This window comes from Thalia democratica, chromosome 2, assembly GCF_965202585.1.
Source record: "Thalia democratica chromosome 2, ktThaDemo2.hap1.1, whole genome shotgun sequence".
Taxonomy (NCBI): Eukaryota; Metazoa; Chordata; class Thaliacea; order Salpida; family Salpidae; genus Thalia; species Thalia democratica.
The window spans coordinates 17,220,266-17,499,809 of record NC_139166.1 but is presented as its reverse complement, the minus strand read 5'-3'; the positions used below and the strand labels follow the sequence as shown (position 1 = coordinate 17,499,809).

Here is a 279,544-nt window from a genome sequence, read left to right as displayed (position 1 = left end):
AAAAACAAAATATGTTTCCACCCGGGCTCGAACCGGGGACCTTTCGCGTGTTAGGCGAACGTGATAACCGCTACACTACGGAAACACTTGTTGGTAACCTATACCGCGCGTATATAAATCTTTTAAGTTACTCGGTTTCAATTGGCTGAATTTGAATTGCTATCACACATGTGAAGTGATGTAATGGTATGTATAAAAAAGATAATATTAAACCTATAAACTTCTAAAAAATAAAATCTATAAGTAATATACAAAACTAATTATATAATGCGCTCAAAATTAAACAGTATCCTTCTTTGAGATTGTTTAACTAGTTTTCTAAGCAATATGATTTGATTACTTATATTATACTATTTTGTGCACAATGAGCACAATTTTTAAAATATCGTTTAAACTTTATACTTATTTTAAAAACTGTAGTTATAGAAGCTTAATGTTTTTTTCTAGATAAAGACGAGTATTATATTTAATTTATAAAATAGATATGCATATAAAATTGTCAAATAAATTGTCTTTCGTTAAAATATAATTAACATTTACTAATTTATTTTCGATGCATACAAGTAAAAGCAAAACAAACTTTAAAAATAGTACATTCAAATAAATGTTTGACGGATTATTTAAATTTATAACATTAATATGTTTAAAAAATATATGTTGGTCTTAATAACATATATCAATATATTTTGGGATATTTTCGATTTTAAATTTTTTTGACTACTTTTAAGTATTAAAAAACTTGAATAATTATTAAATAGCATTCAGACAAAAATAAATTGTATAATTGAACTAACCGTTTGTTACACCCATTCAATTCATTTTAAATACAAATTGAATATATTTTTTAGTATTCACTAAATATTTTGATTCAATTTTGAGAATAATTTCCAAACTAAAACTTGTAAAAGAGTGTATATGATTAGTAAATCAAAATAAAAAGTATAAAAATATAATCAAATTGAACAAAAGAAAGCTAAAAAAAATTGTTAGTTTTTTAAACTGAAAACACATAGATAATATTAGTAAATATTAAAAGCGTAATTTTAAACTTATTTACATACTATTTTTCATATTTACAAAAACTTTTTACTTAAATTAGTCATTAACTCTTTTACTAGCTCTAAGCTCTAAATGCTATCAAGTTAGAAACATATATACTTAAATAGAATTAGTTTTTAATTTGTAAAAAGGGTTAAAAACCAATTAGTGTTTAATAAACAAGTTTCAGTGTTTGTCTAATTTAGACTAAAATTATCATCTAAAACTTCAATTAGTTCTTTATAATCATGAAAAATCTTGTACCATACATAGCTACAAAGTTTTATTTTAATTAATGAAAAAGAATCATCAAAAGTAAAACAATTTTCTATGATAAGAGTTTTATAAAAATCTAAATTTATTTGACTGTAATTAATAAATACTTAACAAAAAACTACATATTATCAAACATACTTAAACATAATACTACTACTCTAGCTAGTTTAGTCTACAAAAGAGTATGCAATATTTCATAATAAATTCGTAAAGCTTATAAAACTTTTAAGCTTGTATTATCATTTGTTATAACGCTATTTATAAGCTAAGGCTTTGCTACTAAGAAATAAGAACAACGTATGCATCAGATACAATGTTGTTAAAATATATAATCAGCATTTGTTGTTGATCAGCACGTGGCCCGTTGGTCTAGGGGTATGATTTCCGCTTAGGGTGCGGGAGGTCCCGGGTTCAAATCCCGGACGGGCCCTTGTTTTTATTTGTTTAATTATTTTCTGATATTTTATTATGCAACATTAATCATTCTTAAAAACTATTACACAAAATTAGAATTGGAAATACAAAACTATACAACAATTTTATTGATTTAACATTATCTATTAAAACTAAAACTCAAAGTTTTTGTAATGGTTAAAATTGCTGGGCTATTAATAATAGTTTAAAAATGATTAATATTCTTTAATTAATGGTAAGCTTACTTTACTATAACCTAGTTTTTAAACAACTATAAAGTAGTGCTGTTACTAACTTCTAAAATAAAACTATAAACTAACATAGAAACTTTATTTAACCTTTGTTTTAATTGCTTCTCTATTTATCATTATTTTAGAGATAAATTATAGCATTTTACATGGCATTTAGCTGTTATAATCACCTAAATTAAGAAAATAAATAGTATTACATTTTTTACAAAAAAACACCAAGTCATAACACTATTTTTGGAATTGTCTTATTATAACTTTTACCAAATTTAATATATCAAATTAGTACTACACTGTCACCTTACACTAGTTTGTTTTTAAATTAATACAAATGACTTTAGTTTTTTAATTGCATTGTTATACAAAAACCTTATTTCGCTTGCTTAAACCATAAATCATTGTCTTTTGTTTACTTTTAGTTTAAAGTGTTAATTTAGTAGCGTATTTAAGTTACCTGTTATGCGCTCTTGAAAACAAAATTAAAATATTACTAAAATAAAAATCTTTTATTGCATAACTTTCAAAGCAACTACAAGTTTTAGTTTTAAATACTACTACATGAGCTTGTTATATGATTATAACTATTGCTAAATATATAAAACATAAACTTAACTAATCAAAACGTTCATGTTTTTTGCTTAACAACTTTTATTTTTGTATGTTATTAAACGTAGTAATCACTTCCAAATTTCAAATTTCTTAATAACTTTTACTTTATTTTTACTAACGTATAGGTGTAATGAAGTTTAAATTTAACATGATATTAGATTTGTTTATATGTATAAAACGGGTAGCTGTCTAAATTTCACGAGCGTACAAAATTGCACGAGGGGACAAAATTGCACGAGTGCACACAATTGCACGAAGATACTTTTGCATGAAGATACTTTTGCACGAGGGGATAAAATTCCACGAAGATAAAATTGCACGAAGATACTTTTGCACGAAGACACTTTAGCACGAGCAGACAATTTTGCACGGGTTAATCTTTTTTTTTTGTAATTTATTTATTAATTTTATTTTTCTTATTTATTAACATTTTACTATTACTGTTACCCCTAACCCTTACCCTTACCCTTGGTCGATAGCTTTCATTTTTATTTTTTCTGTATTTTTTTATCTTTCGTGCAAAAATTTAACTCATGAAAAATTAACCCTTGGTGCAAAATCGTCTTCGTGCAATTTTGTTCTCTCGTGCAATTTTTCCCCTCGTGCAAATTTGTCTTCGTGCAGTTTAGTAATCTCGTGCAATTTTATCTTTGTGCAATTTAGATCCGTTCCCGTATAGAACAGTATACAATCAACTTCAAATTCCCAATTTCTTTACTTTTAGCTACTAGTTGTGTAAGTTTTTAATTAAACTTAAAAATCTATTGTTTTTTTTGTTTCTACATTCATAAATTTCGTAATTTGTTTAAATCTTAAAAATAAATTAGTTCAAGTTGTTATGTTTTTACAATAGTGTTTTACTCTATCCAAGTCATGCTGTAAACATATATTGCTAAAAGCTTATCGAAAGTGTTTAAATTTTATTAAAACTTGTAACCTCCAGATGTAGGTACCTTTAATATTAAACTTAACTTATACTAAATAATGATACCAATAATACTTAGGCTACTCTATACAAAACTAGGCATGACATGAGTTAACATATTTTATATAAAGAACAATTGCAAACACTAACAAATATATAAAGAACATCAAATTTAGAAAACACTTTAAATGTGGTCAAAACCTTTACACAAGATTTAATCTAGCAAGAATATACTTTAAGAATGTATGAAACAAAATACGATTTAACTACTTAGAATGTAAATAAGAAATACTTATAAAAATAATACTAATCAAAAAACACTTTATATAAGACAAGAAAACAATATAAATGTCTATTCTTCATTATCACGTTTACTGCAGCAGGCTGTGGCTAGAATCTCCCCGTCTATCTGTTGTATCAGCTTATATAAAACATTCCATAACTCAATGTTGCTTCAGGGTTTCTGTTATGCACTTTATTTTCTCCCTTTGTCAAGTGTATTAAACTTGCATCAGTATAAAACTTGACCTTGCGAGCTTTCTCTTAACGCTTGAATGATTTTTTAGCTCAAAACTTCCAACCAAATCTAAACAGTAATCAAGTGCAACTTAATATCCTGCTACTAACTTCGAAAACTATTTTAAGAAATAATATTAGAAAATTAAACCGATTCATAATATTTACAGAAAATAATAGAATTTAGGTGCACTGTTGTTTAGAATTATTTGAAAACCATGTCATTTAAAAAGTATATTGTTATATGTTTTTAGTTATAAAAATTTATTAAAGATAGTTCTTAAAAGTATGATAAGTAAAAAAAAGAAAGACTTAAGTTTAAAAATACAAATCGTTGTCTCTAAAGTAAGTAGATAATATTCAGTAGTAAAAATATGTAGTAGATTGGCTTACTAACCAATATAACTAGCATTAACAAAATTGTGTTTCTGTCCGGGATTTGAAATCGGGACCTCACCCAGCCTAAACGGAAACCATACCTCTAGACCACTTGATCCTCCGACTGTATTGCATAATAAACTTACCACCTACAAGTCAGAACACTTTAAGAAAGCTTGCTTTATTCTACTTTAATTTATATGAAGTAAAAGTATCGCTTCACAGCGTTACAAACACTTAAGATATGTGAAAACTAAATTTTTGAGTTTGTTTGTGAAATCTTTATTTAATGATAGTTTAAAAACTTGCTACAAAAATCTTAAAAAACAAAGTCAATAACTGTAAAAACTGTGTTGTTATACATCACCTTAGATAAAACTAGTTTTTGTAACTAAAGTAATACATAACAACATTACAGTCTTCAAATTTGAGCAAAATCTAAAGAAAATTTTTCTATATGTATTAACATTTAAATAATTTAAATTAATAAAAACAAAACTTTAAAAAATACTCCATTAACTTCTTTTAGCTACAGGTGATTTTAGCAAACAAGCTTAAATATTTGTGTTATAACTTTAACTATTAGTTTTAGCAACATACATAATTAAATATAATTTCACGTGTTTAAAGTATTTCACTTCTTGAAAGCTTTACTTGAAGTCTGAAAAAAAATATTTTGCTTTTAAAGAACTTGCTTTATTGTTATGTATATAATATTAAATTCTATGTATTATTATATTTTATATAGAAATTGTTATACAGTTGAAATAAAATTTATTTATCTGTTTAGAGCATGCATTTAAAATATATACCACTTTCTGAAATACAGATTGTTTTAGTACTAGTTACTCTTATATATTAGTAGGAAATCATTAAACGTTTGTGCTAATAATTATTTAAAACTAGTTTGTAAACGTAAATAAATTTTTCATTGAATATTCTGTAACAGAACAGCAAAAATATGTGGAGGTGCCGGGCATCGATCCCGGTACCTCTCGCATGCTAAGCGAGCGCTCTACCATCTGAGCTACACCCCCACCTGGAAGTGATCATCCCGTGGCGTTTTTAAATAATCATATTTTTCGTCAAGTTCTTTTATCTTATCTGCTCGTTGCCTGGTAAGTGCGTTTATTTTGCACTAAGCTATCAATGATAATTAACTTCATCGATTTGACACTTGCTTATCATAGTAATGTGTATGTAGCAGGGGCGTAGCGTGGGGAGGGACACTGGCGCATGCGTGCCACCCAAAAAAAGGAAAATGTAAAAAAAAGAATGTAATATCTTTATCCTTTATAGTTTATTTTTTCTGCTTAGTTTGCCTTTTTTCAACTATGTTTATCTAGTATTCAAAAAGTTAAACGAAATTTTGAATACCAATTAATGACAAGTTAGAAAAGTACATGTTATTACTCAATATACTGATTCGGTGCGTAATTGCAAATGCGCACCGATGTTGATGAAAAACTCCATAAGGAAAAATTTTATAAGTTCATTAACTTCATAAGAATTTAGACTCAAACAGTACGCAGTTAATATAGCGCACCGCTGAAGTATAAGCTTATGGCAGATTATTTTTCTACAAAAAGTTTACAAAAATACGTCACGCTTAAAGAAAAATTAAACAATTTTACAAATATTTTTTATGCTACATTGTTAAGACTACTGCTAGTTTTCTGAACTTTATTTTTGTAAACATACAAGATAAGCGTGTCGGCCTATGAGAAATAAACTTTGTTTGTGATTTTTATTTAAAACAAATACAATCAAATGAATTAAATTTAAAAAGTATACTTTTAACTATTTTATAAAGTTTATAACTGGTATTACAGTTTATTACAACTTTGTAAAATAGTTAAAAGTATACTTTTTAAATTTAATTCATAACTGGTATTACAGTTTATTACAACTTTGTAAAATAGTTAAAAGTATACTTTTTAAATTTAATTCATTTGATTGTATTTGTTTTAAATAAAAATCACAAACAAAGTTTATTTCTCATAGGCCGACACGCTTATCTTGTATGTTTACAAAAATAAAGTTCAGAAAACTAGCAGTAGTCTTAACAATGTAGCATAAAAAATATTTGTAAAATTGTTTAATTTTTCTTTAAGCGTGACGTATTTTTGTAAACTTTTTGTAGAAAAATAATCTGCCATAAGCTTATACTTCAGCGGTGCGCTATATTAACTGCGTACTGTTTGAGTCTAAATTCTTATGAAGTTAATGAACTTATAAAATTTTTCCTTATGGAGTTTTTCATCAACATCGGTGCGCATTTGCAATTACGCACCGAATCAGTATATTGAGTAATAACATGTACTTTTCTAACTTGTCACTAATTGGTATTCAAAATTTCGTTTAACTTTTTGAATACTAGATAAACATAGTTGAAAAAAGGCAAACTAAGCAGAAAAAATAAACTATAAAGGATAAAGATATTACATTCTTTTTTTTACATTTTCCTTTTTTTGGGTGGCACGCATGCGCCAGTGTCCCTCCCCACGCTACGCCCCTGCTACATACACATTACTATGATAAGCAAGTGTCAAATCGATGAAGTTAATTATCATTGATAGCTTAGTGCAAAATAAACGCACTTACCAGGCAACGAGCAGATAAGATAAAAGAACTTGACGAAAAATATGATTATTTAAAAACGCCACGGGATGATCACTTCCAGGTGGGGGTGTAGCTCAGATGGTAGAGCGCTCGCTTAGCATGCGAGAGGTACCGGGATCGATGCCCGGCACCTCCACATATTTTTGCTGTTCTGTTACAGAATATTCAATGAAAAATTTATTTACGTTTACAAACTAGTTTTAAATAATTATTAGCACAAACGTTTAATGATTTCCTACTAATATATAAGAGTAACTAGTACTAAAACAATCTGTATTTCAGAAAGTGGTATATATTTTAAATGCATGCTCTAAACAGATAAATAAATTTTATTTCAACTGTATAACAATTTCTATATAAAATATAATAATACATAGAATTTAATATTATATACATAACAATAAAGCAAGTTCTTTAAAAGCAAAATATTTTTTTTCAGACTTCAAGTAAAGCTTTCAAGAAGTGAAATACTTTAAACACGTGAAATTATATTTAATTATGTATGTTGCTAAAACTAATAGTTAAAGTTATAACACAAATATTTAAGCTTGTTTGCTAAAATCACCTGTAGCTAAAAGAAGTTAATGGAGTATTTTTTAAAGTTTTGTTTTTATTAATTTAAATTATTTAAATGTTAATACATATAGAAAAATTTTCTTTAGATTTTGCTCAAATTTGAAGACTGTAATGTTGTTATGTATTACTTTAGTTACAAAAACTAGTTTTATCTAAGGTGATGTATAACAACACAGTTTTTACAGTTATTGACTTTGTTTTTTAAGATTTTTGTAGCAAGTTTTTAAACTATCATTAAATAAAGATTTCACAAACAAACTCAAAAATTTAGTTTTCACATATCTTAAGTGTTTGTAACGCTGTGAAGCGATACTTTTACTTCATATAAATTAAAGTAGAATAAAGCAAGCTTTCTTAAAGTGTTCTGACTTGTAGGTGGTAAGTTTATTATGCAATACAGTCGGAGGATCAAGTGGTCTAGAGGTATGGTTTCCGTTTAGGCTGGGTGAGGTCCCGATTTCAAATCCCGGACAGAAACACAATTTTGTTAATGCTAGTTATATTGGTTAGTAAGCCAATCTACTACATATTTTTACTACTGAATATTATCTACTTACTTTAGAGACAACGATTTGTATTTTTAAACTTAAGTCTTTCTTTTTTTTACTTATCATACTTTTAAGAACTATCTTTAATAAATTTTTATAACTAAAAACATATAACAATATACTTTTTAAATGACATGGTTTTCAAATAATTCTAAACAACAGTGCACCTAAATTCTATTATTTTCTGTAAATATTATGAATCGGTTTAATTTTCTAATATTATTTCTTAAAATAGTTTTCGAAGTTAGTAGCAGGATATTAAGTTGCACTTGATTACTGTTTAGATTTGGTTGGAAGTTTTGAGCTAAAAAATCATTCAAGCGTTAAGAGAAAGCTCGCAAGGTCAAGTTTTATACTGATGCAAGTTTAATACACTTGACAAAGGGAGAAAATAAAGTGCATAACAGAAACCCTGAAGCAACATTGAGTTATGGAATGTTTTATATAAGCTGATACAACAGATAGACGGGGAGATTCTAGCCACAGCCTGCTGCAGTAAACGTGATAATGAAGAATAGACATTTATATTGTTTTCTTGTCTTATATAAAGTGTTTTTTGATTAGTATTATTTTTATAAGTATTTCTTATTTACATTCTAAGTAGTTAAATCGTATTTTGTTTCATACATTCTTAAAGTATATTCTTGCTAGATTAAATCTTGTGTAAAGGTTTTGACCACATTTAAAGTGTTTTCTAAATTTGATGTTCTTTATATATTTGTTAGTGTTTGCAATTGTTCTTTATATAAAATATGTTAACTCATGTCATGCCTAGTTTTGTATAGAGTAGCCTAAGTATTATTGGTATCATTATTTAGTATAAGTTAAGTTTAATATTAAAGGTACCTACATCTGGAGGTTACAAGTTTTAATAAAATTTAAACACTTTCGATAAGCTTTTAGCAATATATGTTTACAGCATGACTTGGATAGAGTAAAACACTATTGTAAAAACATAACAACTTGAACTAATTTATTTTTAAGATTTAAACAAATTACGAAATTTATGAATGTAGAAACAAAAAAAACAATAGATTTTTAAGTTTAATTAAAAACTTACACAACTAGTAGCTAAAAGTAAAGAAATTGGGAATTTGAAGTTGATTGTATACTGTTCTATACGGGAACGGATCTAAATTGCACAAAGATAAAATTGCACGAGATTACTAAACTGCACGAAGACAAATTTGCACGAGGGGAAAAATTGCACGAGAGAACAAAATTGCACGAAGACGATTTTGCACCAAGGGTTAATTTTTCATGAGTTAAATTTTTGCACGAAAGATAAAAAAATACAGAAAAAATAAAAATGAAAGCTATCGACCAAGGGTAAGGGTAAGGGTTAGGGGTAACAGTAATAGTAAAATGTTAATAAATAAGAAAAATAAAATTAATAAATAAATTACAAAAAAAAAAGATTAACCCGTGCAAAATTGTCTGCTCGTGCTAAAGTGTCTTCGTGCAAAAGTATCTTCGTGCAATTTTATCTTCGTGGAATTTTATCCCCTCGTGCAAAAGTATCTTCATGCAAAAGTATCTTCGTGCAATTGTGTGCACTCGTGCAATTTTGTCCCCTCGTGCAATTTTGTACGCTCGTGAAATTTAGACAGCTACCCGTTTTATACATATAAACAAATCTAATATCATGTTAAATTTAAACTTCATTACACCTATACGTTAGTAAAAATAAAGTAAAAGTTATTAAGAAATTTGAAATTTGGAAGTGATTACTACGTTTAATAACATACAAAAATAAAAGTTGTTAAGCAAAAAACATGAACGTTTTGATTAGTTAAGTTTATGTTTTATATATTTAGCAATAGTTATAATCATATAACAAGCTCATGTAGTAGTATTTAAAACTAAAACTTGTAGTTGCTTTGAAAGTTATGCAATAAAAGATTTTTATTTTAGTAATATTTTAATTTTGTTTTCAAGAGCGCATAACAGGTAACTTAAATACGCTACTAAATTAACACTTTAAACTAAAAGTAAACAAAAGACAATGATTTATGGTTTAAGCAAGCGAAATAAGGTTTTTGTATAACAATGCAATTAAAAAACTAAAGTCATTTGTATTAATTTAAAAACAAACTAGTGTAAGGTGACAGTGTAGTACTAATTTGATATATTAAATTTGGTAAAAGTTATAATAAGACAATTCCAAAAATAGTGTTATGACTTGGTGTTTTTTTGTAAAAAATGTAATACTATTTATTTTCTTAATTTAGGTGATTATAACAGCTAAATGCCATGTAAAATGCTATAATTTATCTCTAAAATAATGATAAATAGAGAAGCAATTAAAACAAAGGTTAAATAAAGTTTCTATGTTAGTTTATAGTTTTATTTTAGAAGTTAGTAACAGCACTACTTTATAGTTGTTTAAAAACTAGGTTATAGTAAAGTAAGCTTACCATTAATTAAAGAATATTAATCATTTTTAAACTATTATTAATAGCCCAGCAATTTTAACCATTACAAAAACTTTGAGTTTTAGTTTTAATAGATAATGTTAAATCAATAAAATTGTTGTATAGTTTTGTATTTCCAATTCTAATTTTGTGTAATAGTTTTTAAGAATGATTAATGTTGCATAATAAAATATCAGAAAATAATTAAACAAATAAAAACAAGGGCCCGTCCGGGATTTGAACCCGGGACCTCCCGCACCCTAAGCGGAAATCATACCCCTAGACCAACGGGCCACGTGCTGATCAACAACAAATGCTGATTATATATTTTAACAACATTGTATCTGATGCATACGTTGTTCTTATTTCTTAGTAGCAAAGCCTTAGCTTATAAATAGCGTTATAACAAATGATAATACAAGCTTAAAAGTTTTATAAGCTTTACGAATTTATTATGAAATATTGCATACTCTTTTGTAGACTAAACTAGCTAGAGTAGTAGTATTATGTTTAAGTATGTTTGATAATATGTAGTTTTTTGTTAAGTATTTATTAATTACAGTCAAATAAATTTAGATTTTTATAAAACTCTTATCATAGAAAATTGTTTTACTTTTGATGATTCTTTTTCATTAATTAAAATAAAACTTTGTAGCTATGTATGGTACAAGATTTTTCATGATTATAAAGAACTAATTGAAGTTTTAGATGATAATTTTAGTCTAAATTAGACAAACACTGAAACTTGTTTATTAAACACTAATTGGTTTTTAACCCTTTTTACAAATTAAAAACTAATTCTATTTAAGTATATATGTTTCTAACTTGATAGCATTTAGAGCTTAGAGCTAGTAAAAGAGTTAATGACTAATTTAAGTAAAAAGTTTTTGTAAATATGAAAAATAGTATGTAAATAAGTTTAAAATTACGCTTTTAATATTTACTAATATTATCTATGTGTTTTCAGTTTAAAAAACTAACAATTTTTTTTAGCTTTCTTTTGTTCAATTTGATTATATTTTTATACTTTTTATTTTGATTTACTAATCATATACACTCTTTTACAAGTTTTAGTTTGGAAATTATTCTCAAAATTGAATCAAAATATTTAGTGAATACTAAAAAATATATTCAATTTGTATTTAAAATGAATTGAATGGGTGTAACAAACGGTTAGTTCAATTATACAATTTATTTTTGTCTGAATGCTATTTAATAATTATTCAAGTTTTTTAATACTTAAAAGTAGTCAAAAAAATTTAAAATCGAAAATATCCCAAAATATATTGATATATGTTATTAAGACCAACATATATTTTTTAAACATATTAATGTTATAAATTTAAATAATCCGTCAAACATTTATTTGAATGTACTATTTTTAAAGTTTGTTTTGCTTTTACTTGTATGCATCGAAAATAAATTAGTAAATGTTAATTATATTTTAACGAAAGACAATTTATTTGACAATTTTATATGCATATCTATTTTATAAATTAAATATAATACTCGTCTTTATCTAGAAAAAAACATTAAGCTTCTATAACTACAGTTTTTAAAATAAGTATAAAGTTTAAACGATATTTTAAAAATTGTGCTCATTGTGCACAAAATAGTATAATATAAGTAATCAAATCATATTGCTTAGAAAACTAGTTAAACAATCTCAAAGAAGGATACTGTTTAATTTTGAGCGCATTATATAATTAGTTTTGTATATTACTTATAGATTTTATTTTTTAGAAGTTTATAGGTTTAATATTATCTTTTTTATACATACCATTACATCACTTCACATGTGTGATAGCAATTCAAATTCAGCCAATTGAAACCGAGTAACTTAAAAGATTTATATACGCGCGGTATAGGTTACCAACAAGTGTTTCCGTAGTGTAGCGGTTATCACGTTCGCCTAACACGCGAAAGGTCCCCGGTTCGAGCCCGGGTGGAAACATATTTTGTTTTTGAGTTTTGTTAGAATAGACATTTTGATTAATGTAACATTTTTCATAATTTACTGGTGTGCTGAAACAAGGTGTTTATTGCAGCTTTGACAAAATTGTATTAAATTTTTTAAGTGAATTATAACTTGGTATGTTGTGTAAAATTTAAAAAAAATGTTGAAGGACTATAATGTTCTAGATATATAATAATATTGAGGACAGTGAAACAGCTGTAAAACTTATTTGATTTTAAAAAAGTAAATCCATACGTTTATATGGACTTAATGAAACAATTTCTTAATATTTTTTTTTTAAAACAATATCTTAAATACTTTTGTTGTTATAGGGACAATTTTGTTTTTAAATACCACCTCAAGCATGTTAAAATTTTAATAAACATAGACTATTATTTAGTAAATAAAGTTGTTATAACATAACTTTTTGATGTTACATTACTTAATGTTACATTAAATTAGATAAAGCTAAAATAAATATTATGAAAGTTGTAATTTTTAAGTTTAAAACATAAATCTTATAAATTTTAATACATTTAATTATACGCACATGTAACCAGAAAAGTTTAATAAAGTTTTCATTTAATTTCATCAATCAAAATTTTGGTAAGTAAATGCAGTTGTAACAAATGTACTTTATAAAGCCTAAGTTTTGGTTTGACGACGTGAGCCTGGCTAGCTCAGTAGGTAGAGGGTTGCACTGTTAATACAACGGTCAGGGGTTCAAGTCCACTGTCAGGCTTCTTTTAAATTATTAATTTTTAATCTGTTTTGTTACATGTTTCGTTCAAGTTGAGTTTTATAGTCTATATCATATATTGTTTTTTAGTAAAATTACAAAATCTAAACATTTTAAATATGAACAAGTTTATAAAGGGTGAAAGTAGTTTTGACCAAAATAAGATACAAGCAATAAATTATTTAAAACTATGCATTTACATTTTTGTTGTTGTGTATAATAAAAAGTATTAATAAGAAAAATTTGAAAACTGCTTAAAGCATATTTGTATATTTTGTTAACTAAAAATTACTTGTTTGATTAAAAGTGATCTGCTTTTGTGGTTTTACCTTAAACGGTTTAAAGAATAACTTATAAAACCTAATAGCTTAATTAGCTTAAAAATGTTAAACTATCATCTTGTAAAAATTAACTTAAAGTATACTTAAACTATTCAGCGAATCAAATCAAGTTTTGTTTACATGTAAAGATAAAATCTATTTTATACAATATTTACAATTTTAGCTAATAATATTTTCAATAGGTTAAATATTCTTGTCTAATTTAAGCACTTCTTAATTTAACGAAAATATCATAGGACAGAAAGTTTTTATGATAAAAATACAAGCAACTCAAACTTTAAGCTAAATCATACAATAAAATTATTTGCCTTTTTCGTCGCTTAAACTGTTTAATCGTTGGTTTAAATCTAAATAAGCTGCTTTATTACAATACTGATAGTTTTTATTTTTGAATAACTTTATCATTTATCCTCTAACTTTAACCAAAAAGTCAGATATTTGTTATTACGTGTAAACACTTAAACTCAATCATTTAATACAAACAAATACAAATACATTACTTCACAAAAGTACAACTAAGCAAAAAAGTTATAGACAGTTTATATACAACCAAAATTTAATACAATAAACTTTTCATTCAGTTTTACGAGTACCTCTTTTATATGACGTAATAATTATTTTTGAACTAAAATGGATAAATTGTAAAGATTAGAGGAAATATATTTAACTTATTAACGGAATTGTACTAAATTCACTAACTGGTTTTATTAAGCAAAAATATTAAGTTAGACTAGCAATATGTTTAGCAGCTTAACAACTAAATATAGTGGTGAATTTATGTTTTCGGAACACACAAAACTGAAATAAAGTTCTTAAAAAACTTAAAATGAAGAAAAAATTAAGCTTAGTTAAAAAGCATAAACTAAATATTTGCAATCATTTCTGTGTTAGGTACAAATAGAGATAGTTGTAACTTTACAGTTCAATATAGGCTTAATTTGTAAATCGTCAGTAAGACGGGGTGGCCGAGTGGTTAAGGCGATGGACTGCTAATCCATTGTGCTCTGCACGCGTGGGTTCGAATCCCATCTCCGTCGTCATTTTTGCTTACTCTATTTGATATGTGTTGTATAGAGATTGTTTTTTGTTCAAAACACTAAAGAGTTCATCAATCTCTTTCTCATCTTTTCGTAACATAAAACAGTCGTCAACATATTTGAAGTCAAAACACAAAACAGTCGTCAACTATAAAGCTCGTGAATATATTAGACAAAGTTGGCCCTAATGGCCATAACTTATCTATCGTGTTGGGAATACATTTGAGATTTAAATGTAAAATATAAATTGCACACCACTATTTGATAACTTTAAAACCTTCAGAAATTGTTTTTACTTATACTAGGTTTAAGATACTGAGAGCCTAAATACAATTATTTAAAAATACGGAAAGAAAACATGTAATAGTTAAGTTACTACGTAAAGTATTGTAGGAATGATTTTATGCTTATAACATTACTTCCAAAAAGTTTTAGTTATAAACAAAACTCAAAAAAGAATCCAGTATATATATTTATTTATAAATAATAATGTGATAAATTAAACTTAAACACTTTCCACAGAACCCACTAGATTTCAGATCGTACTAGCTTAAGATAAAAAATTATTTTTTGGTTTTTATGAAACGTATGTTTTGGTTTATTAAAAATATACTTTTACTGATAAACTATTATATTTATGTATATGATTAATAAATTACACAGTACTCTTTCTTTATTAAACAAACGCATGTTTCTGTGTGTTAGTTTAAACTTCTAGTACTGTGTAAATATGTTTTTATATATTCCAGTGAACTTTCTTCGCATCTCTATTAGCGATTAACTTAAAATTTTAAACAACTATACATTTATATACAAATTTTAATCTCTTTTACGTTCGAACATGTTTAAAAATTTTAAATATTTTAAGTTATTTTTATCCTCATAAAATGTCTAATTGACTTTACTAATATTATACTTAATTATAAATGGCCAATGCTTTTGTTTTTATTTTCAAAATAGCAATTGAGTGTATTTAAAAACGTATAATATACTCGTTTTAAAAATTTAGTGATAATTAGTTGAAATAGTAATAATGTTTAAGAAAATATTTATATTTGTATCTATCTGATAAAATAGTATTTCAAATTAAGAGAGATGTGATTTACCAAGTGTTGATTTATGACTAAGAAAGGCAATCTTATCTAAAACAAAAGTAGCATTACATTAAATAATTTACTAGAGTCTCTGAGTAGTTTAATGAGCTGTTAATAAGTATATTTGAATATAATAAACAGGTGCTGTTTTCAAAAAAGAATTAGTACATAGTTATAAATAAAATAATAATAATAATGAACGACAGAGATGAGATTTAACAAATGTTATCCAAAGTTAATACAGTAAATGTTTAAGTATAAAAAAATACTGTTCTAAACTACAAACTAATCCAAGCACCCATCAGCAAATATTCTTAGCAACCTAGTTTACTTAAGACAAACATATTTGCTTCGTGACGTAATAAAACGTTTGACTTACTATTTATTATATCAATTTATTCTGTTCAGTCGAGTGGCCGAGTGGTCCAGTTATTTCGATGGCATGGGTTCGAATCCCGTCTCTGTCACTTTTTTTTTTAAATTCAGAGCTCATTTTTACCTAAATGCTGATTAAGTATAAGTTTTAACATCAAATAACGTTAACTTAATCAAAAATTATATAAATTTTATTATTTAACTTTAATTTTGATTTGAAATCAACAATGTATGTTAAACACATGTACAAGAGGTAATAAATTAAATAAATATCCGTCTCAGCCAGTACTTTCACTAAAAGCAGCTGTAGGGTAAATTAATTTCAACATGTTTGTGCAAGTTTAAACTAAAAGTATAGTTCATTTTTTATACTGTGTTGTGTTTTATATTGGTATAGGTGTTAAATTTCACACTAAACAATTAAAACTTGTTATACTTAAATGCTATTCTAAGTACATAAAATAAATTACTGTGACATTAGTCCCTAATTTGACTTCAAGCTAATTTGTTCAAAAAACGACTTTCTTAATGTTCAATTCAGCATAAGACGTAATCATTTTTAATTTCTATTTCAAGTGTTTTAAATAGTTGTAGTTACACATTTCTTGAACTATATAGTTACAATTAATGTTTAAAAAATAATGTAGGTTTAAAAACTAAAAATTCATAAACATGTTTTGCTAATCACGAACAACTTTTATTGTATTTTATTGATTGAAAAACTTGTAGTGATTGTATCATTATAAATTGAAAAAGCGTCAAAAATAAAATTTGATTTTCTGGTTTTGTAGAACTGTAAACTTTCATCATTGTTTAAAAGTATAACTTTATTTGTTTAAATTTATATAATAGAAAATAAATTCAATGTTGTATTTTAAGACCTGCTTATATAATAGTTAACAGACCGCATTTATTACAAATAGTATAAAAAACAAAAGGTAATAAAAGTGTCTTTGTTGAACAATAATAGTCGAATGTTTTAATACTAAAGTTTGACTTAACTCTTTATAGTTTATAAAAACCAATATAAATTAAAACCATTTCTAATTAATGTTTAAATGTAAGTTATAAAACTTATTTCTTATAAAATTACTTCAAAAAAAAAAACGTTTTATCAAATTAATTGGACTAAGTTGTAGTACTATGCACGAAGAAGTTTTTGCACAAAGGGTCACTTTTGCACGAGGGGTCACTTGGTAAGGGTTAAAGGTAACATTGATAATAAAAATAAATTAAAAAAAAAAAAAAATAACAAAAAAAAAAAACTACAGAAAAAAAAAACTAAAAAATGGAAAAAATTAGTAACCGAGGGTAAGGGTTAGAGGTAGCACTGATAAAAAAATATCTAATAAATTTGTTAGTACAAAAAAAACAAGAAAAAAAAACAGAACGAAAAAAGAAAAAAATAATTATCGATTGAGGGTAAGGTTAAGGGGCAACAGTGATAGTAAAAAATAACAATTTACAAATTTTTCAACCCGTGCAAAAGTGACCCTTCTTACATTTTAGATTTCTACCTATTGAAAACATGCCAAAAACATAAAGTATTTAGTGAGTATATAAACGCTACATAACATATCTATTTATAAGCATTGTTGGTTCAGTGGTAGAATTCTCGCCTGCCACGCGGGAGGCCCGGGCTATTCCCGGACAACGCATATTTTGCTTTTTAATATTTGATATTAACAGTTTAAACTAATTAATAAAGTATTTCTATTGATTCATACATTTATAATTTTTTTTTACGATAACACAATTTATAACTTTAACAGCTGTTGCTGTATTTTACACATATTTTCGTAGAAATGTTTTTCGATTTTAAGTACAATAAAATCGTTGAACGACATGGTCATGGTTGTAATAAAACATTAAGTATTAATAGTTATTACAGTGTTTTGTGTATGTATGAAGAGTGTCTGTTTATTAATAAAATTTTAACAATTATTTTTATTTAGACAACTTTGAGCAAAACAACTATATCAAGTAGAAGTTTAAAAATATTACGTCACCATTATAGCTGCAAACATTTTTTTAACAAAAACAATCAACATTAATAAATGCTTGCTGAAATTTAACTGCTTTTATGGCTCAGGTTTGAACAAGCACATGTTTTGCAATTCTTAGATAAAACGACAATCTATGTCTATTGAAAACTGTATTTAGTGAGTAAACACAAATTAAAACTTTTTATTTTGTAAAATTTAGCCACATAGATAGTTCTACGCATAAAATAAAAATTAGTCGACTAATATGTAAGTTGACCCTTAAAAATTCAATTTAAAATACTTAAATTAGATTATTATTATCTTAATTAGAAATACAGTAATAAGAAGCACACTAAAATTAAGTGCAACACAAAATTAAAAAAAAACTAAACTTTAATTAATCTACTCACCTGTTATCTAAGTAAAGTTATTATATTTAGAAAAGTTCTCGTTTTTAAACATCAACTTCTACGTAACTAAATAATTAATGATTCTTTTAAACTTTAAGACTATGAAATAGTATCTATGAAACTAGCAGAATTGTTTTTTAGTTCTTTGCAAATAGTTTATCTGAAGCTTAAACAAAATAAAATATTATAAAACAAACTTGCTTGTTCACAACAACATTTTTATGTAGATTTTTGCTACAATCATCAGCTATTCAAATTAAAAGTAATCACTCAAATGAACAGTACTGGATTAAACCAATTACAAAAAACACACAATGATTTAACTTCGAAATATGTTCAAGGCGCTTTAATGTTATAAGTAAGTTTACTTATCTTTGATAAGTAAATGTAAAGTAGAGATAAAAGTAGTTATAGTAATGTTTTGTTCATAACATATATTTTTAAAGTAACAATATAAAGCTGTTATTCACCATAACTAAATGTCACAACTGAAAATCAATCTGAGTATTACAATAAAAAATATATTTACAACAAAACCAGTGACAGGAGCGGGATTCGAAACCCGCGCCTACAATTTAGACTGCGACCGGAACGCAACGCCTATGACCACTCGGTCATCCTGCTACGGACGTATTTAGTTATATATACTTTATAAACCCTGTACATTTAAATCATTTTCTGCCTGTGTCCAAAATAAGTACTACAAATAAAATAAAGATATACGAAACAACTAACTTTTTAAGCTTCCAAACTTTGTTCGAATTTTGCTATAATTTTTTAACTATTGACAGTCTGAGAAGTAAAACTCAAATATAGTTATTTCTTATTTTTGAAAAAACTATTTATATATAATATTTTAAACTTCATCATCGAAATTAGTTCTGTAAAACTTGAAGAACTCGGTTTCGTGCTTATGCACTCATCAACCTCAAAACAAGATGAAAATAAAGCACAAAAAAAAACACAGACTTTTGTACTGAATATTTGTAATGTACAATGTTCAATTCTTACGTCATATTGTTTTTGTTTTTGTAAACTTTTGCATCGTTGTTCACCAAAGTGCTTTTCATTTTAAATTTGAACTGGCTGAAGATTAAAGAAAATCTTTTTTGTCTTTATGAAACATATGTTCCAGTGTTTTTTAAAATCGTAAATTTTTATAAATTATTCAAAAGCCCTTTAAGTGGGCTCAGTAGAAGGTGTTCAAGTTTAAATAATAACCTTGTTATGTATATATATATTAAAGATTTTACGGTCGAAAGTGCTCGACAAATTAAATTGGAGCTAAATACTTAACTTATTGTATAAAAACCATAATTTATACAGCTGTTTCACACATGAAATGTAAAATTTTATGTGCTCCTCAGTAAGCTACAGTTTATTAAGCTTAAAACATTTTTCCAAAATAACCTTTCTAAACTTTCCTAAAAAGCATAAATTTACAAACACAGCGTATTATTTCAAATTCAGCTAATCGTACAATAAACTGCACCATAACTACGTCGTAATTATTGTAAAAACTTTCAAAATCTAAATTTCTGTTTACTATTATAATAAACTGTAGCTTACTGAAGAGCACATGAAATTTTACATTTCATGTGTGAAACAGTTGTATAAATTATAGTTTTTATATTAAAGTTTTTATATTTATATATATATATATGTAGAAAATAAGGTGAGTGTTTAAAATCAACCTGTTTCTACATAGCCCACGTGAAGGGCTTTTATATAATTTATTAATATAATAAGATTTTAAAAAATATTAGTACATATGTTTCATAAAAGCAAGAAAGATTGTCTTTAATCTTCAGCTAGTTTGAATTTAAAGTAAAAAGCATTTTGGTGAATAGAGATGCAAAAGTTATACAAAAAACAATATGACGTAAAAATTGAAAATTGTACATTACAAATATTAGGTGCAAAAATTGACCTTGCATCTAATTAAACAAACAACTAAATTTCACAAAAACCACAGTTTTTTAGAGTTTTTTATGGTCGCTCAACTGTGGTTTTTGTGAACTTTAGCTGTTTGTTTAGTAAGATAGAAGATCCATTTTTGCACCGAATATTTGTAATGTTAAAAATAAAGTTAAAAAGTATGTGTTTTGTTTTGTGTTTTTTTTTGATCTTTTTTTAAAATTGATGAGTCCATAAACACGAAACCGAGTTCTTTAATTTTTCCATTTTGAAACAAACCTTTGTATTAAAAAAACCCTTAAGGTGGGCTCCGTGTGAAAGGTTTAATTTATTAAGTTAATCAACTTATTTCTATATACATATATAAATAGATATAACATAATACAGTATAACATATATATATATATATATAAAGGTTTATTTAAAGATGCAAAACTCAAAGGACTCGAGTTTCGTGACTATTCACTCATCAGCTTCAAAACAAGTTTAAAATAAAGCACAAAAGTTTCGGTGGCAAGAGATTGCAACCTTTTCAAGCAAAAATAAGTTTTCAACCGGTCGCGAATAAAATATACAATTTGCATAAATCTATTTAAATAAGATCTTTACATCCCAGTAAATTGAGCATTCTTTTTCAGTTAAGGCAAATAACTATAAAATAATTATATTCATTTACATAGTTATGAGACTTAGTCAAAAGATATCAATTTATTATAGTTTTATAAGCAATAAAAAGCTCTTATTTTAGAAAATAGTTTAAGATTAAAACTCGGCTTCAATTTAACTCCTCATATTATATTTACTTAAACATATTTTGTTACAGAAAATATTTTTGTATCTTTAAAACGCTTTTCCATAAATAACATAAATAAGTTAGCTTTTTAAATAATAACAAAGAGCATAAAGGTTTAACACATACATGATTTAGTAGTTTTGATTACTAATATATGCACTGAAGTTTATATGAACAGTAATATGTTATTTTTTTCTGAATTGTTTGTTGTATAAAGTTAGACAATTTTTTTAGTTTAAATAATTTCCTAGTTGAAGAGAGTAAATTCTAAAAGTAGATTAGTAATAAATGTTTTACTATGGCTAAGTAAAATAAAACGTTACTATGCAAACAAACATTATTTGAAAAACAAGTTTAAATGTTTCAGAAAAATTAAATAATACACAAAGTTTAAGACAATTCAAAACACAAATACAGTATTTCAATTATTGAGCATAATAGAGTAATAATGAAATAAAAACTTTTACACATTGAATATTTATTAGACAGTGAAATTGGTTAGAACTTCAAAAACTTCATCTTGATGTATTTGAGAAAAGTTTAATTATATTAAACAAAAGTTCTTTAGATGCCATTCATATAAAAATAACCTTTGCTAGAATGTTTTAATTAAAACTTACTTTTTTCAGTTCAAAAACCATATATAACACTTAACTTAAAACACTCTGCATGCAAAAAACATAGGTTTATAAATGTGAAAAGTTGCCTTCAGACGTCCTCCCAGGTGGTCTAGTGGTTAGGATTCGTGGCTCTCACCCACGCGGCCTGGGTTCGATTCCCGGTCTGGGAACATTCATTAATTTGTTGAAGTAGCCTAAGTTTAAAATTAATTTCTTTAACTATTTCTACCTTATAATGAAAACTTGTAAACTTAATTACTAAAGTTGCGCATGCTTTCGTTAATATATTTCATTCAGAATATATAAGAAGACAGTAATACTTAAATTTAAAACAAAACAGACAATTTAAAATAGTGACTTTTGTTTTATTAATTTAAGCACAAAGTTTAAGAAAATTAAAAAAAAAGCTTCAGTGCTAAGTAAGAATAAAACAAAAATTCTTATTATCAAAAGTAAAGAAAAACACTCTTCATTAAAAGTAAATAACAAAAACCGTCCTCGGGTGGGCTCGAACCACCAACCTTTCGATTAACAGTCGAACGCGCCACGAAGACCTGTGTGGTTAACACTTATACTGTTTATATATTAAAGTTTTCTCGCTTCACATGTGTGTTATTTAATTACAAGTACTCTGTTGCTAAATTTAAAACAAATCTGAATGCTTTAATATGAAGTTTTCGAGCATTTTTTGATTAACTCAGTACACTAACCATTCTTTTAAAAATTAGTAGTTTTGAATTTTTTTTATTTAATTGAATAAGTATTTATTTTTTACAATTACAGAAAAATTACATAACTCTAATTAATATGAAATCAAATTTGAAAGTTGTGTTTTAGACTACCATAAATGTTTAATCTAAATACCAATTACTTTGAAACGTTAAGATCAATATGTCAATTACAATAAAACACGAGCTTTACAGTCAAAATTAAAACTCTAAAACGAAAAAATCTATCTAAAATGAGAAATTAAACTTCACAAAATTAAATATTTTTCTAAAAAAAAAATAAGTATATATGAGAAAAATAAAATAATTTATATACACACATGTATCTAACATTATACACACATAAAATATATATTGAACTCTACGTCAAAAGGTAAAGTTTCTATATGAAATGTTTTTGATTTTTAAAATTATCAATAATTTAAATAAGTAATTTAACATTTTATACGACATTAAAAAAAAAAAAAGCTTATTAATAAATTAAATTGAAGTTTTTTTTTTCTTTTTTAAAGTACTCTTATGAGTTTAGACTCTACTATTGTTTACTTATACACTATCAAAACTACAAACAGAAAAAAAAACATGTTTATATTACAACTTTCTACAAACTAGACTGAACCAATGCTATTGAAACTCAGTTATATACTCAAAAAAATATAAATACCTACTCAGATGAAAAATGAGTACAAATTTAACGTTTATTTATAATAAAATAAATAAAAAGCTTCTGTTAATTTTATGTAAACTCTATTGAATTGGTTGATCATTTGATATATTATCCTTTAGTTCAAACTGGAACCTTCAAAGATGGCTTTGGTATTTTAACTTAATAGGTAGGTCTGTCCAAAGTATACTACTTTGATAAGCTATTAATTTATATTTTTTTGAGTATATAACTGAGTTTCAATAGCATTGGTTCAGTCTAGTTAGTAGAAAGTTGTAATAATATACATGTTTTTTTTTTCTGTTTGTAGTTTTGATAGTGTATAAGTAAACAATAGTAGAGTCTAAACCAGGGGTCGGCAGGCAGTTGGTGGTCGCGGGCCAAATTTCAAGTGTACAAAGTCTTCGCGGGCCGCAGTTTTAGTTTTAGTGACATTTAAATAAACTTTTAGTTTTAGTCACACTAGAAAAAAGTTTTACTTTTATTCACCTTATCATTTTAGATGACTTTTAACTATACATAGAATGCCTATTTAACTTAATATATATAAGAATAAAATTTTAGCTGTACATAGAATGTCTATTTAAATTAATATTTATTAGAATAAAATTTTCTTTGACTAATATACTTAAGTGTTAATAAACTATGTATTTTTATAAGCACTTAATAAGTTAAACTTAATACTTTTGTAATTTTACTTACAACCCAAATTTCTATAAGAACCAAACTTTAAAGACAATTTATGGGTTAATTTTATATATTTTTATATTATCAGCCCTTTTTTCATATTTCTAAGAGTATTTACTTCATAAAAAAGTTTTTGCGTGTTAAATAGCTTACATTCATTTAAAAAATTAGTTAGCTTAATAAGATTAATACCTGTTTGTATTCCAGAAAGCTAGAACAAATTCTTTAACATAATTAATTCTCTAATACTTAAATAAAATACCTTATTAGTAACTAGTCTTTTACATGGTTGCCACTTAAAAAGCAAAAATGTCTAAGTTGTATCAAACCAGTCTAAGTTTATTAAAATTTAAAAAAGCTAATAAATCGTTTTAATCAAGCTTAAATACCTAGTAAAAATATCATCATCAAAAAAAAGTACACTAAGTGTAAGAAAACAAGAAAAAACTACAATTAGTAAACTACACTACAGTCATAAAAACTATTCTGGGAATTAAAAGATTTCTTTAAAGTGTTTGAAATAAATTTTTCACACACACCTGAGTTTTCCAATTTTTAAAATAGCCTGTTTGTGTAGCAACCCAGTTAAAATAAAGTTCACAACATAAATAAATAACGAAAGTTATTAACAGTAAATAAGTTACATGCCAAAAAAAGTAAAAATCAGCTTGAATGGACAATTAAGTTTCTTAAACAACTTTAACAAAAATATAAAACTTTATTGAGTCATTAGCGAAATATAAAAACTTATTTTTTATTTAGCATTATAGCAATTCTTAATCTGCAATACGAATATTGCATTTAAAAATATTAATTGTAAAATATAAGACGACCTACAAGAATAAAAAAACGTTAGTTAGGACTTATTGCGAGAAACGATAAAAAAACAAATATACAAAGTCAGTTCCAACAAAGCACATGATTATCTTTAGTAACTACAGAATTATCAGAAAAAATTGTCAAGGCAAGATATAAAGTAGCAAAATTTATTATTTAAAATAAGATACCGTTTATAATTGAAAACTTTTTTAAAGAATTTATGTTGGCAGTAGTGAAAAACTTTTGTTTATTTCTTCAACGAAATCAAAAAGTTATATTTAGGAAATGCATTAAGGTTATAAAGTCGCATAAATCAAATTAGGACTTTAATCAATATGTTAACATGAGAGCACCGATAGAAAAACTATTGCTCATCTAAGAATTTTTATTAGAGATGTTTTTACTAACTTTGACATTTTACTAGAATTACTTGGTTTAGTTCCAACACGAAGCACACCAATCGGTGAAATTTCACAAGTAAAGGTGCAATGCACAAATACAAAGTTTTTAGAAGTACAATTCCTTCTTTTATATTTAGTACAAAGTTTAATTAAAGTTTAAAAAGTGTCTTAAAAAATATATCAATATTAAAAAACACTATAAGCTACTTTAATATATTTTTAATAAAGAAATTTTTATTTGCTAAGTTTTTTGTGTCAAATAGAAATTTCATTACTTTACATGTAAAAGTTGTTTGAAATTCGAGGTTTTTTCAAAAATTCTCAAATTCAAGTTTTTTTCCAGAGTTATTAAGCATAAATTACCAAGTTCAAAGCTTTTCCGGGACTCAATTTTTTTGGCAACACTGATTGTTCACACTTAAATGTACACAATAATATAAATAATATTTTGAATTATATCAGCTGCAAGACTTAAAATTTAACATATATTATAACTCAAACTAACACTGTGGGTTGAGCAAAACTTTCATCATAAGTTTAATTTGCCACTCTTTCAAGCAAAAAAGCCAGTCTGAGTCAACAAAAACATTCCTGATATTTTTGTATACAAAAAACAATTGTAGCCAAAAAATTTTAAAAAGACTTAATTGGCCTGAGATTTGAAGTCTTCAAATAGTGATAGTCTAAGTGTGTGTCAATTTTTAATTGTTTATTTGCTTGAATTTGAACTATTTGGATTAACAATATACAAACTTGATAAATTTACCATCTCTAAACCTAGTTTATATTAAATAGGTAGCTCAATAAACAGAAAATGTGTATATTGATATGCAAGGCATAAAAGTTAACTTAGTTTGACATAAACAATGTTTGAAAAATGAAAATGTATACCTAAAAAAAAATTATTAATTTATGTCATATATACTGTTTTAAATTTGTCTGTACAAATTTAGATATTACATGTAGAAACAACAATGTCAGAAAATTATGCATAAACTAAACTTAAATTAACTAAAGTATTAATTAAAAAGTGGTTTAAAATATAAGCATCTTTTTAAGTTGGTATGCATAGAAATTAATTTAAAGTGCAACAAAAACTTCTAAATATTTAAAATTTGTAAAAACAAAAATTAAATAAACCTTATTTCTTATTACTATGTTATTTTAAATGCTTTTACACTAAAATATAACATTTAAAAATAAAAAATCTATAAAAGAAACTTTGGTTTAAAAAATGTTGAAAAAGAATATCTAAGCTATAAAGAAATGACACTTTAGTTAATTACTGTGCATTACTTTTGTACAAAATGAAAAACATTTGCATTTAGTTTATTAAATAAATAGGTATTATATAACTAACTTATTAAATTCAAGCACTCTTTACACTCTTTTTTCCGATAATTACTTAACTAAAGCAGTATCTTCTTCTAAATATTTTAAATGTTATACAGAGACTTAAAACCAAACTAATCATATTAAATCGAGTTACCGAAAAAAATTTAACTTTAAATATATTTTTGCTCAGCGGGCCACATTTACATGCTCGCGGGCCACAAAACTTTCTCTCGCGGGCCGCATTCCATTCAAAAAAATAACGTGCTCGCGGGCCGCAGATTTACCATTCGCGGGCCGCAATTGGCCCGAGGGCCGCAGTTTGCCGACCCCTGGTCTAAACTCATAAGAGTACTTTAAAAAAGAAAAAAAAAACTTCAATTTAATTTATTAATAAGCTTTTTTTTTTTTAATGTCGTATAAAATGTTAAATTACTTGTTTAAATTATTGATAATTTTAATAATCAAAAACATTTCATATAGAAACTTTACCTTTTGACGTAGAGTTCAATATATAATTTATGTGTGTATAATGTTAGATACATGTGCGTATATAAATTATTTTATTTTTCTCATATATACTTATTTTTTTTTAGAAAAATATTTAATTTTGTGAAGTTTAATTTCTCATTTTAGATAGAGTTTTTCGTTTTAGAGTTTAAATTTTGACTGTAAAGCTCGTGTTTTATTGTAATTGACATATTGATCTTAACGTTTCAAAGTAATTGGTATTTAGATTAAACATTTATGGTAGTCTAAAACACAACTTTCAAATTTGATTTCATATTAATTAGAGTTATGTAATTTTTCTGTAATTGTAAAAAATAAATACTTATTCAATTAAATAAAAAAAATTCAAAACTACTAATTTTTAAAAGAATGGTTAGTGTACTGAGTTAATCAAAAAATGCTCGAAAACTTCATATTAAAGCATTCAGATTTGTTTTAAATTTAGCAACAGAGTACTTGTAATTAAATAACACACATGTGAAGCGAGAAAACTTTAATATATAAACAGTATAAGTGTTAACCACACAGGTCTTCGTGGCGCGTTCGACTGTTAATCGAAAGGTTGGTGGTTCGAGCCCACCCGAGGACGGTTTTTGTTATTTACTTTTAATGAAGAGTGTTTTTCTTTACTTTTGATAATAAGAATTTTTGTTTTATTCTTACTTAGCACTGAAGCTTTTTTTTTAATTTTCTTAAACTTTGTGCTTAAAATAATAAAACAAAAGTCACTATTTTAAATTGTCTGTTTTGTTTTAAATTTAAGTATTACTGTCTTCTTATATATTCTGAATGAAATATGTTAACGAAAGCATGCGCAACTTTAATAATTAAATTTACAAGTTTTCATTATAAGGTAGAAATAGTTAAAGAAATTAATTTTAAACTTAGGCTACTTCAACAAATTAATGAATGTTCCCAGACCGGGAATCGAACCCAAGCCGCGTGGGTGAGAGCCACGAATCCTAACCACTAGACCACCTGGGAGGACGTCTGAAAGCAACTTTTCACATTTATAAACCTATGTTTTTTGCATGCAGAGTGTTTTAAGTTAAGTGTCATATATGATTTTTTAAACTGAAAAAAGTAAGTACTTTTGGTAAACTGTACTAGCATTATAATGAATTTTTAATAAGTAAATATTAATCACTGACTAATTTGTTTACTTTTTCAAAACTTTGATTAAAACATGAATGCTTAGTTTTTCAATATTCGAAAAACTAAATTATTTTCTTTGCAATTAAAAATAAAACAAAAGTCACATCAACTTAAAAAAAATATTTGGAGAGCCAATAAAAAGTTTTTCTTACAATTAAATAAAACCATTTGAACGTATGTACAATGTTAAAAATATAATTTAATTTATATGTGATCATAGCAATTTGTATAACAAAATAAAGTTGCAAGTAAGTTTTAGTTTATATGTGATTGGTGATAAAATAACACAGAACTAGTTTACTGTTCAAAGTATACTTTACATTCAAAATAGAGTTTACGTTTAAAAGTGATTTTAAACGCATGACGTCCAAAGTTAAAATTAACGTTTGATTACTATACGCTAAAATTGGAAACTTAGCAATACTCTTTAACTTAAAAAGTAACTTTTTTACATTTTAAGTATCTTATGTTACCAACTTAAACTTAAAAAACTTAAAATATTTATCTTACTTATAATCGTGTTTATAGAAGTGTTCTCAAGTTTAAGTAAATAACTTATCAATCTTTAATTTGCTTATACTTATAAGTAGCACATTTTAAAAAATTAGTTAGAACTTTAAGATATATTGAAGATAGCCCAAACTAGACACCTTTTTGTTTTTATTAAAGTAAATTTTTAGTACAAATTATTACTAATAGTTTGATAACATCTTTTGCTGTCCAATAATTTATTTTCTAGTATGTAGATTAAATTATTTTGTTATTTTCAGCAGGAGTAAAAAAAAAAATTGCAACCTAAATACAAAAACGTACGATTGTGTAAGTTATAATTAGCATTTTATTATATATACAAACGTCGACAAACTGTATAAAAAAAACTATACTTTTTTCATTTTATTTACTTAAATATTTGTTAGCTTAACTTTAGAACTCAATTATAAACAAAAACAATTAAAGTTAATTGATAGAAACATAACATCCAGTGAGTAAATTTTTTTAATTATTGAATACTTGGTTAAAATTGATTTATGACAAGAAACGATTCAAAAAATATTTAAATTTTAAAGTTTTAGAATTTATTAAAAAAATTAAAGCTATTCAGTTTTATCGTAAAACAGATTTTCAAACTGTTTTGCTGCAAAAAACGTATTGAAGTTACAAACTATGCAACAATCGACAAAAAATTGATAGTATATAGTTAAATTTAAAAAAAAATGTATATATTTAAAATCTTTATAATTAATAATTTATTATTTTAAAGAAAAACAATTACAATATTTCACCGCAAAGCGGATTTTCAAACTGTAGATCTTACTCAAAAATATTTTTTTTTCTCAATTAGAATTCAAATAGAGTTCTGTAGATTATCTTGAAGTTTTTGATTTTACAAAACTGAATAAATACACTTTTTGAATATAGTAATTTTAATTCAGTTTATAATACTTAGATAAAAACAATTACTCTTTTGTGTATGTTTTAGGTTTATTGATTTGTAACTTATTTTTTAATGAGTTTAACAACTAAACTATCGAACACTACTTAAAACACTTTTTTTTCGTTGATCCTTACTTACTATTTTATCTAATTAAGATTATATTATGTTGAATAGATGTCCACCTGAAGTCGAAACCGTAATTAGTGCTTGGAAGGCACCAAAGCTAACCGTTACACCATCGATGCTTGTATTGAAATGGAGAAATTACTGTATATAATCTCAAATGAAAATGCAACTAGCTCTGTACTGCAATCAAATGCTAGCATATGTGCGTTCAAGCGTTAATTTTTTGCCGTTAGCTCGACAAAATGATCTATAATAATGCGTTGCAAATTTTCAACGCGTTTTCGCTCGCTAGCAGAATTATACACAGTTTATCTGCTAGTTTAAGCGGTAAACTCTCACGTGGTTTAACGCTTATGGCTATAAATTTGATGTTTATTTGTAAAAAATGTTCATTTCAAGTCGTGCATTTTATTTTGTAATTGCTTTTGTTTTTATTTGTATGTATCCATACGTGTGACCAAAGAATATTAAGTTTATGATTTTATTAAAATTAATATTTTTAAATCTAAGTATGTTTTGATTAAATGATGACTGAGAAAATAAATTGAGGTGTTTATAAATGATAAAACTAACTGTAGAAATAAACTGCTAAATATATTATAAAATTTTCTAGCTAATGAAAATTTGTTATTTAAATTTATAAACTGATTTAAGTCGTGGATAAGTAATAAATTAACATATCACTATACTACAACTAAACAAAGTATGACAATAAATAAATAACTAAAACTCAATAGTCACTTTAAGCTTGTAAGCTTGTCCTAAAAGTCAAACTAAAAAGATTTACAGATTGTAATATAAATAAAGTTTCAAGTTTTATAAACTAAGTCTTCTTTTGATTAAAATTAATACTAGTTTGAGTACTATTTGATGTTTACAACAACTTTCAATTAATTAAATATTTCTGTTTTGTCACATAGTTGTACATTTATGTTTTGCTAGCTAGTAAAAAGTTGAAATATTTTGTCAAAGCTCATAAGTATATATTTTACACTAATACCAAAATTCTAAATTAATTAAACAGAGAACGTTTATTCTAACAAAGTTTGCACTCTTAAAAATACTACATGATTGAAAATTTAAAAACCTTTCAAATTATTTAAACATTTTTTTCATTTCCTAGTTGTCAGCATAATAGTAAAACTTCTATATTTTTTGAAACAATATTGTTAAAAACGAAAAAATGTATATTTATAGCTAAGTGAGATTCAAATGTTAAAACATATAAATCTAGTTTTAACTATTTCTAAGGGTAGACCTTCAGCTAATTTAATTTAAATTAAAACTAATCTTGTAGCAATTACTTCTATATATCAATATAAGTTTCATTTAGGCTAATAATTTGCTAAGTATATTTAAAGTCATATTTTTAACTTAAACAACACAATTGTATTGTACAGCATTTTTTACTTTGTACTATTGAATATATTCATAAGCTTTCAAAGATCATCAGACCATATGCTTTCGGTAAACTGAAAACGGATTCGTCCTTATTAGGACTCATCAGTCAGTCACAACCGAAAAACCTATAGCCTTCTATCTACAAACGGTTTATCATGTTTTCACATGAAGCAACCATTTGATGGCATTGATCAGTAACTTCAGCATTGTCTTTTGCTGTACAACGTTCAATACATTGTCCACTAGGCAAGACATCTGGTACGCTCGTATCAATCAACAAAAACTGATGATCAGATGGAATGACTGAAGTCTGATGATCAACTCTTTTGTTAAACTTGAGCTTTTCTCACGGCACACGATAGTCCAGGCTTCTGCACTGCAGACTTTCGCCGATTTTTCGTCGTTTGAAGCTTTCAAAGAGAGTCAATTAAAGGTACAACAAGTTTATATACGCAATATTACGCTTGCTGGCAAGTGTCTAGTAGTGTAGTGGTCATCACGTTCGCCTCACACGCGAAAGGTCCCCGGTTCGAGCCCGAGCTGAATCATTTTTATTTTCATTGTACAAAAAGGTTTCATTTTTGTCAAACTTTTTTATTAAGTGTTTCGCTTATATTGCATGCAATTAATAAGTATATTTTTGTTTGTAAGCTGGAAGTTTAGTAAAATTTTCTATCTTTTTAGTTCTGGTTTTATTTGTTTTGAACTTTTTAAGTGATTTATTTATTGATTATTGTGATTTAATTTTATCTAATTTTAGATCTTCTAGTTTTATTTAATAAGTGAACAGCTAATATTTTTGATACAAAAGGTATGTCAACTTTTATAGTTGAAAAACATAGTTAAAATAAAACATTGCATTTCTTTACATCGATGACAAAACAAATATTAATATCGAACAAGCAAGTTTTTTTTTATTACACATACTTATTTTTTTGTTTATAGCTTCAGATAAACTATTTGCACAGAAAAAGAAAAAGATCTACTAATATCAAAGATACCTTATGTTTAAAAATAAGTAGTCTAAAAGTTGTGAAAAAATCTTTTATTGATAGGTTCGTAGAAGTCAATGTTTATAAACGAGAATATTAATTTGAAAAGTACAACTTTACTTAAGAAAACAGTTTAGTAGATTAATATAAGTTTTATTTATAAACTTTGTGTTGTACTTAATTTTACACTACTTTTCGTTATTAAACTGACGGACGTTTCTCTGTTTAAAAAAAATTAAGACAGTTCTGCGGGTTTATCAAAGTTTTCCAAGTAACTTTGAAAACTGTTACTTGGAAGCTTTAGATAAATCCGTAAAAACTTTTTAACTTCATTAACACGGAGAAACGTGCGTCAGTTAAATAAAAAAGTAGTGAGCAAATTGTTATTTTTCTGCGAAATTATTTCGTTAGCAAGTGTATTTGAGTTGTTTTAATAAATATTTAAGTTTAATAAACTTGTCATAACAGCAATTCTAAAGCATTTTACGTAATCACTAAGTGTTTCATGTAGCTTTAGGTATTTAATTTTATATTTATCTTGGTTCTCTCACTATACATATTTTTATTTAAATAAAATTGGTTTTATAAATAAGTTACGACTCATGAAAGTCTAATAAAAAACTGTTACAAAAGATATTCGGTATTTAAAAATTTCAACATGAAAAAATGTACAGATAATTTTAAGAGCAATCTATTTTTATTAAAGATAGATTATAGCATTCTTATATGTCATTTATAAATTATAATTAACTAATTTAAGAAATAAATGATATTATGACTTTTATATAAAAACACTGAGTCGTAATACTGTTTGGAATTTTTGTTTTTAAAACATTTATTAAGCTTTATTTATCTAATTAGTACGACACTGTCAAATTTTTACTAGTTTGTTGTTTAAATTAGACCATAAAAACTTAAAATTTTTGCTATTTTCTTGTATTGTAATACAAAAACCTATAACTTGCCGGATTAAACCATAAAGCGTTGTCTTTTATTTACTTATATTTTTACTACGTTAATTTAGTATCGTACCATTAAATTATATTTAGTGACTTGCTTAAACTAAAGTTTAAATAATTGTTAAAACAATGAAAAAATAAAAACCTTTCATTACATAAATTACAAAGCAACTTTTAGTTTTAAATATTACTACATGAGCTTGTTTTGTATTTATAACTGTTGCTTAATTTGTACATATTCTAAACTAACAAAAAAATTCTTTTGCTCAAAAACATTTTACTTTATACATTTTGTAAACGTTGTAATCACTTTAGAATTTCAAATATCTTAATATTTACTAAATATAAATTAAAAAAAATATAGTTACTGAAGTTTAATGTTAACGTGAAGTTAAGTTTATTTTTATGTAATCAACGATGTATATTCAACTTTAAGTTTCCATTTTCTTTACTACTAAAAAGTTTTAGCTGTACTAGTTTAGTAAGGTTTAATTACAGTTTTAACCTAAAAATTTATAGTTATTTTTTGCTTCTACATTCTTGCATTTCGTAATTTGTATAAAACTTAAAACAAAACTGTTCAAATTGTTATGGTTTTACAAAAGGGTTTCACTCTAATCAAATAATACTTGAAATATAAATAACTAAGAGCTTATCATTATTGTTTAATATTGTTTTTATTTTCGAAAACTGTTTTGAGAAATTGAATTGATTTACAACATTCACAGATGATAAAAGACTTTAGTTGCACTGTTATTTAAATTTAGTTGAGAAATTTCTGTTATAAGACTTTTATTAATAACGTGTTATAAAATTAGTTTTAAAAATATAGATAAGTAAAATAAGACTTAAGCTGATAACTATTTAATGTTCTTACTAAAGTAAGAAGTAATACGCAGTAGTAAAAATAAGTAGAAGTTTACACTACTAACCAATACAATTTATACTATCAAAAAGTATAACCAGCCTGGGATTTGAATCCAGGACTTCCCTCACTCTGAAAAATCACAACTACAGATTAACGGGCCACTTGGTAAATGAGACTGTATTGCATTTATAATCTTGCCAACCAGTGGCGTAGCGAAGTATTTTGGTCAGGGGGTTCGCAATTGTTTTCTCAAAAAAAAAACCTAAATTAAAACTTTTGTAATAAGCTATAAATAGATCTTTTTATAAGTAAAAAAGTTGAAAAAAAAGTCAATAAGTGAAATAAGTTCAAAGTAACTGTTGTAAAAATTACTTATACATTACAAAATTAAACAATTAAAAAAAAGTATAAATTTCATTACAATTACTTATACTTGCACAAATGTAAACTTATTAAATAAAAATTGTTTTTACTACTAACAGTAAACTTTATATCTTTAAAAATGATTATATTCAATAAAACGAAAGTATCTGTTTTATTTACGAAAAACATATCAATCTCTTTAATATACAATAAAACAGTGATAAGAACACCTCATTGCACATAATTTAAATAAAAGTACACAGAAGTTAAAATAGATCAACTTTATAACTGTTATTACAGTTTATTACAACTTTGTAAAATAGTTAAAGATATGTTTTTTAAATTTAATTCATCTGATTGGACTTGTTTAAAATAATTATCACAAACAAAGTTTATTTCTCATAGACCGACACGCTTTTTCTTGTATGTTTACAAAAATGAAGATCAGAAAACTAGCAGTAGTCTTAAACATTTATTGTAGCATAAAAAAAACTTGTAAAATTGTTTAATTTTCCTTTAAGCGTGTCGTATTTTTGTAATTTTTTTGTAGAAAAATAAGCTGCCATAAGGTTATACTACAGCGGTGCACTAACTAGTTGCGTACTTTTTGAGTCTAAAATCTTATGAAGTTAATGAGGTAATAGAATTTTTCCTTATGGAGTTTTTCATCAACACCGAATCAGTATATTGGGTAATTTCTCTAACTTGTCACTAATGGGTATTCAAAATTTCGTTAAACTTTTCGTTTAACTGGATAAACATAGTTGAAAAAGGCAAATTAAGCAGGAATAAAAAACAATGAAGGATAAAGAGATTACATTCTTTTTTTACTTCTTTTCGTTTTTTTGGGTGGCACGCATGCTCCAGTGTCCCTCCCCACGCTACGCCCCTGTTACCAACTATAAGTTAGAAAACTGCACTTCAAGATACCTTAAACTATTTCAATTATATTTTTTACAAGTAAGATAATCGCTTCACAGTCTTTAAAATACATAAGAAGTATGAAAAATAAATGTAATTTCGCACTTATCTGAAAATATTAATTTAAGCATTTTTTAAAAGCTTACTAAAAAGCTTTAAAATAGATAATTTATTTAAAATAACTATAAACACTATTACATTTTATACCACTTTAGTTTTGTATCTTAGGTAAGAAAATAATACATATATCAAATATAAGCATAACCTAATTAAAAAGGTTTTGTTATTTATCAACATTTAAAAAACAACAAAATTTTCAAAAATACTACACGTTGACTTCTTTAACCTACAGGTGATTTTAGTAAACAAGTTTACATGATTGTGTATTAACAACTTATATACTTAACTTAACTTTCATGTGTTTAAAGTGTTACAGCTTGAAAGCTTTACTTGAAGTCTGAAAAACATTTGTTATTTATATTAAATAAAAATTATTTTATACTTAAAATAGCATTTATTTATCAATTTAGTATACTAGTTTCATCATGCATTTAAATAATATACCATTTTATGAAACGTAAATTGTTTTAGTATTAATTTATTTTTATAAGATTACTCGAAAATCATTAAACTTTTGTGCTACTACTTGACTAAAAAATGTGTGTAACAAGCTTTAATAAAATTTTAACTGAACAATTTATAACAGAACAAAAATATGTGGAGGTATAAAAAAATTTGTAAATATTTTTGTTTTTGTAACTGACAACAAAAACAAAGTAATTCAAACAAGTAACTTATTTACTAGTTTAAATTAGACTGTTATTGTTGCTAGACTACACAGAAACTACTTTTAAACATAATTTAGATATAATAAAAAATTGCAGTATGTGTTGTTGCTTATTTAAGTAAAGCTAAGTACTTTTATAAAATAATTAATTAAGGTTAACTATTAAGTTTCTTAATTTTAATCACAACTAGTTTTCGATACTTATACTATGTTTGAATAAGTAACCATATAGCATCTGAAAAATTTAACTGTTAACATAATGTTAATATTACAATCATTAATTTAAACAAATTTAAATTTAAACAAACAGATTAAAACAAATAAGCTTAAGATTTGAAAAGAAAGTTTTTTTTTCTGTTTTAGTTAAAAATATTTGGCTTACGCTGAGTTATATTTTGAGCGAACGTTCAAATTTCATAATTACATCAAAAGAGCCTTAAGTTCTAAGGTATAAATATAAATTGAATTTTAAAGTATTATTTTACTTTTCTTAAAAAAGTAAGAAACTCAAAAATCGTATGTTGTACATAGAATATATCAGTATTATATAAAACATGAACCAAACCGTTAAATTGTTAACCGGTAATACACAATAAAAGAAATCAATGAGAGTTTGAATTAAAATTTATCAAATATGTAGCTGTAACAAGACTTTACTGCAAGTGCCCGGCTAGCTCAGTCGGTAGAGCATTAAACTCTTAATCCAACGGTCGTGGTTTCGAGCCCAACGTTGGGCTTGGTTTCTTTGTGTTTTTTGGTGAATGAACTATCTTTTGATAATAACATTGTTTTATTACAGCTGATTTTGTGTTTTTTATTTATTTTTTTTAATATCAAACAGAATCTAAAACAACATATTGTTTAAGCAGGGTCAACAGAACAATATTTATGAATGTATATTAAAAAGAAAATAGGTACAATTTATGACCTGTTTTTTAACGATATTTTCTAGTAAATATAACTACTAGTTAACTTGGTAGTACATAATTAAGTAGGTGAGCTTTACTTTTGATTTTTGACTTGACTACTAAACCATGAAAAAAATACAGTTATGTAAAAATTAAAAACAAGAGTATTAGTACATTCCAACAAATAACTAGCTACTCGATTTTTTTTTTCAATATCTTGTATCTAGTCATGAAAATAATTACTGAATTACTTGCTTACTACTTGATTCAAACTTTATAATTTCAAAATAAAGTACAGTTAAAAATTGTATATTTACATCAGTAGTCATTCTACAATTTTTATTAAAGTTTCATAAAGCTTGCTAAAATTAGTTTGAAATTATTCATTTCTACTTAAAACATTTCATTATTCCATTCTTACATGCAAAATATTTCACTACTGTACCAAAAATACAAAAGTGCGTCGACCGGGAGTCGAACCCGGAACTAGTGCTTGGAAGGCACCAATGCTAACCGTTACACCATCGACGCTTGTCTCAAGGCGAAAAATTACTGTTTATAAACCCAAATGTCAAGGCAAGTAAATCTGTAGCGCACTCGAATGCTAGCATATGTTCGTTCAAGCGTTAATTTTTTTGCCCTTAGCTCGACAGAATGTGCTATAATATTTCGCTGCAAATTTTAAACGTGTTTTTGCTCGATAGCTTTGACGCTCGTTGAAAATAATCACGTGGTTTAGTAAACTGCAAACTTATAGAGACATTTTGCTTGCGTTGAATTTTAATTTACGTTGTTCGTTAGCTGTTGTTTAAAACTAATTAGTGAATTTCTTGACGTCATATTTAAGTTTTAGCTACTATGGTTTTTAAAAAAATTGTTTATAATATAGAACTAACGATGAATGGTGTTAATAGTCTAATCAAAAATTAAGTATTTTCCTACAGCTTTCTTTAGGTGAAAAAGAATACCTTAATAGCTTACGCTATCAAGAATAATTATTATATACTACATTTCAGATGAATCATAAACAAATACTTGTTGAATTTTTTTTTCAAATATAAATACCAAATTCTCATTAGCTACAAAATTTACTAATTTCATTAAGTTATGTTAATTTTAAAGCTATGGCTTAAATTTTCTTAATTTAGTAAAGTGTAAATAAAATTCTCATTCTCATAGCCACTATTTAATTTATAATCTAATAAAATAGCTTTGTATGAATTAAATGTTAATTAAAGATTAATCGTACTTATGAAAGGATTCTATCAACTATTTTTTATTATACAGATTCAACTACCATAACCTTACGATTTTTAATGGGATCAGAAGATTAAACTAGGCTAAATATTTTTATCCCAGTATAGTCTTGAGCATTTTGTAGAATAGTTTACTGAACGACAAAAATAAAATACCAAAAGTGTTTGGTCCTAGGACCTGGTGCACGAAAAAACGTTTCTGTTATCGAGTCGTACACTACAAATAGAATACAATTAAGGACCTTTCCAAATAAATACATTTAATAAGAAAGAAATAGTTCCCTGGTTTTATTGGTCATCATCGTGCTTACACAAACGTAAAAAAAGGATATACCTATTAATGTTTCATTCACAAATTTTACTTACTGCTTATGTTATGTTTGAATGCAAACATTTTAATTGTCTAAATTGACACGTCTAAAAGCATTATTAATTTTTAGTTTTGTTTTTTTTAACAACCGGCTTCTAAAATGCTTGACAAAGTTAGATATCAAAGTGACAACTTGGTTTTAACAAAATTTAAGTAAATTTTGATACTTTTACAAAATTTCTCAATTTTTTTCTACTAAGCTTAAGTAGTTGCAACTGTAAATTTGTTTCAGTTTTCAACCAAATAATGTCTGTTATTATTTAAATAAACGAAAATAAAATGGTAAATTAGTTTTGTAAATAAATAAGCTAGTTTTAAATTGCGATATACAAATTTTGGTTAGTGTTACTATCAAAATTTTCTAGTTTGTACATGAATTGTTTTACTGTAATAAAGATAAAATAAGATTTTTAAAATAAATATTCTATTTAAAAATGGTTATAATTTAAAAATGAACAAAAACTAAATATTTAGCCGCTAATAAAATAGTTAAAAAAAAGTAAATACTAAAATGCACTAATATTCAAGTCGCATAAAATCAAAGCTAAATGAACACTTGATTGTTTATATCATCACAACAGTTGCTACTTTTGATAAGCAAATGCAGATACGCTGCATTTGATAATCACTTGGTTTATATATTATAAATTTTGAAGTTGCAACAAGCATTGTTGGTTCAGTGGTAGAATTCTCGCCTGCCACGCGGGAGGCCCGGGTTCGATTCCCGGACAATGCACTTTTACTTATTTGATTGAATATTGTCTTAATTTAGTTTGTTTTATTTTTTCTTATCACATCCGAGAGACTGAATTATTTAAAAAAGATTTTTTTTAATTTCTTTTCAACAAAAAAAAAGGAAAACTTTAAAATTTACTTTTTTAAATTTTTTAACGAGTTTCCCCTAAAAACTTAAAATTTATTATTTTGGTTTTTTATTAAAGATAACGAGTTGTTTTATACAACAATAATAACCAGCTTAACAGTTTTGTTTATTTTTCATTACTTACTGCTTAATTTTTCAAACTATAAACCAGAGAACAAATTATAATTGTTTGCTTTTTGAGCTCGTACTTTAAACACAGCCAAAAAAGTGCAAATTTATCTAAATTATTGTCCTTCATACTATAGCTAAATCTAAATTACTAGTTATTTAATATATAAACCAGAGTCTCTGTAGTCTATTAAGTTTTTAAATGACTTTTGATTTGGTTTAGAAATTATTGAAAGTCATGATTTTAGTTTTTCTTCCTGGTCTTATTATATCACCTCTAATTGTAAACTATGCCATAAATACTTTTCTATGATAACTTTATATAAACTAAAATGTGATCCAAGTTTAAGTGTTTTTGAATCTAAATAAAAAACAGTTTCACTGTTTTTTATTTTCTTTTAACAACTAAAACTTAGTCCGGCTTTTTTGAAATAATTTATATTAATGTTTCAACTGTGTTGTACATGATTAAGAAAATCATGTTTTGTTTAATGCATTTGAATAACTTGCTTGGTGTGTTTATTAACTTTGTACTAATTCGTATTAGTTTTTATTTATTTTAACTAAAAATGTTTAAAACTAAACTTCTTGACACTTATTTAAAGGAACAAGTTTTTCTTAAGAATAAGTTACACTTTCTACACAAACTTTTTACTTAATCAAAAAGTTCGAACTTAAGCGGCAGAATTTTTACATTTAAAATTAAGTATCAAGGTTATTTGTTATTCTTAGCATTGCTTTTTTGTTTTTGTAATCATAAAACAATGATAGATCAATCGGCTTTTGTTGGTTACCATTAATATATAAATGGTGCAAGTTTCAATATTAACGACAGAACTAACTTAAAAGTATAACAATTATTTCAATAAAGTCTTCTAGATATTTGTTTTTTGAAAATAAAAGATGACAACAATTAAATGAATTATTTTTATAATACTGCCTTTAAATACTTCATTAATAATTTTTAACAGTAATGTAAGTTTTATCACTAAAAATTTATTTCGTTAAAGAAAAAACTAATATAAAACAAGGAGTTTGCCTGTTTTGGAAAAAAAAAATTAAACCACTAATTATTATTGTGTTTAAATATTTGATGTTTTGTATATTTATCTAGAAATTTAGTTGTTAACAAACTATTTAAATTATAACATGTCTTTTTAGTAATACTTCTTTATAAAATGATATTTCAAGAAATAGTTAAATTTGTTGATTTTAAAAATAAAAAATGTCAAACAAAACATTATTTATATTAATCACGAAAAACATAAAGTTTGATGAAACTAAAATAATCCTTCGAGCCGGAGTCGAACCAGCGACCTATGGATTTCTAACAACTTGCTACAGTCCACCGCTCTACCAACTGAGCTATCGAAGGCGCTGCAATAATGCACAAATTTGTGTTTATAAACGTTAGTGTTTGAAGCACTTGTGCACTTAACAATTGATTTTGTTTATTAAGTACATCAACACGGCATATTTTAACATAAGTATGCTTTTAAAGTTGAAAATTTTTTGATTGCTTTTATCAACTCACTAGTATGGCTTTATGCGCTTCTACTGTTAAGTTAATATATGCGTACCAATTGAAATCTTTAAAGCTTAAAAATTTCTAAATACCAATTTACAAACAATATTTTGGAAGTAGACTTTTATAATAGTTTTTAATGCGTACCAACTGAGCTACCGAAGGTTGTTATAGTAACCATGATTGTTTTTTCTACATACTTAAATAATAAATGCATACCTTTACAATTTTTTTTAAAGAAGCTTGTAAACACCGAGAATAATATAAAATTAAATTAGCTTGTTTACATTTGGTTTAAATTGTAATTGTAACCTATCATAGTTCTTAAATCTAAGTTTTTGCACAATTTTATTTGTAAACAGATAAATATGTTTTATATGCTTTTATAACTATACAAAAATTAAATAAAAATTTTAAAATTGTAAAATAAATATTTTATAGATACATTCTAAACTTATGTAAAACAAGTATTACTTTTAATTTAGATTAAAAATATCAAATTTAATAAAAGCTACCATAAAATGTAGGAAATAGTGTTTACAATAAAATTGAAATTGTTTACACTTTTGAAATTTTTTTATAAAAAATGAACTAATAAATGTTTATAAGTTAATAAATAAATGTTGCAGTGTTAAAATTTACATAAATTACAATTAACAAGTCTTATTTTTAAACGGTTTAAAAAAAATTAAATTTAAATAAAACAGTAACTGATTTTATAAACGAAAAGTAAAGTAAGACTTATTTTCGTAATAAACAAATACAAATAAAACTATATAAATGTATTAAAGTATTAGTAAATAAATTTACACTAAACCTTCAAAGTATAATACGACTTTTTGGAATTAATTTTAAAGAAAAATACGGAGGTGGGTTTGAACCCACGCGTGCAGATCACAAACTGTTATGACGTAATTATAGAGTAGTTTTTTTTTTAAAGAATTCCACACAATGAAAACTAGAAATTTTAAAATACAATTTAAATTATAAACATACCCTAAAGAGTTAGTATGTCACAAACTGCATATGTCACAACAGTTTTGTGACGTAATAATGGAAACGTTAATTAATGCATTATAAACGCTACGAATCGCTTGTAATCACATGGGGGTCTGGCTCAGATTGTAGAGCACTCGCTTAGCATGCGAGAGGTACCAGAACTATGCCCGGCTCCTACTCATTTAAATGATGGTTACAATATATACTTTTATCTTATTTGATTTTTTTTAACAATTTAGCTAAAATAAATGAGAGCACAACACTCTTTATTATTTTACTTGTTTATTTTTTTTGTTTAATATGTAAAAAATACTAATCATTAGTAATAAAACAAGACCTTACTTTTAATACACAGCTTATTGCAGATCTTATTAGAAAAAAATCAGCTCATTGTTTTTAATAACTTTTAAGAACTTATATTTGTCTGAACAAGTTTAATAAAGTTTTTAATAACTTATGATTACTTAATTCATTTTTAATTTTGCAAAGTCAAACATGATTTAGTTAATAAAAAATGATTTAGTAAAATTAAAAATGATTTAAGATATTCAAAGTGTAATAAAAACCGAAAGGTTTTTTCGTACACTAGGTCCTTTGATTAAATATTTTTGAGTGCTTTTTTTGCCGTTCCATAAACTATATAGTAAAATCAAACATGATTTAATTTAGTCCAGCATGATTTAGTAAAACTAAACGGATTTAATTGAGTCATACATGATTCAGTAAATTTATACATGACTTACAGTCATTCAAAGGTTAGTGAAATCAAACATGATTTCGTAAAATAAAACTTGATTTAGTAAAATTTAACCTGATTTAGTTAAGTCAAATTTGATTTGATAAATTCAAACATGATTTAATAAAATTTAACCTGATTTAGTAAAGTCAAAAACTTTAATAAAGTGAAAAAATATTTTTTAAAGTCTGACACGATCAAGTAAAGTCATACATTATTTAGTTTAAAACATTTGTTAGATTCTGATTTAGATAATTGAAATATTTTCTAGTATAGTTAAACACAGTTTAGTAAAGTCGAACAAAATTTGTTCCTTTTCTACTTATGTTTTTATAATAAACAAATTGTCTGAAAATAATTTAGTTTATGTAAAGCAAATACTTTTCATGGGTGAAAAGGAAATAGCGAAAATGTTGATGTAATTCAGTATTTGAATTTGTATGATGTATATAAACGTTACAAAATGTTATTTTCCACAAGCCTCGATAGCTCAGTCGGGAGAGCGTCAGACTGAAGATCTGAAGGTCCCTGGTTTAATCCCGGGTCGAGGCATGCCTTTTACCCACTTAAAATGTACTTATCTTTTGTTCATGTTAAAATCACTTTACTTTATATAGTGATTTATTCAACATAGTTGTTTTGTTTCTTAACCTATATATTTTTTCAACGTTATGTAGTTGTGCTTTTTTATGGTTTATGTTACAATGGTTGTGCTTTATGCATTACAATCCCCAAGGTCTGAGTTAGGAGATTACTTTTACTAATTAAATATAAATTAAATGCTAAATATAAGGAGTTGTAAACTTTTTAATACTATATATCTTATTTAAGTTAGAGTCCAGAACACCTTAGTAACAACTATCTTAAAAACTAAGTATGTATAAGTATCAGAGTGATTAGTTATTATGTACTGCTAAATATATATAATACAAGTAAAAACTGTGCTAACAAAGTTTATTCTAAGAAAAGCAATCAAATAAACTCACTAAAGAAGCAACTGAACAACATAAGAGTAACAAGAAAACAATAATACTCTCTGGCGCTAATGTGTGTGGCAAGAATATAGGCAAAAAATAACAAAAATAATTTTTTGTAGCATAAGTTACTTAAGTAAGTTTTAGTTATTTGTAAATTACATTTGTTTATTTTATCAAGTTAAGTTTTACTAAGTTTGAAATATGTTCACCATTAACTGTAAGTTTTAAGAGACTGAAATAAAATTTAAAAGTTGTTGAGTTAGAATTTAAAGTGTTTAAGCGACTTTAAAAGTAGAAAAAGCTTAAATATTATAAAACTTTTTCTAAATGTAGTTTGAACAGATAAAAAAAAAGCTTTATGATAATCTTTTCGAATAATCACTCAGTTTATAAACAGAAAGGTTGTAATTATTTTATTAAAAGTAAGAGGGACTTAACATTTATTTTCTTGAAAAGTATAAAGTAAAGTGTGTAAGTATTTATACAAATAAACTGCAATGCGCTTTAGTAAGACTTTAAAACATATATGTATACATATATTGTTAGGAATGATGTTCTTTAATTTTTTAAACGAAAAATTTTGTCAAAACTTTTTATAAGTTTATGTTTCAATAATTTACAAAACTAAACTAAGTTAAGATAACAACATATAATAAATAACTTACTGTTTATAAAAAAGAACATTTTGATTGTTATGAGTACTTAAAAATTTTTAAAACTTAACATACAAATAGTTTGAAATATAAAGATATAGCACAAAAGTTTCAAGTAATAAAGCTCACAGAAGTTTAAGTTACATAAACGTGCTTTAATTGACACGTCATAACGCTTACGTATACATATATAAATGCAAAAAATTTCTGCTCACAGTAGTCCTACATGGTCTAGTGGTTAGGATTCCTGGCTTTCACCCAGGCGGCCCGGGTTCGATTCCCGGTGTAGGAACTTTTTATTTGAATAGAAAATAAGAAGTTAGTTTTTAAGCTGTGTAACAAATTTCGTTTATAAACTACACAAATCTATGAACACCTTTATGTAACTTTTTGTACTTAAAATACATGAAATTAAATAAATTAAGAAATTAATAAGTTGGATTAAACGTTAGCTTTAATCACATTTTAAATAAAATAGGTTCTTTAAAAAAATCTATTTAAGTTTTACATATATACATCATAAAATAAACTTAATTGAACTAATTAGTAAGTAAGCATTCTTGAAAAAAATATATAGTGCTAAAGAAGTGTTATGTTCGATACTTTAGATGTTTAAGTTCTTATAAAGTTAAATTATAATTCAATATACCTAAAACGTATACAAAAGAGTGATTGTTTTTATTTAGTATTTTAAACTACATTAACGTTACTACCTTTTAAAATGTTATTCATTCATTGTTGTAAAATAAAAAAATTCGAAAAATTATTTCAAATATAGTGTTTAAATAACTGAAACTAAATAAAAGTTAACTTTTTTTTTGTTAAATATTGATTTTTTAGTGAAAGGAAAAAGTTTTAAAGTGTTTTAGTAAGAGTTTGTCGTAAAGGTTTAAAAACTATTGCAAAAGGATTATTCAGCTACAAAAAAATAAGTCGAATTCAATCAGTTGTTAACAGTTTTGCTTTAGGCAACGCTGACAAACTGTTTATATTTTGTTCTGTATTTATATGGATGTGAGGGGATATAGCTCAGTGGTAGAGCAATCGACTGCAGATCGATAGGCCCTTGGTTCAAATCCGAGTGTCCCCTCCTCCTCAAATAAAATAAAATAGTATTTTTCATGTCGAATAATTAAGTTTGATGACTTATAGTTTTGCTTCATTCTTAATATTTTTTATGATGTTGAATAATTTTGCTTGATGCTTAATAGTTTTGGTTGATAATTAACAATTTTTGCTTTACGCAAGAAAACTTTGCTTGATGTTGAACAGTTAGGCGGTGTGTCTATACGACTATAAATTAGTAATATATTAATCAACAGCCGTACAACATTTGCACTAGGCTTACAGAATAGCCTTTAGACTGTAATATTAATATCTTTTAAAGTGTTTGTATTTTAACATATTAAATAATTTTTTTCGATTAACTATTCATTTCTTCTAGTATTTAAACTTTTATGTTATGCTTTTAATACTCCGAGTATGTTATAGTATGTACTCCGAAGTTATCTAAAACTTTTAAAGATAATTAAGTTATTACAAAAATAAAATAAAAGACCTTTCTGATTGCTTAACTAGTCAAAAAAAAAATACGTAAACAAGGTTTTGATTTATTTTCAAAAAATAAGTGTTAAAAAATAAAACTGAAACCAATTGCTTTAGTGTATGCAACTTTAGTAATATTGTAATAGTAGTGCTACAATGGTTAACTCAAAGGTTACAAAAAGTGTTCTAATATCAGTAATTTATATTAGCTTACAAGAATAATTTAAAAAGTATTTTCTACTGTTGCAACTTTAGGTTCAATAACTACGTCAGAAAGTTTGAAGTTTGAAGACTAAAGTCTGTTTTGTTAAGTCTATTGAAAATATAAGTGAGAACACAAAACCGTTGCCACCACTGAATTGCGGTGATCATGTCGTGATACTAAATCAAACAGGTAACTTTCCTAGCAAGTGGGGGAATAGTGGAGTGGTGGTGGAAGTGAAGGACTGCCATCAGTGTGTTGTCAAGGTTGATGGACCAGGTCGCTTAACTGTTTAAAATCGTAAGTTTCCTTGACAACACACTGATGGCAGTCCTTCACTTCCACCACCACTCCACTATTCCCCCACTTGCTAGGAAAGTTACCTGTTTGATTTAGTATCACGACATGATCACCGCAATTCAGTGGTGGCAACGGTTTTGTGTTCTCACTTATATTTTCAATAGACTTAACAAAACAGACTTTAGTCTTCAAACTTCAAACTTTCTGACGTAGTTATTGAACCTAAAGTTGCAACAGTAGAAAATACTTTTTAAATTATTCTTGTAAGCTAATATAAATTACTGATATTAGAACACTTTTTGTAACCTTTGAGTTAACCATTGTAGCACTACTATTACAATATTACTAAAGTTGCATACACTAAAGCAATTGGTTTCAGTTTTATTTTTTAACACTTATTTTTTGAAAATAAATCAAAACCTTGTTTACGTATTTTTTTTTTGACTAGTTAAGCAATCAGAAAGGTCTTTTATTTTATTTTTGTAATAACTTAATTATCTTTAAAAGTTTTAGATAACTTCGGAGTACATACTATAACATACTCGGAGTATTAAAAGCATAACATAAAAGTTTAAATACTAGAAGAAATGAATAGTTAATCGAAAAAAATTATTTAATATGTTAAAATACAAACACTTTAAAAGATATTAATATTACAGTCTAAAGGCTATTCTGTAAGCCTAGTGCAAATGTTGTACGGCTGTTGATTAATATATTACTAATTTATAGTCGTATAGACACACCGCCTAACTGTTCAACATCAAGCAAAGTTTTCTTGCGTAAAGCAAAAATTGTTAATTATCAACCAAAACTATTAAGCATCAAGCAAAATTATTCAACATCATAAAAAATATTAAGAATGAAGCAAAACTATAAGTCATCAAACTTAATTATTCGACATGAAAAATACTATTTTATTTTATTTGAGGAGGAGGGGACACTCGGATTTGAACCAAGGGCCTATCGATCTGCAGTCGATTGCTCTACCACTGAGCTATATCCCCTCACATCCATATAAATACAGAACAAAATATAAACAGTTTGTCAGCGTTGCCTAAAGCAAAACTGTTAACAACTGATTGAATTCGACTTATTTTTTTGTAGCTGAATAATCCTTTTGCAATAGTTTTTAAACCTTTACGACAAACTCTTACTAAAACACTTTAAAACTTTTTCCTTTCACTAAAAAATCAATATTTAACAAAAAAAAAGTTAACTTTTATTTAGTTTCAGTTATTTAAACACTATATTTGAAATAATTTTTCGAATTTTTTTATTTTACAACAATGAATGAATAACATTTTAAAAGGTAGTAACGTTAATGTAGTTTAAAATACTAAATAAAAACAATCACTCTTTTGTATACGTTTTAGGTATATTGAATTATAATTTAACTTTATAAGAACTTAAACATCTAAAGTATCGAACATAACACTTCTTTAGCACTATATATTTTTTTCAAGAATGCTTACTTACTAATTAGTTCAATTAAGTTTATTTTATGATGTATATATGTAAAACTTAAATAGATTTTTTTAAAGAACCTATTTTATTTAAAATGTGATTAAAGCTAACGTTTAATCCAACTTATTAATTTCTTAATTTATTTAATTTCATGTATTTTAAGTACAAAAAGTTACATAAAGGTGTTCATAGATTTGTGTAGTTTATAAACGAAATTTGTTACACAGCTTAAAAACTAACTTCTTATTTTCTATTCAAATAAAAAGTTCCTACACCGGGAATCGAACCCGGGCCGCCTGGGTGAAAGCCAGGAATCCTAACCACTAGACCATGTAGGACTACTGTGAGCAGAAATTTTTTGCATTTATATATGTATACGTAAGCGTTATGACGTGTCAATTAAAGCACGTTTATGTAACTTAAACTTCTGTGAGCTTTATTACTTGAAACTTTTGTGCTATATCTTTATATTTCAAACTATTTGTATGTTAAGTTTTAAAAATTTTTAAGTACTCATAACAATCAAAATGTTCTTTTTTATAAACAGTAAGTTATTTATTATATGTTGTTATCTTAACTTAGTTTAGTTTTGTAAATTATTGAAACATAAACTTATAAAAAGTTTTGACAAAATTTTTCGTTTAAAAAATTAAAGAACATCATTCCTAACAATATATGTATACATATATGTTTTAAAGTCTTACTAAAGCGCATTGCAGTTTATTTGTATAAATACTTACACACTTTACTTTATACTTTTCAAGAAAATAAATGTTAAGTCCCTCTTACTTTTAATAAAATAATTACAACCTTTCTGTTTATAAACTGAGTGATTATTCGAAAAGATTATCATAAAGCTTTTTTTTTATCTGTTCAAACTACATTTAGAAAAAGTTTTATAATATTTAAGCTTTTTCTACTTTTAAAGTCGCTTAAACACTTTAAATTCTAACTCAACAACTTTTAAATTTTATTTCAGTCTCTTAAAACTTACAGTTAATGGTGAACATATTTCAAACTTAGTAAAACTTAACTTGATAAAATAAACAAATGTAATTTACAAATAACTAAAACTTACTTAAGTAACTTATGCTACAAAAAATTATTTTTGTTATTTTTTGCCTATATTCTTGCCACACACATTAGCGCCAGAGAGTATTATTGTTTTCTTGTTACTCTTATGTTGTTCAGTTGCTTCTTTAGTGAGTTTATTTGATTGCTTTTCTTAGAATAAACTTTGTTAGCACAGTTTTTACTTGTATTATATATATTTAGCAGTACATAATAACTAATCACTCTGATACTTATACATACTTAGTTTTTAAGATAGTTGTTACTAAGGTGTTCTGGACTCTAACTTAAATAAGATATATAGTATTAAAAAGTTTACAACTCCTTATATTTAGCATTTAATTTATATTTAATTAGTAAAAGTAATCTCCTAACTCAGACCTTGGGGATTGTAATGCATAAAGCACAACCATTGTAACATAAACCATAAAAAAGCACAACTACATAACGTTGAAAAAATATATAGGTTAAGAAACAAAACAACTATGTTGAATAAATCACTATATAAAGTAAAGTGATTTTAACATGAACAAAAGATAAGTACATTTTAAGTGGGTAAAAGGCATGCCTCGACCCGGGATTAAACCAGGGACCTTCAGATCTTCAGTCTGACGCTCTCCCGACTGAGCTATCGAGGCTTGTGGAAAATAACATTTTGTAACGTTTATATACATCATACAAATTCAAATACTGAATTACATCAACATTTTCGCTATTTCCTTTTCACCCATGAAAAGTATTTGCTTTACATAAACTAAATTATTTTCAGACAATTTGTTTATTATAAAAACATAAGTAGAAAAGGAACAAATTTTGTTCGACTTTACTAAACTGTGTTTAACTATACTAGAAAATATTTCAATTATCTAAATCAGAATCTAACAAATGTTTTAAACTAAATAATGTATGACTTTACTTGATCGTGTCAGACTTTAAAAAATATTTTTTCACTTTATTAAAGTTTTTGACTTTACTAAATCAGGTTAAATTTTATTAAATCATGTTTGAATTTATCAAATCAAATTTGACTTAACTAAATCAGGTTAAATTTTACTAAATCAAGTTTTATTTTACGAAATCATGTTTGATTTCACTAACCTTTGAATGACTGTAAGTCATGTATAAATTTACTGAATCATGTATGACTCAATTAAATCCGTTTAGTTTTACTAAATCATGCTGGACTAAATTAAATCATGTTTGATTTTACTATATAGTTTATGGAACGGCAAAAAAAGCACTCAAAAATATTTAATCAAAGGACCTAGTGTACGAAAAAACCTTTCGGTTTTTATTACACTTTGAATATCTTAAATCATTTTTAATTTTACTAAATCATTTTTTATTAACTAAATCATGTTTGACTTTGCAAAATTAAAAATGAATTAAGTAATCATAAGTTATTAAAAACTTTATTAAACTTGTTCAGACAAATATAAGTTCTTAAAAGTTATTAAAAACAATGAGCTGATTTTTTTCTAATAAGATCTGCAATAAGCTGTGTATTAAAAGTAAGGTCTTGTTTTATTACTAATGATTAGTATTTTTTACATATTAAACAAAAAAAATAAACAAGTAAAATAATAAAGAGTGTTGTGCTCTCATTTATTTTAGCTAAATTGTTAAAAAAAATCAAATAAGATAAAAGTATATATTGTAACCATCATTTAAATGAGTAGGAGCCGGGCATAGTTCTGGTACCTCTCGCATGCTAAGCGAGTGCTCTACAATCTGAGCCAGACCCCCATGTGATTACAAGCGATTCGTAGCGTTTATAATGCATTAATTAACGTTTCCATTATTACGTCACAAAACTGTTGTGACATATGCAGTTTGTGACATACTAACTCTTTAGGGTATGTTTATAATTTAAATTGTATTTTAAAATTTCTAGTTTTCATTGTGTGGAATTCTTTAAAAAAAAAACTACTCTATAATTACGTCATAACAGTTTGTGATCTGCACGCGTGGGTTCAAACCCACCTCCGTATTTTTCTTTAAAATTAATTCCAAAAAGTCGTATTATACTTTGAAGGTTTAGTGTAAATTTATTTACTAATACTTTAATACATTTATATAGTTTTATTTGTATTTGTTTATTACGAAAATAAGTCTTACTTTACTTTTCGTTTATAAAATCAGTTACTGTTTTATTTAAATTTAATTTTTTTTAAACCGTTTAAAAATAAGACTTGTTAATTGTAATTTATGTAAATTTTAACACTGCAACATTTATTTATTAACTTATAAACATTTATTAGTTCATTTTTTATAAAAAAATTTCAAAAGTGTAAACAATTTCAATTTTATTGTAAACACTATTTCCTACATTTTATGGTAGCTTTTATTAAATTTGATATTTTTAATCTAAATTAAAAGTAATACTTGTTTTACATAAGTTTAGAATGTATCTATAAAATATTTATTTTACAATTTTAAAATTTTTATTTAATTTTTGTATAGTTATAAAAGCATATAAAACATATTTATCTGTTTACAAATAAAATTGTGCAAAAACTTAGATTTAAGAACTATGATAGGTTACAATTACAATTTAAACCAAATGTAAACAAGCTAATTTAATTTTATATTATTCTCGGTGTTTACAAGCTTCTTTAAAAAAAATTGTAAAGGTATGCATTTATTATTTAAGTATGTAGAAAAAACAATCATGGTTACTATAACAACCTTCGGTAGCTCAGTTGGTACGCATTAAAAACTATTATAAAAGTCTACTTCCAAAATATTGTTTGTAAATTGGTATTTAGAAATTTTTAAGCTTTAAAGATTTCAATTGGTACGCATATATTAACTTAACAGTAGAAGCGCATAAAGCCATACTAGTGAGTTGATAAAAGCAATCAAAAAATTTTCAACTTTAAAAGCATACTTATGTTAAAATATGCCGTGTTGATGTACTTAATAAACAAAATCAATTGTTAAGTGCACAAGTGCTTCAAACACTAACGTTTATAAACACAAATTTGTGCATTATTGCAGCGCCTTCGATAGCTCAGTTGGTAGAGCGGTGGACTGTAGCAAGTTGTTAGAAATCCATAGGTCGCTGGTTCGACTCCGGCTCGAAGGATTATTTTAGTTTCATCAAACTTTATGTTTTTCGTGATTAATATAAATAATGTTTTGTTTGACATTTTTTATTTTTAAAATCAACAAATTTAACTATTTCTTGAAATATCATTTTATAAAGAAGTATTACTAAAAAGACATGTTATAATTTAAATAGTTTGTTAACAACTAAATTTCTAGATAAATATACAAAACATCAAATATTTAAACACAATAATAATTAGTGGTTTAATTTTTTTTTTCCAAAACAGGCAAACTCCTTGTTTTATATTAGTTTTTTCTTTAACGAAATAAATTTTTAGTGATAAAACTTACATTACTGTTAAAAATTATTAATGAAGTATTTAAAGGCAGTATTATAAAAATAATTCATTTAATTGTTGTCATCTTTTATTTTCAAAAAACAAATATCTAGAAGACTTTATTGAAATAATTGTTATACTTTTAAGTTAGTTCTGTCGTTAATATTGAAACTTGCACCATTTATATATTAATGGTAACCAACAAAAGCCGATTGATCTATCATTGTTTTATGATTACAAAAACAAAAAAGCAATGCTAAGAATAACAAATAACCTTGATACTTAATTTTAAATGTAAAAATTCTGCCGCTTAAGTTCGAACTTTTTGATTAAGTAAAAAGTTTGTGTAGAAAGTGTAACTTATTCTTAAGAAAAACTTGTTCCTTTAAATAAGTGTCAAGAAGTTTAGTTTTAAACATTTTTAGTTAAAATAAATAAAAACTAATACGAATTAGTACAAAGTTAATAAACACACCAAGCAAGTTATTCAAATGCATTAAACAAAACATGATTTTCTTAATCATGTACAACACAGTTGAAACATTAATATAAATTATTTCAAAAAAGCCGGACTAAGTTTTAGTTGTTAAAAGAAAATAAAAAACAGTGAAACTGTTTTTTATTTAGATTCAAAAACACTTAAACTTGGATCACATTTTAGTTTATATAAAGTTATCATAGAAAAGTATTTATGGCATAGTTTACAATTAGAGGTGATATAATAAGACCAGGAAGAAAAACTAAAATCATGACTTTCAATAATTTCTAAACCAAATCAAAAGTCATTTAAAAACTTAATAGACTACAGAGACTCTGGTTTATATATTAAATAACTAGTAATTTAGATTTAGCTATAGTATGAAGGACAATAATTTAGATAAATTTGCACTTTTTTGGCTGTGTTTAAAGTACGAGCTCAAAAAGCAAACAATTATAATTTGTTCTCTGGTTTATAGTTTGAAAAATTAAGCAGTAAGTAATGAAAAATAAACAAAACTGTTAAGCTGGTTATTATTGTTGTATAAAACAACTCGTTATCTTTAATAAAAAACCAAAATAATAAATTTTAAGTTTTTAGGGGAAACTCGTTAAAAAATTTAAAAAAGTAAATTTTAAAGTTTTCCTTTTTTTTTGTTGAAAAGAAATTAAAAAAAATCTTTTTTAAATAATTCAGTCTCTCGGATGTGATAAGAAAAAATAAAACAAACTAAATTAAGACAATATTCAATCAAATAAGTAAAAGTGCATTGTCCGGGAATCGAACCCGGGCCTCCCGCGTGGCAGGCGAGAATTCTACCACTGAACCAACAATGCTTGTTGCAACTTCAAAATTTATAATATATAAACCAAGTGATTATCAAATGCAGCGTATCTGCATTTGCTTATCAAAAGTAGCAACTGTTGTGATGATATAAACAATCAAGTGTTCATTTAGCTTTGATTTTATGCGACTTGAATATTAGTGCATTTTAGTATTTACTTTTTTTTAACTATTTTATTAGCGGCTAAATATTTAGTTTTTGTTCATTTTTAAATTATAACCATTTTTAAATAGAATATTTATTTTAAAAATCTTATTTTATCTTTATTACAGTAAAACAATTCATGTACAAACTAGAAAATTTTGATAGTAACACTAACCAAAATTTGTATATCGCAATTTAAAACTAGCTTATTTATTTACAAAACTAATTTACCATTTTATTTTCGTTTATTTAAATAATAACAGACATTATTTGGTTGAAAACTGAAACAAATTTACAGTTGCAACTACTTAAGCTTAGTAGAAAAAAATTGAGAAATTTTGTAAAAGTATCAAAATTTACTTAAATTTTGTTAAAACCAAGTTGTCACTTTGATATCTAACTTTGTCAAGCATTTTAGAAGCCGGTTGTTAAAAAAAACAAAACTAAAAATTAATAATGCTTTTAGACGTGTCAATTTAGACAATTAAAATGTTTGCATTCAAACATAACATAAGCAGTAAGTAAAATTTGTGAATGAAACATTAATAGGTATATCCTTTTTTTACGTTTGTGTAAGCACGATGATGACCAATAAAACCAGGGAACTATTTCTTTCTTATTAAATGTATTTATTTGGAAAGGTCCTTAATTGTATTCTATTTGTAGTGTACGACTCGATAACAGAAACGTTTTTTCGTGCACCAGGTCCTAGGACCAAACACTTTTGGTATTTTATTTTTGTCGTTCAGTAAACTATTCTACAAAATGCTCAAGACTATACTGGGATAAAAATATTTAGCCTAGTTTAATCTTCTGATCCCATTAAAAATCGTAAGGTTATGGTAGTTGAATCTGTATAATAAAAAATAGTTGATAGAATCCTTTCATAAGTACGATTAATCTTTAATTAACATTTAATTCATACAAAGCTATTTTATTAGATTATAAATTAAATAGTGGCTATGAGAATGAGAATTTTATTTACACTTTACTAAATTAAGAAAATTTAAGCCATAGCTTTAAAATTAACATAACTTAATGAAATTAGTAAATTTTGTAGCTAATGAGAATTTGGTATTTATATTTGAAAAAAAAATTCAACAAGTATTTGTTTATGATTCATCTGAAATGTAGTATATAATAATTATTCTTGATAGCGTAAGCTATTAAGGTATTCTTTTTCACCTAAAGAAAGCTGTAGGAAAATACTTAATTTTTGATTAGACTATTAACACCATTCATCGTTAGTTCTATATTATAAACAATTTTTTTAAAAACCATAGTAGCTAAAACTTAAATATGACGTCAAGAAATTCACTAATTAGTTTTAAACAACAGCTAACGAACAACGTAAATTAAAATTCAACGCAAGCAAAATGTCTCTATAAGTTTGCAGTTTACTAAACCACGTGATTATTTTCAACGAGCGTCAAAGCTATCGAGCAAAAACACGTTTAAAATTTGCAGCGAAATATTATAGCACATTCTGTCGAGCTAAGGGCAAAAAAATTAACGCTTGAACGAACATATGCTAGCATTCGAGTGCGCTACAGATTTACTTGCCTTGACATTTGGGTTTATAAACAGTAATTTTTCGCCTTGAGACAAGCGTCGATGGTGTAACGGTTAGCATTGGTGCCTTCCAAGCACTAGTTCCGGGTTCGACTCCCGGTCGACGCACTTTTGTATTTTTGGTACAGTAGTGAAATATTTTGCATGTAAGAATGGAATAATGAAATGTTTTAAGTAGAAATGAATAATTTCAAACTAATTTTAGCAAGCTTTATGAAACTTTAATAAAAATTGTAGAATGACTACTGATGTAAATATACAATTTTTAACTGTACTTTATTTTGAAATTATAAAGTTTGAATCAAGTAGTAAGCAAGTAATTCAGTAATTATTTTCATGACTAGATACAAGATATTGAAAAAAAAAATCGAGTAGCTAGTTATTTGTTGGAATGTACTAATACTCTTGTTTTTAATTTTTACATAACTGTATTTTTTTCATGGTTTAGTAGTCAAGTCAAAAATCAAAAGTAAAGCTCACCTACTTAATTATGTACTACCAAGTTAACTAGTAGTTATATTTACTAGAAAATATCGTTAAAAAACAGGTCATAAATTGTACCTATTTTCTTTTTAATATACATTCATAAATATTGTTCTGTTGACCCTGCTTAAACAATATGTTGTTTTAGATTCTGTTTGATATTAAAAAAAATAAATAAAAAACACAAAATCAGCTGTAATAAAACAATGTTATTATCAAAAGATAGTTCATTCACCAAAAAACACAAAGAAACCAAGCCCAACGTTGGGCTCGAAACCACGACCGTTGGATTAAGAGTTTAATGCTCTACCGACTGAGCTAGCCGGGCACTTGCAGTAAAGTCTTGTTACAGCTACATATTTGATAAATTTTAATTCAAACTCTCATTGATTTCTTTTATTGTGTATTACCGGTTAACAATTTAACGGTTTGGTTCATGTTTTATATAATACTGATATATTCTATGTACAACATACGATTTTTGAGTTTCTTACTTTTTTAAGAAAAGTAAAATAATACTTTAAAATTCAATTTATATTTATACCTTAGAACTTAAGGCTCTTTTGATGTAATTATGAAATTTGAACGTTCGCTCAAAATATAACTCAGCGTAAGCCAAATATTTTTAACTAAAACAGAAAAAAAAACTTTCTTTTCAAATCTTAAGCTTATTTGTTTTAATCTGTTTGTTTAAATTTAAATTTGTTTAAATTAATGATTGTAATATTAACATTATGTTAACAGTTAAATTTTTCAGATGCTATATGGTTACTTATTCAAACATAGTATAAGTATCGAAAACTAGTTGTGATTAAAATTAAGAAACTTAATAGTTAACCTTAATTAATTATTTTATAAAAGTACTTAGCTTTACTTAAATAAGCAACAACACATACTGCAATTTTTTATTATATCTAAATTATGTTTAAAAGTAGTTTCTGTGTAGTCTAGCAACAATAACAGTCTAATTTAAACTAGTAAATAAGTTACTTGTTTGAATTACTTTGTTTTTGTTGTCAGTTACAAAAACAAAAATATTTACAAATTTTTTTATACCTCCACATATTTTTGTTCTGTTATAAATTGTTCAGTTAAAATTTTATTAAAGCTTGTTACACACATTTTTTAGTCTAGTAGTAGCACAAAAGTTTAATGATTTTCGAGTAATCTTATAAAAATAAATTAATACTAAAACAATTTACGTTTCATAAAATGGTATATTATTTAAATGCATGATGAAACTAGTATACTAAATTGATAAATAAATGCTATTTTAAGTATAAAATAATTTTTATTTAATATAAATAACAAATGTTTTTCAGACTTCAAGTAAAGCTTTCAAGCTGTAACACTTTAAACACATGAAAGTTAAGTTAAGTATATAAGTTGTTAATACACAATCATGTAAACTTGTTTACTAAAATCACCTGTAGGTTAAAGAAGTCAACGTGTAGTATTTTTGAAAATTTTGTTGTTTTTTAAATGTTGATAAATAACAAAACCTTTTTAATTAGGTTATGCTTATATTTGATATATGTATTATTTTCTTACCTAAGATACAAAACTAAAGTGGTATAAAATGTAATAGTGTTTATAGTTATTTTAAATAAATTATCTATTTTAAAGCTTTTTAGTAAGCTTTTAAAAAATGCTTAAATTAATATTTTCAGATAAGTGCGAAATTACATTTATTTTTCATACTTCTTAAGTATTTTAAAGACTGTGAAGCGATTATCTTACTTGTAAAAAATATAATTGAAATAGTTTAAGGTATCTTGAAGTGCAGTTTTCTAACTTATAGTTGGTAACAGGGGCGTAGCGTGGGGAGGGTCACTGGAGCATGCGTGCCACCCAAAAAAACGAAAAGAAGTAAAAAAAAGAATGTAATATCTTTATCCTTCATTGTTTTTTATTCCTGCTTAATTTGCCTTTTTCAACTATGTTTATCCAGTATTCGAAAAGTTAAACGAAATTTTGAATACCCATTAGTGACAAGTTAGAGAAATTACCCAATATACTGATTCGGTGTTGATGAAAAACTCCATAAGGAAAAATTCTATTACCTCATTAACTTCATAAGATTTTAGACTCAAAAAGTACGCAACTAGTTAGTGCACCGCTGTAGTATAACCTTATGGCAGCTTATTTTTCTACAAAAAAATTACAAAAATACGACACGCTTAAAGGAAAATTAAACAATTTTACAAGTTTTTTTTATGCTACAATAAATGTTTAAGACTACTGCTAGTTTTCTGATCTTTATTTTTGTAAACATACAAGAAAAAGCGTGTCGGCCTATGAGAAATAAACTTTGTTTGTGATAATTATTTTAAACAAGTCCAATCAGATGAATTAAATTTAAAAAACATATCTTTAACTATTTTACAAAGTTGTAATAAACTGTAATAACAGTTATAAAGTTGATCTATTTTAACTTCTGTGTACTTTTATTTAAATTATGTGCAATGAGGTGTTCTTATCACTGTTTTATTGTATATTAAAGAGATTGATATGTTTTTCGTAAATAAAACAGATACTTTCGTTTTATTGAATATAATCATTTTTAAAGATATAAAGTTTACTGTTAGTAGTAAAAACAATTTTTATTTAATAAGTTTACATTTGTGCAAGTATAAGTAATTGTAATGAATTTTATACTTTTTTTTAATTGTTTAATTTTGTAATGTATAAGTAATTTTTACAACAGTTACTTTGAACTTATTTCACTTATTGACTTTTTTTTCAACTTTTTTACTTATAAAAAGATCTATTTATAGCTTATTACAAAAGTTTTAATTTAGGTTTTTTTTTTTGAGAAAACAATTGCGAACCCCCTGACCAAAATACTTCGCTACGCCACTGGTTGGCAAGATTATAAATGCAATACAGTCTCATTTACCAAGTGGCCCGTTAATCTGTAGTTGTGATTTTTCAGAGTGAGGGAAGTCCTGGATTCAAATCCCAGGCTGGTTATACTTTTTGATAGTATAAATTGTATTGGTTAGTAGTGTAAACTTCTACTTATTTTTACTACTGCGTATTACTTCTTACTTTAGTAAGAACATTAAATAGTTATCAGCTTAAGTCTTATTTTACTTATCTATATTTTTAAAACTAATTTTATAACACGTTATTAATAAAAGTCTTATAACAGAAATTTCTCAACTAAATTTAAATAACAGTGCAACTAAAGTCTTTTATCATCTGTGAATGTTGTAAATCAATTCAATTTCTCAAAACAGTTTTCGAAAATAAAAACAATATTAAACAATAATGATAAGCTCTTAGTTATTTATATTTTAAGTATTATTTGATTAGAGTGAAACCCTTTTGTAAAACCATAACAATTTGAACAGTTTTGTTTTAAGTTTTATACAAATTACGAAATGCAAGAATGTAGAAGCAAAAAATAACTATAAATTTTTAGGTTAAAACTGTAATTAAACCTTACTAAACTAGTACAGCTAAAATTGTTTAGTAGTAAAGAAAATGGAAACTTAAAGTTGAATATACATCGTTGATTACATAAAAATAAACTTAACTTCACGTTAACATTAAACTTCAGTAACTATTTTTTTTAAATTTATATTTAGTAAATATTAAGATATTTGAAATTCTAAAGTGATTACAACGTTTATAAAATGTATAAAGTAAAATGTTTTCAAGCAAAATTTTTTTTTTGTTTTTTTAGAATATGTACAAATTAAGCCACAGTTATAAATATAAAACAAGCTCATGTAGTGATATTTAAAACTAAAAGTTGCTGTGTAACTTATGTAATGAAAGGTTTTTATTTTTTCATTGTTTTAACAATTATTAAAACTTTAGTTTAAGCAAGTCACTAAATATAATTTAATGGTACGATACTAAATTAACGTAGTAAAAATATAAGTAAATAAAAGACAACGCTTTATGGTTCAATCAAGCAAGTTATAGGCTTTTGTATTACAATACAAGAAAATAGCAAAAATTTAAGTTTTTATGGTCTAATTTAAACAACAAACTATTTGACAGTGTCGTACTAATTTGATAAATAAAGCTTAATAAACGTTTTAAAAACGAAAATTCCAAACAGTATTACGACTCAGTGTTTTTATATAAAAGTCATAATATCATTTATTTCTTAAACTAGTTAATTATAATTTATAAATGACATATAAGAATGCTATAATCTATCTTTAATAAAAATAGATTGCTTTTAAAATTATCTGTACATTTTTTCATGTTGAAATTTTTAAATACCGAATATCTTTTGTAACAGTTTTTTATTAGACTTTCATGAGTCGTAACTTATTTATAAAACCAATTTTATTTAAATAAAAATATGTATAGTGAGAGAACCAAGATAAATATAAAATTAAATACCTAAAGCTACATGAAACACTTAGTGATTACGTAAAATGCTTTAGAATTGCTGTTATGACAAGTTTATTAAACTTAAATATTTATTAAAACCACTCAAATACACTTGCTAACGAAATAATTTCGCAGAAAAATAACAATTTGCTCACTACTTTTTTTATTCAACTGACTCACGTTTCTCCGTGTTAATGAAGTTAAAAAGTTTTTACGGATTTATCTAAAGCTTCCAAGTAACAGTTTTCAAAGTTACTTGGAAAACTTTGATGAACCCGCAGAACTGTCTTAATTTTTTTTAAACAGAGACACGTCCGTCAGTTTAATAACGAAAAGTAGTGTAAAATTAAGTACAACACAAAGTTTATAAATAAAACTTATATTAATCTACTAAACTGTTTTCTTAAGTAAAGTTGTACTTTTCAAATTAATATTCTCGTTTATAAACATTGACTTCTACGAACCTAACAATAAAAGATTTTTTCACAATTTTTAGACTACTTATTTTTAAACATAAGGTATCTTTGATATTAGTAGATTTTTTTCTTTTTTCTGCAAATAGTTTATCTGAAGCTATAAACAAAAAAATAAGTATGTGTAATAAAAAAAAACTTGCTTGTTCGATATTAATATTTGTTTTGTCATCGATGTATTAATTTTTTTTATAAATCATGTTTTATTTTAACTATGTTTTTCAACTATAAAAGTTGACATACCTTTTGTATCAAAAATATTAGCTGTTCAGTTATTAAATAAAATTAGAAGATCTAAAATTAGATAAAATTAAATTCACAATAATCAATAAATAAATCACTTAAAAAGTTCAAAACAAATAAAACCAGAACTAAAAAGATAGAAAATTTTACTAAACTTCAAGCTTACAAACAAAAATATACTTATTAATTACATGCAATATAAGCGAAACACTTAATAAAAAAGTTTGACAAAAATGAAACCTTTTTGTACAATGAAAGTAAAAATGTTTCAGCCCGGGCTCGAACCGGGAACTTTTCGCGTGTGAGGCGAACGTGATGACCACTACACTACTGAAACACTTGCCAGTAAGCGTAATATTGTGTATATAAACTTGTTGTACCTTTAATTGACTCTCTTTGAAAGCTTCAAACGACGAAAAATCGGCGAAAGTCTGCAGTGCAGAAGCCTGGACTATCGTGTGCCGTGAGAAAAGCTCAAGTTTAACAAAAGAGTTGATCATCAGACTTCAGTCATTCCATCTGATCATCAGTTTTTGTTGATTGATACGAGCGTACCAGATGTCTTGCCTAGTGGACAATGTATTGAACGTTGTACAGCAAAAGACAATGCTGAAGTTACTGATCAATGCCATCAAATGGTTGCTTCATGTGAAAACATGATAAACCGTTTGTAGATAGAAGGCTATAGGTTTTTCGGTTGTGACTGACTGATGAGTCCTAATAAGGACGAATCCGTTTTCAGTTTACCGAAAGCATATGGTCTGATGATCTTTGAAAGCTTATGAACATATTCAATGGTACAAAGTAAAAAATGCTGTACAATACAATTGTGTTGTTTAAGTTAAAAATTTGACTTTAAATATACTTAGCAAATTATTAGCCTAAAAGAAACTTAAATTGATATATAGAAGTAATTGCTACAAGATTGGTTTTAATTTAAATTAAATTAGCTGAAGGTCTACCCTTAGAAATAGTTAAAACTAGACTTATATGTTTTAACATTTGAATCTCACTTAGCTATAAATATACATTTTTTCGTTTTTAACAATATTGTTTCAAAAAATATAGAAGTTTTACTATTATGCTGACAACTAGTAAATGAAAAAAATGTTTAAATAATTTGAAAGGTTTTTAAATTTTTTAATCATGTAGTATTTTTAAGAGTGCAAACTTTGTTAGAATAAACGTTCTCTGTTTAATTAATTTAGAATTTTGGTATTAGTGTAAAATATATACTTATGAGCTTTGACAAAATATTTCAACTTTTTACTATCTAGCAAAACATAAATGTACAACTATGTGACAAAACAGAAATATTTAATTAATTGAAAGTTGTTGTAAACATCAAATAGTACTCAAACTAGTATTAATTTTAATCAAAAGATGACTTAGTTTATAAAACTTGAAACTTTATTTATATTACAATCAGTAAAACTTTTTAGTTTAACTTTTAGGACAAGCTTACAAGCTTAAAGTGACTATTGAGTTTTAGTTATTTATTTATTGTCATACTTTGTTTAGTTGTAGTATAGTGATATGTTAATTTATTACTTATCCACGACTTAAATCAGTTTATAAATTTAAATAACAAATTTTCATTAGCTAGAAAATTTTATAATATATTTAGCAGTTTATTTCTACAGTTAGTTTTATCATTTATAAACACCTCAATTTATTTTCTCAGTCATCATTTAATCAAAACATACTTAGATTTAAAAATATTAATTTTAATAAAATCATAAACTTAATATTCTTTGGTCACACGTATGGATACATACAAATAAAAACAAAAGCAATTACAAAGTAAAATGCACGACTTGAAATAAACATTTTTTACAAATAAACATCAAGTTTATAGCCATAAGCGTTAAACCACGTGAGAGTTTACCGCTTAAACTAGCAGATAAACTGTGTATAATTCTGCTAGCGAGCGAAAACGCGTTGAAAATTTGCAACGCATTATTATAGATCATTTTGTCGAGCTAAATGCAAAAAATTAACGCTTGAACGCACATATGCTAGCATTTGACTGCAGTACAGAGCTAGCTGCATTTTCATTTGAGATTATATACAGTAATTTCTCCATTTCAATACAAGCATCGATGGTGTAACGGTTAGCTTTGGTGCCTTCCAAGCACTAGTTACGGTTTTGACTTCCGGTGGACATGTATTCAACATAATATAATCTTAATTAGATAAAACAGTAAGTAAGGATCAACGAAAAAAAAAGTGTTTTAAGTAGTGTTCGATAGTTTAGTTGTTAAACTCATTAAAAAATAAGTTATAAATCAATAAACCTAAAACATACACAAAAGAGTGATTGTTTTTATTTAAGTATTATAAACTGAATTAAAATTACTATATTTAAAAAGTGTATTTATTCAGTTTTGTAAAATCAAAAACTTCAAGATAATCTACAGAACTCTATTTGAATTCTAATTGAATTTAAATCTACTTGTTATAATTCAAAAAAGCTACGTATAATGTAGTATATAATTTAAATACTCAGTTTATTTTCGACTACTGGGTTGGCCGAGTGGTTAAGGCGTTGTACTTAAGTTCCAATAAACCAGGGGTCGGCAAACTGCGGCCCGCGGGCCAATTGCGGCCCGCGAAGGGTAAATCTGCGGCCCGCGAGCACGTTATTTTTTTGAATGGAATGCGGCCCGCGAAAGAAAATTTTGTGGCCCGCGAGCATGTAAAAGTGGCCCGCTGAGCAAAAATATATTTCAAGTAAAATCTTTTTCGGTAATTCGATTTAATTTGATTAGTTTGGTTTTAAGTCTCTGTATAACATTAAAAAATAATTAGAAGAAGTTACTACTTTAATTTAAAAATGTGAAAAAGCCAGATTAGCATTCTAACAGGATATTTTTCTGAGTTTCATAATAACTTCTATTTTACAACAGCAAGTAATTATCTGAAAAAAGAGTGCTTGAATTTAATAAGTTAGTTATATTATACCTATTTATCAAATAAACTAAATGCAAATGTTTTCCATTTTGTACAAAAGTAATGCACAGTATTTAACTAAAGTGTCATTTCTTTATAGCTTAGATATTATTTCCAATATTTTTTATACCTAAGTTTCTTTTATACTTTTTTTATTTGTAAATATTATGTTTTAGTGTAAAAACATTTAATATAACATAGTAATAAGAAAAAAAAGTTTATTTAAGTTTTGTTTTGACACATTTTAATTTTTTAGAAGTTTTCTTTGCACTTGAACTAATTTATATGCACACCAACTTAAAAAAATGCTCATATTTTAAACCACTTTTTATAAAATACTTTAGTTAGTTTAAGTTTAGTTTATGCATAATTTTCTAAGTTTGTTTTTTCTACATGTAATATCTAAATTTGTACAGACACAATTGAAACAATATATATGACATAAACTAATATAGTTTTTGTTAGGTATACATTTTCATTTTTCAAAAATTGATTTTGTCAAACTAAGTTAACTTTTATGCTTTGCATATCAATACACATATTTGCTGTTTTTTGGAGCTACATATTTAATATAAACTAGACTTAGGGATAGTTTATAAACATTGACACACACTCAGACTATCACTATTTGAAGACTTCAAATCTCACGCCAACTAAGTCATTTTATAAGTTTTTGGCTGGAATTGTTTTTTGTATACAAAAATATCAGGAACGTTTTTTTTAATTCAGGCTGGCTTTTTTGCTTAAAAGAGTGGCAAAATAAACTTATGATGTAAGTTTTGTTCAACCCAAAGTGTTAGTTTCAGTTATAATATATGTTATGATATATCAAGTTCAAGCTTTGAACTTGAAAATTTATGCTTAAAAATTTTGGAAAAAAACTTGAATTTGAGAATTTTTGAAAAAGCCTGGAGTTTCAAACAATTTTTACATATAAAGTAGTGAAATTTCAATTAGACCCAAAAAATTTAGCATATAAACATTTCTTTATTAAAAAATATACTAAAGTAGCTTGACAGTGTTTTTTAATATTGATATACTTTATAAGACACTTTTTAAACTTTAATTAAACTTTATACTAGAAATAAAAGAAGGAATTGTACTTCTAAAAACTTTTGGTGCATTGCACCTTTACTTGTAAAATTTCACCGATTGTTGTGCTTCGTGTTTGAACTAAACCAAGAAATTATACTAAAGTGTCGAAGTTAAAAAAAAAACCTCTCTAATAAAATTCTCAGATGAGCAATAGTTTTTCTATCAGTGCTCTCATCTTAGCATATTGATTAAAGTCATAATTTGATTTATGCGACTTTATAACCTTAATGCATTTCCTAAATAGGACTTTTTGTTGTTATTGAAGAAATAAACAAAAGTTTTTCATTACTGCCAACAAAAATTCTTTAAAAAAGTTTTTAATTATAAACGGTATCTCATTATTAATAATAAATTTTGCTACTTTATAACTTGCCTTAACAACTTTTCTCTGATAATTCTGTATTTACTGAAGATAATCATGTGCTTTGTTGGAACTGACTTTGGTGATTTGTTTTTTTATCGGTTCTCGCAATAACTCCTAACTAACGTTTTTTTTTTGTTGCTCGCCTTTTATTTTACAACTAATATTTTTAAATTGTTATTGCAGATAAAGAATTGCTGTAATGTTTAAAAAAAAGAGGTTTTTCTCTTCGCTAATGACTCAATTAAGTTTTATACTTTTGTTAAAAATGTTTAAGAAAGTGTTAATTGTCCATTCCAGCTGACTTATATTTTTTTGGCATGTAATTTGTTTACTGTTAATAAGTTTCGTTATTTCTTTATGTTGTGAACTTTGTTTTAACTGGGTTGCTACACAAACAGGCTATTTTAAAAGCTTGAAAACTCAGCTGTGTGTGAAACTTTTATTTCAAACATTTTAAATAAATCTTAGAATTCCCAGAATAGTTTTTATGACTGTAGTGTAGTTTACTAATTGTAGTTTTTTCTTGTTTTTTTACACTTTGTGTACTTTTTAATGATGATGATATTTTTACTAGGTACTTAAGCTTGATTTACAACGATTTACTAGCTTTTTAAACTTTTAATGAACTTAGGCTGGTTTGATACAACTCAGAAATTTTTGCTTTTTAAGTGGCAACCATGTAAAAGACTAGTTACTAATAAGATATTTTATTTAAGTATTCGAGAGTTAGTTATTTTAAAGAATTTGTTCTAGCTTTCTATATTACAAACAGGTATTAATTTTATTAAGTTAACTAATTACTAAATTTTTTAATGAATGTAAACTATTTAACACGCAAAAACTTTTTTTTGAAGTTAATATTCTTAGAAATATGAAAAAAGGGGTTGATAACATAACAAATATAAAAAAGTAACTAATAAATTTTCATTCAAGTTTGGTTTTTATAGAGAGTTAAATTGTATGTAAAATTACAAAAGTATTTTTGTATTTAACTTAGTAAGTGCTTATGAAAGTACAAAGTTTATTAACACTTAAGTATATTAGTCAATGTAAATTTTATTCTAATTTTATTTAAATTAATTTAAATAGTCATTCTATGTATAGCTAAAAGTTATTTAAAATGGTAAAGTGAATAAAAGTAAAACTTTTCTCTAGTGTGACTAAAACTAGAACCAAAAGATTATGCAAATGTCACTAAAACTAAAACTGCGGCCCGCGAAGACTTTGTAAACTTGAAATTTGGCCCGCGACCACCAACTGCCTGCCGACCCCTGCAATAAACGATTGTCCGCGTGGGATCGAACCCCACATCCAGAATTTTTTACGTGTAGTATTATTATTTTTCTTTTTATAACTGTAAGTTTTGAACTAAAAAAAGATTTGGCTTAAAAGCCTTATAAATATTATTTATTTATCTTAAGTGTTTACAATTTACTTTATAAGTTCATAGTTTTAGAAGCTTGTAGTTTTTATGTTTAGTTGAGAAAGTTTTTAAGTTTTTATCCTATTTTACGCATCATAACGTGTTTTATGCTATTAACTTACTATAAAGACGTTTCTAAAAGTAAACTAAAAAAGTTTAAGCTCGTTTTCTTTTGACTGTTACCTTAAGTTATAGTAGTGATTTTAATTAACATTTTAAAAACTAAAACACCATATTTAGAGGGTTGAATACGTATGAAAGTTTAGAAAAAAATTTTTTTTTAATCATAGATAATTTTTATAGTATATTTAGTTTATAATGCATGGAATAACTTGAGTGATTTTACAAAAAACTAAGCGTAGTAATACATAATTAAACTAAATGTAGTTTAAACAATAGATAAGTTTAAAAAATAAACAGAGTATAAATAAAATATTTTTTGCTAATTGAATCTACGGTTTTCTACATTTGTTGATAAATAGTTTTATTACATCTTGCTCTAATTATTTGTTATTTAACCTACATTGGGCCGACAGGCTACAAAGTTTTACTTATATGAACGCGATAGTTGGATACCACGTAACCGACTGCGTGGCCTAACGGATAAGGCGTCTGACTCCTAATCAGAAGATTACGGGTTCGTGTCCCTGCGTGGACTTCTTATTACAACTGCATTAGAGGTAATTGGTTGGCTTGGAAATAATCTATTTGTAAAATTCGACCGAATAAATTGTTTCCTAATATTTCTTTTTGAAAAATAACTTCAACTCAAAATTTAAATTTAGTAATGTTTCACTTGTTTGAACTAAATCAAACGAGATCATCACTCGAAAAAAACTGTAATTTTTTTTCAATATAAACATGTAAGAAGACATTAGGCTATACTTTATTCAAAACTTGCGTTATTGTGTAAGAAAACAAAAACGAAATAAAACTTATAGCTTAAAGTTATCAACTTCGGAAAATCAGTATATCGCCAGGTTAGTTTATGTTAAGGTTAGAAAAATGTAAGCTACTTAATAATAATATAATTTTAAAACATAAACAAAAAATATACTTACAATTAGCATGCTTATAAGATTCGTGAACAACAAGAAAAAACAACTCTTGTAACTAAAACACTAGGTTAATTACTGCTTTTAGTGTTTGAAATTCAATTATTGTATTGTGACGTAATTATAACTTAGGCATATAAAATCTTATAGCTCTATTTATTAGAAATTTTTAAATTAGTTACTTTTGTTGGTTTTAATATTTGCTTGTACAAGTTGAAATAGTGGGGAACAGGTCAAAATTACACGAAGACAAAATTGCACGAGGGCACAAAACTGCACGAAGATACTTTTGCACCAAGGGTCAGTTTTGGACGTAGGGTCATTTCTGCACGAAAGTTAAATAAAGCAAAAGAAAACTATAAGATAAATTAACATAAATTTAATGCATAAAGTAATACTTATTTTATATGTATAAGTATATAATTTAAAATATATATTATATTATAAATTATAAATATAATATATTATAAATTATATATTTGTAAGTATATAAGTACTTATACATAAATGTATAAGTAATAGCAAAAATTAAAATAAAAAAACAACTAATAAAAGTTGTTATAAAAATAAAAAAATAATAAAACAAAATAAATTAAGTAAAATAAAATAATAATAAAAAAAAATCATTTTAATACAAAAAAAAAACTCAATCCGTGCAAAAATTTCTTCTTGCAAAAGTGACCCTTCGTCCAAAAGTGTTTTTTTGCAAGTTTATTACGTGCAATTTTATCCTCTCGTGCAAAAGTGTCTTCGTGCAAAAATATCTTCGTGCAATTTTGTGCCCTCGTGCAATTTTGTACGCTCGTGCAAACTTTAACGCTACACTAAATAGAAAATAGTGATATATTTATCAAATTTTCTTAAGGTTAGAAATAAAGCATTTTAAAATGAAAACATGAACGTATTAACTCGTTTCCTTTATTTAAAGAAGTTCTCCCGTCAGCATTCGCTATATTCATCTTCTCATCATTACTCATGCAACAATACGACAACTTGCAATTATAAATAAAAACTAACTTTAAAGGTGATTGAATTAAAAATATTAACGCGTTCTTACTGGCAGTATGTCTGTGATGTTCCTATTAAAAATAATTGTTTGAAGCATAGTTTATCAGAACTTAGTCTTGAAACATATTTTTGAATTTTTGATTTGTTTGAACTCAGTATAAGCCAAGTTTATCAGCACTGAAAGCTTAATTGAATATTTCAAAGTTTAAACACTTTATCAACTGAGAAATTATTAAAAAAAAAACATGAAAAAAAAATTTTTAAATCCTTTTAACAAAACAGAACATAAAATTAAGAAAAAAAAGTTTGTTCTCACGTAATGAAAACAAATAAGATAAATTATTACAACGAAATTCAGCGAAATATAGTAAAAAACATTAATACCTGACTAATAAATGCTAGTTGTAATGAAATACTTTGAATTTTGTACTTTATTTATGATCATTAAAGTATTATACTCGACTAAGGTTTATGTTTAAAGTTTTTTGAATAAAATTTATTGACAGCCAGTCGTAAACCAAAACTTAAAGAACAATTTTTCAAATGAATATCAATTATTTCTATAAAACTTTAATAAATTTTATTCTGTTGTTTTTGTAAAAACGTAGTACTGTAGTCTGTAAGTATATAAAATGTTACTGATTTTAATTGTTTTAAATAACCACAAAACACACGTATATTAAGAAAAAGTTGAAGAGATTACGTTCTATAGTTGCAAAGTTTGAAAAGTGTTTATTACGTTTCTTTCTTTAAGTATTTGTTGAAATTAAATCATTGTTAATAAAATACATACCGATATAATCCATGAAATTAATTTCATATGCTCGAGTTGTAACTTACTTTCACAAGCGTCGATGGTGTAACGGTTAGCATCAGTGCTTTCTAGTCACTCCATAACAACTTCCGGTTGATTCACCATTTACCAATAAAACTTTGGAAAAATCCAAAAACTATTTTCTATTCTCTAAAATCTTAGAACATTTAGACTACAACAACTGTATAGTGATAGAGGACCTGAAGGCTCATCATATAAACTAAGTATTACCATAAAAAGCTAACCTTGCTAATACATTCTAAATAGGACCTCTATGTGATATCTACCTAAGTACTGTTCTATAAGTTTTACAATTTATTACACATTACAATATAAACAAAGTAAACACACACTATAAAGAATACATAACATAATAGTCGATTAAATAATAATCAGCTTAAATAAGAGTTAACAGGTGGCTTTGGCTGGCTCACCATTCTACCAAAAGCAACGTTTATTCAAAGTTATCATATTTAAGCATTGAGAAATTATTCTTTTTTTTTGCAATCTCTTCTCTTATACAATTAAGAAAGCAGTGAAGCATGCATTACTGCTACACTCCCTTAACCTGTTTTTTTTTTAAGTTAAAATTTGTTTCTTAGATTTTAAAATTAAAACATAATTTATGAAATTTAGTTTATATTAAGTTCTTTCCCCTCCTAAAAAAACTAAAAAAATCATTTCACCAGTTAAGTTATTTTTATATTGCTATTTAAAACAATAAAAACTTTATAGAAAGTATCAAAAGACTTGAAAAAATACTTATATACATAACATAAGTGCACATGCAAAGTTATAATTATATTTTAAAACTTTTTACAACAACTAAAACACTTAATATGTTTGTGTTAGTTCAAATTTTTATAAAGTCAGTCTCCTGAAGTCCACTTCTTTTCCCATCATCTTGTCGAAAAACTAACGTCTAATGTCCATGCAACTTTTGTGTTTGTTACAAATAGGAAGATAGTTGTCGCCGACTGAATGAGTCCGAACATCCGCTAAGTTAGACGATGACCTTTAGTAAAAGTTTAAGTTGGTGACGAATCGATTCATCTAATTACATCGAACTTGATGATCTTCATCAAACTTACGGCTGTGACGTCATAATAGGCTGACATGAACTAGATTGTTCGTTGTAGTTGTCCATTGATATTTTAAGATGTATTTAATTTTATATTTTTAAAATAAATGTTATATTTAGTCACTCAAGATTAAAAGACATTTTAAATGCTTTAAATTTTAAAAGTCTTCAATAATCAAAACAAGTGTTTTACTAATAATATTAAGAAAGAAACTTTGTTTTCGTAAAGTAACTTTTAATAAGTGTAATGTTTCGGAAACAATTAAATTGTAATAATATTATCACAAAACTATTAAGTTTTTAAATAAACCCCAAATGAAAGAAATAATTTAAATTCGTAAACAAATAGAGGAAGGAGATGTTTTGAAATATGTTTAAAATAATCAATTACTCCTTTTCGCTACACAATTTCAAAACAAATGGCTTGAAAAAGCTTTAAGGAAATAACAATCACATTTCGTAAATAAATAACAATTTTGTTTTTAAAACAATTGTTAAAATTAACTATGAGAGTTACTCCTATAAACATTTTTAAAGTATTTATCAAATATCTGCATCGATAAAAATTATTTTAATTTCTAAGATAATATTTTAAAATCATCTTAAAATAGCCAAAACGAAATTAAGTGTTACTTTTAAGTGAATGAAAATAACGTCATAAGAAATGTGCAAAACTTAACTCCCTTTACACAAGTACATTAAGTTTCAGTTAAAAATCAGCTGTAAATGTTTATTTGCTAAAACATACATTTGTTTAAAGACTACTTAAGAAGCTTTTTTTTAACAAAATAAACTTTTTATTTCAATCTTCACAATAACACACTGACGTTTAGTAGCTAGTTTTAAAAACTTTAACAATTACGAGTTATTTTAATGCGAAAACAAATTGAACAGTTTTTCAACAAATATTTTTCTACTTTCCTTATTAAAATGCTTTTTTTTTCGAAGCAATAAAAAGTCCTTAAATGATTTGCTAGTACATTAGCTGCTTCCTTAGACTATTCATTTATTCTTAACCTCTAGTATAGAGTATTTGCTAAAAATTTTAAGAAATATCACTTTCTTTTTGACTAAACTTAGTTTTTTAAATCGAAATTTTGCGGTATCATTACACATAGCAACTTATTCGCAACATAAATTCAAAGAATTACTTGCTCATAACTTATAAGAAAGTTTTTTGCTGTCTGCAGTTGTTTAAAATAATCTTTTTCATAAGATAGATTTTCATTTTCTTACACAAAGGTAAATATAACAATGGCTACAGATTCAGTATATCCACGATATAAACATTTGTAGCTTACTTTGAGCAAAATGCGAAACATTAGTTAGAAGCTTTTTGTAGATGTTGAGAATAAAAGTCAATAAGAATCCTATTCATCGGGCTCATTTTTTGCTGCTAAATGTTTTCGTGGTTTAAAAAGTTCCTCCCTATACTTTTATAAAAAAACAATTGCAATATGCACTTATTGCGCTCGGTTGACGACTTTTTCGTGTGTTGGCGTCTTAGATAAACTGCATTTTTTGTTTAAAATTGTGCACTTTGGCTCTTGAAAAAAATATAAAGAAGGTAAATGATAATAACCACGAAAACAAGAAAAAAATAAGTATTTCTTAATCTTGAATAAACAACACTTTGGTTACGCAGTTTTTGTATACCTTTAACACAATAAATATTTTTAAAGCCGATTTTTTTAATAAACACTAAGTAGTTTTTACAAAGAAGATATTTAAGAGAAAAAGTCAAATTTTGGAGAAATAATTTTTTGGAGGTCGTCGTGACTTTTAAAACTTTATTTAAAAAATTTCTGAAATTTTTTTAGACTCAAGTTTGTATATAAGTTAAGTGAAAAGTCATCCCACTTTAAAATACTAAAATGATTAATGAAAAAAATCTGTACATCTTCTATTAATTAAAAAGGTGACTTCTGTATTTGTATAAATTATATACTACAGCAATTCAAGAACAAAATAATTCGCTGCGAGCAGGATTTAAATCTGAGCGGGCAATGCCCATTAGATTTCGAGTCCAACGCCTTAACCACTCGGCCATCGCAGCTCCCGTTGGAAATATACTTTTCTAGTTTATATAGTTAAGTAGTTGTCAATACAAAACAAATCATATTAAGAAACTAAGTAAATAAGCTTTTTTAAGTATATATAGTTTATAGTTACAAAAGACTAAACTTTTCAAAAATTTGTTATTTAAATGTTATTTAGTTATGTTTTAGTTTTGTTATTTAGTTCTTATATCCAACGATAACTACCAATAAATTTATATCAATACTAATTTACTCGTAATTATATTCAACAAAATATATTCTTCGTAACTAGATGAAAAATGATTAATTTAAAAAATAAACAATGCATAGGCAAACATAACAATTTTTTTAAAATTGATATGATAAAATTAAATAATTTTCTAAAAAATAGTTCATAAAGGAGCCTGACAGGGAACTTGAACCCCTGACCGTTGGATTAAAAGTCCAACGCTCTACCGACTGAGCTAGCCAGGCTCACATCGACACTGAAATTATAGCGTTTATAATTAAAATCGTTATGCATTGTGACGTAGTAATTCAAACTTTGTGACGTAGTTATTGAAACTAATGTTGCAAAATGGAAAAAAAAAAATTCAAATTTTTTATTTAGTATTTAGGCTGTTACAAATTAATGGTAATACAAAATTGTTAGTAATCTTTGAATTAGGAATTGTAGTAATACTACTACTTTTACTTTTTATTAATAGTACTATTACTAATTATCTTTATATTTTAATTTATATAAGTTAAGTTTAGTTCTGGTAGAAAATTGTACAATAGGTTATTTATCTGTTCAAGTGTGAAACTATTTCTGCTGTTCAAAAAAGAAAAATAACACTTTTAGCAGAAAATACTTTCCAGTTTTATTTAAATGTTTAATTCAAAGAAATCATTAAATAAGTTTAAATAAAAATATTTCACACGGAAATCAATAATATAGTGAAAAAAAAACATTATTTTAAGTACCAAAACAAAATAAAGTTTCATTGCGAGATTATGTTCTACCGAGACTTGAACTCGGATCACAGAATTCAGAGTTCTAATAACTAACCATTACACCATAGGATCGCACGTTAATATTATATTTTTTGTGAATTTATAGCTACAAACACTATCAAACTTTTAGATAAGACACGACTTGTTTAAGTTTGTTTTACACTTAATTAAAGGGAATAAAAAGTATAGCTTTAACTACAATTATACATGTAATTTATAAAATAAGGCATGTAAAACAATTGATTTAACGATTTGGGATTACTTTTTTAATTATACTTACACGTTAGTTTAAAAAGTTTAGTTTTTGTAAAGAAAAAAAAAACATAATTGTAAAATATATATAAAATGAAGCTTTATTACTTTTTGAAATTTTTAGAATAAAATAAAAAAACAAGTATAGATAAGTTTATATTAAAAAAATTAATTCAGATTTTTCTATTTAGTTTGAACCGTTTAAAATAAAAAAAATTACAAACTAGTAATAAAAAAATCAATTTAATTATGAAAATGATAATTTTTTTGTTAACATAGAAACTAAACTAAACTTTACTAGTTAGTTTTGGTTACTTATAAACTTGTTTAAGGCTAGTATAGTTAGGGAGCGGGTCAGAATGACACAGCGACAAAATGACACGGTGCGTCACCTTGGCACGGTGCGTCACTTTGGCACGGAGGGTCACTTTGGCACGGCGACAAAACGACACGGTGCGTCACTTTGGCACGGAGGGTCACTTTGGCACAGCGACAAAATGACACGGTGCGTCACTTTGGCACGGAGGGTCACTTTGGCACGGCGACAAAACGACACGGTGCGTCACTTTGGCACGGAGGGTCACTTTGGCACAGCGACAAAATGACACGGTGCGTCACTTTGACACGGAGGGCCACTTTAGCACAGCGACAAAATAACACGGTGGTTAATAAGGGAGAGAATGATTTGTTGTGAAACTTCATTGGTATGGCCAACGATCTTATTTTTCTAGGAAATTTTTCGGTTTCCTGTCTTCTAACCGGTTTTGTAGAAATAGCAACAATCACATTGGTTAACTTTAAAAACAAAGACCGTAGGATTTTTTGATTGTGACTTCATAAAATAAAGTGAAACACGTAATGTTTATACCTTCTATTGTCCATCGTCGTACTTATAAACAACATACTCATTTTTAAGCAGTAGCAAGGTGTTAGATGTGCTTAATAAACAAAAAATAGTTGTTTGTATCAAACAACGTTCACAAAGATGCAAAAACAGCAACTTTTTTAACAAAATACGACTGCCAAAATTAAAGGGAATTTATTTTTGATTTCTTTCGAATGGAAAAACTTAAATACAGTTTAGTACTAGAACTTGAAACGAGTAATAAAAATTAGAAAATGACTTGCCATTTTACGACTAGAAAGATAAAAACTCATATAAACATGTTTTTTAAACTTCAGCAATATTCTGATTTAAAAAATACAATCTACATTTTAGATCAATAATTCAGCACATCAATTCAATAAACTAGTAGATGTAAATACAGAGGAAAGTTTGTTTTATCAACTAAAACTCAGACGTTAGCGAAAACAACTTTTCTGCTGTTGTAATTCTAAATTCTAATGCGGTTTTTGATTTACATTTTTATGCTTAAAAAAATAATACTTGCGCTCTTTTGGCGACTTAATAGGTTGCAATTTTGAACTAAAATACTGCATTCCCTGACTACCTACGTTAGAAGCAACATCTTCAAAAAATCATTATGCACCTGACTTAAAAGATTGAAGTTTTGCGCCTCTATGCGACTTATGTTAGTTGCAACATATATTGTGCACTTACAAGTATAAACATAATGCTCTTTCGCAAATAAAATTGTGCACCTAAGCACTAAAAATGCATAGATAAAAGTATAAGTACAAATAACCGCAAATAAATTAGTTTTTTAGCAAAACATTCCCTACATCAAGCATCTCTATAAATAAAACTCAATAAACCACTAATACACACTTGTAATACAATTGTAGACTTGCTTTAACAAAATACAATGTTTCTCACTTTTATTTAAGTAAAACTTCGCAAAATAAAACATTATTGCAATTGACATTGTCAAGATTTTAAACTCGTTAAAAAGTTGATTAGTAATTATTTAAATTATTTTCTCGCTCCGTTTTTTAACGGATTAGGCGTCTGATTCTTATTAGATTATTCCTAAAGCTCAGGCAACTCGTGGTCTCTAATGTCTCAATACAGATATTGGAGACCACGGGTTGCCCATGATAATTAGGTAAATAGAGCGTCGCTTTCATTAATTACTTCCAATTGCCCCATACTTTCAAAATGTTGTCTATTTTATATCAAAACATCTTTTTTTTTCATCAGAAAGAAATTAACTCTTAATTAATAAACAATATTGTTTTAAGATTTTAGTAAAATTTTTTTAGAAATCCTAGAAAATGTATTTATTTTTACAAAAAACTCCGTTTTTATTCGCAAGATTAGAAATAGAAAATTAAATATTATTTTCATAACAGAGTTAAGACAAAACCAAGTTTTTTAAAAGTTTGTAATAAAACTCAAGAATATAAAGTAAAAGAAAAGGTTAACTAGCAAATTAAAATCTGCTTTTACTGTATTATTTTGAAATTTACTTACTGATTTTGTATTAAATATAAATGCTAAAGCTTAAATTTGTAAATTGTATTTTAAAATCAAAAAAAGTTAGTTTTGAAATTTATTAAACTAAGTTAAATGTACGCTTATTGTGTTAAAGTTTAATTTATAAAAATTTCTATATAAAAAACATTTCAGCTGTTTAAGTTTTTATCTTATGTAGCTGGTTTACATTTCAGTATGTAGTAACCTTAACTGCTTAAAAAAAATATTATAGTTGTTATGAAAATTAGGTAAATAAAAAGGCAACAAATTAGCTAAGTTTTAAAACACTGTTTAAATAGACCAATTCAAAAGATAAATACAAAACAATACTTTTGCATGTTCAGTTTACTAATAGTTACGCTTGCGTTTATAAGCTTTTTATTCAACGATTTCTCATGCGTCGATGGTGTAACGGTTAGCATTGGTGCCTTCCAAGCACCAGTTCCGGGTTCGACTTCCGGTCGACGCACTTTTGCTTTTGTTTTTAATGGACTATTTCAAATGATAACTACTTTATCTTTTTTTAATTAGTGAATACAACTTCGAAAAATTTCAAACATAAAGCTTTAGTATTATTATTTTACTCCATTTTATAAAGATCTTGTTTTAGGCCTAAAACTTTTTCAATACAGTTTCTTATGGTTTAGATTTAGATAGTTTTAACTTATTTATCAAAAAATTTCTAACATTGAAAAGATATTTTAAAATATACAAACTAGAAATAAGCTTTAGTGGTTAATGTTTAAAGTTAGAACTTAGTTACTAAAGTTATAGATAGTTGTAATTTATTTAGTAATCAAGTAAATTAACTGACAAAATGCTAATGTTGTTTTCAAAACTTAGAAAAAAGTTAATTTAGTTTACTGAAATTACAAGTTTAAATGTGTATTAGGCTAATACAGTAAGATAAAGCTAAAAGTTTAAACTCAATTATAATATCAAAGTTGTAATTATCCTTTTTTTAAGCACATAATTATAAGTTTTTTAACCCTTAATAGTACTTTGCAATCAGTACTTATTATAACATATACATGAAAACATTTATTTGTATGAATTAAAACTAACAAAAAGTTTACAACACTTGAATTAGTTCAGTTGATTAGCAAAGTTAAAAGCTTATTTATCATTTAGTAACAACATTAATTTTTATGATGTTTACTGCTGTTTAAAATTAGAAAAACCTCTCAGTTTCATTAAAAAAAGTTAAATTTTTATTTAAGATTAATTTTTTTTTGTATAACGTAAGCTGAAATATATTTCGGCTGTTTTCAAAGAGTAAAAAACAAGAATAAAAATAACATAGTATATAGATGTATGATATTAGATAGTTAAAAATTAACTTCAGTTTAGGAAACTGATAAATATATAAAACTAAAATAGCTTTTGGTCATAACATGTTGCAATTTAAGTTATTTTGAATTTTACCATAAAAATAATAAATATAAAGCTTAAAAAGCTTTATAACAAACAAAAAATTTAAGCTCAAACAGTTTTACAACATAAGTTTAAATTAAAGTTTAAATAGCAAGGCAAATGAGTAAATTTTAAGTAAGTTTAATTGCATCAACAAAAGTATATAAGTAAGCATTAAGCTTAGAGCAAATCTTCAAGTATAGATACGCTATATGCAGCATTTACAAACAGCAGAGTGGCGCAGCGGAAGCGTGCTGGGCCCATAACCCAAAGGTCGATGGTTCGAAACCATCCTCTGCTACCTTCTCGCTGTAATCGTATAGTGGTTAGTACTTCACGTTGTGGCCGTGACAACCCAGGTTCGAATCCTGGTTACAGCATTTTTTGTTACTGCAATATAAAATTTTATTATTATTAGTTTATACGAATATATATATAATAATAAATTTGGTCAACATAAGAAAAAATTATAATAATAATATTTATTTACATAGTTATGAGACTTATTCAAAAGATTTCAATTTATTATAGTTTTATAAGTAATAAAAAGCTCTTGTCTTAAAAAATAGTTTTAGATTAAAACTCTGCTTCACTTTATGTCCTTATATTATATTTTCTTTAACATATTTTGTTATAGAAAATATTTTTGTATCTTTAAAACGCTTGTTCATAAATAACATACATAAGTTATCTTAAAATAATAACAAAGAGCATAAAGGTTTACCACATACATGATTTAGTAGTTTTGATTACTAATATATGCACCAGGGGCGTAGCGTGGGGAGGGACGCTGGCTTATGCGTGCCACCCAAAAAAATAAGAATTAAAAAAAAATGCAATATCTTTATCCTTTATTGTTTATTTTTTCTGTTTAATTTGTCTTTTTTCAACTATGTTTTTTTAGTATTTGAAAAGTGAAAAGAAATTTCGAATAACAATTAGTGACAAGTTAGGGAAATTACCCAGTATACTGTTTCGGTGCATAATTGCAAATGCGCACCGATGTTGATGAAAAACTCCATAAGGAAACATTTTATAACTTCATTAACTTCATAAGAATTTAGACTCAAACAGTACGCAACTAGTTTGTGCACCGCAGTAGTATAACCTTATGACAGATTTTTTTACAAGGACAAATGCTAACATTTTGTTAACAATATGAAGCTAAACCTGTTTTATAGTGATAATGATTCAAGAATAAACAAATTGTAGTAAAAATAGCAATAAACAACTGCTAATAAATTAAAATAAATTGATAATAAGAATAGAAAATAGTAACAACATAATTTAAAAGAATAATAACAAAAAACAAAAAAAAAATATTAATAAATTTAAATAAATAATAAACAAACAGTTCATACTGTGATTACAATTTTAATCTTATTATACAAAAAGTATTGTTTAAATTATTTAAACTTAAAATTTTTATTAAAAGTAGTTTCTTATTTTATTAAGATAAGAAACAAATCAAAATTTGTTATTCTATCAGCCGTAAAGTTTAAAAATTAAACAATTTTTGTAGTAAGTTATTTTAAAATTTCTTTAGTCACATCATGAAATAATTTATAGCAACTTGTAAACCAAAATTTTTACAATCAATTTTTAGTCTAAAAGGCATAACAGATTTATTTTGAATTTAAATTTATTTAGTTTTAAATCAAATTTTAAATGGTATTTAAAAAGAAATTCTTTCTACCAACTGTTTGCAGTATTAAAAAAATGCTATTCCCTAAAGATCTTAGAAAAAACTGATTTTAAAATAAATGAAAAGTTATATTTCTTGTAAATTTTCAAAAGCATTGAAAAAGTTGACCTTAAGAAATTTATCTATTAAACATTTTGTTTTGTATCAAAAACATTTAGTAAAATATTTTCACACACTCAGGATAACTCAGGATTTTATGAAATTTTGGAAAACTTTAGTATGTCTCAATAAAAATCAGGATAACTCAGAATCAGGATAACTTAAGTATTTTTAAGTTCAGGCTGACTAAGAATAGATTTGTTTTTTTTTTAACTCATGGTAGATTTAGTGGTTTTAAAAGCTTTGTTATATAGCCTAGTTTCTATAAAAAATTATATAAAAGAATTTAAAATGCTTATGATGACATATGACATAAAAAACTAACTCAAGACAGTTATTTTGACTCAAAGAGTAGCAAGGCAATCCTGATATCTTCAAAGTTAAAGGTTTTTTTTTTTTGTAAAATACGTTTTATAATACTAAAGAAAAAGTAAACACTTGTTTTTATTAATTTTTAGTATATTATTTAAAAAAATATGCAAAGTGATTTGGTATGGAATGTTGCAAGTCTAAAAATATGTCAGATAGTAAAATTATCTGAAGTTCAAAAGCTTGAATTGAAAAATAGCAGACCAACATCAGATATTGCTATTACTCAAGACTGCAGTTCAAGTTGTAAGAAATTTTTATCTTTATTTTTGTTTATAATATAATTTTCTTCATTTGTTAAGATTTATTTTTACAGTTTTACATTGTAATATAGGTAAAAATGTAGAAGTTAAAAAAAGAACTAGAGATTTAGATTTCTTCTACAAAAAATAAATAAATTTAAAACTTTCAATTTTAATACTGAAGATTTAACATTTTTATATGTAAGATTAAAATAGTATATTAAAAGCTGCAACAAACTAAAAGTATGAGTTATTTTGAGTTTAATACAATTCTTTTTTGCTGATATAAAATAGATATGGAACATTATTTACAAATTGCCCAGAAAAAAATGTTTTGAGGTATTAATTGTTATACTTAGTTGACTATTTATTTGTAATTTAAGGCCATAGGGGGAGGGGGGTAAGCCATGCTTTTTAGAAGCTGATCTTATTTTATTGATTTTTTTAAGCTTTAAGATGTTTTTGTTGTTTTAAAAAATTCGAACTATTTTTTGAGATATGACCAGTCAAAGTCAGGCCGCATAATAGGTTCCCTATGGGAAGGGAAAACTAAAACAGCAAAAAAAGGCTAGTTTTAAAAATCAGGATAACTCAGAATGTTTTAAGTATTTTTAAGCTCAGGCTGACTAAGAATAGATTTGTTTTTTTTTAACTCATGGTAGATTTAGTGGTTTTAAAAGCTTTGTTATATAGCCTAGTTTCTATAAGTTTATAAACAATAAAAAAATTACCAAATCTATCTCCTAACACATTTTTCAAGCAATCTACTTCAAACTTTAACAGTTTAATCTTTATACAATAACAAAAAACATAACTTGTGAATTTAAAAATTAATAGTAAAATTTTTTTTTTTTGTAAAAACAAGACTATTTTTTTTTTTTTTTATAAAATTTTTATTTATTTTAAATATCTAAATTCATATGTAAATTTTTTACTTGTAATGTAAGGAACATTTTCTAAAATTTGAAGAAGATTGCTTGAAAAATGAAGTAGGAGATAGATTTTTAATAATTTTTCTAATTTCCGAGAAAATTGACCACAAAAATTTGCGGCCCAAAAGTTTTAATTTCGTAGATTTTTTGAGAAAAAAAATTGCGCACCCCCTAACCAAAATACCACGCTACGCCACTGATATGCACTAAAGTTTAAATGTAATCAACAGTAATATGTTATATTTTTTCGAATTGTATAAAGGTAGATCATGTTTTAGTTTAAATAGTTTTCTAGTTGAAGAGAGTGATTTTTAAAAGTAGATTAGTAATATATGTTTACTCTAGCTAAATAAAATAAAACGTTACTATGCAAACAAACATTATTTGAAAAGCAAGTTTAAATGTTTCAGAAAAATTAAGTAATACACATAGTTTAAGACAATTCAAAACACAAATACAGTATTTCAATTATTGAGCATAATAGAGTAATAATGAAATAAAAACTTTTACACATTAAATATGTATTAGACAGTGAAAGTGGTTAGAACTTCAAAAACTTTATCTTGATGTATTTGAGAAAAGTTTAATTAAATTAAACAAAAGTTCTTTAGAAGCCATTTAAATAAAAATAATCTTTGCTAAAATGTTTTAATTAAAGCTTACTTTTTTCAGTTCAAAGTATCGTATAAAACAATTCACTTAAAACTAGTGATGTACCGGACCCGGATCCGGACTTTTTTTTCAAGTTAGAATCCGGCCGGAAACGGACCCGGACTTTTTTTTCAAATTAGAGTTCGGCCGGAACCGGATCCGGACTTTTTTTCAAATTAGAATCCGGCCGGAACCGGATCCGGACTTTTTTTTCAAATTAGAATCCGGCCGGATCCGGATATCAGACAAAAATGGCAATATCCGGCCGGACCCGGATAGTGAGTCCGGTACATCACTAGTATAAACTAGCCTGAGTCAGAATGAGGTTTTTAAAAACTGAAAAAAAAAGAACTTTAATCTAATAATAAGTAGAACAGCTAGCCACAAGGTTTACAAATTTAGGTGTTATTTACAATTAAAAATCTGAAATCTAGTTCTTGAACAAAATACACTAGAAAATTACCAAATATTAAAAACTGGATCAGCTCAAACTCATTCAAAATTTGAAAGAAAACTAGCCTGAGTTTTTATAAAAAACTAAACTAGGCTGAGGCAGTCCAAGATTTTCTAAAATTCCCAATAATTTTGAAACTAGCAGGGTTGCCACTGTTTAGGTCAATAAAATTAGCTAGAGTGAGTATAAACAAGCCTGAGTCAAAATGAGGTTTTTAAAAACTGAAAAAAGTAGAACAGCTAGCAAAGGTTGACAATTTGGTAGTAAAGTTGTGGACTGATTGTGGTACACTTAACTTATTAGTACTACCCATCATAATTAAATCCTACCTTATTTAATTAATATCTTACAAATACTAAATTCTAACTGAGACTACTTTCTATAATCAGACACGACAGTTTTGAGTGATGAATTTTTTTTATAAAACACAACAAGAAATACTAGCATATACAAAATTATTAATTACTTTGGTAACACTTTAAAAACTGGAAGCTATTTAAATCTATATCAAAAGACTTAAAACAATAAACTAAAAATTTAATAAAACTTTTAGTAAAGAGGAAACTGTAAATTTTTTATAAACTATTAAACTATAAACCTGGCTTAGATATTTAAACAATTAAACGCCAGTTGAAATATTCACTTATAAAACAAATCACTACTTACAATAAGCATTATCAAAAAAGTTCAAGATATTTTGTTGCTTCAAGCTGCACACCAAACTAACTAACTGCTTACATATAAACTGCCTGTCATGTTCTGATGTTTTGTTGCATCAGTATTTAGTTTGAAACATTTCGTCATATGATTCTCATTGGCTCGTACATTCAACCGTATTGACTCTAAATATTCTCTGAGCTCAACTTTAAACAATAAATAATGCAAGTATTCATTCCAAAGTTTTCAATTTTACAACATATGTAAAGAGTTGCATTTCTGAAATCTTTATTTCATAGTTTAAATGTAAACAAATGTAAATTAGTCACGTGTACAAAATGAGCCAATCACGGTAAGTGTTTAATTTTAACTGACGAAAATGACTCTTATTAATTTACACAGGGTTTGTTTTTGAAAAAATACTTTTCAGTATGCTCTTTTTTACTAACTAGGTCCGGGTCCGGCCGGATCTCTGTTAGAATCCGGCCGGAACCGGATCCGGACTTTTTTTTCAAATTTGAATCCGGCCGGAACCGGATCCGGACTTTTTTTTTAAATTAGAGTCCGGCCGGATCCGGATACCAGACAAAAATGGCAATATCCGGCCGGACCCGGACCCGGATAGTGAGTCCGGTACATCACTAATAATAACATAGTTTTATTACAGCTGATTTTGTGTTTTTTTTTTTTTTTTTTTTTAATATCAAACAGAATCTAAAACAACATATTGTTTAAGCAGGGTCAACAGAACAATATTTATGAATGTATATTAAAAAGAAAATAGGTACAATTTATGACCTGTTTTTTAACGATATTTTCTAGTAAATATAACTGCTAGTTAACTTTAAATGGTAGTACATAATTAAGTAGGTGAGCTTGACTTTTGATTTTTGACTTGACTACTAAACCATGAAAAAAATACAGTTATGTAAAAATTAAAAACAAGAGTATTAGTACATTCCAACAAATAACTAGCTACTCGAATTTTTTTTTCAATATCTTGTATCTAGTCATGAAAATAATTACTGAATTACTTGCTTACTACTTGATTCAAACTTTATAATTTCAAAATAAAGTACAGTTAAAAATTGTATATTTACATCAGCAGTCCTTCTACTACTTTTATTAAGTTTCATAAAGCTTGCTAAAATTAGTTTGAAATTATTCATTTCTACTTAAAACGTTTACATCATTCCATTCTTACATGCAAAATATTTCACTACTGTACCAAAAATACAAAAGTGCGTCGACCGGGAGTCGAACCCGGAACTAGTGCTTAGAAGGCACCAATGCTAACCGATCACCATCGACGCTTGTCTAAGGCGAAAAATTACTGTTTATAAACCCAAATGTCAAGGCAAGTAAATCTGTAGCGCACTCGAATGCTAGCATATGTTCGTTCAAGCGTTATTTTTTTTGCCCTTAGCTCGACAGAATGTGCTATAATATTTCGCTGCAAATTTTAAACGTGTTTTTGCTCGATAGCTTTGACGCTCGTTAAAAATAATCACGTGGTTTAGTAAACTGCAAACTTATAGAGACATTTTGCTTGTCGGTCGTTGAATTTTAATTTACGTTGTTCGTTAGCTGTTGTTTAAAACTAATTATTGAATTTCTTGACGTCATATTTAAGTTTTAGCTACTATAGTTTTTAAAAAAATTGTTTATAATATAGAACTAACGATGAATGGTGTTAATAGTCTGATCAAAAATTAAGTATTTTCCTACAGCTTTCTTTAGGTGAAAAAGAATACCTTAATAGCTTACGCTATCAAGAATAATTATTATATACTACATTTCAGATGAATCATAAACAAATACTTGTTGAATTTTTTTTTTTCAAATATAAATACCAAATTCTCATTAGCTACAAAAATTACTAATTTCATTAAGTTATGTTAATTTTAAAGCTATGGCTTAAATTTTCTTAATTTAGTAAAGTATAAATAAAATTCTCATTCTCATAGCTACTATTTAATTTATAATCTAATAAAATAGCTTTGTATGAATGAAATGTTAATTAAAGATTAATCGTACTTATGAAAGGATTCTATCAACTATTTTTTATTATACAATTTCAACTACCATAACCTTACGATTTTTAATGGGATCAGAAGATTAAACTAGGCTAAATATTTTTATCCCAGTATAGTCTTGAGCATTTTGTAGAATAGTTTACTGAACGACAAAAATAAAATACCAAAAGTGTTTGGTCCTAGGACCTGGTGCACGAAAAAACATTTCTGTTATCGAGTCGTACACTACAAATAGAATACAATTAAGGACCTTTCCAAATAAATACATTTAATAAGGAAGAAATAGTTCCCTGGTTTTATTGGTCATCATCGTGCTTACACAAACGTAAAAAAAGGATATACCTATTAATGTTTCATTCACAAATTTTACTTACTGCTTATGGTATGTTTGAATGCAAACATTTTAATTGTCTAAATTGACACGTCTAAAAACATTATTAATTTTTAGTTTTGTTTTTTTAACAACCGGCTTCTAAAATGTTTGACAAAGTTAGATATCAAAGTGACAACTTGGTTTTAACAAAATTTAAGTAAATTTTGATATTTTTACAAAATTTCTCAACTTTTTTCTACTAAGCTTAAGTAGTTGCAACTGTAAATTTGTTTCAGTTTTTAACCAAATAATGTCTGTTACTATTTAAATAAACGAAAATAAAATGGTAAATTAGTTTTATAAATAAATAAGCTAGTTTTAAATTGTGATATACAAATTTTGGTTAGTGTTACTATCAAAATTTTCTAGTTTGTACATGAATTGTTTTACTGTAATAAAGATAAAATAACATTTTTAAAATAAATATTCTATTTAAAAATGGTTATAATTTAAAAATGGACAAAGACTAAATATTTAGCCGCTAATAAAATAGTTAAAAAAAAGTTAATACTATAATGCACTAATATTCAAGTCGCATAAGATCAAAGCTAAATGAACACTTGATTGTTTATATCATCACAACAGTTGCTACTTTTGATAAGCAAATGCAGATACGCTGCATTTGATAACCACTTGACTCCACGCCTGCCACGCGGGAGGCCCGGGTTCGATTCCCGGACAATGCACTTTTGCTTATTTGATTGAATATTGTCTTAATTTAGTTTGTTTTATTTTTTCTTATCACATCCGAGAGACTGAATTATTTAAAAAAGATTTTTTTTAAATTTCTTTTCAACAAAAAAAAGGAAAATTTTATAATTTACTTTTTTAAATTTTTTAACGAGTTTCCCCTAAAAACTTAAAATTTATTATTTTGGTTTTTTTTTAAAGATAACGAGTTGTTTTATACAACAATAATAACCAGCTTAACAGTTTTGTTTATTTTTCATTACTTACTGCTAAACTTTTCAAACTATAAACCAGAGAACAAATTATAATTGTATGCTTTTTGAGCTCGTACTTTAAACACAGCCAAAAAAGGGCAAATTTATCTAAATTATTGTCCTTCATACTAAAGCTAAATCTAAGTTACTAGTTATTTAAAATATAAACCAGAGTCTCTGTAGTCTAATAAGTTTTTAAATGACTTTTGATTTGGTTTAGAAATTATTGAAAGTCATGATTTTAGTTTTCTTCCTGGTCTTATTATATCACCTCTAATTGTAAACTATGCCATAAATACTTTTCTATGATAACTTTATATAAACTAAAATGTGATCCAAGTTTAAGTGTTTTTGAATCTAAATAAATCACAGTTTCACTGTTTTTTATTTTCTTTTAACAACTAAAACTTAGTCCGGCTTTTTTGAAATAATTTTTATTAATGTTTCAACTGTGTTGTACATGATTAAGAAAATCATGTTTTGTTTAATGCATTTGAATAACTTGCTTGGTGTGTTTATTAACTTTGTACTAATTCGTATTAGTTTTTATATATTTTAACTAAAAATTTTTAAAACTAAACTTCTTAACACTTATTTAAAGGAACAAGTTTTTCTTAAGAATAAGTTACACTTTCTACACAAACTTTTTACTTAATCAAAAAGTTCGAACTTAAGCGGCAGAATTTTTACATTTAAAATTAAGTATCAAGGTTATTTGTTATTCTTAGCATTGCCTTTTTGTTTTTGTAATCATAAAACAATGATAGATCAATCGGCTTTTGTTGGTTACCATTAATATATAAATGGTGCAAGTTTCAATATTAACGACAGAACTAACTTAAAAGTATAACAATTATTTTAATAAAGTCTTCTAGATATTTGTTTTTTGAAAATAAAAGATGACAACAATTAAATGAATTATTTTTATAATACTGCCTTTAAACACTTCATTAATAATTTTGAACAGTAATGTAAGTTTTATCACTAAAAATTTATTTCATTAAAGAAAAAACTAATATAAAATAAGGAGTTTGCCTGTTTTGAAAAAAAATAAAAATAAACTACTAATTATTATTGTGTTTAAATATTTGATGTTTTGTATATTTATCTAGAAATTTAGTTGTTAACAAACTATTTAAATTATAACATGTTTTTTTAGTAAAATACTTCTTTATAAAATGATATTTAAAGAAAAAGTTAAATTTGTTGATTTTAAAAATAAAAAATGTCAAATAAAACATTATTTATATTAATCACGAAAAACATAAAATTTGATGAAACTAAAGTAATCCTTCGAGCCGGAGTCGAACCAGCGACCTATGAATTTCTAATGTCTTACTACAGTCCACCGCTCTACCAACTGAGCTATCGAAAGCGCTGGGGCAATGCACAAATTTGTGTTTATAAACGCTAGTGTTTGAAGCACTTGTGCACTTAACAATTGATTTTGTTTATTAAGTACATCAACACGGCATATTTTAACATAAGTATGCTTTTAAAGTTGAAAATTTTTTGATTGCTTTTATCAACTCACTAGTATGGCCTTATGCGCTTCTACTGTTAAGTTAATATATGCGTACCAATTGAAGTCTTTTAAGCTTAAAAATTTCTAATTACCAATTTACAAACAATATTTTGGAAGTAGACTTTTATAATAGTTTTTAATGCGTACCAACTGAGCTACCGAAGGTTGTTATAGTAACCATGATTGTTTTTTCTATATACTTAAATAATAAATGCATACCTTTACAATTTTTTTTAAAGGAGCTTGTAAACACCGAGAATAATATAAAATTAAATTAGCTTGTTTACATGTGGTTTAAATTGTAATTGTAACCTATCATAGTTCTTAAATCTAAGTTTTTGCACAATTTTATTTGCAAACAGATAAATATGTTTTATATGCTTTTATAACTAAACAAAAATTAAATAAAAATTTTAAAATTGTAAAATAAATATTTTATAAATACATTCTAAACTTATGTAAAACAAGTATTACTTTTAATTTAGATTAAAAATATCAAATTTAATAAAAGCTACCATAAAATGTAGGAAATAGTGTTTACAATAAATTTGAAATTGTTTACACTTTTGAAATTTTTTTATAAAAAATGAACTAATAAATTTTTATAAGTTAATAAATAAATGTTGCAGTGTTAAAATTTACATAAATTACAATTAACAAGTCATATTTTTAAACGGTTTAAAAAAAAATTAAATTTAGATAAAATAGTAACTGATTTTATAAACGAAAAGTAAAGTAAGACTTATTTTCGTAATAAACAAATACAAATAAAACTATATAAATGTATTAAAGTATTAGTAAATAAATTTACACTAAACCTTCAAAGTATAATACGACTTTTTGGAATTAATTTCAAAGAAAAATACGGAGATGGGTTAGAACCCACGCGTGCAGATCACAAACTGTTATGACTTAATTATAGAGTAGTTTTTTTTTAAAGAATTCCACACAATGAAAACTAGAAATTTTAAAATACAATTTAAATTATAAACATACCCTAAAGAGTTAGTATGTGACAAACTGCATATGTCACAACAGTTTTGTGACGTAATAATGGAAACATTAATTAATGCATTATAAACGCTACGAATCGCTTGTAATCACATGGGGGTCTGGCTCAGATTGTAGAGCGCTCGCTTAGCATGCGAGAGGTACCAGAACTATGCCCGGCTCCTACACATTTAAATAATGGTTACAATATATACTTTTATCTTATTTGATTTTTTTTAAACAATTTAGCTAAAATAAATGAGAGCACAACACTCTTTATTATTTTACTTGTTTATTTTTTTTGTTTAATATGTAAAAAATACTAATCATTAGTAATAAAACAAGACCTTACTTTTAATACACAGCTTATTGCAGATCTTATTAGAAAAAAATCAGCTCATTGTTTTAATTATACATAATTTTTAAGAACTTATATTTGTCTGAACAAGTTTAATAAAGTTTTTAATAACTTATGATTACTTAATTCATTTTTAATTTTGCAAAGTCAAACATGATTTATTTAATAAAACATGATTTAGTAAAATTAAATATGATTTAAGATATTCAAAGTGTAATAAAAACCGAAAGGTTTTTTCGTACACTAGGTCCTTTGATTAAATATTTTTGAGTGCTTTTTTTGCCGTTCCATAAACTATATAGTAAAATCAAACATGACTTAATTTAGTCCAGCATTATTTAGTAAAACTAAACGGATTTAATTGAGTCATACATGATTCAGTAAATTTATACATGACTTAGTTTAAAAAAATTCTGATTTAGTTGATTACAACATATTTTAGTTAGGTCAAACATGATTTAGTAAATCAAACAAGATTAAGTAAAGTATAAGTCATACAAAGGTTAGTGAAATCAAACATGATTTCGTAAAATAAAACTTGATTTAATAAAATTTTACCTGATTTAGTTGAGTCAAATTTGATTTGATAAATTCAAACATGATTTAATAAAATTTAACCTGATTTAGTAAAGTCAAAACTTTAGTAAAGTGAAAAAATATTTTTTAAAGTCTGACACGATTAAGTAAAGTCATACATTATTTAGTTTAAAACATTTGTTAGATTCTGATTTAGATAATTGAAATATTTTCTAGTATAGTTAAACACAGTTTAGCAAAGTCGAACAAAATTTGTTCCTTTTCTACTTATGTTTTTATAATAAACAAATTGTCTGAAAATAATTTAGTTTATGTAAAGCAAATACTTTTCATGGGTGAATTGAAATAGCGAAAAGGTTGATGTAATTCAGTATTTGAATTTGTATGATGAATATAGACGTTACAAAATGTTATTTTCCACAAGCCTCGATAGCTCAGTCGGGAGAGCGTCAGACTGAAGAGATCTGAAGGTCCCTGGTTCAATCCCGGGTCGAGGCATGCCTTTTACCTACTTAAAATGTACTTATCTTTTGTTCATGTTAAAATCACTTTACTTTATATAGTGATTTATTTAACATAGTTGTTTTGTTTCTTAACGTATATATTTTTTCAACGTTATGTAGTTGTGCTTTTTTATGATTTATGTTACAATGGTTGTGCTTTATGCATTACAATCCCCAAGGTCTGAGTTAGGAGATTACTTTTACTAACTAAATATAAATTAAATGCTAAATATAAGGAGTTGTAAACTTTTTAATACTATATATCATATTAAAGTTAGAGTCCAGAACACCTTAGTAACAACTATCTTAAAAACTAAGTATGTATAAGTATCAGAGTGATTAGTTATTATGCACTGCTAAATATATATAATACAAGTAAAAACTGTGATAACAAAGTTTATTCTAAGAAAAGCTATCAAATAAACTCACTAAAGAAGCAACTGAACAACATAAGAGTAACAAGAAAACAATAATACTCTCTGGCGCTAATGTGTGTGGCAAGAATATAGGCAAAAAATAACAAAAATAATTTTTTGTAGCATAAGTTACTTAAGTAAGTTTTAGTTATTTGTAAATTACATTTGTTTATTTTATCAAGTTAAGTTTTACTAAGTTTGAAATATGTTCAACATTAACTGTAAGTTTTAAGAGACTGAAATAAAATTTAAAAGTTGTTGAGTTAGAATTTAAAATGTTTAAGCGACTTTAAAAGTAGAAAAAGCTTAAATATTATAAAACTTTTTTTAAATGTAGTTTGAACAGATAAAAAAAAGCTTTATGATAATCTTTTTGAATAATCACTCAGTTTATAAACAGAAAGGTTGTAATTATTTTATTAAAAGTAAGAGGGACTTAACATTTATTTTCTTGAAAAGTATAAAGTAAAGTGTATAAGTATTTATACAAATAAACTGCAATGCGCTTTAGTAAGACTTTAAAACATATATGTATACATATATTGTTAGGAATGATTTTTTTAAACGAAAAATTTTGTCAAAACTTTTTTTTAAGTTTATGTTTCAATAATTTACAAAACTAAACTAAGTTAAGTTAGCAACATATAATAAATAACTTACTGTTTATAAAAAAGAACATTTTGATTGTTATGAGTACTTAAAAATATTTAAAAAATTTTAAAACTTAACATACAAATAGTTTGAAATATAAAGATATAGCACAAAAGTTTCAAGTAATAAAGCTCACAGAAGTTTAAGTTACATAAACGTGCTTTAATTGACACGTCATAACGCTTACGTATACATATATAAATGCAAAATATTTCTCTTCACCATAGTCCTACATGGTCTAGTGGTTAGGATTCCTGGCTTTCACCCAGGCGGCCCGGGTTCGATTCCCGGTGTAGGAACTTTTTATTTGAATAGAAAATTATAAGTTAGGTTTTAAGCTGTGTAACAAATTTCGTTTATAAACTACACAAATCTATGAACACCTTTATGTAACTTTTTGTACTTAAAATACATGAAATTAGATAAATTAAGAAATTAATAAGTTGGATTAAACGTTAGCTTTAATCACATTTTAAATAAAATAGGTTCTTAAAAAAAAATCTATTTAAGTTTTACATATATACATCATAAAATAAACTTAATTAAACTAATTAGTAAGTAAGCATTCTTGAAAAAAATATATAGTGCTAAAGAAGTGTTATGTTCGATACTTTAGATGTTTAAGTTCTTATAAAGTTAAATTATAGTTCAATAAACCTAAAACGTATACAAAAGAGTGATTGTTTTTATTTAGTATTGTAAACTACATTAACGTTACTACCTTTTAAAATGTTATTCATTCATTGTTGTAAAATAAAAAAATTCGAAAAATTGTTTCAAATATAGTGTTTAAATAACTGAAACTAAATAAAAGTTAACTTTTTTTTTGTTAAATATTGATTTTTTAGTGAAAGGAAAAAGTTTTAAAGTGTTTTAGTAAGAGTTTGTCGTAAAGGTTTAAAAACTATTGCAAAAGGATTATTCAGCTACAAAAAAATAAGTCGAATTCAATCAGTTGTTAACAGTTTTGCTTTAGGCAACGCTGACAAACTGTTTATAATTTGTTCTGTATTAATATGGATGTGAGGGGATATAGCTCAGTGGTAGAGCAATCGACTGCAGATCGATAGGCCCTTGGTTCAAATCCGAGTGTCCCCTCCTCTTCAACTAAAACAAAATAATAATTTTGATGTCGAATAGTTAAGCTTGATGACTAATAGTTTTGCTTCATTCTTAATTTTTTTTATGATGTTGAATAATTTTGCTTGATGCTTAATAGTTTTGGTTGATAATTAACAGTTTATGCTTTACGCAAGAAAACTTTGCTTGATGTTGAACAGTTGGCGGTGTGTCTATACGACTATAAATTAGTAATATATTAATCAACAGCCGTACAACATTTGCAATAGGCTTACAGAAAAGCCTCTAGACTGTAATATTAAGATCTTTTAAAGTGTTTGTATTTTAACATATTAAATAATTTTTTTCGATTAACTATTCATTTCTTCTAGTATTTAAACTTTTATGTTATGCTTTTAATACTCCGAGTATGTTATAGTATGTACTCCGAAGTTATCTAAAACTTTTAAAGATAATTAAGTTATTACAAAAATAAAATAAAAGACCTTTCTGATTGCTTAACTAGTCAAAAAAAAAAACGTAAACAAGGTTTTGATTTAGTTTCAAAAAATAAGTGTTAAAAAATAAAACTGAAACCAATTGCTTTAGTGTATGCAACTTTAGTAATATTGTAATAGTAGTGCTACAATGGTTAACTCAAAGGTTACAAAAGGTGTTGTAATATCAGTAATTTATATTAGCTTACAAGAATAATTTAAAAAGTATTTTCTACTGTTGCAACTTTAGGTTCAATAACTACGTCAGAAAATTTATGTATGACGGTTTTATTTATAAACGCTACAATTTCAATATTGACATGAGCCTGGCTAGCTCAGTCGGTAAAGCTTAGGACATTTTATCCAACGGTCAAGGGTTCAAATTTCTGTCAGACTAGTTGATAAATATTTTTTTAGAAAATAAATTAAGTTTACAATTGCAATTTTTATAAACTATTTATGTTTGCCTACGCATTGTTTGTTATAGAAATTGATCATTTTCTTCTACTTACTAAATAAATATATCTTTCTTTGTTGAGTTTATTCACAAACTAGTTAAAAGAATGATAAAGTCTGTAATATAAAACATAACTAAAACTAGGTAAATACTTCTACATCTCCCTTCAGATTTTATCTACTAAGGCGATAAAACGATAAATTTACCTAGTGAAACAAAAAAAAATTTAACACAATTTGTTACAACTTAAAAACATTTTTCAGGTCTAAAATTCAACGAAATCAAACTCAGAAAGACAAAAATCATTTCAAAATTTACGATTAACTTAGTTCACTAGTAAATGATTTGTTAAAACAAACTACAACTTAAACAAACAAACTTTAACAAAAAATTTGAAGCTTAATCTTTACTTTTTTTTAACTCAGTTGCTGAATACAAGCATTCAAAAACTTAATTGCTTCACCGATTTGAACTTTTCAGCTTTTAAGAACGAAACCACACGTCATTCATCTAACCATCTTGAAACTTCACTTAATTTGCTGATAAACATGTTTATCATATTTTGACTTTAAACAAAGTAGAAGGTGCATTACTGATAGCAATTAACACTGACGAGATACTGCTACACTTAATTTCCAAATACTCGATACCAATCAACAGTTCGAATTTTTGAAAGTCAATCTCTACGTCCTCATCCAAGATCACTTTGAATAGATGGCTGTTAGACTAGTCTGCTGCAAAGTCAACTACAAACTTTAGGTAGTCACCATTGGACTGAAACTCATTCATTAGACCATAAAACATTAATTTACAGTGAACATTCCAACTTTACAATAAATGAATATTAGCATCATCGGTGTCACGAAACTCTTGAAAAGCATCGTAAAGTCTTACAAGGAAACGCTGCAAATGATCCGATAATTTCACACACTCATCCCGGACACATTGTTGTTCGCAGTAAACTTTGGCGGTCTGTTTTCTTTCTGTAGAAAATATAAGTCAAGAAATTATAGATTAAAGCAAATCCGAGCAATTCCAGTTCAACATCAATTTTGAAGAAAACCATTAGTACAGAGGGAAATTACACAATGCTTATTCAAAAAAAATCTTTTTTCTATAAAAACACAGAACATTAAAATTTTTATTGAAATCTTTTTCTCAACCTAACAGAAAAGACAAACTTTTACAGTGGTATGTTTGCTTTCGCAGATAAGGGATATTACTTAGAGATTTGCAAACAGGAGGGGTAAATCTTCTTAGAAACTTACGATTTTGAACAGTTAAGCGACCTGATCCATCAACCTTGACAACACACTGATGGCAGTTCTTCATTTTAACCACCACTTCACTATTCCCCCACTTGCTAGGAAAGTTACCTGTTTGATTTAGTATCACGACATGATCACCGCAATTCAGCGGTGGCAACGGTTTTGTGTTCTCACTTATATTTTCAATAGACTTAACAAAACAAATACTGAGAGATTCTTCCTTTTTATTCCAAACGTCACGCCATATTTTTGATATCTGCGGGTTTTTGTAAGTCATAACACTTTTTCTGACGTAAGGTAATGATTTCTTTAAATTTCGTCCCGATCCAGTGTGTAAAAGTACGTTTTTGTGTCCCTGTACCTCCTTTTTCTTCTTTGTGACGTAACTATTCAAACTTTCTGACGTAGTTATTGAACCTAAAGTTGCAACAGTAGAAAATACTTTTTAAATTATTCTTGTAAGGTAATATAAATTACTGATATTACAACACTTTTTGTAACCTTTGAGTTAACCATTGTAGCACTACTATTACAATATTACTAAAGTTGCATACACTAAAGCAATTGGTTTCAGTTTTATTTTTTAACACTTATTTTTTTGAAAATAAATCAAAACCTTGTTTACGTTTTTTTTTTTGACTAGTTAAGCAATCAGAAAGGTCTATTATTTTATTTTTTTAATAACTTAATTATCTTTAAAAGTTTTAGATAACTTCGGAGTACATACTATAACATACTCGGAGTATTAAAAGCATAACATAAAAGTTTAAATACTAGAAGAAATGAATAGTTAATCGAAAAAAATTATTTAATATGTTAAAATACAAACACTTTAAAAGATCTTAATATTACAGTCTAGAGGCTTTTCTGTAAGCCTATTGCAAATGTTGTACGGCTGTTGATTAATATATTACTAATTTATAGTCGTATAGACACACCGCCAACTGTTCAACATCAAGCAAAGTTTTCTTGCGTAAAGCATAAACTGTTAATTATCAACCAAAACTATTAAGCATCAAGCAAAATTATTCAACATCATAAAAAAAATTAAGAATGAAGCAAAACTATTAGTCATCAAGCTTAACTATTCGACATCAAAATTATTATTTTGTTTTAGTTGAAGAGGAGGGGACACTCGGATTTGAACCAAGGGCCTATCGATCTGCAGTCGATTGCTCTACCACTGAGCTATATCCCCTCACATCCATATTAATACAGAACAAATTATAAACAGTTTGTCAGCGTTGCCTAAAGCAAAACTGTTAACAACTGATTGAATTCGACTTATTTTTTTGTAGCTGAATAATCCTTTTGCAATAGTTTTTAAACCTTTACGACAAACTCTTACTAAAACACTTTAAAACTTTTTCCTTTCACTAAAAAATCAATATTTAACAAAAAAAAAGTTAACTTTTATTTAGTTTCAGTTATTTAAACACTATATTTGAAACAATTTTTCGAATTTTTTTATTTTACAACAATGAATGAATAACATTTTAAAAGGTAGTAACGTTAATGTAGTTTACAATACTAAATAAAAACAATCACTCTTTTGTATACGTTTTAGGTTTATTGAACTATAATTTAACTTTATAAGAACTTAAACATCTAAAGTATCGAACATAACACTTCTTTAGCACTATATATTTTTTTCAAGAATGCTTACTTACTAATTAGTTTAATTAAGTTTATTTTATGATGTATATATGTAAAACTTAAATAGATTTTTTTTTAAGAACCTATTTTATTTAAAATGTGATTAAAGCTAACGTTTAATCCAACTTATTAATTTCTTAATTTATCTAATTTCATGTATTTTAAGTACAAAAAGTTACATAAAGGTGTTCATAGATTTGTGTAGTTTATAAACGAAATTTGTTACACAGCTTAAAACCTAACTTATAATTTTCTATTCAAATAAAAAGTTCCTACACCGGGAATCGAACCCGGGCCGCCTGGGTGAAAGCCAGGAATCCTAACCACTAGACCATGTAGGACTATGGTGAAGAGAAATATTTTGCATTTATATATGTATACGTAAGCGTTATGACGTGTCAATTAAAGCACGTTTATGTAACTTAAACTTCTGTGAGCTTTATTACTTGAAACTTTTGTGCTATATCTTTATATTTCAAACTATTTGTATGTTAAGTTTTAAAATTTTTTAAATATTTTTAAGTACTCATAACAATCAAAATGTTCTTTTTTATAAACAGTAAGTTATTTATTATATGTTGCTAACTTAACTTAGTTTAGTTTTGTAAATTATTGAAACATAAACTTAAAAAAAAGTTTTGACAAAATTTTTCGTTTAAAAAAATCATTCCTAACAATATATGTATACATATATGTTTTAAAGTCTTACTAAAGCGCATTGCAGTTTATTTGTATAAATACTTATACACTTTACTTTATACTTTTCAAGAAAATAAATGTTAAGTCCCTCTTACTTTTAATAAAATAATTACAACCTTTCTGTTTATAAACTGAGTGATTATTCAAAAAGATTATCATAAAGCTTTTTTTTATCTGTTCAAACTACATTTAAAAAAAGTTTTATAATATTTAAGCTTTTTCTACTTTTAAAGTCGCTTAAACATTTTAAATTCTAACTCAACAACTTTTAAATTTTATTTCAGTCTCTTAAAACTTACAGTTAATGTTGAACATATTTCAAACTTAGTAAAACTTAACTTGATAAAATAAACAAATGTAATTTACAAATAACTAAAACTTACTTAAGTAACTTATGCTACAAAAAATTATTTTTGTTATTTTTTGCCTATATTCTTGCCACACACATTAGCGCCAGAGAGTATTATTGTTTTCTTGTTACTCTTATGTTGTTCAGTTGCTTCTTTAGTGAGTTTATTTGATAGCTTTTCTTAGAATAAACTTTGTTATCACAGTTTTTACTTGTATTATATATATTTAGCAGTGCATAATAACTAATCACTCTGATACTTATACATACTTAGTTTTTAAGATAGTTGTTACTAAGGTGTTCTGGACTCTAACTTTAATATGATATATAGTATTAAAAAGTTTACAACTCCTTATATTTAGCATTTAATTTATATTTAGTTAGTAAAAGTAATCTCCTAACTCAGACCTTGGGGATTGTAATGCATAAAGCACAACCATTGTAACATAAATCATAAAAAAGCACAACTACATAACGTTGAAAAAATATATACGTTAAGAAACAAAACAACTATGTTAAATAAATCACTATATAAAGTAAAGTGATTTTAACATGAACAAAAGATAAGTACATTTTAAGTAGGTAAAAGGCATGCCTCGACCCGGGATTGAACCAGGGACCTTCAGATCTCTTCAGTCTGACGCTCTCCCGACTGAGCTATCGAGGCTTGTGGAAAATAACATTTTGTAACGTCTATATTCATCATACAAATTCAAATACTGAATTACATCAACCTTTTCGCTATTTCAATTCACCCATGAAAAGTATTTGCTTTACATAAACTAAATTATTTTCAGACAATTTGTTTATTATAAAAACATAAGTAGAAAAGGAACAAATTTTGTTCGACTTTGCTAAACTGTGTTTAACTATACTAGAAAATATTTCAATTATCTAAATCAGAATCTAACAAATGTTTTAAACTAAATAATGTATGACTTTACTTAATCGTGTCAGACTTTAAAAAATATTTTTTCACTTTACTAAAGCTTTTGACTTTACTAAATCAGGTTAAATTTTATTAAATCATGTTTGAATTTATCAAATCAAATTTGACTTAACTAAATCAGGTTAAATTTTACTAAATCAAGTTTTATTTTACGAAATCATGTTTTATTACACAAACCTTTGTATGACTTATACTTTACTTAATCTTGTTTGATTTACTAAATCATGTTTGACCTAACTAAAGTATGTTGTAATCAACTAAATCAGAATTTTTTTAAACTAAGTCATGTATAAATTTACTGAATCATGTATGACTCAATTAAATCCGTTTAGTTTTACTAAATCATGCTGGACTAAATTAAGTCATGTTTGATTTTACTATATAGTTTATGGAACGGCAAAAAAAGCACTCAAAAATATTTAATCAAAGGACCTAGTGTACGAAAAAACCTTTCGGTTTTTATTACACTTTGAATATCTTAAATCATATTTAATTTTACTAAATCATTTTTTATTAAATAAATCATGTTTGACTTTGCAAAATTAAAAATGAATTAAGTAATCATAAGTTATTAAAAACTTTATTAAACTTGTTCAGACAAATATAAGTTCTTAAAAATTATGTATAATTAAAACAATGAGCTGATTTTTTTCTAATAAGATCTGCAATAAGCTGTGTATTAAAAGTAAGGTCTTGTTTTATTACTAATGATTAGTATTTTTTACATATTAAACAAAAAAAATAAACAAGTAAAATAATAAAGAGTGTTGTGCTCTCATTTATTTTAGCTAAATTGTTAAAAAAATCAAATAAGATAAAAGTATATATTGTAACCATTATTTAAATGTGTAGGGGCCGGGCATGGTTCTGGTAAATTTCGCATGCTAAGCGAGCGCTCTACAATCTGAGCCAGACCCCCATGTGATTACAAGCGATTCGTAGCGTTTATAATGCATTAATTAACGTTTCCATTATTACGTCACAAAACTGTTGTGACATATGCAGTTTGTGACATACTAACTCTTTAGGGTATGTTTATAATTTAAATTGTATTTTAAAATTTCTAGTTTTCATTGTGTGAAATTCTTAAAAAAAAACTACTCTATAATTACGTCATAACAGTTTGTGATCTGCACGCGTGGGTTCAAACTAGTGATGTACCGGACTCACTATCCGGGTCCGGGTCCGGCCGGATTATGCCATTTTTGTCTGATATCCGGATCCGGCCGGATTCTAATTTGAAAAAAAAGTCCGGATCCGGTTCCGGCCGGATTCTAATTTGAAAAAAAAGTCCGGGTCCGGTTCCGGCCGGATTCTAATTTGAAAAAAAAGTCCGGATCCGGGTCCGGCCGGATCCTAACAGAGATCCGGCCGGACCCGGATCTAGTTAGTAAAAAAGAGCATACTGATAAGTATTTTTTCAAAAACAAACCCTGAGTAAATTAATAAGAGTCATTTTCGTCAGTTAAAATTAAACTCCTACCGTGATTGGTTCATTTTGTACACGTGACTAATTTACATTTGTTTACATTTGTTTACATTTAAACTATGAAAAAAATATTTCATGAAATGAAACACTTTACATATGTTGTAAAATTGAAATCTTTGGAATGAATACTTGCATTATTTATTGTTTAAAGTTGAGCTCAGAGAATATTTAGAGTTAATACCGTTGAATGTACGAGCCAATGAGAATCATATGACGAAGTGTTTCAAACTAAATACTGATGCAACAAAACATCAGAACATGACAGGCAGTTTATATGTAAGCAGTTAATAGTTTGGTGTGTAGCTTGAAGCAACAAAATATCTTGAACGTTTTTGGGAATGCTTATTGTAAGTAGTGTTTTGTTTTAAAAGCGAATATTTCAACCGGTGTTAAGTTGTTTAAATATTTAATCCAGGTATATAGTTTAATAGTTTATTAAAATTTCTACAGTTTCTTGTTTACTAAAAGTTTTATTTAATTTTTAGTTTTTTTTCTGAAGTCTTTTGATATAGATTTAAATAGCTTCTAGTTTTTAAAGTGTTACCAAAGTAATTGATAATTTTGTATATGCTAGTATTTCTTGTTGTGTTTTATATAAAAGATTCGTCACTCAAAACTGTCGTGTCTGATTATAGATAGTAGTCTCAGTTAAAATTTAGTATTTGTTAGATATTAATTAAATAAGGTAGGATTTAATTATGATGGGTAGTACTAATAAGTTAAGTGTACCACAATCAGTCCACAACTTTACTACCAAATTGTCAACCTTTGCTAGCTGTTCTATTGAATATTAGATTAAAGTAATTTTTTCAGTTTTTTAAAACCTCATTCTGACTCAGGCTTGTTTATACTCACTCTAGCTAGTTTTATTGACTTAAACAGTGGCAACCCTGCTAGTTTGAAAATTTTTGGGAATCTTAGAAAATCTTGGACTGCCTCAGGCTAGTTTAGTTTTATATAAAAACTCAGGCTAGTTTTCTTTAAGATTTTGAATGAGTTTAAGCTGATCCAGTTTTCAATATTTTGTAATTTTCTAGTGTATTTCGTTCAAGAACTTAATTTCAGATTTTTAATTATAAATAACACCTAAACTTGTAAACCTTGTGGCTAGCTGTTCTACTTATTATTAAATTAAAGTTTTTTTTTCAGTTTTTAAAAACCTCATTCTGACTCAGGCTAGTTTATTCTAGTGATGTACCAAATTCACTATCCGGGTCCGGGTCCGGCCGGATATTGCCATTTTTGTCTGATATCCGGATCCGGCCGGATTCTAATTTGAAAAAAAAGTCCGGATCCGGTTCCGGCCGGACTCTAATTTGAAAAAAAAGTCCGGGTCCGGTTCCGGCCGGATTCTAGTTTGAAAAAAAAGTCCGGATCCGGTTCCAGCCGGACTCTAATTTGAAAAAAAAAGTCCGGATCCGGGTCCGGCCGGACCCGAAATTGTGGGTCCGGTACATCATTAGTTCAAACCCATCTCCGTATTTTTCTTTAAAATTAATTCCAAAAAGTCGTATTATACTTTGAAGGTTTAGTGTAAATTTATTTACTAATACTTTAATACATTTATATAGTTTTATTTGTATTTGTTTATTACAAAAATAAGTCTTACTTTACTTTTTGTTTATAAAATCAGTTACTGTTTTATTTAAATTTAAATTTTTTTAAACCGTTTAAAAATATGACTTGTTAATTGTAATTTGTGTAAATTTTTACACTGCAACATTTATTTATTAACTTATAAACATTTATTAGTTCATTTTTTATAAAAAATTTCAAAAGTGTAAACAATTTCAATTTTATTGTAAACACTATTTCCTACATTTTATGGTAGCTTTTATTAAATTTGATATTTTTAATCTAAATTAAAAGTAATACTTGTTTTACATAAGTTTAGAATGTATCTATAAAATATTTATTTTACAATTTTAAAATTTTTATTTAATTTTTGTTTAGTTATAAAAGCATATAAAACATATTTATCTGTTTGCAAATAAAATTGTGCAAAAACTTAGATTTAAGAACTATGATAGGTTACAATTACAATTTAAACCACATGTAAACAAGCTAATTTAATTTTATATTATTCTCGGTGTTTACAAGCTTCTTTAAAAAAAATTGTAAAGGTATGCATTTATTATTTAAGTATATAGAAAAAACAATCATGGTTACTATAACAACCTTCGGTAGCTCAGTTGGTACGCATTAAAAACTATTATAAAAGTCTACTTCCAAAATATTGTTTGTAAATTGGTATTTAGAAATTTTTAAGCTTTAAAGGCTTCAATTGGTACGCATATATTAACTTAACAGTAGAAGCGCATAATGCCATACTAGTGAGTAGATAAAAGCAATCAAAAAATTTTCAACTTTAAAAGCATACTTATGTTAAAATATGCCGTGTTGATGTACTTAATAAACAAAATCAATTGTTAAGGGCACAAGTTCTTCAAACACTAACGTTTATACACACAAATTTGTGCATTATCCCAACGCCTTCGATTGCTCAGTTAGTAGAGCGGTGGACTGTAGCCAGTTGTTAGAAATCCATAGGTCGCTGGTTCGACTCCGGCTCGAAGGACTATTTTAGTTTCATCAAACTTTATGTTTTTCGTGATTAATATAAATAATGTTTTATTTGACATTTTTTATTTTTAAAATCAACAATTTTAACTATTTCTTGAAATATCATTTTATAACGAAGTATTTTACTAAAAAAACATGTTATAATTTAAATAGTTTGTTAACAACTAAATTTCTAGATAAATATACAAAACATCAAATATTTAAACACAATAATAATTAGTAGTTTAATTTTTTTTTTTTCAAAACAGGCAAACTCCTTATTTTATATTAGTTTTTTCTTTAACGAAATAAATTTTTAGTGATAAAACTTACATTACTGTTAAAAATTATTAATGAAGTATTTAAAGGCAGTATTATAAAAAAAATTCATTTAATTGTTGTCATCTTTTATTTTCAAAAAACAAATATCTAGAAGACTTTATTGAAATAATTGTTATACTTTTAAGTTAGTTCTGTCGTTAATATTGAAACTTGCACCATTTATATACTAATGGTAACCAACAAAAGCCGATTGATCTATCATTGTTTTATGATTACAAAAACAAAAAGGCAATGCTAAGAATAACAAATAACCTTGATACTTAATTTTAAATGTAAAAATTCTGCCGCATAAGTTCGAACTTTTTGATTAAGTAAAAAGTTTGTGTAGAAAGTGTAACTTATTCTTAAGAAAAACTTGTTCCTTTAAATAAGTGTTAAGAAGTTTAGTTTTAAACATTTTTAGTTAAAATATATAAAAACTAATACGAATTAGTACAAAGTTAATAAACACACCAAGCAAGTTATTCAAATGCATTAAACAAAACATGATTTTCTTAATCATGTACAACACAGTTGAAACATTAATATAAATTATTTCAAAAAAGCCGGACTAAGTTTTAGTTGTTAAAAGAAAATAAAAAACAGTGAAACTGTTTTTTATTTAGATTCAAAAACACTTAAACTTGGATCACATTTTAGTTTATATAAAGTTATCATAGAAAAGTATTTATTGAATAGTTTACAATTAGAGGTGATATAATAAGACCAGGAAGAAAAACTAAAATCATGACTTTTAATAATTTCTAAACCAAATCAAAAGTCATTTAAAAACTTATTAGACTACAGAGACTCTGGTTTATATATTAAATAACTAGTAATTTAGATTAAGTTTTAGTAAGAACGACAATAACTTAGATAAATTCGCACTTTTTGGCTGTGTTTAAAGTACCAGCTCAAAAAGCATACAATTATAATTTGTTCTCTGGTTTATAGTTTGAAAAATTAAGCAGTAAGTAATGAAAAATAAACAAAACTGTTAAGCTGGTTATTATTGTTGTATAACACAACTCGTTATCTTTAATAAAAAACCAAAATAATAAATTTTAAGTTTTTAGGGGAAACTCGTTAAAAAATTTAAAAAATTAAATTATAAAATTTTCCTTTTATTTGTTGAAAAGAACTTAAAAAAAAATCTTTTTTAAATAATTCAGTCTCTCGGATGTGATAAGAAAAAATAAAACAAACTAAATTAAGACAATATTCAATCAAATAAGCAAAAGTGCATTGTCCGGGAACCGAACCCGGGCCTCCCGCGTGGCAGGCGAGAATTTTACCACTGAACCAACAATGCTTGTTGCAACTTAAAATTTATAGTATATAAACCAAGTGGTTATCAAATGCAGCGTATCTGCATTTGCTTATCAAAAGTAGCAACTGTTGTGATGATATAAACAATCAAGTGTTCATTTAGCTTTGATTTTATGCGACTTGAATATTAGTGCATTATAGTATTAACTTTTTTTTAACTATTTTATTAGCGGTTAAATATTTAGTTTTTGTTCATTTGTAAATTATAACCATTTTTAAATAGAATATTTATTTTAAAAATGTTATTTTATCTTTATTACAGTAAAACAATTCATGTACAAACTAGAAAATTTTGATAGTAACACTAACCAAAATTTGTATATCACAATTTAAAACTAGCTTATTTATTTATAAAACTAATTTACCATTTTATTTTCGTTTATTTAAATAATAACAGACATTATTTAGTTGAAAACTGAAACAAATTTACAGTTGCAACTACTTAAGCTTAGTAGAAAAAAGTTGAGAAATTTTGTAAAAATATCAAAATTTACTTAAATTTTGTTAAAACCAAGTTGTCACTTTGATATCTAACTTTGTCAAACATTTTAGAAGCCGGTTGTTAAAAAAACAAAACTAAAAATTGATAATGTTTTTAGACGTGTCAATTTAGACAATTAAAATGTTTGCATACAAACATACCATAAGCAGTAGGTAAAATTTGTGAATGAAACATTAATAGGTATATCCTTTTGTTACGTTTGTGTAAGCACGATGATGACCAATAAAACCAGGGAACTATTTCTTTCTTATTAAATGTATTTATTTGGAAAGGTCCTTAATTGTATTCTATTTGTAGTGTACGACTCGATAACAGAAACGTTTTTTCGTGCACCAGGTCCTAAGACCAAACACTTTTGGTATTTTATTTTTGTCGTTCAGTAAACTATTCTACAAATTGCTCAAGACTATACTTGGATAAAAATATTTAGCCTAGTTTAATCTTCTGATCCCATTAAAAATCGTAAGGTTATGGTAGTTGAAATTGTATAATAAAAAATAGTTGATAGAATCCTTTCATAAGTACGATTAATCTTTAATTAACATTTAATTCATACAAAGCTATTTTATTAGATTATAAATTAAATAGTGGCTATGAGAATGAGAATTTTATTTATACTTTACTAAATTAAGAAAATTTAAGCCATAGCTTTAAAATTAACATAACTTAATGAAATTAGTAGTTTTTGTAGCTAATGAGAATTTGGTATTTATATTTGAAAAAAAAAATTCAACAAATATTTGTTTATGATTCATCTGAAATGTAGTATATAATAATTATTCTTGATAGCGTAAGCTATTAAGGTATTCTTTTTCACCTAAAGAAAGCTGTAGGAAAATACTTAATTTTTGATTAGACTATTAACACCATTCATCGTTAGTTCTATATTATAAACAATTTTTTTTAAAACCATAGTAGCTAAAACTTAAATATGACGTCAAGAAATTCACTAATTAGTTTTAAACAACACCTAACGAACAACGTAAATTAAAATTCAACGACCGACAAGCAAAATTTCTCTATAAGTTTGCAGTTTACTAAACCACGTGATTATTTTCAACGAGCGTCAAAGCTATCGAGCAAAAACACGTTTAAAATTTGCAGCGAAATATTATAGCACATTCTGTCGAGCTAAGGGCAAAAAATTAAAGCTTGAACGAACATATGCTAGCATTCGAGTGCGCTACAGATTTGCTTGCCTTGACATTTGGGTTTATATACAGTAATTTTTCGACTTGAGACAAGCGTCTATGGTGTAACGGTTAGCATTGGTGCCTTCCAAGCACTAGTTCCGGGTTCGACGCACTTTTGTATTTTTGGTACAGTAGTGAAATATTTTGCATGTAAGAATGGAATGATGTAAATGTTTTAAGTAGAAATGAATAATTTCAAACTAATTTTAGCAAGCTTTATGAAACTTTAATAAAAATTGTAGAATGACTACTGATGTAAATATACAATTTTTAACTGTACTTTATTTTGAAATTATAAAGTTTGAATCAAGTAGTAAGCAATTAATTCAGTAATTATTTTCATGACTAGATACAAGATATTGAAAAAAAAATTCGAGTAGCTAGTTATTTGTTGGAATGTACTAATACTCTTGTTTTTAATTTTTACATAACTGTATTTTTTTCATGGTTTAGTAGTCAAGTCAAAAATCAAAAATCAAGCTCACCTACCTAATTATGTACTACCATTTAAAGTTAACTAGTAGTTATATTTACTGGAAAATATCGTTTAAAAACAGGTCATAAATTGTACCTTTTTTATTTTTAATATACATTCATAAATATTGTTCTGTTGACCCTGCTTACCAATATGTTGTTTTAGATTCTGTTTGATATTAAAAAAATAAATAAAAAACACAAAATCAGCTGTAATAAAACAATGTTATTATCAAAAGATAGTTCATTCACCAAAAAACAAAAAGAAACCACGCCCAACGTGGGGCTCGAACCCACGACCGTTGGATTAAGAGTCCAGCGCTCTGCCGACTGAGCTAGCCGGGCGGTTGCAGTATAGTCTTGTTACAGCTACATATTTAATAAATTTTAATTCAAACTCTCATTGATTTCTTTTATTGTGTATTACCAGTTAACAATTGTTATGAATTTATTTATAAATAATGCTTTTAAAGTTACGTTAAAGTAATATATTTTTTTAATTTGTGTAAGTAGTTGTTAGATAGTTTCCTAAAAATAAAATTCATTTTTATTCACACATTCTGGTCTACTAATTAAAATATATTTTATAGATACATTATTATGCATAAATAACGGTATTAAATTTTAGTCATAAAGTTTAGTATATGAATTGTTTTTCTTTTTTATATACTTTTATATTAATAAGTTTTATTGGTAGTGTCATATTCTTTATAATTTTATTTTCCTAATATACTTATAAACATAACCAATTTATTTCTTGAAGCTTTGTATATAGCTAACAAGTATGTGAACGGGTTAAATATGCACGAAGACACTTTTGCAAAATTTTAATTAATTTTAATACTAAAATTTTAGTTTTAATCCAATAAAACTTTTATAGTCATTAAGAAGTTGCTTGTTTATTTAGAACTTCACATATTTTTTTAACAATTTTAATTTTTATAATTTTTTTTAACGTTCAATTCATATGATATATAGTGAAATTATAAAAACTTTAATATTTTATAGCTAGAGTGAATAACACAAAAATTAAATTAGTAATTTATGATTAAGAAAAATTAAAGCAGCTAAAATTGTTTACTAAATAAATAGTTTAATGACGATTAAAAATAACAATTAATCATAATAATTAATTCATTTTGATAAAAAAATATATGGCCAGTACGGGGATCGAAACGCGTTATTAGCACGACGCTCTAACCAACTGAGTTAACCGGCCACTCATGTAGACTATATTTTGTACGTATATAAAACATTGTGGTTTATAGTGATGTTGATTTTAGTGACTTCCAAGAATGTATAATTCAAATTGTTTACTACACCAACTTATCTTTGGTTCATGTTTTATATAATACTGATGTATTCTATGTACAACATACGATTTTTGAGTTTCTTACTTTTTTAAGAAAAGTAAAATAATACTTTAAAATTCAATTTATATTTATACCTTAGAACTTAAGGCTCTTTTGATGTAATTATAAAATTTGAACGTTCGCTCAAAATATAACTCAGCGTAAGCCAAATATTTTTAACTAAAACAGAAAAAAAAAACTTTCTTTTCAAATCTTAAGCTTATTTGTTTTAACCTGTTTGTTTAAATTTAAATTTGTTTAAATTAATGATTGTAATATTAACATTATGTTAACAGTTAAATTTTTCAGATGCTATATGGTTACTTATTCAAACATAGTATAAGTATCGAAAACTAGTTGTCAACTTCGGAAAATCAGTATATCGCCAGGTTAGTTTATGTTAAGGTTAGAAAAATGTAAGCTACTTAATAATAATATAATTTTAAGAAAAAAAAAAAAAACAAACTTACAATAAGCATGCTTGTAAAATTTGTGAACAACTAGAAAAAAAAACTCTTGTAACTAAAACACTAGGTTAATTACTGCTTTTACTGTTTAAAATTCAATTGTTGTATCGTGACGTAATTATTACTTAGGCATGTAAAATCTTATACCTCTATTAATTTGAAGTTTTTAAATTAGTTCTTTTTGTTGGTTTAAAAATTTGCTTGTATAAGTTAAAATAGTGGGGAAAGGGTCAAAATTATACGAAGACAAAATTGCACGATGGCATAAAACTGCACGAAGATACTTTTGCAAGAACACACTTTTGCACCAAGGGTCAATTTTGGACGTAGGGTCATTTTTGCACGAGAGTAAAATAAAACAAAAGAAAACTATAAGATAAATTGATATAATAACAAAAAGGATAGAAAAATAATTTAAATTCAAAAAAAAAAAAATTAACCCGTGCAAAAATTTCTTCGTGCAAAAGTTACCCTTCGTTCAAAAGTGTCTTAGTGCAAAAGTATCTTCGTGCAATTTTGTACCCTCGTGCAATTTTGTACTCTCGTGCAAACTTGAAATCTACACTAAATAGAAAATAGTAAAGTATATATCAAATTTTCTTAAGGTTAGAAATAAAGCTTTTTAAAATGAAAACATAAACGTATTAACTCTTTCTTTTTATTTAATCAAGTTCCCCCATAAGCGTTCGCTATTTCCATCTTCTCATCAGTACAAGTCATCAGATTTTCTGCGGATTCCTTATTTCTCCGATGTGATGTAAAATTTTACAGTTAATGATGTAATCAGTATTTTTGTTTTTAAACTTTCAAATATATTTCGACAGTTCACCGCTTTCCTTGTGGACTTTAAAATTTCTAATATGGCTATACCACCTTGTTTTAAAAGGCCCCCAGTGCTTCCTAGTTATTGCTGTATTTTTTTTTTGTGGTAACCGTAGCTTTATAAATTAAGTTTTTAGTGAGGCATTTGTTTTTGAGTGGGCATAAGTTTTTGTTTCTGCAATTGCAAAGTGATTTTTCTGTGCTAGTGCTTTCAGTTTTTTCTGTATTATTTGAAGCCTTTTTAAAACGTTCTTGAATTAACATTTTTATATTACTCATGCAACAGTACGACAACTTTCAATTAGAATTAAAAACTAACTTTGATGTTAATTGAATTAAAAAATATTAACCCGTGCCTTCTAGCAGTATGTCTGTTATGTTTGTATTTAAATAAATGTTTGAAGCTTAGTTTAGCAGAACTTAGTTTTGAAAGAATTTTTTTAATTTTTGATTTTTTTGAACTCAGTATAAGCCAAGTTTATGAGCACTAAAAGCTTAATTAAATTTTTTAAAGTTTAAATACTTTATCAACTGAATACTTACAAAAAAAAGTACTACTATTAAAAGGTAATAGTAGTAGTACTACTACAATCCTTAATCTAAAGATTACTAACAATGTTGTATTACCAGTAATTTATAACAGCCTAAATACTAAAAGAAAAACTTGAAAAGTTTTTTCTATTTTGCAACATTAGTTGCAATAAATACGTCACAAAATTTGATTTATTACGTCACAATGTAAAACAATTTTATTTATAAACACAACAATTTCATTACCGACGTGAGCCTGGCTAGCTCAGTCGGTAGAGCGTTGGACTTTTAATCCAACGGTCAGGGGTTCAAGTCCCCTGTCAGGCTCATTTTTGACTAAGTTTTTAGGAAATGATCCAATTTTATCATCATGTTTGCCTAAGCATTGTTTGTTTTTAAATAAATCATTTTTCTTCTACTTACGAAGTATATATTTTATTGAACCTATTTACGAGTGAGTTTATATTGATATAATTTTATTGGAACTTATTGTTGGATATAAGAATTAAATAACAAAACTAAAACATAACTAAATAACATTTAAATAACAATTTTTTTAAAAGTTTAGTATTTTGTAACTATAAACTATATATACTTAAAAAAACTTATATACTTAGTTTCTCAATATGATTTGTTTTGTATTGAAAACTACTTAACTATATAAGCTAAAAAAGTATGTCTTAATGACGAGCTGCGATGGCCGAGTGGTTAAGGCGTTGGACTCGAAATCCCATGGGCATTGCCCGCGCAGATTTAAATCCTGCTCGCAGCGTACTATTTTGTACTGGAACTGCTGTAGTATATAATTTATATAAATATAAAAGTGGCTTTTTTAATTGATAAAAGGTGTATAGATTTTTTTCGTTATACTTTTAATATTTTAAAGTGGGATGACTTTTCACTTAGCTTAAATACAAACTTGCGTCTAAAATCATTTCAAAAATTTTTTAGATACAGTTTTTAAATTCACGACGACCTACATAAATTTTTTTCTACAAAATTTGACTTTTTCTTTTAAATAGTTTCTTTATAAAAACTGCCGGTTTAAACAAATAAACTACTTGATGTTTATCAAAACAATCGGCTTTATAGTTATTTAATGTTTTAAAGTTATACGAAAACTACGTAACCAAAGTGTTGTTTATTCAAAGGTTTAATAAATTCTTACAGTATTCTAATAAAAACTAAATTTTAAGTTTTGGAATATTCTAATATCTTTAATTTTATATCTAATAAAAAAACTAAACAATTTAAAAAAACCAAAAAGCTAAAAAAAATTATAAATTTTTACAGTTGTTGTGGTCTAAAAGTTCTAAAATTTTAGAGAATAAAAAAATTGTTTTTTTTATTTTTCCAAACTTTTATTGATAAATAGTGAATCAACCGGAAGTTGTTATGGAGTGACTAGAAAGCACTGATGCTCACCGTTACACCATCGACGCTTGTGAAAGTAAGTTACAACTCGAGCATATAAAAATAATTTTATGCATTATATCGGTATGTATTTCACTACAAAATTTTTAATATAAAGAAATACTTAAAGAAAAAACGCAATAAACACTTTTTAAAGTTTGCGATAATAAAACGTAATTTCTTAAACTTTTTCGTGTGTGTTGTGGTTAATTAAAATAATTAATATCAGTGACATTTTAAATACTTACAGTACTACGTTTTTACAATATAATACGTAAATAAAATTTATTGAAATTTAATACAAATAATTGATATTCATTTGAAAAATTGTTCTTTAAGCTTTGGTTTACCACTGGCTGTCAATAAATTTTATTCAAAAAACTTTAAACATAATTTTTAGTCGAGTATAATACTTTATTGATCATAAGTAAAGTACAAAATTCAAAATAATTCATTACAGTTAGCATATATTAGACAGGTATTAATGTTTTATACTACATTTAGCTCAATTTTGTTGTAATAATTTATCTTATTTGTTTTCATTAGTTGAAAACAAACGTTTTATTTCTTTCTTAGTTTTATGTTTTGTTTTTCTGAAAGGATTAAAAAAAATTTTTTCATGTTTCTTTTTTTTTGTAAGTTTTCAGTTGATAAAGTGTTTAAACTTTGAAATATTTAATTAAGCTTTCAGTGCTCATGAATTTGGCTTATACTGAGTTCAAACAAATTAAAAATTTGAAAAAATGATTCAATACTAAATTCTGCAAAACTATGTTTCAAACAATTATTTTTTATAGGAACATAACAGACATACTGCAAGTAAGCACGCGTTAATATTTTTTAGTTCAATTACTTTTCAATTTAGTTTTATCGGCTCTACATGTTGTCGTATTGTTGCATGAGTAATTTAAAAATTTTAAATTTTAATATGAAAATTTTACATCACATTGGAGAAATAAGGAATCCGTAGAGAATCTGATGACTTGTACTGATGAGAAGATTGAAATAGCGTACGCTTATGGGGGAACTTGATTAAATAAAAAGAAAGAGTTAATACGTTTATGTTTTCATTTTAAAAAGCTTTATTTCTAACCTTAAGAAAATTTGATAAATACTTCACTATTTTCTATTTAGTGTAGCTTTCAAGTTTGCACGAAAGTACAAAATTGCACGAGGGTACAAAATTGCACGAAGATACTTTTGCACGAAGACACTTTTGCACGAGAGGATAAAATTTCACGTAATAAATTTGCACAAAGACACTTTTGAACGAAGGGTAACTTTTGCACGAAGAAATTTTTGCACTTAATACTTATTAAGCATTAATGCAAAGTAAGACTTGAATTACCATTTTAAATTATGTATTAAAAATACAGTAATCGTTAACGCGCTGATCTTTGAATCCAGAGGTTCCGGGTTCGAATCCTGGCAGAGATGCATGTTTTAAGTAATAATAATTCTTATTAGTTGTAACTTATATTTATATGTTCTACTTTAGATAAAAAACATCATTATTTACGTAAAAATGATTAAAAAAAAAATTAATTCAAATTAAGCATTATAAATATATAAATTATTTATCATTAGCTTTAAAATCTACTAGCTTTACAGTAGTAAACGGGTTATCAAAATACAAAGCAATATAGTTGTATTTGATAATGTGTTTAACGGTGTAGCTGCTAAAGTGTTAAAATAATTTTAAAAACTTAACAGCATCAAATAGTTTAAAATATATATATATATAGCACTAAATCTTCAAGTAATAAATTTTAAATGACATAAACGTGCTTTAATAGTTACGTCATAACGCTTACTTATGAGTTTCTATATGAAAAGTAACGTTTGACAAAATAGTCCTACATGGTCTAATGGTTAGGATTCCTGGCTTTAACTCAGGCGGCCCGGGTTCGATTTCCGGTGAAGCAACCTTTTGTTTGAAAAGAAAATTAGAAATTGTTTTTTAAACAGTATTGTATATTTCGTTTTTAAACTAAAAAAATATATGAACACATATATATAGTTGTTTGTACCTTAAATACATAAAATTAAATACTATAACAAATTAAAAATCCTGATTAAACGTTAAATTTAAACAAACTTCAATCTAAAAAAATTCTATACAAGTTTATGCGAGCAGGAGCAACTCGTGCAGGAACAATTCGAGCATGGACAACTAGAGAAGGAATAAACTCGAGCAGGAGCAACTCGAGCAGGAATAACTCGAACAGGGGCAACTCGAGCAGGAACAAATCGAGCAGGGAAAACTCGAGCAGTAAAAACTCGAGCAGAGGCAACGTCGTTTTTAAGTTACTTGCATTTTTTTTTGTTTTTTATCACTAGTTAGACAAGTCCTAAAATCAAGTTAGTAAATTAAATAATAAAGTTAGTTAATTTATGATTGTGCAAATACATAAACTTACATGAACATAAATAAAAATAAAAGTAGCTACAGTTGTAAAGAACAGTTATGATATACAAAAGTATGCGATATGTGGTTTTCTTTTTTTATTTAACTACATTATTATTATTTAAACAAGCATATTCAACTTTTTTTCTGAAAAATTTGCTACTTTTACATATTATATTTGTAATTTTAATCTAAATGTTTCAAATTACGGGTTTTTTTAATTTGACAATTTCAATCTGCAGCACCACCTAACCAAAAGACCACGCGACGCCACTAGAACATAGCATACTAAAGTAAATTTCATCAAATTAATTGCAATGTTAATTATAATTTAAATAATTTAACTAAAAAAAAATCAAAGAAGATTGTTAAACTTTTGTAACCAAGTGTTCTACAGTTTTGAAGTAATAAATATGAGTTTAACTTATGTGGTATTTAAAATAATTATGTCAACTATAGATAAAACAGGATTTAAAACTTTAATAACAAAGTTAGCTACAAACTGTGTTTTAACAATTACAAATAAACTGAAACTTATTTCAAATCGATAGTTTTTATAAACTTTAGCAAATTTAAAAGACCTGATACCAAGCTTAAATTTGTAAATTGTATTTTAAAATTAAAAAAAGTTAGGTTTTGAAATTTATTAAACTAAGTTAAAAGTACGCTTATTGTGTTAAAGTTTAATTTATAAAAATTTCTATACAAAAAACATTTCAGCAGTTTAAGTTTTTATCTTATGTAGCTGGTTTACATTTCAGTATGTAGTAACCTTAACTGCTTAAAAAAAACTCTTATAGTTGTTATGAAAATTAGGTAAATAAAAAGGCAACAAATTAGCTAGGTTTTAAAACACTGTTTAAATAGACCAATTCAAAAGATAAATACAAAACAATACTTTTGCATGTTCAGTTTACTAATAGTTACGCTTGCGTTTATAAACTTTTTATTCAACGAATTTATAAGCGTCGATGGTGTAACGGTTAGCATTGGTGCCTTCCAAGCACTAGTTCCGGGTTCGACTCCCGGTCGACGCACTTTTGCTTTTGTTTTTAATGGACTATTTCAAATGATAACTACTTTATATTTTTTTAATTAGTGAATACAACTTCGAAAAATTTCAAACATAAAACTTTAGTATTATTATTTTACTCCATTTTATAAAGATCTTGTTTTAGGCCTAAAACTTTTTCAATATAGTTTCTTATGGTTTAGATTTAGATAGTTTTAACTTATTAATCAAAAAATTTCTAACATCGAAAAGATATTTCAAAATATACAAACTAGAAATAAGCTTTAGTGGTTAATGTTTAAAGTTGTAACTTAGTTACTAAAGTTATAGATAGTTGCAATTTATTTTAGTAATCAAGTAAATTAACTGACAAAACGCTAATGTTGTTTTCAAAACTTATCAGAAAAAAGTTAATTTATTTTACTGAAATTACAAGTTTAAATGTGTATTAGGCTAATACAGTAAGGTAAAGCTAAAAGTTTAAACTCAATTATGGTATAACAGTTGTAATTATCCTTTTTTTAAGCACATAGTTATAAGGTTTTTAACCCTTAATAGCACTTTGCAATCAGTACTTATTATAACATATACATGAAAACATTTATTTGTATGTATTAAAACTAACAAAAAGTTTACAGCACTTGAATTAGTTCAGTTGCTTAGCAAAGTTAAAAGCTTATTTATCATTTAGTAACAACATTAATTTTTATGATGTTTACTGCTGTTTAAAATTAGAAAAACCTCTCAGTTTCATTAAAAAAAGTTAAAGTTTTATTTAAGATTAATTCTTTTTGTATAACGTAAGCTAAAATATATTTTGGCTGTTTTCAAAGAGTAAAAAACAAAAATAAAAATAAAATAATATATAGATGTATGATATTAGATAGTTAAAAATCAACAAGTTTTAGTTTAGGAAACTGATAAATATTGAAACTAAAATAGCTTTTGGTCATAACATGTTGCAATTTAAGTTATTTTAAATTTTACCATAAAAATAATAAATATAAAGCTTAAAAAGCCAGAGGTCGATGGATCGAAACCATCCTCTGCTACCTTCTTGCTGTAATCGTATAGTGGTTAGTACTTCACGTTGTGGCCGTGACAACCCAGGTTCGAATCCTGGTTACAGCACTTGTTTATTACTGCAATATAAAAATTTATTATTATTAGTTTTCACGAATATATATATAATAAATTTGGTCAACATAAGAAAAATTTATAATAATAATATTTATTTACATACTTATGAGACTTAGTCAAAAGATTTCAATTTATTATAGTTTTATAAGCAATAAAAAGCTCTTATCTTAAAAAATAGTTTTAGATTAAAACTCTGCTTCACTTTAACTCCTTATATTATATTTGCTTTAACATATTTTGTTATAGAAAAATTTTTTGTTTCTTTAAAACGCTTGTTCATAAATAACATACATAAGTTAGCTTAAAATAATAACAAAGAGCATAAAGGTTTACCACATACATGATTTAGTAGTTTTGATTACTAATATATGCACTAAAGTTTAAATGTAATCAACAGTAATATGTTATATTTTTTCGAATTGTATAAAGGTAGATCATGTTTTAGTTTAAATAGTTTTCTAGTTGAAGAGAGTGATTTTTTAAAGTAGATTAGTAGTATATGTTTTACTCTAGCTAAATAAAATAAAGCGTTACTATGCAAACAAACATTATTTGAAAAGCAAGTTTAAATGTTTCAGAAAAATTAAGTAATACACAAAGTTTAAGACAATTCAAAACACAAATACAGTATTTCAATTATTGAGCATAATAGAGTAATAATGAAATAAAAACTTTTACACATAAAATATGTATTAGACAGTGAAAGTGGTTAGAACTTCAAAAACTTTATCTTGATGTATTTGAGAAAAGTTTAACTATATTAAACAAAATATCTTTAGAAGCCATTCATATAAAAATAATCTTTGCTAAAATGTTTTAATTAAAGCTTACTTTTTTCAGTTTAAAGTATCGTATAAAACAATTTACTTAAAACACTCTGCATGCAAAAAAACATAGGTTTATAATGGTAAAAAGTTGTTTGTAGACGTCCTCCCAGGTGGTCTAGTGGTTAGGATTCGTGGCTCTCACCCACGCGGCCCGGGTTCGATTCCCGGTCTGGGAAAATTTTTTAATATGTTGAAATAGCCTAAGTTTAAAATTAATTTCTTTAATATTTTCTACCTTATAATGAAAACTTGTAAACTTAATTATAAAAGTTGCGGATGCTTTCGTTAACATATTTCATTAAGAACTTTAATATAGCGGTTCATTAATTACTACGTGACTAATTGGACTTATGTGAACGCAAAAAATATATACTTAAACTGTTCTGAGCAGTATAGAATTTCAAAAAAGAAGACAGTAATACTTAAACAAATTAGACAATTTAAAATAGTGACTTATGTTTTACTATTTTAAGCACAAAGTTTAAGAAAATTAAAAAAAAAACAGCTTTAGTGCTAAGTATTAATAAAACAAAAAGTCTTATTATCAAAAGTAAAGGAAACACTCTTCATTAAAAGTTAATAACAAAAGTCGTCCTCGGGTGGGCTCGAACCACCAACCTTTCGATTAACAGTCGAACGCGCTAACCGATTGCGCCACGAAGACTTGTTTGATTTACACTTATACAGTTTACATATTAAAGTTTTCTCGCTTAACATGTGCGTTATTTAATTACAATTATGTACTCAGTTGCTGAATTTAAAACAAATCTGAATGCTTTAGTATGAAGGTTTTCGAGCATTTTTTTATTAACTCAGTAAACTAACCGTTTTTTTTTAAATTAGTAATTAAAAAAAAATTTCTTTTTCAATAAATAAAATAAGTATTTTTTTTTACAGCTACAGTAAAATTACATAACTCTACTTGATATGAAATTTGATTTGAAAATTGTTTTTTAGACTATCTTAAATGTTTAATCTAAATAAAAACTACTTTGAAATTTTAATATCAATATGTCAATTGCTATAAAACACGAGCTTAAACATTTTTTGAATACTGCAGTAATATTTCATATATTTATTATTTTTTTTAACCGTATAGCTTTAATTTATTTTTGCTTGTTTTTTAATAAGTTGGAATAAGTTGATAATAGAGTCTAAATTCTTAAGCAGACTTTTAAAAAAGAGAAAAATTTCAAATTTTTTTTTTTTTTTTTCTCGTTTTTAAATCATATAAAAGCCTAAAATATTTGCTTGAACTATTGATGAATTTTAAAATTAAAATCATTTCAGATATAAAATCTACTTTTGGACGTAAAGTTCAAAATAAATTTAATATGTATATAATGTTAGATACATGTGTGTATATAAATTGTTTTTTTTCGATATATTCTATTTTTTGAAAAATATTTAATGTTGTGAAGTTTAATATTCTTATTTTAGATAGAGATTTTCGTTTTAAAATTTAAATTTTGACACTAAAATTTTTTAATTTGTAGATTATTATAACTTTGATTAAGTTGGGTATGCAATCGATGCGATGACCGAGAGGTTTTTTTGCGTACCCAGGTCCTTGAACCAAAAAAATTAGAGCAATTTTTCGTTTTTGTTCAATAAACCAATAATTAAGACCATCTGGAAAATATTTTACACTTGCATGAACAACATTAAGAAAAAATTTAAAAGTATAACCATAAATACTTAAAAATAAAATCAATGAAGAAAAAAAAAACTTTACAAACAAAATGCAAGTTTGAAAAACATTATGAGTAAATGATAATAGTTAAATACAAGGCACTAAACATTCCGCCAGAGAAGATTGAACTGTCGACTGCTGGTTTATAAGACCAGCACTCTGCCACTGAGCTATGGCGGCTGCAAGTAAAACTACTTTTTAGTATTTTTAAACCGTACAGTTTTATTACGTGACAATGTAAATGATTTATTTTTCTCATCTTGCAGACAAATTTTTAAGTTTTGTAGCAACAATTTACGTAGTAATTTAGGTTTCAGCAATTTATTTATAAGGCTGTTAATTGAAATTTTCTTGACCTATTTGATCGCAACTAACAAATAATCTGAATTATATTTTTCATTATTCACATTATAACACAGATAAAGTGCTTCAATAATTAATTTAAATTTTCATTTGATAGTAAATTAAAAAAATATTTAAACAAAAACAATATAAAATTAAGCTACAGCTGCATGTCAAACATTGAAACAATAATAAAAAACCACAACAAAAAAGCAATAAACAACAATAAAGTAAATAAAGATGAATCATGCAACTGCAGAAAGAAAGAAACTTGCCCCCTAGAAGGAGAGAATGTAGGGCAGAAAATGTAGCTTACCAGGCAACAATAGAAACAGATAATTTAAGAAAAGTATACATTGGACTAAGTGTTAATCAACTAAAAAAACGTATATCTACACAAAACAATAAAAAGCAATCCAAATGACAAAAACTACCTCCAGTATAAACAAGCAACTGAACTCTCAAAATTAACCCATCAAATAAAAAGTGAAAACAAGAAATACAAAATAAGTTGGAAAATATTACAAAGGAAAAAAAAAATCTAAACTAGGAATTATGACATGCAGATTGTGCTAAAAAGAAGCTTTATTAATACTAAAATATGGTACAAGTTGCATCAACAAAAGAACGGAATTAATGAACTCATGCAGACACAGAAATAAAATTTTAATAATAAACTGGAAAGCAGACAAAACTTAAACCAAAGTATAATTATAGTACAAAATAGGTTATTTTTCTTGATTTTTTTATTGATTTTTTGTTGACAATTGGCTTAAATCAAAAAAAAAGTTTTTTTAGATAGTTCTTAATGCAACTAAGATAAACTTTTAGACTTTTTTTAGATAGTTCTTAAATCCGTTTAAATTTTTACTGTTATGTTAACTTAATACAAATTAGATTTTTAAATCTTCAGTGACTTTGAGTTTTATTAATGTTTTGTTGACTATTGACTTAAAATCACAATTTTAGACAATTCTTAATTTCATTTAGATAAATTTCAAGGTATAATTATTAAAAAAAAAAAAGCTTTGAACTAAGTTTTTTTTTTTGACTCATTATATTAATATTAATTCAATTCGTTTAAAAAAAAACTAGTACTAATTTTACCTAAATATACTCTGACATACTTGAATTTTCGAATATGCAACATTTTAGATTTTGTTATGTTTATATTATTCACGCATGAATAAGTTTTTAAATAACAGTATAAATAACTAACATTGTTATATGCAGTTTTATATTTTATTTTTTGCTTTAAAAGGTCGCAATCTCTTGCCACCGAAACCGGTCGCGAATAAAATATCAATTTGCATAAATATATTTGAAAGACATTACTCTATACACAACTGAACAAGCTCATCTTTTATAGTAATTGACATATTGATATTAAAGTTTCAAAGTAATTGGTATTTAGATAAAAAATTTATGATAGTCTAAGACAGTGGTCGTCAAGGTGTACACTAAATTTATTTTGGAGTGCACGAAACTTTTAGGGTACACAAAACTAATTTAGGGGTACACAAAATTAAAGCTATACGGTTAAAAAAAATAATAAATAACAGTAAATATATGAAATATTACTGCAGTATTCAAAAAATGTTTAAGCTCGTGTTTTATAGCAATTGACATATTGATATTAAAATTTCAAAGTAGTTTTTATTTAGATTAAACATTTAAGATAGTCTAAAAAACAATTTTCAAATCAAATTTCATATCAAGTAGAGTTATGTAATTTTACTGTAGTTGTAAAAAAAAATACTTATTTTATTTATTGAAAAAGAAATTTTTTTTTAATTACTAATTTAAAAAAAAACGGTTAGTTTACTGAGTTAATAAAAAAATGCTCGAAAACCTTCATACTAAAGCATTCAGATTTGTTTTAAATTCAGCAACTGAGTACATAATTGTAATTAAATAACTCACATGTTAAGCGAGAAAACTTTAATATGTAAACTGTATAAGTGTAAATCAAACAAGTCTTCGTGGCGCAATCGGTTAGCGCGTTCGACTGTTAATCGAAAGGTTGGTGGTTCGAGCCCACCCGAGGACGACTTTTGTTATTAACTTTTAATGAAGAGTGTTTCCTTTACTTTTGATAATAAGACTTTTTGTTTTATTAATACTTAGCACTAAAGCTGTTTTTTTTTTTAATTTTCTTAAACTTTGTGCTTAAAATAGTAAAACATAAGTCACTATTTTAAATTGTCTAATTTGTTTAAGTATTACTGTCTTCTTTTTTGAAATTCTATACTGCTCAGAACAGTTTAAGTATATATTTTTTGCGTTCACATAAGTCCAATTAGTCACGTAGTAATTAATGAACCGCTATATTAAAGTTCTTAATGAAATATGTTAACGAAAGCATCCGCAACTTTTATAATTAAGTTTACAAGTTTTCATTATAAGGTAGAAAATATTAAAGAAATTAATTTTAAACTTAGGCTATTTCAACATATTAAAAAATTTTCCCAGACCGGGAATCGAACCCGGGCCGCGTGGGTGAAAGCCACGAATCCTAACCACTAGACCACCTGGGAGGACGTCTACAAACAACTTTTTACCATTATAAACCTATGTTTTTTTTGCATGCAGAGTGTTTTAAGTAAATTGTTTTATACGATACTTTAAACTGAAAAAAGTAAGCTTTAATTAAAACATTTTAGCAAAGATTATTTTTATATGAATGGCTTCTAAAGATATTTTGTTTAATATAGTTAAACTTTTCTCAAATACATCAAGATAAAGTTTTTGAAGTTCTAACCACTTTCACTGTCTAATAGATATTTAATGTGTAAAAGTTTTTATTTCATTATTACTCTATTATGCTCAATAATTGAAATACTGTATTTGTGTTTTGAATTGTCTTAAACTTTGTGTATTACTTAATTTTTCTGAAACATTTAAACTTGCTTTTCAAATAATGTTTGTTTGCATAGTAACGTTTTATTTTATTTAGCTAGAGTAAAACATATACTACTAATCTACTTTTAGAATTCACTCTCTTCAACTAGAAAATTATTTAAACTAAAACATGATCTACCTTTATACAATTCGAAAAAATATAACATATTACTGTTGATTACATTTAAACTTTAGTGCATATATTAGTAATCAAAACTACTAAATCATGTATGTGGTAAACCTTTATGCTCTTTGTTATTATTTTAAGCTAACTTATGTATGTTATTTATGAACAAGCGTTTTAAAGAAACAAAAAATTTTTCTATAACAAAATATGTTAAAGCAAATATTATATAAGGAGTTAAAGTGAAGCAGAGTTTTAATCTAAAACTATTTTTTAAGATAAGAGCTTTTTTTTGCTTATAAAACTATAATAAATTGAAATCTTTTGACTAAGTCTCATAAGTATGTAAATAAATATTATTATTAAAAATTTTTCTTATGTTGACCAAATTTATTATATATATATTCGTGAAAACTAATAATAATAAAATTTTATATTGCAGTAATAAACAAGTGCTGTAACCAGGATTCGAACCTGGGTTGTCACGGCCACAACGTGAAGTACTAACCACTATACGATTACAGCGAGAAGGTAGCAGAGGATGGTTTCGATCCATCGACCTCTGGGTTATGGGCCCAGCACGCTTCCGCTGCGCCACTCTGCTGTTTGTAAATGCTGCATATAGCGTATATATACTTGAAAATTTGCTCTAAGCTTAATGCTTACTTATATACTTTTGTTGATGCAATTAAACCTACTTAAAATTTACTTATTTGCCTTGCTATTTAAACTTATGTTGTAAAACTGTTTGAGCTTAAATTTTTTGTTTGTTATAAAGCTTTTTAAGCTTTATATTTATAATTTTTATGGTAAAATTCAAAATAACTTAAATTGCAACATGTTATGACCAAAAGCTATTTTAGTTTCAATATTTATCAGTTTCCTAAACTAAAACTTGTTGATTTTTAACTATCTAATATCATACATCTATATATTATTTAATTTTATTTTTGTTTTTTACTCTTTGAAAGCAGTCAAAATATATTTTAGCTTACGTTATACAAAAAGAATTAATCTTAAATAAAACTTTAACTTTTTTTAATGAAACTGAGAGGTTTTTCTAATTTTAAACAGCAGTAAACATCATAAAAATTAATGTTGTTACTAAATGATAAATAAGCTTTTAACTTTGCTAAGCAACTGAACTAATTCAAGTGTTGTAAACTTTTTGTTAGTTTTAATACATACAAATAAATGTTTTCATGTATATGTTATAATAAGTACTGATTGCAAAGTGCTATTAAGGGTTAAAAACCTTATAACTATGTGCTTAAAAAAAGGATAATTACAACTGTTATACCATAATTGAGTTTAAACTTTTAGCTTTACCTTACTGTATTAGCCTAATACACATTTAAACTTGTAATTTCAGTAAAATAAATTAACTTTTTTCTGATAAGTTTTGAAAACAACATTAGCGTTTTGTCAGTTAATTTACTTGATTACTAAAATAAATTGCAACTATCTATAACTTTAGTAACTAAGTTACAACTTTAAACATTAACCACTAAAGCTTATTTCTAGTTTGTATATTTTGAAATATCTTTTCGATGTTAGAAATTTTTTGATTAATAAGTTAAAACTATCTAAATCTAAACCATAAGAAACTATATTGAAAAAGTTTTAGGCCTAAAACAAGATCTTTATAAAATGGAGTAAAATAATAATACTAAAGTTTTATGTTTGAAATTTTTCGAAGTTGTATTCACTAATTAAAAAAAGATAAAGTAGTTATCATTTGAAATAGTCCATTAAAAACAAAAGCAAAAGTGCGTCGACCGGGAGTCGAACCCGGAACTAGTGCTTGGAAGGCACCAATGCTAACCGTTACACCATCGTCGCTTATAGAATTTGTTGAATAAAAAGTTTATAAACGCAAGCGTAACTATTAGTAAACTGAACATGCAAAAGTATTGTTTTGTATTTATCTTTTGAATTGGTCTATTTAAACAGTGTTTTAAAACCTAGCTAATTTGTTGCCTTTTTATTTACCTAATTTTCATAACAACTATAAGAGTTTTTTTTAAGCAGTTAAGGTTACTACATACTGAAATGTAAACCAGCTACATAAGATAAAAACTTAAACTGCTGAAATGTTTTTTGTATAGAAATTTTTATAAATTAAACTTTAACACAATAAGCGTACTTTTAACTTAGTTTAATAAATTTCAAAACCTAACTTTTTTTAATTTTAAAATACAATTTACAAATTTAAGCTTGGTATCAGGTCTTTTAAATTTGCTAAAGTTTATAAAAACTATCGATTTGAAATAAGTTTCAGTTTATTTGTAATTGTTAAAACACAGTTTATAGCTAACTTTGTTATTAAAGTTTTAAATCCTGTTTTATCTATAGTTGACATAATTATTTTAAATACCACATAAGTTAAACTCATATTTATTACTTCAAAACTGTAGAACACTTGGTTACAAAAGTTTAACAATCTTCTTTGATTTTTTTTTAGTTAAATTATTTAAATTATAATTAACATTGCAATTAATTTGATGAAATTTACTTTAGTATGCTATGTCTAGTGGCGTCGCGTGGTCTTTTGGTTAGGTGGTGCTGCAGATTGAAATTGTCAAATTAAAAAAACCCGTAATTTGAAACATTTAGATTAAAATTACAAATATAATATGTAAAAGTAGCAAATTTTTCAAAAAAAAAGTTGAATATGCTTGTTTAAATAATAATAATGTAGTTAAATAAAAAAAAAAACCATATATCGCATACTTTTGTATATCATAACTGTTCTTTACAACTGTAGCTACTTTTATTTTTATTTATGTTCATGTAAGTTTATGTATTTGCACAATCATAAATTAACTAACTTTATTATTTAATTTACTAACTTGATTTTAGGACTTGTCTAACTAGTGATAAAAAACAAAAAAAAATGCAAGTAACTTAAAAACGACGTTGCCCCTGCTCGAGTTTTTACTGCTCGAGTTTTCCCTGCTCGATTTGTTCCTGCTCGAGTTGCCCCTGTTCGAGTTATTCCTGCTCGAGTTGCTCCTGCTCGAGTTTATTCCTTCTCTAGTTGTCCATGCTCGAATTGTTCCTGCACGAGTTGCTCCTGCTCGCATAAACTTGTATAGAATTTTTTAGATTGAAGTTTGTTTAAATTTAACGTTTAATCCGGATTTTTAATTTGTTATAGTATTTAATTTTATGTATTTAAGGTACAAACAACTATATATATGTGTTCATATATTTTTTTAGTTTAAAAACGAAATATACAATACTGTTTAAAAAACAATTTCTAATTTTCTTTTCAAACAAAAGGTTGCTTCACCGGAAATCGAATCCGGGCCGCCTGAGTAAAAGCCAGGAATCCTAACCATTAGACCATGTAGGACTATTTTGTCAAACGTTACTTTGCATATAGAAACTTATAAGTAAGCGTTATGACGTAACTATTAAAGCACGTTTATGTCATTTAAAATTTATTACTTGAAGATTTAGTGCTATATGTATATATTTTAAACTATTTGATGCTGTTAAGTTTTTAAAATTATTTTAACACTTTAGCAGCTACACCGTTAAACGTATTATCAAATACAATTATATTGCTTTGTAGTTTGATAACCCGTTTACTACTGTAAAGCTAGTAGATTTTAAAGCTAATGATAAATAATTTATATGTTTATAATGCTTAATTTGAATTAATTATTTTAAAAAATCATTTTTACAAATATAATGATGTTTTTCATCTAAAGTAGAACATATAAGTATAAGTTACAATTAATAAAAATTATTATTACTTAAAACATGAATCTCTGCCAGGATTCGAACCCGGAACCTCTGGATTCAAAGATCAGCGCGTTAACGATTACTGTATTTTTAATATATAATTTAAAATGGTAATTCAAGTCTTACTTTGCATTAATGCTTAATAAGTATTAAGTGCAAAAATTTCTTCGTGCAAAAGTTACCCTTCGTTCAAAAGTGTCTTTGTGCAAATTTATTACGTGAAATTTTATCCTCTTGTGCAAAAGTGTCTTCGTGCAAAAGTATCTTCGTGCAATTTTGTACCCTCGTGCAATTTTGTACCCTCGTGAAATTTTGTACTTTCGTGCAAACTTGAAAGCTACACTAAATATAAAATAGTGAAGTATTTATCAAATTTTCTTAAGGTTAGAAATAAAGCTTTTTAAAATGAAAACATAAACGTATTAACTCTTTCTTTTTATTTAATCAAGTTCCCCCATAAGCGTTCGCTATTTCAATCTTCTCATCAGTACAAGTCATCAGATTCTCTACGGATTCCTTATTTCTCCAATGTGATGTAAAATTTTCATATAAAAATTTAAAATTTTTATATTACTCATGCAACAATACGACAACATGTAGAGCCGATTAAAACTAACTTGAAAAGTAATTGAACTAAAAAATATTAACGCGTGCTTACTTGCAGTATGTCTGTTATGTTCCTAAAAAACATTATTGTTTGAAACATAGTTTTGCAGAATTTAGTATTGAATCATTTTTTCAAATTTTTAATTTGTTTGAACTCAGTATAAGCCAAATTCATGAGCACTGAAAGCTTAATTAAATATTTCAAAGTTTAAACACTTTATCAACTGAAAACTTACAAAAAAAAAGAAACATGAAAAAAATTTTTTTTAATCCTTTCAGAAAAACAAAACATAAAACTAAGAAAGAAATAAAACGTTTGTTTTCAACTAATGAAAACAAATAAGATAAATTATTATTACAAAATTGAGCTAAATGTAGTATAAAACATTAATACCTGTCTAATATATGCTAACTGTAATGAATTATTTTGAATTTTGTACTTTATTTATGATCAATAAAGTATTATACTCGACTAAAGATTATGTTTAAAGTTTTTTGAATAAAATTTATTGACTGCCAGTGGTAAACCAAAGCTTAAATAACAATTTTTCAAATGAATATCAATTATTTGTATTAAATTTCAATAAATTTTATTTACGTATTATATTGTAAAAACGTAGTACTGTAAGTATTTAAAATGTCACTGATATTAATTATTTTAATTAACCACAACACACACGAAAAAGTTTAAGAAATTACGTTTTATTATCGCAAACTTTAAAAAGTGTTTATTGCGTTTTTTTCTTTAAGTATTTCTTTATATTAAAAATTTTGTAAGTGAAATACATACCGATATAATGCATAAAATTAATTTTATATGCTCGAGTTGTAACTTACTTTCACAAGCGTCGATGGTGTAACGGTGAGCATCAATTCTTTCTAGTCACTCCATAACAACTTCCGGTTGATTCACTATTTATCAATAAAATTTTGGAAAAATAAAAAAACAATTTTTTTATTCTCTAAAATTTTAGAACTTTTAGACCACAACAACTGTATAAATTTATAATTTTTTTGAGCTTTTTGGTTTTTTTAAATTGTTTAGTTTTTTTATAAGATATAAAATTAAAGATATTAGAATATTCCAAAACTTAAAATTTAGTTTTTATTAGAATACTGTTAGAATCTTTTAAACCTTTGAATAAACAACACTTTGGTTACGTAGTTTTCGTATAACTTTAAAACAGGGTTTCCCAAAGTGGGCGATATCGCTATAATACAGGGTTGCCAATTTACCTAGAAACCTGGAAAAACTTGGAATTTGAAAATTTAGCCAAAAACAAACCTGGGAAAAATCTGGAATATTTAACAATTTTAACATATAAGATGTAACGTTATAAGGCGTTAAATCCTGGAGATCCTGATAAGCTAAGCTTATCGGAATGTATATCACAGATGTTCTTGTGCTAAAACTTTATTTCAACTAACGGCGTTTCACTGCTCTCAAATAAATTTAAGAACAGATCTACGGAGTCTATAAAATGTTAACACACATTAGAAAAAAAGCAGAAAAAAGCATGTATAATTATGTATAGTGTTTATCTAGGTAGTAACTATAAATGGACTTTATGGTTTAAAAACAAAGTTTGGGATAAAAGCATAAAATTATAAAATTATCTACAAAAAAAACAAATTTAATAAAAGTAGGCACTAACCTCAAAAAGCTCTAAGAATAGGCAGGTTTTAAAAATGAAAATTAAATTGAGTTGTGCAGAAATGTTACGTCATAATAATTTTAACAAATTGTTCAATAATTTATACAGCTTGAAAACATGAAGTATTAAACTTGCAAGTATATGTAAGTTTTGTGAAATAAATTAGTACATAAGTAGACAGAGTTATTTAAAGTAGAATCGTCGGTTATGGGGACAGATATTCGATAAATCTTGCCGCTTATTCAGAAGTAGGTCTTTATCTTCTGCTGCAATTACTGCTCATTCTGTATTGCAAGTTGGGCAAATTCTACTTACTCCGTTGGATGCATGTTTTATCTTTGAAACAATACTCCACTCCATGTTTGGCCTTTTACCGTACCTGTGAAAAAAACTCCAGACATAATCCGATAAACGCGTGCTTTGTTTTTTATTTATATTTTTAAAAATATAAATAAAATTTATATTTTTATTGTTATTTATAAAGTTAAAGTTGAAAGTAAGGGCCCAGATAAAATTTATATCGGAAGTACAGCAGGTAGTTTCAAGGATAGATATGCTAATCATAAACATACTTTTAAAAATATAAATAAAAAACAAAGCACGCGTTTATCGGATTATGTCTGGAGTTTTTTTTTCACAGGTACGGTAAAAGGCCAAACATGGAGTGGAGTATTGTTTCAAAGATAAAACATGCATCCAACGGAGTAAGTAGAATTTGCCCAACTTGCAATACAGAAAGAGCAGTAATTGCAGCAGAAGATAAAGACCTACTTCTGAATAAGCGGCAAGATTTATCGAATATCTGTCCCCATAACCGACGATTCTACTTTAAATAACTCTGTCTACTTATGTACTAATTTATTTCACAAAACTTACATATACTTGCAAGTTTAATACTTCATGTTTTCAAGCTGTATAAATTATTGAACAATTTGTTAAAATTATTATGACGTAACATTTCTGCACAACTCAATTTAATTTTTATTTTTAAAACCTGCCTATTCTTAGAGCTTTTTGAGGTTAGTGCCTACTTTTATTAAATTTGTTTTTTTTGTAGATAATTTTATAATTTTATGCTTTTATCCCAAACTTTGTTTTTAAACCATAAAGTCCATTTATAGTTACTACCTAGATAAACACTATACATAATTATACATGCTTTTTTCTGCTTTTTTTCTAATGTGTGTTAACATTTTATAGACTCCGTAGATCTGTTCTTAAATTTATTTCAATTTTAACATATTAAGTAGTAAAATTTAGATTTGACACAAAAAAGCTATCATATAGATAAAAATATGGATTCCTTCGAGGCAGATACTTTTGAAGTAAACGACTAACAGGAAACCTTCTCAGACTTACAAACTGACCTTGAACTTAAAGTAAATTCTTCCAAAGAACGATATGAAAGCTTTTGGACTCAACAAAAACTAAGGCAAAAGTATCCAATCATTTGAAAGGAATTTAGATTGTTGTTTATAGCTTTTCCTTCTAGCTATATTGTTGAGAAAGCTTTCAGTTCAGTTATCAACTTCTTGAGCAAAAGATCTTATCTAGATATTTATAAAGGAGGTGACTTAAGGCTCTATTTTACTGATTAAGAATCAGATTAGAAAAACTTGCAAGCAGTCATGAACCTCATCCTTCACATTATTTTAGACTTTAGTAGCAGACTTTATTTTATGAAAGTTTTTTAATTTTATTTGATCTTTTAAAATATTTCTTATTTAACCTGGTTTGTATTGTATTTAAGTAGTCTTTTTATAATAACAACTGTATTAAGCTATTTATTCTAAAACAGGTTTGCATAATGCCTAATAAATATTAATTACGGTAAACTTCCTCTTGAGTTCGAACTTTTTACCCAAAAAAAATTGCAAATTTATATTTTCTTAAATTTAACTAAAGTAAATCCTATTACTAACTAAATATTAATAAAACAAATTATATATAATATTTAATAGCTTATATAGATCTTTTTTTTTTAATTAAAGTTTGTTTTATGTTTTAGTGGATTTCATGTTTTTTCATAACATTATTGCATATAACACATTGAAATTTGTCATTTTGTAAAAAAAATGTGGTAATAATTTTTTGAGTTTGCACTTTTTGATTTTTTTTTTAAGTCCGAACTCAAGCGGAAGTCTACTATATCTATTAAATGGTTTATGTTTTAAAGTTGTTAATAGTTTTATTTTGACCTGGTTAATTTCGTAGTTCATATTCGTCGTTTTACATTACACTAAAAGTTTTTATAGCATAGTGATTAAAATATTTGTTTGAAAGACCTTTATTTGACAGGTTTTTGTTATTACTTGTTTAATCTGTATATAACTTATATCGCTATATAACTATTATCTGATTGTAAAGTTTTGATAACCATTAAAGTTTTTATTTCTAAAAATAATTTTTTGGTTTTAAAAGAGTATAAATTTGAGGCCTCTATTTGAAATGACTTCTACGTTTTCATTTAAAAGTTTCTTAAACTCAATTTTATTTTCTAACTTGATTTACTATTGTTAAATTTTTTTTTATCATATAAGGAGTTTTAAACTGTTAATACAAATATTTTTTGTTTTATCTTAATTCAATATATATTAGCAATTAGAATATACTTAGTTTATTTAAATATTTCAACACTAGCTTTTAGTTTTTCACTATTTTCCTCTGTTAAACTATCTAATAGCCTGAAAAAAAAAACTTTTTAAACAGAATAAAATAAGCCATCAAAAAGACTGCTACAATTACAAAACTAAATTTTAACCTAGTTAAAAGTTTTTTTTAATTGATTACTTTCTGTTCACAGAATTAACTGTCAAACATTGGATTTTTTTTTGAATTTAAATAAAGAAAAAAAAATGTTAGAATAAAGGTTTAGTTCCCTAAAGATTATTCCCAGTCAAATACTATTTCATGGTATTCTACTACGAGAAAAATAATTTAAAAAATTTAAAATTAAAGTTTTAACTTTACAACTAACTTGCTAACAATATATCATAGCATTGAAATTATAAATTTACTGCATTAACTTGATGAAACCACTTTTCATGTGAGATAATCAACCAGTCGGTCAAAGTTCCTCAAACTAGATCAGAAATTATTTTTCAATTTTTATTTTATTATGTGTAAAATAAACTGTTCATTTTTTTATGGTTTTAAATCTCTGGTATAGTTATTTTAGAATATGCCTATTTATAAAGTAATTTAAGTATTTTGTGCGGCTTAAATAAGTTACTTAGTATTAAATTCTAAATGTCCAAAATTCGTTATATGAGATATTATTATAATGTCAGGCTTCATTTAAGATTTCAGATAGGTAACGTACTGCTCAGATCCAGTCGCAGATCCAGTCGAATTTCGACCCGCTAAGTAAATTGAAAACTACTTGTGCAAAATAAATTAAATTTAGTTTTTTGATACTTACTATTTTGAAATACACTTTCATTTCGTTTTCAGTTCACAATAGTATTTCCTAGATCACAATAATACTAAATAATTTTATTACAATTTTACTCGAGTTTTTTATTTTCTTATTTGTTATTTTTTTAAATCGTGCAGCCCGCAATTACATTTTTTAACGAGTTGAAACTAGAAAGAATTTGTTAGTAAATTATGTTGCTCACTGCAAAAGTTGTTCACCACTGACCTAAAAGTTTCATTAGTTTCAAAACAGTTCATATTTAAACAGGATTGATTACAGATTACACAAGGCTTTTTAATATTAAAGTATTTTATGCACTTTACTGGGCTTCTAAGAAAATAACTGTGAATTATTTTCTAAAGCCCTGTAAACTACTTTGAACACAAAAGTGCGTGCATAAGAAGTAATAGACTAAATTACATTTCGAACACAATTTTTTTTATCTCAAAAGTTTGTACTAAAAAGAAAAACTACTTTGTATAATCGTGGGGGGCGATTTTTTTTCAAATTACTGAAAAGGGGGCGATTTAGTAAATGAGTTTGGGAAACCCTGCTTTAAAACATTAAATAACTATAAAGCCGATTGTTTTGATAAACATCAAGTAGTTTATTTGTTTAAACCGGCAGTTTTTATAAAGAAACTATTTAAAAGAAAAAGTCAAATTTTGTAGAAAAAAATTTATGTAGGTCGTCGTGAATTTAAAAACTATATCTAAAAAATTTTGAAATGATTTTAGACGCAAGTTTGTATTTAAGCTAAGTGAAAAGTCATCCCACTTTAAAATACTAAAAGTAAAACGAAAAAAATCTATACACCTTTTATCAATTAAAAAATCCACTTTTATATTTATATAAATTATATACTACAGCAGTTCCAGTACAAAATAGTACGCTGCGAGCAGGATTTAAATCTGCGCGGGCAATGCCCATGGGATTTCGAGTCCAACGCCTTAACCACTCGGCCATCGCAGCTCGTCATTAAGACATACTTTTTTAGCTTATATAGTTAAGTAGTTTTCAATACAAAACAAATCATATTGAGAAACTAAGTATATAAAATTTTTTAAGTATATATAGTTTATAGTTACAAAATACTAAACTTTAAAAAAATTTGTTATTTAAATGTTATTTAGTTATGTTTTAGTTTTGTTATTTAATTCTTATATCCAACAATAAGTACCAATAAAATTATATCAATATAAACTCACTCGTAAATAGGTTCAATAAAATATATACTTCGTAAGTAGAAGAAAAATGAATTATTTAAAAAAAAACAATGCTTAGGCAAACATGATGATAAAATTGGATCATTTCCTAAAAACTTAGTCAAAATGGAGCTTGACAGGGGACTTGAACCCCTGACCGTTGGATTAAAAGTCCAACGCTCTACCGACTGAGCTAACCAGGCTCACGTCGGTAATGAAATTGTTGTGTTTATAAATAAAACTGTTTTACATCGTGACGTAATAAATCAAATTTTGTTACGTAATTATTGCAACTAATGTTGCAAAATAGAAAAAACTTTTCAAATTTTTCTTTTAGTATTTAGGCTGTTATAAATTACTGGTAATACAACATTGTTAGTAATCTTTAGATTAAGGATTTTAGTAGTACTACTACTATTACCTTTTAATAGTAGTACTTTTTTTGTAAGTATTCAGTTGATAAAGTGTTTAAACTTTAAAAAATTTAATTAAGCTTTTAGTGCTCATAAACTTGGCTTATACTGAGTTCAAAAAAATCAAAAATTAAAAAAAATTGTTTCAAAACTAAGTTCTGCTAAACTAAGCTTCAAACATTTATTTAAATACAAACATAACAGACATACTGCTAGAAGGCACGGGTTAATATTTTTTAATTCAATTAACTTTAAAGTTAGTTTTTAATTCTAATTGAAAGTTTTCGTATTGTTGCATGAGTAATATAAAAATGTTAATTCAAGAACGTTTTAAAAAGGCATCAAATAATATAGAAAAAACTGAAAGCACTAGCACAGAAAAATCACTTTGCAATTGCAGAAACAAAAACTTATGCCCACTCAAAAACAAATGCCTCTCTAAAAACTTAATTTATAAAGCTACGGTTACCACAAAAAAAAAAAGGAATACAGCAATAACTAGGAAGCACTGGGGGCCTTTTAAAACAAGGTGGTATAGCCATATTAGAAATTTTCAAGTCCACAAGGAAAGCGGTGAACTGTCGAAATATATTTGAAAGTTTAAAAACAAAAATACTGATTACATCATTAACTGGAAAATTTTACATCACATCGGAGAAATAAGGAATCCGCAGAAAATCTGATGACTTGTACTGATGAGAAGATGGAAGTAGCGAACGCTTATGGGGGAACTTGATTAAATAAAAAAAAAGAGTTAATACGTTCATGTTTTCATTTTAAAATGCTTTATTTTTAAACTTAAGAAAATTTGATAAATACATCACTATTTTCTATGTAGTGTAGCTTTCAAGTTTAAACGAGCGTAGAAAATTGCACGAAGACACTTTTGCACGTGAGGATAAAATTGCACGTAATAAACTTGCACTAAGACACTTTTGAACGAAGGGTCACTTTTGCACGAAGAAATTTTTGCAGGGGTTAATTTTTTTTTTTTTTGAATTTAAATTATTTTTCTATCCTTTTTGTTATTATATCAATTTATCTTATAGTTTTCTTTTGTTTTATTTTACTCTCGTGCAAAAATGACCCTACGTCCAAAATTGACCCTTGGTGCAAAAGTGTGTTCTTGCAAAAGTATCTTCGTGCAGTTTTGTGCCATCGTGCAATTTTGTCTTCGTATAATTTTGACCCTTTCCCCACTATTTTAACTTATACAAGCAAATTTTTAAACCAACAAAAGTAACTAATTTAAAAACTTCAAATTAATAGAACTATAAGATTTTATATGCCTAAGTAATAATTACGTCACGATACAACAATTGAATTTTAAACAGTAAAAGCAGTAATTAACCTAGTGTTTTAGTTACAAGAAATTTTTTTCTTGTTGTTCACGAATCTTATAAGCATGCTAATTGTAAGTATATTTTTTGTTTATGTTTTAAAATTATATTATTATTAAGTAGCTTACATTTTACTAACCTTAACATAAACTAACCTGGCGATATACTGATTTTCCGAAGTTGACAACTAGTTTTCGATACTTATACTATGTTTGAATAAGTAACCATATAGCATCTGAAAAATTTAACTGTTAACATAATGTTAATATTACAATCATTAATTTAAACAAAATTAAATTTAAACAAACAGGTTAAAACAAATAAGCTTAAGATTTGAAAAGAAAGTTTTTTTTTTTCTGTTTTAGTTAAAAATATTTGGCTTACGCTGAGTTATATTTTGAGCGAACGTTCAAATTTTATAATTACATCAAAAGAGCCTTAAGTTCTAAGGTATAAATATAAATTGAATTTTAAAGTATTATTTTACTTTTCTTAAAAAAGTAAGAAACTAAAAAATCGTATGTTGTACATAGAACATATCAGTACTATATAAAACATGAACCAAAGATAAGTTGGTGTAGTAAACAATTTGAATTATACATTCTTGGAAGTCACTAAAAACAACATCACTATAAACCACAATGTTTTATATACGTACAAAATATAGTCTACATGAGTGGCCGGTTAACTCAGTTGGTTAGAGCGTCGTGCTAATAACGCGTTTCGATCCCCGTACTGGCCATATACTTTTTAATCAAAATGAATTAATTATTATGATTAAATGTTATTTTTAATCGTCATTAAACTATTTATTTAGTAAACAATTTTAGCTGCTTTAATTTTTCTTAATGATAAATTATTAATTTAATTTTTGTGTTATTCACTCTAGCTATAAAATATTACAGTTTTTATAATTTCACTATATATCATATGAATTGAACGTTAAAAAAAAATTATAAAAATAAAAATTGTTAAAAAAATATGTGAAGTTCTAAATAAACAAGCAACTTCTTAATGACTATAAAAGATTTATTGGAGTAAAATTAAAATCTTAATATTAAAATTAATTAAAATCTTGCAAAAGTGTCTTCGTGCATATTTGACCCGTTCACATACTTGTTAGCTATATACAAAGCTTTAAGAAATAAATTGGTTATGTTAATAAATATATTAGGAAAAAAAAATTATGAAGAATATGACACTACCAATAAAACTTATCAATATAAAAGTATATAAAAAAGAAAAACAATTCATATACTAAACTTCATGACTAAAATTTAATACCGTTATTTATGCATAATAATGTATCTATAAAATATATTTTAATTAGTAGACCAGTATGTGTGAATAAAAATGAATTTTATTTTTAGGAAACTATCTAAAAACTACTTACATAAATTAAAAAAATATATTACTTTAACGTAACTTTAAAAGCATTATTTATAAATAAATTGATAACAATTGTTAACCGGTAATACACAATAAAAGAAATCAATGAGAGTTTGAATTAAAATTTATCAAATAAGTAGCTGTAACAAGACTATATTGCAAGCGCCCGGCTAGCTCAGTCGGTAGAGCGTTGGACTCTTAATCCAACGGTCGTGGGTTCGAGCCCCACGTTGGGCGTGGTTTCTTTTTGTTTTTTGGTGAATGAACTATCTTTTGATAATAACATTGTTTTATTACAGCTGATTTTGTGTTTTTTATTTTTTTTTTTTAATATCAAACAGAATCTAAAACAACATATTGTTTAAGCAGGGTCAACAGAACAATATTTATGAATGTATATTAAAAAGAAAATAGGTACAATTTATGACCTGTTTTTTAACGATATTTTCTAGTAAATATAACTACTAGTTAACTTTAAATGGTAGTACATAATTAAGTAGGTGAGCTTGACTTTTGATTTTTGACTTGACTACTAAACCATGAAAAAAATACAGTTATGTAAAAATTAAAAACAAGAGTATTAGTACATTCCAACAAATAACTAGCTACTCGAATTTTTTTTTCAATATCTTGTATCTAGTCATGAAAATAATTACTGAATTACTTGCTTACTACTTGATTCAAACTTTATAATTTCAAAATAAAGTACAGTCAAAAATTTTATATTTACATCAGTAGTCATTCTACAATTTTTATTAAAGTTTCATAAAGCTTGCTAAAATTAGTTTGAAATTATTCATTTCTACTTAAAACATTTACATCATTCCATTCTTACATGCAAAATATTTCACTACTGTACCAAAAATACAAAAGTGCGTCGAACCCGGAACTAGTGCTTGGAAGGCACCAATGCTAACCGTTACACCATCGACGCTTGTCTCAAGTCGAAAAAATACTGTATATAAACCCAAATGTCAAGGCAAGTAAATCTGTAGCGCACTCGAATGCTAGCATATGTTCGTTCAAGCGTTAATTTTTTTGCCCTTAGCTCGACAAAATATGCTATAATATTTCGCTGCAAATTTTAAACGTGTTTTTGCTCGATAGCTTTGACGCTCGTTGAAAATATGTAATCACGTGGTTTAGTAAACTGCAAACTTATAGAGAAATTTTGCTTGTCGGTCGTTGAATTTTGATTTACGTTGTTCGTTAGCTGTTGTTTAAAACTAATTAGTGAATTTCTTGACGTCATATTTAAGTTTTAGCTACTATGGTTCTTAAAAAAATTGTTTATAATATAGAACTAACGATGAATGGTGTTAATAGTCTAATCAAAAATTAAGTATTTTCCTACAGCTTTCTTTAGGTGAAAAAGAATACCTTAATAGCTTACGCTATCAAGAACAATTATTATATACTACATTTCAGATGAATCATAAACAAATACTTGTTGAATTTTTTTTTAAATATAAATACCAAATTCTCATTAGCTACAAAAATTACTAATTTCATTAAGTTATGTTAATTTTAAAGCTATGGCTTAAATTTTCTTAATTTAGTAAAGTATAAATAAAAGTCTCATTCTCATAGGCACTATTTAATTTATAATCTAATAAAATAGCTTTGTATGAATTAAATGTTAATTAAAGATTAATCGTTATTATGAAAGGATTCTATCAACTATTTTTTATTATACAATTTCAACTACCATAACCTTACGATTTTTAATGGGATCAGAAGATTAAACTAGGCTAAATATTTTTATCCAAGTATAGTCTTGAGCAATTTGTAGAATAGTTTACTGAACGACAAAAATAAAATACCAAAAGTGTTTGGTCCTAGGACCTGGTGCACGAAAAAACGTTTCTGTTATCGAGTCGTACACTACAAATAGAATACAATTAAGGAGCTTTCCAAACAAATACATTTAATAAGAAAGAAATAGTTCCCTGGTTTTATTGGTCATCATCGTGCTTACACAAACGTAGAAAAAGGATATACCTATTAATGTTTCATTCACAAATTTTACTTACTGCGTATGGCATGTTTGAATGCAAACATTTTAATTGTCTTAATTGACACGTCTAAAAACATTATTAATTTTTAGTTTTGTATTTTTAACAACCGGCTTCTAAAATGTTTGACAAAGTTAGATATCAAAGTGACAACTTGGTTTTAACAAAATTTAAGTAAATTTTGATATTTTTACAAAATTTCTCAACTTTTTTCTACTAAGCTTAAGTAGTTGCAACTGTAAATTTGTTTCAGTTTTCAACCAAATAATGTCTGTTATTATTTAAATAAACGAAAATAAAATGGTAAATTAGTTTTATAAATAAATAAGCTAGTTTTAAATTGTGATATACAAATTTTGGTTAGTGTTACTATCAAAATTTTCTAGTTTGTACATGAATTGTTTTACTGTAATAAAGATAAAACAACATTTTTAAAATAAATATTCTATTTAAAAATGGTTATAATTTAAAAATGAACAAAAACTAAATATTTAGCCGCTAATAAAATAGTTAAAAAAAAGTAAATACTAAAATGCACTAATATTCAAGTCGCATAAGATCAAAGCTAAATGAACACTTGATTGTTTATATCATCACAACAGTTGCTACTTTTGATAAGCAAATGCAGATACGCTGCATTTGATAACCACTTGGTTTATATACTATAAATTTTGATGTTGAAACAAGCATTGTTGGTTCAGTGGTAGAATTCTCGCCTGCCACGCGGGAGGCCCGGGTTCGACCCCGGACAATGCACTTTTGCTTATTTGATTGAATATTGTCTTAATTTAGTTTGTTTTATTTTTTCTTATCACATCCGAGAAACTGAATTATTTAAAAAAGATTTTTTTTTAATTTCTTTTCAACAAAAAAAAGGAAAATTTTATAATTTATTTTTTTAAATTTTTTAACGAGTTTCCCCTAAAAACTTAAAATTTATTATTTTGGTTTTTTATTAAAGATAACGAGTTGTTTTATACAACAATAATAACCAATATAACAGTTTTGTTTATTTTTCATTACTTCCTGCTTAATTTTTCAAACTATAAACCAGAGAACAAAATATAATTGTAGGCTTTTTGAGCTCGTATTTTAAACACAGCCAAAAAAGTGCAAATTTATCTAAATTATTGTCCTTCACACTAAAGCTAAATCTAAATTACTAGTTATTTAATATATAAACCAGAGTCTCTGTAGTCTATTAAGTTTTTAAATGACTTTTGATTTGGTTTAGAAATTATTAAAAGTCATGATTTTAGTTTTTCTTCCTGGTCTTATTATATCACCTCTAATTGTAAACTATGCCATAAATACTTTTCTATGATAACTTCATATAAACTAAAATGTGATCCAAGTTTAAGTGTTTTTGAATCTAAATAAATCACAGTTTCACTGTTTTTTATTTTCTTTTAACAACTAAAACTTAGTCCGGCTTTTTTGAAATAATTTTTATTAAAGTTTCAACTGTGTTGTACATGATTAAGAAAATCATGTTTTGTTTAATGCATTTGAATAACTTGCTTGGTGTGTTTATTAACTTTGTACTAATTCGTATTAGTTTTTATATATTTTAACTAAAAATGTTTAAAACTAAACTTCTTAACACTTATTTAAAGGAACAAGTTTTTCTTAAGAATAAGTTACACTTTCTACACAAACTTTTTACTTAATCAAAAAGTTCGAACTTAAGCGGCAGAATTTTTACATTTAAAATTAAGTATCAAGGTTATTTGTTATTCTTAGCATTGCCTTTTTGTTTTTGTAATCATAAAACAATGATAGATCAATCGGCTTTTGTTGGTTACCATTAATATATAAATGGTGCAAGTTTCAATATTAACGACAGAACTAACTTAAAAGTATAACAATTATTTCAATAAAGTCTTCTAGATATTTGTTTTTTGAAAATAAAAGATGACAACAATTAAATGAATTATTTTTATAATACTGCCTTCAAATACTTCATTAATAATTTTTAACAGTAATGTAAGTTTTATCACTTAAAATTTATTTCGTTAAAGAAAAAACTGGTATAAAATAAGGAGTTTGCCTGTTTTGAAAAAAAAAAATTGAACTACTAATTATTATTGTATTTAAATATTTGATGTTTTATATAATTATCTAGAAATTCAGTTAAAATTTAAATCATAACATGTTTTTTTAGTAAAATACTTCTTTATAAAATGATATTTCAAGAAATAGTTAAACTTGTTGATTTTAAAAATAAAAAAATGTTAAATAAAACATTATTTATATTAATCACGAAAAACATAAAGTTTGATGAAACTAAAATAGTCCTTCGAGCCGGAGTCGAACCAGCGACCTATGGATTTCTAACGACTTACTACAGTCCACCGCTCTACCAACTGAGCTATCGAAGGCGCTAGAAAAAAGCACAAATTTGTGTTTATAAACGTTAGTGTTTGAAGCACTTGTGCACTTAACAATTAATTTTGTTTATTAAGTACATCAACACGGCATATTTTAACATAAGTATGCTTCTAAAGTTGAACATTTTTTGATTGCTTTTATCAACTCACTAGTATGGCTTTATGCGCTTCTACTGTTAAGTTAATATATGCGTACCAATTGAAGTCTTTAAAGCTTAAAAATTTCTAAATAACAATTTACGAACAATATTTTGGAAGTAGACTTTTATAATAGTTTTTAATGCGTACCAACTGAGCTACCGAAGGTTGTTATAGTAACCATGATTGTTTTTTCTATATACTTAAATAATAAATGCATACCTTTACAATTTTTTTTAAAGAAGCTTGTAAACACCGAGAATGATATAAACTAAATTAGCTTGTTTACATGTGGTTTAAATTGTAATTGTAACCTATCATAGTTCTTAAATCTAAGTTTTTGCACACTTTTATTTGTAAACAGATAAATATGTTTTATATGCTTTTATAACTAAATAAAAATTAAATTAAAATTTTAAAATTGTAAAATAAATATTTTATAGATACATTCTAAACTTATGTAAAACAAGTATTACTTTTAATTTAGATTAAAAATATCAAATTTAATAAAAGCTACCATAAAATGTAGGAAATAGTGTTTACAATAAAATTGAAATTGTTTACACTTTTGAAATTTTTTCATAAAAAATGAACTAATAAATGTTTATAAGTTAATAAATAAATGTTGCAGTGTTAAAATTTGCATAAATTACAATTAACAAGTCATATTTTTAAACGGTTTAAAAAAAAGTTAAATTTAAATAAAACAGTAACTTATTTTATAAACAAAAATTAAAGTAAGACTTATTTTCGTAATAAACAAATACAAATAAAACTATATAAATGTATTAAAGTATTAGTAAATAAATTTACACTAAACCTTCAAAGTATAATACGACTTTTTGGAATTAATTTCAAAGAAAAATATGGAGATGGGTTTGAACCCACACGTGCAGATCACAAACTGTTATGACGTAATTATAGAGTAGATTTTTTTAAAGAATTTCACACATTGAAAACTAGAAATTTTAAAATACAGTTTAAATTATAAACATACCCTAAAGAGTTAGTGTGTCACAAACTGCATATGTCACAACAGTTTTGTGACGTAATAATGGAAACGTTAATTAATGCATTATAAACGCTACGAATCGCTTGTAATCACATGGGGGTCTGGCTCAGATTGTAGAGCGCTCGCTTAGCATGCGAGAGGTACCAGAACTATGCCCGGCTCCTACACATTTAAGTAATGGTTACAATATATACTTTTATCTTATTTGATTTTTTTTTAACAATTTAGCTAAAATAAATGAGAGCACAACACTCTTTATTATTTTACTTGTTTATTTTTTTTGTTTAATATGTAAAAAATACTAATCATTAGTAATAAAACAAGACCTTACTTTAATACACAGCTTATTGCAGATCTTATTAGAAAAAAATCAGCTCATTGTTTTAATTATACATAATTTTTAAGAACTTATATTTGTCTGAACAAGTTTAATAAAGTTTTTAATAACTTATGATTACTTATTTCATTTTTAATTTTGCAAAGTCAAACATGATTTAGTTAATAAAACATGATTTAGTAAAATTAAATATGATTTAAGATATTCAAAGTGTAATAAAAACCGAAAGGTTTTTTCGTACACTAGGTCCTTTGATTAAATATTTTTGAGTGCTTTTTTTGCCGTTCCATAAACTATATAGTAAAATCAAACATGACTTAATTTAGTCCAGCATGATTTAGTAAAACTAAACGGATTTAATTGAGTCACACATTATTCAGTAAATTTATACATGACTTAGTTTAAAAAAATTCTGATTTAGTTGATTAAAACATATTTTAGTTAGGTCAAACATGATTTAGTAAATCAAACAAGATTAAGTAAAGTATAAGTCATACAAAGGTTAGTGAAATCAAACATGATTTCGTAAAATAAAACTTGATTTAGTAAAATTTAACCTGATTTAGTTAAGTCAAATTTGATTTGATAAATTCAAACATGATTTAATAAAATTTAACCTGATTTAGTAAAGTCAAAAACTTTAGTAAAGTGAAAAATTATTTTTTAAAGTCTGACACGATTAAGTAAAGTCATACATTATTTAGTTTAAAACATTTGTTAGATTCTGATTTAGATAATAGAAATATTTTCTAGTATAGTTAAACACAGTTTAGTAAAGTCGAACAAAATTTGTTCCTTTTCTACTTATGTTTTTATAATAAACAAATTGTCTGAAAATAATTTAGTTTATGTAAAGCAAATACTTTTCATGGGTGAATTAAAATAGCGAAAATGTTGATGTAATTCAGTATTTGAATTTGTATGATGAATATAGACGTTACAAAATGTTATTTTCCACAAGCCTCGATAGCTCAGTCGGGAGAGCGTCAGACTGAAGAGATCTGAAGGTCCCTGGTTCAATCCCGGGTCGAGGCATGCCTTTTACCTACTTAAAATGTACTTATCTTTTGTTCATGTTAAAATCACTTTACTTTATATAGTGATTTATTTAACATAGTTGTTTTGTTTCTTAACGTATATATTTTTTCAACGTTATGTAGTTGTGCTTTTTTATGATTTATGTTACAATGGTTGTGCTTTATGCATTACAATCCCCAAGGTCTGAGTTAGGAGATTACTTTTACTAATTAAATATAAATTAAATGCTAAGTATAAGGAGTTGTAAACTTTTTAATACTATATATCTTATTTAAGTTAGAGTCCAGAACACCTTAGTAACAACTATCTTAAAAACTAAGTATGTATAAGTATCAGAGTGATTAGTTATTATGTACTGCTAAATATATATAATACAAGTAAAAACTGTGCTAACAAAGTTTATTCTAAGAAAAGCAATCAAATAAACTCACTAAAGAAGCAACTGAACAACATAAGAGTAACAAAAAAACAATAATACACTCTGGCGCTAATGTGTGTGGCAAGAATATAGGCAAAAAATAACAAAAATAATTTTTTGTAGCATAAGTTACTTAAGTAAGTTTTAGTTATTTGTAAATTACATTTGTTTATTTTATCAAGTTAAGTTTTACTAAGTTTGAAATATGTTCACCATTAACTGTAAGTTTTAAGAGACTAAAATAAAATTTAAAAGTTGTTGAGTTAGAATTTAAAATGTTTAAGCGACTTTAAAAGTAGAAAAAGCTTAAATATTATAAAACTTTTTCTAAATGTAGTTTGAACAGATAAAAAAAAGCTTTATGATAATCTTTTCGAATAATCACTCAGTTTATAAACAGAAAGGTTGTAATTATTTTATTAAAAGTAAGAGGGACTTAACATTTATTTTCTTGAAAAGTATAAAGTAAAGTGTATAAGTATTTATACAAATAAACTGCAATGCGCTTTAGTAAGACTTTAAAACATATATGTATACATATATTGTTAGGAATGATTTTTTTAAACGAAAAATTTTGTCAAAACTTTTTTTTAAGTTTATGTTTCAATAATTTACAAAACTAAACTAAGTTAAGTTAGCAACATATAATAAATAACTTACTGTTTATAAAAAAGAACATTTTGATTGTTATGAGTACTTAAAAATATTTAAAAAATTTTAAAACTTAACATACAAATAGTTTGAAATATAAAGATATAGCACAAAAGTTTCAAGTAATAAAGCTCACAGAAGTTTAAGTTACATAAACGTGCTTTAATTGACACGTCATAACGCTTACGTATACATATATAAATGCAAAATATTTCTTTGAACCATAGTCCTACATGGTCTAGTGGTTAGGATTCCTGGCTTTCACCCAGGCGGCCCGGGTTCGATTCCCGGTGTAGGAACTTTTTATTTGAATAGAAAATTAGAAGTTAGTTTTTAAGCTGTGTAACAAATTTCGTTTATAAACTACACAAATCTATGAACACCTTTATGTAACTTTTTGTACTTAAAATACATGAAATTAAATAAATTAAGAAATTAATAAGTTGGATTAAACGTTAGCTTTAATCACATTTTAAATAAAAAAGGTTCTTTAAAAAAAATCTATTCAAGTTTTACATATATACATCATAAAATAAACTTAATTAAACTAATTAGTAAGTAAGCATTCTTGAAAAAAATATATAGTGCTAAAGAAGTGTTATGTTCGATACTTTAGATGTTTAAGTTCTTATAAAGTTAAATTATAATTCAATAAACCTAAAACGTATACAAAAGAGTGATTGTTTTTATTTAGTATTGTAAACTACATTAACGTTACTACCTTTTAAAATGTTATTCATTCATTGTTGTAAAATAAAAAAATTCGAAAAATTATTTCAAATATAGTGTTTAAATAACAGAAACTAAATAAAAGTTAACTTTTTTTTGTTAAATATTGAGTTTTTAGTGAAAGGAAAAAGTTTTAAAGTGTTTTAGTAAGAGTTTGTCGTAAAGGTTTAAAAACTATTGCAAAAGGATTATTCAGCTACAAAAAAATAAGTCGAATTCAATCAGTTGTTAACAGTTTTGCTTTAGGCAACGCTGACAAACTGTTTATATTTTGTTCTGTATTCATATGGATGTGAGGGGATATAGCTCAGTGGTAGAGCAATCGACTGCAGATCGATAGGCCCTTGGTTCAAATCCGAGTGTCCCCTCCTCTTCAAATAAAATAAAATAGTATTTTGATGTCGAATAATTAAGCTTGATGACTAATAGTTTTGCTTCATTCTTAATATTTTTTATGATGTTGAATAATTTTGCTTGATGCTTAATAGTTTTGGTTGATAGTTAACAATTTATGCTTTACGCAAGAAAACTTTGCTTGATGTTGAACAGTTAGGCGGGTGTGTCTATACGACTATAAATTAGTAATATATTAATCAACAGCCGTACAACATTTGCACTAGGCTTACAGAATAGCCTCTAGACTGTAATAGTAAGATCTTTTAAAGTGTTTGTATTTTAACATATCAAATAATTTTTTTTGATTAACTATTCATTTCTTCTAGTATTTAAACTTTTATGTTATGCTTTCAATACTCCGAGTATGTTATAGTATGTACTCCGAAGTTATCTAAAACTTTTAAAGATAATTAAGTTATTACAAAAATAAAATAAAAGACCTTTCTGATTGCTTAACTAGTCAAAAAAAAAATACGTAAACAAGGTTTTGATTTATTTTCAAAAAATAAGTGTTAAAAAATAAAACTGAAACCAATTGCTTTAGTGTATGCAACTTTAGTAATATTGTAATAGTAGTGCTACAATGGTTAACTAAAAGGTTACAAAAAGTGTTGTAATATCAGTAATTTATATTAGCTTACAAGAATAATTTAAAAAGTATTTTCTACTGTTGCAACTTTAGGTTCAATAACTACGTCAGAAAGTTTGAATAGTTACGTCACAATGTATGACGGTTTTATTTATAAACGCTACAATTTCATTATTGACATGAGTCTGGCTAGCTCAGTCGGTAAAGCTTAGGACGTTTTATCCAACGGTCAAGGGTTCAAATTTCTGTCAGACTAGTTGATAAATATTTTTTTTTAGAAAATAAATTAAGTTTACAATTGCAATTTTTATAAACTATTTATGTTTGCCTATGCATTGTTTGTTATAGAAATTGATCATTTTCTTCTACTTACTAAATAAATATATCTTTCTTTGTTGAGTTTATTCACAAACTAGTTAAAAGAATGTTAAAGTCTGTAATATAAAACATAACTAAAACTAGGTAAATACTTCTACATCTCCCCCCAGATTTTATCTACTAAGGAGATAAAACGATAAATTTACCTAGTGAAACAAAAAAAAAATTTTTTTAATTTGTTACAACTTAAAAACATTTTTCAGGTCTAAAATTCAACGAAATCAAACTCAGAAAGACAAAAATCATTTAAAAATTTACAATTAAATTAGTTCACTAGTAAATGATTTGTTAAAACAAACTACAACTTAAACAAACAAACTTTAACAAAAAATTTGAAGCTTAATCTTTACTTTTCTTAACTCAGTTGCTGAATACAAGCATTCAGAAACTTAATTGCTTCACCGATTTGAACTTTTCAGCTTTTAAGCTTTTAAGAACCACACGTCATTCATCTAACCATCTTGAAACTTCACTTAATTTGCTGATAAACATGTTTATCATATTTTCGACTTTAAACAAAGTAGAAGGTGCATTACTGATAGCATTAAACACTGACGAGATACTGCTACACTTAATTTCCAAATACTCGATACCAATCAACAGTTCGAATTTTTGAATGTCAATCTCTACGTCCTCATCTAAGATCACTTTGAATAGATGGCTGTTAGACTAGTCTGCTGCAAAGTCAACTACAAACTTTAGGTAGTCACCATTGGACTGAAACTCATTCATTAGACCATAAAACATTAATTTACAGTGAACATTCCAACTTTACAATAAATGAGTATTAGCATCATCGGTGTCACGAAACTCTTGAAAAGCATCGTAAAGTCTTACAAGGAAACGCTGCAAATGATCCGATAATTTCACACACTCATCCCGGACACATTGTTGTTCGCAATAAACTTTGGCTGTCTGTTTGCTTTTCTGTAGAAAATATAAGTCAAGAAAATATAGATCAAAGCAAATCCGAGCCATTGCAGTTCAACATCATTTTGAAGAAAACCATTAGTACAGAAGGAAATTACACAATGCTTCACAAAAAGAATCTTCCTTCTATAAAACATAGAACGTTAAAACTTTTCTTGACATCTTTTTCGCAACCTTACAGAAAAGACAAACTTTTACAGTGGTATGTTTGCTTTTCGCAGATAAGGGATATTATTAGAGATTTGCAAACAGGAGGGGTAAATCTTCTTAGAAACTTACAATTTTGAACAGTTAAGCGACCTGATCCATCAACCTTGACAACACACTGATGGCAGTCCTTCACTTCCACCACCACTCCACTATTCCCCCACTTGCTAGGAAAGTTACCTGTTTGATTTAGTATCACGACATGATCACCGCAATTCAGTAGTGGTAACGGTTTTGTGTTCTCACTTATATTTTCAATAGACTTAACAAAACAAATACTGAGAGATTCTTCCTTTTTATTCCAAACGTCACGCCACATTTTTGATATCTGCGGGTTTTTGTAAGTCATAACACTTTTTCTGACGTGAGGTAATGATTTCTTTAAATTTCGTCGCGATCCAGTGTGTAAAAGTACGTTTTTGTGTCCCTGTACCTCCTTTTTCTTCTTTGTGACGTAACTATTCAAACTTTCTGACGTAGTTATTGAACCTAAAGTTGCAACAGTAAAAAATACTTTTTAAATTATTCTTGTAAGCTAATATAAATTACTGATATTACAACACTTTTTGTAACCTTTGAGTTAACCATTGTAGCACTACTATTACAATATTACTAAAGTTGCATACACTAAAGCAATTGGTTTCAGTTTTATTTTTTAACACTTATTTTTTGAAAATAAATCAAAACCTTGTTTACGTTTTTTTTTTTTGACTAGTTAAGCAATCAGAAAGGTCTTTTATTTTATTTTTGTAATAACTTAATTATCTTTAAAAGTTTTAGATAACTTCGGAGTACATACTATAACATACTCGGAGTATTAAAAGCATTAAATAAAAGTTTAAATACTAGAAGAAATGAATAGTTAATCGAAAAAAATTATTTGATATGTTAAAATACAAACACTTTAAAATATCTTACTATTACAGTCTAGAGGCTATTCTGTAAGCCTAGTACAAATGTTGTACGGCTGTTGATTAATATATTACTAATTTATGGTCGTATAGACACACCCGCCTAACTGTTCAACATCAAGCAAAGTTTTCTTGCGTAAAGCATAAATTGTTAATTATCAACCAAAACTGTTAAGCATCAAGCAAAATTATTCAACATCATAAAAAATATTAATTATCAACCAAAACTATTAGTCATCAAGCTTAATTATTCGACATCAAAAATACTATTTCTTTTTATTTGAAGAAGAGGGGACACTCGGATTTGAACCAAGGGCCTATCGATCTGCAGTCGATTGCTCTACCACTGAGCTATATCCCCTCACATCCATATAAATACAGAACAAAATATAAACAGTTTGTCAGCGTTGCCTAAAGCAAAACTGTTAACAACTGATTGAATTCGACTTATTTTTTTGTAGCTGAATAATCCTTTTGCAATAGTTTTTAAACCTTTACGACAAACTCTTACTAAAACACTTTAAAACTTTTTCCTTTCACTAAAAACTCAATATTTAACAAAAAAAAGTTAACTTTTATTTAGTTTCTGTTATTTAAACACTATATTTGAAATAATTTTTCGAATTTTTTTATTTTACAACAATGAATGAATAACATTTTAAAAGGTAGTAACGTTAATGTAGTTTACAATACTAAATAAAAACAATCACTCTTTTGTATACGTTTTAGGTTTATTGAATTATAATTTAACTTTATAAGAACTTAAACATCTAAAGTATCGAACATAACACTTCTTTAGCACTATATATTTTTTTCAAGAATGCTTACTTACTAATTAGTTTAATTAAGTTTATTTTATGATGTATATATGTAAAACTTGAATAGATTTTTTTTAAAGAACCTTTTTTATTTAAAATGTGATTAAAGCTAACGTTTAATCCAACTTATTAATTTCTTAATTTATTTAATTTCATGTATTTTAAGTACAAAAAGTTACATAAAGGTGTTCATAGATTTGTGTAGTTTATAAACGAAATTTGTTACACAGCTTAAAAACTAACTTCTAATTTTCTATTCAAATAAAAAGTTCCTACACCGGGAATCGAACCCGGGCCGCCTGGGTGAAAGCCAGGAATCCTAACCACTAGACCATGTAGGACTATGGTTCAAAGAAATATTTTGCATTTATATATGTATACGTAAGCGTTATGACGTGTCAATTAAAGCACGTTTATGTAACTTAAACTTCTGTGAGCTTTATTACTTGAAACTTTTGTGCTATATCTTTATATTTCAAACTATTTGTATGTTAAGTTTTAAAATTTTTTAAATATTTTTAAGTACTCATAACAATCAAAATGTTCTTTTTTATAAACAGTAAGTTATTTATTATATGTTGCTAACTTAACTTAGTTTAGTTTTGTAAATTATTGAAACATAAACTTAAAAAAAAGTTTTGACAAAATTTTTCGTTTAAAAAAATCATTCCTAACAATATATGTATACATATATGTTTTAAAGTCTTACTAAAGCGCATTGCAGTTTATTTGTATAAATACTTATACACTTTACTTTATACTTTTCAAGAAAATAAATGTTAAGTCCCTCTTACTTTTAATAAAATAATTACAACCTTTCTGTTTATAAACTGAGTGATTATTCGAAAAGATTATCATAAAGCTTTTTTTTATCTGTTCAAACTACATTTAGAAAAAGTTTTATAATATTTAAGCTTTTTCTACTTTTAAAGTCGCTTAAACATTTTAAATTCTAACTCAACAACTTTTAAATTTTATTTTAGTCTCTTAAAACTTACAGTTAATGGTGAACATATTTCAAACTTAGTAAAACTTAACTTGATAAAATAAACAAATGTAATTTACAAATAACTAAAACTTACTTAAGTAACTTATGCTACAAAAAATTATTTTTGTTATTTTTTGCCTATATTCTTGCCACACACATTAGCGCCAGAGTGTATTATTGTTTTTTTGTTACTCTTATGTTGTTCAGTTGCTTCTTTAGTGAGTTTATTTGATTGCTTTTCTTAGAATAAACTTTGTTAGCACAGTTTTTACTTGTATTATATATATTTAGCAGTACATAATAACTAATCACTCTGATACTTATACATACTTAGTTTTTAAGATAGTTGTTACTAAGGTGTTCTGGACTCTAACTTAAATAAGATATATAGTATTAAAAAGTTTACAACTCCTTATACTTAGCATTTAATTTATATTTAATTAGTAAAAGTAATCTCCTAACTCAGACCTTGGGGATTGTAATGCATAAAGCACAACCATTGTAACATAAATCATAAAAAAGCACAACTACATAACGTTGAAAAAATATATACGTTAAGAAACAAAACAACTATGTTAAATAAATCACTATATAAAGTAAAGTGATTTTAACATGAACAAAAGATAAGTACATTTTAAGTAGGTAAAAGGCATGCCTCGACCCGGGATTGAACCAGGGACCTTCAGATCTCTTCAGTCTGACGCTCTCCCGACTGAGCTATCGAGGCTTGTGGAAAATAACATTTTGTAACGTCTATATTCATCATACAAATTCAAATACTGAATTACATCAACATTTTCGCTATTTTAATTCACCCATGAAAAGTATTTGCTTTACATAAACTAAATTATTTTCAGACAATTTGTTTATTATAAAAACATAAGTAGAAAAGGAACAAATTTTGTTCGACTTTACTAAACTGTGTTTAACTATACTAGAAAATATTTCTATTATCTAAATCAGAATCTAACAAATGTTTTAAACTAAATAATGTATGACTTTACTTAATCGTGTCAGACTTTAAAAAATAATTTTTCACTTTACTAAAGTTTTTGACTTTACTAAATCAGGTTAAATTTTATTAAATCATGTTTGAATTTATCAAATCAAATTTGACTTAACTAAATCAGGTTAAATTTTACTAAATCAAGTTTTATTTTACGAAATCATGTTTGATTTCACTAACCTTTGTATGACTTATACTTTACTTAATCTTGTTTGATTTACTAAATCATGTTTGACCTAACTAAAATATGTTTTAATCAACTAAATCAGAATTTTTTTAAACTAAGTCATGTATAAATTTACTGAATAATGTGTGACTCAATTAAATCCGTTTAGTTTTACTAAATCATGCTGGACTAAATTAAGTCATGTTTGATTTTACTATATAGTTTATGGAACGGCAAAAAAAGCACTCAAAAATATTTAATCAAAGGACCTAGTGTACGAAAAAACCTTTCGGTTTTTATTACACTTTGAATATCTTAAATCATATTTAATTTTACTAAATCATGTTTTATTAACTAAATCATGTTTGACTTTGCAAAATTAAAAATGAATTAAGTAATTATAAGTTATTAAAAACTTTATTAAACTTGTTCAGACAAATATAAGTTCTTAAAAATTATGTATAATTAAAACAATGAGCTGATTTTTTTCTAATAAGATCTGCAATAAGCTGTGTATTAAAGTAAGGTCTTGTTTTATTACTAATGATTAGTATTTTTTACATATTAAACAAAAAAAATAAACAAGTAAAATAATAAAGAGTGTTGTGCTCTCATTTATTTTAGCTAAATTTTAAAAAAAAAATCAAATAAGATAAAAGTATATATTGTAATTACTATTTAAATGTGTAGGAGCCGGGCATATTTCTGGACTTCTGGTACCTCTCGCATGCTAAGCGAGCGCTCTACAATCTGAGCCAGACCCCCATGTGATTACAAGCGATTCGTAGCGTTTATAATGCATTAATTAACGTTTCCATTATTACGTCACAAAACTGTTGTGACATATGCAGTTTGTGACATACTAACTCTTTAGGGAATGTTTATAATTTAAACTGTATTTTAAAATATTAGTTTTCATTGTGTGGAATTCTTTAAAAAAAACTACTCTATAATTACGTCATAACAGTTTGTGATCTGCACGCGTGGGTTCAAACCCATCTCCATATTTTTCTTTGAAATTAATTCCAAAAAGTCGTATTATACTTTGAAGGTTTAGTGTAAATTTATTTACTAATACTTTAATACATTTATATAGTTTTATTTGTATTTGTTTATTACGAAAATAAGTCTTACTTTACTTTTTGTTTATAAAATCAGTTACTGTTTTATTTAAATTTAACTTTTTTTTAAACCGTTTAAAAATATGAATTGTTAATTGTAATTTATGTAAATTTTAACACTGCAACATTTATTTATTAACTTATAAACATTTATTAGTTCATTTTTTATAAAAAAATTCCAAAAGTGTAAACAATTTCAATTTTATTGTAAACACTATTTCCTACATTTTATGGTAGCTTTTATTAAATTTGATATTTTTAATCTAAATTAAAAGTAATACTTGTTTTACATAAGTTTAGAATGTATTCATAAAATATTTATTTTACAATTTTAAAATTTTAATTTAATTTTTGTTTAGTTATAAAAGCATATAAAACATATTTATCTGTTTACAAATAAAAGTGTGCAAAAACTTAGATTTAAGAACTATGATAGGTTACAATTACAATTTAAACCACATGTAAACAAGCTAATTTAGTTTTATATCATTCTCGGTGTTTACAAGCTTCTTTAAAAAAAATTGTAAATGTATGCATTTATTATTTAAGTGTATAGAAAAAACAATCATGGTTACTATAACAACCTTCGGTAGCTCAGTTGGTACGCATTAAAAACTATTATAAAAGTCTACTTCCAAAATATTGTTTGTAAATTGGTATTTAGAAATTTTTAAGCTTTAAAGACTTCAATTGGTACGCATATATTAACTTAACAGTAGAAGCGCATAAGGCCATACTAGTGAGTTGATAAAAGCAATCAAAAAATTTTCAACTTTAAAAGCATACTTATGTTAAAATATGCCGTGTTGATGTACTTAATAAACAAAATCAATTGTTAAGTGCACAAGTGCTTCAAACACTAACGTTTATAAACACAAATTTGTGCATTTTTCCAGCGCCATCGATAGCTCAGTTGGTAGGGCGGTGGACTGTAGCTAGTTGTTAGAAATCCATAGGTCGCTGGTTCGACTCCGGCACGAAGGACTATTTTAGTTTCATCAAACTTTATGTTTTTCGTGATTAATATAAATAATGTTTTATTTGACATTTTTTATTTTTAAAATCAACAAATTTAACTATTTCTTGAAATATCATTTTATAAAGAAGTATTTTACTAAAAAAACATGTTATAATTTAAATAGCTTGTTAACAACTAAATTTCTAGATAAATATACAAAACATCAAATATTTAAACACAATAATAATTAGTAGTTTAATTTTTTTTTGTCAAAACAGGCAAACTCCTTATTTTATATTAGTTTTTTCTTTAACGAAATAAATTTTTAGTGATAAAACTTACATTACTGTTAAAAATTATTAATGAAGTATTTAAAGGCAGTATTATAAAAATAATTCATTTAATTGTTGTCATCTTTTATAATCAAAAAAAAAATATCTAGAAGACTTTATTGAAATAATTGTTATACTTTTAAGTTAGTTCTGTCGTTAATATTGAAACTTGCACCATTTATATATTAATGGTAACCAACAAAAGCCGATTGATCTATCATTGTTTTATGATTACAAAAACAAAAAGGCAATGCTAAGAATAACAAATAACCTTGATACTTAATTTTAAATGTAAAAATTCTGCCGCTTAAGTTCGAACTTTTTGATTAAGTAAAAAGTTTGTGTAGAAAGTGTAACTTATTCTTAAGAAAAACTTGTTCCTTTAAATAAGTGTTAAGAAGTTTAGTTTTAAACATTTTTAGTTAAAATATATAAAAACTAATACGAATTAGTACAAAGTTAATAAACACACCAAGCAAGTTATTCAAATGCATTAAACAAAACATGATTTTCTTAATCATGTACAACACAGTTGAAACTTTAATAAAAATTATTTCAAAAAAGCCGGACTAAGTTTTAGTTGTTAAAAGAAAATAAAAAACAGTGAAACTGTGATTTATTTAGATTACAAAACACTTAAACTTGGATCACATTTTAGTTTATATGAAGTTATCATAGAAAAGCATTTATGGCATAGTTTACAATTAGAGGTGATATAATAAGACCAGGAAGAAAAACTAAAATAATGACTTTCAATAATTTCTAAACCAAATAAAAAGTCATTTAAAAACTTAATAGACTACAGAGACTCTTGTTTATATATTAAATAACTAGTAATTTAGATTAAGCTTTAGTATGAAGGACAATAATTTAGATAAATTCGCACTTTTTTGGCTGTGTTTAAAGTACAAGCTCAAAAAGCATACAATTATAATTTGTTCCCTGGTTTATAGTTTGAAAAATTAAGCAGTAAGTAATGAAAAATAAACAAAACTGTTAAGCTGGTTATTATTGTTGTATAAAATAATTCGTTATCTTTAATAAAAAACCAAAATAATAAATTTTAAGTTTTTAGGGGAAACTCGTTAAAAAATTTAAAAAACTAAATTGTAAAATTTTCCTTTTTTTTGTTGAATAGAAATTAAAAAAAAATCTTTTTTAAATAATTCAGTCTCTCGGATGTGATAAGAAAAAATAAAACAAACTAAATTAAGACAATATTCAATCAAATAAGCAAAAGTGTATTGTCCGGGGTCGAACCCGGGCCTCCCGCGTGGCAGGCGAGAATTCTACCACTGAACCAACAATGCTTGTTTCAACATCAAAATTTATAGTATATAAACCAAGTGGTTATCAAATGCAGCGTATCTGCATTTGCTTATCAAAAGTAGCAACTGTTGTGATGATATAAACATTCAAGTGTTCATTTAGCTTTGATTTTATGCGACTTGAATATTAGTGCATTTTAGTATTTACTTTTTTTAAACTATTTTATTAGCGGCTAAATATTTAGTTTTTGTTCAATTTTAAATTATAACCATTTTTAAATAGAACATTTATATTAAAAATGTTGTTTTATCTTTATTACAGTAAAACAATTCATGTACAAACTAGAAAATTTTGATAGTAACACTAACCAAAATTTGTATATCACAATTTAAAACTAGCTTATTTATTTATAAAACTAATTTACCATTTTATTTTCGTTTATTTAAATAATAACAGACATTATTTGGTTGAAAACTGAAACAAATTTACAGTTGCAACTACTTAAGCTTAGTAGAAAAAAGTTGAGAAATTTTGTAAAAATATCAAAATTTACTTAAATTTTGTTAAAACCAAGTTGTCACTTTGATATCTAACTTTGTCAAACATTTTAGAAGCCGGTTGTTAAAAAAACAAAACTAAAAATTAATAATGTTTTTAGACGTGTCAATTAAGACAATTAAAATGTTTGCATTCAAACATGCCATACGCAGTAAGTAAAATTTGTGAATGAAACATTAATAGGTATATCCTTTTTTTACGTTTGTGTAAGCACGATGATGACCAATAAAACCAGGGAACTATTTCTTTCTTATTAAATGCATTTGTTTGGAAAGGTCCTTAATTGTATTCTATTTGTAGTGTACGACTCGATAACAGAAACGTTTTTTCGTGCACCAGGTCCTAGGACCAAACACTTTTGGTATTTTATTTTTGTCGTTCAGTAAACTATTCTACAAATTGCTCAAGACTATACTTGGATAAAAATATTTAGCCTAGTTTAATCTTCTGATCCCATTAAAAATCGTAAGGTTATGGTAGTTGAAATTGTATAATAAAAAATAGTTGATAGAATCCTTTCATAATAACGATTAATCTTTAATTAACATTTAATTCATACAAAGCTAGTTTATTAGATTATAAATTAAATAGTGGCTATGAGAATGAGAATTTTATTTATACTTTACTAAATTAAGAAAATTTAAGCCATAGCTTTAAAATTAACATAACTTAATGAAATTAGTAATTTTTGTAGCTAATGAGAATTTGGTATTTATATTTAAAAAAAAATTCAACAAGTATTTGTTTATGATTCATCTGAAATGTAGTATATAATAATTATTCTTGATAGCGTAAGCTATTAAGGTATTCTTTTTCACCTAAAGAAAGCTGTAGGAAAATACTTAATTTTTGATTAGACTATTAACACCATTCATCGTTAGTTCTATATTATAAACAATTTTTTTAAAAACCATAGTAGCTAAAACTTAAATATGACGTCAAGAAATTCACTAATTAATTTTAAACAACAGCTAACGAACAACGTAAATTAAAATTCAACGACCGACAAGCAAAATGTCTCTATAAGTTTGCAGTTTACTAAACCACGTGATTATTTTCAACGAGCGTCAAAGCTATCGAGCAAAAACACGTTTAAAATTTGCAGCGAAATATTATAGCACATTCTGTCGAGCTAAGGGCAAAAAAATTAACGCTTGAACGAACATATGCTAGCATTCGAGTGCGCTACAGATTTACTTGCCTTGACATTTGGGTTTATATACAGTATTTTTTCGACTTGAGACAAGCGTCGATGGTGTAACGGTTAGCATTGGTGCCTTCCAAGCACTAGTTCCGGGTTCGACGCACTTTTGTATTTTTGGTACAGTAGTGAAATATTTTGCATGTAAGAATGGAATGATGTAAATGTTTTAAGTAGAAATGAATAATTTCAAACTAATTTTAGCAAGCTTTATGAAACTTTAATAAAAATTGTAGAATGACTACTGATGTAAATATACAACTTTTGACTGTACTTTATTTTGAAATTATAAAGTTTGAATCAAGTAGTAAGCAAGTAATTCAGTAATTATTTTCATGACTAGATACAAGATATTGAAAAAAAAATTCGAGTAGCTAGTTATTTGTTGGAATGTACTAATACTCTTGTTTTTAATTTTTACATAACTGTATTTTTTTCATGGTTTAGTAGTCAAGTCAAAAATCAAAAGTCAAGCTCACCTACTTAATTATGTACTACCATTTAAAGTTAACTAGTAGTTATATTTACTAGAAAATATCGTTAAAAAACAGGTCATAAATTGTACCTTTTTTCTTTTTAATATACATTCATAAATATTGTTCTGTTGACCCTGCTTAAACAATATGTTGTTTTAGATTCTGTTTGATATTAAAAAAAAAAATAAAAAAACACAAAATCAGCTGTAATAAAACAATGTTATTATCAAAAGATAGTTCATTCACCAAAAAACAAAAAGAAACCACGCCTGTTGGATTAAGAATCCAACGCTCTACCGACTGAGCTAGCCGGGCATTTGCAGTAAAGTCTTGTTACAGCTACATATTTGATAAATTTTAATTCAAGCTCTCATTGATTTCTTTTATTGTGTATTACCGGTTAACAATTTTACGGTTTGGTTCATGTTTTATATAATACTGATATATTCTATGTACAACATACGATTTTTGAGTTTCTTACTTTTTTAAGAAAAGTAAAATAATACTTTAAAATTCAATTTATATTTATACCTTAGAACTTAAGGCTCTTTTGATGTAATTATAAAATTTGAACGTTCGCTCAAAATATAACTCAACGTAAGCCAAATATTTTTAACTAAAACAGAAAAAAAAACTTTCTTTTCAAATCTTAAGCTTATTTGTTTTAGTCTGTTTGTTTAAATTTAAATTTGTTTAAATTAATGATTGTAATATTAACATTATGTTAACAGTTAAATTTTTCAGATGCTATATGGTTACTTATTCAAACATAGTATAAGTATCGAAAACTAGTTGTGATTAAAATTAAGGAACTTAATAGTTAACCTTAATTAATTATTTTATAAAAGTACTTAGCTTTACTTAAATAAGCAACAACACATACTGCAATTTTTTTATTATCTCTAAATTATGTTTTAAAGTAGTTTCTGTGTAGTCTAGCAACCATAACAGTCTAATTTAAACTAGTAAATAAATAACTTGTTTGAATTACTTTGCCTTGTTGTCAGTTACAAAAACAAAAATATTTACAAATTTTTTTATACCTCCACATATTTTTGTTCTGTTATAAATTGTTCAGTTAAAATTTTATTAAAGCTTATTACACACATTTTTTAGTCTAGTAGTAGCACAAAAGTTTAATGATTTTCGAGTAATCTTATAAAAATAAATTAATACTAAAACTATTTACGTTTCATAAAATGGTATATTATTTAAATGCATGATGAAACTAGTATACTAAATTGATAAATAAATGCTATTCTAAGTTTAAAATAATTTTTATTTAATATAAATAACAAATGTTTTTCAGACTTCAAGTAAAGCTTTCAAGCTGTAACACTTTAAACTAGTGATGTACCGGACCCACAATTTCGGGTCCGGCCGGACCCGGATCCGGACTTTTTTTTCAAACTAGAATCCGGCCGGAACCGGATCCGGACTTTTTTTTCAAATTAGAATCCGGCCGGAACCGGACCCGGACTTTTTTTTCAAATTAGAGTCCGGCCGGAACCGGATACGGACTTTTTTTTCAAATTAGAATCCGGCCGGATCCGGATATCAGACAAAAATGGCAATATCCGGCCGGACCCGGATAGTGAGTCCGGTACATCACTAGAATAAACTAGCCTGAGTCAGAATGAGGTTTTTAAAAACTGAAAAATAGAACTTTAATTTAATAATAAGTAGAACAGCTAGCTACAAGGTTTACAAATTTAGATGTTATTTACAATTAAAAATCTGAAATAAAGTTCTTGAACAAAATACACTAGAAAATTACAAAATATTGAAAACTGGATCAGCTCAAACTCATTCAAAATCTAAAAGAAAACTAGCTGAGTTTTTATAAAAAAACTAAACTCGCCTGAGGCAGTCAAATATTTTCTAAAATTCCCAAAAATTTTCAAACTAGCAGGGTTGCCACTGTTTAAGTCAATAAAACTAGCTAGAGTGAGTATTAACAAGCCTGAGTCAGAATGAGGTTTTTAAAAACTGATAAATTACTTTAATCTAATAATTAATAGAACAGCTAGCAAAGGTTGACAATTTGGTAGCAAAGTTGTGGACTGATTGTGGTACACTTAACTTATTAGTACTACCCATCATAATTAAATCCTACCTTATTTAATTAATATCTAACAAATACTAAATTCTAACTGAGACTACTTTCTATAATCAGACACGACAGTTTTGAGTGATGAATCTTTTATATAAAACACAACAAGAAATACTAGCATATACAAAATTATTAATTACTTTGGTAACACTTTAAAAACTGGAAGCTATTTAAATCTATATCAAAAGACTTAAAACAAAAAACTAAAAATTTAATAAAACCTTTAGTAAACAAGAAACTGTAAAATTTTTAATAAACTATTAAACTATAAACCTGGCTTAAATATTTAAACAATTAAACACCTGTTGAAATATTCACTTTTAAGACAAAACACCACTACTTACAATAAGCATTCACAAAAACGTTCAAGATATTTTGTTGCTTCAAGCTACACACCAAACTAACTAACTGCTTACATATAAACTGCCTGTCATGTTCTGATGTTTTGTTGCATCAGTATTTAGTTTGAAACATTTCGTCATATGATTCTCATTGGCTCGTACATTCAACCGTATTAACTCTAAATATTCTCTGAGCTCGACTTTAAACAATAAATAATGCAAGTATTCATTCCAAAGTTTTCAATTTTACAACATATGTAAAGAGTTGCATTTCATGAAATGTGTATTTATAGTTTAAATGTAAACAAATGTAAATTAGTCACGTGTACAAAATGAGCCAATCACGGTAGGTGTTTAATTTTAACTGACGAAAATGTTTATTATTAATTTTCACAGGGTTTGTTTTTGAAAAAATACTTTTCAGTATGCTCTTTTTTACTAACTAGATCCGGGTCCGGCCGGATCTCTGTTAGGATCCGGCCGGACCCGGATCCGGACTTTTTTTTCAAATTAGAATCCGGCCGGAACCGGACCCGGACTTTTTTTTCAAATTAGAATCCGGCCGGAACCGGATCCGGACTTTTTTTTCAAATTAGAGTCCGGCCGGATCCGGATATCAGACAAAAATGGCAATATCCGGCCGGACCCGGACCCGGATAGTGAGTCCGGTACATCACTACTTTAAACACATGAAAGTTAAGTTAAGTATGTAAGTTGTTAATACACAATCATGTAAACTTGTTTACTAAAATCACCTGTAGGTTAAAGAAGTCAACGTGTAGTATTTTTGAAAATGTTGTTGTTTTTTAAATGTTGATAAATAATAAAACCTTTTTAATTAGGTTATGCTTATATTTGATATATGTATTATTTTCTTACCTAAGTTACAAAACTAAAGTGGTATAAAATGTAATAGTGTTTATAGTTATTTTAAATAAATTATCTATTTTAAAGCTTTTTAGTAAGCTTTTAAAAAATGCTTAAATTAATATTTTCAGATAAGTGCAAAATTACATTTATTTTTCATACTTCTTAAGTATTTTAAAGACTGTGAAGCGATTATTTTACTTGTAAAAAATATAATTAAAATAGTTTAAGGTATCTTAATTAAAATATAAATAAGTGCAGTTTTCTAACTTATAGTTGGTAACAGGGGCGTAGCGTGGGGAGGGACACTGGCGCATGCGTGCCACCCAAAAAACGAAAAGAAGTAAAAAAAAATGTAATATCTTTATCCTTCATTGTTTTTTATTTCTGCTTAATTTGCCTTTTTCAACTATGTTTATCCAGTATTCGAAAAGTTAAACGAAATTTTGAATACCCATTAGTGACAAGTTAGAGAAATTACCCAATATACTGATTCGGTGCGCAAACGAAAATGCGCACCGATGTTGATGAAAAACTCCATAAGGAAAAATTCTATAACCTCATTAACTTAATAAGATTTTAGACTCAAAAAGTACGCAACTAGTTAGTGCACCGCTGTAGTATAACCTTATGGCAGATTTTTCTACAAAAAGTTTACAAAAATACGACACGCTTAAAGGAAAATTAAACAATTTTACAAGTTTTTTTTTTATGCTACAATAAATTTTTAAGACTACTGCTAGTTTTCTGATCTTTATTTTTGTAAACATACAAGAAAAAGCGTGTCGGCCTATGAGAAATAAACTTTGTTTGTGATAATTATTTTAAACAAGTACAATCAGATGAATTAAATTTAAAAAACATATCTTTAACTATTTTACAAAGTTGTAATAAACTGTAATAACAGTTATAAAGTTGATCTATTTTAAATTCTGTGTACTTTTATTTAAATTATGTGCAATGAGGTGTTCTTATCACTGTTTTATTGTATATTAAAGAGATTGATATGTTTTTCGTAAATAAAACAGATACTTTCGTTTTATTGAATATAATCATTTTTAAAGATATAAAGTTTACTGTTAGTAATAAAAACAATTTTTGTTTAATAAGTTTACATTTGTGCAAGTATAAGTAATTGTAATGAAATTTATACTTTTTTTTAATTGTTTAATTTTGTAATGTATAAGTAATTTTTATAACAGTTACTTCGAACTTATTTTACTTATTGACTTTTTTTTCAACTTTTTTACTTATAAAAAGATCTATTTATAGCTTATTACAAAAGTTTTAATTTAGGTTTTTTTTTTGAGAAAACAATTGCGAACCCCCTGACCAAAATATTTCGCTACGCCACTGGTTGGCAAGATTATGAATTCAATACAGTCTCATTTACCAAGTGGCCCGTTAATCTGTAGTTGTAATTTTTCAGAGTGAGGGAAGTCCTGGATTCAAATCCCAGGCTGGTTATACTTTTTGATAGTATAAATTGTATTGGTTAGTAGTGTAAACTTCTACTTATTTTTACTACTGCGTATTACTTCTTACTTTAGTAAGAACATTAAATAGTTATCAGCTTAAGTCTTATTTTACTTATCTATATTTTTAAAACTAATTTTATATCACGTTATTAATAAAAGTCTTATAACAGAAATTTCTCAACTAAATTTAAATAACAGTGCAACTAAAGTCTTTTATCATCTGTGAATGTTGTAAATCAATTCAATTTCTCAAAACAGTTTTCGAAAATAAAAACAATATTAAATAATAATGATAAGCTCTTAGTTACTTATATTTCAAGTATTATTTGATTAGAAGGAAACCCTTTTGTAAAACCATAACAATTTGAACAGTTTTGTTTTAAGTTTTATACAAATTACGAAATGCAAGAATGTAGAAGCAAAAAATAACTATAAATTTCTAGGTTAAAACTGTAATTAAACCTTACTAAACTAGTACAGCTAAAATTGTTTAGTAGTAAAGAAAATGGAAACTTAAAGTTGAATATAAATCGTTGATTACATGAAAATAAACTTAACTTCACGTTAACGTTAAACTTCAGTAACTTTTTTTTTTAAATTTATATTTAGTAAATATTCAGATATTTGAAATTCTAAAGTGATTAAAACGTTTACAAAATGTATAAAGTAAAATGTTTTTCAGCAAAAAAATTTTTTTGTTAGTTTAGAATATGTACAAATTAAGCAACAGTTATAAATATAAAACAAGCTCATGTAGTAATATTTAAAACTAAAAGTTGCTTTGTAACTTATGTAATGAAAGGTTTTTATTTTTTCATTGTTTTAACAATTATTTAAACTTTAGTTTAAGCAAGTCACTAAATATAATTTAATGGTACGCTACTAAATTAACGTAGTAAAAATATAAGTAAATAAAAGACAACGCTTTATGGTTTAATCAAGCAAGTTATAGGTTTTTGTATTACAATACAAGAAAGTAGCAAAAATTTTAAGTTTTTATGGTCTAATTTAAACAACAAACTAGTAAAAATTTGACAGTGTCGTACTAATTAGATAAATAAAGCTTAATAAATGTTTTAAAAACAAAAATTCCAAACAGTATTACGACTCAGTGTTTTTATATAAAAGTCATAATATCATTTATTTCTTGAATTAGTTAATTATAATTTATAAATGACATATAAAAATGATATAATCTATCTTTAATAACAATAGATTGCTTTTAAAATTATCTGTACATTTTTTCATGTTGAAATTTTTAAATACCGAATATCTTTTGTAACAGTTTTTTATTAGACTTTCATGAGTCGTAACTTATTTATAAAACCAATTTTATTTAAATAAAAATATGTATAGTGAGAGAACCAAGATGAATATAAAATTAAATACCTAAAGCTACATGAAACACTTAGTGATTACGTAAAATGCTTTAGAATTGCTGTTATGACAAGTTTATTAAACTTAAATATTTATTAAAACAACTCAAATACACTTGCTAACGAAATAATTTCGCAGAAAAACAACAATTTGCTCACTACTTTTTTTATTCAACTGACGCACGATTTTCGTGTTAATGAAGTTAAAAAGTTTTTACGGATTTATCTAAAGCTTCCAAGTAACAGTTTTCAAAGTTACTTGGAAAACTTTGATAAACCCGCAGAACTGTCTTAATTTTTTTTAAACAGAGAAACGTCCGTCAGTTTAATAACGAAAATTAGTGTAAAATTAAGTACAACACAAAGTTTATAAATAAAAACTTATGTAAATCTACTAAATTGTTTTCTTAAGTAAAGTTGTACTTTTCAAATTAATATTCTCGTTTATAAACATTGACTTCTACGAACCTAATAATAAAAGATTTTTTCACAATTTTTAGACTACTTATTTTTAAACATAAGGTATCTTTGATATTAGTAGATTTTTTTCTTTTTCTCTGCAAATAGTTTATCTGAAGCTATAAACAAAAAATAAGTATGTGTAATAAAAAAAAACTTGCTTGTTCGATATTAATATTTGTTTTGTCATCGATGTAAAGAAATGCAATGTTTTATTTTAACTATGTTTTTCAACTATAAAAGTTGACGTACCTTTTGTATCAAAAATATTAGCTGTTCACTTATTAAATAAAACTAGAAGATCTAAAATTAGATGAAATTAAATTCACAATAATCAATAAATAAATCACTTAAAAAGTTCAAAACAAATAAAACCAGAACTAAAAAGATAGAAAATTTTACTAAACTTCCAGCTTACAAACAAAAATATACTTATTAATTACATGCAATATAAGCGAAACACTTAATAAAAAAGTTTGACAAAAGTGTAACCTTTTTGTACAATGAAAGTAAAAATGTTTCAGCCCGGGCTCGAACCGGGGACCTTTCGCCTGTGAGGCGAACGTGATGACCACTACACTACTGAAATACTTGCCATTAAGCGTAAAATTGCGTATATAAACTTGTTGTACCTTGAATTGACTCTCTTTGAAAGCTTCAAACGACGAAAAAATCGGCGAAAGTCTGCAGTGCAGAAGCCTGGACTATCGTGTGCCGTGAGACAAGCTCAAGTTTAACAAAAGAGTTGATCATCAGACTTCAGTCATTCCATCTGATCATCAGTTTTTGTTGATTGATACGAATGATCCATATGTCTTGCCTAGTGGACAATGTATTGAACGTTGTACAGCAAAAGACAATTATGAAGTTACTGATCAATGCCATCAAATGGTTGCTTCATGTGAAAGCATGATAAATCGTTTGTAGATAGAAGGCTATAGGTTTTTCGGTTGTGACTGACTGATGAGTCCTAATAAGGACGAATCCGTTTTCAGTTTACCGAAAGCATATGGTCTGATGATCTTTGAAAGCTTATGAACATATTCAATAGTACAAAGTAAAAAATGCTGTACAATACAATTGTGTTGTTTAAGTTAAAAATTTGACTTTAAATATACTTAGCAAATTATTAGCTTAAATGAAACTTATATTGATATATAGAAGTAATTGCTACAAGATTGGTTTTAATTTAAATTAAATTAGCTGAAGGTCTACCCTTAGAAATAGTTAAAACTAGATTTATATGTTTTAACATTTGAATCTCACTTAGCTATAAATATACATTTTTTCGTTTTTAACAATATTGTTTCAAAAAATATAGAAGTTTTACTATTATGCTGACAACTAGGAAATGAAAAAAATGTTTAAATAATTTGAAAGGTTTTTAAATTTTCAATCATGTAGTATTTTTAAGAGTGCAAACTTTGTTAGAATAAACGTTCTCTGTTTAATTAATTTAGAACTTTGGTATTAGTGTAAAATATATACTAATGAGCTTTGACAAAATATTTCAACTTTTTACTAGCTAGCAAAACATAAATGTACAACTATGTGACAAAACCGAAATATTTAATTAATTGAAAGTTGTTGTAAACATCAAATAGTACTCAAACTAGTATTAATTTTAATCAAAAGAAGACTTAGTTTATAAAACTTGAAACTTTATTTATATTACAATCAGTAAAACTTTTTATTTTAACTTTTAGGACAAGCTTACAAGCTTAAAGTGACTATTGAGTTTTAGTTATTTATTTATTGTCATACTTTGTTTAGTTGTAGTATAGTGATATGTTAACTTATTACTTATCCACGACTTAAATCAGTTTATAAATTTAAATAACAAATTTTCATTAGCTAGAAAATTTTATAATATATTTAGCAGTTTATTTCTACAGTTAGTTTTATCATTTATAAACACCTCAATTTATTTTCTCAGTCATCATTTAATCAAAACATACTTAGATTTAAAAATATTAATTTTAATAAAATCATAAACTTAATATTCTTTGGTCACACGTATGGATACATACAAATAAAAACAAAAGCAATTGCAAAATAAAATGCACGACTTGAAATAAACATTTTTTACAAATAAACATCAAGTTTATAGCCATAAGCGTTAAACCACGTGAGAGTTTACCGCTTAAACTAGCAGATAAACTGTGTATAATTCTGCTAGCGAGCGAAAACGCGTTGAAAATTTGCAACGCATTATTATAGATCATTTTTTCGAGCTAACGGCAAAAAATTAACGCTTGAACGCACATATGCTAGCATTTGACTGCAGTACAGAGCTAGCTGCATTTTCATTTGAGATTATATACAGTAATTTCTCCATTTCAATACAAGCATCAATGGTGTAACGGTTAGCTTTGGTGCCTTCCAAGCACTAGTTACGGTTTCGATTTCCGGTGGACATGTATTCAACATAATATAATCTTAATTAGATAAAACAGTAAGTAAGGATCAACGAAAAAAAAAGTGTTTTAAGTAGTGTTCGATAGTTTAATTGTTAAACTCATTAAAAAATAAGTTATAAATCAATAAACCTAAAACATACACAAAAGAGTGATTGTTTTTATTTAAGTATTATAAACTGAATTAAAATTACTATATTTAAAAAGTGTATTTATTCAGTTTTGTAAAATCAAAAACTTCAAGATAATCTACAGAACTCTATTTGAATTCTAATTGAGATAAAAAAAAATATTTTTGAGTAAGATCTACAGTTTGAAAATCCGCTTTGCGGTGAAATATTGTAATTGTTTTTCTTTAAAATAATAAATTATTAATTATAAAGATTTTAAATCTATACATTTTTTTAAATTTAACTATATACTATCAATTTTTTGTCGATTGTTGCATAGTTTGTAATTTCAATACGTTTTTTGCAGCAAAACAGTTTGAAAATCTGTTTTACGATAAAACTGAGTAGCTTTATTTTTTTTAATAAATTCTAAAACTTTAAAATTTAAATATTTTTTGAATCGTTTCTTGTCATAAATCAATTTTAACCAAGTATTCAATAATTAAAAAAATTTACTCTTTGGATGTTATGTTTCTATCAATTAACTTTAATTGTTTTTGTTTATAATTGAGTTCTAAAGTTAAGCTAACAAATATTTAAGTAAATAAAATGAAAAAAGTATAGTTTTTTTATACAGTTTGTCGACGTTTGTACATATAATATAATGCTAATTATAACTTACACAATCGTACGTTTTTGTATTTAGGTTGCAATTTTTTTTTTACTCCTGCTGAAAATAAAAAAATAATTTAATCTACTTACTAGAAAATAAATTATTGGACAGCAAAAGACGTATCAAACTATTAGTAATAATTTGTACTAAAAATTTACTTTAATAAAAACAAAAAGGTGTCTAGTTTGGGTTATCTTCAATATATCTTAAAGTTCTAACTAATTTTTTAAAATGTGCTACTTATAAGTATAAGTAAATTAAAGATTGATAAGTTATTTACTTAAACTTGAGAACACTTCTATAAACATGATTATAAGTAAGATAAATATTTTAAGTTTTTTAAGTTTAAGTTGGTTACATAAGACACTTAAAATGTAAAAAGGTTACTTTTTAAGTTAAAGAGTATTGCTAAGTTTCCAATTTTAGCGTATAGTAATCAAACGTTAATTTTAACTTTGGACGTCATGCGTTTAAAATCACTTTTAAACGTAAACTCTATTTTGAATGTTAAGTATACTTTGAACAGTAAACTAGTTTTGTGTTATTTTATCACCAATCACATATAAACTAAAACTTACTTGCAACTTTATTTTGTTATACAAATTGCTACGATCACATATAAATTAAAATATTTTTAACATTGTACATACGTTCAAATGGTTTTATTTAATTGTAAGAAAAACTTTTTATTGGCTCTCCAAATATTTTTTTTTAAGTTGATGTGACTTTTGTTTTATTTTAATTGCAAAGAAAATAATTTAGTTTTTCGAATATTGAAAAACTAAGCATTCATGTTTTAATTAAAGTTTTGAAAAAGTAAACAAATTAGTCAGTGATTAATATTTACTTATTAAAAATTCATTATAGTGCTAGTACAGTTTACCAAAAAAATTGCTAGTTTCATCAATTTAAATCTACTTGTTATAATTCAAAAAAGCTACGTATAATGTAGTATATAATTTAAATACTCAGTTTATCTCCGACTACTGGGTTGGCCGAGTGGTTAAGGCGTTGGACTTAAGTTCCAATGGACGATTGTCCGCGTGGGTTCGAACCCCACATCCAGTATTTATTACGTGTAGTATTATTATTTTTCTTTTTATAACTGTAAGTTTTGAACTAAAAAAAGATTTGGCTTAAAAGCCTTATAAATATTATTTATTTAACTTAAGTGTTTAAAATTTACTTTATAAGTTCATAGTTTTAGAAGCTTGTAGTTTTTATGTTTAGTTGAGAAAGTTTTTAAGTTTTTATCCTATTTTACGCATCATAACGTGTTTTATGCTATTAACTTACTATAAAGACGTTTCTAAAAGTAAACTAAAAAAGTTTAAGCTCGTTTTCTTTTGACTGTTACCTTAAGTTATAGTAATGATTTTAATTAACATTTTAAAAATTAAAACACCATATTTAGAGGGTTGAATACGTATTAAAGTTTAAAAAAAAAACTTTTTTAATCATAGATAATTTTTATAGTATATTTAGTTTATAATGCATGGAATAACTTGAGTGATTTTACAAAAAACTAAGCGTAGTAATACATAATTAAACTAAATGTAGTTTAAACAATAGATAAGTTTCAAAAATAAATAGAGTATAAATAAAATATTTTTTGCTAATTGAATCTACGGTTTTCTACATTTGTTGATAAATAGTTTTATTACATCTTGCTCTAATTATTTGTTATTTAACCTACATTGGGCCGACAGGCTACAAAGTTTTACTTATATGAACGCGATAGTTGGATACCACGTAACCGACTGCGTGGCCTAATGGATAAGGCGTCTGACTCCTATTCAGAAGATTACGGGTTCGTGTCCCGGCGTGGACTTCTTATCACAACTGCATTAGAGGTAATTCGTTGGCTTGGAAATAATCTATTTGTAAAATTCAACCGAATAAATTGTTTCCTTACATTTTTTTTTGAAAAATAACTTCAACTCAAAATTTAAATTTAGTAATGTTTCACCTGTTTGAACTAAATCAAACGAGATCATCACTCGAAAAAAACTGTAATTTTTTTTTCAATATAAACAAGTAAGAAGACATTAGGCTAAACTTTATTTAAAACTTGCGTTTATGTGTAAGAAAACAAAAACAAAATAAAACTTATAGCTTAAAGCTATCGACTTCGGAAAATTATTATATCGCCAGGTTAGTTTATGTTAAGGTTAGAAAAATGTAAGCTACTTAATAATAATATAATTTTAAAACATAAACAAAAAATATACTTACAATTAGCATGCTTATAAGATTCGTGAACAACAAGAAAAAACAACTCTTGTAACTAAAACACTAGGTTAATTACTGCTTTTAGTGTTTAAAATTCAATTATTATATTGTGACGTAATTATAACTTAGGTTCATAAAATCTTATAGCTCTATTAATTAGAAATTTTGAAATTAGTTACTTTTGTTGGTTTTAATATTTGCTTGTACAAGTTGAAATAGTGGGGAACAGGTCAAAATTACACGAAGACAAAATTGCACGAGGGCAAAAAACTGCACGAAGATACTTTTGCACCAAGGGTCAGTTTTGGACGTAGGGTCATTTTTGCACGAGAGTTAAATAAAGCAAAAGAAAACTATAAGATAAATTAACATAATACCAAAAAAAAAAATTTATGCATAAAGTAATACTTATTTTATATATATAAGTATATAATTTAAAATATATATTATATCATAAATTATAAATATAATATATTATAAATTATATATTTGTAAGTATATAAGTACTTATACATAAATGTGTAAGTAATAGCAAAAATTAAAATAAAAAAACAACTAATAAAAGTTGTTATAAAAATAAAAAATTAATAAAACAAAATAAATGAAGTAAAATAAAATAATAAAAAATTTAAAAAAGTCATTTTAATACAAAAAAAAATTCAACCCGTGCAAAAATTTCTTCTTGCAAAAGTGACCCTTCGTTCAAAAGTGTCTTTTTGCAAGTTTATTACGTGCAATTTTATCCTCTCGTGCAAAAGTTTCTTCGTGCAAAAGTATCTTCGTGCAATTTTGTGCCCTTGTGCAATTTTGTACGCTCGTGCAAACTTTAACGCTACACTAAATAGAAAATAGTGATGTATTTATCAAATTTTCTTAAGGTTAGAAATAAAGCATTTTAAAATGAAAACATGAACGTATTAACTCGTTCCTTTTATTTAAAGAAGTCCTCCCGTCAGCATTCGCTATATTCATCTTCTCATCATTACTCATGCAACAATACGACAACTTGCAATTATAAATAAAAACTAACTTTAAAGGTGATTGAATTAAAAAATATTAACGCGTTCTTACTCGCAGTATGTCTGTGATGTTCCTATTAAAAATAATTGTTTGAAGCATAGTTTATCAGAACTTAGTCTTGAAACATATTTTTAAATTTTTGATTTGTTTGAACTCAGTATAAGCCAAGTTTATCAGCACTGAAAGCTTAATTAAATATTTCAAAGTTTAAACACTTTATCAACTGAAAAATTATTAAAAAAAAAACATGAAAAAACATTTTTGAATCCTTTTAACAAAACAAAACATAAAATTAAGAAAAAAAAAGTTTGTTCTCACGTAATGAAAACAAATAAGATAAATTATTACAACAAAATTGAGCGAAATATAGTATAAAACATTAATACCTGACTAATAAATGCTAGTTGTAATGAAATACTTCGAATTTTGTACTTTATTTATGATCAATAAAGTATTATACTCGACTAAGGTTTATGTTTAAAGTTTTTTGAATAAAATTTATTGACAGCCAGTGGTAAACTAAAACTTAAAGAACAATTTTTCAAATGAATATCAATTATTTCTATAAAATTTTAATAAACTTTATTCTGTTGTTTTTGTAAAAACGTAGTACTGTAAGTATATAAAATGTTACTGATTTTAATTGTTTTAAATAACCACAAAACACACGTATATTAAGAAAAACTTGAAGAAATTACGTTTTATAGTTGCAAAGTTTGAAAAGTGTTTATTACGTTTCTTTCTTTAAGTATTTGTTGATATTAAATCATTGTTAATAAAATACATACCGATATAATCCATGAAATTAATTTTATATGCTCGAGTTGTAAATTACCTTCACAAGCGTCGATGGTGTAACGGTTAGCATCAGTGCTTTCTAGTCACTCCATAACAACTTCCGGTTGATTCACCATTTACCAATAAAACTTTGGAAAAATACAAAAACTATTTTCTATTCTCTAAAATCTTAGAACATTTAGACTACAACAACTGTATAGTGATAGAGGACCTGAAGGCTCATTATATAAACTAAGTATTACCATAAAAAGCCAACCTTGCTAATACATTCTAAATAGGACCTCTTTGTGATATTTACCTAAGTACTGTTCAATAAGTTTTACAATTTATTACACATTACAATATAAACATATTAAACACACACTACAAAGAATACATAACATAATAGTCGATTAAATAATACTCAGCTTAAATAAGAGTTAACAGGTGGCTTTGGCTCACCATTCTACCAAAAGCAACGTTTATTCAAAGTTATCATATTTAAGCATTGAGAAATTGGGAACCGTTCAGTTCCAACCCGCACATAATTGCCACCCGATCAATTCCAACCCAAATCAAATCCAACCCAATCATTTCCCACCCGCACAACTCCCACCTGAATCAAATCCCACCCGATCAAATCCAACTTAAATCAAATCCCACCCGAATCAAATCCAACCCGATCATTTCCCACCGGATCATTTCCCACCCGAACCAAATCCCACCCGATCAAATCCAACCCAAATCTAATCCCACCCGAAAAAAATCCCACCCGATCATTTCCCACCCGCACAATTCCCACCCGAATCAAATTCCACTCGAATCAAATCCCACCCAATCAAATCCCACCCAAATCAAATCCCACCCGATCAATTCCTACCCAAATCAATTCCCACCCGATCATTTCCCAAACGAATCAATTCCCACCCGAATCAATTCCCATCCACATAATTCCTACCCGGTCAATTCCCACTATATTATCAAACCCGATTATATTTATTCTTGTACAAATTAAAAATTTTAATACGTTTGGAACTCACATTAAAATTTTATTTATTGTATTTTTAAAAATCGTTTGAAATATGAAATTAGTAAGGTAAAAACGATTTTTTTATTTAAGCTAAAATTTTTACTGTTGCTTATTTTATCATGTTTTTAGTTTAATGTCATTTTTTTTTGTTGATAACTACGATAATTAAATAATTACGACTTGCGAGCAACAAAAAGTTGGTCTGTTACTTGTAAAATGCTATCATTGTTACTAAAGTTTAATCTAGATCAGGTTTGAATAATAATTAAGTTTTTAGTATCGGTACCATTTTCTATCATGCTAACTAATTTATGTCCAATTAGTTTTTTTTGTACGAGTTGAAACAATTGACATTGACACTTAATTATATTTTAGTTTTTGTAACTACTTAAAACAACAAAATAATATAGTACTGTACAACATAGTTTTTTTTTAATAAGAACTTTGAAATTTTAAAATTATTTTAATGCTTATTGTATTAAACTCTAGACCTAAACTACTTTTGTTCGTTTATGACTAGATTTTTTTAAGTAATTAAGGCCGGCAAAGAAAATTGGCCTATCTTTTGTAAATTTATCTTCATTAAGAATGTAGTATGATAATTAACCAAAGATTTATAATTACAAATTTTATTAACCAATTTCAGAAATAAAAGAGTTTAATTACGAACAAAAGCGAAAGCTGACACAGATACTACAATATTTAAGTTATTGGCTTAAATGCCTTATATATAAATTGATTCAACTAAATCAATCCCACTAAAGAACTTAGAACTTTTTTTTAACGTCGAGTTCTACATTTTTAAAATAACTAAAATATCAACATTATTGAAAATGGAGTGATGAAAAATTGAATATATAACAATAACCAGACAAATTATCAATAAACTTTGTAAACAAAAGAATTTCTGAACGAACAAAAACTTATACAGATACTAATAAGTTGAAGTTGTGGGCTTAAATGCCTCTTATAAAAATCGATACTTGATCAAGGCATTAATAATCAAATATTTTTTTTACAAAGTTTTACATTTTTAATACAACTGAAATTCAACATTAAAAAAAACGAAAAATTTTTGGGTTAGATTTGATCGGGTGGGAATTAATCGGGTTGGATTTGATTCGGGTGGGATTTGATCGGGTTGGAATTGATTCGGGTTGGATTTGATCGGGTGGGAAATGATCGGGTGGGATTTGATTCGGGTGGGAAATGATTGGGTGGGATTTGATTTGGGTGGTAATTGATCCGGGTGGAAATTGATCGGGTGGGAATTGATCGGGTGGGATTTGATTCGGGTGGGAATTGATCGGTTTGGAATTGATTCGAGTGTGATTTGATTCGGGCGGGATTTGATCGGGTTGGAATTGATTCGGGTGGGATTTGATTCGGGCGGGATTTGATCGGGTTGGAGTCGTGTGGGTAGGAATTAAGCGCGGGTTGGAAATGTTAGTATACCGAGAAATTAATCTTTTTTTGCAATCTCTTCTCTTATACAATTAAGAAAGCAGTGAAGCATGCATTACTGCTACACTCCCTTAACCTGTTTTTTTTTAAGTTGAAATTTGTTTCTTAGATTTTAAAATTAAAACATAATTTATGAAATTTATTTCATATTAGGTTCTTTCCCCCTCTTAAAAAAACTAAAAAAATCATTTCACTGGTTAAGTTATTTTTATATTGCTATTTAAAACAATAAAAACTTTATAGAAAGTATCAAAAGACTTGAAAAAAATACTTATATACATAACATAAGTGCACATGCAAAGTTATAAGTGAATTATATATTAAAACTTTTTACAACAACTAAAACACTTAATATGTTTGTGTTAGTTCAAATTTTTATAAAGTCAGTCTACTGAAGTCCACTTCTTTTCCCATCATCTTGTCGAAAAACTAACGTCTAATGTCCATACAACTTTTGTGTTTGGTACAAATAGGAAGGTAGTTGTCGCCGACTGAATGAGTCCGAACATCCGCTAAGTCAGACGATGACCTTTAGTAAAAGTTTAAGTTGGTGACGAATCGATTCATCTAATTACATCGAACTTGATGATCTTCATCAAACTTACGGCTGTGACGTCATAATAGGCTGACATGAACTAGATTGTTCGTTGTAGTTGTCCATTGATATTTTAAGATGTATTTAGTTTTATATTTTCAAAATAAATGTTATATTTAGTCACTCAAGATTAAAAGACATTTTAAATGCTTTAACTTTTAAAAGTTTTCAATAATTAAAACAAGTGTTTTACTAATAATATTAAGAAAGAAACTTTGTTTTCGTAAAGTAACTTTTAATAAGCGTAATGTTTCGGAAACAATTAAATTGTAATAATATTATCACAAAACTATTAAGTTTTTAAATAAACCCCAAATGAAAGAAATAATTTAAATTCGTGAACAAATAGGGGAAGGAGATGTTTTGAAATATGTTTAAAATAATCAATTACTCCTTTTCGCTACACAATTTAAAAACAAATGGCTTGAAAAAGCTTTAAGGAAATAACAATCACATTTCGTAAATAAATAACAATTTTGTTTTTAAAACAATTGTTAAAATTAACTATGAGTTTCAGTGAAAAATCAGCTGTAAATGCTTATTTGCTAAAACATACATTTGTTTAAAGACTACTTAAGAAGCTTTTTTTTAACAAAATAAACTTTTTATTTCAATCTTCACAATAACACACTGACGTTTAGTAGCTAGTTTTAAAAACTTTAACAATTACGAGTTATTTTAATGTGAAAACAAATTGAACAGTTTTTCAACAAATATTTTTCTACTTTCCTTATTAAAATGCTTTTTTTTCGAAGCAATAAAAAGTCCTTAAATGATTTGCTAGTACATTAGCTGCTTCCTTAGACTATTCATTTATTCTTAACCTCTAGTATAGAGTATTTGCTAAAAATTTTAAGAAATATCACTTTCTTTTTGACTAAACTTAGTTTTTTAAATCGAAATTTTGCGGTATCATTACACATAGCAACTTATTCGCAACATAAATTCAAAGAATTACTTGCTCATAACTTATAAGAAAGTTTTTTGCTGTCTGCAGTTGTTTAAAATAATCTTTTTCATAAGATAGATTTTCATTTTCTTACACAAAGGTAATTATAACAGTGGCTACAGATTCAGTATATCCACGATATAAACATTTGTAGCTTACTTTGAGCAAAATGCTAAACATTAGTTAGAAGCTTTTTGTAGATGTTGAGAATAAAAGTCAACAAGAATCCTATTCATCGGGCTCATTTTTTGCTGCTAAATGTTTTCGTAGTTTAAAAAGTTCCTCCCTATACTTTTATAAAAAAAACAATTGCAATGTGCACTTATTGCGCTCGGTTGACGACTTTTTCGTGTGTTAGCGCCTTAGATAAACTGCATTTTTTGTTTAAAATTGTGCACTTTGGCACTTGAAAAAAATATAAAGAAGGTAAATGATAATAACCACGAAAACAAGAAAAAAATAAGTGTTTCTTAATCTTGAATAAACAACACTTTGGTTACGCAGTTTTTGTATACCTTTAACACATTAAATAATTTTAAAGCCAATTTTTTTAATAAACACTAAGTAGTTTTTACAAAGAAGATATTTAAGAGAAAAAGTCAAATTTTGTAAAAGTAATTTTTTGGAGGTCGTCGTGACTTTTAAAACTTTATTTAAAAAATTTCTGAAATCTTTTTAGACTCAAGTTTGTATATAAGTTAAGTGAAAAGTCATCCCACTTTAAAATACTAAAATGATTAATGAAAAAAATCTGTACATCTTCTATTAATTAAAAAGGTGACTTCTGTATTTGTATAAATTATATACTACAGCAATTCAAGAACAAAATAATTCGCTGCGAGCAGGATTTAAATCTGAGCGGGCAATGCCCAGTAGATTTCGAGTCCAACGCCTTAGCCACTCGGCCATCGCAGCTCCCGTTGGAAATATACTTTTCTTGTTTATATAGTTAAGTAGTTGCCAATACAAAACAAATCATATTAAGAAACTAAGTAAATAAGCTTTTTTAAGTATATATAGTTTATAGTTACAAAAGACTAAACTTTTCAAAAATTTGTTATTTAAATGTTATTTAGTTATGTTTTAGTTTTGTTATTTAGTTCTTATATCCAACAATAACTACCAATAAATTTATATCAATACTAATTTACTCGTAATTATATTCAACAAAATATATTCTTCGTAAGTAGATGAAAAATGATTAATTATAAAATAAACAATGCATAGGCAAACATAACAATTTTTTTTTAAATTGATATGATAAAATTAAATAATTTTCTAAAAATAGTTCATAAAGGAGCCTGACAGGGGACTTGAACCCCTGACCGTTGGATTAAAAGTCCAACGCTCTACCGACTGAGCTAGCCAGGCTCACATCGACACTGAAATTATAGCGTTTATAATTAAAATCGTTATGCATTGTGACGTAGTAATTCAAACTTTGTGACGTAGTTATTGAAACTAATGTTGCAAAATGGAAAAAAAAATTCAAATTTTTTATTCAGTATTTAGGCTGTTACAAATTAATGGTAATACAAAATTGTTAGTAATCTTTGAATTAGGAATTGTAGTAATACTACTACTTTTACTTTTTATTAATAGTACTATTACTAATTATCTTTATGTTTTAATTTATATAAGTTAAGTTTAGTTCTGGTAGAAAATTGTACAATAGGTTATTTATCTGTTCAAGTGTGAAACTATTTCTGCTGTTCAAAAAAGAAAAATAACACTTTTAGCAGAAAATACTTTCCAGTTTTATTTAAATGTTTAATTCAAAGAAATCATTAAATAAGTTTAAATAAAAATATTTCACACGGAAATCAATAATAAAGTGAAAAAAAAACATTATTTTAAGTACCAAAACAAAATAAAGTTTCATTGCGAAATTATGTTCTACCGAGACTTGAACTCGGATCACAGAATTCAGAGTTCTGATAACTAACCATTACACCATAGGATCGCACGTTAATATTATATTTTTTGTGAATTTAATGCTACAAACACTATCAAACTTTTAGATAAGACACGACTTGTTTAAGTTTGTTTTACACTTAATTAAAGGGAATAAAAAGTATAGCTTTAACTACAATTATACATGTAATTTATAAAATAAGGCATGTAAAACAATTGATTTAACGATTTGGGATTACTCTTTTAATTATACTTACACGTTAGTTTAAAAAGTTTAGTTTTTGAAAAGAAAAAAAAAAACACAATTGTAAAATATATATAATATGAAGCTTTATTACTTTTTGAAATTTTTAGAATAAAATAAAAAAACAAGTATAGATAAGTTTATATTAAAAAAATTAATTCAGATTTTTCTATTTAGTTTGAACCGTTTAAAATAAAAAAAATTACAAACTAGTAATAAAAAAATCAACTTAATTATGAAAATGATAATTTTTTTGTTAACATAAAAACTAAACTAAACTTTACTAGTTAGTTTTGGTTACTTATAAACTTGTTTAAGGCTAATATAGTTAGGGAGCGGGTCAGAATGACACAGCGACAAAATGACACGGTGCGTCACCTTGGCACGGTGCGTCACTTTGGCACGGAGGGTCACTTTGGCACGGCGACAAAACGACACGGTGCGTCACTTTGGCACGGAGGGTCACTTTGGCACAGCGACAAAATGACACGGTGCGTCACTTTGGCACAGCGACAAAATGACACAGTGCGTCACCTTGGCACGGTGCGTCACTTTGGCACAGAGGGTCACTTTGGCACGGAGGGTCACTTTGGCACAGCGACAAAATGACACGGTGCGTCACTTTGACACGGAGGGCCACTTTAGCACAGCGACAAAATAACACGGTGGTTAATAAGGGAGAGAACGATTTGTTGTGAAACTTCATTGTTATGGCCAACGATCTTATTTTTCTAGGAAATTTTTCGGTTTCCTGTCTTCTAACCGGTTTTGTAGAAATAGCAACAATCACATTGGTTAACTTTAAAAACAAAGACCGTCTGAATTTTTTGATTGTGACTTCATAAAATAAAGTGAAAAACGTAATGTTTATACCTTCTATTGTCCATCGTCGTACTTATAAACAACATACTCATTTTTAAGCAGTAGCAAGGTGTTAGATGTGCTTAATAAACAAAAAATAGTTGTTTGTATCAAACAACGTTCACAAAGATGCAAAAACAGCAACTTTTTTAACAAAATACGACTGCCAAAATTAAAGGGAATTTATTTTTGATTTCTTTCGAATGGAAAAACTTAAATACAGTTTAGTACTAGAACTTGAAACGAGTAATAAAAATTAGAAAATGACTTGCCATTTTACGACTAGAAAGATAAAAACTCATATAAACATGTTTTTTAAACTTCAGCAATATTCTGTTTTAAAAAGTACAATCTACATTTTAGATCAATAATTCAGCACATCAATTCAATAAACTAGTAGATGTAAATACAGAGGAAAGTTTGTTTTATCAACTAAAACTCAGACGTTAGCGAAAACAACTTTTCTGCTGTTGTAATTCAAAATTCTAATGCGGTTTTTATGTTACATTTTTATGCTTAAAAAAAATAATACTTGCGCTCTTTTGGCGACTTAATAGGTTGCAATTTTGAACTAAAATACTGCATTCCCTGACGACCTACGTTAGAAGCAACATCTTCAAAAAATCATTATGCACTTGACTTAAAAGATCGAAATTTTGCGCCTCTATGCGACTTATATTAGTTGCAACATATATTGTGCACTTACAAGTATAAACATAATGCTCTTTCGCAAATAAAATTGTGCACCTAAGCACTAAAAATGCATAGATAAAAGTATAAGTACAAATAACCGCAAATAAATTAGTTTTTTAGCAAAACATTCCCTACATCAAGCATCTCTTTAAATAAAACTCAATAAACCACTAATACACACTTGTAATACAATTGTAGACTTGCTTTAACAAAATACAATGTTTCTCACTTTTATTTAAGTAAAACTTCGCAAAATAAAACATTATTGCAATTGACATTGTCAAGATTTTAAACTCGTTAAAAAGTTGATTAGTAATTATTTAAATTATTTTCTCGCTCCGTTTTTTAACGGATTAGGCGTCTGATTCCTATTAGATTATTCCTAAAGCTCAGGCAACTCGTGGTCTCTAATGTCTCAATACAGATATTGGAGACCACGGGTTGCCCATGATAATTAGGTAAATAGAGCGTCGCTTTCACCAATTACTTCCAATTGCCCCATACTTTCAAAATGTTGTCTATTTTATATCAAAATATTTATTTTTTCATCAGAAAGAAATTAACTCTTAATTAATAAACAATATTGTTTTAAGATTTTAGAAAATTTTTTTTAGAAATCCTAGAAAATGTATTTATTTTTACAAAAAACTCCGTTTTTATTCGCAAGATTAAAAATAGAAAATTAAATATTTTTTTCATAACAGAGTTAAGACAAAACCAAGTTTTTTAAAACTTTGTAATAAAACTCAAGAATATAAAGTAAAAGAAAAGGTTAACTAGCAAATTAAAATCTGCTTTTACTGTATTATTTTGAAATTTACTTACTGATTTTGTATTAAATATAAATGCTAAAGCTTAAATTTGTAAATTGTATTTTAAAATTAAAAAAAGTTAGTTTTGAAATTTATTAAACTAAGTTAAAAGTACGCTTATTGTGTTAAAGTTTAATTTATAAAAATTTCTATATAAAAAACATTTCAGCTGTTTAAGTTTTTATCTTATGTAGCTGGTTTACATTTCAGTATGTAGTAACCTTAACTGCTTAAAAAAAATATTATAGTTGTTATGAAAATTAGGTAAATAAAAAGGCAACAAATTAGCTAAGTTTTAAAACACTGTTTAAATAGACCAATTCAAAAGGTAAATACAAAACAATACTTTTGCATGTTCAGTTTACTAATAGTTACGCTTGCGTTTATAACCTTTTTATTCAATGATTTTTACAAGCGTCGATGGTGTAACGGTTAGCATTGGTGCCTTCCAAGCACTAGTTCCGGGTTCGACTCCCGATCGACGCACTTTTGCTTTTGTTTTTAATAAACTATTTCAAATGATAACTACTTTATCTTTTTTTAATTAGTGAATACAACTTCGAAAAATTTCAAACATAAAACTTTAGTATTATTATTTTACTCCATTTTATAAAGATCTTGTTTTAGGCCTAAAACTTTTTCAATACAGTTTCTTATGGTTTAGATTTAGATAGTTTTAACTTATTAATCAAAAAATTTCTAACATTGAAAAGATATTTTAAATTATACAAACTAGAAATAAGCTTTAGTGGTTAATGTTTAAAGTTGTAACTTAGTTACTAAAGTTATAGATAGTTGCAATTTATTTAGTAATCAAGTAAATTAACTGACAAAATGCTAATGTTGTTTTCAAAACTTAGAAAAAAGTTAATTTAGTTTACTGAAATTACAAGTTTAAATGTGTATTAGGCTAATACAGTAAGATAAAGCTAAAAGTTTAAACTCAATTATAATATAAAAGTTGTAATTATCCTTTTTTTAAGCACATAATTATAAGTTTTTTAACCCTTAATAGTACTTTGCAATCAGTACTTATTATAACATATACATGAAAACATTTATTTGTATGAATTAAAACTAACAAAAAGTTTACAACACTTGAATTAGTTCAGTTGATTAGCAAAGTTAAAAGCTTATTTATCATTTAGTAAGAACATTAATTTTTATGATGTTTACTGCTGTTTAAAATTAGAAAAACCTCTCAGTTTCATTAGAAAAAGTTAAAGTTTTATTTAAGATTAATTTTTTTTTTGTATAACGTAAGCTTAAATATATTTCGGCTGTTTTCAAAGAGTAAAAAACAAGAATAAAAATAAAATAATATATAGATGTATGATATTAGATAGTTAAAAATCAACTTCAGTTTAGGAAACTGATAAATATATAAAACTAAAATAGCTTTTGGTCATAACATGTTGCAATTTAAGTTATTTTGAATTTTACCATAAAAATAATAAATATAAAGCTTAAAAAGCTTTATAACAAACAAAAAATTTAAGCTCAAACAGTTTTACAACATAAGTTTAAATTAAAGTTTAAATAGCAAGGCAAATGATTAAATTTTAAGTAAGTTTAATTGCATCAACAAAAGTATATAAGTAAGCATTAAGCTTAGAGCAAATCTTCAAGTATAGATACGCTATATGCAGCAGCTACAAACAGCAGAGTGGCGCAGCGGAAGCGTGCTGGGCCCATAACCCAGAGGTCGATGGATCGAAACCATCCTCTGCTACCTTCTCGCTGTAATCGTATAGTGGTTAGTACTTCACGCTGTGGCCTTGACAACCCAGGTTCGAATCCTGGATACAGCATTTTTTGTTACTGCAATATAAAATTTTATTATTATTAGTTTATGCGAATATATATATATAATAAATTTGGTCAACATAAGAAAAAATTATAATAATAATATTTATTTACATAGTTATGAGACTTACTCAAAAGATTTCAATTTATTATAGTTTTATAAGTAATAAAAAGCTCTTGTCTTAAAAAATAGTTTTAGATTAAAACTCTGCTTCACTTTAAGTCCTTATATTATATTTGCTTTAACATATTTTGTTATAGAAAATATTTTTGTATCTTTAAAACGCTTGTTCATAAATAACATACATAAGTTAGCTTAAAATAATAACAAAGAGCATAAAGGTTTACCACATACATGATTTAGTAGTTTTGATTACTAATATATGCACTAAATTTTAAATGTAATCAACAGTAACATGTTATATTTTTTCGAATTGTATAAAGGTAGATCATGTTTTAGTTTAAATAGTTTTCTAGTTGAAGAGAGTGATTTTTTAAAGTAGATTAGTAATATATGTTTTACTCTAGCTAAATAAAATAAAACGTTACTATGCAAACAAACATTATTTGAAAAGCAAGTTTAAATGTTTCAGAAAAATTGAGTAATACACATAGTTTAAGACAATTCAAAACACAAACACAGTATTTCAATTATTGAGCATAATAGAGTAATAATGAAATAAAAACTTTTACACATTAAATATGTATTAGACAGTGAAAGTGGTTAGAACTTCAAAAACTTTATCTTGATGTATTTGAGAAAAGTTTAATTATATTAAACAAAAGTTCTTTAGAAGCCATTTAAATAAAAATAATCTTTGCTAAAATGTTTTAATTAAAGCTTACTTTTTTCAGTTCAAAGTATCGTATAAAACAATTCACTTAAAACACTCTGCATGCAAAAAACATAGGATTATAAACGTGAAAAGTTGTTTGTAGACGTCCTCCCAGGTGGTCTAGTGGTTAGGATTCGTGGCTCTCACCCACGCGGCCCGGGTTCGTTTACCGGTCTGGGAACATTTTTTAATATGTTGAAATAGCCTAAGTTTAAAATTAATTTCTTTAATATTTTCTACCTTATAATGAAAACTGTGAACTTAATTATAAAAGTTGCGGATGCTTTCGTTAACATATTTCATTAAGAACTTTAATATAGCGGTTCATTAATTACTACGTGACTAATTGGACTTATGTGAACGCAAAAAATATATACTTAAACTGTTTTGAGCAGTATAGAATTTTAAAAAAGAAGACAGTAATACTTAAACAAATTAGACAATTTAAAATAGTGACTTATGTTTTACTATTTTAAGCACAAAGTCTAAGAAAATTAAAAAAAACAGCTTTAATGCTAAGTATTAATAAAACAAAAAGTCTTATTATCAAAAGTAAAGGAAAACACACTTTATTAAAAGTTAATAACAGGAGTCGTCCTCGGGTGGGCTCGAACCACCAACCTTTCGATTAACAGTCGAACGCGCTAACCGATTGCGCCACGAAGACTTGTTTGATCTACACTTATACTGTATATAAATTAAAGTTTTCTCGCTTAACATGTGCGTTATTTAATTACAATTATGTACTCAGTTGCTGAATTTAAAACAAATCTGAATGCTTTAATATGAAGTTTTCGAGCATATTTTGAATAATTCAGTAAACTAACCATTTTGTTAAAATTAGTAATTTTGAAAAAAAAAAATTTTAATATATAAAATAAGTATTTATTTTTTATAACTACAGTAAAATTACATAACTCTACTTGATATGAAATTAGATTTGAAAATTGTTTTATCTTACTACTTATCTACTACTTATCTTACTTAAGACTATCTTAAATGTTTAATCTAAATAAAAACTACTTTGAAATTTTAATATCAATATGTCAATTACTATAAAACACGAGCTTAAACATTTTGAATACTGCAGTATTATTTTATATATACACTGCTATTTATTAATTTTTTTAACGTTATAGCTTTAATTGATTTTTGCTTGTTTTATAATAAATTGAAATAAGTTGATAATAGAGTCTAAATTTTTAAGCATACTTTTAAAAAAGAGAAAAATTTCAAATTTATTAATTTTTTTTTCTCATTTTTTAATCATATAAAAGCTTAAAATATTTGCTTGAACTATTGATGAATTTTAAAATTAAAATCATTTCGGATATAAAATCTACCTTTTGACGTAAAGTTCAAAATAAATTTAATATGTCTATAATGTTAGATACATGTGTGTATATAAATTGTTTTTTTTGATATATATTTTTTTTGAAAAATATTTAATTTTGTGAAGTTTAATATTCTTATTTTAGATAGAGAAATTCGTTTTAGAATTTAAATTTTGACACTAAAGTTTTTAAATTTGTAGATTATTATAACTTTGATTAAGTTGGGTATGCGACTCGATTACCGAGAGGTTTTTTTGCGTATCCAGGTCCTTGAACCAAAAAAATTTGAGCAATTTTTCGTTTTTGTTCAATAAACCAATAATTAAGACCATCTGGAAAATATTTTACACTTGCATGAACAACATTAAGAAAAAATTTAAAAGTATAACCATAAATACTTAAAAATAAAATCAATGAAGAAACAAAAAACTTTACAAACAAAATGCAAGTTTGAAAAACATTATGAGTAAATGATAATAGTTAAATACAAAGCACTAAACATTCCGCCAGAGAGGATAAGACCAGCACTCTGCCATTGAGCTATGGTGGCTGCAAATAGAACTACTTTTTATTATTTTTAACCGTACAGTTTTAAAGTCAAGCTAATCAAAGTCTGTGTACACCAAAATGCAAAAAATAAAATCGGTGAACCCCAAGACATGATTTTAATAAATGCTACTAGTGGTGTCACTACGTAAAAACTTTTACCAATGCATTTTTTCTTTAAAGTGTTAACTCAGCTTATATTTACATGCAAACCTTTTAACAACTAAAACGCTAATTTATCATTTAATCCTGTTTTTAATGAACCTTTCTATTTGGTTTACCTTGTTTGCACAATGATATTTTATTTATATGGTTATATCTTACATACTTATTAATTGAACACATCTCTGCAATTATTTAATAAATACCAGTACAGTACTCTTAAAATGTTTTATTTAATACTTTTATGACGCTTAAACTAAATAAATATTATAATAAAACCTGGATTTTTTTTTGTAGTCTAAAAATTTTGTGTATCCCTAAATTAGTTTTGTGTACCCTAAAAGTTTCGTGCACCCCAAAATAAATTTAGTGTACACCTTGACGACCACTGTTTTAGACTATCATAAATGTTTTATTTAAGTACCAATTACTTTGAAATTTTAATATCAATATGTCAATTACTATAAAACATGAGCTTGTTCACTTGTGTTTATAGTAATGTCTTTCAAATAGATTTATGCAAATTGTATATTTTAATCGCGACCGGTTTCGGTGGCAAAAGATTGCGACCTTTTCAAGCAAAAAAAATAAAAAATAAAATGCATATAACAATGTTAGTTATTTATACTGTTATTTAAAAACTTATTCATGCGTGAAGAATATAAACATAACAAAATCTAAAATGTTGCATATTTGAAAATTCAAGTATGTCAGAGTATATTTAGGTAAAATTAGTACTAGTTTTTCTTTAAACGAATTGAATTAATATTAATATAATGAGTCAAAGAAAAAAACTTAGTTCAGAGTTTTTTTAATTTTTTTATTTATTTAATATTTATACCTTGAAATTTATCTAAATGAAATTAAGAGTTGTCTAAAATTGTGATTTTAAGTCAATTGTCAACAAAATATTAATAAAACTCAAAGTCTCTGAAGATTTCAAAATCTAATTTGTGTTATGTTAACATAACAGTAAAAATTTAAACGGATTTAAGAACTATCTAAAAAAAGTCTAAAATTTTATCTTAGTTGAATTAAGAACTATCTAAAAAAACATTTTTTTTAATTTAAGCCAATTGTCAACAAAAATCAATAAAAAAATCAAGAAAAATAACCTATTTTGTACTATAATTATACTTTGGTTTAAGTTTTGTCTGCTTTCCAGTTTATTATTAAAAATTTGTTTCTGTGTCTGCATGAGTTCATTAATTCCGTTCTTTTGTTGATGTAATTTGTACCATATTTTAGTATTAATAAAGCTTCTTTTTAGTACAATCTGCATGTCATAATTCCTAGTTTAGATTTTTTTAATTTTCTTAAACTTTGTGCTTAAAATAGTAAAACATAAGTCACTATTTTAAATTGTCTAATTTGTTTAAGTATTACTGTCTTCTTTTTTAAAATTCTATACTGCTCAAAACAGTTTAAGTATGTATTTTTTGCGTTCACATAAGTCCAATTAGTCACGTAGTAATTAATGAACCGCTATATTAAAGTTCTTAATGAAATATGTTAACGAAAGCATCCGCAACTTTTATAATTAAGTTCACAGTTTTCATTATAAGGTAGAAAATATTAAAGAAATTAATTTTAAACTTAGGCTATTTCAACATATTAAAAAATGTTCCCAGACCGGTAAACGAACCCGGGCCGCGTGGGTGAGAGCCACGAATCCTAACCACTAGACCACCTGGGAGGACGTCTACAAACAACTTTTCACGTTTATAATCCTATGTTTTTTGCATGCAGAGTGTTTTAAGTGAATTGTTTTATACGATACTTTGAACTGAAAAAAGTAAGCTTTAATTAAAACATTTTAGCAAAGATTATTTTTATTTAAATGGCTTCTAAAGAACTTTTGTTTAATATAATTAAACTTTTCTCAAATACATCAAGATAAAGTTTTTTAAGTTCTAACCACTTTCACTGTCTAATACATATTTAATGTGTAAAAGTTTTTATTTCATTATTATTCTATTATGCTCAATAACTGAAATACTGTATTTGTGTTTTGAATTGTCTTAAACTATGTGTATTACTTAATTTTTCTGAAACATTTAAACTTGCTTTTCAAATAACGTTTGTTTGCATAGTAACGTTTTATTTTATTTAGCTAGAGTAAAACATATACTACTAATCTACTTTAAAAAATCACTCTCTTCAACTAGAAAACTATTTAAACTTAAACATGATCTACCTTTATACAATTCGAAAATATATAACATATTACTGTTGATTACATTTAAACTTTAGTGCATATATTAGTAATCAAAACTACTAAATAATGTATGTGGTAAACCTTTATGCTCTTTGTTATTATTTTAAGCTAACTTATGTATGTTATTTATGAACAAGCGTTTTAAAGATACAAAAATTTTTTCTATAACAAAATATGTTAAAGCAAATTTTATATAAGGAGTTAAAGTGAAGCAGAGTTTTAATCTAAAACTATTTTTTAAGACAAGAGCTTTTTATTACTTATAAAACTATAATAAATTGAAATCTTTTGAATAAGTCTCATAACTATGTAAATAAATATTATTATTATAATTTTTTCTTATGTTGACCAAATTTATTACATATATATTCGTATAAACTAATAATAATAAAATTTTATATTGCAGTAACAAAAAACGCTGTAACCAGGATTCGAACCTGGGTTGTCACGGCCACAACGTGAAGTACCAACCACTTTACGATTACAGCGAGAAGGTAGCAGAGGATGGTTTCGATCCATCGACCTCTGGGTTATGGGCCCAGCACGCTTCCGCTGCGCCACTCTGCTGTTTGTAACTGCTGCATATAGCGTATGTATACTTGAAGATTTGCTCTAAGCTTAATGCTTACTTATATACTTTTGTTGATGCAATTAAACTTACTTAAAATTTACTCATTTGCCTTGCTATTTAAACTTTAATTTAAACTTATGTTATTTTCAACCTTTATATTTATTATTTTTATGGTAAAATTTAAAATAACTTAAATTGCAATATGATATGACCAAAAGCTATTTTAGTTTTATATATTTATCAGTTTCCTAAACTGAAGTTGATTTTTAACTATCTAATATCATACATCTATATATTATTTTATTTTTATTCTTGTTTTTTACTCTTTGAAAACAGCCAAAATATATTTCAGCTTATGTTATACAAAAAAAATTTAATCTTAAATAAAACTTTAACTTTTTTTAATGAAACTGAGAGGTTTTTCTAATTTTAAACAGCAGTAAACATCATAAAAATTAATGTTGTTACTAAATGATAAATAAGCTTTTAACTTTGCTAATCAACTGAATTAATTCAAGTGTTGTAAACTTTTTGTTAGTTTTAATTCATACAAATAAATGTTTTCATGTATATGTTATAATAAGTACTGATTGCAAAGTACTATTAAGGACTAAATAACTTATAATTATGTGCTTAAAAAAAAATAATTACAACTTTTATACCATAATTGAGTTTAAACTTTTAGCTTAATCTTACTGTATTAGCCTAATACACATTTAAACTTGTAATTTCAGTAAACTAAATTAACTTTTTTCTAAGTTTTGAAAACAACATTAGCGTTTTGTCAGTTAATTTACTTGATTACTAAAATAAATTGCAACTATCTATAACTTTAGTAACTAAGTTACAACTTTAAACATTAAACACTAAAGCTTATTTCTAGTTTGTATATTTTAAAACATCTTTTCAATGTTAGAAATTTTTTGATTAATAAGTTAAAACTATCTAAATCTAAACCATAAGAAACTATATTGAAAAAGTTTTAGGCCTAAAACAAGATCTTTATAAAATGGAGTAAAATAATAATACTAAAGTTTTATGTTTGAAATTTTTCGAAGTTGTATTCACTAATTAAAAAAGATAAAGTATTTATCATTTGAAATAGTCCATTAAAAACAAAGGCAAAAGTGCGTCGACCTGGAGTCGAACCCGGAACTAGTGCTTGGAAGGCACCAATGCTAACCGTTACACCATCGACGCTTGTAGAAATTGTTGAATAAAAATATTATAAACGCAAACGTAACTATTAGTAAACTGAACATGCAAAAGTATTTTTTTGTATTTACCTTTTGAATTGGTCTATTTAAACAGTGTTTTAAAACTTAGCTAATTTGTTGCCTTTTTATTTACCTAATTTTCATAACAACTATAATATTTTTTTTAAGCAGTTAAGGTTACTACATACTGAAATGTAAACCAGCTGCATAAGATAAAAACTTAAACAGCTGAAATGTTTTTTATATAGAAATTTTTATAAATTAAACTTTAACACAATAAGCGTACATTTAACTTAGTTTAATAAATTTCAAAACTAACTTTTTTTAATTTTAAAATACAATTTACAAATTTAAGCTTTAGCATTTATATTTAGTACAAAATCAGTAAGTAAATTTCATAATAATACAGTAAAAGCAGATTTTAATTTGCTAGTTAACCTTTTCTGTTACTTTATATTCTTGAGTTTTATTACAAAGTTTTAAAAAACTTGGTTTTGTCTTAATTCTGTTATGAAAATAATATTTAATTTTCTATTTTTAATCTTGCGAATAAAAACGGAGTTTTTTGTAAAAATAAATACATTTTCTAGGATTTCTAAAAAGATGTTTCTAAAATCTTAAAATAATATTGTTTATTAATTAGGAGTTAATTTCTTTCTGATGAAAAAATAAATATTTTGATATAAAATAGACAACATTTTGAAAGTATTGGGCAATTGGAAGTAATTGGTGAAAGCGACGCTCTATTTACCTAATTATCATGGGCAACCCGTAGTCTCCAATATCTGTATTGAGACATTAGAGACCACGAGTTGCCTGAGCTTTAGGAATATTCTAATAGGAATCAGACGCCTAATCCGTTAAAAAACGGAGCGAGAAAATAATTTAAATAATTACTAATCAACTTTTTAACGAGTTTAAAATCTTGACAATGTCAATTGCAATAATGTTTTATTTTGCGAAGTTTTACTTATATAAAAGTGAGAAACATTGTATTTTGTTAAAGCAAGTCTACAATTGTATTACAAGTGTGTATTAGTGGTTTATTGAGTTTTATTTAAAGAGATGCTTGATGTAGGGAATGTTTTGCTAAAAAACTAATTTATTTGCGGTTATTTGTACTTATACTTTTATCTATGCAATTTTAGTGCTTAGGTGCACAATTTTATTTGCGAAAGAGCATTATGTTTATACTTGTAAGTGCACAATATATGTTGCAACTAACATAAGTCGCATAGAGGCGCAAAATTTCGATCTTTTAAGTCAAGTGTATAATGATTTTTTGAAGATGTTGCTTCTAACGTAGGTCGTCAGGGAATGCAGTATTTTAGTTCAAAATTGCAACCTATTAAGTCGCCAAAAGAGCGCAAGTATTATTTTTTTTAAGTATAAAAATGTAAAATAAAAACCGCATTAGAATTCAGAATTACAACAGCAGAAAAGTTGTTTTCGCTAACGTCTGAGTTTTAGTTTATAAAACAAACTTTCCTCTGTATTTACATCTACTAGTTTATTGAATTGATGTGCTGAATTATTGATCTAAAATGTAGATTGTGTTTTTTAAATCAGAATATTGCTGAAGTTTAAAAAACATGTTTATATGAGTTTTTATCTTTCTAGTCGTAAAATAGCAAGTCATTTTCTAATTTTTATTACTCGTTTCAAGTTCTAGTACTAAACTGTATTTAAGTTTTTCCATTCGAAAGAAATCAAAAATAAATATCCTTTAATTTTGGCAGTCGTATTTTGTTAAAAAAGTTGCTGTTTTTGCATCGTTGTGAACGTTGTTTGATACAAACAACTATTTTTTGTTTATTAAGCACATCTAACACCTTGCTACTGCTTAAAAATGAGTATGTTGTTTATAAGTACGACGATGGACAATAGAAGGTATTAACATTACGTGTTTCACTTTATTTTATGAAGTCACAATCAAAAAATCCTACGGTCTTTGTTTTTAAAGTTAATCAATGTAATTGTTGCTATTTCTACAAAACCGGTTAGAAGACAGGAAACCGAAAAATTTCCTAGAAAAATAAGATCGTTGGCCATACCAATGAAGTTTCACAACAAATCGTTCTCTCCCTTATTAACCACCGTGTTATTTTGTCGCTGTGCTAAAGTGGCCCTCCGTGTCAAAGTGACGCACCGTGTCATTTTGTCGCTGTGCCAAAGTGACGCACCGTGTCGTTTTGTCGCCGTGCCAAAGTGACCCTCCGTGCCAAAGTGACGCACCGTGCCAAGGTGACGCACTGTGTCATTTTGTCGCTGTGCCAAAGTGACGCACCGTGTCATTTTGTCGCCGTACCAAAGTGACGCACCGTGCCAAGGTGACGCACCGTGTCATTTTGTCGCTGTGTCATTTTGACCCGCTCCCTAACTATACTAGCCTTAAACAAGTTTATAAGTAACCAAAACTAACTAGTAAAATTTAGTTTAGTTTTTATGTTAACAAAAAAATTATCATTTTCATATTTAAATTGATTTTTTTTTATTACTAGTTTGTAATTTTTTTTATTTTAAACGGTTCAAACTAAATAGAAAAAACAGAACTAATTTTTTTAATATAAACTTATCTATACTTGTTTTTTTATTTTATTCTAAAAATTTCAAAAATTAATAAAGCTTCATATTATATATATTTTACAATTATGTTTTTTTTTTTCTTTACAAAAACTAAACTTTTAAAACTAACGTGTAAGTATAATTAAAAAAGTAATCCCAAATCGTTAAATCAATTGTTTTACATGCCTTATTTTATAAATTACATGTATAAATGTAGTTAAAGCTATACTTTTTATTCCATTTAATTAAGTGTAAAACAAACTTAAACAAGACGTGTCTTATCTAAAAGTTTGATAGTGTTTGTAGCTATAAATTCACAAAAAATATAATATTAACGTATGATCCTATGGTGTAATGGTTAGTTATCAGAACTCTGACTTCTGTGATCCGAGTTCATGTCCCGGTAGAACATGATTTTGCAATGAAATTTTATTTTGTTATGGTACTTAAAATAATGTTTTTTTTTCACTATATTATTGATTTCCGTGTGAAATATTTTTATTTAAACTTATTTAATGATTTCTTTGAAACAAACATTTAAATAAAACTGGAAAGTATTTTCTGCTAAAAGTGTTATTTTTCTTTTTTGAACAGCAGAAATAGTTTCACACTTGAACAGATAAATAACCTGTTGTACAATTTTCTACCAGAACTAAACTTAACTTATATAAATTAAAATATAAAGATAATTAGTAATAGTACTATTAATAGATAGTAATAGTGCTAGTATTACTACAATTCCTAATTCAAAGATTACTAACAATTTTGTATTACCATTAATTTGTAACAGCCTAAATACTAAATAAAAAATTTGAAAAGTATTTTCCATTTTGCAACATTAGTTTCAATAACTACGTCACAAAGTTTGAATCACTACGTCACAATGTATAACGATTTTAATTATAAACGCTATAATTTCAGTGTCGACGTGAGCCTGGCTAGCTCAGTCGGTAGAGCGTTGGACTTTTAATCCAACGGTCAGGGGTTCAAGTACCCTGTCAGGCTACTTTATGAACTATATTTTAGAAAATTAATTAATTTTATCATCTCAATTCAAAAAAAAAATAGTTATGTTTGCCTATGCATTGTTTATTTTTTAAATTAATCATTTTTCATCTAGTTACGAAGAATATATTTTGTTGAATATAATTACGAGTAAATTAGTATTGATATAAATTTATTGGTAGTTATCGTTGGATATAAGAACTAAATAACAAAACTAAAACATAACTAAATAACATTTAAATAACAAATTTTTGAAAAGTTTAGTCTTTTGTAACTATAAACTATATATACTTAAAAAAGCTTATTTACTTAGTTTCTTAATATGATTTGTTTTGTATTGGCAACTACTTAACTATATAAACAAGAAAAGTATATTTCCAACGGGAGCTGCGATGGCCGAGTGGTTAAGGCGTTGGACTCGAAATCTAATGGGCATTGCCCGCTCAGATTTAAATTCTGCTCGCAGCGAATTATTTTGTTCTTGAATTGCTGTAGTATATAATTTATAGAAATACAGAAGTCACCTTTTTAATTAATAGAAGATGTACAGACTTTTTTCATTAATCATTTTAGTATTTTAATGTGGGATGACTTTTCACTTAACTTATATACAAACTTGAGTCTAAAAAAATTTCAGAAATTTTTTAAATAGAGTTTTAAAAGTCACGACGACCTCCAAAAAATTATTTCTACAAAATTTGACTTTTTCTCTTAAATATCTTCTTTGTAAAAACTACTTAGTGTTTATTAAAAAAATCGCCTTTAAAATTATTTATTGTGTTAAAGGTATACAAAAACTGCGTAACCAAAGTGTTGTTTATTCAAGATTAAGTAATACTAAATTTTTTCTTTTTTTCGTGGTTATTATCATTTACCTTCTTTATATTTTTTTCAAGTGCCAAAGTGCACAATTTTAAACAAAAAATGCAGTTTATCTAAGACCCCAACACACGAAAAAGTCGTCAACCGAGCGCAATAAATGCACATTGCAATTGTTTTTTTATAAAAGTATAGGGAGGAACTTTTTAAACCACGAAAACATTTAGCAGCAAAAAATGAGCCCGATGAATAGGATTCTTGTTGACTTTTATTCTCAACATCTACAAAAAGCTTCTAACTAATGTTTCGCATTTTGCTCAAAGTAAGCTACAAATGTTTATATTGTGGATATACTGAATCTGTAGCCATTGTTATATTTACCTTTGTGTAACAAAATGAAAGTCTATCTTATGAAAAAGATTATTTTAAATAACTGCAGACAGCAAAAGCTTTCTTATAAGTTATGAGCAAGTAATTCTTTAAATTTATGTTGCGAATAAGTTGCTATTTGTAATGATACTGCAAACTTTCGATTTAAAAAACTAAGTTTAGTCGAAAAGAAAGTGATATTTCTTAAAATTTTTAGCAAATACTCTATACTAGAGGTTAAGAATAAATGAATAGTCTAAGGAAGCAGCTAATGTACTAGCAAATCATTTAAGCACTTTTTATTGCTTCGAAAAAAAAAGCATTTAATCAGGAAAGTAGAAAAATATTTGTTGAAAAACTGTTAAATTTGTTTTCACATTAAAATAACTCGTAATTGTTAAAGTTTTTAAAACTAGCTACTAAACGTCAGTGTGCTATTGTGAAGATTGAAATAAAAAGTTTATTTTGTTAAAAAAAAGCTTCTTAAGTAGTCTTTAAACAAATGTATGTTTTAGCAAATAAACATTTACAGCTGATTTTTCACTGAAACTTAATGTACTTGTGAAAAGGGAGTTAAGTTTTGCACATTTCTTATGACGTTATTTTCATTCACTTAAAAGTAACACTTAATTTCGTTTTGGCTATCTTAAGATGATTTTAAAATATTATCTTAGAAATTAAAATAATTTTTATCGATGCAGATATTTGATAAATACTTTAAAAATGTTTATAGGAGTAACTCTCATAATTAATTTGAACAATTGTTTTAAAAACAAAATTGTTATTTATTTACGAAATCTGATTGTTATTTCCTTAAAGCTTTTTCAAGCCATTTGTTTTTAAATTGTGTAGCGAAAAGGAGTAATTGATTATTTTAAACATATTTCAAAACATCTCCTTCCTCTATTTGTTTACGAATTTAAATTATTTCTTTCATTTGGGGTTTATTTAAAAACTTAATAGTTTTGTGATAATATTATTACAATTTAATTGTTTCCAAAACATTACACTTATTAAAAGTTACTTTACGAAAACAAAGTTTCTTTCTTAATATTATTAGTAAAACACTTGTTTTGATTATTGAAAACTTTTAAAAGTTAAAGCATTTAAAATGTCTTTTAATCTTGAGTGACTAAATATAACATTTATTTTAAAAATATAAAATTAAATACATCTTAAAATATCGATGGACAACTACAACGAACAATCTAATTCATGTCAGCCTATTATGACGTCACAGCCGTAAGTTTGTTGAAGATCATCAAGTTCGATGTAATTAGATGAATCGATTCATCACCAACTTAAACTTTTACTAAAGGTCATCGTCTGACTTAGCGGATGTTCGGACTCATTCAGTCGGCGACAACTACCTTCCTATTTGTAACAAACACAAAAGTTGTATGGACATTAGACGTTAGTTTTTCGACAAGATGATGGGAAAAGAAGTGGACTTCAGTAGACTGACTTTATAAAATTTTGAACTAACACAAACATATTAAGTTTTTTAGTTGTTGTAAAAAGTTTTAAAATATAATTCACTTATAACTTTGCATGTGCACTTATGTTATGTATATAAGTATTTTTTCAAGTCTTTTGATACTTTCTATAAAGTTTTTATTGTTTTAAATAGCAATATAAAAATAACTTAACTGGTGAAATGATTTTTTTAGTTTTTTTAGGAGGGGGAAAGAACCTAATATGAACTAAATTTCATAAATTATGTTTTAATTTTAAAATCTAAGAAACAAATTTTAACTTAAAAAAAAAACAGGTTAAGGGAGTGTAGCAGTAATGCATGCTTCACTGCTTTCTTAATTGTATAAGAGAAGAGATTGCAAAAAAAAAGAATAATTTCTCAATGCTTAAATATGATAACTTTGAATAAACGTTGCTTTTGGTAGAATGGTGAGCCAGCCAAAGCCACCTGTTAACTCTTATTTAAGCTGAGTATTATTTAATCGACCGTTATGTTATGTATTCTTTATAGTGTGTGTTTACTTTGTTTATATTGTAATGTGTAATAAATTGTAAAACTTATTGAACAGTACTTAGGTAAATATCACATAGAGGTCCTATTTAGAATGTATTAGCAAGGTTAGCTTTTTATGGTAATACTTAGTTTATATGATGAGCCTTCAGGTCCTCTATCACTATACAGCTGTTGTAGTTTAAATGTTCTAAGATTTTAGAAAATAGAAAATAGTTTTTGTATTTTTCCAAAGTTTTATTGGTAAATGGTGAATCAACCGGAAGTTGTTATGTAGTGACTAGAAAGCACTGATGATAACCGTTACACCATCGACGCTTGTGAAAGTAAGTTACAACTCGAGCACATGAAATTAATTTCATGGATTATATCGGTATGTATTTTATTAACAATGATTTAATATCAACAAATACTTAAAGAAAGAAACGTAATAAACACTTTTCAAACTTTGCAACTATAGAACGTAATTTCTTCAACTTTTTCTTAATATACGTGTGTTTTGTGGTTATTTAAAACAATTAAAATCAGTAACATTTTATATACTTACTGACTACAGTACTACGTTTTTACAAAAACAACAGAATAAAATTTATTAAAATTTTATAGAAATAATTGATATTCATTTGAAAAATTGTTCTTTAAGTTTTGGTTTACCACTGGCTGTCAATAAATTTTATTCAAAAAACTTTAAACATAAACCTTAGTCGAGTATAATACTTTAATGATCATAAATAAAGTACAAAATTCAAAGTATTTCATTACAACTAGCATTTATTAGTCAGGTATTAATTTTTTTTACTATATTTCGCTCAATTTCGTTGTAATAATTTATCTTATTTGTTTTCATTACGTGAGAACAAACTTTTTTTTCTTAATTTTATGTTCTGTTTTGTTAAAAGGATTTAAAAATGTTTTTTCATGTTTTTTTTTTAAATAATTTCACAGTTGATAAAGTGTTTAAACTTTGAAATATTTAATTAAGCTTTCAGTGCTGATAAACTTGGCTTATACTGAGTTCAAACAAATCAAAAATTCAAAAATATGTTTCAAGACTAAGTTCTGATAAACTATGCTTCAAACAATTATTTTTAATAGGAACATCACAGGACACGTTCAAAATCCACCCGCAATCAAAATCCACCCGCGATCAAAATCCACCCGATCAAAATCCACCCGATCAAAATCCACCCGCGATCAAAATCCACCCGATCAAAATCCACCCGGGTCAAAATCCACCCGATCAAAATCCATCCGAGTCAAAATCCACCCGAGTCAAAATCCACCCGTTCAAAATCAACCCGGTTCAAAATCCACCCGATCAAAATCAACCCGGTTCAAAATCCACCCGATTAAAATCAACCCGATCAAAATCAACCCGAGTCAAAATCCACCCGAGTCAAAATCCACCCGTTCAAAATCAACCCGGTTCAAAATCCACCCGATCAAAATCAACCCGGTTCAAAATCCACCCGATTAAAATCAACCCGATCAAAATCAACCCGAGTCAAAATCCACCCGATCAAATTCCACCCGGTTCAAAATCCACCCGGTTCAAAATCCACCCGATCAAAATCAACCCGAGTTCATTTTTTTTCGAAATAAGAATTAATTTCTAATAGAATTTTGTAATATTGAATAAAGTTATATGTTTAAACAACTATGGTATAAAAAAGAGTAAGTATTTATAAAGAAAGAAATTTTAATTTATTTAATAAAATAATTAAAAAAATAAGTTAAACAATATATTTAAACAGCATTAAAAAAAAATTCATAGTAGCTTTACAAGTATTTAAAATGTTTATAATTTATTAATGTTAGTAGTGTTGGTGTTACTTTTAAAAAAAGAAGTTAAAAAAAAATAAAAAAAGAATTACGCTCAGTTTCAATCCATTTAAACTTCCTTCTAATTTAATTTCCCAAAGTCAATCATAATTAAATAAAAATATTTACTAAGGATAACTCATAGTAAATTAAAATATCAAAACTATAGAAGTTTATAAATTAGAAGAATCTTTAATAACATTTATTAAGCTAAAGAAAATTACAAAAATCAAATACCAAATAATGTAAATTTATCGAAAATGTTAATTAAATGTTACAAAAAGAAAATTAAAATATTAATCTAAAATTTTTGAGCTTTTTTTTTTGATGTAAAAAGTTTTGTGTTTTGTGCTTTACTTAAATTTCAAAATAGTATTACTTACAATATTTTATTATATAAAAAATTTCAACTAACAGTGTTTATAAAAAATAAAATATAGATAAAGATTAATATAAAATTGCTACGTGATAATAAAATAAAAATCCTTTGTTAAATTTGGAAAAACTATCACCTATTAATTATATTTTAAACATTATTGTTTTCGACGTGGAAAAGACGTTAAAAGATATTTTTGGTGTGCGACTCGATAACTTTAAGGTATGTTCGTGCAAGAGGACTTAGGACCAAATATTTTGAGCGCTTTTATTTGTCGTTTAGTAAACAATTTATTGACGTTTCTTTTATTAGTAATTTTTAAAAACAGAACATAAATTTTAATATAAAAATACGAAAACTAATTTACTAAAAATATAAATGAGGAATATGTAAGAAATCAATAACTGTTTTAAAACAATTTTATTGTTTTCTATCTAATTTTTGTTATAAATATTTTTTAGTTATTTTTTTTAATTTATACAATAATTTTAGCTGCTATTATCGTTTTTTCAAAGTGTTTAAGTTAATTGAATTTTATTTTATTAAATGTTTTTTTTATAAACCATCTATTTTTGAAAAAACTAAAAATTGTTTCGTCTAAAGTAACTAAAGTTATAAGTTATTTTTAATTAGATAACAACTTAATTTGCTATTTTTTAACTAATAGTACAAATTAAAAAGCTAAACATTTTTCTATGAATTCTAAAGTCCTTTACATAAAACAAATATCGACTCTACAATTCATTGAGTTTGCTCAAATAGCTTGTAAATTGCAACTAAAAAAGTTAGTAGTTAGACTTGAGCTAGGGAAATTATATACTTTAGAATTGTAGTAGTAAACAAATAAGTTGAGTTTTTTAGAAATGACACTATATTTATAACAAATATTACGAAAAAAAAACTTATAACATTTTTAATTTATTATTAAAATGTTCTATTTTTACATAAGTTCATTAAAAAAAGTATGTATTTCAGACAAGAGAGTTTAAATTCAAGTATAAGTTATTTTTATGAATTTTTGTACCAGACTGTATCAACTTAAACAATCGTATTATTAATTTTATTAATAGGTTAAGGCCAGTTTTGAAAGTGATTAATTGAGTGGTTTTATAAAATTTAATCTCTTTTGGTTAACGTTTAAATTTTAAATTTTAAATTTTCTAATCTAAAACTTTTAATTTACATGCGATAAATTTTCTTGAATTAATTTCCGACAATTTAAGTTAAAAGCTATAACTGCATGTTTTTAATTAATTAGTTGTAAACGTTTTGTGTTTTTTTATAAATATAAAGTTGCATAGAAATTGTAATTAAGTAAGATAAATTATTATTTACTGTTCAATATTATATTGTTAATTGATATTTTTTAATTCATAGAAACGGAAATGTTATTATTTACCTTTTTTTTTTTTAAATATAATCTTCATATAAAAAAAATCCATTTGTTAAAACTTGAGAAATTTTAAGTAATTTAATTAAAAATGAAACAATATTAAAATTAAACAAAATTTTATATTGGTTATAACGAATTTAAACGGTAAAGACAACTATTGTTATAACAAATTTTTTAGTAGACAAATTAACTTTAAAAGCGTGAAAATTTTGTCTAACAAATAAAACCGAAAATTAATAAATATTTAATTTAAAGTTAATATTGAAAAATCTTTAAATGGCAATACAGTAAAGGTAACTATCTAAAGTAAATTAGTGACCTTTTCTTAACAAAGAGAACTTTTATAGATAAATATCTTGTTAAGACCTTTCACATAAAAAAATTATATTAAAAAAAACACAAACTAAATGAATTTTAAACGTTTGCCTTTTACTTTTTTGTAATTAAAAGTAACGAAGATGCAGTTGGATTTAATCAGAGTCGGCAGACAATTGTTTATCTCGGGCCAAATTTCATGTTTCAAGTTTTTCCGCGAGCCGTTGTTTTATTCAATTTTTGTTTTTAATCTGTTTTAGTCACGTTTATCTACTTAAAGGGATCAGGCCTGGCATATTTAAAATGTATATTTTTTTCTAAAGTCGAAAACTTTTTTTTTTTAAACTTGTGTCATATTATTATTTCTATTATTATTTACAAGGTGTAGATCATTAAAAACAGGTGTAGATCATTATGTACACTTTTTATAATTAATTTCTATTATTTTATTTGTATTTTCTTTTTAGTAGTTAAAAAAAATCTTTTTTTATTTAATGCACAGCATATCACGTATTTAAAATTTTAGTGATTTTGTTAAACTAGTTAAAATATAAACAAATATTAATACTTTCATTTTAAACAGTGTAAGTTTTTCTTTTAAAACCTTTAAATACCTTAATAATCTATCTAAAGTTTTTCGGGTTGCAACTTTTTGAAACAAAAAAAGTACAACAGTTACTTCAACCCAGTCACCGTGTTTTTAAAAGTTAAAAACATGTAAAATTGCCAATTAAAAAAACTTTGCAATATTATATAAGTAATTTATCCAAGTACGTAAGCTTTTGTTGTTTAAAAGGAAAAGTAAAGTCTAAACTTTAAAGAAAAACTTCTAGATTTACTATCTGTCTTTTTTCACATCTAAGACTTAAGCATAATAAATGATTTTTAAATGATATTCAGAAACTTAAAAACAAACTATTATAATTTCTTTTTCTTTTTTGAAAATTTCAATTTAAATTTTGTTTTGTTTAGTTGACCAAATTTACATGCTCGAGGGCCACATATTTACACTTCGAGGGCCGCAGTTTGCTGACCCCTAAATTAAATGGATTAATTTGTAGTATAAATGGTAGCTTTCACTTGTAATACTCAGTTTTTATAAAAATTATATCGTGTGACGTATTTGTTTAAAAATTACTTAAAAGTTCTAAATTATTAAATTTTATACCTAGAAACAGTAAATTATAATTGATTGTCGTGTAATTGTGATTGAGATAATACAAGATTATTTTTTCTGGCACATCCTTTAGTTTTCTAAAAGTTTTAACATAGTCATATTTGTATAGTAAAACTTTAATTTGTTTATCCTGACGTTGTTAAACTTTTATTAGCTCTTATAGTTATACTTATATCAAAAACAACAGTACCTTTAAAAGCTGCTTGCCGGCTGTAGCTATTCAAAATTATATTCAGTAATCAAAAAAACAAAAATATTTTTGTCAAAAATTCCTTATAATAAGCAAAAATACCAAATAACAACTCAAAAAACCTCACAAAATAAGTTCAATCTGTAGTACAGTTTTTATATTCTTAAGTCAATTTATAAGGGACAAAAATACAAGATTTTATAAGTGTTTTTTAAATAAAACTTGTTTAAGATTGGTACTTTAGAGTGGTGAGATTTGTTTAAATGATACTTGATTTAAAAAGAAATAAATAAACAAGGTGCTTGTTTCGATTCGGTTGGATTTTGACTTTGGTTGATTTTGTGTCGGTAGGATTTTGACTCGGGTTGATTTTAACTCGGATGAATTTTGATCGGGTGGATTTTGACTCGGGTGGATTTTGATCGGGTGGATTTTGACTCGGGTTGATTTTGATCGGGTGGATTTTAAATCGGGTGGATTTTGATCGGGTTGATTTTGAAACGGGTGGATTTAGAGTTGGGTTGATTTTGATCGGGTGGATTTTGAACCGGGTGGATTTTGATCGGGTGGATTTTGAAACGGGTGGATTTAGAGTCGGGTTGATTTTGATCGGGTGGATTTTGATCGGATGGATTTTGAACCGGGTTGATTTTGATCGGGTGGATTTTGATCGGGTTGATTTTGATCGGGAAGATTTTGACTCGGGTGGATTTTGATCGGGTGGATTTTGACCCGGGTGGATTTTGATCGGGTGGATTTTGAACCGGATGGATTTTGATCGGGTGGATTTTGAATGCGGGTGGATTTTGATCGGGTGGATTTTGAACGCGGGTGGATTTTGATAGTATACCAACATCACAGACATACTGCGAGTAAGAACGCGTTAAAATTTTTTAATTCAATCACCTTTAAAGTTAGTTTTTATTTATAATTGCAAGTTGTCGTATTGTTGCATGAGTAATGATGAGAAGATGAATATAGCGAATGCTGACGGGAGAACTTCTTTAAATAAAGGAAACGAGTTAATACGTTCATGTTTTCATTTTAAAATGCTTTATTTCTAACCTTAAGAAAATTTGATAAATACATCACTATTTTCTATTTAGTGTAGCGTTAAAGTTTGCACGAGCGTACAAAATTGCACGAGGGCACAAAATTGCACGAAGATATTTTTGCACGAAGACACTTTTGCACGAGAGGATAAAATTGCACGTAATAAACTTGCAAAAAGACACTTTTGAACGAAGGGTCACTTTTGCAAGAAGAAATTTTTGCACAGGTTGAATTTTTTTTTTGTATTAAAACGATTTTTTTATTTATTTTTATTATTATTTTATTTTGATTAATTTATTTTGTTTTATTATTTTTTTATTTTTTTAACAACTTTTATTAGTTGTTTTTTTATTTTAATTTTTGTTATTACTTATACATTGATGTATAAGTACTTATATACTTAAAAATATATTATTTATAATGTATTATATTTATAATTTATAATATAATATATATTTTAAATTATATACTTATACATATAAAATAAGTATTACTTTATGCATTAATATTTATTTTGGTATTATGTTAATTTATCTTATAGTTTTCTTTTGCTTTATTTAACTCTCGTGCAAAAATGACCCTACGTCCAAAACTGACCCTTGGTGCGAAATTATCTTCGTGCAGTTTTGTGCCCTCGTGCAATTTTGTCTTCGTGTAATTTTGACCTGTTCCCCACTATTTCAACTTGTACAAGCAAATATTAAAACCAACAAAAGTAACTAATTTCAAAATTTCTAATAAATAGAGCTTTAAGATTTTATATGCCTAAGTTATAATTACGTCACAATACAATAATTGAATTTTAAACACTAAAAGCAGTAATTAACCTAGTGTTTTAGTTACAAGAGTTGTTTTTTCTTGTTGTTCACGAATCTTATAAGCATGCTAATTGTAAGTATATTTTTTATTTATGTTTTAAAATTATATTATTATTAAGTAGCTTACATTTTTCTAACCTTGACATAAACTAACCTGGCGATATACTGATTTTCCGAAATTTATAACTTTAAGCTATAAGTTTTATTTTGTTTTTGTTTTCTTACACATAAACGCAAGTTTTGAATAAAGTATAGCCTAATGTCTTCTTACATGTTTATATTGAAAAAAAATAACAGTTTTTTTTTCAAGTGATGATCTCGTTTGATTTAGTTCAAACAGGTGAAACATTACTAAATTTAAATTTTGAGTTGAAGATATTTATCAAAAAGAAATATTAGGAAACAATTTATTCGGTCGAATTTTACAAATAGATTATTTCCAAGCCAACCAATTACCTCTAATGCAGTTGTAATAAGAAGTCCACGCCGACACACGAACCCGTAATCTTCTGATTAGGACTCAGACGCCTTATCCATTAGGCCACGCAGTCGGTTACGTGGTATCCAACTATCGCGTTCATATAAGTAAAACTTTGTAGCCTGTCGGCCCAATGTAGGTTAAATAACAAATAATTAGAGCAAGATGTAATAAAACTATTTATCAACAAATGTAGAAAACCGTAGATTCAATTAGCAAAATATATTTTATTTATACTCTATTTATTTTTGAAACTTATCTATTGTTTAAACTACATTTAGTTTAATTATGTATTACTACGCTTAGTTTTTTGTAAAATCACTCAAGTTATTCCATGCATTATAAACTAAATATACTATAAAAATTATCTATGATTAATAAAGTTTTTTTTTTTAAACTTTCATACGTATTCAACCCTCTAAATATGGTGTTTTAGTTTTTAAAATGTTAATTAAAATCACTACTATAACTTAAGGTAACAGTCAAAAGAAAACGAGCTTAAACTTTTTTAGTTTACTTTTAGAAACGTCTTTATAGTAAGTTAATAGCATAAAACACGTTATGATGCGTAAAATAGGATAAAAACTTAAAAACTTTCTCAACTAAACATAAAAACTACAAGCTTCTAAAACTATGAACTTATAAAGTAAATTGTAAACACTTAAGTTAAATAAATAAAATTTATAAGGCTTTTAAGCCAAATCTTTTTTTAGTTCAAAACTTACAGTTATAAAAAGAAAAATAATAATACTACACGTAATAAATACTGGATGTGGGGTTCGAACCCACGCGGACAATCGTCCATTGGAACTTAAGTCCAACGCCTTAACCACTCGGCCAACCCAGTAGTCGAGGATAAACTGAGTATTTAAATTATATACTACACTATACGTAGCTTTTTTGAATTATAACAGGTAGATTTAAATTCAATTAGAATTCAAATAGAGTTCTGTAGATTATCTTGAAGTTTTTGATTTTACAAAACTGAATAAATACACTTTTTAAATATAGTAATTTTAATTCAGTTTATAATACTTAAATAAAAACAATCACTCTTTTGTGTATGTTTTAGGTTTATTGATTTATAGCTTATTTTTTAATGAGTTTAACAACTAAACTATCGAACACTACTTAAAACACTTTTTTTTTTCGTTGATCCTTACTTCCTGTTTTATCTAATTAAGATTATATTATGTTGAATACATGTCCACCGGAAGTCGAAACCGAAACTAGTGCTTGGAAGGCACCAAAGCTGACCGTTACACCATCGATGCTTGTATTGAAATGGAGAAATTACTGTATACAATCTCAAATGAAAATGCAGCTAGCTCTGTACTGCAGTCAAATGCTAGCATATGTGCGTTCAAGCGTTAATTTTTTTGCCGTTAGCTCGACAAAATGATCTATAATAATGCGTTGCAAATTTTCAACGCGTTTTCGCTCGCTAGCAGAATTATACACAGTTTATCTGCTAGTTTAAGCGGTAAACTCTCACGTGGTTTAACGCTTATGGCTATAAACTTGATGTTTATTTGTAAAAAATGTTCATTTCAAGTCGTGCATTTTATTTTGTAATTGCTTTTGTTTTTATTTGTATGTATCCATACGTGTGACCAAAGAATATTAAGTTTATGATTTTATTAAAATTAATATTTTTAAATCTAAGTATGTTTTGATTAAATGATGACTGAGAAAATAAATTGAGGTGTTTATAAATGATAAAACTAACTGTAGAAATAAACTGCTAAATATATTATAAAATTTTCTAGCTAATGAAAATTTGTTATTTAAATTTATAAACTGATTTAAGTCGTGGATAAGTAATAAATTAACATATCACTATACTACAACTAAACAAAGTATGACAATAAATAAATAACTAAAACTCAATAGTCACTTTAAGCTTGTAAGCTTGTCCTAAAAGTTAAACTAAAAAGTTTTACTGATTGTAATATAAATAAAGTTTTAAGTTTTATAAACTAAGTCTTCTTTTGATTAAAATTAATACTAGTTTGAGTACTACTTGATGTTTACAACAACTTTCAATTAATTAAATACTTCTGTTTTGTCACATAGTTGTACATTTATGTTCTGCTAGCTAATAAAAAGTTGAAATATTTTGTCAAAGCTCATAAGTATATATTTTACACTAATACCAAAATTCTAAATTAATTAAACAGAGAACGTTTATTCTAACAAAGTTTGCACTCTTAAAAATACTACATGATTGAAAATTTAAAAACCTTTCAAATTATTTAAACATTTTTTTCATTTCCTAGTTGTCAGCATAATAGTAAAACTTCTATATTTTTTGAAACAATATTGTTAAAAACGAAAAAATGTATATTTATAGCTAAGTGAGATTCAAATGTTAAAACATATAAATCTAGTTTTAACTATTTCTAAGGGTAGACCTTCAGCTAATTTAATTTATATTAAAACCAATCTTGTAGCAATTACTTCTATATATCAATATAAGTTTCATTTAGGCTAATAATTTGCTAAGTATATTTAAAGTCAAATTTTTAACTTAAACAACACAATTGTATTGTACAGCATTTTTTACTTTGTACTATTGAATATGTTCATAAGCTTTCAAAGATCATCAGACCATATGCTTTCGGTAAACTGAAAACGGATTCGTCCTTATTAGGACTCATCAGTCAGTCACAACCGAAAAACCTATAGCCTTCTATCTACAAACGGTTTATCATGCTTTCACATGAAGCAACCATTTGATGGCATTAATCATTAACTTCAGCATTATTTTTTGCTGTACAACGTTCAATACATTGTCCACTAGGCAAGACATCTGGTACGCTCGTATCAATCAACAAAAACTGATGATCAGATGGAATGACTGAAGTCTGATGATCAACTCTTTTGTTAAACTTGAGCTTGTCTCTTTCGGCACACGATAGTCCAGGCTTCTGCACTGCAGACTTTCGCCGATTTTTTCGTCGTTTGAAGCTTTCAAAGAGAGTCAATTCAAGGTACAACAAGTTTACGAACGCAATATTACGCTTACTGCCAAGTGTTTTAGTAGTGTAGTGGTCATCACGTTCGCCTCACACGCGAAAGGTCCCCGGTTCGAGCCCGGGCTGAAACATTTTTACTTTCATTGTACAAAAAGGTTTCACATTTGTCAAACTTTTTTATTAAGTGTTTCGCTTATATTGCATGTAATTAATAAGTATATTTTTGTTTGTTAGCTGGAAGTTTAGTAAAATTTTCTTTCTTTTTAGTTCTGGTTTTATTTGTTTTGAACTTTTTAAGTGATTTATTTATTGATTATTGTGAATTTAATTTTATCTAATTTTAGATCTTCTAGTTTTATTTAATAAGTGAACAGCTAATATTTTTGATACAAAAGGTACGTCAACTTTTATAGTTGAAAAACATAGTTAAAATAAAACATTGCATTTCTTTACATCGATGACAAAACAAATATTAATATCGAACAAGCAAGTTTTTTTTTATTACACATACTTATTTTTTGTTTATAGCTTCAGATAAACTATTTGCAGAGAAAAAGAAAAAAATCTACTAATATCAAAGATACCTTATGTTTAAAAATAAGTAGTCTAAAAATTGTGAAAAAAACTTTTATTGTTAGGTTCGTAGAAGTCAATGTTTATAAACGAGAATATTAATTTGAAAAGTACAACTTTACTTAAGAAAACAATTTAGTAGATTTACATAAGTTTTTATTTATAAACTTTGTGTTGTACTTAATTTTACACTACTTTTCGTTATTAAACTGACGGACGTTTCTCTGTTTAAAAAAAATTAAGACAGTTCTGCGGGTTTATCAAAGTTTTCCAAGTAACTTTGAAAACTGTTACTTGGAAGCTTTAGATAAATCCGTAAAAACTTTTTAACTTCATTAACACGGAGAAACGTGCGTCAGTTGAATAAAAAAAGTAGTGAGCAAATTGTTGTTTTTCTGCGAAATTATTTCGTTAGCAAGTGTATTTGAGTTGTTTTAATAAATATTTAAGTTTAATAAACTTGTCATAACAGCAATTCTAAAGCATTTTACGTAATCACTAAGTGTTTCATGTAGCTTTAGGTATTTAATTTTATATTTATCTTGGTTCTCTCACTATACATATTTTTATTTAAATAAAATTGGTTTTATAAATAAGTTACGACTCATGAAAGTCTAATAAAAAACTGTTACAAAAGATATTCGGTATTTAAAAATTTCAACACGAAAAAATGTACAGATAATTTTAAAAGCAATTTATTGTTATTAAAGATAGATTATATCATTTTTATATGTCATTAATAACTTATAATTAACTAAATTAAGAAATAAATGATATTATGACTTTTATATAAAAACACTGAGTCGTAATACTGTTTAGAATTTTTGTTTTAAGACATTTGTTAAGCTTTATTTATCAAATTAGTACGACACTGTCAAATTTTTACTAGTTTGTTGTTTAAATTAGACCATAAAAACTTAAAATTTTTGCTACTTTCTTGTATTGTAATACAAAAACCTATAACTTGCTTGATTAAACCATAAAGCGTTGTCTTTTATTTACTTATATTTTTACTACGTTAATTTAGTAGCGTACCATTAATTTATATTTAGTGCCTTGCTTAAACTAAAGTTTAAATAATTAATAAAACAATGAAAAAATAAAAACCTTTCATTACATAAGTTACAAAGCAACTTTTAGTTTTAAATATTACTACATGAGCTTGTTTTATATTTATAACTGTTGCTTAATTTGTACATATTCTAAACTAACAAAAAAAATTTTTTGCTTAAAAACATTTTACTTTATACATTTTGTAAACGCTGTAATCACTTTAGAACTTCAAATATCTTAATATTTACTACATATAAATTAAAAAAAAAATAGTTACTGAAGTTTAATGTTAACGTGAAGTTAAGTTTATTTTTATGTAATCAACGATGTATATTCAACTTTAAGTTTCCATTTTCTTTCTTACTAAACAATTTTAGCTGTACTAGTTTAGTAAGGTTTAATTACAGTTTTAACCTAAAAATTTATAGTTATTTTTTGCTTCTACATTCTTGCATTTCGTAGTTTGTATAAAACTTGAAATAAAACTGTTCAAATTGTTATGGTTTTACAAAAGGGTTTCACTCTAATCAAATAATACTTGAAATATAAATAACTAAGAGCTTATCATTATTGTTTAATATTGTTTTTATTTTCGAAAACTGTTTTGAGAAATTGAATTGATTTACAACATTCACAGATGATAAAAGACTTTAGTTGCACTGTTATTTAAATTTAGTTGAGAAATTTCTGTTATAAGACTTTTATTAATAACGTGTTATAAAATTAGTTTTAAAAATATAGATAAGTAAAATAAGACTTAAGCTGATAACTATTTAATGTTCTTACTAAAGTAAGAAGTAATACGCAGTAGTAAAAATAAGTAGAAGTTTACACTACTAACCAATACAATTTATACTATCAAAAAGTATAACCAGCCTGGGATTTGAATCCAGGACTTCCCTCACTCTGAAAAATTACAACTACAGATTAACGGGCCACTTGGTAAATGAGACTGTATTGCATTTATAATCTTGCCAACCAGTGGCGTAGCGAAGTATTTTGGTCAGGGAGTTCGCAATTGTTTTCTCAAAAAAAAACCTAAATTAAAACTTTTGTAATAAGCTATAAATAGATCTTTTTATAAGTAAAAAAGTTGAAAAAAAATTCAATAAGTAAAATAAGTTCGAAGTAACTGTTGTAAAAATTACTTATACATTACAAAATTAAACAATTAAAAAAAAGTATAAATTTCATTACAATTACTTATACTTGCACAAATGTAAACTTATTAAATAAAAATTGTTTTTACTACTAACAGTAAACTTTATATCTTTAAAAATGATTATATTCAATAAAACGAAAGTATCTGTTTTATTTACGAAAAACATATCAATCTCTTTAATATACAATAAAACAGTGATAAGAACACCTCATTGCACATAATTTAAATAAAAGTACACAGAAGTTAAAATAGATCAACTTTATAACTGTTATTACAGTTTATTACAACTTTGTAAAATAGTTAAAGATATGTTTTTTAAATTTAATTCATCTGATTGTACTTGTTTAAAATAATTATCACAAACAAAGTTTATTTCTCATAGGCCGACACGCTTTTTCTTGTATGTTTACAAAAATAAAGATCAGAAAACTAGCAGTAGTCTTAAACTTTATTGTAGCATAAAAAAAAAACTGGTAAAATTGTTTAATTTTCCTTTAAGCGTGTCGTATTTTTGTAAATTTTTTGTAGAAAAATAAGCTGCCATAACGTTATACTACACTGCACTAACTAGTTGCGTACTTTTTGAGTCTAAAATCTTATGAAATTAATGAGGTTATAGAATTTTTCCTTATGGAGTTTTTCATCAACATCGGTGCGCATTTTCGTTTGCGCACCGAATCAGTATATTGGGTAATTTCTCTAACTTGTCACTAATGGGTATTCAAAATTTCGTTTAACTTTTCGAATACTGGATAAACATAGTTGAAAAAGGCAAATTGAGCAGAAATAAAAAACAATGAAGGATAAAGATATTACATTCTTTTTTTACTTCTTTTCTCTTTTTGGGTGGCACGCATGCGCCAGTGTCCCTCCCCACGCTACGCCCCTGTTACTAACTATAAGTTAGAACACTGCACTTCAAGAGACCTTAAACTATTTTAATTATATTTTTTACAAGTAAAATAATCGCTTCACAGTCTTTAATATACTAAAGAAGTATGAAAAATGAATGTGATTTTGCACTTATCTGAAAATATTAATTTAAGCATTTTTTAAAAGCTTACTAAAAAGCTTTAAAATAGATAATTTATTTAAAATAACTATAAACACTATAATATTATATACCACTTTAGTTTTGTAACTTAGGTAAGAAAATAATACATATATCAAATATAAGCATAACCTAATTAAAAGTGTTTTATTATTTATCAACATTATAAAACAACAAAACTTTCAAAAATACTACACGTTGACTTCTTTAACCTACAGGTGATTTTAGTAAACAAGTTTACATGATTAAGTATTAACAACTTACATACTTAACTTAACTTTCATGTGTTTAAAGTGTTACAGCTTTAAAGCTTTACTTGAAGTCTGAAAAACATTTGTTATTTATATTAAAAAGAAATTATTTTATACTTAAAATAGCATTTATTTATCAGTTTAGTATACTAGTTTCATCATGCATTTAAATAATATACCATTTTATGAAACGTAAATTGTTTTAGTATTAATTTCTTTTTATAAGATTACTCGAAAATCATTAAACTTTTGTGCTACTACTAGACTAAAAAATGTGTGTAATAAGCTTTAGTAAAATTTTAACTGAACAATTTATAACAGAACAAAAAAATGTGGAAGTATGAAAAAATTTGTAAATATTTTTGTTTTTGTAACTGACAACAAAAAAAAATTATTCAAACAAGTAACTTATTTACTAGTTTAAATTAGGCTATTATTGTTGCTAGACTACACAGAAACTACTTTAAAACATAATTTAGAGATAATAAAAAAATTGCAGTATTTGTTGTTGCTTATTTAAGTAAAGCTAAGTACTTTTAAAAAATAATTAAATAAGGTTAACTATTAAGTTTCTTAATTTTAATCACAACTAGTTTTCGATACGTATACTATGTTTTAATAAGTAACCATGTAGCATCTGAAAAATTTAACTGTTAACATAATGTTAATATTACATTCATTAATTTAAACAAATTTAAATTTAAACAAACAGATTAAAACAAATAAGCTTTAGATTTGAAAAGAAAGTTTTTTTTTTCTGTTTTAGTTAAAAATAATTGGCTTACGCTGAGTTATATTTTGAGCGAACGTTCAAATTTTATAATTACATCAAAAGAGCCTTAAGTTCTAAGGTATAAATATAAATTGAATTTTAAAGTATTATTTTACTTTTCTTAAAAAAGTAAGAAACTAAAAAATCGTATGTTGTACATAGAACATATCAGTACTATATAAAACATGAACCAAAGATAAGTTGGTGTAGTAAACAATTTGAATTATACATTCTTGGAAGTCACTAAAAACAACATCACTATAAACCACAATGTTTTATATACGTACAAAATATAGTCTACATGAGTGGCCGGTTAGCTCAGTTGGTTAGAGCGTCGTGCTAATAACGCGTTTCGATCCCCGTACTGGCCATGTGTTTTTTATCAACATGAATTAATTATTATGATTTTTTGTTATTTTTAATTGTCATTAAACTATTTATTTAGTAAACAATTTTAGCTGCTTTAATTTTTTTTGCTTGAATTTTTCTTAATCATAAATTATTAATTTAATTTTTTTGTTATTCACTCTAGCTATAAAATATTACAGTTTTTATAATTTCACTATATATCATATGAATTGAACGTTACAAAAAAAATTCTAAAAATAAAAAATGTTAAAAAAATGTGAAGTTCTAAATAAACAAGCAACTTCTTTTTGACTATAAAAGTTTTATTGGAGTAAAATTAAAATCTTAGTATTAAAATTAATTAAAATCTTGCAAAAGTGTCTTCGTGCATATTTTACCCGTTCACATACTTGTTAGCTATATACAAAGCTTCAAGAAATAAGTTGGTTATGTTTATAAACATATTAGGAAAATAAAATTATAAAGAATATGACAATAAAACCTATCAACATAAAAGTATATAAAAAAGAAAAACAATTCATATACTAAGCTTCATGACTAAAATTTAATACCGTTATTTATGCATAATAATGTATCTATAAAATATATTTTAATTAGTAGACCAGTATATGTGAATAAAAATGAATTTTATTTTTAGGAAACTATCTAACAACTACTTACATAAATTAAAAAAAATATTACTTTAACGTATTTTTAAAGGCATTATTTATAAACAAATTGATAACAATTGTTAACTGGTAATACACAATAAAAGAAATCAATGAGAGTTTGAATTAAAATCTATCAAATATGTAGCTGTAACAAGACTTTACTGCAAGCGCCCGGCTAGCTCAGTCGGTAGAGCGTTAGGCTCTTAATCCAACGGTCGTGGGTTCGAGCCCCACGTTGGGCGTGGTTTCATTTTGTTTTTTGGTGAATGAACTATCTTTTGATAATAACATTGTTTTATTACAGCTGATTTTGTGTTTTTTATTTATTTTTTTAAATATCAAACAGAATCTGAAACAACATATTGTTTAAGCAGGGTCAACAGAACAATATTTATGTATGTATATTAAAAAGAAAATAGGTACAATTTATGACCTGTTTTTTAACGATATTTTCTAGTAAATATAACTACTAGTTAACTTTAAATGGTAGTACATAATTAAGTAGGTGAGCTTGATTTTTGATTTTTGACTTGACTACTAAACCATGAAAAAAATACAGTTATGTAAAAATTAAAAACAAGAGTATTAGTACATTCCAACAAATAACTAGCTAATCGAATTTTTTTTTTGAATATCTGATCAAGACTCTTGTATCTAGTCATGAAAATAATTACTGAATTACTTGCTTACTGCTTGATTCAAACTTTATAATTTCAAAATAAAGTACAGTCAAAAATTGTATATTCACATCAGTAGTCATTCTACTATTTTTATTAAAGTTTCATAAAGCTTGCTAAAATTAGTTTGAAATTATTCATTTCTACTTAAAACATTTACATCATTCCATTCTTACATGCAAAATATTTCACTACTGTACCAAAAATACAAAAGTCCGTTGACCGGAAGTCGAACCCGGAACTAGTGCTTGGAAGGCACCAATGCTAACCATTACACCATCGACGCTTGTCTCAAGTAGAAAAATTACTGTATATAAACCCAAATGTCAAGGCAAGTAAATCTGTAGCGCACTCGAATGCTAGCATATGTTCGTTCAAGCGTTAATTTTTTTGCCCTTAGCTCGACAGAATGTGCTATAATATTTCGCTGTAAATTTAAAACGTGTTTTTTGCTCGATAGCTTTGACGCTCGTTGAAAATAATCACGTGGTTTAGTAAACTGCAAACTTATAGAGAAATTTTGCTTGTCGGTTGTTGAATTTTAATTTACGTTGTTCGTTAGCTGTTGTTTAAAACTAATTAGTGAATTTCTTGACGTCATATTTAAGTTTTAGCTACTATGGTTTTAAAAAAAATTGTTTATAATATAGAACTAACGATGAATGGTGTTAATAATCCAATCAAAAATTAATTATTTTCCTACAGCTTTCTTTAGGTGAAAAAGAATACCTTAATAGCTTACGCTAGCAAGAATAATTATTATATACTACATTTCAGATGAATCATAAACAAATACTTGTTGAATTTTTTTTTCAAATATAAATACCAAATTTTCATTAGCTACAAAAATTACTAATCTCATTAAGTTATGTTAATTTTAAAGCTATGGCTTAAATTTTCTTAATTTAGTAAAGTATAAATAAAAGTCTCATTCTCATAGGCACTATTTAATTTATTATCTAATAAAATAGCTTTGTATGAATTAAATGTTAATTAAAGATTAATCGTACTTATGAAAGGATTCTATCAATTATTTTTTATTATACAATTTCAACTACCATAACCTTACGATTTTTAATGGGATCAGAAGATTAAACTAGGCTAAATAATTTTATCCAAGTATAGTCTTGAGCAATTTGTAGAATAGTTTACTGAACGACAAAAAATAAAATACCAAAAGTGTTTGGTCCTAGGACCTGGTGCACGAAAAAACGTTTCTGTTATCGAGTCGTACACTACAAATAGAATACAATTAATAAGAAAGAAATAATTCCCTGGTTTTATTGGTCATCATCGTGCTTACACAAACGTAAAAAAAGGATATACCTATTAATGTTTCATTCACAAATTTTACTTACTGCTTATGGTATGTTTGAATGCAAACATTTTAATTGTCTAAATTGACACGTCTAAAAACATTATTAATTTTTAGTTTTGTTTTTTTAACAACCGGCTTCTAAAATGTTTGACAAAGTTAAATATCAAAGTGACAACTTGGTTTTAACAAAATTTAAGTAAATTTAAATATTTTTACAAAATTTCTCAACTTTTTTCTACTAAGCTTAAGTAGTTGCAACTGTAAATTTGTTTCAATTTTCAACTAACTAATGTCTGTTATTATTTAAATAAACAAAAACAAAATGGTAAATTTGTTTATAAATAAATAAGCTAGTTTTAAATTGTGATATACAAATTTTGGTTAGTGTTACTATCAAAATTTTCTAGTTTGTACATGAATTGTTTTACTGTAATAAAGATAAAATAACATTTTTAAAATAAATATTCTATTTAAAAATGGTTATAATTTAAAAATGAACAAAAACTAAATATTTAGCCGCTAATAAAATAGTTAAAAAAAATGTAAATACTAAAATGCACTAATATTCAAGTCGCATAAAATCAAAGCTAAATGAACACTTGATTGTTTATATCATCACAACAGTTGCTACTTTTGATAAGCAAATGCAGATACGCTGCATTTGATAACCATTTGGTTTATATACTATAAATTTTGAAGTTGCAACAAGCTTTGTTCAGTGGTAGAATTCTCGCCTGCCACGCGGGAGGCCCGGGTTCGATTCCCGGACAATGCACTTTTGCTTATTTGATTGAATATTGTCTTAATTTAGTTTGTTTTATTTTTTCTTATCACATCCGAGAGGCTGAATTATTTAAAAAAGATTTTTTTTTAATTTCTTTTCAACATAAAAAAGGAAAATTTTACAATTTACTTTTTTTAATTTTTTAACGAGTTTCCCCTAAAAACTTAAAATTTATTATTTTGGTTTTTTATTAAAGATAACGAGTTGTTTTATACAACAATCATAACCAGCTTAACAGTTTTGTTTATTTTTCATTACTTACTGCTTAATTTTTCAAACTATAAACCAGAGAACAAATTATAATTGTATGCTTTTTGAGCTCGTACTTTAAACACAGCCAAAAAAGTGCAAATTTATCTAAATTATTGTCCTTCATACTAAAGCTAAATCTAAATTACTAGTTATTTAATATATAAACCAGAGTCTCTGTAGTCTATTAAGTTTTTAAATGACTTTCGATTTGGCATAGAAATTATTGAAAGTCATGATTTTAGTTTTTTTCCTGGTCTTATTATATCACCTCTAATTGTAAACTATGCCATAAATGCTTTTCTATGATAACTTTATATAAACTAAAATGTGATCCAAGTTTAAGTGTTTTTGAATCAAAATAAATCACAGTTTCACTGTTTTTTATTTTCTTTTAACAACTAAAATTTAGTCCGGCTTTTTTGAAATTATTTTAATTAATGTTTCAACTGTGTTGTACATGATTACGAAAATCATGTTTTGTTTAATGCATTTGAATAACTTGCTTGGTGTGTTTATTAACTTTGTACTAATTCGTATTAGTTTTTATATATTTTAACTAAAAATGTTTAAAACTAAACTTCTTAACACTTATTTAAAGGAACAAGTTTTTCTTAAGAATAAGTTACACTTTCTACACAAACTTTTTACTTAATCAAAAAGTTCGAACTTAAGCGGCAGAATTTTTACATTTAAAATTAAGTATCAAGGTTATTTGTTATTCTTAGCATTGCTTTTTTGTTTTTGTAATCATAAAACAATGATAGATCAATCGGCTTTTGTTGGTTACCATTAATATATAAATGGTGCAAATTTCAATATTAACGACAGAACTAACTTAAAAGTATAACAATTATTTCAATAAAGTCTTCTAGATATTTGTTTTTTGAAAATAAAAGATGACAACAATTAAATGAATTATTTTTAAAATACTGCCTTTAAATACTTCATTAATAATTTTTAACAGTAATGTAAGTTTTATCACTAAAAAATTATTTCGTTAAAGAAAAAACTAATATAAAATAAGGAGTTTGCGTGTTTAAAAAAAAATAAAAATAAACTACTATTTATTATTGTGTTTAAATATTTGATGTTTTGTATATTTATCTAGAAATTTAGTTGTTAACAAACTATTTAAATTATAACATGTTTTTTTAGTAAAATACTTCTTTATAAAATGATATTTCAAGAAATAGTTAAATTTGTTGATTTTAAAAATAAAAATGTCAAATAAAACATTATTTATATTAATCACGAAAAACATAAAGTCCTTCGAGCCGGAGTCGAACCAGCGACCTATGGATTTCTAACAACTGGCTACAGTCCACCGCTCTACCAACTGAGCTATCGAAGGCGCTGGAGTAATGCACAAATTTGTTTTTATAAACGTTAGTGTTTGAAGCACTTGTGCACTTAACAATTGATTTTGTTGATTTAGTACATCAACACGGCATATTTTAACATAAGTATGCTTTTAAAGTTGAAAATTTTTTGATTGCTTTTATCAACTCACTAGTATGGCCTTATGCGCTTCTACTGTTAAGTTAATATATGCGTACCAATTGAAGTCTTTAAAGCTTAAAAATTTCTAAATACCAATTTACAAACAATATTTTGGAAGTAGACTTTTATAATAGTTTTTAATGCGTACCAACTGAGCTACCGAAGGTTGTTATAGTAACCATGATTGTTTTTTCTACATACTTAAATAATAAATGCATACCTTTACAATTTTTTTTAAAGAAGCTTGTAAACACCGAGAATAATATTAAATTAAATTAGCTTGTTTACATGTGGTTTAAATTGTAATTGTAACCTATCATAGTTCTTAAATCTAAGTTTTTGCACAATTTTATTTGTAAACAGATAAATATGTTTTATATGCTTTTATAACTAAACAAAAATTAAATAAAAATTTTAAAATTGTAAAATAAATATTTTATAGATACATTCTAAACTTATGTAAAACAAGTATTACTTTTAATTTAGATTAAAAATATCAAATTTAATAAAAGCTACCATAAAATGTAGGAAATAGTGTTTACAATAAAATTGAAATTGTTTACACTTTTGAAATTTTTTTATAAAAAATGAACTAATAAATGTTTATAAGTTAATAAATAAATGTTGCAGTGTTAAAATTTACATAAATTACAATTAACAAGTCATATTTTTAAACGGTTTAAAAAAAATTTAAATTTAAATAAAACAGTAACTGATTTTATAAACGAAAAGTAATTAAGACTTATTTTCGTAATAAACAAATACAAACAAAACTATATAAATGTATTAAAGTATTAGTAAATAAATTTACACTAAACCTTCAAAGTATAATACGACTTTTTGGAATTAATTTCAAAGAAAAATACGGAGATGGCTTTGAACCCACGCGTGCAGATCACAAACTGTTATGACGTAATTATAGAGTAGTTTTTTTTTTAAGAATTCCACACAATGAAAACTAGAAATTTTAAAATACAATTTAAATTATAAACATAACCTAAAGAGTTAGTATGTCACAAACTGCATATGTCACAACAGTTTTGTGACGTAATAATGGAAACGTTAATTAATGCATTATAAACGCTACGAATCGCTTGTAATCACATGGGGGTCTGGCTCAGATTGTAGAGCGCTCGCTTAGCATGCGAGAGGTACCAGAACTATGCCCGGCTCCTACACATTTAAATAATAATTACAATATATACTTTTATCTTATTTGATTTTTTTTTAACAATTTAGCTAAAATAAATGAGAGCACAACACCCTTTATTATTTTACTTGTTTATTTTTTTTGTTTAATATGTAAAAAATACTAATCATTAGTAATAAAACAAGACCTTACTTTTAATACACAGCTTATTGCAGATCTTATTAGAAAAAAATCAGCTCATTGTTTTAATTATACATAATTTTTAAGAACTTATATTTGTCTGAACAAGTTTAATAAAGTTTTTAATAACTTATGATGACTTAATTCATTTTTAATTTTGCAAAGTCAAACATGATTTAGTTAATAAAAAATTATTTAGTAAAATTAAATATGATTTAAGATATTCAAAGTGTAATAAAAACCGAAAGGTTTTTTCGTACACTAGGTCCTTTGATTAAATATTTTTGAGTGCTTTTTTTGCCGTTCCATAAACTATATAGTAAAATCAAACATGACTTAATTTAGTCCAGCATGATTTAGTAAAACTAAACGGATTTAATTGAGTCATACATGATTCAGTAAATTTATACATGACTTAGTTTAAAAAAAATTCTGATTTAGTTGATTAAAACATATTTTAGTTAGGTCAAACATGATTTAGTAAATCAAACAAGATTAAGTAAAGTATAAGTCATACAAAGTTTAGTGAAATCAAACATGATTTCGTAAAATAAAACTTGATTTAGTAAAGTCAAAAACTTTAGTAAAGTGAAAAATTATTTTTTAAAGTCTGACACGATTAAGTAAAGTCATACATTATTTAGTTTAAAACATTTGTTAGATTCTGATTTAGATAATTGAAATATTTTCTAGTATAGTTAAACACAGTTTAGTAAAGTCGAACAAAATTTGTTCCTTTTCTACTTATGTTTTTATAATAAACAAGTTGTCTGAAAATAATTTAGTTTATGTAAAGCAAATACTTTTCATGGGTGAATTGAAATAGCGAAAATGTTGATGTAATTCAGTATTTGAATTTGTATGATGTATATAAACGTTACAAAATATTTTGTCCACAAGCCTCGATAGCTCAGTCGGGAGAGCGTCAGACTGAAGATCTGAAGGTCCCTGGTTCAATCCCGGGTCGAGGCATGCCTTTTACCTACTTTAAATGTACTTATCTTTTGTTCATGTTAAAATCACTTTACTTTATATAGTGATTTATTTAACATAGTTGTTTTGTTTCTTAACGTATATATTTTTTCAAGTACTTTTACTAATTAAATATAAATTAAATGCTAAATATAAGGAGTTGTAAACTTTTTAATACTATATATCTTATTTAAGTTAGAGTCCAGAACACCTTAGTAACAACTATCTTAAAAACTAAGTATGTATAAGTATCAGAGTGATTAGTTACTATGTACTGCTAAATATATATAATACAAGTAAAAACTGTGCTAACAAAGTTTATTCTAAGAAAAGCAATCAAATAAACTCACTAAAGAAGCAACTGAACAACATAAGAGTAACAAGAAAACAATAATACTGTCTGGCGCTAATGTGTGTGGCAAGAATATAGGCAAAAAATAACAAAAATAATTTTTTATAGCATAAGTTACTTAAGTAAGTTTTAGTTATTTGTAAATTACATTTGTTTATTTTATCAAGTTAAGTTTTACTAAGTTTGAAATATGTTCACCATTAACTGTAAGTTTTAAGAGACTGAAATAAAATTTAAAAGTTGTTGAGTTAGAATTTAAAATGTTTAAGCGACTTTAAAAGTAGAAAAAGCTTAAATATTATAAAACTTTTTCTAAATGTAGTTTGAACAGATAAAAAAAAAGCTTTATGATAATCTTTTCGAATAATCACTCAGTTTATAAACAGAAAGGTTGTAATTATTTTATTAAAAGTAAGAGGGACTTAACATTTATTTTAAAGTAAAGTGTATAAGTATTTATACAAATAAACTGCAATGCGCTTTAGTAAGACTTTAAAACATATATGTATACATATATTGTTAGGAATGATTTTTTTAATTTTTTTAAACGAAAAATTTTGTCAAAACTTTTTATAAGTTTATGTTTCAATAATTTACAAAACTAAACTAAGTTAAGTTAACAACATATAATAAATAACTTACTGTTTATAAAAAAGAACATTTTGATTGTTATGAGTACTTAAAAATTTTTAAAACTTAACATACAAATAGTTTGAAATATAAAGATATAGCACAAAAGTTTCAAGTAATAAAGCTCACAGAAGTTTAAGTTACATAAACGTGCTTTAATTGACATGTCATAACGCTTACGTATACATATATAAATGCAAAGTATTTCTCTTCACCGTAGTCCTACATGGTCTAGTGGTTAGGATTCCTGGCTTTCACCCAGGCGGCCCGGGTTCGATTCCCGGTGTAGGAACTTTTTATTTGAATAGAAAATTAGAAGTTAGTTTTTAAGTTGTGTAACAAATTTCGTTTATAAACTACACAAATCTATGAACACCTTTATGTAACTTTTTGTACTTAAAATACATGAAATTAAATAAATTAAGAAATTAATAAGTTGGATTAAACGTTAGCTTTAATCACATTTTAAATAAAATAGGTTCTTTAAAAAAAATCTATTTAAGTTTTACATATATACATCATAAAATAAACTTAATTAAACTAATTAGTAAGTAAGCATTCTTGAAAAAAATATATAGTGCTAAAGAAGTGTTATGTTCGATACTTTAGATGTTTAAGTTGTTATAAAGTTAAATTATAATTCAATAAACCTAAAACGTATACAAAAGAGTGATTGTTTTTATTTAGTATTGTAAACTACATTAACGTTACTACCTTTTAAAATGTTATTCATTCATAGTTGTAAAATAAAAAAATTCGAAAAATTATTTCAATTATAGTGTTTAAATAACTGAAACTAAATAAAAGTTAACTTTTTTTTGTTAAATATTGATTTTTTAGTGAAAGGAAAAAGTTTTAAAGTGTTTTAGTAAGAGTTTGTCGTAAAGGTTTAAAAACTATTGCAAAAGGATTATTCAGCTACAAAAAAATAAGTCGAATTCAATCAGTTGTTAACAGTTTTGCTTTAGGCAACGCTGACAAACTGTTTATAATTTGTTCTGTATTTATATGGATGCGAGGGGATATAGCTCAGTGGAAGAGCAATCGACTGAAGATCGATAGACCCTTGGTTCAAATCCGAGTGTCCCCTCCTCCTCAAATAAAACAAAATAGATTTTTTGATGTCGAATAATTAAGCTTGATGACTAATAGTTTTGCTTCATTCTTAATATTTTTTATGATGTTGAATAATTTTGCTTGATGCTTAACAGTTTTGGTTGATAATTAACAATTTATGCTTTACGCAAGAAAACTTTGCTTGATGTTGAACAGTTAGGCGGTGTGTCTATACGACTATAAATTAGTAATATATTAATCAACAGCCGTACAACATTTGCACTAGGCTTACAGAATAGCCTCTAGACTGTAATATTAAGATCTTTTAAAGTGTTTGTATTTTAACATATTAAATATTTTTTTTCGATTAACTATTCATTTCTTCTAGTATTTAAACTTTTATGTTATGCTTTTAATACTCCGAGTATGTTATAGTATGTACTCCGAAGCATAGATGGGATCCGACCTTAAGTTCAAGGCCAAAAATAAGATCAATGAAAAGGAGATTTACCGAAGGAATTTAAAATCTGTCTTCAAAATACACATGACTTCAGATATTGAAATAGTTAAATTTCTATAAAAAGGTTTCTTCAGAAATGAGTACAGCCAAAGTAAAAAAAAAACATGTAAGTTATTCAATGATTAGTTGTTTTAGCTTATATCGACATATCTTGTTTAAACTATAAAATTTTACTAAAACATGAGTTTAAATTACCATCTTGTTTTTTTAGTTTGATTATAATAATTAAAAACATACCTTAAACTTTTGTATATAAATGTTTTTTCTTAAGTTGCTTAAAAATTGATTTCATCTGACTAAAGTTGTGTGTAAGAGTTTTTTTATAGTTTATATTGTTTAAATAACAAAATCTCATTTTAATAAATATAACTGCTTAATTATTAGAAACATTACAAATTTCAATAAACTTGTATAAAAAAATTTATTCAATAAACAACTTATAATCAAATAAAACAGCTTCATATCAAAATGTTAGTAGTTATGTTGCCTAAAGTTTATAAAAATAAAAAAACATTGTTCTAAATAAACACCTTTACTAAAATTATGATTTAAGTTTAGGCATTTTAAACTTAACTTACATTTTATATTTGAGACAAGTAATCATAACTATAAAGCAGATTAATTTTACAAAAAAATAGTTAAATTTTTAGTAAGTTTCATAAAAAGTAACTTTTTAAGGTAATAAGAACCTATTTTTTACAATAGTAAATGCCCAAGAGGGGTAAAACAGTTTTTTAAAACATAGTTTGAATTTTAAGTTTTCAGTTTGGCTAGAAGTTAGTTTTTACATTTACTTTGTGCTTAAACTAGGTTTTAACATTTAAGGAAACAAAGTCAGACAGTTCATTCAGTTCTTATTAAAATCAGTGGCACAAATTAAAAAGAAAAATAAAGGACACTATTTCATTAATATCATTAATCCTCACAAAGTTTATAAGCAATCATTCTTAAACATTCTCAGTCTAACATTGACTTATCAATAAACAGCCCTGTTCTAGGCTTAAAAAAGTTGAGTAAATTTACTTACAAAAAAACGTATAACTGTTTTTTACTTGTTGGTTATAAAGTATTTACTTTTTTAACGTTTTGTAGTTTTTACTATTTATTTTTTGATATAATGGAAGAAACTTTTCCTAAAAGTTTGAATTTATTTTCTTGAAAAGTAAGTGGAGAAATAATTTTTATTACATTTGTTTGATCTTAATTACATTTGATTGAAATATTTGAAAATTGGAAATGATAAACTTCTTCATAATGAGTTTGTAGCAGAAACTTTTTACTAAATTAAACCTTAAAGTTATACTTAATTACAATTCAAGTATTCAATGAAAAACATTTTATATTGTTTAATTTGAGTCTTCATTCAAGAGCTTATGTTAACTTTTGTTTTAAAAGAGTATTGAACTCCTTTTCTTGTCACCTTAACATAAAATTTTATATAAAAGCTAAAGAAAAAATGGTAAGAAAGTTTTCATAAACCAACAAATATTTAACTAGCTGTTGATATATTATAAGAGCATATATAAGTACATGAAACAAACTTTTATTTCTTTACAGATTCTCATATTTAAATGTTTTCTTAAAATTATCTACCTCAAGTTTTAAGAAACTTTATTTATAAAGTTTAACATTTTCTTAAAACTAGAATTCTAAAAATACTAAAAAAAGACATTAAGGTAAAAAAAAGACTGATAAATAGAAAAGATCAATAGTACATTTGTTTTTACTTTTCTACAAAGGTTTCAATACTAAAAATGAAATCGTATTATTAATATGACAAAAAGTTTCCTACAAATCTTTTTTTAGTAAATCTGACTTTATTTTCTTTTTTATTTTAGCTTAAATAAATAAACAGTTAGATGGTTAGATAAAAAAATAGTGTAATACATTAAACAGGCTCCAAAACTCTAAAGAACACTACTTTTTTAAGCTAATTAGTTTAAAATGAAGACTATTTATTTAAGTTTAGAATAAGTAAAAACTTATTATTGGTTAAAAATAAATGTTTTTTTAGGTTTGACAAAAGTATTTTATGGATATAATTATTTTTAGTTACGTTCTTGTAGTTTTAAATAAGTTTTATAAACATTCTTTTCAAAACCAAGTTTACCAGTAATGAAATGTATTACTTTTAATTTTGATATATTTCTTTTTCAGCCATTAACTGTAGAAATTTTTGTTGAAGAAGATTTTGTAGAAGAAAATGTAGAACACTGAACTTAATAAGAAATACAAGAGGAAATATCGTTAAGAATGGGAAACAGATCCACAACTTAAAAGTAATTTATGACACAGCTATTTTCTAAATTTAAATGTTGTTCATACATGTTTATTGGTTCTTTATAATTAAATATTGTAAAAAACTGATTTGCTTGGCCAATAACCACTAAATGTTTAGACATAGTTGATCAAAAATTTATTAATTCAATAAGAGAGTACTGTTTTATCAATTAACTCAGGCCCATATTGTTAAGCTTGAAATATATCCTAAAAGAAAAGCTTCATGAACTAAAAAATTCAACTAGTTAATGAAATATAAACAGTTTTGTTACTAAATTCAAGTATAAACCTATTCATAACCAATTTTCTCAAAAGTTTGATCAATCTTTTTCTTCTTTTCTTAAGAATATTTTCAGCAATTTACATCAAATTTTCTAGAATTTTTTTTTAAATTAATTAATTTTACAAAAAACTATCATACATGTTTTTAGTAAATAAAAAAAACTGGTGATTTAAATTCAAGTAAAAGATTTTGTTTTTTTTTTCAAAATTAAAATACTCCTGCATTCAATCTTTTTAGAATTTAATAATTGACTTTTTGTGAAAATTTGAAGAAGATTGCTTAAAAATGAAAGTGGACCCCTTATTCCCTTAATAATCAGTTGCAAGGTCTATTTTTGTAAAGGTAATAAACAAAAACTGTTTAAAAACATTCTTAATTTTGTGTTTAACATATAAAAATGGCATCTTTTATACTGGATTCAGCCATGGCATGGTGGGAACATGGTTCACTGTAAAAAGTGTAAAATTCTGTTTCTCCCAAACAAATGCACGCAAAAATCAATAAGCACCTGTTGCGTCAATTATTACCACAATCTTTTGAAAAAGATGATGGTTTCAATACAGATGAAAAAATACAGAAACACAAAATAGAAGTAAGACTTGCCTTGTACCAAGCATTGCACAATTGCATGAATGCTTCTATTCACTTGCTTGATGTTTTTAAAGCAACTGGTAACACTTCAAACAGTTGTACACTTTGACGTAGAAAATGTACCTCTATAACAGTCAATGTACTTGCTCCTATATTTAGAAAGTTTATTATAAGTAACATGATTTTACAGCAGTGCTCTTTCTACTTAGACGGAAGCACAGATATTTTAGGAAGAAGTTTTTTGGATAAATAAAAAATTATAAGTATAAATTGTCTAATATTCAATGTGTATAAAATGCCCAAGTATTTCTATACTATCATAATTATAATAATAACTAAAATTTAGATTTTTTTGTATATGTTTTATCATATGTTAAGTTATTTTGATTTTTTTAAATGTACACACTTATCAAGTATTGTTTTTAAGTATTTGCAAATTTGTTTACTATTAACTGATGCTAATTTTACTCCAATTACATTATTAATCACAATGATTTACCATGTATAATACATAATTTTCCATTATGTACTACAATAAAAATTAGATAACAAAATGAACTTGAAAAATATAGACAGACTATTTTTTGTCAAAGTTTACCTAGAGTTTTGTTAAATCATTTTATTTGTATGTTTCACAAAAAAAAAGTTTTTATGTATTAAAATTTCTTTGATAAACTTAAAAAGTCTCTAGTGTAACCTAACATTACTTTGTTTATTAGAATTAGTTGTTTTTGTTATTTAAGCTGAGTTTCTTAGCAAAGTATCAGTTTTCAGTAGTTATTAAAATTTTGAATGTCAAAAATAAAACAGTTTCAGCATTTTTTTTTAAGTGCAAAATATAAATTTTACTAAACTAATTTAATTATTTAAAAAATTCTTCTTTTTTTAGTGAGATAAAAAAAAGATTAAATATTTTATGTTTTAAGTTTTACACTGTTGATTGATAACAGATGTTAGTATTTGCTACATAAGCAACACTACCCAAGAAGCTTATTCAACTTTTCTACATTTAGAAAAGGTTGAAAACAAAACCTGCAATAGCTCAGGGCAAAAGCTGCAAAAGCTGCAATAGCTCAGGGTTTTAAAAAACGTTTTAAAAATTTACAACATTAAAATGCAAAATGTAGTTGCGATTTGTAAGTTTTTGTGACATACTTCTTTTGTAGTTAAATACTTTTTAACTCAAGTTTTTCAAGTCAAATTATTTATAAACAATTTGTTTTATATTTCCTATTTAAAAAAATAGAGTTAAAGTAGTAGTTATTTAAGTAAAAAAAATATTAAATTTGTAACTTTTTGAAAGTATTTTAGTTCAGTTTATTTGTCATAAAAGTATTTACTAACCAAATTAATAAGATTTTAAAGATTTTGCATAACTTTTACTGTACTATACATTTTTTCAAAGTTTGGTAACCATTCTTTCCATTAAAAAACCAGTTGAAGTGTGTTGATTCGCTAACACACAGAAACATATGTTGGTACAATAAAGAAAAATTACTGTATAATTTGTTTTTATAAATCAATATTGATCATAAATTTTTAAGGTTTTACATATAAATTTTTATTTCAATATGATAACTTAAAAAAACTACTTAAAACAGTAGAGATTGGTAGTACTATAATTTTTTTTTAATTAGCTCTAGTTTTTTTTTTACTTAAGTATAGTTTTCTAATCAATAAAACTATGTTTTTATTTTAATTTTTTAAGAACTTTTGTAGTGCTCCATGATTACTGGATGGGTTAATTGAAGAATGAATTGATATTAAGAAATTAATAAAATAAACTTTTAAAGTTGAACTACAAATTTTTTTTAACTGTTCTATAACTAAATTTTGACAGATAGATGGTTGAAGTTGGAGAACACAATATTATTCTTATGGGAATGGAAATATAAATGACCAACTAAAAGAAACTCACCATCTTCATTTTTCAAGCAAACACAGTCAAGTTTTCTGAAAAACTTACTTACACAACTGTTGAAAAGTTCAAGTTAAAACCAGTTTAATCGCACTAGATTTTACCATCACACAAAGGTGTAAAGCAAGAGGTTTGCAGTTTCTTAATTAAAAAATATTTTAAATGCTTAAGATTTAGACGAAAAATGTCATGGTTTTATACATGTCTTGTTGCTTATAAAAAATAGTTGTTGCATCCAAGTTATTATATATTCTAAAGTCAATGCAATTTTATTTATAATGTTAATAATAAAATAACATTCTTCAAAGCCAGAGTATATTTGAAGTACTATAGTAATTTTTTCTTAATGTTTTTTGAGGTGAGTTTTCGAAAATATAACTTTATAAAATCTTTTTTATGCTAACATAGTTTAGTAAGTATTTATATTTTTATCACATAATTGTTTTTGTAACAACTTTGTCATTTAAATAAAAAAAATTTTAAGATAAATTGTTTTGTTTAAACCATTAAGAAAATTAAAGTTGAACTACAAATTTTTTTTAACTGTTCTATAACTAAATTTTGACAGATAGATGGTTGAAGTTGGAGAACACAATATTATTCTTATGGGAATGGAAATATAAATGACCAACTAAAAGAAACTCACCATCTTCATTTTTCAAGCAAACACAGTCAAGTTTTCTGAAAAACTTACTTACACAACTGTTGAAAAGTTCAAGTTAAAACCAGTTTAATCGCACTAGATTTTACCATCACACAAAGGTGTAAAGCAAGAGGTTTGCAGTTTCTTAATTAAAAAATATTTTAAATGCTTAAGATTTAGACGAAAAATGTCATGGTTTTATACATGTCTTGTTGCTTATAAAAAATAGTTGTTGCATCCAAGTTATTATATATTCTAAAGTCAATGCAATTTTATTTATAATGTTAATAATAAAATAACATTCTTCAAAGCCAGAGTATATTTGAAGTACTATAGTAATTTTTTCTTAATGTTTTTTGAGGTGAGTTTTCGAAAATATAACTTTATAAAATCTTTTTTATGCTAACATAGTTTAGTAAGTATTTATATTTTTATCACATAATTGTTTTTGTAACAACTTTGTCATTTAAATAAAAAAAATTTTAAGATAAATTGTTTTGTTTAAACCATTAAGAAAATGTTGATCTTTTTTATCTGGTTTTAAGAGTTATAGTTTCATCAAAAACTTTAGTAAATATAAAAGCTATTTAAGTTTAAATGTATTAAGAAAAGCTTTATTTTTTGTTTTATTAGATCGTTTAAATTTATTTTATTTTTAAACAAAGAAGTAGGTTTTTGGTGTTTTTTCTTTTATGGTCATGTTTATAAAAAGATCAAACATACAAAAAAAATTCTTCTTTAGTAGTTAACTTTAAAAAAGTTTTATGTTGAAGGGGTGAAAGTCTCAATCAAAAATTCCTTCTTGTGTTATTTTTTTCAATTTTGAATGCTACTTTTAACTTCTGAAAATAAATTAAGTGTCTTAAAATAAAAGTTACTGTTTAAAGCAGCTTTTTTTAACTGCTTTAAAAGTTTCTTTACATTTTAAGTCAACTTTATATCTACAAAAAGTTATTACTGATGTTTATTTTTCTCATTATTTTTACCAAACTATAGCTACTTAAATTTTGTTTGTTTAAACATTCATTGATTTTTAAATGTTCAACTTTGATTGATTTTCATAATTAAGTAATATAAACCAATTTCTAACAAGCTTATAGTTAATAAAATGCTTTTAAAAGCTTAGTTTTTTAATTTATTTTGAAACTGGATGGTAGTAAACTATTTATAACATGTAATTTGATTTTTTTTATCTCCGAAAAAAAGTATTTAACAAAAAATAATTTATACATACTATATAAACAAAAATGTTTTGTACTAAATTAAAGATTTATGGGTTTTAGAAACATATGTTTGTTTCAATTTGTTTGTAAAAAGTATTTTAGTGTTAACTTTGCACAATCATACTTATTTTGTTCTTGAATTTAAGTTATATTTATTCCTAAGATTGTTTTCTCAATCTATGATACTTTTTTATTTTATAAGCTGTATGATTATAACAATGTTTAGTAGCCTAATAATTTATTTGCTTCATTTGAATTTTTTTTCATTTTTACGTGTATTGAAATACTTTTAAATAAATTTAGCGTATTAATAAAAATTCATATATAAAGTCATGAAAAATATTTTTCAATGTATTTATTTGTTTATGTTTTAATTAAGATGTATTCAATTTAGTATGTTCAAGAAAGTTTTGCTTAAAAAATAAAAATTGTTTATTTCTTAACTTGCTTTTTCTTTATAAAACCATTATGAGTTTCATCTTAATGTATTAAACTAGGATATTTTTTACTTGACCATGCTAATTCCTAACAAAAAGACACGAGTCGCCACTGTTTTTAACAGAACAAACAACTGTTTTAAACTAGGAGAAATAGGAATAAACAGTTTATTTTTTACATAACTATCCAGTTTTGTGTTAAATTTTGTTTGCGTTTCAAAATCAAGCTATATTTTAATTTTGCTCTTGAATAGTTTATATACAACAAATTTTTTCACCAATTTCAATTTTAATATTTTTTTCTTACTTCGATTAAGTTTAATAATAAAATTACAGCTTAATCGTTTTTGATTTATTTAACTAATTTGTTTTATGAAACCTTTTAAATTATTTACCTTAAAAAACTGTTTTATAGATTGATTTTTATTTATAAGTATGATTGAAAGCACGAAATTTTAAAAGCTGTAATGTAAATGTTTTTCATTTATATGATTAACAAAAAAACTTTACAAAAGTTGGCAAAAAATTAAAATAATGCTATTTTTAAGTAATTTTTTTTTGATCAACTTTAATATTCCTTGTTGGTTATTCTAAAAACTTAAGTTTCTAAAAGTTGAAACGTTTATAAATTTTGCAGTTTATACAAAAAAATTTTTTCTTATTTCTGTGTCCTAAAGCTTCAATATTTTTAAAGTATAGTTTATCAAACTATTGAACGTAATTTTATATCTTGAAGTTCAAAATAAAAGTTTTAATTGCATTTTACCGTAAGTTTTTTTAATTTATACTTTTTAACTAAGCTTACCAACTGGTTAAAATTAATTTAATTAGACTGCTAGATAAATTTAAATTTTTGATATTAAGTTATGCAATAAAACTGTTTGCTTTAAATAGAAATTTTTACATGTCAATATGTGTTGTAGTCCATAAATTTATCAAAAATAGCGTATTTAAAAAACAGTTTGCATTCATGTTTCACAAATCATTTAATCAAGATTAAAAAAAGTAACATACAATAAAAAATATATATTTTACTTTATTTTAAAGTTATATTTGTAAAATAAATCTAAGTAAATAAGTTAATATACCTCTACTTAACAAGTCAGTATTTGTTTATAAACTTTTTTGTATTCCAAAACTTGCAGTTTACAAGTAGCGAAAACTTCTATTGTATCAAGTTTTTTTGAAGCTTTATGTAACTACTTTCTCATAACTCATTTTACTCTAGTTACTGGCTTCTTCGAGCATGACGAGCTCATAGTACTTAAATTATGGCATCTCTGCTCCGAAGTTATCTAAAACTTTTAAAGATAATTAAGTTATTACAAAAATAAAACAAAAGACCTTTCTGATTGCTTAACTAGTCAAAAAAAAAAAACGTAAACAAGGTTTTGATTTATTTTCAAAAAATAAGTGTTAAAAAATAAAACTGAAACCAATTGCTTTAGTGTATGCAACTTTAGTAATATTGTAATAGTAGTGCTACAATGGTTAACTCAAAGGTTACAAAAAGTGTTGTAATATCAGTAATTTATATTAACTTACAAGAATAATTTAAAAAGTATTTTCTACTGTTGCAACTTTAGGTTCAATAACTACGTCAGAAAGTTTGAATAGTTACGTCACAAAGAAGAAAAAGGAGGTACAGGGACAGAAAAACGTACTTTAACACACTGGATCGCGACGAAATTTAAAGAAATCATTACCTCACGTCAGAAAAAGTGTTATGACTTACAAAAACCCGCAGATATCAAAAATGTGGCGTGACGTTTGGAATAAAAAGGAAGAATCTCTCAGTATTTGTTTTGTTAAGTCTATTGAAAATATAAGTGAGAACACAAAACCGTTGCCACCCCTGAATTGCGGTGATCATGTCGTGATACTAAATCAAACAGGTAACTTTCCTAGCAAGTAGGGGAATAGTGGAGTGGTGGTGGAAGTGAAGGACTGCCATCAGTGTGTTGTCAAGGTTGATGGATCAGGTCGCTTAACTGTTCAAAATCGTAAGTTTCTAAGAAGATTTACCCCTCCTGTTTGCAAATCTCTAAGTAATATCCCTTATCTGCGAAAAGCAAACATACCACTGTAAAAGTTTGTCTTTTCTGTTAGGTTGAGAAAAAGATTTCAATAAAAGTTTTAATATTCTGTGTTTTTATAGAAAAAAGATTCTTTTTGAATAAGCATTGTGTAATTTCCCTCTGTACTAATGGTTTTCTTCAAAATTGATGTTGAACTGGAATTTCTCGGATTTGCTTTAATCTATAATTTCTTGACTTATATTTTCTACAGAAAAGCAAACAGACCGCCAAAGTTTACTGCGAACAACAATGTGTCCGGGATGAGTGTGTGAAATTATCGGATCATTTGCAGCGTTTCCTTGTAAGACTTTACGATGCTTTTCAAGAGTTTCGTGACACCGATGATGCTAATATTCATTTATTGTAAAGTTGGAATGTTCACTGTAAATTAATGTTTTATGGTCTAATAAATGAGTTTCAGTCCAATGGTGACTACCTAAAGTTTGTAGTTGACTTTGCAGCAGACTAGTCTAACAGCCATCTATTCAAAGTGATCTTGGATGAGGACGTAGAGATTGACTTTCAAAAATTCGAGCTGTTAATTGGTATCGAGTATTTGGAAATTAAGTGTAGCAGTATCTCGTCAGTGTTTAATGCTATCAGTAATGCACCTTCTACTTTGTTTAAAGTCGAAAATATGATAAACATGTTTATCAGCAAATTAAGTGAAGTTTCAAGATGGTTAGATGAATGACGTGTGGTTTCGTTCTTAAAAGCTGAAAAGTTCAAATCGGTGAAGCAATTAAGTTTTTGAATGCTTGTATTCAGCAACTGAGTTAAGAAAAGTAAAGATTAAGCTTCAAATTTTTTGTTAAAGTTTGTTTGTTTAAGTTGTAGTTTGTTTTAACAAATTATTTACTAGTGAACTAAGTTAATCGCAAATTTTGAAATGATTTTTGTCTTTCTGAGTTTGATTTCGTTGAATTTTAGACCTGAAAAATGTTTTTAAGTTGTAACAAATTGTTTTAAAAATTTTTTTGTTTCACTAGGTAAATTTATCGTTTTATCTCCTTAGTAGATAAAATCTGGGGGGAGATGTAGAAGTATTTACCTAGTTTTAGTTATGTTTTATATTACAGACTTTATCATTCTTTTAACTAGTTTGTGAATAAACTCAACAAAGAAAGATATATTTATTTAGTAAGTAGAAGAAAATGATCAATTTCTATAACAAACAATGCATAGGAAAACATAAATAGCTTATAAAAATTGCAATTGTAAACTTAATTTATTTTCTAAAAAAATATTTATCAACTAGTATGACAGAAATTTGAACCCTTGACCGTTGGATAAAATGTCCTAAGCTTTACCGACTGAGCTAGCCAGGCTCATGTCAATATTGAAATTGTAGAATTTATAAATAAAACCGTCATACATTGTGACGTAACTATTCAAACTTTCTGACGTAGTTATTGAACCTAAAGTTGCAACAGTAGAAAATACTTTTTAAATTATTCTTGTAAGTTAATATAAATTACTGATATTACAACACTTTTTGTAACCTTTGAGTTAACCATTGTAGCACTACTATTACAATATTACTAAAGTTGCATACACTAAAGCAATTGGTTTCAGTTTTATTTTTTAACACTTATTTTTTGAAAATAAATCAAAACCTTGTTTACGTATTTTTTTTTTGACTAGTTAAGCAATCAGAAAGGTCTTTTGTTTTATTTTTGTAATAACTTAATTATCTTTAAAAGTTTTAGATAACTTCGGAGTACATACTATAACATACTCGGAGTATTAAAAGCATAACATAAAAGTTTAAATACTAGAAGAAATGAATAGTTAATCGAAAAAAAATATTTAATATGTTAAAATACAAACACTTTAAAAGATCTTAATATTACAGTCTAGAGGCTATTCTGTAAGCCTAGTGCAAATGTTGTACGGCTGTTGATTAATATATTACTAATTTATAGTCGTATAGACACACCGCCTAACTGTTCAACATCAAGCAAAGTTTTCTTGCGTAAAGCATAAATTGTTAATTATCAACCAAAACTGTTAAGCATCAAGCAAAATTATTCAACATCATAAAAAATATTAAGAATGAAGCAAAACTATTAGTCATCAAGCTTAATTATTCGACATCAAAAAATCTATTTTGTTTTATTTGAGGAGGAGGGGACACTCGGATTTGAACCAAGGGTCTATCGATCTTCAGTCGATTGCTCTTCCACTGAGCTATATCCCCTCGCATCCATATAAATACAGAACAAATTATAAACAGTTTGTCAGCGTTGCCTAAAGCAAAACTGTTAACAACTGATTGAATTCGACTTATTTTTTTGTAGCTGAATAATCCTTTTGCAATAGTTTTTAAACCTTTACGACAAACTCTTACTAAAACACTTTAAAACTTTTTCCTTTCACTAAAAAATCAATATTTAACAAAAAAAAGTTAACTTTTATTTAGTTTCAGTTATTTAAACACTATAATTGAAATAATTTTTCGAATTTTTTTATTTTACAACTATGAATGAATAACATTTTAAAAGGTAGTAACGTTAATGTAGTTTACAATACTAAATAAAAACAATCACTCTTTTGTATACGTTTTAGGTTTATTGAATTATAATTTAACTTTATAACAACTTAAACATCTAAAGTATCGAACATAACACTTCTTTAGCACTATATATTTTTTTCAAGAATGCTTACTTACTAATTAGTTTAATTAAGTTTATTTTATGATGTATATATGTAAAACTTAAATAGATTTTTTTTAAAGAACCTTTTTTATTTAAAATGTGATTAAAGCTAACGTTTAATCCAACTTATTAATTTCTTAATTTATTTAATTTCATAAGACGTAACGTTATAAGGCGTTAAATCCTGGAGATCCTGATAAGCTAAGCTTATCGGAATGTATATCACAGATGTTCTTGTGCTAAAACTTTATTTCAACTAACGGCGTTTCACTGCTCTCAAATAAATTTAAGAACAGATCTACGGAGTCTCAATAAGCTCTAAGAAATATTTCTTAGAGCTTATTGAGACTCCGTAGATCTGTTCTTAAATTTATTTGAGAGCAGTGAAACGCCGTTAGTTGAAATAAAGTTTTAGCACAAGAACATCTGTGATTTATTTAATTTCATGTATTTTAAGTACAAAAAGTTACATAAAGGTGTTCATAGATTTGTGTAGTTTATAAACGAAATTTGTTACACAACTTAAAAACTAACTTCTAATTTTCTATTCAAATAAAAAGTTCCTACACCGGGAATCGAACCCGGGCCGCCTGGGTGAAAGCCAGGAATCCTAACCACTAGACCATGTAGGACTACGGTGAAGAGAAATACTTTGCATTTATATATGTATACGTAAGCGTTATGACATGTCAATTAAAGCACGTTTATGTAACTTAAACTTCTGTGAGCTTTATTACTTGAAACTTTTGTGCTATATCTTTATATTTCAAACTATTTGTATGTTAAGTTTTAAAAATTTTTAAGTACTCATAACAATCAAAATGTTCTTTTTTATAAACAGTAAGTTATTTATTATATGTTGTTAACTTAACTTAGTTTAGTTTTGTAAATTATTGAAACATAAACTTATAAAAAGTTTTGACAAAATTTTTCGTTTAAAAAAATTAAAAAAATCATTCCTAACAATATATGTATACATATATGTTTTAAAGTCTTACTAAAGCGCATTGCAGTTTATTTGTATAAATACTTATACACTTTACTTTATACTTTTCAAGAAAATAAATGTTAAGTCCCTCTTACTTTTAATAAAATAATTACAACCTTTCTGTTTATAAACTGAGTGATTATTCGAAAAGATTATCATAAAGCTTTTTTTTTATCTGTTCAAACTACATTTAGAAAAAGTTTTATAATATTTAAGCTTTTTCTACTTTTAAAGTCGCTTAAACATTTTAAATTCTAACTCAACAACTTTTAAATTTTATTTCAGTCTCTTAAAACTTACAGTTAATGGTGAACATATTTCAAACTTAGTAAAACTTAACTTGATAAAATAAACAAATGTAATTTACAAATAACTAAAACTTACTTAAGTAACTTATGCTATAAAAAATTATTTTTGTTATTTTTTGCCTATATTCTTGCCACACACATTAGCGCCAGACAGTATTATTGTTTTCTTGTTACTCTTATGTTGTTCAGTTGCTTCTTTAGTGAGTTTATTTGATTGCTTTTCTTAGAATAAACTTTGTTAGCACAGTTTTTACTTGTATTATATATATTTAGCAGTACATAGTAACTAATCACTCTGATACTTATACATACTTAGTTTTTAAGATAGTTGTTACTAAGGTGTTCTGGACTCTAACTTAAATAAGATATATAGTATTAAAAAGTTTACAACTCCTTATATTTAGCATTTAATTTATATTTAATTAGTAAAAGTAATTGAAAAATATATACGTTAAAAAACAAAACAACTATGTTAAATAAATCACTATATAAAGTAAAGTGATTTTAACATGAACAAAAGATAAGTACATTTAAAGTAGGTAAAAGGCATGCCTCGACCCGGGATTGAACCAGGGACCTTCAGATCTTCAGTCTGACGCTCTCCCGACTGAGCTATCGAGGCTTGTGGACAAAATATTTTGTAACGTTTATATTTATTATTTTCAATTTATTAACATAGTCAATACTGAATTATTAGCCTACGTAAAAACATTCACAATATCAACTTTTATACATAAGTGCTTTAAATAAATTTTTTTATCCAAAGATTAATATTTTAATTCTTGCAATTTATAAAACATTAATTTATTTTAATTTTATTACACAGTTAAAATTTTTAATAATAACTTAACTCATCGAAACTAATTAGCTCGTCAAACTTTATGTTTTATTATCAGTAAAATAGTTTTACATTTAAAAAATTCATAATGAACTCATTAAATATACTTAATTTAATGGTTTCAACTTCTATTGTTGATCAAACATATTATTTTGATAAAATTTTAAGCTTTTCAACTTGAATTAAAGTTTTTACTGTTGTTGATATGGCTTCTGAAAGTTTTGCTTTTATCTTTAAAGAGTTAGGTTTAGCAGTAGCTTCATGTTCTTTATTAGTAACTGGATAAGTAGTACTCGAAGTTTTTAAATCTAAAGCATCTATTTTGTCTGTCTTACAACTTATACTTTTCAAAAATTTAGCTATGCTGTATTAATTTTTACTTTTCAAACTGTTTGAATTACTACTTGCTATTGAAACTTTTAAACTGTCTGTATTTCTATTTATTGTTGTAGTATTCAAATTGTTTGTATAACTGTTTGTTGTTGCGCTTTTCAAAATTTTTATAGTACTTTTTTGTTTTGTAGTTTTTAAAGTGTTTGCATTTTTAAATGCTTTTGTCGTTCTCAAAATATTTGCATTACTATTTCTTGTTGTTATTTTCAAACTGATTGTATTGCTATTTGTTGTTGTAGTTTTAAACTATTTTCAGTACTGTTTGCTTTTGTTTTCATAACGTTTCTTGTAATGTCTGTTGCTCTTTGAGGTGAGACTATCTTAGGAAATTCAGTAGCATTTTGTTTAAACTTACTTGCAACTGAACTTTGATTTAGTTTTTATGTCATCAAAAGTAGCAGTATCAGAAGTTTTAAGTCATATTTAGTATCTGTAATGTCATCATTACCTACATCTCTTTATGTTGCAGTTATTACATCACAAGTAGTACTTATACTCACTACAAGATATAGTAGTTATTAGGTCATCGAAAAGAGCAGTTTCAGAAGTGGTTATGTCATCAAAAAACAATAACTTTGGACGATTTGATAGAGTAGTTGTTACTTCATCAAAAGTGTCAGTACTAATAGTAACGTCATCACAATCAGTGTCAGAAATTTTTAGACGACTCGTAGGTTCAATTACTTCACCATCTTTAAAAACAGATGTTGTTACACCATCGGTTGTAATTACGTCATAAAGGTTACTTGTTACGTCATCGTCACAATCGTCACATTTGTCATCACTCAAAATGACGTCATCACCGCTAGCTGAACCTTCATCTCCATTTCGCACATTTGAAGTTGTGACGTCCTTGCTTATGCCATCTTGCAAAGTGAATTTTAAAGTCGTGATTTCAGCAGTTTTGTTTTCCAAGCAGTCAGCTTTACAGTCCCAATTAATTCCACTTTGTCACGGCAACAAACACCTACACTCATAGTAAAAGTGAGACCATTTACAGTCGTGGTATTTAACATTGTCGTATACATAGAGTGCAAATTTTGTTTGTATCTTTAGAGCATTCTGTAAATTAACTAGTATGAAGCAATTATAATCTGTAAGTTAGGGTATTATTAGGCTTTTTAAATTACTCAAAATTAAACTGTTTATAACTGTTTCATATGTTAATAAGCAATAATCTACATGTAGGTCAGCTGACAATCAGGGGTCGGCAAACTGCGGCCCGCGGGCCAATTGCGGCTTTTGAAGGGTAAATCTGCGGCCCGCGAGCACGTTTTTTTTTTGAATGGAATGCGGCCCGCGAAAGAAATTTTTGTGTACCGCGAGCATGTTAATGTGGCCCGCTGAGAAACAATATGTTTTAAGATAAATTTTTACTGGTAAATTGGTTTGGTTGTATTTTTTTTAAGTTCATGTATAAAATTTTTAAATATTAAAAAGACTTTACTGTATTAGCTTAAAAATGTGAAAAAAACAGATTAGCTTTCTAACAGGGTATTTTGTCATTTTCATAATAGCTTTCTTCTTACAACAGCAAGTAATTATTTGAAAAAAGAGTGTAAAGAGTGCTTAGATTTAGTAAGTCAGTTATATAATAGCTACTTAGTAAATAAACCATATGCAAATGTTTTTCATTTTGCACAAAAGTAATGCACAGTAATTAAATAAAATAGCATTTATTTACAGTTTAGGTATTCATTTTAAATGTACTTTATACCTAAGTTTCTTTTATAGATGTATTATTACTACATATTATATTTAAGTGTACACAAATACATTTAGTATAACATAATAATAAGAAATAAGGTTTATTTGATTTTGGTTTTCACAAGTTTCGATTTTTAAGTAGTTTTTTTCACTTAAATTTAATTCCAATGCACACAAGTGTACAAAGATGCTCACATTTTAAACCACTTTTTATTTACTGCTTAAGTTAGATTAAGTTTAGTTTATGCATAATTTTTTACCATTATTGTATCTACATGTAATTTCTAAGTTTGTTCAGAAACATTAAAAAATGTATATGACATAAATTAAAATAGTTTTTGTTACGTACACATTTTTATTTTTCAAACAATGTTTTTAGGTAAATTAAATTAATTGTTATGCATTGCATACTAATATAAACAATTGCTGATTTTTGAAACTACCAATTTTGTACAAGCTAGATTCAAGATGGTAAATTTATTAAGTTTGTACATTGTGAATCAAATAAGTTCAAATTCAATTTTATAAATAACTAAACATTGCTACAAACTCAGACTATGACCATTTGAAGACTTTAAATATCAGGCCAATTTAGTCTTTTTTTAGTTATTTACTTGAATTGCTTTTTGTATACGAAAATATCAGGCTAGTTTTTTGTTACTAAGGCTATCTTTTTTCTTTAAAGAGTGGCAAATTAAATTTATGATGTATGTTTTGGTCAAAACACAGTGTTGGTTTGAATTATAAAATATGTTAAATTTTAAATCTTGCAGCTGATAAAATTCAAAATACTGTTTATACTACTGTATATAAGTGTGAATAATTAGTGTTGCCAAAAAACTTGAGTCCCGGTAAAGCTTGGAATCTGAAAATTTATACTTGAATAATCTGAAAAAAGTTTTAAATTGAGAATTTTTGAAAAACCTGGATTTGAAAAACAATTTCTACATGTAAAGTAATGAAATTTTGATTTGAAACTACAGTTTACCATATAAATATTTTTATTGAAAACCACATTTAAAGTAGCTTAAGAGCATCTTTTTAAAATTGGTATTATGTTTAAAAGATTTTTTTTTACCTTTAGTTTAATTTTATACTAAAAACAGAAGAAAAAAATTGTACTTTCACTAATTTTATGTTGGTACATTGCATCTTTGCTTTTAAAATCTATTTACCTATTGCTGTGCTTTGCATTGGAACTAAACCTAGAAATTCTTCTAAAATTTCAAAATTAGTAAAAACAATTCAAATAAAAACTCTTAGATAACAGTATATGTTTTATCAGTGCTCTCATCTTAACAGATTGATTAAAGTCCTAGATTGATTTATGCTACTTTATAATCTTCAGGCATTTCTTAAACACGACTTTTGTTGTCAGTAAAGAAATTAACAAAAATCTTATACTACCGTCAACATAAAATCTTTAAGAAAATTAAATTATAAACGGTATCTTCTTTTTAGTAATTAGTTTTGTTACTTTATAACTTGCCTTAACTTTTTCTTCAATCAGTCAGTAGGTACTGAAGATAATCATGTGCTTTGTTGGAACTGACTTAAGCGATTTGTTTTTGTTTTTTTCGTTTCTTACAATAACTCCTAAATAACGTTTTTCAATGCTTATAGCTCGTCTTATATTTCACATTTACTCTTTTCAAATGCAATATTTTTATTACAGATAAAGAATTGCTATAATTCTTAATAAAAAGTTATATGTTCTTCTTCATTAAAGGCTTAATAAGCTTTTATACTTTTGTTAAAAGTGTTTAATAAACCGTAATTGTCCATTGAAACTGACTTAAAATACTCTTTTTTGATTTATATTTAATTTACTGTTAGTAAACTTCTTTATTTCATTATTTTGTGAACTTTCTTTTAAACAGGGTTGCCAAACAAGCAGGCTAGTTTAAAAGTTTTGAGAGTACAGACTAGGTTAAACCTGTTTAAGACATTTTTTTAAGACTCAGGTGTGTGTGAAACTTTTATTTTAAACACTTTGAATTCTCAGAATATTTTTACAACCTTAATGTAGTTTACTAATTGTATTTTTCTTTCTTGTCTTCTTACATCTTGTGTACTTTTTTATTATGATGATTAATCAATTAGGTATTTAAGCATGATTAACACTAAGTTTTATGCTTTTTCAGCTTTTAATTAACTTGGCTGGTACAATTTAGACATTTTGCTGTTAAAGTGGCAACCATGTAAAATACTAATTAATTACTAATAAGGTATTTTACTAAAGTATTTGAGAGTTCATCATGTTAAAAATTTATTTTAGATTTTTACATAACAAGTAGGTATTAGATTTATTTAGTTAATTAATTACTGAATTTTTTAAAGAGTGTAAACTATTTTAGACGCAAATTATTATTTTTTTAAATAAATATTTTTAGAAACATGAAAAAAGGGTTAATAGGGAAAAGATGTTATCAAACTATTAGTAATAATTTGTACTAAAAATTTACTTTAATAAAAACAAAAAGGTGTCTAGTTTGGGCTATCTTCAATATATCTTAAAGTTCTAACTAATTTTTTAAAATGTGCTACTTATAAGTATAAGTAAATTAAAGATTGATAAGTTATTTACTTAAACTTGAGAACACTTCTATAAACATGATTATAAGTAAGATAAATATTTTAAGTTTTTTAAGTTTAAGTTGGTTACATAAGACACTTAAAATGTAAAAAGGTTACTTTTTAAGTTAAAGAGTATTGCTAAGTTTCCAATTTTAGCGTATAGTAATCAAACGTTAATTTCAACATTGGACGTCAATCGTTTAAAATCACTATTAAACGTAAACTCTATTTTTAATGTAAAGTATACTTTGAACAGTAAACTAGTTTTGTGTTATTTTATCACCAATCACATATAAACTAAAACTTACTTGCAACTTTATTTTGTTATACAAATTGCTATGATCACATATAAATTAAAATTTATTTTTAACATTGTACATACGTTCAAATGGTTTTATTTAATTGTAAGAAAAACTTTTTATTGGCTCTCCAAATATTTTTTTTTAAGTTGATGTGACTTTTGTTTTATTTTTAATTGCAAAGAAAATAATTTAGTTTTTCGAATATTGAAAAACTAAGCATTCATGTTTTAATTAAAGTTTTGAAAAAGTAAACAAATTAGTCAGTGATTAATATTTACTTATTAAGAATTCATTATAAAGCTAGTACAGTTTACCAAAAAAATTGCTAGTTTCATCAATTTAAATCTACTTGTTATAATTCAAAAAAGCTACGTATAATGTAGTATATAATTTAAATACTCAGTTTATCTTCGACTACTGGGTTGGCCGAGTGGTTAAGGCGTTGGACTTAAGTTCCAATGGACGATTGTCCGCGTGGGTTCGAACCCCACATCCAGTATTTTTTACGTGTAGTATTATTATTTTTCTTTTTATAACTGTAAGTTTTGAACTAAAAAAAGATTTGGCTTAAAAGCCTTATAAATATTATTTATTTACCTTAAGTGTTTACAATTTACTTTATAAGTTCATAGTTTTAGAAGCTTGTAGTTTTTATGTTTACTTGAGAAAGTTTTTAAGTTTTTATCCTATTTTACGCATCATAACGTGTTTTATGCTATTAACTTACTATAAAGACGTTTCTAAAAGTAAACTAAAAAAGTTTAAGCTCGTTTTCTTTTGACTGTTACCTTAAGTTATAGTAATGATTTTAATTAACATTTTTAAAATTAAAACACCATATTTAGAGGGTTGAATACGTATGAAAGTTTAAAAAAAAAAACTTTTTTAATCATAGATAATTTTTATAGTATATTTAGTTTATAATGCATGGAATAACTTGATTGATTTTACAAAAAACTAAGCGTAGTAATACATAATTAAACTAAATGTAGTTTAAACAATAGATAAGTTTCAAAAATAAATAGAGTATAAATAAAATATATTTTGCTAATTGAATCTACGGTTTTCTACATTTGTTGATAAATAGTTTTATTACATCTTGCTCTAGTTATTTGTTATTTAACCTACATTGGGCCGACAGGCTACAAAGTTTTACTTATATGAACGCGATAGTTGGATACCACATAACCGACTGCGTGGCCTAATGGATAAGGCGTCTGACTCCTATTCAGAAGATTACGGGTTCGTGTCCCGGCGTGGACTTCTTATCACAACTGCATTCGTTCTTATCATTAGAGGTAATTCGTTGGCTTGGAAATAACCTAATTGTAAAATTCAACCGAATAAATTGTTTCCTTATATTTTTTTTTGAAAAATAACTTCAACTCAAAATTTAAATTTAGTAATGTTTCACCTGTTTGAACTAAATCAAACGAGATCATCACTCGATAAAAACTGTAATTTTTTTTCAATATAAACAAGTAAGAAGACATTAGGCTAAACTTTATTTAAAACTTGCGTTTATGTGTAAGAAAACAAAAACAAAATAAAACTTATAGCTTAAAGCTATCAACTTTGGAAAATTAATATATCGCCAGGTTAGTTTATGTTAAGGTTAGAAAAATGTAAGCTACTTAATAATAATATAATTTTAAAACATAAACAAAAAATATACTTACAATTAGCATGCTTATAAGATTCGTGAACAACAAGAAAAAACAACTCTTGTAACTAAAACACTAGGTTAATTACTGCTTTTAGTGTTTAAAATTCAATTATTGTATTGTGACGTAATTATAACTTAGGCATATAAAATCTTATAGCTCTATTAATTAGAAATTTTGAAATTAGTTACTTTTGTTGGTTTTAATATTTGCTTGTACAAGTTGAAATAGTGGGGAACAGGTCAAAATTACACGAAGACAAAATTGCACGAGGGCACAAAACTGCACGAAGATACTTTTGCACCAAGGGTCAGTTTTGGACGTAGGGTCATTTTTGCACGAGAGTAAAATAAAGCAAAAGAAAACTATAAGATAAATTAACATAATACCAAAAAAAAATTTTATGCATAAAGTAATACTTATTTTATATATATAAGTATATAATTTAAAATATATATTATATTATAAATTATAAATATAATATATTATAAATTATATATTTGTAAGTATATAAGTACTTATACATTAATGTGTTGTAATAGCAAATATTAAAATAAAAAAACAACTAATAAAAGTTGTTATAAAAATAAAAAACTAATAAAACAAAAAAAATTAAGTAAAATAAAATAATAAAAAATTAAAAAAAGTCATTTTAATACAAAAAAAAAAATTCAACCCGTGCAAAAATTTCTTCTTGCAAAAGTGACCCTTCGTTCAAAAGTGTCTTTTTGCAAGTTTATTACGTGCAATTTTATCCTCTCGTGCAAAAGTTTCTTCGTGCAAAAGTATTTTCGTGCAATTTTGTGCCCTCGTGCAATTTTGTACGCTCGTGCAAACTTTAATGCTACACTAAATAGAAAATAGTGATGTATTTATCAAATTTTCTTAAGGTTAGAAATAAATCATTTAAATCAAAACATGAACGTATTAACTCGTTCCCTTTATTTAAAGAAGTTCTCCCGTCAGCATTCGCTATATTCATCTTCTCATCATTACTCATGCAACAATACGACAACTTGCAATTATAAATAAAAACTAACTTTAAAGGTGATTGAATTAAAAAATATTAACGCGTTCTTACTCGCAGTATGTCTGTGATGTTCCTATTAAAAATAATTGTTTGAAGCATAGTTTATCAGAACTTAGTCTTGAAACATATTTTAAAATTTTTGATTTGTTTGAACTCAGTATAAGCCAAGTTTATCAGCACTGAAAGCTTAATTAAATATTTCAAAGTTTAAACACTTTATCAACTGAAAAATTATTTAAAAAAAACATGAAAAAACATTTTTAAATCCTTTTAACAAAACAAAACATAAAATTAAGAAAAAAAAAAGTTTGTTCTCACGTAATGAAAACAAATAAGATAAATTATTACAACAAAATTGAGCGAAATATAGTATAAAACATTAATACCTGACTAATAAATGCTAGTTGTAATGAAATACTTTTATGATCAATAAAGTATTATACTCGACTAAGGTTTATGTTTAAAGTTTTTTGAATAAAATTTATTGACAGCCAGTGGTAAACCAAAACTTAAAGAACAATTTTTCAAATGAATATCAATTATTTCTATAAAATTTTGATAAACTTTATTCTGTTGCTTTTGTAAAAACGTAGTACTGTAAGTATATAAAATGTTACTGATTTTAATTGTTTTAAATAACCACAAAACACACGTATATTAAGAAAAACTTGAAGAAATTACGTTTTATAGTTGCAAAGTTTGAAAAGTGTTTATTACGTTTCTTTCTTTAAGTATTTGTTGATATTAAATCATTGTTAATAAAATACATACCGATATAATCCATGAAATTAATTTTATATGCTCGAGTTGTAAATTACTTTCACAAGCGTCGATGGTGTAACGGTTAGCATCAGTGCTTTCTAGTCACTCCATAACAACTTCCGGTTGATTCACCATTTACCAATAAAACTTTGGAAAAATACAAAAACTATTTTCTATTCTCTAAAATTTTAGAACATTTAGACTACAACAACTGATAGTGATAGAGGACCTGAAGGCTCATTATATAAACTAAGTATTACCATAAAAAGCCAACCTTGCTAATACATTCTAAATAGGACCTCTTTGTGATATTTACCTAAGTACTGTTCAATAAGTTTTACAATTTATTACACATTACAATATAAACAAATTAAACACACACTACAAAGAATACATAACATAATAGTCGATTAAATAATACTCAGCTTAAATAAGAGTTAACAGGTGGCTTTGGCTCACCATTCTACCAAAAGCAACGTTTATTCAAAGTTATCATATTTAAGCATTGAGAAATTGGGAACCGTTCAGTTCCAACCCGCGCATAATTCCCACCCGATCAATTTCAACCCAAATCAAATCCCTTCCGATCATTTCCCACCCGCACAACTCCCACCTGAATCAAATCCCACCCGATCAAATCCAACTTGAATCAAATCCCACCCGAATCAAATCCAACCCGATCATTTCCCACCCGATCATTTCTCACCCGAATCAAATCCCATCCGATCAAATCCAACCCAAATCTAATCCCACCCGAAACAAATCCCACACGATCATTTCCCACCCGCACAATTCCCACCCGAATCAAATCCCACTCGAATCAAATCCCACCCAATCAAATCCCACCCAAATCAAATCCCACCGGATCAATTCCTACCCAAATCAATTCCCACCCGATCATTTCCCAAACGAATCAATTCCCACCCGAATCAACTCCCATCCACATAATTCCTACCCGGTCAATTCCCACTATATTATTAAACCCGATTATATTTATTCTTGTACGAATTAAAAATTTTAATACGTTTGGAACTCACATTAAAATTTTATTTTTTGTATTTTTTAAAATCGTTTGAAATATGAAAATAGTAAGGTAAAAACGATTTTTTTATTTAAGCTAAAATTTTTATTGTTGCTTATTTTATCATGTTTTTAGTTTAATGTCATTTTTGTTTGTTGATAACTACGATAATTAAATAATTACGACTTGCGAGCAACAAAAAGTTGGTCTGTTACTTGTAAAATGCTATCATTGTTACTAAAGTTTAATCTAGATCAGGTTTGAATAATAATTAAGTTTTTAGTATCGGTACCATTTTCTATCATGCTAACTAATTTAAGTCCAATTAGTTTTTTTTTGTACGAGTTGAAACAATTGACATTGACACTTAATTATATTTTAGTTTTTGTAACTACTTAAAACAACAAAATAATATAGTACTGTACAACATAGTTTTTTTCAATAAGAACTTTGAAATTTTAAAATTATTTTAATGCTTATTATATTAAACTCTAGACCTAAACTACTTTTGTTCGTTTATGACTAGATTTTTTTAAGTAATTACGGCCGGCAAGGAAAATTGGCCTATCTTTTGTAAATTTATCTTCATTAAGAATGTAGTATGATAATTAACCAAAGATTTATAATTACAAATTTTATTAACCAATTTCAGAAATAAAAGAGTTTAATTACGAACAAAATCTAAAGCTGACACAGATACTACAATATTTAAGTTATTGGCTTAAATGCCTTATATATAAATTGATTCAACTAAATCAATCCCACTAAAGAACTTAGAACTTTTTTTTAACGTTGAGTTCTACATTTTTAAAATAACTAAAATATCAACATTATTGAAAATGGAGAGATGAAAAATTGAATATATAATAATAACCAGACAAATTATCAATAAACTTTGTAAACAAAAGAATTTCTGAACGAACAAAAACTTATACAGATACTAATAAGTTGAAGTTGTGGGCTTAAATGCCTCTTATAAAAATGGATACTTAATCATGGCATTAATAATCAAATATTTTTTTTACAAAGTTTTACATTTTTAATACAACTGAAATTCAACATTAAAAAAAAAGAAAATTTTTTGGGTTAGATTTGATCGGGTGGGAATTAATCGGGTTGGATTTGATTCGGGTGGGATTTGATCGGGTTGGAATTGATTCGGGTTGGATTTGATCGGGTGGGAAATGGTCGGGTGGGATTTGATTCCGGTGGGAAATGATTGGGTGGGATTTGATTTGGGTGGTAATTGATCTGGGTGGAAATTGATCGGGTGGGAATTGATCGGGTGGGATTTGATTCTGGTGGGAATTGATCGGGTTGGAATTGATTCGAGTGTGATTTGATTCGGGCGGGATTTGATCGGGTTGGAGTCGTGTGGGTGGGAATTGAACGCGTGTTGGAAATGTTAGTATACCGAGAAATTAATCTTTTTTTTTGCAATCTCTTCTCTTATACAATTAAGAAAGCAGTGAAGCATGCATTACTGCTACACTCCCTTAACCTGTTTTTTTTTAAAGTTAAAATATGTTTCTTAGATTTTAAAATTAAAACATAATTTATGAAATTTAGTTCATATTAGGTTCTTTCCCCCTCTTAAAAAAACTAAAAAAATTATTTCACTGGTTAAGTTATTTTTATATTGCTATTTAAAACAATAAAATCTTTATAGAAAGTATCAAAAGACTTGAAAAAATACTAATATATACATAACATAAGTGCACATGCAAAGTTATAAGTGAATTATATATTAAAACTTTTTACAACAACTAAAACACTTAATATGTTTGTGTTAGTTCAAATTTTTATAAAGTCAGTCTACTGAAGTACACTTCTTTTCCTATCATCTTGTCGAAAAACTAACGTCTAATGTCCATACAACTTTTGTGTTTGGTACAAATAGGAAGGTAGTTGTCGCCGACTGAATGAGTCCGAACATCCGCTAAGTCAGACGATGACCTTTAGTAAAAGTTGAAGTTAGTGATGAATCAATTCATCTAATTACATCGAACTTGATGATCTTCATCAAACTTACGGCTGTGACGTCATAATAGGCTGACATGAACTAGATTGTTCGTTGTAGTTGTCCATTGATATTTTAAGATGTATTTAGTTTTATATTTTTAAAATAAATGTTATATTTAGTCACTAAAGATTAAAAGACATTTTAAATGCTTTAACTTTTAAAAGTTTTCAATAATTAAAACAAGTGTTTTACTAATAACATTAAAAAAGAAACTTTGCTTTCGTAAAGTAACTTTTAATAAGTGTAATGTTTCGGAAACAATTAAATTGTAATAATATTATCACAAAACTATTAAGTTTTTAAATAAACCCCAAATGAAAGAAATAATTTAAATTCGTAAACAAATAGAGGAAGGAGATGTTTTGAAATATGTTTAAAATAATCAATTACTCCTTTTCGCTACACAATTTAAAAACAAATGGCTTGAAAAAGCTTTAAGGAAATAACAATCACATTTCGTAAATAAATAACAATTTTGTTTTTAAAACAATTGTTAAAATTAACTATGAGAGTTACTCCTATAAACATTTTTAAAATATTTATCAAATATCTGCATCGATAAAAATTATTTTAATTTCTAAGATAATATTTTAAAATCATCTTAAAATAGCCAAAACGAAATTAAGTGTTACTTTTAAGTGAATGAAAATAACGTCATAAGAAATGTGCAAAACTTAACTACCTTTACACAAGTACATTAAGTTTCAGTGAAAAATCAGCTGTAAATGTTTATTTGCTAAAACATACATTTGTTTAAAGACTACTTAAGTAGCTTTTTTTTAACAAAATAAACTTTTTATTTCAATCTTCACAATAACACACTGACGTTTAGTAGCTAGTTTTAAAAACTTTAACAATTACGAGTTATTTTAATGTGAAAACAAATTGAACAGTTTTTCAACAAATATTTTTCTACTTTCCTGATTAAAATGCTTTTTTTTCGAAGCAATAAAAAGTCCTTAAATGATTTGCTAGTACATTAGCTGCTTCCTTAGACTATTCATTTATTCTTAACCTCTAGTATAGAGTATTTGCTAAAAATTTTAAGAAATATCACTTTCTTTTCGACTAAACTTAGTTTTTTAAATCGAAAGTTTGCGGTATCATTACACATAGCAACTTATTCGCAACATAAATTTAAAGAATTACTTGCTCATAACTTATAAGAAAGTTTTTTGCTGTCTGCAGTTGTTTAAAATAATCTTTTTCATAAGATAGATTTTCATTTTGTTACACAAAGGTAAATATAACAATGGCTACAGATTCAGTATATCCACGATATAAACATTTGTAGCTTACTTTGAGCAAAATGCGAAACATTAGTTAGAAGCTTTTTGTAGATGTTGAGAATAAAAGTCAACAAGAATCCTATTCATCGGGCTCATTTTTTGCTGCTAAATGTTTTCGTGGTTTAAAAAGTTCCTCCCTATACTTTTATAAAAAAACAATTGCAATGTGCATTTATTGCGCACGGTTGACGACTTTTTCGTGTGTTGGCGTCTTAGATAAACTGCATTTTTTGTTTAAAATTGTGCACTTTGGCACTTGAAAAAAATATAAAGAAGGTAAATCAGGGTTTCCCAAAGTGGGCGATATCGCCCCCCTGGGGGCGATTTTAGTAAGTCGGGGGGCGATAATTAGTAAGGGGGCGAAAGGGTGGGCGATAACTAGTAAGGGGGCGAAAAGGGGGCAATTTTAAAATTTTGGGCAATTAAAAAATTTTTACTTTTTATCTTGGTTTTTTACTAGTTTTAGCTAGCTTACAAATATTTGACCCTGAGGTAAAACTTAAACAAAAAAGTTATTTTGTTTATGTAAAATATAGAAAAAAAAACAATTGCTTATGATTCCTACTTTCAAGTAAATTACATATTTTCATTCATATATTTTTTTACTTAAAAATTACATAAATCATAGACGATCGGAATCCATCTCGACATTTTATAACCTGACATATATGTTATTTGTGATCATAAATGGTTTATAAAAATCTATGGTGTCTATTATTAAGTATCACCTCATGATATTTCCAATTGTTTTTTGAAAATTTACTAAGTTAGACTAAGAAATAAAACTATACAGGGTTGCCAATTTACCTAGAAACCTGGAAAAACCTGGAGTTTGACAATTTAGGCAAAAAAACCTGGAAAAATCTGGAATGTTTAACAATTTTGAATTATTAAAAAGTAAAATTTCGATTTGTCACAATAAAGCTATCAAATAGATAAAAATATGAATCCCTTTGAGGCAGATCTTTTTGAAGTAAACGACTTACAGGAAACGTTCTCAGACTTACAAACTGACCTTGAACTTAAAGTAAATTTTTCCAAAGAACGATCTAAAGCTTTTAGACTCAACAAAAACTAAGACAAAAGCTTCCAATAATTTAAGAGAAATTTAGATTTTTCTTTATAGCTTTTCCTTCTAGCTATGGTATTAAAAAAACTTTCAGTTCAGTTATTAACATTTTGAGCAAAAGATCTAATCTAGATATTTGTAAAGGAGGTGACTTAAAGCTTTACTTTACTGATTTAGAATCAGATTAGAAAAACTTGCAAGAATTCATTACTTCATCCTTCGCATTATATTTGAATTCAGTAGCAGACCTTATTTTATGAAAGATTTTTATTTATTTGATCTTTTAAAATACTTCTTGTTTAACCTGGTTTGTATTGTATTTAAGTAGTCATTTTATATTAAAAATTCTTTTAAGTTATTTATTCTATAACAGGTTTGCATAATGCCTTATAAATATTAATTACGGTAGACTTTCTCTTGAGTTCGCACTTTTTACCTAAAAAAAGTGCAAATTTATATTTTCTTAAGTTTAAAATAAAAAAAGTCTATTACTAACTAAGTATCAATAAAACAAAAAAAAATATTTTATAGCTCATATAGATCTATTTTTTAAAGGAATGTTTGTTTTATGTTTTAGTGGACTTCATGTTTATTCATAACATTATTGCATATAACATATTGAAATTTGTCATTTTGTAAAAATAAATGATAATGCATTTTTGAGTTTAAACTTTTTGATTTTTTTCAAAGTGCGAACTTAAGCGGAAGTCTACTGAAACTATTAGATGGTTTATGTTTTAAAAATGTTAATAGTTTTTTTTTGACCTGGTTAATTTTGTAGTTTATATTTGTCGTTTTACATTATACTAAAAGTTTTTAAAGCATAGTGATTAAAATATTTGTTTAAAAAATATTTATTTAATCTTGTTTAATCTGTTTATTCAATAAATAAAAAAATCTTGATAACCATTAAAATTTTTATGTCAAAAAAGATTTTTTTGGTTTTAAAAGAGTATAGATTTAAGGTCTTTATTTGAGATGACTTAAAATTTTTCATCAAAAAGATTTTTAAACTCATTTTTATTTTCTAACTTGATTTATTATTGTTAAGAAATTTATATATTGAGGATTTTCAAACTATTAATACAACTGTTTTTTATTTTATCTTAATTGAAAGTATCTTAGCAATTAGAATGTGTTGTTTATTTTAATATTTCAACACTAGCTTTTAGTTTTTACTATTTTTCTCTGATAAGTTATTATAGGCTAATAGCTAGAAAAAAAAATAAACACAATTAAATAAGCCATCAAAAAGACTGCTACAGTTACAAAATAAAATTTTAACCTAATTAACAGTTTTTTTTAAAATTGATTACTATCTGTTCACAGAATTAGCTGTAAAACATTTGATTTTTTTTGAGTTTAAATTAAGATAAAAAAATTTGTTAGAATTAAGGTTTAGTTTCCTTAAGGTTATTCCAAGTCAAATACTATTTCATGGTATTCTACTACGCAACATATATTTTAAAATGTTTAAAATTAAAATTTTAACTTTATAGCTAACTTACTTATAATATATCTTCGCATTGAAATTTATAATTTTACTGCATTAACTGAAGCTGTTGATGAAACTACTTTTCATGTGAGATAATCAATCAGTCGGTCAAACTTCCTCAAACTAGATCAGAAATTATGTTTTAATATTTATTTCATTATGTGTAAAATAAACTGTTCATTCTTTTATAGTTTTTTAATCTCTGGTATAGTAATTTTAGAATATGCCTATTTATAAAAAAAAATTAAGTATTTTGTGCGGCTTAAATAAGTTACTTAGTATTAACTACTAAATGTCCAAAATTCGTTATATGAGAGATTATTACAATGCCAGGTTTAAGTAAAGATTTTAGATGGGTAACGTACGGTTCGGATTCAGTCAAATTTCGACCCGCTAATTAACTTGAAAACTACTTTCTGAAAAATAAATAAAATTAGTTTTTTGATACTTAATATTTTGAAATACGCTTTCAACTTGGGTATCAGTTCACAATAGTATTTCTTAGATCACAATAATACTAAACATTTTATTACAATTTCCCTCCAGTTTTTTTATTTTCTTATAAGTTATTTTTTTAAATTATGCAGCCCGCAATCTTATTTTTTAACGAGTTGAAACTAGAAAAGACTTTTTAGTAAATATGAATTGCTGACTACAAAAGTTGTCCACTACTAACCTAAAAGTTTTATTAGTTTTGAAACAATTCATATTTGAAAAGGGTTGATTACAAGTTACTAAAGGATTTTTAATAATTAAGTATTTTTATATACTTTACTGGGCTTATAAGAAAATAACTGTAGACGATTTTCTAAAGTCGTGTAAACTACTTTAAACATAGCCCAAAAGTGCGTGCATAAGAAGTACCGGACTGAATTAGATTTCAAACACAACTTTTTTGGCTTAAAATTTTGTGCTCAAGAGAAAAACTACTTTGTAAAATCGTGGGGGCGTTTTTTTTCAAATTTCTGAAAAGGGGGCGATTTAGTAAATAAGTTTGGGAAACCCTGAGGTAAATGATAATAACCACGAAAACAAGAAAAAATTAAGTATTTCTTAATCTTGAATAAACAACACTTTGGTTACGCAGTTTTTGTATACCTTTAACACATTAAATAATTTTAAAGCCGATTTTTTTAATAAACACTAAGTAGTTTTTACAAAGAAGATATTTAAGAGAAAAAGTCAAATTTTGTAGAAATAATTTTTTGTAGGTCGTCGTGACTTTTAAAACTTTATTTAAAAGATTTCTGAATTTTTTTTAGACTGAAGTTTGTACATAAGTTAAGTGAAAAGTCATCCCACTTTAAAATACTAAAATGAAAAATGAAAAAAATCTCTACATCTTCTATTAATTAAAAAGGTGACTTCTGTATTTATATAAATTATAAACTACAGCAATTCCAGAACAAAATAATTCGCTGCGAGCAGGATTTAAATCTGCGCGGGCAATGTCCATTAGATTTCGAGTCCAACGCCTTAACCACTCGGCCATCGCAGCTCCCGTTGGAATTATACTTTTCTAGTTTATATAGTTTAGTAGTTGTCAACACAAAACAAATCATATTAAGAAACTAAGTAAATAAGTTTTTTTAAGTATATATAGTTTATAGTTACAAAAGACTAAACTTTTCAAAAATTTGCTATTTAAATGTTATTTAGTTATGTTATAGTTTTGTTATTTAGTTCTTATATCCAACAATAACTACTAATAAATTTATATCAATACTAATTTACTCGTAATTATATTCAACAAAATATATTCTTCGTAAGTAGATGAAAAATGATTAATTTAAAAAATAAACAATGCATAGGCAAACATAACTATTTTTTTTAAATTGAGATGATAAAATCAAATCATTTTCTAAAAAATAGTTCATAAAGGAGCCTGACAGGGGACTTGAACCCCAGACCGTTGGATTAAAAGTCCAAGCTCTACCGACAGAGCTAGCCAGGCTCACGTTGACATGGAAATTATAGTGTTTATAATTAAAATCGTTATAAATTGTGACGTAGTAATTCAAACTCTGTGACGTAGTTATTGAAACTAATGTTGCAAAATAGAAAATACATTTCAAATTTTTTTTTTAGTATTTAGGCTGTAACAAATTAATGGTAATACAAAATTGTTAGTAATCTTTGAATTAGGAATTGTAGTAATACTACTGCTATTACTTTTTATTAATAGTACTATTACTAATTATCTTTATATTTTAATTTATATAAGTTATGTTTAGTTCTGGTAGAATTTACTTATTATAAATTATTTAAAAATTGTACAATAGGTTATTTATCTGTTCAAGTGTGAAACTATTTCTGCTGTTCAAAAAAGAAAAATAACACTTTTAGCAGAAAATACTTTCCAGTTTTATTTAAATGTTTAATTCAAAGAAATCATTAAGTAAGTTCAAATAAAAATATTTCACACGGAAATCAATAATATAGTGAAAAAAAAAACATTATTTTAAGTACCAAAACAAAATAAAGTTTCATTGCGAAATTATGTTCTACCGAGACTTGAACTCGGATCACAGAATTCAGAATTCTGATAACTAACCATTACACCATAGGATCGCACGTTAATATTATATTTTTTGTGAATCTATAGCTACAAATACTATCAAACTTTTAGATAAAACACGACTTGTTTAAGTTTGTTTTACACTTAATTAAAGGGAATAAAAAATATAGCTTTAACTACAATTATACACGAATTTATAAAATAAGGCATGTAAAACTATTGATTTAAGGATTTGGGATTACTTTTTTAATTATACTTACAGGTTAGTTTAAAAAGTTTAGTTTTTGTAAAGAAAAAAAAACATCTTCGGAGGGCCACTTTAGCACAGCGACAAAATAACACGGTGGTTAATAAGGGAGAGAACGATTTGTTGTGAAACTTCAATCTTCATTGGTATGGACAACGATCTTATTTTTCTAGAAAATTTTTCGGTTTTCTGTCTTCTAACCGGTTTTGTAGAAATAGCAACAATCACATTGATTAACTTTAAAAACAAAGACCGTAGGATTTTTTGATTGTGACTTCATAAAATAAAGTGAAACACGTAATGTTTATACCTTCTATTGTCCATCGTCGTACTTATAAACAACATACTCATTTTTAAGCAGTAGCAAGGTGTTAGATGTGCTTAATAAACGAAAAATAGTTGTTTGTATCAAACAACGTTCACAAAAATGCAAAAGCAGCAACTTTTTTAACAAAATACGACTGCCAAAATTAAAGGGAATTTATTTTTGATTTCTTTCGAATGGAAAAACTTAAATACAGTTTAGTACTAGAACTTGAAACGAGTAATAAAAATTAGAAAATGACTTGCCATTTTACGACTAGAAAGATACAAACTCATATAAACATGTTTTTTAAACTTCAGCAATATTCTGATTTAAAAAATACAATCTACATTTTGGATCAATAATTCAGCACATCAATTCAATAAACTAGTAGATGTAAATACAGAGGAAAGTTTGTTTTATAAACTAAAACTCAGACGTTAGCGAAAACAACTTTTCTGCTGTTGTAATTCTAAATTCTAATGCGGTTTTTATTTTACGTTTTTATGCTTAAAAAAATTAATACTTGCGCTCTTTTGGCGACTTAATAGGTTGCAATTTTGAACTAAAATACTGCATTCCCTGACGACCTACGTTAGTAGCAACATCTTCAAAAAATTATTATGCACTTGACTTAAAATATCGAAATTTTGTGCCTCTATGCGACTTATGTTAGTTGCAACATATATTGTGCACTTACAAGTATAAACATAATGCTCTTTCGCAAATAAAATTGTGCACCTAAGCACCAAAAATGCATAGATAAAAGTATAAGTACAAATAACCGCAAATAAATTAGTTTTTTAGCAAAACATTCCCTACATCAAGCATCTCTTTAAATAAAACTCAATAAACCACTAATACACACTTGTAATACAATTGTAGACTTGCTTAAACAAAATACAATGTTTCTCACTTTTATATAAGTAAAACTTCGCAAAATAAAACATTATTGCAATTGACATTGTCAAGATTTTAAACTCGTTAAAAAGTTGATTAGTAATTATTTAAATTATTTTCTCGCTCCGTATTTTAACGGATTAGGCGTCTGATTCCTATTAGAATATTCCTAAAGCTCAGGCAACTCGTGGTCTCTAATGTCTCAATACAGATATTGGAGACCACGGGTTGCCCATGATAATTAGGTAAATAGAGCATCGCTTTCACCAATTACTTCCAATTGCCCCATACTTTCAAAATGTTGTCTATTTTATATCAAAAAAATTTTTTTTTCATCAGAAAGAAATTAACTCCTAATTAATAAACAATATTGTTTTAAGATTTTAGAAATTTTTTTTTAGAAATCCTAGAAAATGTATTTATTTTTACAAAAAACTCCGTTTTTTATTCGCAAGATTATAAATAGAAAATTAAATATTATTTTCATAACCGAGTTAAGACAAAACCGAGTTTTTTAAAACTTTGTAATAAAACTCAAGAATATAAAGTAGCAGAAAAGGTTGACTAGCAAATTAAAATCTGCTTTTACTGTATTATTATGAAATTTACTTACTGATTTTGTATTAAATATAAATGCTATTTAATTCCTAATATGCAATAAAATACTATTTTATCTGTCATACTCTAAGTTTAACTTTTTATATTTTAGACTAAAAAGTTTTGTAAAAATAAAAAAGACTTATATTATTAACTTTAATAGAATGGCTGCAGCTTTAATAAGAAGGCTGCAGTAGCAATGTTGTATGTATAACCTCTAGTGATTATTTTTTAAAGTGATAAATATATAAATGCGCATGAATGGTTGCATCAGACTCTTAATTTTTTCTCAAATGTTCATAATACTGTTTTTAAATTTTTTCATAAATTTAGGCTCCAGGACCGTTTATTTTAATTATTTGCTTTTAGACAAGTTTATTATAAATTTTCAATACAGAGTTTTAAGTATACATCCTAACTTATTAACTTTTGTTGAATATAAATATATATACATATTTAATATAAATGGCTAGTTACTACAAACGCATCTGTATTTTAAAAAAATGGATTGAAACACGCATGACTTATTCTTACTACGAAATAACTCTGTATTAAATTAAATGTAAGTTATTTTTCATAACAATTCCTAATAATAATTAGTTAAACGTTTAAAAAAAATAATAAATTTTATTCATTACGTAAATGTGAAAAGTCGTGAAACGTAAAAATTAAAACTTAAGAATGTTTTTGTTTTTATACTATGACTTAAATTTAAAGTAATGTATCATATATAGTTTCAAATGTATCAAGCTACTATAGTTTGGAAAAAATATAATAAATTTTTTTTTAACTAATTTTTATCAAAATTTTACATTTAAAAGTTATATTACTGAAGAAGTTTAGTTTTGCTTATAAGTTTGTTAATCCATGCTATAGTAACGCACGGAGTCATTTTGTCGCTATGTCGAAGTGACGTATTGTGTCATTTTGTCGCTATGCAAAGTGACGCACCGTGCCTAAGTGACGCACCGTGTCATTTTGTTGCTGTGCCAAAGTGACCCTCCGTGCCAAAGTGACGCACCGTGCTAGAGTACGCACCGTGTCGTTTTGTCGCTGTGCCAAAGTGACGCACCGTGTCATTTTGTCGCCGTGCCAAAGTGACCCTCCGTGTCGAAGTGACGCACCGTGACAAAGCAGAAGTGTTAATGTTACAATTATTTATTTCTTTATACTACCATTGTATTAGGTTATCTGACTTAAAACTGTTTTTGTTTAAAAAAAAAAAATCTGCGTGAAATTTGTTATATAGCGATAAAACTGCTCTTTTATGGCTAGTACATAACTGACAAAACACTTACAAAAATATTAAAATATTATACAACCTTAAATTGTATTATACTACCAAAAGGCCTAAAAGTTCATCTAATGTTTTTATTCTTAAATATAGAAAAATAACAAAACATTTAAAAAAAAGTTCAATATGGTGTATGAGTAAAAAATCTTTATAACTGATTTAAAAATATAATATTAATTCAGTTGTTTTGGAAATTTTTTGGAAACCAATTTACTAGCTTAACTATTTTATTTCTAAGTTAGTTTTCTTTTCACATAGTTTTTCTTAAACTGATTTTACACACTGATTACAAAATTGGGTTATAGATCTGTTGATTAATATTTCATGCAGTTTTTTAAGTTGTATATAAAACTTACTTTAAGTATAAGTAAAAGGTAAAGTAATTGCATCTAGAAATTTTTTCAAAACAAAACATAACTTATAATTTATATTGGTTTCCTTCTTAGAGAGATTTTTTTAATTTAGATATTAGCTGTTTTTAAACTTGTAAAGTTTTAAAGTTAATCTAAATAAATTAAAAAAATTCAGTTCAATTAAAGGTCAGTTATAGTAGAGAACTTTTATTTTCTCATTTCAGAACATACTATTAACCATTTTATATTGTGTTACACTGAATTGCACAGTAGTGTGACTTTATACTTACTTTAAAAGTAGTTTTTTGTACTTTGATTACTTTGTTAAACAGTTGGTATAGAAAAGCATTTTTTGAATCACTTATTTTTTACATTGCATGCAAAGATTTTAGCATGTTTAAATTGGAGTAAATGCTTATTCTAAAACTTGCACACTAATGCACAGAGTTAGGGTTTTATATTAAGATAATATTTAGCTATCAAAAAAATATAATCGTAGACAATTTTTTGTGTTAGTAAAACCTGTTGAAAAACTCAGACTTATGAATTGTTATATCTGTCACTAAAATCAGTTAACTGATGCAGAAAATGAACAAATTTAATTTTTTTGTACTACCGTTGTAATATTAGAAATATGTTTGGAATTTAAGAATGCTTACAAAAATTTATTTTTGACGTTACTGCTTAAATGCCTATCAAAGCCTAAGTGAAATGCTTTTAAATTTATGCTTTAAGAAACTCTATCGTATTATATTAAATAATTGTGTGGGTTTGAAAAGTACAATGTTATTTTTCTGTGATAAAGATAGTAATTAAAACTAACTTATTTAAAGTTTATACTTTCAAAAACTTTTTTTTTTTTCTTGAATTAAATTCAAACTCAGTAATTAGTAAATTGCTGTAAATTTTAAAATTATATTTCTTGTTGAGTTTATATTATATAAAATATTTTTTAAGCACCACTTATTTAAAACTCCTCTAAATACTTCTGAAGTTTCTCATGGATATGACTTATGAGCAGACTTATTCTGTTTATATTTGTAAAGATTAAAGTTGACTGTTTTGATAACCTTAATTTTTTTTTTCCTCAAGTAACCTGTTTTTACTTTTCAGTTTAATTTAAGGTTTAAATTTATCTATCCAGCAAATAGGGTAGCTAATATAAAATATTTGCAGCTTTAAGTATTTATAACTTATTATGTTTGCTAGATATATAAATACAACTAATATTTATAAATGTTTATATATTTTTTTATTCTTAATGCTGTTTAAATGCACTTCAAAAACTCTAAAAAAACATTACGTTTATGCTTAATAGACATAACATTTCAATCAACTTCCGCATATTTGCAAATTTTAAGTAAACTTGAGATTTTATTTCTATTAATTCAAAAAAAGTAAATGTAAAGCTTAATAACTTGAAAAAATAAGCATACCAATTGTTCATAAAACATTGTTATTTAAACTTCATGCAACTATAAAAACTTTATTTGTTCGAAGTAATAGAGAAACAAGTAATTAAAACAACAAAACAAAACAAAAAATGTTAAGGAATTAATGTGTTTTTCTCAGAGACGTAGTCGCGCAGTGTTGATCACGACGTAACAATCGAAACTTCAAGCTTTATAATCTAAAAATTTGCAAGTACATATGTGTGGCCGGTTAGCTCAGTTGGTTAGAGCGTCGTTCTAATAACGCGAATGTCGCGGGTTCGATCCCCGTACTGGCCACATCTCATCCTCGTTAGTATAGTGGTGAGTATTCCCGCCTGTCACGCAGGCGACCGGGGTTCGATTCCCCGACGGGGAGCTTTTTTATTTTGCTAAAACTTTAGTTGATATTAATGATGACGTAACTGTCATAGTTATTGTGTAAGTAAATAAATTAACACTAATATAAGCTAAATAGACGTTTATAAAACGAACAAATTTAATAAAAACTGTTTTGAACTTCAACCAATGTAATTTTTCTTATTAACTATTCTAGAATAAAACTGTTATAGTTTACTCAGCAGTGGTTAAAAAGTTTGTTTATAACTTGACAAAGGTTTTTATGATAATTAGTTTAAATTGTTGTAACAAATAAACCCATTTGTTTTTATAAGTACGTAAATAAACTTAACTTTTATAAACTAAGAAAGCTAAATATTATTTCTATAAAATAAATCAAGTTTATTTTCTTATTAAATTAATAGTTACGTGTTAAAAGCATATAGTAAACTTTGTTATTTTTTAAAACTGTAGCAAAGATATACATGTATAAAAATAAGATGTATGAAATAACTTAACTATAAGTAATTTTATTATTTACAGCTTTAGAAAATATAAATATCATTCCTATGTAATTAAATTTATCTCAATTAGTCTATGTTTGCTTTGCATATATATTAAATGCTTCAATTATTACGTCACGAATAGTCAATTTGAAATTATAAACCGTGCCGTGCCAATATCCACAAGTGTCTCCGTAGCGCAATGGATAGCGCGCTGGACTTCTAATCTAGAGGTTCCGGGTTCGAGTCCCGGCGGAGAGGTTTTAAGGTAGCATGGCCGAGTGGTCTAAGGCGCTGGATTAAGGCTCCAGTCTCTTCGGAGGCGTGGGTTCGAATCCCACTGCTGCAATCTTTTTTATTAACTTTTATCAAATGTTTTACAGTAAATTTTGTTTAATCGTCATGATGTTATATGCTTAGACATAAATAAACTTTAAAGAAATGTATATCTAATATTTTCGTTGTTTAATACTTAGTTAAACCGAAAATTATGATTATTTAAAACATAACTACGGACGATAAGCTGATTTTAGCTTGTTAAAGAAAGACCTTACCTAGTAAAATTAGAAAACAGATTAAAAAACGAATCGGGGAACACATTCTTATATAGAAATAAAATTTTCTTAAACATAAAACGAGCATAACAAATTTAATATTTTGTTCATTAATCAAAAACTAAATATATTACTAATTACACTGACCTTAACCTCTTGCAAGAGTGATGCAATGTGCGAAAATGACGCTTTGTGCAAAATGACTCAAACAAAATGACAAAATGTATTAGTAAAATAAAGCTTTAAGTCTCCTCCTTTACAAATATCTAGATTAGATCTTTTGCTCAAAATGTTAATAACTGAACTGAAAGTTTTGTTAATACCATAGCTAGAAGGAAAAGCTATAAAGAACAATATAAATTTCTTTTAAATTATTGGAAGCTTTTGTCTTAGTTTTTGTTGAGTCTAAAAGCTTTCAGATCGTTCTTTGGAAAAGTTTACTTTAAGTTCAAGGTCAGTTTGTAAGTCTGAGAACGTTTCCTGTAAGTCGTTTACTTCAAAAAGATCTGCCTCAAAGGGATTCATATTTTTATCTATATGATAGCTTTATTGTGACAAATCGAAATTTTACTTTGTAATAATTCAAAATTGTTAAACATTCCAGAATTTTCCAGGTTTTTTTTTTGCCTAAATTGTCAAACTCCAGGTTTTTCCAGGTTTCTAGGTAAATTGGCAACCCTGTATAGTTTTATTTCTTAGTCTAAGCTCTGGATTCAGTTTTTTTTTTTTGACTCATTATATTAATATTATTTCAATCCTTTTTTTTTTTTTTTTCTAACTTGTACCAATTTTACCTAAATATACTCTGATATGCTTGAATTTTCGAATATGCAACATTTTTGTTTTTGTTTATATTCTTCACGCATGAAAAAGTTTTTAAAAAACAGTATAATTAACTAACATTGTTATATGCAGTTTCATATTTTATTTTTGCTTGAAAAGGTCGCAATCTCTTGCCATCGAAACCGGTCGCGAATAAAATATAAAATTTGCATAAATCTATTTAGTCAAACTTAGTAAATTTTCAAAAAACAATTGGAAATATCATGAGGTGATACTTATTAATAGACACCATAGATTTTTATAAACCATTTATGATCACAAATAACATATATGTCAGGTTATAAAATGTCGAGATGGATTCCGATCGTCTATGATTTATGTAATTTTTAAGTAAAAAAATATATGAATGAAAATATGTAATTTACTTGAAAGTAGGAATCATAAGCAATTGGTTTTTTTTCTATATTTTACATAAACAAAATAAACTTTTTTGTTTAAGTTTTACCTCATGGTCAAATATTTAATAGCAAGCTAAAACTAGTAAAACAGCAAGATAAAAAGTAAAAATTTTATAACTGCCCAAAATTTTAAAATCGCCCCCTTTTCGCCTCCTTACAAGTTATCGCCCACCCTTTCGCCCCCTTACTAATTATCGCCCCCCGACTTACTAAAATCGCCCCCAGGGGGGCGATATCGCCCACTTTGGGAAACCCTGGTTTATATACTGCTTCGTTTAACTACCAGGTTTCGGTGAGCATGAGTTGACCTTTTCAAATAACAACAAGACAGTAAATAATATTTAGACAAAAGCTGTAAATTTGAACCGAACATATTGATGCGTAAAAACATAAACAAAAGAATTTTGATACTAAGTGTTCAAATTTAATGAAAAATGCATAGTTGGGTAAGTTTAATATAAGTATTAATTACTGAAAATGAAAGTTTTTTTAACTTAATGTAATAAAAAAATTTAAATAGAAAGAGTTTAAGGGAAAGGAAAAAAAAAACTTTATTACTGAAGATGGATACAACTTAACACTTATAGCTGTAGTATTACTTGTCGAATGTAATTGAATTTGTTCTAATTATGACCTGTTGTAGTTTTATATACTGAAAACGCGTTACAGCACTGAAAAAAGTGAAGTTATTATCTCACGCGCTCATTATAAATTTATATACGCTATTATGAGAGCATCATCGACCGGCCGCGTGGCCCAATGGATAAGGCGTCCGGCTACGAACCGGAAGATTGTGGGTTCGAGTCCCATCGTGGTCAATTTATTTTAGTTTGTAAACACATAAATACTTTGAGAGTTTGTCTTAATAGTTAAATTTTAAAACGCAAACATTTTGTAATAAATAATAAAGCAAATTTTTACATGAACAGTTTTAGTTTACAGCATGTAACTAAAAGACAAAATTTATTGTCTGATAAAGCAAATAAAGCGAATTAGTAACACTTTAAAGCTCACCTTGCAGGGATAAATAGCATGTAAATCTACAAAACCTAAAAACAGAAATTTTTCTTTTATTTTTAAGACGTTTTATGTTTATCACTACTTGTTAAGAAGACTTGAGAATGTTTTTTTTTGAACAATAATGTTCAACTTGAAAATATAAAAAAATTACAGTAGTTTGTATTAAGTTTAATTTGTAAAAGAAATCCTTTTAAAACTGCAGAAATTAATTCGTCGTAATTATGCAGTATTGAACAATTAAAGGTAAGCACATATTGAAATATAGTTATCTTCAACAATAAGGCATAACTTAAATTACAATTTAAAAAGTAGAAGTTTTTGTAAACCAATAGACTACTTAAGTATAAAAAACGTTCATATATTGAAGTAACTTTTATGAGTTTTATGTCGAAAATGTATTTTCAAGTTTTGGACTTTGAGCTGTTGATAAGACCATTATGACATCAAATCATCGTTACAAACTACAAGACCTAATTATTTCAACTTTGTACTGTTAACTTTGTTGTAAACGAATTTGAAAGATCAAGAGTCTTAAAAGTACTCGATACACATCATAATTAATCATATTAGCGTATATAAATTTATAATGAGCGCGTGAGATAATAACTTCACTTTTTTCAGTGCTGTAACGCGTTTTCAGTATATAAAACTACAACAGGTCATAATTTGAACAAATTTAATTACATTCGACAAGTAATACTACAGCTATAAGTGTTAAGTTGTATCCACCTTCAGTAATAATTTTTTTTTTCTCTTCCCTTAAACTTTTCTAATTTAAATTTTTTTATTATCTTGAATTAAAAAACTTTCATTTTCAGTAATTAATACTTATATTAAATTTACCCAACTGTGCATTTTTCATTAAATTTGAACACTTAGTATCAAAATTCTTTTGTTTATCTTTTTACGCATCAATATGTTCGGATCAAATTTACAGCTATTGTCTAAATATTATTTACTGTCTTGTTGTTATTCGAAAAGGTCAACTCATGCTCACCGAAACCTGGTAGTTAAACGAAGCAGTATATAAAAGTTTGTTTTATTATATATATATATAAGATATAGTGTCGCTTTTGCACGAGAGTCATTTTGCACAAAGCGTCATTTTCGCACATTGCATCACTCTTGCAAGAGGTTAAGGTCAGTGTAATTAGTAATATATTTAGTTTTTGATTAATGAACAAAATAGTAAATATGTTATGCTCGTTTTATGTTTAAGAAAATTTTATTTCTATATAAGAATGTGTTCCCCGATTCGTTTTTTAATCTGTTTTCTAATTTTACTAGGTAAGGTCTTTCTTTAACAAGCTAAAATCAGCTTATCGTCCGTAGTTATGTTTTAAATAATCATAAATTTCTGTTTAACTAAGTATTAAACAACAAAAATATTAGATATACATTTCTTTAAAGTTTATTTATGTCTAAGCATATAACATCATGACGATTAAACCAAATTTACTGTAAAACATTGGATAAAAGTTAATAAAAGAGATGGCAGCAGTGGGATTCGAACCCACGCCTCCGAAGAGACTGGAGCCTTAATCCAGCGCCTTAGACCGCTCGGCCATGCTACCTTAACACCTCTCCGCCGGGACTCGAACCCGGAACCTCTGGATTAGAAGTCCAGCGCACTATCCATTGCGCTACGGAGACGCTTGTGGATATTGGCACGGCACGGTTTATATTTTCAAATTGACTATTCGTGACGTAATAATTGAAGCATTTAATATATATGCAAAGCAAACATAGACTAATTGAGATAAATTTAATTACATAGGAATGATATTTATATTTTCTAAACCTGTAAATAATAAAATTACTTATAGTTAAGTTATTTCATACATCTTATTTTTATACATGTATATCTTTGCTACAGTTTTAAAAAATAACAAAGTTTACTATATGCTTTTAACACGTAACTATTAATTTAATAAGAAAATAAACTTGATTTATTTTATAGTAATAATATTTAGCTTTCTGAGTTTATAAAAGTTAAGTTTATTTACGTATTTATAAAAACAAATGGGTTTATTTGTTACAACAATTATCAAGTTATAAACCTTTGTCAAGTTATAAACAAACTTTTTAACCACTGCTGAGTAAACTATAACAGTTTTATTCTAGAATAGTTAATAAGAAAAATCACATTGGTTGAAGTTCAAAACAGTTTTTATTAAATTTGTTCGTTTTATAAACGTCTATTTAGCTTATATTAGTGTTAATTTATTTACTTACACAATAACTATGACAGTTACGTCATCATTAATATCAACCAGTGGCGTCGCGTGGTATTTTTTAGGTGGTGCAGAATTTAAAAAAAAATCAATTATTTTAATAAAAATATATTTTTACTGTCAAGTTTGAAAACAACAGAACTTTTGCTACACCTGAAGATAAGCTTTGCTTTTAAGGGCATAGGGGGTATAAAACACTTTTTTCACAATTTGATCTTATTTTATGTAGTTTTTACTAAGCTACAAGATGCTTTTTACAGATTTTAAAAATTCAGTACATGTTTTAAGATATAGCCGGTCAAAGTCAAAGGCAACAAAAGGTTCATAATGGGAGGCACAAACTAAAACAGTGTTTAAAAAAATGTTTTAACCCCCCCCCCTCCTCCCCTTTATGCCCTTAACATCTACTACAGAATTATTTTACTGAAATTACTTTATACAGTTTTAATTTAACTACAAGTCATCTTTTATCAATATTAAAAATTCATAAAAATTTTTGAGATATGGTAATTCACAGTCAGAGGTACAAATGAATCCTTATTTTTATAATATAAACTCAAACAACAAATAAATCAAATCACTAAAATCATATCTTTTTTTATAAGTTGGCCTCAAAATCTTTAGATGTTTCTTTTATAAAACAAAAAAAATTGCTAAATTAGATATTTAAAACACCAAAAAAAAAGTTATAACTAAAGTTTTTTTTTGTATATATATAAATATATATTGATACTTAAAAATTTAAAACTTCTCTTCAACAAAAGTATAAAATTTTATAAAAATTAGGATGAAAAAGTTTAATTGAAAATTGTTTTAAAAATGTTGGAGAATATAGGTTTTCAGTAAAATTGTATTTTTTGCTGTTTTGGTTTGCTCCTTGTATAATAAATCATTGTACTCTCTGGCTTTGACTGGTTGTAACTAAAAGTTTAATTGGAAATTTCAAGTTTATTAAAGAGTAACTATTAGCTTTCTGAAAAAGTTAAAATAAGAACAACATGTAAAAAAGTGCCTATACACCCTCCCCCCTTACCCCTCACTAATTTGCACATTTTTTTTACAAACATTAAAATTTTTATAAACTTTTTTTCTAATTTTAATGTTTTTTGTTGGAGTTTTAAAATTCAATAGTTTTTTAAGGGTATCTTTTCTTTACATAATTTTAATTTGTTTTTCATTTTGATGACAGTATTTTTGTCAGGAGCTCAACTTTTTTAAGTTTAGTTGTGAGGCTGTTGAACTTTTCGTGAATTTTAAAAGATAACTTATAAATATGTAACCATTATAGAAGTAAAAATTTGGTTAGTTAGTTTTCATGTGGTCATAGGAGTAAAACACTAATTTTTTAATTTTAAATTAGCTTGTTATTTTCAGAGTAAAAATTAAAACTGCTTTAGTCAGCCTGAATATTTTTCTAATTTGGTCTGTTTTAATTTATCTTGGGTCATCTTGAGTTTTTAACATTTCTAAGTTATCCTGATTATGAGGCAAGGCAACCATGTTTCAACAATTTTATCTAAATTTTTTGCTTTGTTTATGAAAAAATTAAACCAAAAGTCATATAAAGTAGAGGTAGACTAAATTTTCCTAAAATGTTAAACTACTCTAAGTAATCAAAGTTTCTAAGTTAAGGCAATTTACTTTATTTAAATATGTGATAGTTTAAATAATACTATTTTTTATTTAATATAAACCTAAAATATTTTTCTGTAAGAGTGAACTAGAAGTTTATAATAAACTTCTTAATTCTTTTTTTCAGAACTTAAATTTTATTATTTATTTTATTAACTTTATGATAACAATAATCAGTTATAGTTAAGTTTATGTATGCAGATTAAAATAAAAAATCAAATTTTTAAGACTTAGGTGATTTAGGGTTTTTATCTTTTTTTCAAAATATGCAATTTATGACAAATCTTTTAATAGAAGTGATCTGTTAAATTTAAAAAATCATGTGGGTACATAAACTCAAGTTTAATCCTTTGCAGTAGCTTAGCTTTGTTTTTATTTTATGTTTACAATAGCTTGTAGATGATACTTAAGCAGTCCTGTTTTAGGGAATTTTCAACTTAGCTTACTTACCACAAGATATTGACTTTGCGGTAATTCTTGAAGAAATTTTGCTTTTTTGAGTTCATTTGCGGCAGTCAGCTAAGAGTTTGCGGCAGTGAAGTGGGCAAAATGGTCGTTTTCAAAACTGAAGTTTTAAAAGAGATTTCGTTCAAAAAAATAACGAAAACGTTATAGATACTTTTTTTTTTTCTTACAAAATTTCAAGGTGGTGCAGTTGCGGCAGTGCAACACCCCACGCGACGCCCCTGATATCAACTAAAGTTTTAGCAAAATAAAAAAGCTCCCCGTCGGGGAATCGAACCCCGGTCGCCCGCGTGACAGGCGGGAATACTCACCACTATACTAACGAGGATGAGATGTGGCCAGTACGGGGATCGAACCCGCGACATTCGCGTTATTAGAACGACGCTCTAACCAACTGAGCTAACCGGCCACACATATGTACTTGCAAATTTTTAGTTTATATAGCTGGAAGTTTCGATTGTTACGTCGTGATCAACACTGCGCGACTACGTCTCTGAGAAAAACACATTAATTCCTTAACATTTTTTGTTTTGTTTTGTTGTTTTAATTACTTGTTTCTCTATTACTTCGAACAAATAAAGTTTTTATAGTTGCATGAAGTTTAAATAACAATGTTTTATGAACAATTGGTATGCTTATTTTTTCAAGTTATTAAGCTTTACATTTACTTTTTTTGAATTAATTGAAATAAAATCTCAAGTTTACTTAAAATTTGAAAATATGCGGAAGTTGATTGAAATGTTATGTCTATTAAGCATAAACGTAATGTTTTTTTAGAGTTTTGGAAGTGCATTTAAACAGCATTAAGAATAAAAAAATATATAAACATTTATAAATATTAGTTGTATTTATATATCTAGCAAACATAATAAGTTATAAATACTTAAAGCTGCAAATATTTTATATTAGCTACCCTATTTGCTGGATAGATAAATTTAAACCTTAAATTAAACTGAAAAGTAAAAACAGGTTACTTGAGGAAAAAAAAAATTAAGGTTATCAAAACAGTCAACTTTAATCTTGACAAATATAAACAGAATAAGTCTGCTCATAAGTCATATCCATGAGAAACTTCAGAAGTATTTAGAGGAGTTTTAAATAAGTGGTGCTTAAAAAAATATTTTATATAATATAAACTCAACAAGAAATATAATTTTAAAAACTACAGCAATTTACTAATTACTGAGTTTGAATTTAATTCAAGAAAAAAAAAAGTTTTTGAAAGTATAAACTTTAAATAAGTTAGTTTTAATTACTATCTTTATCACAGAAAAATAACATTGTACTTTTCAAACCCACACAATTATTTAATATAATACGATAGAGTTTCTTAAAGCATAAATTTAAAAGCATTTCACTTAGGCTTTGATAGGCATTTAAGCAGTAACGTCAAAAATAAATTTTTGTAAGCATTCTTAAATTCCAAATATATTTCTAATATTACAACGGTAGTACAAAAAAATTAAATTTGTTCAGTTTCTGCATCAGTTAACTGATTTTGGTGACAGATATAACAATTCATAAGTTTGAGTTTTTCAACAGGTTTTACTAACACAAAAGATTGTCTATGATTATATTTTTTTGATAGCTAAATATTATCTTAGTATAAAACCCTAACTCTGTGCATTAGTGTGCAAGTTTTAGAATAAGCCTTTACTCCAATTTAAACATGCTAAAATCTTTGCATGCAATGTAAAAAATAAGTGATTCAAAAAATGCTTTTCTATACCAACTGTTTAACAAAGTAATCAAAGTACAAAAAACTACTTTTAAAGTAAGTATAAAGTCATACTACTGTGCAACTCAGTGTAACACAATATAAAATGGTTAATAGTATGTTCTGAAATGAGAAAATAAAAGTTCTCTACTATAACTGACCTTTAATTGAACTGAATTTTTTTAATTTATTTAGATTAACTTTAAAACTTTACAAGTTTAAAAACAGCTAACATCTAAATTAAAAAAAAAATCTCTCTAAGAAGGAAACCAATATAAATTATAAGTTATATTTTGTTTTGAAAAAATTTCTAGATGCAATTACTTTACCTTTTACTTATACTTAAAGTAAGTTTTATATACAACTTAAAAAACTGCATGAAATATTAATCAACAGATCTATAACCCAATTTTGTAATCAGTGTATAAAATCAGTTTAAGAAAAACTATGTGAAAAGAAAACTAACTTAGAAATAAAATAGTTAAGCTAGTAAATTGGTTTCCAAAAAATTTCCAAAACAACTGAATTAATATTAGATTTTTAAATCAGTTATAAAGATTTTTTACTCATACGCCATATTGAACTTTTTTTTTAAATGTTTTGTTATTTTTCTATATTTAAGAATAAAAACATTAGATGAAATTTTAGGCCTTTTGGTAGTATAATACAATTTAAGGTTGTATAATATTTTTATATTTTTGTAAGTGTTTTGTCAGTTATGTATTAGCCATAAAAGAGCAGTTTTATCGCTATATAACATATTTTTCACGCAGATTTTTTTTTTTAAACAAAAACAGTGTTAAGTCAGATAACCTAATACAATGGTAGTATAAAGAAATTAATAATTGTAACAGTAACACTTCTGCTTTGTCACGGTGCGTCACTTCGACACGGAGGGTCACTTTGGCACGGCGACAAAATGACACGGTGCGTCACTTTGGCACAGCGACAAAATGACACGGAGGGTCACTTTGGCACAGCGACAAAATGACACGGAGCGTCACTTCGGCACAGAGGGTCACTTCGGCACTGCGTTGTGACGTAACTATTCAAACTTTCTGACGTAGTTATTGAACCTAAAGTTGCAACAGTAGAAAATACTTTTAAAATTATTCTTGTAAGTTAATATATATTACTGATATTACAACACTTTTTGTAACCTTTGAGTTAACCATTGTAGCACTACTATTACAATATTACTAAAGTTGCATACACTAAAGCAATTGGTTTCAGTTTTATTTTTTAACACTTATTTTTTGAAAATAAATCAAAACCTTGTTTACGTTTTTTTTTTTTGACTAGTTAAGCAATCAGAAAGGTCTTTTATTTTATTTTTGTAATAACTTAATTATCTTTAAAAGTTTTAGATAACTTCGGAGTACATACTATAACATACTCGGAGTATTAAAAGCATAACATAAAAGTTTAAATACTAGAAGAAATGAATAGTTAATCGTTATTAAGTTCGAAAAAAGTTATTTAATATGTTAAAATACAAACACTTTAAAAGATCTTAATATTACAGTAAAGGTGGTGCTAGAGGCTATTCTGTAAGCCTAGTGCAAATGTTGTACGGCTGTTGATTAATATATTGCTAATTTATAGTCGTATAGACACACCGCCTAACTGTTCAACATCAAGCAAAGTTTTCTTGCGTAAAGCATAAATTGTTAATTATCAACCAAAACTATTAAGCATCAAGCAAAATTATTCAACATCATAAAAAATATTAAGAATGAAGCAAAACTATTAGTCATCAAGCTTAATTATTCGAAATCAAAAATACTGTTTTGTTTTATTTGAAGAGGAGGGGACACTCGGATTTGAACCAAGGGCCTATCGATCTGCAGTCGATTGCTCTACCACTGAGCTATATCCCCTCACATCCATATTAATACAGAACAAATTATAAACAGTTTGTCAGCGTTGCCTAAAGCAAAACTGTTAACAACTGATTGAATTCGACTTATTTTTTTGTAGCTGAATAATCCTTTTGCAATAGTTTTTGAACCTTTACGACAAACTCTTACTAAAACACTTTAAAACTTTTTCCTTTCACTAAAAAATCAATATTTAACAAAAAAAAGTTAACTTTTATTTAGTTTCAGTTATTTAAACACTATATTTAAAATAATTTTTCGAATTTTTTTTATTTTACAACAATGAATGAATAACATTTTAAAAGGTAGTAACGTTAATGTAGTTTACAATACTAAATAAAAACAATCAATCTTTTGTATACGTTTTAGGGTTATTGAATTATAATTTAACTTTATAAGAACTTAAACATCTAAAGTATCGAACATAACACTTCTTTAGCACTATATATTTTTTTCAAGAATGCTTACTTACTAATTAGTTTAATTAAGTTTATTTTATGATGTATATATGTAAAACTTAAATAGATTTTTTTAAAGAACCTATTTTATTTAAAATGTGATTAAAGCTAACGTTTAATCCAACTTATTAATTTCTTAATTTATTTAATTTCATGTATTTTAAGTACAAAAAGTTACATAAAGGTGTTCATAGATTTGTGTAGTTTATAAACGAAATTTGTTACACAGCTTAAAAACTAACTTCTAATTTTCTATTCAAATAAAAAGTTCCTACACCGGGAATCGAACCCGGGCCGCCTGGGTGAAAGCCAGGAATCCTAACCACTAGACCAGTGCTTCTGAAAAGGGGTTCCGCGGAACCCTAGGGTTCCGCGACGCCTCTCAGGGGTTCCTCGAAGCCTTTCGAAATTTTAAAAAGAACATTTATTTAGTAAAACATTTTATGTAAAATTAAAATTAGGGGTTCCGCGGAAAAGTTGAACTTTGAAAAAGGGTTCCGCCACTAGAAAAAGGTTCAGAAGCACTGCACTAGACCATGTAGGACTACGGTGAAGATAAATATTTTGCATTTTTATATGTATACGTAAGCGTTATGACGTGTCAATTAAAGCACGTTTATGTAACTTAAACTTCTGTGAGCTTTATTACTTGAACCTTTTGTGCTATATCTTTATATTTCAAACTATTTGTATGTTAAGTTTTAAAAATTTTTAAGTACTCATAACAATCAAAATGTTCTTTTTTATAAACAGTAAGTTACTTATTATATGTTGTTAACTTAACTTAGTTTAGTTTTGTAAATTATTGAAACATAAACTTATAAAAAGTTTTGACAAAATTTTCGTTTAAAAAAATTAAAAAAATCATTCCTAACAATATATGTATACATATATGTTTTAAAGTCTTACTAAAGCGCATTGCAGTTTATTTGTATAGATACTTATACACTTTACTTTATACTTTTCAAAAAAATAAATGTTAAGTCCCTCTTACTTTTAATAAAATAATTACAACCTTTCTGTTCATAAACCGAAAAGATTATCATAAAGCTTTTTTTTATCTGTTCAAACTACATTTAGAAAAAGTTTTATAATATTTAAGCTTTTTCTACTTTTAAAGTCGCTTAAACATTTTAAATTCTAACTCAACAACTTTTAAATTTTATTTCAGTCTCTTAAAACTTACAGTTAATGGTGAACATATTTCAAACTTAGTAAAACTTAACTTGATAAAATAAACAAATGTAATTTACAAATAACTAAAATTTACTTAAGTAACTTATGCTACAAAAAATAATTTTTGTTATTTTTTGCCTATATTCTTGCCACACACATTAGCGCCAGAGAGTATTATTGTTTTCTTGTTACTCTTATGTTGTTCAGTTGCTTCTTTAGTGAGTTTATTTGATTGCTTTTCTTAGAATAAACTTTGTTAGCACAGTTTTTACTTGTATTATATATATTTAGCAGTACATAATAACTAATCACTCTGATACTTATACATACTTAGTTTTTAAGATAGTTGTTACTAAGGAGTTCTGGACTCTAACTTAAATAAGATATATAGTATTAAAAAGTTTACAACTCCTTATATTTAGCATTTAATTTATATTTAATTAGTAAAAGTAATCTCCTAACTCAGACCTTGGGGATTGTAATGCATAAAGCACAACCATTGTAACATAAATCATAAAAAAGCACAACTACATAACGTTGAAAAAATATATACGCTAATAAACAAAACAACTATGTTAAATAAATCACTATATAAAGTAAAGTGATTTTAACATGAACAAAATATTAGTACATTTTAAGTAGGTAAAGGGCTTGCAGCTACCCGGGATTGAACCAAGGACCTTCGGATCTTCAGTCTGACGCTCTCCCGACTGGGCTATCGAGGCTTGTTGAAAATAACATTTTGTAACGTTTATATACATCATACAAATTCAAATACTGAATTACATCAACATTTTCGCTATTTCAATTCGCCCATGAAAAGTATTTGCTTTACATAAACTAAATTATTTTCAGACAATTTGTTTATTATAAAAACATAAGTAGAAAAGGAACAAGTTTTGTTCGACTTTACTAAACTGTGTTTAACTATACTAGAAAATATTTCAATTATCTAAATCAGAATCTAACAAATGTTTTAAACTAAATAATGTATGACTTTACTTAATCGTGTCAGACTCCAAAAAATAATTTTTCACTTTACTAAAGTTTTTGACTTTACTAAATCAGGTTAAATTTTATTAAATCATGTTTGAATTTATCAAATCAAATTTGACTTAACTAAATCAGGTTAAATTTTACTAAATCAAGTTTTATTTTACGAAATCATGTTTGATTTCACTAACCTTTGTATGACTTATACTTTACTTAATCTTGTTTGATTTACTAAATCATGTTTGACCTAACTAAAATATGTTTTAATCAACTAAATCAGAATGTTTTTAAACTAAGTCATGTATAAATTTACTGAATCATGTATGACTCAATTAAATCCGTTTAGTTTTACTAAATCATGCTGGACTAAATTAAGTCATGTTTGATTTTACTATATAGTTTATAGAACGGCAAAAAAAGCACTCAAAAATATTTAATCAAAGGACCTAGTGTACGAAAAAACCTTTCGGTTTTTATTACACTTTGAATATCTTAAATCATATTTAATTTTACTAAATCATTTTTTATTAACTAAATCATGTTTGACTTTGCAAAATTAAAAATGAATTAAGTAATCATAAGTTATTAAAAACTTTATTAAACTTGTTCAGACAAATATAAGTTCTTAAAAATTATGTATAATTAAAACAATGAGCTGATTTTTTTCTAATAAGATCTGCAATAAGCTGTGTATTAAAAGTAAGGTCTTGTTTTATTACTAATGATTAGTATTTTTTAAATATTAAACAAAAAAAATAAACAAGTAAAATAATAAAGAGTGTTGTGCTCTCATTTATTTTAGCTAAATTGTTAAAAAAAATCAAATAAGATAAAAGTATACATTGTAACCATTATTTAAATGTGTAGGAGCCGGGCATAGTTCTGGTACCTCTCGCATGCTAAGCGAGCGCTCTACAATCTGAGCCAGACCCCCATGTGATTACAAGCGATTCGTAGCGTTTATAATGCATTAATTAACGTTTCCATTATTACGTCACAAAACTGTTGTGACATATGCAGTTTGTGACATACTAACTCTTTAGGGTATGTTTATAATTTAAATTGTATTTTAAAATTTCTAGTTTTCTTTGTGTGGAATTCTTTAAAAAAAAACTACTCTATAATTACGTCATAACAGTTTGTGATCTGCACGCGTGGATTCAAACCCATCTCCTTATTTTTCTTTGAAATTAATTCCAAAAAGTCGTATTATACTTTGAAGGTTTAGTGTAAATTTATTTACTAATACTTTAATACATTTATATAGTTTTATTTGTATTTGTTTATTTCGAAAATAAGTCTTACTTTACTTTTTGTTTATAAAATCAGTTACTGTTTTATTTAAATTTAATTTTTTTTTAAACCGTTTAAAAATATGACTTGTTAATTGTAATTTATGTAAATTTTAACACTGCAACATTTATTTATTAACTTATAAACATTTATTAGTTCATTTTTTATAAAAAAAATTCAAAAGTGTAAATAATTTCAATTTTATTGTAAACACTATTTCCTACATTTTATGGTAGCTTTTATTAAATTTGATATTTTTAATCTAAATTAAAAGTAATACTTGTTTTACATAAGTTTAGAATGTATCTATAAAATATTTATTTTACAATTTTAAAATTTTTATTTAATTTTTGTTTAGTTATAAAAGCATATAAAACATATTTATCTGTTTACAAATAAAATTGTGCAAAAACTTAGATTTAAGAACTATGATAGGTTACAAATTAAACTTACAATTACAATTTAAACCACATGTAAACAAGCTAATTTATTTTTATATTATTCTCGGTGTTTACAAGCTTCTTTTAAAAAAATTGTAAAGGTATGCATTTATTATTTAAGTATATAGAAAAAACAATCATGGTTACTATAACAACCTTCGGTAGCTCAGTTGGTACGCATTAAAAACTATTATAAAAGTCTACTTCCAAAATATTGTTTGTAAATTGGTATTTAGAAATTTTTAAGCTTTAAAGACTTCAATTGGTACGCATATATTAACTTAACAGTAGAAGCGCATAAGGCCATACTAGTGAGTTGATAAAAGCAATCAAAAAATTTTCAACTTTAAAAGCATACTTATGTTAAAATATGCCGTGTTGATGTACTTAATAAACAAAATCAATTGTTAAGTGCACAAGTTCTTCAAACACTAACGTTTATAAACACAAATTTGTGAATTATTCCAGTGCCATCGATAGCTCAGTTGGTAGAGCGGTGGACTGTAGCCAGCTGTTAGAAATCCATAGGTCGCTGGTTCGACTCCGGCTCGAAGGACTATTTTAGTTTCATCAAACTTTATGTTTTTCGTGATTAATATAAATAATGTTTTATTTGACATTTTTTATTTTCAAAATCAACAAGTTTAACTATTTCTTGAAATATCATTTTATAAAGAAGTATTTTACTAAAAAAACATGTTATAATTTATATAGTTTGTTAACAACTAAATTTCTAGATAAATATACAAAACATCAAATATTTAAATACAATAATAATTAGTAGTTTAATTTTTTTTTTTTTTCAAAACAGGCAAACTCCTTATTTTATATTAGTTTTTTCTTTAACGAAATAAATTTTTAGTGATAAAACTTACATTACTGTTAAAAATTATTAATGAATTATTTAAAGGCAGTATTATAAAAATAATTCATTTAATTGTTGTCATCTTTTATTTTCAAAAAACAAATATCTAGAAGACTTTATTGAAATAATTGTTATACTTTTAAGTTAGTTCTGTCGTTAGTATTGAAACTTGCACCATTTATATATTAATAGTAACCAACAAAAGCTGCTTGATCTATCATTGTTTTATGATTACAAAAACAAAAAGGCAATGCTAAAAATAACAAATAACCTTGATACTTAATTTTAAATGTAAAAATTCTGCCGCTTAAGTTCGAACTTTTTGATTAAGTAAAAAGTTTGTGTAGAAAGTGTAACTTATTCTTAAGAAAAACTTGTTCCTTTAAATAAGTGTTAAGAAGTTTAGTTTTAAACATGTTTAGTTAAAATATATAAAAACTAATACGAATTAGTACAAAATTAATAAACACACCAAGCAAGTTATTCAAATGCATTAAACAAAACATGATTTTCTTAATCATGTACAACACAGTTGAAACATTAATAAAAATTATTTCAAAAAAGCCGGACTAAGTTTTAGTTGTTAAAAGAAAATAAAAAACAGTGAAACTGTGATTTATTTACATTCAAAAACACTTAAACTTGGATCACATTTTAGTTTATATAAAGTTATCATAGAAAAGTATTTATGGCATAGTTTACAATTAGAGGTGATATAATAAGACCAGGAAGAAAAACTAAAATCATGACTTTCCATAATTTCTAAACCAAATCAAAAGTCATTTAAAAACTTAATAGACTACAGAGACTCTGGTTTATATATTAAATAACTAGTAATTTAGATTTAGTTTTAGTATGAAGGACAATAATTTAGATAAATTTGCACTTTTTTGGCTGTGTTTAAAGTACGAGCTTAAAAAGCATACAATTATAATTTGTTCTCTGGTTTATAGTTTGAAAAATTAAGCAGTAAGTAATGAAAAATAAACAAAACTGTTAAGCTGGTTATTATTGTTGTATAAAACGACTCGTTATCTTTAATAAAAAAACAAAATAATAAATTTTAAGTTTTTACTTTTTAGGGGAAACTCCTTAAAAAAATTAAAAAAGTAAATTATAAAGTTTTCCTTTTTTTTTTTGAAAAGAAATTAAAATAAAATCTTTTTTAAATAATTCAGTCTCTCGGATGTGATAAGAAAAAATAAAACAAACTAAATTAAGACAATATTCAATCAAATAAGCAAAAATGCGTTGTCCGGGAATCGAACCCGGGCCTCCCGCGTGGCAGGCGATAATTCTACCACTGAACAAAGCTTGTTGCAACTTCAAAATTTATAGTATATAAACCAAGTGGTTATCAAATGCAGCGTATCTGCATTTGCTTATCAAAAGTAGCAACTGTTGTGATGATATAAACAATCAAGTGTTCATTTAGCTTTGATTTTATGCGACTTGAATATTAGTGCATTTTAGTATTTACTTTTTTTTAACTATTTTATTAGCGGCTAAATATTTACTTTTTGTTCATTTTTAAATTATAACCATTTTTAAATAGAATATTTATTTTAAAAATGTTATTTTATCTTTATTACAGTAAAACAATTCATGTACAAACTAGAAAATTTTGATAGTAACACTAACCAAAATTTGCATATCACAATTTAAAACTAGCTTATTTATTTATAAAACTAATTTACCATTTTATTTTCGTTTATTTAAATAATAACAGACATTATTTGGTTGAAAACTGAAACAAATTTACAGTTGCAATTACTTAAGCTTAGTAGAAAAAAGTTGAGAAATTTTGTAAAAATATCAAAATTTACTTAAATTTTGTTAAAACCAAGTTGTCACTTTGATATCTAACTTTGTCAAACATTTTAGAAGCCGTTTGTTAAAAAAACAAAACTAAAAATTAATAATGTTTTTAGACGTGTCAATTTAGACAATTAAAATGTTTGCATTCAAACATAGTAGCTAGTTATTTGTTGGAATGTACTAATACTCTTGTTTTTAATTTTTACATAACTATATTTTTTTCATGGTTTAGTAGTCAAGTCAAAAATCAAAAGTCAAGCTCACCTACTTAGTTATGTACTACCATTTAAAGTTAACTAGTAGTTATATTTACTAGAAAATATCGTTAAAAAACAGGTCATAAATTGTAATTATTTTCTTTTTAATATACATTCATAGATATTGTTCTGTTGACCCTGCATAAACAATATGTTGTTTTAGATTCTGTTTGATATTAAAAACAATAAATAATAACACAAAATCAGCTGTAATAAAACAATGTTATTATCAAAAGATAGTTCATTCACCAAAAAACAAAAAGAAACCACGCCCAACGTGGGGCTCGAAACCACGACCGTTGGATTTAGAGTCCAACGCTCTACCGACTGAGCTAGCCGGGCGCTTGAGTAAACTCTTGTTACAGCTAGATATTTGATAAATTTTAATTCAAACTCTCATTGATTTCTTTTATTGTGTATTACCGGTTAACAATTGTTATCAATTTATTTATAAATAATGCTTTTAAAGTTACGTTAAAGTAATATATTTTTTTAATTTATGTAAGTAGTTGTTAGATAGTTTCCTAAAAATAAAATTCATTTTTATTCACACATACTGGTCTACTAATTAAAATATATTTTATAGATACATTATTATGCATAGATAACGGTATTAAATTTTAGTCATGAAGTTTAGTATATGAATTTTTTATAATTTTTTATATACTTTTATATTGATAAGTTTCATTGGTAGTGTCATATTCTTTATAATTTTATTTTCCTAATATATTTATAAACATAACCAACTTATTTCTTGAAGCTTTGTATATAGCTAACAAGTATGTGAACGGGTCAAATATGCACGAAGACACTTTTGCAAGATTTTAATTAATTTTAATAGTAAAATTTTAATTTTACTCCAATAAAACTTTTATAGTCAAAAAGAAGTTGCTTATTAATTTAGAACTTCACATTTTTTTAAAAAATTTGATTTTTAGATATTTTTTTGTAACGTTCAATTCATATGATATATAGTGAAATTATAAAAATTGTAATATTTTATAGCTAGAGTGAATAACACAAAAATTAAATTAATAATTTATGATTAAGAAAAATTCAAGCAAAAAAAATTAAAGCAGCTAAAATTGTTTACTAAATAAATAGTTTAATGACGATTAAAAATAACAATTAATCATAATAATTAATTCATGTTGATAAAAAACACATGGCCAGTACGGGGATCGAAACGCGTTGTTAGCACGACGCTCTAACCAACTGAGCTAACCGGCCACTCATGTAGACTATATTTTGTACGTATATAAAACATTGTGGTTTATAGTGATGTTGTTTTTAGTGACTTCCAAGAATGTATAATTCAAATTGTTTACTACACCAACTTATCTTTGGTTCATGTTTTATATAATACTGATATATTCTATGTACAACATACGATTTTTGAGTTTCTTACTTTTTTAAGAAAGGTAAAATAATACTTTAAAATTCAATTTATATTCATACCTTAGAACTTAAGGCTCTTTTGATGTAATTATAAAATTTGAACGTTCGCTCAAAATATAACTCAGCGTAAGCCAAATACTTTTAACTAAAACAGAAAAAAAAACTTACTTTTCAAATCTTAAGCTTATTTGTTTTAATCTGTTTGTTTAAATTTAAATTTGTTTAAATTAATGATTGTAATATTAACATTATGTTAACAGTTAAATTTTTCAGATGCTATATGGATACTTATTTAAACATAGTATAAGTATCGAAAACTAGTTGTCAACTTCGGAAAATCAGTATATCGCCAGGTTAGTTTATGTTAAGGTTAGAAAAATGTAAGCTACTTAATAATAATATAATTTTAAAACATAAACAAAAAATATACTTACAATTAGCATGCTTATAAGATTCGTGAACAACAAGAAAAAACAACTCTTGTAACTAAAACACTAGGTTAATTACTGCTTTTACTGTTTAAAATTCAATTGTTGTATTGTGACGTAATTATTACTTAGGCATATAAAATCTTATAGCTCTATTAATTTGAAGTTTTTAAATTAGTTACTTTTGTTGGTTTTAATATTTGCTTGTACAGGTTGAAATAGTGGGGAACAGGTCAAAAATACACGAAGACAAAATTGCACGAGGGCACAAAACTGCACGAAGATACTTTTGCACCAAGGGTCAATTTTGGACGTAGGGTCATTTTTGCACGAGAGTAAAATAAAACAAAAGAAAACTATAAGATAAATTGATATAATAACAAAAAGGATAGTAAAATAATTTAAATTCAAAAAAAAAAAGTTCAATCCGTGCAAAAATTTCTTCGTGCAAAAGTGACCCTTCGTTCAAAAGTGTCTTAGTGCAAGTTTATTACGTGCAATTTTATCCTCACGTGCAAAAGTGTCTTCGTGCAATTTTCTACGCTCGTTTAAACTTGAAAGCTACACTACATAGAAAATAGTGAAGTATTTATCAAATTTTCTTAAGTTTAAAAATAAAGCACTTTAAAATGAAAACATGAACGTATTAACTCGTGCCCTTTATTTAATCAAGTTCCCCCATAAGCGTTCGCTATTTCCATCTTCTCATCAGTACAAGTCATCAGATTCTCTGCGGATTCCTTATTTCTCCAATGTGATGTAAAATGTTCCAGTTGATGATGTAATCAGTATTTTTGTTTTTAAACTTTCAAATATATTTCGACAGTTCACCGCTTTCCTTGTGGACTTTAAAATTTCTAATATGGCTATACCACCTTGTTTTAAAAGCCCCCCAGTGCTTCCTACGTGTTGCTGTATTTAATATTTTGTTGTAACCGTAGCTTTATAAATTACGTTTTTATTGAGGCATTTGTTTTTGAGTGGGCATAGGTTTTTGTTTCTGCAATTGCAAAGTGATTTTTCTGTGCTAGTGCTTTCAGTTTTTTCTATATTATTTGAAGTCTTTTTGAAACGTTCTTGAATTAACATTTTTATATTACTCATGCAACAATACGACAACTTTCAATTAGAATTAAAAACTAACTTTAAAGTTAATTGAATTAAAAAATATTAACCCGTGCCTTCTAGCAGTATGTCTGTTATGTTTGTATTTAAATAATTGTTTGAAGCTTAGTTTAGCAGAACTTAGTTTTGAAACAATTTTTTTAATTTTTGATTTTTTTGAACTCAGTATAAGCCAAGTTTATGAGCACTAAAAGCTTAATTAAATTTTTCAAAGTTTAAACACTTTATCAACTGAATACTTACAAAATAAAGTACTATTATTAAAAGGTAATAGTATTAGTACTACTACAATCCTTAATCTAAAGATTACTAACAATGTTGTATTACCAGTAATTTATAACAGCCTAACTACTAAAAGAAAAATTTGAATTTTTTTTTTCTATTTTGCAACATTAGTTGCAATAAATACGTCACAAAATTTGATTTCTTACGTCACAATGTAAAACAGTTTTATTTATAAACACAACAATTTCATTACCGACGTGAGCCTGGCTAGCTCAGTCGGTAGAGCGTTGGACTTTAAATCCAACGGTAGGGGTTAAAGTCCCCTGTTAGGCTCCTTTTTGACTAAGTTTATAGGAAATGATCCAATTTTATCATCATATTTGCCTAAGCATTGTTTGTTTTTTAAATAAATCATTTTTCTTCTACTTATGAAGTATATATTTTATTGAACATATTTACGAGTGAGTTTATATTGATATAATTTTATTGGAACTTATTGTTGGATATAAGAATTAAATAACAAAACTAAAACATAACTAAATAACATTTAAATAACAAATTTTTTAAAAGTTTAGTATTTTTTAACTATAAACTATATATACTTAAAAAAACTTATA

General features: G+C 26.0%; 86 non-coding genes across 86 annotated transcripts; 43 read left to right on the top strand and 43 right to left on the bottom strand.

Moving 5' to 3' along the window:
- Positions 1–12: 12 nt before the first annotated feature.
- On the bottom strand, positions 13–85 carry Trnav-aac (transfer RNA valine (anticodon AAC)). Its single transcript has one exon. It is a non-coding gene; the product is annotated as a tRNA-Val (tRNA).
- Positions 86–1,672: 1,587 nt separating this feature from the next.
- On the top strand, positions 1,673–1,744 carry Trnap-agg (transfer RNA proline (anticodon AGG)). The gene has a single exon. It is a non-coding gene; the product is annotated as a tRNA-Pro (tRNA).
- Positions 1,745–5,368: 3,624 nt separating this feature from the next.
- On the bottom strand, positions 5,369–5,441 carry Trnaa-agc (transfer RNA alanine (anticodon AGC)). Its single transcript has one exon. It is a non-coding gene; the product is annotated as a tRNA-Ala (tRNA).
- Positions 5,442–7,089: 1,648 nt separating this feature from the next.
- Positions 7,090–7,162, top strand: Trnaa-agc (transfer RNA alanine (anticodon AGC)). Its single transcript has one exon. It is a non-coding gene; the product is annotated as a tRNA-Ala (tRNA).
- A 3,624-nt stretch (positions 7,163–10,786) lies between these two features.
- Trnap-agg (transfer RNA proline (anticodon AGG)) lies at positions 10,787–10,858 on the bottom strand. Its single transcript has one exon. It is a non-coding gene; the product is annotated as a tRNA-Pro (tRNA).
- Positions 10,859–12,445: 1,587 nt separating this feature from the next.
- Trnav-aac (transfer RNA valine (anticodon AAC)) lies at positions 12,446–12,518 on the top strand. The gene has a single exon. It is a non-coding gene; the product is annotated as a tRNA-Val (tRNA).
- A 2,038-nt stretch (positions 12,519–14,556) lies between these two features.
- On the top strand, positions 14,557–14,638 carry Trnas-gcu (transfer RNA serine (anticodon GCU)). Its single transcript has one exon. It is a non-coding gene; the product is annotated as a tRNA-Ser (tRNA).
- Positions 14,639–21,930: 7,292 nt separating this feature from the next.
- Trnae-cuc (transfer RNA glutamic acid (anticodon CUC)) lies at positions 21,931–22,002 on the top strand. The gene has a single exon. It is a non-coding gene; the product is annotated as a tRNA-Glu (tRNA).
- A 5,883-nt stretch (positions 22,003–27,885) lies between these two features.
- On the bottom strand, positions 27,886–27,957 carry Trnae-cuc (transfer RNA glutamic acid (anticodon CUC)). Its single transcript has one exon. It is a non-coding gene; the product is annotated as a tRNA-Glu (tRNA).
- A 3,608-nt stretch (positions 27,958–31,565) lies between these two features.
- Positions 31,566–31,638, top strand: Trnav-cac (transfer RNA valine (anticodon CAC)). The gene has a single exon. It is a non-coding gene; the product is annotated as a tRNA-Val (tRNA).
- A 5,709-nt stretch (positions 31,639–37,347) lies between these two features.
- Trnag-ucc (transfer RNA glycine (anticodon UCC)) lies at positions 37,348–37,419 on the bottom strand. The gene has a single exon. It is a non-coding gene; the product is annotated as a tRNA-Gly (tRNA).
- Positions 37,420–39,179: 1,760 nt separating this feature from the next.
- Trnag-gcc (transfer RNA glycine (anticodon GCC)) lies at positions 39,180–39,250 on the top strand. The gene has a single exon. It is a non-coding gene; the product is annotated as a tRNA-Gly (tRNA).
- Positions 39,251–40,794: 1,544 nt separating this feature from the next.
- On the bottom strand, positions 40,795–40,880 carry Trnay-gua (transfer RNA tyrosine (anticodon GUA)). Its single transcript is given in 2 exon segments — positions 40,795–40,830; positions 40,844–40,880. It is a non-coding gene; the product is annotated as a tRNA-Tyr (tRNA).
- A 2,364-nt stretch (positions 40,881–43,244) lies between these two features.
- On the top strand, positions 43,245–43,317 carry Trnaf-gaa (transfer RNA phenylalanine (anticodon GAA)). The gene has a single exon. It is a non-coding gene; the product is annotated as a tRNA-Phe (tRNA).
- A 1,298-nt stretch (positions 43,318–44,615) lies between these two features.
- Positions 44,616–44,687, top strand: Trnae-uuc (transfer RNA glutamic acid (anticodon UUC)). The gene has a single exon. It is a non-coding gene; the product is annotated as a tRNA-Glu (tRNA).
- A 726-nt stretch (positions 44,688–45,413) lies between these two features.
- Positions 45,414–45,485, top strand: Trnac-gca (transfer RNA cysteine (anticodon GCA)). The gene has a single exon. It is a non-coding gene; the product is annotated as a tRNA-Cys (tRNA).
- A 1,889-nt stretch (positions 45,486–47,374) lies between these two features.
- Trnac-gca (transfer RNA cysteine (anticodon GCA)) lies at positions 47,375–47,446 on the bottom strand. Its single transcript has one exon. It is a non-coding gene; the product is annotated as a tRNA-Cys (tRNA).
- A 726-nt stretch (positions 47,447–48,172) lies between these two features.
- On the bottom strand, positions 48,173–48,244 carry Trnae-uuc (transfer RNA glutamic acid (anticodon UUC)). The gene has a single exon. It is a non-coding gene; the product is annotated as a tRNA-Glu (tRNA).
- A 1,298-nt stretch (positions 48,245–49,542) lies between these two features.
- Trnaf-gaa (transfer RNA phenylalanine (anticodon GAA)) lies at positions 49,543–49,615 on the bottom strand. Its single transcript has one exon. It is a non-coding gene; the product is annotated as a tRNA-Phe (tRNA).
- Positions 49,616–51,979: 2,364 nt separating this feature from the next.
- Positions 51,980–52,065, top strand: Trnay-gua (transfer RNA tyrosine (anticodon GUA)). The gene is given in 2 exon segments: positions 51,980–52,016; positions 52,030–52,065. It is a non-coding gene; the product is annotated as a tRNA-Tyr (tRNA).
- Positions 52,066–53,609: 1,544 nt separating this feature from the next.
- Positions 53,610–53,680, bottom strand: Trnag-gcc (transfer RNA glycine (anticodon GCC)). Its single transcript has one exon. It is a non-coding gene; the product is annotated as a tRNA-Gly (tRNA).
- A 1,760-nt stretch (positions 53,681–55,440) lies between these two features.
- Trnag-ucc (transfer RNA glycine (anticodon UCC)) lies at positions 55,441–55,512 on the top strand. Its single transcript has one exon. It is a non-coding gene; the product is annotated as a tRNA-Gly (tRNA).
- Positions 55,513–61,223: 5,711 nt separating this feature from the next.
- On the bottom strand, positions 61,224–61,296 carry Trnav-cac (transfer RNA valine (anticodon CAC)). Its single transcript has one exon. It is a non-coding gene; the product is annotated as a tRNA-Val (tRNA).
- Positions 61,297–72,725: 11,429 nt separating this feature from the next.
- Trnas-cga (transfer RNA serine (anticodon CGA)) lies at positions 72,726–72,807 on the bottom strand. Its single transcript has one exon. It is a non-coding gene; the product is annotated as a tRNA-Ser (tRNA).
- A 384-nt stretch (positions 72,808–73,191) lies between these two features.
- Trnak-uuu (transfer RNA lysine (anticodon UUU)) lies at positions 73,192–73,264 on the bottom strand. The gene has a single exon. It is a non-coding gene; the product is annotated as a tRNA-Lys (tRNA).
- A 3,548-nt stretch (positions 73,265–76,812) lies between these two features.
- Trnag-ucc (transfer RNA glycine (anticodon UCC)) lies at positions 76,813–76,884 on the top strand. Its single transcript has one exon. It is a non-coding gene; the product is annotated as a tRNA-Gly (tRNA).
- A 1,252-nt stretch (positions 76,885–78,136) lies between these two features.
- On the top strand, positions 78,137–78,208 carry Trnah-gug (transfer RNA histidin (anticodon GUG)). The gene has a single exon. It is a non-coding gene; the product is annotated as a tRNA-His (tRNA).
- Positions 78,209–87,579: 9,371 nt separating this feature from the next.
- Positions 87,580–87,665, bottom strand: Trnay-gua (transfer RNA tyrosine (anticodon GUA)). Its single transcript is given in 2 exon segments — positions 87,580–87,615; positions 87,629–87,665. It is a non-coding gene; the product is annotated as a tRNA-Tyr (tRNA).
- Positions 87,666–90,123: 2,458 nt separating this feature from the next.
- On the top strand, positions 90,124–90,198 carry Trnaf-gaa (transfer RNA phenylalanine (anticodon GAA)). The gene has a single exon. It is a non-coding gene; the product is annotated as a tRNA-Phe (tRNA).
- A 1,299-nt stretch (positions 90,199–91,497) lies between these two features.
- Trnae-uuc (transfer RNA glutamic acid (anticodon UUC)) lies at positions 91,498–91,569 on the top strand. Its single transcript has one exon. It is a non-coding gene; the product is annotated as a tRNA-Glu (tRNA).
- Positions 91,570–92,296: 727 nt separating this feature from the next.
- On the top strand, positions 92,297–92,368 carry Trnac-gca (transfer RNA cysteine (anticodon GCA)). Its single transcript has one exon. It is a non-coding gene; the product is annotated as a tRNA-Cys (tRNA).
- A 3,309-nt stretch (positions 92,369–95,677) lies between these two features.
- On the bottom strand, positions 95,678–95,749 carry Trnac-gca (transfer RNA cysteine (anticodon GCA)). Its single transcript has one exon. It is a non-coding gene; the product is annotated as a tRNA-Cys (tRNA).
- Positions 95,750–96,476: 727 nt separating this feature from the next.
- Positions 96,477–96,548, bottom strand: Trnae-uuc (transfer RNA glutamic acid (anticodon UUC)). Its single transcript has one exon. It is a non-coding gene; the product is annotated as a tRNA-Glu (tRNA).
- Positions 96,549–97,847: 1,299 nt separating this feature from the next.
- Positions 97,848–97,922, bottom strand: Trnaf-gaa (transfer RNA phenylalanine (anticodon GAA)). Its single transcript has one exon. It is a non-coding gene; the product is annotated as a tRNA-Phe (tRNA).
- A 4,263-nt stretch (positions 97,923–102,185) lies between these two features.
- Positions 102,186–102,271, top strand: Trnay-gua (transfer RNA tyrosine (anticodon GUA)). The gene is given in 2 exon segments: positions 102,186–102,222; positions 102,236–102,271. It is a non-coding gene; the product is annotated as a tRNA-Tyr (tRNA).
- Positions 102,272–109,500: 7,229 nt separating this feature from the next.
- Trnak-uuu (transfer RNA lysine (anticodon UUU)) lies at positions 109,501–109,573 on the top strand. Its single transcript has one exon. It is a non-coding gene; the product is annotated as a tRNA-Lys (tRNA).
- Positions 109,574–109,936: 363 nt separating this feature from the next.
- Positions 109,937–110,018, top strand: Trnas-cga (transfer RNA serine (anticodon CGA)). Its single transcript has one exon. It is a non-coding gene; the product is annotated as a tRNA-Ser (tRNA).
- A 4,013-nt stretch (positions 110,019–114,031) lies between these two features.
- Trnag-ucc (transfer RNA glycine (anticodon UCC)) lies at positions 114,032–114,103 on the top strand. Its single transcript has one exon. It is a non-coding gene; the product is annotated as a tRNA-Gly (tRNA).
- Positions 114,104–115,137: 1,034 nt separating this feature from the next.
- Trnah-gug (transfer RNA histidin (anticodon GUG)) lies at positions 115,138–115,209 on the top strand. Its single transcript has one exon. It is a non-coding gene; the product is annotated as a tRNA-His (tRNA).
- Positions 115,210–116,149: 940 nt separating this feature from the next.
- On the top strand, positions 116,150–116,221 carry Trnae-cuc (transfer RNA glutamic acid (anticodon CUC)). The gene has a single exon. It is a non-coding gene; the product is annotated as a tRNA-Glu (tRNA).
- A 414-nt stretch (positions 116,222–116,635) lies between these two features.
- On the bottom strand, positions 116,636–116,709 carry Trnan-guu (transfer RNA asparagine (anticodon GUU)). The gene has a single exon. It is a non-coding gene; the product is annotated as a tRNA-Asn (tRNA).
- Positions 116,710–120,056: 3,347 nt separating this feature from the next.
- Trnan-guu (transfer RNA asparagine (anticodon GUU)) lies at positions 120,057–120,130 on the top strand. The gene has a single exon. It is a non-coding gene; the product is annotated as a tRNA-Asn (tRNA).
- Positions 120,131–120,545: 415 nt separating this feature from the next.
- Trnae-uuc (transfer RNA glutamic acid (anticodon UUC)) lies at positions 120,546–120,617 on the bottom strand. Its single transcript has one exon. It is a non-coding gene; the product is annotated as a tRNA-Glu (tRNA).
- Positions 120,618–121,558: 941 nt separating this feature from the next.
- On the bottom strand, positions 121,559–121,630 carry Trnah-gug (transfer RNA histidin (anticodon GUG)). Its single transcript has one exon. It is a non-coding gene; the product is annotated as a tRNA-His (tRNA).
- Positions 121,631–121,637: 7 nt separating this feature from the next.
- Trnam-cau (transfer RNA methionine (anticodon CAU)) lies at positions 121,638–121,709 on the bottom strand. Its single transcript has one exon. It is a non-coding gene; the product is annotated as a tRNA-Met (tRNA).
- A 1,166-nt stretch (positions 121,710–122,875) lies between these two features.
- Positions 122,876–122,947, bottom strand: Trnag-ucc (transfer RNA glycine (anticodon UCC)). The gene has a single exon. It is a non-coding gene; the product is annotated as a tRNA-Gly (tRNA).
- Positions 122,948–131,427: 8,480 nt separating this feature from the next.
- Positions 131,428–131,509, bottom strand: Trnas-cga (transfer RNA serine (anticodon CGA)). The gene has a single exon. It is a non-coding gene; the product is annotated as a tRNA-Ser (tRNA).
- A 3,539-nt stretch (positions 131,510–135,048) lies between these two features.
- On the top strand, positions 135,049–135,121 carry Trnak-cuu (transfer RNA lysine (anticodon CUU)). Its single transcript has one exon. It is a non-coding gene; the product is annotated as a tRNA-Lys (tRNA).
- A 4,073-nt stretch (positions 135,122–139,194) lies between these two features.
- On the bottom strand, positions 139,195–139,280 carry Trnay-gua (transfer RNA tyrosine (anticodon GUA)). Its single transcript is given in 2 exon segments — positions 139,195–139,230; positions 139,244–139,280. It is a non-coding gene; the product is annotated as a tRNA-Tyr (tRNA).
- A 2,456-nt stretch (positions 139,281–141,736) lies between these two features.
- On the top strand, positions 141,737–141,811 carry Trnaf-gaa (transfer RNA phenylalanine (anticodon GAA)). Its single transcript has one exon. It is a non-coding gene; the product is annotated as a tRNA-Phe (tRNA).
- Positions 141,812–143,110: 1,299 nt separating this feature from the next.
- Trnae-uuc (transfer RNA glutamic acid (anticodon UUC)) lies at positions 143,111–143,182 on the top strand. Its single transcript has one exon. It is a non-coding gene; the product is annotated as a tRNA-Glu (tRNA).
- A 726-nt stretch (positions 143,183–143,908) lies between these two features.
- On the top strand, positions 143,909–143,980 carry Trnac-gca (transfer RNA cysteine (anticodon GCA)). Its single transcript has one exon. It is a non-coding gene; the product is annotated as a tRNA-Cys (tRNA).
- A 3,332-nt stretch (positions 143,981–147,312) lies between these two features.
- Trnac-gca (transfer RNA cysteine (anticodon GCA)) lies at positions 147,313–147,384 on the bottom strand. Its single transcript has one exon. It is a non-coding gene; the product is annotated as a tRNA-Cys (tRNA).
- Positions 147,385–148,110: 726 nt separating this feature from the next.
- On the bottom strand, positions 148,111–148,182 carry Trnae-uuc (transfer RNA glutamic acid (anticodon UUC)). Its single transcript has one exon. It is a non-coding gene; the product is annotated as a tRNA-Glu (tRNA).
- Positions 148,183–149,481: 1,299 nt separating this feature from the next.
- Trnaf-gaa (transfer RNA phenylalanine (anticodon GAA)) lies at positions 149,482–149,556 on the bottom strand. The gene has a single exon. It is a non-coding gene; the product is annotated as a tRNA-Phe (tRNA).
- Positions 149,557–152,020: 2,464 nt separating this feature from the next.
- On the top strand, positions 152,021–152,106 carry Trnay-gua (transfer RNA tyrosine (anticodon GUA)). The gene is given in 2 exon segments: positions 152,021–152,057; positions 152,071–152,106. It is a non-coding gene; the product is annotated as a tRNA-Tyr (tRNA).
- Positions 152,107–163,066: 10,960 nt separating this feature from the next.
- Trnav-cac (transfer RNA valine (anticodon CAC)) lies at positions 163,067–163,139 on the bottom strand. Its single transcript has one exon. It is a non-coding gene; the product is annotated as a tRNA-Val (tRNA).
- Positions 163,140–166,735: 3,596 nt separating this feature from the next.
- Trnal-uaa (transfer RNA leucine (anticodon UAA)) lies at positions 166,736–166,818 on the top strand. The gene has a single exon. It is a non-coding gene; the product is annotated as a tRNA-Leu (tRNA).
- Positions 166,819–175,115: 8,297 nt separating this feature from the next.
- Positions 175,116–175,188, bottom strand: Trnak-uuu (transfer RNA lysine (anticodon UUU)). Its single transcript has one exon. It is a non-coding gene; the product is annotated as a tRNA-Lys (tRNA).
- Positions 175,189–178,755: 3,567 nt separating this feature from the next.
- Trnag-ucc (transfer RNA glycine (anticodon UCC)) lies at positions 178,756–178,827 on the top strand. The gene has a single exon. It is a non-coding gene; the product is annotated as a tRNA-Gly (tRNA).
- Positions 178,828–180,001: 1,174 nt separating this feature from the next.
- Trnam-cau (transfer RNA methionine (anticodon CAU)) lies at positions 180,002–180,073 on the top strand. The gene has a single exon. It is a non-coding gene; the product is annotated as a tRNA-Met (tRNA).
- A 1,019-nt stretch (positions 180,074–181,092) lies between these two features.
- Positions 181,093–181,164, top strand: Trnae-cuc (transfer RNA glutamic acid (anticodon CUC)). The gene has a single exon. It is a non-coding gene; the product is annotated as a tRNA-Glu (tRNA).
- Positions 181,165–181,576: 412 nt separating this feature from the next.
- Positions 181,577–181,650, bottom strand: Trnan-guu (transfer RNA asparagine (anticodon GUU)). Its single transcript has one exon. It is a non-coding gene; the product is annotated as a tRNA-Asn (tRNA).
- Positions 181,651–184,649: 2,999 nt separating this feature from the next.
- On the bottom strand, positions 184,650–184,721 carry Trnae-cuc (transfer RNA glutamic acid (anticodon CUC)). Its single transcript has one exon. It is a non-coding gene; the product is annotated as a tRNA-Glu (tRNA).
- A 1,017-nt stretch (positions 184,722–185,738) lies between these two features.
- Trnam-cau (transfer RNA methionine (anticodon CAU)) lies at positions 185,739–185,810 on the bottom strand. The gene has a single exon. It is a non-coding gene; the product is annotated as a tRNA-Met (tRNA).
- Positions 185,811–186,942: 1,132 nt separating this feature from the next.
- Trnag-ucc (transfer RNA glycine (anticodon UCC)) lies at positions 186,943–187,014 on the bottom strand. Its single transcript has one exon. It is a non-coding gene; the product is annotated as a tRNA-Gly (tRNA).
- Positions 187,015–190,987: 3,973 nt separating this feature from the next.
- On the top strand, positions 190,988–191,069 carry Trnas-cga (transfer RNA serine (anticodon CGA)). The gene has a single exon. It is a non-coding gene; the product is annotated as a tRNA-Ser (tRNA).
- Positions 191,070–202,161: 11,092 nt separating this feature from the next.
- On the bottom strand, positions 202,162–202,244 carry Trnal-uaa (transfer RNA leucine (anticodon UAA)). The gene has a single exon. It is a non-coding gene; the product is annotated as a tRNA-Leu (tRNA).
- A 2,189-nt stretch (positions 202,245–204,433) lies between these two features.
- Trnav-cac (transfer RNA valine (anticodon CAC)) lies at positions 204,434–204,506 on the top strand. Its single transcript has one exon. It is a non-coding gene; the product is annotated as a tRNA-Val (tRNA).
- Positions 204,507–214,552: 10,046 nt separating this feature from the next.
- Trnay-gua (transfer RNA tyrosine (anticodon GUA)) lies at positions 214,553–214,638 on the bottom strand. The gene is given in 2 exon segments: positions 214,553–214,588; positions 214,602–214,638. It is a non-coding gene; the product is annotated as a tRNA-Tyr (tRNA).
- Positions 214,639–217,016: 2,378 nt separating this feature from the next.
- Positions 217,017–217,089, top strand: Trnaf-gaa (transfer RNA phenylalanine (anticodon GAA)). Its single transcript has one exon. It is a non-coding gene; the product is annotated as a tRNA-Phe (tRNA).
- Positions 217,090–218,291: 1,202 nt separating this feature from the next.
- Trnae-uuc (transfer RNA glutamic acid (anticodon UUC)) lies at positions 218,292–218,363 on the top strand. The gene has a single exon. It is a non-coding gene; the product is annotated as a tRNA-Glu (tRNA).
- A 726-nt stretch (positions 218,364–219,089) lies between these two features.
- Trnaf-gaa (transfer RNA phenylalanine (anticodon GAA)) lies at positions 219,090–219,161 on the top strand. The gene has a single exon. It is a non-coding gene; the product is annotated as a tRNA-Phe (tRNA).
- Positions 219,162–231,228: 12,067 nt separating this feature from the next.
- Trnaf-gaa (transfer RNA phenylalanine (anticodon GAA)) lies at positions 231,229–231,300 on the bottom strand. Its single transcript has one exon. It is a non-coding gene; the product is annotated as a tRNA-Phe (tRNA).
- Positions 231,301–232,317: 1,017 nt separating this feature from the next.
- Trnae-uuc (transfer RNA glutamic acid (anticodon UUC)) lies at positions 232,318–232,389 on the bottom strand. Its single transcript has one exon. It is a non-coding gene; the product is annotated as a tRNA-Glu (tRNA).
- A 1,213-nt stretch (positions 232,390–233,602) lies between these two features.
- Positions 233,603–233,675, bottom strand: Trnaf-gaa (transfer RNA phenylalanine (anticodon GAA)). The gene has a single exon. It is a non-coding gene; the product is annotated as a tRNA-Phe (tRNA).
- A 5,611-nt stretch (positions 233,676–239,286) lies between these two features.
- Trnal-uaa (transfer RNA leucine (anticodon UAA)) lies at positions 239,287–239,369 on the top strand. The gene has a single exon. It is a non-coding gene; the product is annotated as a tRNA-Leu (tRNA).
- Positions 239,370–250,639: 11,270 nt separating this feature from the next.
- Positions 250,640–250,721, bottom strand: Trnas-cga (transfer RNA serine (anticodon CGA)). Its single transcript has one exon. It is a non-coding gene; the product is annotated as a tRNA-Ser (tRNA).
- A 7,175-nt stretch (positions 250,722–257,896) lies between these two features.
- On the top strand, positions 257,897–257,969 carry Trnar-ucu (transfer RNA arginine (anticodon UCU)). The gene has a single exon. It is a non-coding gene; the product is annotated as a tRNA-Arg (tRNA).
- A 6-nt stretch (positions 257,970–257,975) lies between these two features.
- On the top strand, positions 257,976–258,060 carry Trnal-aag (transfer RNA leucine (anticodon AAG)). Its single transcript has one exon. It is a non-coding gene; the product is annotated as a tRNA-Leu (tRNA).
- A 2,188-nt stretch (positions 258,061–260,248) lies between these two features.
- On the top strand, positions 260,249–260,321 carry Trnar-acg (transfer RNA arginine (anticodon ACG)). Its single transcript has one exon. It is a non-coding gene; the product is annotated as a tRNA-Arg (tRNA).
- A 1,694-nt stretch (positions 260,322–262,015) lies between these two features.
- On the bottom strand, positions 262,016–262,097 carry Trnal-aag (transfer RNA leucine (anticodon AAG)). Its single transcript has one exon. It is a non-coding gene; the product is annotated as a tRNA-Leu (tRNA).
- Positions 262,098–262,103: 6 nt separating this feature from the next.
- Trnar-ucu (transfer RNA arginine (anticodon UCU)) lies at positions 262,104–262,176 on the bottom strand. The gene has a single exon. It is a non-coding gene; the product is annotated as a tRNA-Arg (tRNA).
- Positions 262,177–265,110: 2,934 nt separating this feature from the next.
- On the bottom strand, positions 265,111–265,182 carry Trnad-guc (transfer RNA aspartic acid (anticodon GUC)). Its single transcript has one exon. It is a non-coding gene; the product is annotated as a tRNA-Asp (tRNA).
- A 3,197-nt stretch (positions 265,183–268,379) lies between these two features.
- Positions 268,380–268,451, bottom strand: Trnac-gca (transfer RNA cysteine (anticodon GCA)). The gene has a single exon. It is a non-coding gene; the product is annotated as a tRNA-Cys (tRNA).
- A 4,830-nt stretch (positions 268,452–273,281) lies between these two features.
- Positions 273,282–273,367, top strand: Trnay-gua (transfer RNA tyrosine (anticodon GUA)). The gene is given in 2 exon segments: positions 273,282–273,318; positions 273,332–273,367. It is a non-coding gene; the product is annotated as a tRNA-Tyr (tRNA).
- Positions 273,368–279,544: the final 6,177 nt, after the last annotated feature.